Source organism: Alexandromys fortis, unplaced genomic scaffold, assembly GCF_014885135.2.
Source record: "Alexandromys fortis isolate MF-2015 unplaced genomic scaffold, M_Fortis_MF-2015_v1.1 scaffold_1, whole genome shotgun sequence".
NCBI lineage: Eukaryota > Metazoa > Chordata > Mammalia > Rodentia > Cricetidae > Alexandromys > Alexandromys fortis.
The window spans coordinates 12,761,820-12,974,501 of NW_026067927.1; the positions used below are offsets into that span (position 1 = coordinate 12,761,820).

General features: G+C 46.2%; 5 protein-coding genes and 1 long non-coding RNA gene across 14 annotated transcripts; 2 read left to right on the top strand and 4 right to left on the bottom strand.

Moving 5' to 3' along the window:
- The first annotated feature begins 25,146 nt into the window (after nucleotides 1-25,146).
- Smpd3 (sphingomyelin phosphodiesterase 3) lies at nucleotides 25,147-108,314 on the top strand. Of its 5 annotated transcripts, none has more exons than XM_050143960.1 (10): nucleotides 25,153-25,286; nucleotides 26,001-26,291; nucleotides 80,799-80,863; nucleotides 94,430-95,958; nucleotides 100,595-100,670; nucleotides 100,771-100,926; nucleotides 102,520-102,609; nucleotides 102,750-102,813; nucleotides 104,352-104,514; nucleotides 104,770-108,314. In XM_050143960.1, the coding sequence occupies exons 4-10, from the start codon at nucleotides 94,642-94,644 to the stop codon at nucleotides 104,869-104,871; spliced, it is 1,968 nt and encodes a 655-aa protein (XP_049999917.1). In that variant the 5' UTR covers nucleotides 25,153-25,286; nucleotides 26,001-26,291; nucleotides 80,799-80,863; nucleotides 94,430-94,641; the 3' UTR covers nucleotides 104,872-108,314. The 5 variants fall into 5 exon arrangements, with proteins under 5 accessions (XP_049999916.1, XP_049999917.1, XP_049999918.1 ...); XM_050143961.1 differs by lacking the exon at nucleotides 26,001-26,291 and adding an exon at nucleotides 76,375-76,504; XM_050143959.1 differs by lacking the exon at nucleotides 26,001-26,291 and having other exon boundaries at nucleotides 25,147-25,286.
- LOC126502744 (uncharacterized) lies at nucleotides 37,661-94,418 on the bottom strand. Of its 2 annotated transcripts, XR_007592038.1 has the most exons (6): nucleotides 89,451-94,418; nucleotides 88,227-88,414; nucleotides 85,603-85,870; nucleotides 50,172-50,374; nucleotides 42,338-42,497; nucleotides 37,661-39,162 (listed from the first exon to the last, which is right to left on the bottom strand). It is a non-coding gene; the product is annotated as an uncharacterized lncRNA (long non-coding RNA). The 2 variants fall into 2 exon arrangements; XR_007592039.1 differs by lacking the exon at nucleotides 85,603-85,870.
- A 145-nt stretch (nucleotides 108,315-108,459) lies between the features above and the next one.
- Nucleotides 108,460-146,777, bottom strand: Prmt7 (protein arginine methyltransferase 7). Of its 2 annotated transcripts, none has more exons than XM_050143957.1 (18): nucleotides 146,643-146,777; nucleotides 145,270-145,435; nucleotides 138,196-138,232; nucleotides 137,916-138,065; nucleotides 131,466-131,574; nucleotides 129,881-129,993; nucleotides 125,650-125,891; nucleotides 125,300-125,480; nucleotides 119,067-119,194; nucleotides 118,362-118,497; nucleotides 117,237-117,320; nucleotides 116,747-116,794; nucleotides 115,847-115,936; nucleotides 113,065-113,226; nucleotides 111,911-111,985; nucleotides 109,705-109,865; nucleotides 108,882-108,978; nucleotides 108,460-108,677 (listed from the first exon to the last, which is right to left on the bottom strand). In XM_050143957.1, exons 2-18 carry the CDS (start codon nucleotides 145,362-145,364, stop codon nucleotides 108,507-108,509), a joined length of 2,079 nt encoding a protein of 692 aa, XP_049999914.1. In that variant the 5' UTR covers nucleotides 145,365-145,435; nucleotides 146,643-146,777; the 3' UTR covers nucleotides 108,460-108,506. The 2 variants fall into 2 exon arrangements, with proteins under 2 accessions (XP_049999914.1, XP_049999915.1); XM_050143958.1 differs by lacking the exon at nucleotides 146,643-146,777 and adding an exon at nucleotides 146,365-146,615.
- Nucleotides 146,768-155,704, top strand: Slc7a6os (solute carrier family 7 member 6 opposite strand). Its single transcript, XM_050143969.1, has 5 exons — nucleotides 146,768-146,992; nucleotides 147,070-147,336; nucleotides 150,650-150,859; nucleotides 153,973-154,090; nucleotides 154,938-155,704. The coding sequence occupies exons 1-5, from the start codon at nucleotides 146,801-146,803 to the stop codon at nucleotides 155,063-155,065; spliced, it is 915 nt and encodes a 304-aa protein (XP_049999926.1). The 5' UTR covers nucleotides 146,768-146,800; the 3' UTR covers nucleotides 155,066-155,704.
- Nucleotides 155,705-158,591: 2,887 nt separating this feature from the next.
- Nucleotides 158,592-187,120, bottom strand: Slc7a6 (solute carrier family 7 member 6). Of its 2 annotated transcripts, XM_050143964.1 has the most exons (11): nucleotides 186,984-187,120; nucleotides 185,140-185,243; nucleotides 175,378-175,935; nucleotides 167,578-167,703; nucleotides 164,647-164,791; nucleotides 163,893-164,016; nucleotides 163,545-163,648; nucleotides 162,863-162,959; nucleotides 161,735-161,884; nucleotides 161,087-161,270; nucleotides 158,592-160,646 (listed from the first exon to the last, which is right to left on the bottom strand). In XM_050143964.1, the coding sequence occupies exons 3-11, from the start codon at nucleotides 175,898-175,900 to the stop codon at nucleotides 160,552-160,554; spliced, it is 1,548 nt and encodes a 515-aa protein (XP_049999921.1). In that variant the 5' UTR covers nucleotides 175,901-175,935; nucleotides 185,140-185,243; nucleotides 186,984-187,120; the 3' UTR covers nucleotides 158,592-160,551. The 2 variants fall into 2 exon arrangements, with proteins under 2 accessions (XP_049999921.1, XP_049999923.1); XM_050143966.1 differs by lacking the exon at nucleotides 161,087-161,270 and having other exon boundaries at nucleotides 186,984-187,118.
- Nucleotides 187,121-191,949: 4,829 nt separating this feature from the next.
- On the bottom strand, nucleotides 191,950-207,884 carry Pla2g15 (phospholipase A2 group XV). 2 transcript variants are annotated; one of them, XM_050143967.1, is made up of 6 exons: nucleotides 207,647-207,883; nucleotides 201,365-201,521; nucleotides 197,370-197,488; nucleotides 197,053-197,151; nucleotides 196,424-196,648; nucleotides 191,950-193,748 (listed from the first exon to the last, which is right to left on the bottom strand). In XM_050143967.1, the coding sequence occupies exons 1-6, from the start codon at nucleotides 207,771-207,773 to the stop codon at nucleotides 193,237-193,239; spliced, it is 1,239 nt and encodes a 412-aa protein (XP_049999924.1). In that variant the 5' UTR covers nucleotides 207,774-207,883; the 3' UTR covers nucleotides 191,950-193,236. The 2 variants fall into 2 exon arrangements, with proteins under 2 accessions (XP_049999924.1, XP_049999925.1); XM_050143968.1 differs by having other exon boundaries at nucleotides 193,504-193,748; nucleotides 196,424-196,523; nucleotides 207,647-207,884.
- Nucleotides 207,885-212,682: the final 4,798 nt, after the last annotated feature.

A 212,682-nucleotide genomic window follows, 5' to 3' on the forward strand; every position in this document is an offset into this window, starting at 1 on the left:
TTTTTTTTTTTTTTTTTTTTTTTTTTTTTTTTTGCCTCCTCAGAAAGTGTACCCTGGCTTTGAGAAATTCCAGGCTGCAGGGCATGGTGTAGGTTGTGTGGCCAAGTGCACTTCGTCTCCACGTTGTTTTCTGTACTCCGCTGACTCCCATGACTCCACAGACTTTGCTGTATCGTATGTATCCCCTTATTCCCAGGTATCCATGCCCGAGTTCAGCCCCTCAATAGTGATAAAAGCAATCTTTCTAGATGTCTTACCCAGAAGGCATCCTAACTAGGGAGCCTAGGAAGTCCTCCAGTTGAACTGGAATGGAAACTAGGTGCCTAGAATGACCGTCTCCCTGTGCTCAAGGCAAAACTGAATTGCTTCTCCCCAGACTAAGACCAGGGTATATCACCCCAGTATGTGTTTCCCACTACACTGCATTTATATTTTACCAAAACATCCTCCTCCCAGGAGATGGTGACATATAAATGGAGGTGTGAATAGGCAAGGCAGCTCCTGCAGAGGGGAGGCAGAGGATGGGGGTCCTGGGGGAATGGGCCTACCTTCAGTTCTCTGAGATACACCTGGTGATTAATGTTGCGCCTTTATCCACAGGAGTGCACCCTAGCAGTGGGGTGAAGGGGGGGAATCTAAGACCAGGGGCGGCTCAGGAGTTACACGCGGAATGGCCCCAAGACCACCTGGCAGACGTGAGCTGAGGGCAGGGGTTCAGATGAAAATGACAGGGTTGTGGGAGAAGACAGGGCTGAGTCTTCCTGGGGACCTCAGGAGCTGCTCTGGGAAGTACTGAGCACAGAGAGTATCTGGGAGGCTGCAGGAAATCAAGAGAGTTGCTAGGATAACTGTCAAATTTGGCCTTTCTATTGTCTGGACCCCCTGCTGCTATTGCTGTTTTCCTCCTCCTCTGTAAGTTATTTATTTTTTAATTTTTATTTTATGTGTGTGTTAGTGGGTGTGCACATGCCACAGCATGTGTGAGGTCAGAGAACAAGCAGTCAGCTCCTAAGAGTTGGCCCTATCCTTCTACCATGAGGGTCCTAGGAATCACACTGAGGCTTGGTGGCCAGCATCTTTACTACTGGACCACATCATCAGTCACATGATTGGTCTCCTTCTCTCAGGTTCCCACTGGTTTCCTGAAGGGCCAGAGCAAAGAAAGCACCGATGGATGAGAGAAGTGCCCCAGTGACCTTGACAGCTAGGACAGTGGCTGCTCGCTGAAGGCTCTCAAGAGAGTGCATTTGCTGGGCTTGCACTTAGAGCCACATCTTCCTCAGGGTGAGGCACTCCTTGAGCATGGGACTTCAGAAAGTTTTTTTTTTTTTTTAGCTCCCACAGGCCACAAAGATACAGTTAGTAAACTTACCCAGAGGGACTTCCCCGTAACTGTCCCCACCTATTCATCATGGCGAATCTGGAGCAAAATTGGAGTGGAACACCAGCCCTTACTCATGAGTCCAAGATCTCAAACTTCAAAGAGTTAATTCCACTTTGCAAACATATAATCAACTCTCAAGGAGAATGCAGCTTCGAGGTCCTAAGTAAATGAAAACGATGCTGAGATGCCCACGGCCACCAGTCTTCTGCGTGGCATCCCTCCCTAGCTGCAGCTGCATGGCCCATGATGACTGGTGCAAAGACCACAAAAAAGCCCATTGCTGGGGCGGGACTCTGCCATAATTTGCTGTGGGATTCTAGGAGGATCCTTCTACCCTAAAATCAGGGTCCTGCTTAGTAAAACTTTCACGGTTTATATCAGGAAACATCGGGGAGCCTCTTTCCCACTTGTACTATTGGGAGGGGGGCATTTATTTCTCCTGCCAGAGAAGCACTTCCCCCGAAACTCTGTGGCTGGTGTGCGGGCACAGAGCACCCACCCCCACATGGACATTCACATACATGTGTGTCTATGCAGTTTTACAATTACCCCATTTCACACAACTAGCTTGGGAGACAGTGTTGTACGACAAAACTTTTCTTGAGGAGGGAGCCATAATACACACAGATGCTCACCCCAGTAAGGGAACCCATGAGTGTTTATGTGGGTGTCGGTGAGAATTGTGCCTTTTGCGTGTTCATGTTCATGTGCGTGCGTGCATGTGTGTGTGTGTGTGTACATGTGTTGGCTGGAGGTCAACTTCAGGTGTTGTCCCTCAGGATCAGTCCCCCTTGTTTCTATTCATTTATTTTGAGTGTGTACATGTGTGCACTCGTGCGCATGATGTGTGTAGATGGGTGCACATACCATGCTATTCACGTGACGCTCAGAGGACAACCCTAGCTTTATGTGAGTTCCAGTGTTTGGATTCAGGTCACTGGCTTTGGAAGCAAGTTCCTTTATCCATTGTCAAAGCCAGTGTTCTATTGCTGTGCAGAGACATCATGACCATGCAACACTTAAAAAGAGAGAGCGTTTAACTGAAGTTTGCTTACAGTTTCAGAAGTTTAGTCCACTATCTTCATGGCAGGAAGACATGATAGCTCGGAGTTCTCCATCTGGATCTGAAGGCAACAGGAAAGCCTCTGGGCGTGGCTTGAGCTTCTGAAATCCTAAAGCCCACCCCCCAGAGACACACTTCCTCCGACAAGACCACGCCTACTCCTACAAATCACAAATCCTAACCCTTTCAAATAGTGCCGCTCCCTATGAGCCTATGGAGGCCATTTTTGTTCAAACCACCACACCCACAGAGCATCTCACAGGCTTCACCTTGTTGTTTTTAAGTTTTAAAATTGTGTTTGTTTATTTATGCGTTCATCTCATTGTGTATGTTTATTACACACACGAGGACAGTTGTCCGAAGAGGCAGAGGTGTCTGATCTCTCTGGCACTGGAGTTGGAGGCAGTTGTGAGCTCCTGACAGGAGTGTTGGGAACTAAACTTGTGTCTTCTGGAGGAACAGTAACAGCTCTTGACGGCTGAGCCATTTCTCCAGGCCCAGTTTTCAAATTTCTAGGCTTTTATTGGGGCTAGGGGGTCTTGAATATAATCAAGCCATATTTTGTAAGTCTTCTATGGGTTGAAATAACAATATGGTAGCTCCATCAAATTTAAAAGGAGAAGGAAGAAAAACTGAAGCCAAATTCATATTTGAAAATGCCTTTAAATTAAAAGATTATTTTATGTGTATGGATGTTTTGCCTGCATGTGTATCTGTGGACCATGTGTGTGCCTGGTGTCTGTGGAGGCCAGAAAAGGATGTCAGATCTCTGGAGCTGGAGTTACAAACAGTTGTGAGATGCCATGTGGGTGCTCCGAATGGAATCCAGGTCCTCTAGAAGAGCAATTCATGCTTAACTGCTGAGCCATCCCTCTAGCTCCTAGAAACATCCCTTCTCGTTAAATATTTATTTTGAAACGGCTAGAATACTTATTTTACAAAGTTTTTACCCCTTCTCAAGAAACTCCAGAATTCCTTTCCATTCCGATCCATATCCCATTTCAGTTCACTTTTCTTATTTCTGTTGAGCAGAAGCTAGTATTTGTTTTGCTTTTACCAATAACTTTTGCTGATAAAATGGTCTAACAGTCTTCAGGACAAATTTGTTCAGCACATTGGATGCTGTTGTTTTGAGACAGGATCTTACTCCACAGGCCAACACCGGTTTTGAAGTTCTCAATCCTCAGAGTCTCCAGTGCTAGAATTACAGGTAAGCACCACAATGCCTCGTCCTACACCTGTTCTCACTTATCAGTTAGGCTGGAGAGTAGTTTTCTCAGTCACTTTACTTTTACCGGCAATTATCCTGTTGATTGCACTAGATCAGATGAGGATTAACTAGAATTTTCTGTTTTTATCTGTCCTAAGAGTACTTTCCCACTGAAAGGTAGATGGCTGTTTTTGCTGTTGTTACTATTATTATTGCTGGTGTTGAACCCACAGCCTCACATACCAGGCAAGCACCCTGTCACTAGGATACGCTCTCCTCTATTGGCTAGTTTTAAGTATTATTTCACTATCTGAAGCCTTAGTGACTTGACTCGAACAGTAATGAATGAAACACACTCTTCCACTTACCAGAAGTGAAAAGGGCCAAGAGAAGGATTAAGTTCCAAGGCTGTGGCCACTGAGGGAGAAAGAGACTCATAAAAGCTGCAAATAGATGCAGACTTGATGGCTTGGGGACCTTTGTGCAGAAATCATGATCACTGTGCCACCGAAACTCAACACACTTACAGGGTGTCACCCAGAGAATCCAAGACTGGGAAGGTGAGAGAGCAGAGGGCACTGGGTCTTGGGGGTACCAGGCAGGGCACAATAGGCACTGAGCTTGAGACTAGATACCCTGTAGTCTTTATCTTGAAATAAACCCTTAGTAATTCTCTCTCTCTCTCTCTCTCTCTCTCTCTCTCTCTCTCTCTCTCTCTCTCTGTGTTTTGTTATTTTTCATTTGGATTTTGGGTTTGTTTTTTGAGACAGAGTCTTATGTAGCCCAGGCTGGATTTTAACTCCTGACCTTCCTGCCTCTATCTCCTAAGTGCAGGGCTTACAGGCATGTGTCTGGCTTGACTTTCTGTTTTATGAGTGATGCCGAATGGAACAACATGAAATGCAATGGAAACTAGGGACCTCCATTCATTTGTGTTTCTGCCTTGGGTCTCTTCTTCTCTTCCCTTACCTGCTTACAGCTGCCACCCAGTGATGGCACCCACCTTAGTAGGGATCTGGAAATAGGCATAGGAAGTATTGGACCTTCATGCCAAACTATGGGGCAGGCCTCAGGCTCTTTGTGGGTCTGTGCCTCGGCTTATGGGTACTGAGGAAGTATAACATTGAATAGCAAATGTTAACTTCCCATTCCAGTGAAGGGAGGCTGTGGAAATGTCTTACCTGCTTTGTGAGCTAGAATACCAGACATTTTAACTGGTGCTGGGTCTCACAAATTATGTTTCTAGCCCTTGCATCAGGCACCAAGAGAGTCCTGGGGCCAACCAAGCTGGAAAGAGCGCCACCCAACTCTGTTCTACCAGGAAGCCTGAGATGGTGAGGCCACACTCAAACACCGGAGACCAGGCCAGTTTTTACGCAGCCACATGGGGGCATTTCTGCACCATTCGGCAGCCTGGCAGTAAAGAACTGGATGACAGTGGGCATGACTTTTGCTTATGCTGAAAGCATTGGCGGTTACGACACATGCTTGTTAGCATGTACTTTGGGCCTGGAGAGTTGGCACATTCCTATACTCCCACCACTGGGGAGGCACAAGCAGGCAGATTTCTGTGAGTTAGAGGCCAGTCTGGTCTACACAGTGAGTTCCAGGACAGACAAAGTACATAGCAAGACCCTGCCTCAAAAAAAAAAAAAAAAAAAAAAAAAGGAATAAAAAAGAGAATGTACATTGGTACAATCTTTGGAACATACACATAGTCCTGAAGAAATTCCTGCAGGGAGACAGTGGACATCCCCACTCCAGGAGCCGTCTTTAGAAAGAGGGGATGTGGCGGCATGTCCCTGCAGTGAGCTGACACAGGGCAGCAAAGACCGATGGGTCATAGCTGCATGTGGAGACTGGTGAGACACTGGGATGAACATGGGGCAGCACCATGGATGCACAGTCTTTATGAACCACAGTTCTGTGGCCTTCAGTTGTCTGAGATCTGAAACAGGGACGGGTGAGTCACTGTTAAGAGTCAGCTCCATCCAGCCCCCAAAGGCCCAATGCCTGAACTTCTACAGCTAGCAATGAGTTCCTCTGAGTCAAGACCATGGGCTGTTGGAAACCTAAGAGTTCTGACAGTTTCTGGATCTGTAATGATGCCTTGGTCATGGCGCACATTCCTCCCAGAGGGGGGAAAAACTCCTGAGAGGAAACTGATGGCCAGGAGGCTGAGCAGCAGGGTCAAACACCAATATTAGGGACTGACCACACAGTGAGAAGCCAGAGGAGACCAGAAAAACCAACGAAATCCCAAGTTTTAAGAAGTAGTTACCAAAACTGACTAAGTGCCAGGAGGTCAGTTTACTCCAGTGAAGAAAAAAAAACATGTATCAATTAATAATTTGATGGTTAAGAAAACCTTTGTTGGTTGGAGATGTAGGTCAGTGGCAGGTTGTTTGTCCAACCTGCCCAAGGTTCTGGGTTCGGTCTCCAGCACGGAAAGTATGTAAAAGTTGTTGTCTGAGCTATAGCTGTAGCTCAGAGGATACATGCTTAGTTGGGTTCAGTTCTCCAGGAGGAGGCGAGGGAAGATGAGGAGGGGGTCATCATTGGCGGCCTTAGCACGGGCAGTTTGGGTAGACTCATGCAGTGGAATCCAGCCTTGGAGCAAAGTAAAGAAGGCTGAAGACCAGACACAGCACAGGAGAAGAGGGCTAGGGAACCGGTGATAGAAGGGTAATTTACAGACTCTGATCCTGGAGGAGGCAGGGGAGGGTGGGGAAGGGAGTCCTGAAAGAGCCTGGGTCTTAGAAATGCCATGTGCTGCCAGATGCCTGTGATCCCAGCACTGTGGGGGAGGAGGGGGGCTGGATCAGAGGATTATAGATGAGGTGCATTGTGGGACATGCTTCACACAAGGGGCAGAAGTTTAGATCAGGTGGGGAGGACAACCAAGGAGCACTGCACAAGCAGGAAGCAGGATGAAAGCAGCTGTGGGTGAGAGGACCGGTAAAGAGCCGACCCGGCATTGCTGCTACTTTTCCTTTGTCTCGGAGGAGCTTGACAGCCCTGAACCTCTACAGAGACTATGGATGCAGGACTATTCCAGGCTGGGATAGGCTGAGAAGGTTCAGCTAGCCATGGAGTGGAACAGACACTCGAGCTACTTAGGCAATGGCATCTCTGAGAACATCTGGGATTAGTAGACAAAGGGGCCACTTCCAGTTTTCTTTCTGCAAATCAGGGACTGAACTTTTGTAAAGTTCAAAGATAGTAAATAGGAAAGCCATTGGGATGGCTCGAGTTGATGTGTTCAGCATCACGACAGCAACCTGCACTCCACCTGGCTTAGTCACAAGCAGGGTCAAGGGCTCTCTATGAGCATAGCACCTTTGTCTAAGGGACTCTCCCCCCTCCCCCCCCCCGTGCCTATTCCGTACCCACAGAGGTAATAACAGGATGGATGAGCTTCTCATCTTCATTCTCCACCTGACACAGGTGCCTGCTGCTGCAGGTGCTTAAGAAGAAAAGCTTACACGGTTTTTGCACTCTACAGTTTTGAGAATAAGTCAACCTGATGACCTATTGAAAAGTTGATGTCAGTAAGAAACCAGTACACCCAGCCATTGTACTTCTGAATAAGGACCAAGTTCTAAGTCGTGCAGCGACGCCTAACCATTGCAGCTACTCCTAAGCATCTCTGACCATCACAGCTACTCCTAAGCATCTCTGACCATTACAGCTACTCCTATACATCTCTATCACAGCTACTCCTAAGCATCTCTGACCATCACAGATACTTCTAAGCATCTCTGACCATTACGGCTACTCCTAAGCATCTCTGACCGTCAAAGATACTCCTAAGAGTCTCTGAGCAATTTTTTCACTTCTTCAGGTATGAGGTAGGTAGGAGAGAGAGAGAGAGAGAGAGAGAGAGAGAGAGAGACAGAGAGAGAGAGACATAGAGAGAGAGACAGAGAGAGACAGAGACAGAGAGAGACAGAGACAGAGACACACAGAGAGAGAACAGTGTACTTGTGAAGGTCACAGGATAGATTGAACTCAGGTTGTCATTCTTGTAGGTAGCAAGCACTATTACCTACTAAGATCTTACCAGTCTATAAATTTTAAGTCATTTTCAGCTGGTTCCCCCTCCATGCCCTTCTTTGTCAGGTTTCTAGCCTAGGCTGACCACTGAACTCTGTACGTAGCTGAAGATGACCTTGAACTCTTGACCATCCAGTCTCTACACTGAGATTACAATATACGCCACCACACCTGGGGAACTCACTAAACACAGACCTGGAGCCTGGAGGCAATTCATTATTTCACCACTTTACTTTTCCTTACCATACCGAGGGTTGATCTCTGGGTCTTACATATGTTAAGCAAGTACCCCTGAGCTAGCTACAGCCTCAGCCCCCCCATTTAGTGAGGAAAAAACAGAGAATCATGAACAAATACTATCATTAGATATTTAAGTAATTTTGACACTTTAGAGGCATAAATTGTGAAAAGCAAAAGTAATTAGCCGAGGATATAGCTCAATCATTAGAGTTTAGTCCCCAGGATCCCCAGGACTGTATAAACTGGACATGCTGGATCACGTCGGTATTCCTAGTAATGAGAGCTCACGGTAGAAAAAAAATTAAATGCAGATAAGCAAAATGATAACTAAAGAAGATATATGCTTCCTCCTAAAGTGGCCACTGTCACCTGTCACCCAGGAGCACCACTTTAGAGACACCTTTAAGCTTGTGTTCCCTGAGTTCCCACTAGACTCCCTTCGGCCACCTCTTATCGCATTATAAAATCCAGCTCTCCAGGGCTCAAGCCCCAAGGCTCAGCTGTGCCTCCTTCCCATCACACACACCCCTACCTTCTCTGTGCTCTAAAGAGAGGCTGTCAGAGGGAGTTGAAATGTATGGAGGACACGGAGGACATCGTGGCACCCCTCGGAAGGTTAAGTGACCCCTCCGCTGAATAATCACACCCACAACCGGTCTCAGACATCTGTGAATAATCTCAAGCCTTGTAATTTGTGCTTTTTCAGAGTTCCACAGAATTTAAAAGATTAAACCAGCTAAGAATGATGAAATCTTTCTGACCGGTTGTTATCCTAAAATAACATGGTATGCATATTCTTTCTTCATGGATCATCCCAAGGAGCCCCAGCAGTCGCAGTGTGGGTGGCCATCTGCCCCTGGGGTGTCTCAGGGGAGAACTAGACAGAGCTTCTCAGACCTGAGGAGTCTGAGGCCTGGAAAGAGCAGGTTATGGACAAAAAAAAAAAAAGCCAATAATGAACACAAAATCCAAGATGCCTTTCTTCTGTACAATAAGCAGTACAGGTCTGCTTTGCCCTGGGAAGGAGTACAGTGTAATTCATGCCCCATGTTTAGCTGTAGGGTCTTCTAGGGCGGAGGGGGGAACTGCTTGAAAGTTCTTTCGAGGTTAAAGAAAGCATAGGCCCAGCAGGATGGAGGACTGGAATGGGTTATGTAAGCTGCAGTCTGCAGAACCACATATTGGACTTTCTTCAGCGTCTTGGGAGGTGGGGTAGCATGACGCATTGATGACAGACATTTTAAGAGGTTTGCAGGAACTATGAGTCCGCCAACAGAATCAAATTCACAGTTCTAGGGAACTCAAGGCCCTGTGAGCCCCATAAAATGGTGGGAGAAGAGATACCATTGTGAGGGTCAAAAGCTCTCTTTAATAGGTCAATTAAGCAGATAAGTAATTGTCAAAAGATCAAAAAGAGATGTGCTCAAAGTGGTCACGTTGAGAAGAGGAATAACGAGGTCCAGTGATAGCCCAAGGCTGTCTTCCTGGTCCAGACACAGGTTTAGCTCTGAATAGAGAGCAAGGCACATGCGTAAGCATTTCTAGTCAAGGCGCTGTTCCGCCCACCTGGGTCTTTGTCAATTCCAGGTCTCTCCTGTAAGGTGCTCTAACGAGTTGTCAAAAACGTGCAAAATCTCTTCTTAGGAGACAAGTTCCGCCCGCTGGCTGGTGCCAGGCTTCAGCGTTTCCCTCTCCCAGCACGAGATTCCTGGGGAAATTCTAATTTCTGTTTCACTAGTCTGATAGCCAAAGGGAGAGCATAAGTGTCTCTCAGGATAGCTTCACTCCTGCCAAGACGGTTACAGAGAGAGAGTCAGCTCTGCCAGGTTATGCATGAGGTGTGGGCGCTTTCATAATTCAGTGAAGATCTGGGTCTCGGGATAGGAGCTGGGCTCTGAACCCTGGTTTACCGGTCCAACCCAATGGAGATCTGCGAGGGCCTGGAGATGCAGACAGGAAAGGAGCAGGGCTGGCTCCATCATTTAAGGTGCCAGGCAGTTCTCCTCACTGTCAGGGCTGAAGATAAACAAGAAGGTCTCGGCCTTTGTCCTAGCTTTATCTGAGGCTCCAGATCCCCAGCATAGGCTTCAGGCTCTGCACAAGCAGCAGCCTGCCCAGGATGGTGGCAAGTTCCCTCTACTGCTGTCCACCTTTGCCCACTATAGTTCAGACTTTTTCCATTGCTTTACTTGCTCAGGAAGAGAGCAGCATTTTATCGCTTAGATCCCCCAGAGAGGTCATCTTCCTGTGCCCACAGGCAAGGCCTGTGATCTCTGCCTTTCTGCCTTCAGTAGAGGGAGAAGGAGGTGAGAAGCTTCTTTCATGACCCCAGGAAGCCACATTGCTCATTCAACCTCCAAGAAAATTAGGCAACCCAGACTCAGGCGAGGATCTGGTTTATGAAACAAGCAAAGTTTCAGGCAGACCCGGGTTCTTTCTTTTCCAGACTGTGATAAAGTAACTCAGTTTCTTTGACTTTATAATTTATTGTTTAGTTACATTTACTTCCTTATTGTTTGTGTGTGCAAGTGAATGTGAATAGCGTCTTCTGCGCATGGAGGTCAATTCCTTTCTTCCCATCATGGACCTGGACTCGGGTGATTAGTGGAGGCAAGCACCTTTACACACAAAGCATCTCACCAGCCCTTTGGGTTTCTTTTTTAATGTATTTTTATTTTATGCACATCGGTGTTTTGTCTGCCTGTATGTCTGTGTGAGGGTGTCAGATCTTGGAATTAAACAGATAGTTGTGTACTGCCTTGTGGGTGATGGGAATTGAACCCAGGTCTTCTGGAAGAGCAGCCAGTGCTCTTAACCACTGAACCATCTCTCCAGCCCCCAGGCTTTCTCTTTTATAAAATAAGTGTCACCACAGAGTTGCGGGACTACATTGATGCCATACAAGTAAAACACCTGCACCAGATGTGGCTGTAGTTGGAGTCTAGAGAATGTCAGCTTCTTTACCTCCCGACCCAGTTTGCCCAGTATGGCAGTAGAGCCAGGTCCCTTGCCATGACAGGAGTAAGAATATCATCCTGGAAACGGGCGAGAACAATATTCATTCAACCAACATTTCCACAAAATGTCTATGCTGAGTATCCTGGAACATCAATTTCATGTGAAGATTCTTTTTAACTGCTTCAATATCGAGTAAGATTAGGGAGAAATGCCAATCGCAGAGCACACACCTTTAACCCCAGCACATGAGAGGCAGCAGTGGGTGGATCTCTGTGACTCAGAGGCTAACTTGGTCTACATCGTGGGTTCTTGGGTAGCCTACATAGTGAACAACATTTCAAAGAAAGAAAGTAGGGAAGAGGATGCAAATCTTGTATTGACTTTAAAGAAATACATGAGCTATTTGTCCCATGCCCTGGACTTCCCAGAGATCCCATACAGGGATGCTGGAAGTCACTGATGCTCAAGGTCACGGCCTCAGATCACTTCACACAGAGCCCCATCTTTTCTTTTTTTTTTTCCGTTTATTTATTTATTAAAGATTTTTGACTCTTCCCCGCCACCGCCTCCCATTTCCCTCCCCCTCCCCCAATCAAGTCCCCCTCCCTCGTCAGCCCAAAAAGCTATCAGGGTCCTCTGCCCTGTGGGAAGTCCAAGGACCACCCACCTCCATCCAGGTCTAGTAAGGTGAGCATCCTAACAGCCTAGGCTCCCACAAAACCAGCACGTGCAGTAGGATCAAAAACCCAGTGGAGCCCCATCTTTTTCTACTGCAAGTCACAAACCCTGTGAAATCATTTCGTAACTGAAGAGGTGGACCAGGGGACAATCCAGAAACTACAATGACCCCGTGCTGCCCTTGTTTTTCCTGGAGCCTGGCTCGAACAGTCTACGCCTTTCTGATTTGTGAGTCACCCTGGAGCAGAATCTTCCAAGACTATCACTTTGGATTCTCAAGAAAAGGCACTCCCATTTCTAAGAACATTCTTAATGGCTGCTTTGTGTCAGCCTAGGATGTTCAGCCAGGTCCAAGTCATTTTCCTCACACCCAGTCCAGTCTCCTGCCACCACTGGGGTCACGCTGTAAGGTCAGGTGCTGAGACCGGAACCTAGAGGTGACCCTACCCCCGAGTTAGACCGCCTGTGCCCTTACTGGGCTCAGATCTGTGGACTCATCTTAGTTCAACTAGACCTGGGCAGGCACTGGATATCCCCCATTCTTGTTCTCACCAGAAAAACGTACCTCCTTCCTGGAACTATCGTAACTAACTCGATATATAAACAGAAAAATGGTATCAGTACTAAATGGTGGGAATACAGTGGTTATTATTTTCATTATTTCACTTGTCTGTATTTTTCTCAGTGAAACACCATGACATAATAATATATTATGATTTTAAAAAGTAAGGCCAGCATTCCTCTCCTTTATCTGTTTCCTGACAATTTTATATTCTGAATTTAACCTTAATTTTGGTTTAATTTATAGAACTATATTTACTTATTTTTTTTTAAGATAGCATCTCACTATATAGCTCAAGCAATGTGCCAAGCTGGTCCTGAAATTAAGACTTTCCTGCTTCAGCCTCCTAGGCACTGGAGTATAAGTAGGTACACCACAGTGGCTTCAGTTATTTTGTTATTGTTGTTGTGTTCTTTTGTTTGTCAAGGCAGAGTTTCTCTGTGTAGCCCTGGCTGTCCTGGAACTCACTCTGTAGACCAAGCTGGCCTCGAACTCACAGAGATCCACCTACCTCTGCCTCATGAGTGCTGGAATTGAAGATGTGTGCCGCCACCACCAGACTTAAATTCAAAATTTAAAATAGAAAGCCACAGAACGTTTTTCCTATGGACGGAAAGAACTAGAAACCCAATGGCTCCTACATGCTGTCCTTGATGAAGCTGAACATAAATAGTATTTCTTCACCAGGCTCTGGGTATTATTAAAGTTATCTTCTTATGGATCAAACTCATGTGCACACAAAATAATTGGAAAACTGTTGATGGAGTAAAATATAACGAATAAAACCCATGGACTTGGGAATTCACATTTCCCTCTCAGGAAACATAATAACTGTGACAGCAATACCAGATGTGAAAGTGTAGTTCTGATTCACTCAACAAAGACTGCAATTCTCGCCGTGTGTTAGGCACACCTGTCAGAATTACAACAGTGACCAAAAGTCACAGACGCTCCTGCCCTGGGGAAGCTACATTCCGGCCAGAGGAACAGAGGATCCTCATACAGCAACAGCATCCTTCACTCAGCACTGATGCTGACTCCCCCCATACAGCAACAGCATCCTTCACTCAGCATTCTGATCTCTCCCCATACAGCAACAGCATCCTTCACTCAGCACTGATACTGATCCCCCCCCACATACAGCAACAGCATCCTTCACTCAGCATTCTGATCCCCCCATACAGCAACAGCATCCTTCACTCAGCATCTGATCCCCCCATACAGCAACAGCATCCTTCACTCAGCACTGATGCTGACCCCCCCACCCCGATCCAGCAACATTTTGCCTCAGGAAGGCGAACTCTCTACCAGCCCCCTTCTCAGACTGTGTGTGGATCTATAATTTTCTGCCCGCATAACACCAAGAGGTGACCAGTCCACGCAGAGTCGAAGTAGCTAGAGGAGGTGCTTCTCCTCGGTGCTTTGTGACATGTTCAACCCTTTGACACTGATGAGATGTTATCATCTACAAAGTTCATGTTCAAGAAAGGTGCTATCAAGTCACAAAAACAAAGTGCAACATATTTTTTCATTAAGTTTTTTCATTTTTTTCCTTTTTAAGATTATAATTACAATATTTCTCCATCCCTTTCCTCTCTTCACACACTCCCATATAGCCCTCCCTGCTCTTCTTCAAATCCATGGCCTTTTCCCCACTAGTTATTATTGTATGTATACATGTATATACATATATATTCTAAATATAACATGTTCAGTCCACATAATGGTATCACGTTTTAATCAAGTTTAGGATTTTGTGTTGAGCCTTATTATTAGCTATCCTGGTCCCCTGGGGTCATGGGTTAGACTTGCCTGGTTATTTCCAGAAAGAGAAACTAAAATGCCCCTACCATGATGGAGATCACAATTGAGCTAGAAGACTGGGAGACCAACCTCAGTGGGCCACTGGGAGAAGCAGAAACAAGAACGGCGGTATCTTCAGGAGGCAGATTTAGTCCACATGTGAGGGACAACATTTCAATAGCCAGACCTTTCCCACAGTCAGGGAAGGACATTTCCCCATTGCTACGGGAGTAGAACCGGTCGTGTGACCTTTGGCTAGTTCTTTACTCTCTATAAACCCAATTTCCTTACTTATGAAAAAGAATATTACATTAGTACCTAGAGCCGGGTGTGGTCATGTGCACCTGAAATCCAGAACTCAGGAGGCTGAAGCAAGAAGATTTAAGGCCTGCCTGGGCTACATAGTGACATCATGTTTCAGAAAATAAAACAAGATCAAAGAAAAGGTTAAAGGAAAAGAAAAAAAGCATCACCAAGGTCATGGATTTGTGCTGACGATTAAACAAGAGGATTTATGTGACCTCTTCCGGCACTGCTGGCCCAGGCTGTATAGATGAAATGAGGTTTCAGAATTTATGCTTTATGGTGGATTTTATTTTAGTGTTTTGTATTTTGCAAAACAGCCATGTTTTGCAAAAGTATTAAAATATACAAGTGCAACATGTATATTTTGCATGAACATCACGGAAAATTAGAGGCCGTATTAGGGGCAGGAGCTGCAGTTCCCTAGGGGATTTTTCCTGGCAATGCTAGTGTAACCCTGGCTGATTTCGGTCTCAAGCCTCCCTGAAGTACCTGGATCAGGTCAGTGCCAGTATTCCAGGTACATCCCACTTAGGGGATGTCATGAGGAGAAGTACCCTGACCCTGTCATCCCCTCGTGCCCAAAGCAGAGAGAGGGATCCCTGCTTTGGGATGAAGACAGGAAGGCTTCTGGGCTGGAGATGTAATGACGTGTTAGGATGTGTGAGGCTCTGGGTGCGATCCCCCAGCATCACAAACCTGAACAAGCAGACCTAAGAGAGGTTGTACTCACTCTCGCAAGGCTCCTAGGGCCTATTTCTCTTGAGTTAGAGCAGCAAAGCCAGCCCCAGTCAGGACTGCTGCAGCTGAATGGAGTCTGTCAGTCAAGACTGGGTGTACGTACAATCTGCATGGCTCGTGGGCTGAAGGGCAGCTTGGGATGGGATCCCGTCCCTCTCATGATGCTTCTGAGTTCGAGGCGCTAGAGCCAGTTAGGGTTAGGATTTGGGTTACTGTTAGTGTTAAGGGTTAGGGTTAGGCAGGTTTCTGCTTCCTCCTGAGTGGCAACACCTAGAGGCAGGATGAACTGTTCAAAGCCTAGCCCCTCCTCCTGGCTTTTGCTAAGGGTTCAAGGGTAGGAGAAAGTAGCCAGCCTGCTTGTTTGTGGTCAGGAGGTCCCTGATCCCTGCCATACCCACACTAGCTGGTGGAAATCTGCTCATACCTGCCTCAGGATTAGGTCTTGCCTTTAAGCATCAAGCCTTCGTCTGATCCACAAGTTCTTCCTTTGACTCCCTTCCACTCACCAGACTTTCTTAGTAGACCTAGATCTGTCTACTGTCTAAACTCTATGCATGGCTTCTTCCTCATTATTTTCACCCCAAACAGTAATATCTTGTATATGTGGTACTTACTTACCACTTTGCTAGGCACGTACATATCTTGGATGCACTGGTTAGGATGCAGTTGAAAATAACTCATTTTGGTTACAATTTACAGCACATGAGTTTATTTAAATGGTAGTGAGTGGTTCACAGAATCTCCACTGAGGCAGGAGCGTCAGGTTTGGAGAGCCTAAATTCCAACCCACTACTGAGCTTAGGCGACATCACTGTGACTGCTAGCATTCTGTCCCTACCACCTACATCACAGACACTCCTTGTTGGGTGTTGCCCAAGAAATTGCAGTCATTGGCAACTGAGATTGTGCACATTGAGTCCCTAAAAGCATTGCTAAGGCCAGGTGTGGTGACACACATCTGTAATCACAGCAACTCTGGAGACCTTGGACCGCTTGAGTCAGGGATTCCAACTGAGCCTCACAGTAAGACCCCGATCCTGAAGGGGGGGGGGTGGAGGGGCCACTGGGCAAGCCGTGTCCCTTTGCCCTTTTTTTCCACCTGTAGCTGAAAGAACACCTGGCTCTGCTGCTTCCTGATGAGGCCTACGACAGGAAGCAGAGGCAGAGGGCTGTGAAGAGAGCTTTATCAGTGAGAAGATGAGGACTCCACCTTTTTAAAAACGTCATCTTGGCCAGGTAGTGGTGGTGCATGCCTTTAATCCCAGCACTTGGAAGGCAGAGGCAGGTGGGCCTCTGTGAGTTCGAGGTCAGCCTGGTCTACAGGTTGAGTTCCAGTTCAGCCAGAGCTGTTACACAGAGAAACCCCCTCCAACCCTCAAAAAGGTCATCTTGGGCCAGGGATATGGCTCAGTACACAAAAGCACTTACCTTACTACACGAGCCTGATACCTTGAGTTTGATTCACAGAAGGAGCCAACTTCTGGACCATGTCTTCTGACTTTTACATACATGCTGTGGCCCATGAACACGCATGTGCACATACAAGAAGATAAAAAGTTTAAATGGCCAACTTATTTAAGGGTTTTAGGCTACAAGTATTATATAGGATTTGCAGGGAGATGTATCAGATGGTTGCAAGCCCAAGTAGTTAAAATGTTTGGTGTTCTGCTTTTCAAATGTATGGGTACTGTTATCTACGAATCACCAAATACCCCAAGTTCTGTAAATCTAAGGGAAAGTTACCTCTCAGAAAGCCTTGGGCTGAGGATGTACCTTAGCGGTACTCAGACATAAGCCTTGGGCTCAGTTCCCACTCACCCTCCAAAAGTGGGGAAGTTCTATAAATCATGTCTTTTAGTTCCTGTTCCCAGATACAGATAACTCTGCAGTTAATGGTTAAGATATTAAAGATATCTTTCCTCTGGAGAATGAGGGAAGATAGTGAACGCCTGTGCTTCCCCGGGGGACTAGGAGAGCTAGAGAAAGGCAAATTTCCCCCAGAGGACATGGGGAGGTGACGTTTTCTGAAAAACAATTTTTAAGCTCAGTTCAGAACAAAGTGTGGGTGTGGAGCGGGGTGTAGCTGGAGGAACCAGGGCTTCCATCCTTTGGCCACACTCTAGCTGCTAAGGAAGATGTCTCTGTCCCATGAGGCAGGGAGTTAAATTCCTCAAACACAAGGTGGAGGCTCTGATGCTAAGCAACAAGAAGGAATGACAAATGCCTATTCTTGCATCTCATTTCATCATTATATCAACACACATTGTCAGAATGACTTCTATCCCCATCTCTCTGTTGTAGACACAGTGTGACAGGAGCTGCTCCACCACCAGGGTGAATTACTCTGGAAAACAAAGCCTTGCTTCAGATCTAAAAGGATCAACTGTGGAAGTATGGAATAACAGGGCTAGATTTGGCGGCAGGAAACATACAGAAAGAAGATGGTGGGCTCTCAGCGGATCATAAACTTCACATAAGCCAGCTGAAGGGTCTTGACTCAGCACCTTGTGGAAGCCTACGGAGAGGGCGGCAGACTTGTGGGCCAGCCAGACTTGTCCAGCAGTTGGGTATTCTAGCCTGGTGACATACTTGCAGGATGGGTAATCAAGATGGAAGGTGCTAGACCATCTGGTATGGAGATCCTGCTCCTTCTGAAGGCAGAATTGGGGCTGCATAAAAGCTGCAGGGAGCTGATGCCAGCTCGGTCTTGTAGAGCACTGAAGTCCCCGTTAGCAGGGACATGCAAGCAGAGGCTAGAAAGCCATCTGTCAAAAAATTCCGTTGATATAAATGATTAATCCAACCTCTCCTAAGTCAATGACGATTTGTAAAGCTTGCATAACGTGATAAACAATGGCTATGATCTTTAAGAACCCTCCAAGAACCCTCTGGGGAACCACTGAGCCAACCACTGTCAACAAGAAATTTTAAGATGGGCATCCTAGGGGTTAGGGAGATGGCTCAGCAGGTAAGGTGCTTGCTGGGCAAGCATGAGGACCTAAGTTTGAATCCTTAGCATCCATGTAAAAGCCGTGTATAGGAGTGTGTGTCTACAACTCCAGTGCATTGGGGTAGAGATAGCTGATGGGGAAAGGCAGGTTCCCTGGTCAGCATCTAGCTGAAACAGGGACAGAGGAAGATGTCTAACCACCACACACACTAACACACATTACATGTGCATATGCATATTCACACGTTAAATAGCATGCAAAGATAAAAGGACTGTTTTAGCCTGCATATTAGCAAAAGTGTAAGTTATGTGTATTGTGGCTGGAGAGATGGCCCAGCAGTTAAGAGCAGTGACTTTTCTTCCAGAAAACTCAGGTTTGATTCCCAGCATCCACATGGCAGCTAACATTGGTCTGTAACTCCAAGATCTGACACCCTCATACAGACATACATGCAGGCAAAACACCAATGCAAATAAAAACAAGAATAAATAAATTATTTTTTAAAAGAATGATTTGGGGAAGTCAGGCAGTGGTGGCTCATATCTTTGATCCCTGCACTCAGGGAGCAGATGCAGGCAGATCTCTGTGAGTTTGAGGCCAGCCAGGTCTCCAAATTGAGTTCCAGGACAGCCAGAGAAACCTTGTCTTGAAAAACAAACAAAAAAAATGACTTCTGGAAAAGTCATTACTATGAGCTTGTAGGTGTTTATTTATTAATAACAGCATTATTCATTGATAATAGATAAAAGTCTTAAGTAAGGGAGAAGTAGGTAGAGGAAGATTCATAATGGACCCTTAGGATATCATTGCAAATAATAACTGTAAAGAATTGTTCCTTGGGGCTGGAGAGATGGCTCAGAGGTTAAGAGCACTGACTGCTCTTCTAAAGGTCCTGAGTTCAATTCCCAGCAACCACACGGTGGCTCACAACCATCTGTAATGAGATCTGGTGCCTTCTTCCAACATACATACATAGCAACTGATCAAGTAAATTCAAGCAATGGAAAAAGTGCTTACATAACAAAATACTAGCACTAATAATGTGTTTTAGCCATGATTTTCAGCATTTGGAAAGCTGTATATGTGTTTTGGATGTGAATTATAATTTGAAAGAATTAAAAGTAGATGCTAGTATCATGTATTATGATAATGTATGGTTCTTCTTAGTCATTAAGCATGTTTTGCTGAGCACTTGGTTATTATGCACTTGGTACTGTTCTATATACTATGAATGCAACAGGGGACAGAGTAGATGAAGTGTGCTCCTCCTAGTGGGTCACTAGAAAGTTAAGATTGGAGAAAAGACAGAGAGTAACAAAACTGTGTGTGTGTGTGTGTGTGTGTGTGTGTGTGTGTGTTCTGGAGGCACCTGTACACATGTGACACACACACAACACACGCATGTAAAAACAATATAAAATGAATCTTTAAATAACCATTTTAAAGTAATGTTTTTAAAAGAGATTCTTCAAGGCAACTAACTGCTCTTTCTCTTATTTCTGTAGACATTATAGGAATGTGTTCATATTTAGATGCATGTTTCCTATGCTGTATCAGGCCACATGATTTCAGACCAGGCTGCTGCTCTGGAAATCCTAAAGTTGTCTGCCTGTTAGACTGCTCTTAGAAATCACACAGACGCACATCTGTAGCACCATGCCTCACAGGTCAACATTATGAAGGAGACCCTCATGGGAAGTCTGAATGTGCTGGCAAGATTATTTGAAAAACTAATAAAGTCCTTGTAATCCCTTTCAAGGATGTAGAGAGGAAAATGGCTGCATTTCAAATGCATGGCATTTCAAAGGCATGAATTAAGCTCTAAGTTCTACATTTGGGGAAAAAATCAACATGAGTTCTCTAATTTATGTTCTAAACTGGGAAAACAAATCGTTGCTAAGAAATGAAATTTGCAAAAAAAAATTTAAATTTGTTTCTTAAACACATCTTCTAGTTGATATGCACATACTTAAATCTACAAACTATCCTGAAAATTATAGGAATCACTGTCACTGAATTGGGTTGATACAGCATCACCATGAAGACTAGAGCTGCATTTTCATCCGGCTAATTTTATTCCTGGGCGTTCTGCCTTTTAGGTGTACATAAAACCGCTCATGTGTGGATGATGCTGACACAATAGTTCTGTGAAATAGCTTTAAAAACTCACTGCCTCTCTTTCTCCACACTCACAAACTTTAGATAAGAGGACTTCCTCTTACCGTCTCTTGGTTTCTGTGAAGCTCGCATCAGAGGGCCCTGCACTCCATCACGCTCTTTGCTATCATTTAACTTCCCACGCATTGTACAGTTTGGAACAGAGATGTCTCCTTCAAAGCAATTATCTGACGGAGGCTTGCAGTGATCAAATAAGCTTGGTTTTTCAATCCCACAATCAGTTGTGCCCATGCTTGTCACCCTGCTCAGAGCTACCCCACATCTGGCCACATCTGTGCCCCCACGCACCAACAACCCCATTGCTCCATCTGTCCACTCCATCCTGACTTGCTTGCTCTGGGTGAACTGCAGCTCTCACCTCTCCTGTGTCTCTAAAACCCTTGGTTCTCTTTCTTGTCTAACAATGCCTAGCTCTGGATCAGCCTCATATGCCTTTCCCAGCACTGATGGGAAGCTAGACAAACTTTATGTTTCCAGAGAGTCCCACAAGCTCAAGGTCCCCGACCTCTCAAGGTCCTGCTACCGCCCTGAAGCCTCTGTGGATCACTATTAGTTTCTCCTCCCTTTTCCACAACAGCTACTTGGAGCATTTCTTCACTTCAGATTTCCCATTCTACTCAACCCTCTACCGTTGAGCTAAGTACACATCCTCGACTCCAGTATTATAACAGAAATAGTGGTCGAGCTACCTAGTACACAGGCCCACCTCCAGTTTCTCTCTTTCCCTCCCATGTGATAGGAAAGTGCTTTTCTTCCATCTGAGACTCTCTCCAAACTTCACCTCACACGCTCTGGCTGAGTTCATTCCATTGTTCAACAACTTACTCTTCTATAGTCTATTCCTCTACTAGGGTATCCCCATTTACCTTTCAAAAATTGCATTTTAATTCATGTGTGCACATGTGTATTCTCATGATATAGTCGCCACATGTTTAGGTCAGAGCACAGCTTGCTGGAGTTTGTTGTCTGCTCTCATGTGGTTCCCAGAGGTTGGATTCATCAAGTCATAAAAAGCTGCTCTTTCCAAGGCCACCAGTGACTCTCTCTTGCTAACCTGGGGGTGGAGACAGTTCAGAGCTTGGCTTTACTAACTTGGACTGCACCATGTCACCCCACCCCCACTCTGGTTTCTGTGGCACACCGTGCTCTGATTTTCTCCAAGTCTCTCTGTTCTTTTCGCCTTTTCATTTGGAATTCTCTTCCTCTGCTTGTTCCATAATTGTCGATAACTCACAAGGAATTTGGGCCTTCTCTTAGATCCACTCTAGTGAATTCAACTCATTTCCATGACCTATCTTTTAATAAGTTGGTAATGTATCAATAAGTTGATAATTTATCATTCTATCTCCTCTCCTTAGATCTCATAAGCTCCAGACCACCTACTCGGCATCTTGACTGGACATACCACAAGCAACTCAAATTTATCTCCTCTTTTTAATTTTATTTAGTTTTTACAACTTATTTACTTTTATTTCATGAGCATTGACTGGTGTTTTGCCTGTATGTACTCCACCAGGAGCTCACAGGCCAGCTGACGTGGAGTTTTTAGTGCAGCTCAAAAGGTAGAAGGTGAGAATCAGCTCCCAAAAGTTGTCCTCTGACCTCCATATGTACCTCACAGCATAAAATATAAAAAGTAAAAATGAACCCAATTGCTAAAAACCCCCAAAGTCTCTGAATTTTTGCTTCTTTAATACAACTCAGAAACATTATCCACCTTTTCTCACACTGTGCAGTTCTCACTGTGGCAGCTTCTCAAATCACATCCTACCTCCATCTTCCTCTGGTTATTCTCCACACAGCCCCTGGACATTGTCAAAATGCCCATCTCCTTTAAAACCTTCATTATCTTTAGAATAAAGTTTGATCCTCAGCCTACCCTGGTAGACGTTTTAGTATGTAGCTCTGCTCAATTGCTCCAACGCCCAGTGTCTAAAATTCAGGATTCTGGCTAATCTCCTCCTTGCTTGATTAAAACACATGGCATTCCCTTAAGCTCTGTTTTCCTCTTTAAGGAGGAGGCTAACACAACACTTTTCTGGAATCTTCTACAACTCTAGCTGCTAGGTACCCAGAATTCCATTCTTTTAGGACCCTAAAAATGAGAAACTAAATATATTGAACTTTTTTTTTTTCATGAGTCAGGCACTTTAATTCGCCCAGTCCATCCTCTCAACTCTGAGGCATTATCATCTCCATTTCTCAAATGAGAAAACTGAGACGAGGATTAAAGATTATGTAACCCGAGCCAGTTGTACAAGAACTAAGAGCGGGTAGGGAGGCAAACCCTAATTGCCCTGGGCACCAGCTTTTCTCGTTTCTACAGTCGAACCAATATCTGACAACACAAGATAGAAAATCTTAAAGTAGACAAACATCCATTGAGGCTTAATGCAGGTGAAGTACTTTACATAGGGCAATCTGTCCACTCCTTACAACATTTTCAAATAAGCAAACTACAAATCCCAGAATGTAGTTTCTATGAGCTCATATAGCAGTAAATGGGCTTGAATTTCCCCACCTATACCCTCATTAGCTTCAATCCAACATCAGTAAACAGAATTTTATAGCTGAAGACAGAAGTTCATCCCAGGGTCACAGACCTGATTGATCAGGGGCAAATCAGGATTAGAACCTGGCTTTGTGCCTCTAGTATATTCCATTTTAGCATCCATAGGGGTTGTGGGTAGAATCCAAGAACCTTAGCTTTTCCCTGTTTGTAACCATTTCAGAAAACTAGCATAACTAGTGGAGGGATGATGCCAGGAGTAAGACACAGGGCCTTGCACATGACAGGTTCTATCATTAATCTAATTTCCTGCCCTAGCACTACTTCCGAAGGCCTGATCTCCAAAGTGGCTCACCTCTGGTGGGCTTCAATAGCCTTCTGTTGATGCCTATTATGTCCTATTATGTGGCAGAGCCCTTCTACCTAATTTCCCAACAGGCATTGCTCTTACTCTATCCACTGAGTGTCAACGTATCCCATTTCCCTCTGCTCCTTGCAGTTTTCTCATCCTCTTTAGTGAGGCCCCATCTCTTAAGTCAGACTCCTTCAGGGTCCCCCCAAGATCAGTGCTGCTTAGAAGTCCTGTTAGGAAAGAACTGGCATTCTCTTCACTCCTCTGTCCTAGCCTTCGCTCCACAGCTATCACTGGCTCAAGTGTAGCAGGCTTCCTTTCTCCCAGGCTCCATTCAGAGTCTTTCTAGTTACTTCCTTTCCCGCCATGAATTAATTACACCTGTACATTATTAAGACATTCTTTCCAGAATGGGTTTGTTGTCATAACCCTAAACTTCTGGGATGGTGACAAGACACGCACGGGATTAACGGGACATCTAGTCAATATCAGAATCTTCAGTGGGGATTCAGGGGGGAAAAGCTAGCTAGCAAGGCAGGAAACCACCATGGAGTCCTGCGATGCCGAACAGAGGGTTTAAAGGACAGCCAGCATCTTATTTCATGAGTGACAGGTGAGAGATCTTCCCAGACAGGGAGTGGGCGGTTTGCATTTAGACACAGAAAGTAGGGCCAACAGCTACAAATAGAGGAACATGAACACTGATGACATTTAGTGGAGAATTGACAAGAATAGCAAGCATATATATGTATATATATGCTTGCTATTCTTGTCGATGTATATATATGTAGAAGGACCCTCAGGACATTCAGGCAAAATTCCAACTAATCATAATAGTATGAATGGCATTTAAACATTTTTTTCAACCGGTGGCATCCTTCTTGTGAACATCTCTAGCAATGGGAAACACCTAACCTTAGGAAATAAAGATTTTGGAGGTGTATGCCAAAGTCAGCTAAACTGCTGTCCATTTTCAGTAAATATGGGTAAATCTCAATATTTGTTGAATGCCTACTATATGTTAGATGTTGTAGACATGGAACTGTAAATATGAATAATAAGGATCTCACCTCTGTGAATTTACAATTTCATGAGGAAGATGGGTGTGTGAACATGCAAATAAAATAGAGGAAGTAGAGGCTGACAAACTCAGAGATGTGCAACACTGGGCAGAACATCAAGAAACTCTTCACACATCAAGGTAACGTCTAAGCTGCGGCCTTAAGGGTGTTGAGTTAGAGGAAGGCAAGATGGAGGCAACCACAGGAGTGAGAGAAAACGGGTGCTCAAGGCTTGCCAGTTTCCAAAGTTAAAAACGATGCAAAAGAGGGTGGAGTGCAAGTCTCAAGGGACTTTCCAGCTTTGCTGAGCAATGTGGATTTGATCCTAGGGTCCCCAGGAGGCCTGTGAAGGGTTTTAAGCAAAAGTAGCTCACTCTATCAGAAAGCGTTGTAGGAGATGCTGCAGCATCCGGTTGGCAAGAATGTGGGGATAAGATCTTAGTGGCGCAAGGGATGTGACCAGGAAGTAAAGCCCTTCGCTGTCAGGATTAAGGCAAAAAATAAAGTTCTGAATGCAGTGTGAAGGTCTCCTGTATCCTTCTTCATCTCTGGTGAGCAAGAACCAAAACGGCTCGCTCTCGTTCGGCTCCACCGAGTGTGGGAGCGAGGCTGTCTCGTTACCCTTCTTCCTAGACAGGGAAACTGAGGCCCAGGGTCCCCTGGTAGGAACCGAGAAAAAAAGAGAGCCGAACCCGTCACCGAAGAGGCTATCCCAGGTCACGTGTATTCCTACAAGGGTCCCAGGGCCTGCCCCACTTCTCCAGCCATGCCCAAGGGGCCGACTTTGCTATGGAAACAGTCTTCCCACCCTCCTCCTCGCCTAGGGCTTCTCAATGCACTCTGGGAAATGCAGTCCATCTCTGCTTACCAGCCCGCGGCACGAGCCCACTCCAAGGCCCTAAGAGACTACACGTTCCAGCAGGCGGAGCAAACACTCGGGCGGTCTCGGGGGACAAGGTCCCCACGGAAGGGCCGGAACCTCCCAATGGGCAGCCTCCTGGGCGGAGCCTGCATCGCCATTGGCTACGGCGGCGAGTGGGAGGCGGGGTCGGCGGAATGAGGCGCGGAGCTGTTCCCCGCTCCAGGTGCTGAGTCCGAGGGAGGCTCCGGATGCCAGAGCCGTGGCCGCTGCAGCCGTCACCGCCGCGAGAGCCGCCGCTGGGAAGCCCGGGTCCTGGGGAGCTGGGAGGCGCCGCGCGCTAACCCGCGCTGAGCGCCCTCCTGAGCGCCGCCTGAGGTGGGTGCTGCAGGATTCGCTTTTGTTTTATTGAGGAGAGGGGGTTCTGGGGAGTTGACGGGACGTGTCCTCGCCGCTCTCCACACCATCTGTCCGTGGAACTGGAGAACTGACTGCGGGCCTCTCCGTGGCCCAGTGCCTGAGGTCGGAGCAGCCGAGGCTGGGTTTTGTCGTGTAGTAAAAGGGTTCCTTGAATGCGAGGGACGAGGGCTGGAAGACCCTCGCCCGTCTCTCCTGGGGGAGCATGAAAAAGGCTTGGAGTCTCCCTTTCCCTAAAGTCGAAGCTGCTTGGGTTATTGGGGATGGAGAGTGTTCTGGGATGAGAGGTTTGGAGACGGGGGAATCCTTCCCTTATAACATCCCAGAGGTTTGAGGTTGCAAAAGGAAATTGGGATGTGATGAATGAGACTCCTCCCCTCCTCTCAGACTCTCCTAGGTTTCTAGTTATTAGGGAGACCCTTCCCCTTGCATCCTAGGAAATGGATAAACCTAGACTCCTCTTGCACCCGGTTGAATTCTTTGCGGGGCATTTGTTTTTGAGAAATGGAGAAAGTGAAGGGATGGAGGACCCCTCCCCACCCTGCTTCTATGAAGGAAAGCACTGATGGATGCTCCCGGTCCTCTCTGATGGAGCCGCGCCTAAGGTCTAAATAGCCTGGGTGTGGGAGGTGGGTGGAAGTGAGAGTCTAAGGGACCCCTCCCTTCCCTTCCTAGGTCTTATCTCCCAGGCCCTCTTCACTAGAGCCAGGTCCCAGGCAGTAGAGTGGAGATCATCCTCCCTGCCCCGCCACGCCCCAGGGTTTAGAGCTCTAGCCCTGAGGAGAGGAGTCAGATCTGGATGGGCACCTGAGGGGCAGGACCCGGTGGTCTCCCTCGCCAGCATACGGCAGCTCCAGGCAACATCGTCCGCGTTCGCGGATCCTGGAGGATGCTCCGCTGCTTGCCGAGCGCGCCCCAGTTCTGGCCGCGGGGATCTGGTACCCGGCGTGCAGCAGCTGCTCTCAGGTGAGGGGCTTTCGCGCTCTGCCCAGGCATTTGCCGGAGGACAAAGCGGCGATCGCGGCACTGACAGGCATGCCTGGCTGGCCTGCGTGAGGGGCGCGGCTGAGGAAGGGGGGCTTCGGGCGCGGCACGGGTAGCTTCCACGGAAACGTGCCAGGAGCGGAGAGAGACAAAGCGCGCTCGCTCCTCGCGGGCCCGCGCGAGCCGGGATGGAAAATCCCGAGGGAGGAGGTGGTTGTGCTGTGCTGGGTCCTGTACCGTACACTCAACTCTAGTCGCCCCCCCCCCGCTTCCATCTGTACGCCCGAACCCCACTGTTGGTCCTGCCCCAAGAATGCGGTGTGCGCGATGGTTACCAGAGTCAGGACTTGTGACCACAGGATTGGGATGACCAGGGACTCTACCTTACAGGAAGGATAGGGGTTTAGGGGACATGTGTGAGACAGGCATACTGACTGGACCCACTCAACCTCATGCCCCATTAGCTATAGTAGGTCAAATTTGGTTCTGTGTCTGGGTGTGTTTTTTGGTAATAGTGTGGATCAGAGTGTGAGTGAAAAATGTGTGTGACTGTGTCCTGTCCGTCTGTGCTCCAGTGTTCACTTGTGTGTCGTGCTGTGGTGAGCCTATACATATGGCAGGGGGGAGGGGTGGAGAGAAGGAGGAAGAGGAACTAAGCTTGGAGGTAGAGGGGAGCAAGAGAGTTACCCTTTCAACTCTCAAACCACATTGCTGACCCAAGGTCCAAATGCGTGCCTTCAGGGTAGAAGCAGTTTTAAACTGCCTAGGGTCTAGGCTAAAGGACTGGATACGTTCTAGTCAGTGAAACTTTGCAAGGTTGTGGCCCCTTCAGCCCCTGAGGACCCCAAATCTGACCCTGACATCGTCATCAGTCCTCATCCCCTGGAGTGCCTTATCATGCTGTAGTGGGCTACCCTAATGACCAGGGTCTGCCCTACCACTGGCTGCTGAGTAAGGTTTGGGAGGCCTGTCAGCAGAGTCGGAAAGGCTATAGAGTTAGGGTTACTAGTAACCACAGATGGGGTTTTAAAAATACCATGTACAAACACATGGGATCACATGCCTGTAATCCCAACACCCGAGAGACAGAGGCAGGATGATTTCCATGAGGTAGGGGTCAGCCTAGGCTAGATAATGAGACTCTGTCTTACCACTCCTGGAATATAGACACACCCTCTCCGAGTGATGAGTCCCAGCAATTGACCCCAGTTTCTCTGCCACCATCACTTTTATGTCAAAGGTTTTTATGCAGCTTCAAGATAATCTCCTTCATATAAATCAAGGGGATAGATTATGGACTGTGGAAGAACCAGGCAGAGAAGCCACCAGCCAGCCAACCCTACCTGGTCTTTTTCCCTTAAGTGTCCACTGCCAGCATCCACAGTGACCTCTGCTGGAAGGAAGTCAAACCAAGGCACAATTTGACAACCACTACTAATCCCCTGTAGTGTAGAGAGGCTTGTGTTAGTGTGGGCATTGTTAGGTAAAACCACATGCTTCTGCTGGGACTAATTTCCTGTTTACCTTTGGAGTAGAAGTTCTTGTTTTGGTTTGGTTGTTTCATAGAGTTGATGATGGACCCCAGGACCTGGATACCTATTAAGTAAGCATTCTTTCACTGAAGTGCCTTCTTCCCAAGATGCTGTTCTTGTCTATGTTCTTTCAAATGCCACCAAGCAGTAAAACTGCTGCTGTCTTCAACCACATGGAAAAGAGGGTCTGAAGGCTTTCATGTCTCTGTACAGTTGAGAAATAGAAAGCAGTTATCAAGGTCAAAGAAGTTCAGGTACCTTTCTGGCCTCTCCCCTACCTTTCTTTACTCTTCCCCTCCTCTCATATTCCACTTTTTATCTTTTTCTCAGTCGCTAACACATTTTCAAAACCAAGCCTTATTTATTTTCCTCATTGACATTGTGGCTTAGAAACTTCAGACTTCTGGAGGCTATTACTAAATTCAAAAGGCCCTTGAGCACTGGCTTTTCCTACGAACGAACTGGAGTGGGGGAGGTGGATGAGACATCCCGAGTCCTAAATGCCCGCCTGGTGACATGTGTCTCTTCTGGAGCTGCTCTGAAAAGCTTTCACGCTGTCACAAGATTGTTAAAGCTCCTCAAAGGAAGGTATTTAAATACCTGGCATTGTTCTTACTCTGGCATCCATGTGATTTGCATTGAACTACGTGACTCAGTATCATAAAGTAAAAATAGGACTTCATTTTTTCCTCGCCTGTTCAGAAGGTGCCTGCATATAGTGTGTTGTGCTCTGCATTGGCAAGTGAAAAGCTAAATCACCTCATAAGCTGAACCACCTGAATATCCCAATTAGAGAAGAGTGCTTAACATCACCAACAGGCCATAAAATTACTTTGTTTCTTTTCATTCATACCTGAATCTTTGTCCTGTGAAGCATTTCCTCATGCTCATGCATTGTTGCTTTTATTTGAGGTTAATCAAGAATGTTTAATCCAGTCTGGTGGTGGTGGCACAGGCCTTTAATCTCAGCACTAAGGAGGCAGAGGCAGGTAGATTTCTGAGTTCAAAGCCTGGTCTACATACTTCCAGGACAGCCATGGCTACACCTGTCTCAAAAAAAAAAAAAAAAAAAAAAAAAAAACNAAAAAAAAAAAAAAAAAAAAAAAAAAAACCAAAACAAAGTAACAACAACAAAAAAAAGTTTAATCCTTGTACTGAATCCAACAAATTAAATACCATCAGACACAGGAAGATGTGAGTGGTGGTTTTGTTCTTTGGGGACTCATAGGAAAAAAAGAAAAAGAAAAGGACTGTAAATTTGAAATTTCTTATGGGTGGAGTTAGGGCTTTCTGAGAAGAGACTCCTTAAAAATATCCAGGAGGGCAGGCTGGCCATATTGAAGAATATGATCATGAATGACACTGTGGCTGTGTATGCAAGAAACTGCATTCATATCGGGAGTATCTCTTCCGCTGCAAAAATCGCCCCAGGTTGCTGTAGCTCCTTCAACTAGCAGCTCCTTGGTGGAGGAGGGGCTGAGCCAAGGCGTGGATCTATCCAAGGTTCTGGAATACCGGCCTCTGCCTGCCAGCTTCAAGGAGTAGGGAACAGAGAGAGCTGAGGGCCACCGCCTCTGTGAGGATTTCCTTACAGCTGATCACAGAAGAGAGTGGAAGAAAACAGATGTAGAGGTTCTCACCGCATCATTTGGAATAAGCCCATCGGCAATCCCTATTTAAAGACTTACAGGCTCATTATAAGAGGAAACATTTTCTAAATCGGGCTGTTTGCACGCAAGAATGCATTTAATCCTGACAGTCCTAGGAGGTAGTGTTATCCCCACTTTCAAGGTGAGCAAACAAGGTGAGCTTTAAGAGGAAAGGGGCTTTCCGGAGACCACACAAGAGGGAGTTTAGGTTCCATCGGGATCTATTAAACTCCTTTAATAACATCAAACATCTTCGCCACATTTCCTCTTCTACTGCTGAAGCAAAAACTGAAGTAATCGGACTGTCCTATGTAATGGCATATCTAATTCTAGAGGAGTGAAGTTAGGGGAAAAGTAGAATTCAAACACAAGTCACAGAAGCCTTTTAAGTTCAGCAAATATACTGCCTTTTTTTAGTGTCTTATTCTGGTAAGGTTTGTTGCTTGAACCTGGTTACCAAAGAATGCAGTGTAAAAACAGGGGTTTTTCCTAGAGTGGAAATTTTTCACAGGAATTTAAGTCTGGTTAGCAATAAAGTGGATTTTTTTAAAGAAAGGAAGAAGAAAAAAGCCTCTACTTTTTTTTAAAAAAAAATTAAATACCAAGTGCATTCAGAGCTGACAAAACAGGGATATTATTAGGAGACTCCTTTCATCTATTCCCATTCTCAGACTTTCACATCAAAGTTCTTAACACCTAGATAAAACTTTTCATTGTTGTGGACGTCAGCCAGTCTTAGGGAAACATCATGTTCCTGTCCGGACTCACACCATCACAGCTAATGCTTTACCTTCAGATGTGGCTGCAAGACGCCTGGAGGTGGGTGGCTTAGAGCTTGGTGAACTCAGTCACATGCTCTGGTTTTCCCAGGGTAGCAGTTTCAACTGTCCCAACCCTTTTACACCATAGGGTCTGTGGTCAGAATCTCTCCGTGTGGTAGCTGTAGCCTTAGATGTCTAAAGAGGGGGAAGAGTAATAGCTTGGTCTTTTTCTCTTCTCCCTGGGCTTTGGTTTGCATATCGCACAGAAATAGCAGGCCTATTCTCTTCATAAGATGCTTTTCATTAAGCTAGGTCTCCATCCCATATCTGCTTCCTTTTCTCTGCATGCGGGGGCTTTACAGAGCTCTGCCACAAAATGTGGTTCCTGAGGGCATTTGGAGGCCAAGGATCTGGCTTTCCATCTGGGTCTGCTCTGATTCATAGGCCCACAGACAGATTTGGTCATTGTCTTATTTAGAGTCTTAGTTCTCTGCAGCATCAGAACAGCATGTAATAAGAGGCCATTTGTGGAGGTCTCCAGACAGCCGTGCCCATGGCTGAGCACCACCCTACTTGCTAACGGGATCAGGAAACAGTTTTGAATCCCAAGTATCTCCTCCAGAACATATCCTGTGAAGATTTTCATCCACCATAATAAAGGAAATAAAATATATAATTTATTCCTAAGACTGTTATAATTATTCTGGCAATAACTCAAAACTCCCTCAAAGGAAGACTGGGTTTATAGTCATTCAACAAATATTTCTACTGCCTGCAATGTACCAGGTACACTTCTGGGCTTGTGGAAAACAACCCCCACCTTCGCACAAGTCATGACATAAAGAAACATTGAGTGGGTATACCGAAAGCCTCAAAAGAATGTTGCTGCAAGCAGGAGTTTTTAAAGATGGAAATACGTTTAAGTATCATAGACTATTATGTCTTTTTTATCACGAAGACAGAAGCTAATGGAAGTTGAAGGATTCTCTGACCACATCCCTGGCTGGTGACAAAGATGGGTCTTCAAACAGACATCTCATGACTCCTAATGCTTGTTCTTTCCACGGCTCTACACTGCTGCTCTGTTCATCAAGTTACCAAAGGGCACATTTCCATCAGCATAGCTTTGTTTGATCCAATTCTAAACCAAAACCCAATTTTAAAGTTGAAATAGGAAAAAAAAGGATAAAACACAAAAAATTTACAAAGTCTGCTTTTACCTGTTTCATTCAATGGTGGCCCCTACCTGGCTACTGAATACTTGCAGTGCGGCTGGGTTGAAATAATATGTTGGATATATTGAATTAAATAAAAGATACTATTAAAATTAATTCTACTTAGCTTCCTTTTACTTCTTCAAATATAACTTTCAGTAAATTTATGCTAGGGCTAGAGAGACAGCTTAGAAGTTAAGAGCACTTGTTGCTCTTATAGAGGACACAAATTTGATTCCTAGAACACACATGGTGGTTCAATGTTCATCTGTAACCCCAGTTTCAGGGTATCAACATGTGATGTACATACATGCATACAGGCAAACTATTAATACACATAAACTAAAAATAAGCAAATCTAAATTTTTAAAAATTTTAACAATATGTGTGAGTTTTGGAGTATATACTTCAGTCTGAGTTCAGTCTTCAGCTCTACAAAAATTTATATCTACCAGGCCATGGTGGCACACACCTGTAATCCCAACACTCAGGAGGCAGAGACAGGAGGATCTCTGTGGGTTTGAGGCCAGACTGGTCTACAGAGCAAGGGCCAGGACAGGCTACAAAACAACACAGAGAAATCCTGTCTCAGAAAACAACAACAACAAAGATTTATATCTATCTATATCTGTGTGTGTATGTATGAATATAATTATGTATTACTTACATTTGTAGCTGTACTGGATTTGTACTGGATTAGCACTATACTAACATGCTCCCTTTGGGGGGAAATTTTCTTTATAAATGGATATTTAGCAAAATAATTTTTATAACTTTGGCCTGGCCTGAGATGGAATCCTGGCTCTATCATTTAGGCTGTGTGCCCTTAGACTTCTGTATCCTCATCTATAAAGTGAGGGAATAACTGCCTGCCACCTTGATTAGGAGTCAAATTACTTAGAACAGTAACTGCTCTGCAGTTAACATTTATTGAATGTTAACTGTTGTTAATAATGGGAACATATAGAATATTAAAGACCATAAGAAAAGCAAGCAGGCAATTTTCAGATAGATCAAACAAAGATTTATTCATCATTAAAACAAGATTGAAAACATTTGTTATGTATAACTCATGAGTTTCTGGGATTTGGCTCCCCGTTTTCTGATGGCTGATGATGCTGAGGAAAAATTTCAAGTCATTTCCATACGCATACAATAAATAAGCAGATTAGCTAACCACATTATGCACATAGCTTCTGTTAATGAGTTGAGGAAGAGGATGCTGAGAGGATGCCTGTACCAGATGGTTTAAGAGCGCTAAGTCTCTTGGTCACTAAGGTTCCTCAAGAGAATAAGAGCCTTGTGCTCTGGGAGGAAATTCCTGGACAGGAATCAAACATACCCAAGATCAAGGCTGTTCTCCCACTCTCTTGGTCTTACCAAGAGTCTCAAATTCTCTTTTGTAAAATGGAGGTAGTTGCAGCTTTCTTACCGGTTGTGCTGGGGAGGAAATTAGAAAATATAAATAAGAAACCAGGTGCTCACACTATAGACCAGACTGGCCTCAAACTCACGAGATCCACCTGCCTCTGCCTCCCAAGTGCTGGTTTTAAAGGTGTGTGCCACCACTGCCCGGTACATCTCCACCTTTTTGTTTTATCGTTTAGTTTTTTTGTTTTGTTTCGATACAGGGTTTCTCTGTGTAACAGCCCTAGCTATCCTGGAACTAGCTCTGTAGACCAGGCTGGCCTCGAACTCATAGAGATTCTCCTGCCTCTGCCTCCTGAGTGTTGGGATTAAAGGCGTGCGTCACCACTGCCTAGCTTTGGAAGTTGATTCATGAAGACAGCTATGAGCTCCAGACCAGCCTAGACTATAGTATAAAACTATATAAAAAAAAATTTAAAACCGGGGTGGAGGGGGACAATACAGGGGGTGAAGAAGGGAGGGGGGAAAGGAAAGAATATATGTGAAGCTCTGAAAAATTATATTAACAGAGAGTATTGAACTATAGAGAAAGTATTCAGATGGTCTCATAGGAAGTGTATGAATGTCAGATTTCATAGATCAACATGTGATTGGTAGATTAAGGTAGAAGAGCCTGGGGACAAGCTCTCACCTGGTTCTGTTGGAAGGCCCCTGACTTACAGGAATCAAGTGCTGATGCTAAGTTCAGGGGATAGCCAGGTCTTAAACGGCACGTTTTCCCCATGGGAAGGAAAAGGACCCACATAGAGTGGACCACGTGAGTACAGAGGGCATTAGAGAAGGTTGGCTAGAGCACTGAGACACCTGTTGTTTCCACAAAGACAGACTTCATCTTGAATCCAGTTTTCACCACCAAATTGTGACCTCATGCAAATATATTTTAACTGTGTGTGTGTGTGTGTGTGTGTATACGTGTGTGTAGAGGTCAAAGAATGACCTTAGCTACTTTCTTCAGATGCTATCCATCTTGGTTTTTGAGATAGCTTCTCTCATTGGTCTGGTACTTGTCTAGTAGGTTAGGCTGACTGGTCCATGATATTTACAGATCTACCTGTCTCTGCCTCTCCAGCCCATGCCCGCCTTTTAAAATTTGGGTCCAAGGGGATATAATTCAGGTCCTCAAACTTGCAAGCCAAGCACTTTACCAACTAAGTTATTATCCCAGCCTGAGTTTTAACCTTTCTAAGCCTCATTTCCCTCATCTAGTACAATAAAACAAAGTTTTCCTTGCTACCACAGCAATTACATGGCAGCATACAAAAAATGCTTTAGGATAATGCTATCCCTCCTTTATCAAGTGCTTACAGTGACTCAGGCACTGTGTAAGTGACACCCATTATGTCTGTATTTTAAGCTGAGGGAAGCAATGTTCAGAGACTTTAACTTCCCCAAGGTCATGCAGTCAGGCAGAGGTATAACCAGGACCCCACCCAAACCATCAGATTGCAGAGCCTACTCCTCATCATAGTGACCGTGGCCTCTCTAAATAAACATCAGCAGGAACTCAAGAACTGTTTGAAGATGGGAAGATGCTTCCTGGTTAGTTTATAAAGAGGTCTTCTGTTTGGTCATGGGGGTTAGTGCAATAGGAAGCAAGGGTAGAAAATCTGTGAGCAAATGGACAACGGTAGGAATGCCACCCATGTGCTCCAGGGTACTGGATAGGAATTTCTATAGGAAATAGATGTTTGAGACACTTGGAACGTTTGCATAACAAGTGTTAGAGAAGTGTGGTGATATTGACAATATTGGCTGTCAACTTGACAGAAACTAGAAACTCCAGGGAGACAAGACTCTGGACATACCTTCAAGGGACTGATTAACTAGATTAGTTTAAAAGAAAGGGAAAGACCCCTCCTGACTACATACAGGCAATGCCATTCATGGGCTAGAGTCCTGAACTGAATAGAAAGGAGAAATGAGCTGGTATTTATTTCTCTCTGCTTCTTAATTGTGGCTAGACACAATGTGACCAACTACCTCCAGCTCCTGCTGCCAAGGCTTCTTACTATAATAGACCCTACTTTCAACTGTGAGCCAAATATACCCTTCCTTAGTTCTTTTTAATAGAAAACATATGCTTTTAGGTATATTTAAAATTTAATTGAGTGTGTGTATGTGTGTGAGTGTGTGTGTGTGTAGCCCATGTTATATCTGACAAATGAAAGTCAAAGGACAACTTATGAGACTGATCTTCTACTTTGGGCCCTGGAAACTGAAATTGCATAGTCAGGAGTCCTTACCCACTAAACCACCTTGCAGACCCTTTTCTAAAGTTGCTGCTTGTTGGGTGTTTTGTCACAGCAACAAGAAAAGTGGCTACAACCAGAACCAAACACATTCTTAGCAAAGGAACGTAAGATACAAAAGCACCGGCGTGGAGCATCCCACTAGCGCTCACTTTGTGGAAGCACTGAGTGCATAAATCAAGGCTATCCAAGGCTTCCACACTTGTGGAAGGTGTGGGCAGATAACAACCACCATCCAACGTGCCTAGAACACTCTTCAGTTTCCATAGAATTCACGTGGCTTCTTTCTTTCCTTTTTTTTCCCTCCCCCTTTCTTCTTTTGAGATAGGGTCTCAAGTAGTTTCAGCTGACTCGTTATGTAACCAAGTCTGGCCTTGAACTCTTCATCCCACTTCTTAAATGCTAGGATTCTAGGCACATTCCACCATTCCAGCTTATACTGCCTCTTCTCTCTTTGGCCTTCACAAAAGCGCCAGGCAGGATAGGTGGTCCGCTGCAAGTGGCAGGCAGCAGAGGCAGCCAAAATGCACAGATGCCTTGAACAGCTGTGGTACCCAGCCCCAAACACAGGGCTTAGGAAAGGCCTTCTCTGTGAGGGAGGAGGCAGAATGTTTGCCCTGGGCTGGGCCTTTGGTTCATGATTCCCCAATGATGCCTCCAAATGGTTGCCTCTTACAGTAGTTGCTGTGAGGATCTAAGTCAAGGTCACTGAAAATCCCACTGCCCCTTCTGAAGGTAGCACCCCTCATCGGCAACCCCTCCCATGCAGAGAGCTTTTTCACAAAAGGAGCTTTTTCAGGACTCGCCACCTTAAATTTATTCTGCTATTTTTCTATAGGCAGCCAGGTTGGAAACCAAATCCTATCCTCTTTAGGCTGTAGGAGAAACATCAGAAATGACTGCAGTCACAATCTGCACCAGATTTCTCTCCATGGCTACGCTTCTAATAACAATGGAAAGCAAAGGCAGGAAAGGAAAAGGGTAGGAATGCGGCACTTCCAAGAGGCACCTGCAGCTCTGTAGAGAATACAAGGGGTAGAGTGGGGGAGTAGCTTTTACAGCTATGTGAGAATTCCTTGATGAGTAAAAGAGGAGTTTGATGTGCAAGATGACAGACAATGAAAGAGATGATGTCTCGCGGTATTTTCTTTGAAAAGTTGTGCTAGGCTTCCAAACACCCTGTACAGTACTGGAGGGCTAGATACAGGGTGGGCAAGGCCACAAAGATTTTGCCAAGTTGTCCACTGGTAGGCCCCCTAGCATTTACAAATGTCTCACTAACAGAATGCTTGTCAGGGCATTGAATCCAGCAGCAGTGTCTACCCACATATGCTGAATGCCATAGGGTTGAATGACGACTTCTGATGAAGAAAATCAGATTGGGAAATCATCTGAATAGTAAAGGCAGGGACATTTGCAATGGCTGGGCCTTGGGAAGTGGTTTATGGTTACTTCATGGCTGCGACAGCAGTGCCTTTTTAACCTGTCATTCATAAACAACAGCTCTGATATGCCAGTTCTTAGGTTTCTATGATCAGACAGACAGACTGGCACACTGTGAATGCTCAGCGATGTTCACAGCTTACTCACCTAGCTCCTATTTGTTAATAACCCCTATGCCAGACACAGAAGAAATAGGAATAAATGAGACAGTCTTTGGCTTAAGTGAGTTAGTCAATTCTTATTTATTTATTTATTTATTTATTTATTTATTTATTTATTTATTTTGAGACATGATCTCACTGAGTAGCCTTGGCTGGAACTTGTTATATAGAACAAGCCAGCACTGAACTCAAAGAGGTCTGCCTGCCTCTGCCTCCTGAGTTCTAGGAGAGACACATACGCTATTAAGAAGTATTCTCAACAAGGGGCAGCACAAAGCAATGGAATCTGAGTGGGCATAGTTTTACAGTTCTGAACTTTAACCTTAAAGAACATAACGTTTGTGGCTGGAGAGATGGATCAGCAGTTAAGAACCCTGGCTGCTCTTCCAGAGGACCCAGGTTGATTCTCAGAACCTGCATGATAATTCACTTCCAGAGGACCCAGATGCTTTCAGTAACTCAAAGCATCCATGACTCTAGTGTTGAAATAGGAAGCGGCGGGGCTGCGTCCCCAACACCCCAGCCGCTTGGCTAGCTCATGCCCGAAATAACAACACACAAACTGTATTCATTTAACTGCTTGGCCCATGAACTCTAGCCCTTACAGGCTAATTCTCGCACCTGGACTAGCCCATTTCTAGTAATGTTTGTAAGCACCCCAAGGTGCGCTTACTAGGAAGATTCTAGCCTATGTCCATCTTCATCGCGTGTGCCTCAGAGAGCAGAGCTATCGCGTCTACCCGGGAGAGCTGAGCATGGCGTCTCTTCGGGAGTAGAGCAGAGTCTGACCTCACTTCCTCTTCCGCCCAGAATTCTATTCTGTTTATTCCGCCCACCTATCTTTTAACCTATCAGGGCCAGCAGTTTCTTTATTGCTCAGCCAATGAAATCAACAGATTGATATGACACTCCCACATCACTCTAGTTCCAGAGCACCCAATGCCCTTTGCTGGCCTCTACGGGCACCAGGCTTCACAGACAAACATGCAGGCAAAACACTTACACTCTTAAAAAATAAATAAATCTTTTTAAAAGAAAATCATTTCAAAATAATTCATTTTTAAAGTATTTTTATATATTCATTCATTTTAATTGACATAGTGTTTATACATATTTATGAGGTACAGTATAATAATTTGATACATGCATGCAATTTGTAACAATAAAATCAAGGCAATTAGCATTTCCATTGTAAAGAGACTACATATTTAATAGGACCAAGCCATGGTAATCTATGCATGAGTGGAGGGTTGTAAATTCATCAACCTTAAAAAAAAAATAAAATCCACTGTGCTCTGACTGTGTATAGAGTACAGCCCAACATGCCTGCTCTTAGGCACTTGGTCCTGCAGGGACTTTTTTTTGTTCTTGTTTTTTGTTTTTCGAGACAGGTTTTCTCTGTGGTTTTGGAGCCTGTCCTGGAACTAGCTCTTGTAGACCAGGCTGGTCTCGAACTCACAGAGATCCACCTGCCTCTGCCTCCTGAGTGCTGGGATTAAAGGCGTGCGCCACCACCGTCCGGCTAGGGACTTTTTTTAAAAATTAATTTATTTATTTAATATGTATACAATATTTTCTGTGTGTGTATGCCTGCACCAGACCCCATTACAGATGGTTGTAAGCCACCATGTGGTTGCTGGGAATTGAACTCAGCACCTTTGGAAGAACAGGCCATGCTCTTAACCTCTGAGCCTTCTCTCCAGCCCCTCCTGCAGGGACTTAAAGAGACAGATAATTAAAGTGTAACAAGATGAGGCCTGGACAGAGAGCATAGAGGAATGGCTAATTCTCTGGGGGAAACACACACACACACACACACACACACACACACACACACACATATATATATATATATATATATATATATATATACACACTCATGTGTTAGATCTAGATGTTAAAACCTGAGTTAGAGAGTACACACCAGCACATAGAAGAGGAAAAGCCAACACATTGAAATACTTTGAGATGAAGTAAGACATGTGAGTGGGTTTGTTGAGTGAGCCTGAATATATCACCTACATCTCTGGACCTCAGTCTCCTTGTCTGGTACTCTGAAGGTTTGGCAATGGCCATCCTCATCTTGTAGGCCAGAGCATCATGAAGATTCTAGTTGTAACTTTTGTCTCCCAGGACCAAGCCTGGTCTTGTCCCAGCCCTAAGGCTTCCTTGACACCTGCTAATCCAGACTCCAGAGATGTTACCTCTGAATTCTGGTACCAGCCTGTGGAGTCCACTGAAGTGCATCTGCTCTCCTGGGTGCTACTTGCCTCCAGGCCTACCGCATTTGTGCTTCCTCTAAAGACCTTCTGGGATGTGAAGCAGGTTGTTCCAACTCCGCTAGCGCGCCTGCCTTTTGCAGCCCTCAGCCCTCCTTGTATGTGGGTGTAGCAGTGGCCTCCCCAAATCAGCACCTCTGTGACAGGAAATACAGAAGAGCAACCATTAGAACAAATTAAATGATTCCTTTGTTAAAATTTATTTTTTTAATTAATTTTTTGTATACTAATCCCAGTTCTCCCTCCTCTCCTCCTGCTTCTCCCTTCCTCCCACCCAGTGTTGAAATTTAAACAATTTAAGACTTCTAATTGTGCTGTAGAGAGTTCTCATGTACTACCTTTCAAAGACAAAAGGCAAATGGAGATACCAGAAGAGCCCTCACTGAAATTCCATTTACAAGTCACTTAAAGGACCTTTAAAATAATTTGTGTGCCCGGGAAATGTCACAGCTCAGACTGATATGCCCTGCACCACCTAACTAGGCAAGAGCCAGATCAGGTCCCCTACATCCCCTTCCACTGTTCCTCTGCCCTGAGAGCCTCTGCCTGACAGAGCTCGGCTTTGCCAACTGAGACCAGATCTACCCAGGCTACTTTTATTCTAGGGCCAGAAGAGCCTGAAGGAAAGTCCCCCTCCCCCCAGGTGATAATGAGCACTTTCTGCCTTGCCAGTGCCCACCATTGCCAGATGCGGACGCCCTCTGGAAAGGGTTTGGTGTCCCTCATCTCTCAAGAAGCAATGAGAGCATCTCCTGAAAGCGGCTTGCTCTCTCCTTCTCCAGACACACAGGACTCCTATTCTGGAGTTGGCAAACAAAAATCAGCATCAAGCCTTTAGAACTTTTCTATAGAGATGAGTAGGGCCAGCTGAGAGAAGCTGAGCTGCTTAGAAACTGAACACAGACAAATTAAAGCACTCCATGGCGGCAACAGAAGGCAAACCAGTGGAGTGAGAAACAAGATGTCTCCCTTCCACACTGCTGCAGGAAAGCAAAGAAGTCACCAGCTGCGGCTCAAAAGTCACAAAAGAAAGAAAATGCAGGAAACACAAAACACACTGGCAGGAAGCCACCCAGATTGTTGGTTACAACAATCAGTATAAGCATTTAACACTCTCCTGGTGGAAGACAAAGGTCCCTAGATTAAATTAATACAAGAGACTTACCTGAAACAAAAACGGCTGCGGGGTAGGCAAAGCTATAGCAGGTAAATGCAAACAAAAGAAAAGCAGGAGTAGCTGGATCAGACAAAGCACAATTTAAGGCAATAAGCAGCATCAAGCAGCATAAAAGGGTAATTTCATATTCATAGAAGCAATTGTGAAGGCATTACTGTTCTGAACATTTGTACACTCAGTACCTTATCATCAAAATATGTGAGGCAAAGGTCTGTCGCCAGTACAAGAAACTGGCCAAACGACAGTCGTGGGTATAAATTTACATACTACGCAAGCCTAACATCAAGTAACCAAAACATACATGAAAATAGAAAGGAGTGGTATAATTAAGAGTGAATTAAAAGGTGATACTGAGTTTGATGTGGTTGGAATGATAGTTGCCGTGTTTCAAGAGACTGCTGTAGATTGATACTTATGACTGTTAAATTTAGTGCACATTTTACATACAGTGTAATTATGATTGCATTTAAAAATCCTAAACCACCAAAGAGCCACTGGAAGAAAATATACCAAAATTAACATTTGGTGTGTTTGGAAAATTAGAATTGAGACATATTTATTCGTTCCACTTTTTCTTCCAGTGTTCTTTAATGCTAATATTCTATGTTTAAAAATTACTTTTAACCCAGGCAGTGGTGGCGCACGCCTTTAATTCCAGAACTCAGGAGGCGGGAGGCTGAGGTGGACAGATCTCTGTGAGTTCAAGGCCAGCCTGGTCTATGAGAGACAGTTCCCAGGACAGGCTCCAAAGCTACAGAGAAATCCTGTTTGGANAAAAAAAAAAAAAAAAAAAAAAAAAAAAAAAAACTTTAAAGACTATTACACAGAAGTCTGGGCAGGCTAATATACCTAACCCTCTGGGCAGGGCCAGGTCCTTGGGTCACTCTCTGTTTGGAATGCTGTATTTTTTGCCCTGAATGCTTTATTCCCCTACCTTTGTTCTCATGCCTCAGTGTGTGTGTTCCACCCCTGCATCCTGCATGGTAATAGCTCGCGTGACTTTTCTAAATGTGTAGGTTCCTGTGCTTGACCCTTCTGCCTGTGCTTCAGATGTAGCTCCTCTCTGTATGCTAAGGACTCCTGAATTCATCTCTAGCTCCAAACTCATTACAGAGCTTCTAGGGTGTGTTGTACATCAGCCTGTAGATTGGACCACTCCTGTAGATGGGCAGGGATGGTGGACATGCCTGCAGACAGGTCTCTTTGAGGACCTGAAGGTAGGGAAAGGGGATTGAATTTGAGACAGGGATGCCCCTGTGGGTGGCAATGAGAACATTTAGGCATTCCCAGTCAGGTGGAAAGGAAGGTTCCCACGAATGAATCAGAATAAATCACCGCCCACTCTATGCCATCCAAAAATGAAACCTATGGCTCTCTCTGACTTGCACGATTACATGAACTAGGTTATTGAAGTAATCAAGAAAAGCAGCAAGGTTGGGTTTTAAAAGCTGCCGCAGTACTGGAGAGACTATGTGAGTTTCCTTCTGCCGACCATACATATCCAGCTGACAATTCAAAAACCAGATCCTGCCTTGCTGCTGAGATTCACTGGCTCCTGGTCTGGCCTCCTGACTTTTCAGGGCAGAACACAAAGTCAGTAAATACTCGAAGGTTTTTAATCTACCAATAAAATGAGTGAGGGTTTAGCCCAATTTATGTGGCATGTTAATTCAAAGGCTTTTATAACTACAAGTTAGTCTCTTTGAAAGAGCAAAAATAAACTTTACTAATTCTAAACATATATTCTTATCAATTTCAACTCAAAGTACATACTCTCATTGGAATGCAAATTACTTTGAGTGCTTTCTAAAATTATTATATATAATTTCTCTTCCCTAGACTAGATTGTTATCCAGTTAAGCATTTTATTTTGGAAGGCAAAATGTTCATGAGACCACTCTTTGGGGAAAATGGTTTCATGAAATCCTATACAGCTATCTGGTTTCAGAGAAGAGATGTTGCTAAGAAACCTCTAGCATGTCGCTTGACTTTTCTAATTCACAGCCTCCTCCTTAAACATGGAGAAAATAGTACCTACCATAAAAGACTCAACACAAAAGTCATATTTCTCAGTAATGAGCCTGCTACAGCGGCTGTCTTGCTGCAAGAGCTCAGTAAACAGTGGGCATTCTTACATCAAACGGTAGTTTCCAGTCTTCCCACTCCAGCCTCTGTGTGTGATAATTCAGAATCCATATGGGGAAAGGCCCAGGTTTTTCCCGTCAGGACAGCTCCAAGTTCCTGTCCCTCGCAGGAAGCATACAAAGGCACTGATTTTTACAATCATTGATGTAACTGTAGGAAAAATCCCAAGAATCTGCTTATTCATTTTGATTAAATTACTTCCAAACTTTATTGCTTTATCATCAGTAACAAATAAATGTCTAATGTCTAAAAGACAAGTCTCAATTACTCAAGAGCCCATTTCCATTAAAATAGATGTGGAATAACTTCTTTGGAAGTCAGCGGTCCTAGCAGTCCCCTGAGTGGGTGGCTCCAGGGGGCCTGCCTCCTGCCACAGACTCTCAAGCAACTGGGTACTACAGATCACAGTTTCTTTCTTACTCCCTCAAACCCATCTTCTCACTGGTACAATGCCTTGCTTTTGGCTGACAGTTAGTACATGTTTTATGAATAAATGCTCCCTCCCTGTACCGGGACTGACAAATGTGCATGATGAGCCAAATCGGGTCAGATGACCTGGCTTCCAGCAATAATATGCACAGAAGGCAAATGATTAAATAATGCATGTCTATCCACTCGACACGACATTCTGCAGCCACTGGAAATGATGCTCTCGAAGACTCAAAGGCCACATGGAGACACATCTAACATTAACTGAGTAAATAGACCATAAAGAGTGTCCTGGTATAGCCGCTCTGCACATGGACCCAGATTGAAGGGGAAGGTCAAAAAGAATATGACTGTGAGAAGGATGAGGATTCTATATGACACGTTTCCAAATCTCTTCTGCATTGTTTTTATAGTAACAGTGCAATGGGCTGGGGACAAAACTGAACATTAGCCTAGGGCTTCCCCATAGGCACGTGCCCAGATTCAATATACAAAATTCAGAATGAAGGCTGAGGTGCCAGATGGAGAAAGGATGGGTGAGCCACAGTCCATTCAGGAATGAAAAGTGGACATGACCCAAAATAGCTGCCATGCTCAGTTTCAGTGTCTGAATTAATCCTCCTCTTAGTTTATTGACGCCTATGAAATTGATTCTCACCACAGAATTGCAACTCGTAGCCCTAGCATTGAAGTCAATAAAAGGCATGACTAAGGAGGCAGGGAAAAGCATCTGCACCAAATATACGGAAGGGAACCACAGTGGCCTTTTATGTGTTTACGTTTTATCTCTGAAGAAAATGTTCCTATGCATTACTAGAGATGAAAAGAAATTACGATTAGCATGCAGGGAAGCGTAAGAGATGATGCAGATGTCTTACTGCCTCCCCTGTGTTCTAACTGAATACCAGAGAGCAAGTAATTTACCAAGAATAAAGGTTTATTTGACTTATGGTGCTGAAGTCTGGGAAGGTCAGGATTAGTTGGCCACATCTGGTAAGGTCCTTGTTTGGAGGCACTTTCTGAAGAGTCCCAGGGCAACATAAGGTATCATATGGCAAGACAGACAATTCTAGTTTAGGCCTTTTCTCTTCTTAGAAAAGCCACAGTCCCATTGGATTAGGGCCCCACCCTTATGGCCTCATTTAATCTTAATTACCTCCCAAAGGTTCATCTCATTTAGATCAAGTTTCCACCTTTCACAATGGGGGTTATATTTCAAATGCGTGTTGGTGGGGATGTTCACCCCACAGCAGAGAACAGATATTGGTAATGGGGAACAGAAAAGAGAGGCCAGCTACTACTGCTGTCAGATGGAAGCTGACCTTGGATGCGTGGCCTCCTCTACATTCACTGCTGGATTTCCAGCTCCACGTTGTTCTTTTCCTCACTAGAGATCTAAATTTACTCCTCTTTCCTAAGACAAACCCACTTGTTGGTTCCAGGAGCAGTTTGCTCCCTCAGAAAAGAATAGAGGTCTTATATATACATTCATTGCTAGGACAGGTCACACATCCATTTCCTCCTAGCTGGGTTACACTTGATCATGTTACTCCCCCAGGCCCAGAAGACAGGGCTGTGGTGCCTATTGCTGGTACCCAAGCTCTTACTGAAACAGAAATTACTGTGTTCCTGGATGTGCAGGAGTCTTGAGACCCAGTGCCCTCAGGACTCCCCAGATCCTTTCTGGAAATGCAGCCCAGCACAGTAGTTTCTATATCACAATGGGGACTTATTGAAATTTTTAGAACCACATTGCTAAACAAAAGAGTGCTAAGCAGTTCTGAAGCCCTGGCTAGTTCCTTGCTTGGAAGTACTGATTATACAGAGCTTTGCAGTATCTTACATGACAGGACTGAGCCCGTCTAAAAAGGCAATAGGTCTTGGCTTTGATATCCTGGAGCCCAATCACCAGCAATCATGCTCCAGGGTTTCTACATCCACCTCTGAGTAGGCCAGAACCAACTCTAGATCCATAATGCTGCAGTTACTTAGACCCTCACAAGTCTTTCCTGTCTTTTACACACAGAGCATTATCCCCACATGATAGCCAAGTTTGGTTATATCACTGAGACTCCCCCTACTGAGTCAGTCTGGTCTGCTTTGCTCATAGTTAAAACTGTCCACTTAGATAGTTTTTTTCCCAATGGTAAAGATTCAACCCAGGATCTTGAGCATGCTAAGTAAGTATTCTACCACCAAGCCACAGAACCCTCTGCCCTCTGCTGGAACCTTCTGATGTTACTGTAGTTCTCAAACTCTAGAAACTGATGGGTTGTAGCCTTTTCTAGGCTCCAGACATCTTGATGTGGCATAGTTATCTGTGTCCAGGTTTGTTTCTCTCTCCAGGCCAGAGAGCAGTTGTGACCCTTTTTAGCTCCTAGTCCAGATCCTGGCACAAGTGAAAGGTTCTACAACATGGAAACCTCAGGCTTGCCTTTTGTAAAATAAATAAATAAATAAATAATGCTCTAGCTCTTCCTCCCATAGACAGACACAAAAAAGCAGGGGTTAGATGTTGCTTCCTAGCATGACTTCCTGGAAAGCCCTTTGCTCTCTATGACCATGTTTGCTTGCTATTTACCTCCTGACCTTTAAAGCCCAGACTCGGGATCATCTGGGGACAAAAGGATAATCCCTGTTCTCCTTTGAAAGTCCAAGCAACAAGTCCTTTCTGGAGCCAGCCAGCCAGCCCCTTCTGCTATTGCACCTGCTCCCTGCAGATGTGCAGGGAAGGGAGAGGGAATTCAGTTTGCAAACCAGAGTGCCAGTGGTTGCATGAAGTGACCTGCATTGCTGTTCTACTGCAAGGGTTGCCTCTAACATACCCATCAAGCACTAGTCCAAGTCTTTCCGATCAGACACAGTTTATTGCCTGCTGCCTCCTAATGCTTTTTTTCCATGGCCAAATCTTCCCGGGCAATGCTCACAGAAGCAAAAGAGCCTTCAAGCTGGAAAATCTTGGGCCATTAGCTGCTGTAAGTGGAATCAAGTGAGTTTGTCTCCACGGTGATGTTTATTTTCTTGCTCTTGGGATGAGACATAGGCCACTCAGATGCACCAAAGCAAACAAGGAAATGGGATGTGGTGAAGGTGGATACTAGTATGGGAAACCCAGGGAACCTGGCAGGAGGAATGGAAGTGACCCTGTCTGAGGCCTGGTGTTCCCTCCTTGAAGGCCTGCCTTATCTTTCCATTGTTTTCCTGGGCCTTGAGCCTGGGGGAACACAGGGATCCTCAAGTGAACCCATCCTATACCTGCCCCCGCTTTCTAAGCCCTTCTTCTCTCTTCTGTCCTGCCTACACCTCTCTTTCCTTTCTCTGATTTAATGTCTCAGCTCCCACATTTGAAGTGTTGATGACTGCTCCCAGTGCATCAACACCCCCTACCCCAGTCATTTGCAGTTCCCCATCCAATCCTGGCTTTGAAATTTGGTTGCTGAGTGAACCTAGGATACCTAAGCCTCCCCACCTGTAAAGTGGGAGTAATTGTATCAATATGTGGATTGATAAGAGTACAATTAAAAACACAAAGTATTTTAGAGATAAACAACCTATAAACATAGTTATTACTGTTGTTTCTGTTATTAATCAACTCCAGCAGCCTGAGGCTGACACTGAGTCTGTAGGGAAGGTTGAAATGTGTGCACATGGCAGGGTGGGAAATAAGTGCGCTGATGAAACAGCACTAAGTAGCTGTGCCCCTTGGCCTCTTGGGGTAGTTCTATTCTGAGCAGTTCTTTCTCTCACCATATTGATTTTAAATCAGTTGTTAAGAGCTTTCCATTGTTTCACAGCTTTTTGGAATATGTCTCCCTCACATATGCAGTAGTTACTACTGGCAACTTCCATCGATGAGTTACTTGTATAGGAGCCAAGTTGCAGGGGTGAGCTACCAGACTAAGGAGAGATCAGCTTCAGACTGCCCTAGGGAGACTCATAGAAGCTTCTAGGCATGGTCAGGAACTGGTTGTCAGCATGACCTGGGTCAGCCAGTACACCACTTTTCCTTTGTGTCCGGTTTTTATAATGACATAGCACATGGGGTTGTCAAAGATCAGACGGGGTTATCAAATCAATACTCACTTTCCTGTTGGTGTACTCGTGTCTGACATCCATGCAGCCTGCTTAGATGCTGGGCAAATGTCTTGATTCATGTAAAGATTCTATTTTGAACTGAGCTGTGCCTTTATAAACATGAAACAGGATTGATGCTGCAATAATTCAGATGATCCGCTGAGCCTTTATTATATTTTTACTTTTTTTTTTTGGCAAGAAAAGTAACAGCTCCATATTTTTACTTTTGTTCTTTCTTAAATTTGAAGTTTAATTTTTCTTGAGGAAAATATGGCCCACAATCAACATCAGAGCTCCCTCCTCCTCCTAGTTAAAACCACTCACTCAGCATGCCCTGAGCACCTTTCACACGGCCAGGCTCTGTGGTAGAAGCTGGGTGTCCATGTGTTTGACTGAGTTCCCTTCAGCAGGGCACAAGGGAGAGAGTTGGCAAACCCAGGTCCCAGCTCTTCAGGAAAGTGTTCCTCTACTTCTCCTACAGTGGAAATACGTATTCTCCATGTTTCCACCACCTAGTACCAACCTGGCCTGGCTTGGCCATTCACCTACCAGCCCCTCCCCCTGCAGATTCACTCATCTGCCTACTCTGAAAAACTTAGGGTTAGCTTTGAGACTTGCCATGGGCTGGCATTGTCCCGTCAGTCCCTCCAGCACACAGTCACTTTCAGGCTCCAGAGCTGCCAGATGCCCCCGTGAGCAGCTTCATTTGTGCCACTCCTCTTCCCTGCGCAGTGTACCCCGGCCATACAAGTGTCGCGCTTAGAAAACACCTGCCAGTGGGTAAACAATGAGTTGGCCCAAGATCCCTTGACTAAGCCAGAAGCAGAGGTCTAAGGTATCAGACTAAGGCCCAAGGGAGAAAAGCCAGAGCCTGTTTGTTTGTAGTGTTCCATGCCTAGGTAAAGTCTTCAGCCTCGTGGAGCAGATCACAGGGTAGGATGAACAGATGATCTTTGAAATCTCTTTTGTGCCTTGAGAAAAACTAACTTGAACCAATGATTCACTGCAAGGGGGAGATCTTGCAGTGGATTGTTGGGAAAATCAATGAGATAGTAACTTTGAACACTTGTGCAAAACCCTATTCATGATTCTAACAAAAATCCTAGAAAGCAGAGTAGGGCCATGGTAAGGGACAATGGTGAAAAAGTCAAGACTTTTTAAAAGCTGAACAGAATCACTAAAAGCCTTTGCTTTAACTTTCTCCTCAATGGGAGAACCATTGCTGGACAGCCAGACTCTGGGAAGTCAGAAGCTTGCCCAGAGCTCCCTGGAGGTCAAAATAAATAGAAGGCATATATATATTTATAGGAGGCAAGTTTCAGCCCTCTCAGATCTGTAGCCAAGGAGAAAAATTCCCCTCATTTCTTCTCCAGCTCTCAGCAGCAGCAGACTGCAAAGAACTCCTGAGTAGGAGGGGAGCTTCATCTTTGCCAGTTCTTCGCCTGGGCAGGCCCTCAAACAGCTGGGCTCTATTTTTCTTTCAACAGCAAATGTATTTTCTTTCTCTGAGCCTTGTCTTAGTTTCCTCCTGCATACTTTTCCAGCTCCTGACTTTGAGGAGCTCTATTCCTCAACCTGGCTCGACATATGCAGCTTCTGTGGTTCTGGAAAAAGGGAGGGATTGGTTCTCGCTCTGTAAAAATAAAAATAAACCTCCTCTCTAGCGCAAAATAAATTTCTCCTGCTGAGAATTTCTTCTGGGGTTTAATGATGATGAGAAATTTTTTTCACCTTACCATTTCAGAGGACAGAAACCTAGTCTTTATTCAATTAATGCTGCTTTTTTTCTTAAAACAAGGTCTCATGTATTGAGACCCAAGCTGGTCTCAAACTGGATTCTCAACAAGAATGACCTTGAATTTCTAATCCTCACGTCTCCGTCTCCTGAGTGCTGGGATTATAATTGTGTATCACTGCCCAGATTTTTGTTTTATTGTGTTTTTGATGTCTGTTTTAAGACAAGGTCTCATTGGGTAATTTAACTCTTACTGGTCTGGAACTTGCTATGTAGATCAAATTGGTCTTGAACTCACAGAAGTCACCTGGCTCTGACTCCCAAAGCAGATTGGCTCTGTCTCATGGTCAGGAAGTAAAAATCTCTGTGGTATTACCTCCAGATAGTCACTGAGTCCTAAGGATCTCCTTTCTTTCTTTCTTTCTTTCTTTCTTTTTTTTTTTTTTTTTTTTTTTTTTTTTTTTTTTTTTNTTTGATTTTTTTATTTTATTTTATTTGTGGGTTTTTGAGACAGGGTTTCCCTGTAGCTTTGTTTGGAGTCTGTCCTGGAAACAAGCTCTTGTAGACCAGGATGGCCTTGAACTCACAGAGATCCGCCTTTGCCTCCCAAGTGCTTGGATTAAAGAAAGGTGTGTGCCACCACCGTCCAGCTGTAGACCTCCTTTCTAAATTAAAATTCTTTCTCTCTGCTTCATTGCCACCGCTCTGTTGGAAGCCCGTCTTGCTTTCCCGTCTCACTGTCAGCCCCTGCCTCTGCCTTCCCATCATCACATTTGCTTCTAGGACCATGCTGAAGCACACCTGTGGCCACATCCTCTTTCCCTCTGGGACTCCCTACATCCTCAGGTAGAGGCTTAAGCTCTTTATCCAGAGTTAAGAATTCTCTGCCCGCCTTTCAATAAGCCTCAGGCAGACAGAGCCGCGTTAAGTAAGTGGAAGATGACAGAGGGCAAATCTGAGTCTGAGGGAAGAACAGGGAGGGGAGTAGGATGCAGATGGTGTTTCAAGGATGGGTTGACACCAGTGATCCCTGTATACAGATGCATTTGGCCTTGACATGCTGGTGAACCCCGAAGTGCAATTGGGCCAGCATATGGGCACCAGGTAGGACCATTGGTATGGTTGTAACTCAAATAGGAAATGGCTTCTGAGATCTGGTTGCTATACAAGTGAAAGAACAAGAAGAAGTCTACTCTGCAAATGATCGTGGCTAGGAATGGGGAATACCCACTGGATTGACTGGGCAGAAGGCCATGATTTGCTGTGGGGGGTGATTTGTTCTCTTTTTGCAGCAGCTGAAGACATATAGAGTGAGCCTAGGGCCACCATCGAGCTGAGTCACCACCACAAAGCTTAATTAATGCTCGCAAAGCACTCTGGGGCCTTGACGGAGAGGCTTCACATGAACACAGAAGATCCTTATTAATCACTGTGGCAGCCCCAAGTGGGGTGGCCTAGGGGGCAGCTGCCTCATGCACAGAACAATGGATGGTTAAATTGTGATTTTGAAGAGCAGTTCTGATCAACTGACTGGAAAGCAGCTTAGCTCAGAGGAGGCAGGCCCTTCTGGAAGCCACTTAACTCACCTGGTCCTTATCGGCCATGCATTAAGTAGAGGAATAAAACCTCCATCCCTGCTGTGCATGGATAATGGAAGGACGGTTGGGTAGTAGTGAAGCATCTCTTCTAAGCCTTTCCAAGCAGGCAAGTGGAGAAACTTAGAGACTCAGCATCAGGCTGGATATCTTTAGGTGCATCCCTCAATCTCTCTGAGCCCCAGTTTCTTTATCTAGAAAGAAAAATAACCGAATAGCTAGCTGTTCCTGTGCAGGATTATGAGATTAAAATGATCTTCAGATGAAGTGGCTTGGTCTCTGTGCTAGTTATTCTTGCATTGCTGAGACCAAAATGCCCAGCATAACTGAAGGGAAGAATTATTTATTTAGGCTCATGGCCTCAGAGGGCTCCCTAAACTGTATGGCTCCATATGCTTAGGCAAGACTTCTTAGTGGCAGGAATGAGACAGAGAGTGTTCTTCACTTCATGGCCCAAGGAAACACAGAACTGAGAACCAGGTATAACCTTCAGAGACAGCCCCCCCTAGGATCTGTTTCCTCCAACTAAAACACACCTCCCAAAGGTTCCAGAACTTCCCAAGACAGTGACACCAGTTGGGGACCAGGTATCCAAAACATAAGACCATGGAGGATAGCTCATATTCAAATAATAACTGTGCATATAGTAATGATAAGAGTAAAACACATAGTAATTGTAGTAACTGATGTAATAATAACAATTATAGTAATAATAACATCAGTGACCAGAATAGCAATAATAATATCAATAGCAAATATACACACTGACCTGTGTCGGGTACTCTTCTAAATATATTCCAATAGTTAGCTACTTTGAGATTATTTTTACTTTTAATTATATGTATGTATGCTTGTGTGATTGTATTGCATTAAGTACCTGTGAATGAAGTTACCTGCAGAGGCCAGAAGAGGGAGTCAAAGCCCCTGGAATTGGGGTTACAGTGACATGGGTGCTGCAGACCAAACTCAAATCCTCTACAAGAGCTGCAGGTGCTTTATTGGCCCACTCTCCGCTGCCTTTATTAGCACTGTCACCTATTTTAGCAATCAGGCTTCATTTGTCATTGTTGCAGGGTGGTGGTGACACACGCCTTTAATCCCAGCATTCAGGAGGCAGAGGCAGGCGGATCTCTGAGTTTGAGGCCAGCCTGGTCTACAAGAGCTAGTACCAGGACAGCTAGGGCTGTAAAACTAAGAAACCCTGTCTCAAAGAAAAACAAATAAATAAAGAAAAAAGAAAGAAGGAAAGAGAGAAAGAAAGAAAGAAAAGAAAGAAGGAATGAAGAAAAGAACAATTGTCATTATCATGGTCCTTATTACATGGAATAAAAATGCTGGGCTCTAGGGCCTCTGTGCTTGGGGTCAGGGAAAGGGAAAAGCCTCTGGACATCTTTGATAGGAAAGAAAGGAAGTTATTGCTGTAAAAAATCATCAAAACTCTGGAGTGTTGTCCTCTTTTTTAATCATTGCTGCCTTTTAAGCTACAGCTATCCTAGTCAGCAACTGCAGCTCAACCACTACCAGCAGCGGCTAGACAGCAAGAGCTGCAGCCTAAGGAAATTCTCTTCCCCCAGGCATCCACTCTTTCAAAGCTACTAAGAGAACTTATCTAAATCTCTGTCCCGCTAAAGAACTCAAGATTCAAAGGTGGAGGTAGAAGCCTGCTTTCCAGAGAGCTGAATAGCAAATGGCTCACCTAGCTCACCTCCTTGTGTCTCCAAGAAGTCCTCCTGCTTTTTCTCACCACTCCTTATAAATCCTTCACCTGGCTCCTCCCCACCACTTCCTGTCAGCTAGTTGCTGACGCAGCCTCCAGAACGCAGGTGAATTTTATTTAATCAAACACATCTTTGCATCATTAAATATATGTTCCAGAGCATTTTAAAATAATGTTCTGTAACATTGGAGGTGCAAGGAAATTGTAGGAAGCTGGCGTCCTAGAGAAAAGCTGTCAATGGGTGCTAAAAGGTATGAAAGACAGCCCTAGTCTATCCTTTCCCTCATCTAATACTGAAAAGACAGCATCCCACAGCTGGGAGACAAGGAGTTACCTGTTACCCTGGTTACTCAGGCATTTCCAAAGTTCCTGCACTGATTGATTTCCCCCCAAAGGAAGATCTGAGGCCCAACCCTGAACCCTCGGTTTGATTCCTTGCTCTAGCTGCATCCCAGAACTTCAATCAGCATCTGGATCAGGACCCTAGCTCCAGAGCTGTCAATCTCTTGCAGAACTTCTTATCTCCTCGGTAGCCACAAAAGGTCTGATTAGCTCCTCCCACACCCACCTGACCCTTCCTAAACCAGCCCCAGAGGAGTTAAGGAAGCTAGGCATAACTAAATGGCCCAGCCAGATAAATGCTAGATCCCCTAGGCACATTCCAGTTCTTTGCTACTCTCACCTATTCTGAGGCCCCAGACCAGATTTGCCCACGTGTTACCCCCTTCCTCATTCTGTCCAGGTACCTCTCCTTCATCCTGCCCTAGACCTTGACCTCATCCTCAGCATTCTGCAACCCCCACCATCCATCTCTCTACACAAGAAAGGTGCAACCAGCAAACCCATTCTACACCCGACATAGGGCTTGTTCTTTGGTCTGGACCCATCCCTCAAAAGACAAGAAAGAATTTGGCCATAGTGGCACACATCTGCAATCCCAGCACTCAGGAAGCAGAGACATAAGGTTAAGTTCAGGGCCAGCTTACATTACATAGTGAATTCCTGTCTCAAACAAAAAAAGAAAAGGGAATTCAGTTCTAAACCCATCTTTGTATAAATTAAAGACTATAGTTCAGGCTTATCTGGGACACAGGGGGACAGAGCCAGAGATAGACTGACTTTCAAATTAAACAGAAAAACCCTTCCTGAACCACCTGCCCTTTGGAATGGCCTTCTCAAGGCACTACTCTGATTCTGAACTGGCTCTCAAGGTGTAATATGTAGCGGGCACATAGTCTGCTACTGTAGACTATAAAATACATAGCATTCTCTGTTGCCTTATGGGGAGCATGTCTCTATCAAGAAAGTAAGTCTTTCACCCTAGGAAAGAGCTCAGCTTTAAAAAATTTAGTGCAATGCTTTTTATATCAGTGGGTTATATTTAAAGCATTCAAAGGCCTAGATTTGCATCTACTGCATTTGACTTAGTCAAATTATTCATCATCCATCTCTCATGTACAACCCTCTTCTCATTCTATGAAACCTCTGTTTACATAGAGTTTAAGTTTCTTCTAACCAAGCTGATAATTTTAGACCTTATCCTGCCAAGTACCTGGGACTAGTGCTACCATGTCTGGCTCTCCTGCTGGTATTTTAAATGTGTCCAAGCTCACCAAGCATCGCCATTGGCCTTTCTATTGCAGGGCCTGGACATCTTTCACTTAAGAGAAAGGGAAACCAAACAGGCCAGAAATGCATCTTAGCAGACAGCAAGCACTGGATAGGACAGGAAGAAAGAAGGAGGGAGACCCTTCTACATAGTAGAGCAGTTTCTTGAGAACATGATTTATAAACAATTATGAATGTCAACCATTTATTGATTACTTGATAGGCATAAAGCAGTGCATATTATATTTCTCTTCCAAACAACCCCATTGTAACACATACACACCAGGCTGAATCAACAAATTGGGAGTAGCTACATCTTGGCAAATGTCCCTAATTTATATCGAGTAAACATACCTGTCTGACACCACACCCCCATAGCTATATGTGTTTATTCATCCATACTCTACCTTATACCAAATAGCATTTGGGGTAAAGAGGAAGCTTTACCCCAACAGAGCAAGACATAAAAAGACATGATGAGGAGACAAGCTAGGGAAACTCAGAAGATGTCAAGGTCTTTGTTCTACAAGCTCCAAGTCTCCGACTGGGCTCCAAGCTTTCTGCAGCCATGGAGAGGGGAGAGGGAGGTGCGCGGGGGGGGGGGGCGCAACACGGATCTCCTCCCATTGTTGATGTTTGTCACATAAACATAAATCAAAATAGACAAAAGACCTTCAAAAGCACAAGTTTTCCTAGTTTCAGGTCCCCAAAACAAATGCCCCAAGTGGCATATTAGAGAAGCTTGAATGTAAAGAAAAGTGGAGCAGAATAACTAACGGGGCTTTGTCCTGCTGGCTCCCCAGTCGGCAGCCCCAACACAGCCTGGCCAAGGTGGCTCTGGGGGATGTGGAGGACTGCAGTTAGTCTAGCCTCTCCGCTGAGCCATGCGACTGTCCTACACTGCCTTTCTTGAGCCTGTGCAGATCTGTAGTGAGTGTGAGGGAATGAAGGCAGAGGCAGAAGAAATGAACCCAAATTGGTTGCAACAGAAATCTCAGTGATTCTTTAGGAGCTTGGTAGCTGAAGCGGCTTCAGAATTGTCCCAAGGAGAGCTAAAAGGGCCTGGCCTTGTAGCCCCTCCCCATCTGCCTGTCAGTGGCCACCAGCCAACCTTGAGGAGGTGTTTAACCCTCCATTAAAGCAGGGAGGGAGAGGGCTATCAGATACTGCCAATGGGCCTTTGGGTTCAGCATTCATGACCACTACCTAGTAATCAGTAGACAACCTTCTAGCACTGAGCTCAGAGAGACTTAGGTATCCTCCAGTACCAGGCACCTTGGAATATAAGGCATATAGCGTTTGCTCTGAAGCCCTAAAGCTGTACCTTTTGTCACAGATAACAATAACCTGTAAAACTGTGTTAAACACTTGTCTACACACACACACACACACACACACACACACACACACACACACACATCCTGAAATAAAAGCTCCAGAAAGCACCAGCTTTAGCGGGATGGCTACTTCCTGGTAACCACGCCAAAGTAAACTGTTTGCTGAGCATACAAGGACAAGGCAGAATCGGGACAGTTGGGTGGTGCTGCTAACAGGAAATCTGCAGAGGTTAGAATAGAAGATGATAACATCTTAAACACGGACTTTGTAAAGTTTGCCGGCAACAGGGTGAGATGAGAGGGTCGGGGGATTTAGGATGAAGCTGAAATGACTTGTGGGGGGGAGAGGAGATCAAGTGGGAGGCTGGTGAGTCTGAGGACTAGAAGCCCAAGGGAAGGAGACGAGGGGCTACAGCCTTAACCTGCAGGAGACTGAAAGCACCCCTGCTCCTCAGCAGGGCGAGGCTCCAGCTGTACGTGAACCAGCTCCGCAACCTTGTAGATGGTGTTTTCCTGGACTGAGGTTCAGAGGGCAGCCTGGGGGTTGGTTCTAGGAGACCTGCCTGTGGACACTACCCTGAGGCTTGAACTTCTCCCTGCTGGGTCTGTTTAAAGTTAGGTAACCTGAAAAGTGTAACCGCGACTGCTGTATTTGTATTATTCTAATTTTGACATAGCAGATGTTTCTTTTAAATGTTAACATGAGATTTTACGTTACAGCCCTCTATGTTCTTTGAATGAAGGGGCTCAAGGCATAGAGCAGAGGAGAGGGGCTGGCTCTGAGCCATGTTGCCATAGCACTTTCATTCACAGATGCCAGGGTTCTCCCTGCTGTGCCCTGTCCAACAGGAGGCAGCTTGTACATGCCTGGTCACCAAGCACAGTGGCCACAGCAACCTGGAACTTTCCTTCCTGCAACTTTGGTGCCCATGTCCCACAGAGGGCAGAACCAAGAGCTCTGTCCCAGAGCCTTGCAGGTCCGCCTGGTCTCGCCTTGCTGCCCTTGCAGCACAGATGTTGTCAGTTTGAATCTGCTGCAATGAACTCTTTAAATAGCTTCCCTAATGGATAATCAATCATTTCAGAGCTTTAATACTGAATCCGCCTGCTGGACACATTTGGGGGCAAAGCTGTTTGTATCCGATCCAAAAAACTGCCCTTTCTCTTTTACTTTGCAAAGCAGAACATGTCACATTAAATACCTAATGATCTAAGACAGGTCTCTCATGACCTAAAATGAAAAGCTGAAGACAGAGACTATCCAAGACAATGCATATTACATATAATTTGTAATTTTTTTTCAAAGGTAGACTCTTCATTCAAAGAACATAGAGGGCTGTAACATAGAATCTCATGTTAACATTTAAAAGAAACATCTGCTATGTCAAAATTAGAATAATACAAATACAACAGTCGGTTACACTTTTCAGGTTACCTAACTTTAAACAGACCCAGCAGGGAGAAATTCCGGCCTCAGGGTAGTGTCCACAGGCAGGTCTCTGAACCTCAGTTCAGGAAAACACAGCACCTGCAAGGTTGCGGAGCTGGTTCACGTACAGCTGCAGCCTTGCCCTGCTGTGGAGCAGGACTGCCTTCAGTCTCCTGCAGGTTAAGGCAGCAAGCAACCACCCAGTCTCGAAGGCCCTGCCCATCCCCAACACACACATCAGCTGCCCAAATCCTGCTGATTCCCATCTCAATGTGCCCAGTCATGCCTCTGCCCACCCCACTACTCCACAGCCTTGTTCTGCTTCAGACTCTCATGCCAGTGATTCCAGTGTTTCTTCTGGGCCCTCTTTGGTCTTCCTCCAGTTTGCTCCCTGCTGAATACATCTACTCTAGGTACTTCTGTTAAGCTGTTATTGGCTACTCTGCAATCTCTGGCTTCCCCAAAACATGCCATTCCTTCTGTTCCTACATGGGGTTTGGAGATAAGTTAGGAAATGAAGACCAACTCCCACCTGTCATTCCTCCAAGGAAATCAAGCTACCAGACCCAGCCTTAGACCTGACTCCCATATCTTAACTGTCTATCAGTGAATTGGCCAATGTGGTAGAGCTGGCCAGTCACTTCAGGATGAGGCTAACACACAGCAAGGATAAAACCTTAATTTGATACGGTGGCAGAGATATGGCCGTTTCTTATCTTCCCAAAGACACTCTGAAAGATTTTCTCCAAGTACTAAAGTGTTTTCAAAATACTCTATCATCAACCCACCACTTGCTCAGCTTCACAAAAGCTGTTAAATTGCCAAGTGCCCTTTTAAAATGGCTTTGTGATGTGGGTCTCACAGTTACTTGTTTATCTTCCAGTGACAGGGACTTCACAGGTCACCCGAGTCCATGCACTGGCAGAGCCCCATCTGAGTCTGGGAACACAGTCGGGTGGCCAGGTGGGGAAGAAGGCCGGAACAGGAGCTCTGTCTTCACGTGCCTCTGCCAGTGCCCTTCTTAGTCTGAATTTCAGCCAAACCAGGCTGGATGGTAGAGAATGTTCTGAACCTTCTGAGGATCACCTGGGGGACTGTGCCCATTTATCATACAAAGGAACGGAGGCTCACAGGTGATGACCTTGCTCTGGCTTTCTACCTGGTGTGTGGCAGCTGGTAAGGATTCGGATCCAGGACTGCCTATCAGTACAACCCACACATTCTACTCACTGAAAAGCACTTACTTTCTGTCCTTGTACCTGAATTTAACACACAGAGGGGGAAAAGTACAGAGAAGATTATCACCAGCTGCTTCCAAAGGGGCTTACATCCTTATTTGGATTTCCTCCTAATGTGCAGCCGTGTTCTATGACTAGCCTAAAATTCTGAGTCCACTTAGCTTTTTATAGTTTAACCTTTGCACAGGAAAAATCTCAATGATTTCCCACTATTTTGAATAAATGGAAATGGATATGTTTTTCTGGATGATTAAAGGATGAAAATCTGAACCTTCCTCCATCCAACTCCTTGGGAAATAATTTCCCTTAGAAGATGAGGTTCACAAAACTGAGCCAATCCTTCTTCATGGCAGAGATCTGGTAAAACACTTATTTTCCACTCTTGCCATGGAGAAGAGGGTAGCTATAGCTTGGATACAGAGGCAGAAGCAGGGCTTGACTCTCTAACCCTCAAAGTGACCAAAGCCTTGAATGTCAGACAGAGAACATTGTCCCCATAGTCTGTTACTGGACTGTGATAGCATTATCCACCCTACATTGAGAGCAGTACTCAAATGTAGATCCATGGGCAGCAAAGCTTCATTACCTGTTGTCAAAGCAGGCATCCCACTGGACACAGTAGCCTAGCACAGACTTGCTGTCCCAACTACCTGGTAGACTGAGACAGGAGGATTCCTTTCTTTTCCTTCCTTCCTTCTTTCCTCCCTCCCTCTCTCCCTCCCTCCTTCCCTTTCTTACTTCCTCCCTTTTCTTTCTTTCTTTTTGTTTATTTTATTTGAACAGGATTTGTCTATATAGTCCTAACTGTTCTCAAACTCACTCTGTAGACCAGGCTGGACTTAGACTCACAGAGATCTGCCCATCTCTGCCTCCCAAGTGCTGGGATTAAAGCCTTGTGCCACCATGACCAATGACAGGAGAATTTCTTAAGTCCAGAAGTTCAGGACCAACCTAGACAACTATAGTAAGACTCTGCTCCAAAGTACACAAATAAGTACATAATAAAGCACTTTTTATGCCTTTTCCCCTCATATCCATTCATCAAGGATGAGGGGCAAGCTAAGGGTGAAAAAAAAAAGGAGCTTAGCAGCATGAGGGGAAGTGCTCCCCGCCAGCTCTCTAAGTCTACTGTCTTTTCTGATGTCAGTAAAGATAAATGTTCCTTAAAAGACTGTAAGGAGGGGGCTGGAGAGATGGCTCAGAGGTTAAGAGCACTGGCTTCTCTTCCAGAGGTCCTGAGTTCAACTCCCAGCATCCACATGGTGGCTCACAACCATCTGTAATGAGATCTGGTGCCCTCTTCTGGCCTTCAGGCATACATGGAGACAGAACACTGTATACATAATAAATAAATAAATCTTTAAAAAAAAAAAGACTGTAAGGAAATCAGTGAGTTTAAGATAATGGTTATGTAGTTGGTGCTTAACAAAGGTACTCCCATCTCCCCTTCAAATGCCTAACCTTTCAAAGCATATGTCAATACGTTAATATGGAATGTTATTCTATAATGTCTTATTGACACCAGAATCATTATTACAAAAACATGAGAATCACGCACTAAGGGGTCTAAGTGAGAGTTACGAGCCTATCCAGGCCAATTTCTCACTGTGACCTTGCCCATTTGAAATTTGCTGGGCCATTTGTCTTGTGGTTTCTCTTTTGGATTTGTGGGTTGTTATTGTGTTTTGTTTTGTTTTGTTTTCTAATGAAAACCAGGAAAAATGTTTATCAGCCCCGTGTGTTAACGCATGCAGGCAGAGTGAACACGGCTACTCCTTACAACGCCTGCTAGGTGTGGAGGTGCTGCAGCGGCGTAAAGTTGCCGAGATGCTTTCCACTTGCTCCTAGACTCACAGCTCTGCTTGGGCAGGAAGATGTGGTTAGATTTCTGTGGAATTTCCTCACCTTGACTTTTTCTGTGTTTGATGACAGATGATTGGGTCACTCGTGGTGCTTCAGGGCTGCCAGCTGACTTTGAGATTCCTCCCTGCTGCTCTCCAGTATCGTGGCTGGCAGTCAGGAATGACTCTGTAGGCTGGTGCTGGTTATTGGCCAGTGAGCACTCTTAGCTAACAGACTGATGTTTAAGATCCTTGGTCGTCCTTACTGCTCACTCTTTTCTCCTTATTTGTGCTTCACGGCCTTCCCTCCTTATCCTTTCCCCAGGGATGAGCCAGGCCCACCCTAGCCTCATCTGCTGAGCACACTGGACCTGCCTCCCTGGCCTTCTCTACTGCATTTTCCCTGCATGCCTCCTTCCTGTCATACAGTTTCTAAATTCAAACCCTCCTCATGGCTCCGTCTCTGACTAGTTTCTTCTCTCAGTAATATCACCCCAACCCTGGCCACTCTTTTCCTAGTATATTGACCCTCTCTGACATCCTGCCTCAGCTCTCCTGATCCGAGACCCCATTTCCAGCTGATTGCTGCCTTCTCACACTGGTGTGCCACAAAGTATGTTTGCTTCTCCAAAGCCACCTCTCGGCTGCCCTCCCAACTATCCCAGCTCAGCCTCTTCCCAATGATCTGATATAAGGCTTGCTTTAGGGACCTGGCTCGACAAGGATGCTCAGCACACTGACTGTTGGTCCTTTGCGGCTCGTGAGCCTCATGTTTGATCTTTGTCACCATTTTCCCCATCTTCTCAAGTTCAAGTCCTGTGGGCAATCTGCCATCATCACACTAGCTTGGTCCTTCTGTCTGCCCACCCCTCTCCAATCTTCCCCTTCCCGTCCATCATGTTTGTGGGGGAAATCCACTCTTCAAGTGCACAGGGAGATATCTAGGAACTAGTCAACACTGTCACTGAGGCGCCCTTCTGCCTTTCAAGACCCTAGGAAGCCCCTCTGTGAGCATAGCATCACAGGAGCCACGACAGGTCCCTTGTAGCCAAAGTCCAGGCTCACATCTCACTTGATAGGCACTTCATAACTGCCTAGGTCCTACTGAGAAAGTCCGTGTGAGTATTTGTTCTGGTAAAAAAAAATGCTGGCAGATTTGATTGCTATCATCAAGCAATCAAAAAATAACCCCTACTAAGGTATAACTGCTGTTTATTGTGTTGTGGATACTACTCCTGCCTTTAGTTTGTGAGACATCATCTTTCAACACCAATTGAGTCCTGACTAGTCCCAGGCCAATACCCCAAGCATGCTGGGAATGATGTTCTTGCCTCCCTGGAGCTCTTGACCTGTGAAGATAGTCATGGCTGAGTTCTTTAGGTGCCAAATGTACCATGCACTGTCTGGACATAGAGCACTTTAGGGTAGAGCAGATGCTTTGAATGCTAAGATCTGGGTCAGTGGCTTTGACTCAATCACCATCCGAAGCAATTCATTTATTCAGCAGTAAACTAGTCTGGAGCTGCCCGTGTTCACTCAAACAGTGAGTGTGGCTCTCCTCATTATGTCTTTGCCTTCCACAAAAAAAAAAAAAAAAAAAAAAAAAAAAAAAAAAAAAATTCAAAATCAGCCTTATTAGACTTTTCCTCCATTTCCTACGAAGTTACCACTATTTTGTTTTTTATAAACTCATAAATAATCCAACTGCCCTGAATTAGCACACTTTGTCCCTGTTAGTTGCTGGAGCGATGTAATTGGTTATGTTTTCCTTTTTGCTTTGGATTCCATGCCTTTAATCCCAGCACTCAGAAGCACTCAAACTCTATGAGCTTGATGCCAGCCTGGTCTAGATATCAAGTTCCAGGATAACCAGGGCTATGTAGACCTTGTCTCCAAAATAAAACAAAAGAATGACCATTATGGGGCTGGAGAGATGGCTCGGTGGTTAAGAGCATTGCCTGCTCTTCCAAAGCTCCTGAGTTCAATTCCCAGCAACCACATGGTGGCTCACAGCCATCTGAAATGAGATATGATGCCCTCTTCTGGCCTGCAGGCAGACACACAGACAGAAAATTGTATACATAATAAATAAGTAAATATTTTAAAAAAGAAGAATGACCATTATGTTTAGAACCCTGTATTCTCCTTTCTCTTCAGAATCAGGTTCTAATTTTCCACTCCTATCTTAATAATCTCACTGTCATGTCTTTTGTTATCAGCATCTACTAATCCAGTTTTGATAAGAGGACAAAAATAAATGAAGTCTTTAAAATAAAGACTCCAAGTAGCTCTTCAGAAGAGGTTAAATTATCACTGAAGTCATCCTTTTCTAAAGAAGATCACTTTAACTTGTGGCCACGAGCAGGCTTGCTGCCCTTCCGTGATGTTGTCTCAGACATGAATTTTGTAAATTGATGGGGATAGCTCTGGTTGCCTATGTTGGAGTTTCCCTAAATACCCTTAGGCAATCTATAGATAAATCAGTGTGCCTCACCAAGCTACATTTATGGTTAAGCCATAATTATAATGTGCCCAGATGGAGGGCTCAAATGTTTGCCTCAAGCAAGATGTGAGTCCCCTTTAATATTCTTCTGGTCAAGTTCCTGCCCTAGTTCTGGTCTCCACTACTGGGTAGTAATCTAGAGACATTAATGTAGAAACAGCCTGGAACACCCATCCAATTTTAGAAGATTCCCCCGGCAAGCATTAAATCCTCAGCTCCACACCCTAACCCCAGTGCCTTGGTGATTTGCTGAGAGTAACTTTCATTCCTACCAGCTGACTGTATTCAGCAAATGTTTGTAAATGTCGATGGCCGTGTCTCCTCCACACTACAGTGAGCTTCTGCCCCCTGAAACTGTGTTTTTGGAGTCTTTTGTGTCTCCTAATGGTGCCTGGAACATTTTGCACATGATAAGGAACTCAAATAAAATGAACAATAAGTATCCCAACCAGCTCGAGCTTTTTACAAGACTCAATGAAAACCCCGAAGCACATCCATGTCTGATAAAGGCAAACATCTGGAGATGCCAGTGGCAGATGCCCAATTATGCTGAGCCTGGCACATGGCCGGGGGTTATTTGGAACTCCATAGCATTGCTCAGCTTTGCCTGCTGCTGCTGCTGCTGCTGCTGCTGCTGCTGCTGCTGCTGCTGCTGCTGCTGCTGCTGCTGCTCCAGGCAGCCAGCCTCCCCTCCCAAGGCACAGTCCTGACCTAGAGAGTACTGGGAACAACTGTTTATCCACCCACCTGCCTCCCAAATGCCCACTGCCATAGCCTTACACCTGAGGGCAAGGAAGTTAGCTAAGCATATTTTCTCCTTCACTTTCCATTTCAAACAAATAGCATACTTTCTATAAGAAAGTATTAATTATACCACAGACACCATCAAATGCATCAAGCGATAACTAAGTGTTCAGGATGTTGACATGGATATTGTTTCAAGTAGCTCCATGATTTATTATCTAATTTAGATAAATGGCAAATAGTGATATCATAATAGCCCCTTTTTATTCTGGTTTATGCCTCATTGTCTCTGGGTATAGAATAAGAAATGAATCATCAAACAGGCCCCATGGGAAGACTGTTAAGAGCACAGGCTCTTAGTGTCAGACCCTAGAGGGTTCAAGCCCAGGACAAAAGCTGCCAGTACTTAGACATCAGGGAATGAGAAAGGGTGAAGGGGCGAGTATGATAGAAGTGCATTGTATACACGTGTAAAATGGCATAACAAACCCCTTGATTGTGTACCCATTTATAAAATAATCTTTTTCTAAAGGGGTAGGGCTGAAGAGATGTCGGCAGTTAAAAGCATTGGTTATCTAGAGGATACAGGTTCAATTCCCAGCACCCACATGGTGGCTCATGACTGTCTATAACTCCAGTCCTAGGGGATCTGACATCCTTGTCTAGCTTCTGCAGGCACTGTACACACATAGTACACAGACATACATGTAGGCAAAATACCCATGTCCATACAACATAAAAATTAAAAATGGTCTCAAAAAAACAGTAAATAAATAAATAAAAATTTAAAAAACTAAAAATGATAAAAAGAAGACAAATTTTTGTTTGTTTGGTTGGGTTTGTTTGTTCGTTGAGACAGGGTTTCTCTGTAGCTTTTGAGCCTATCCTGGAACTTGCTCTGTAGACCAGGCTGGCCTCAAACTCAGAAATCCACCTGCCCCTGCCTCCCAAGTGTTGGGATTAAAGGTGTGCGCCACCACCTGTCTTAGGAAAGCTTCCCCGACAGTGACAAGCTGAGGATCAGTGAGGTAACTACTTGACATTGCATGAAAAGTGTGCTCCACCTGTGTGAGCTGCCACTTCAGGGGCCAGGCCCTGCTGGGTGGGGAACATGTGCCCCCCACCCCTAAGCTGTGTCTGTGGTGAGGGTGGCAGCGAAGCGAGGGTGTTGCTGCCACTGAACCCTTTCTCCGGCACTGTCACACACTCATAAAAATGGGCAGAGTGAGGCCGGGCGAAAACTGCTGTTTCTCAGGTCAGATCTGACCTGCAACCTGCAGCAAGAAATCTGTGCTGCGTCTCCTCCGAGCTAGACTGTTCTGGCCGTTTCCCATCCAACAGTGAGAGGCAGCACCTGCGTGCCTTCCTGCAGCTCAGCTGGCATCTGTCCAGGGCCCATGACGTGACAACTTTCATTGCTGACAGAGAAAAGGAATTTCTGGGCCATAAATTTCATCCAAAGAAGCCACCATTTTCACCTGAGTTTGGTGAGTTCATGGCCACCTCCCACCAGTTTTTCTGTGCATGTCTCTTAAGGAGCAGAACCAGGGAAACTGAGTGATCCAGGCAGATGAGAAGATGCAGGGCCTCAAGCTCTCTCCAAAACAACTGCTCAACTATACTCAAATATAGGCATCTATTAGCAGATCGCAGAAAACAAATTCTACAGGCCATACAGTCTCAACGTTAATCCGGTCAGAAGCAGAAGAAATTCCCACTAGGAAGTTAGCAAATGGGTAAGAGCCAGACTCTGTCTCAGCATAACCCGTGAGGCCTGGTAAGTCTGAACACTCTATAACTGAGGTTTCAGACAGCAAACTCAGGTCAGCATCTGGGAATTTTAAGACTGAGGTCCTTCGCAGTTTTCTAAGTCACTGAGTGGGTCCGTTAGGCCCCAGTACCTTCTCCTCTCTGGTGTGAGTGGAAGCCTCTATGACAGCACACTCCCCAAACTGGCACTGCTGGCCATCACCTTGCCCCCATGTTGGTACTGAGCTGGGCTGCAAACAGTAGCCTGCACAGAGTGGGAGTTGGTACCTTTATGGCAGGTGGATGGAAGCACAGAAGGACATCTAACATATCCTTTCATCCCTGCTTCTAAAGTTTGCTTGCCAGAAACTCCTTGTACCCCAACTTTTGCAGTTGCTAAAATGAAGCCCACAGGGATTCCAGGAGAAAAGAACAAAGCCAGGGGTAATTCTTCCCAGACTCCACCCACACTGCAGCTTTACCAGAACCTGGTTCCCTGTAAAACACAGCGTCACAGGCTTTGTGACAGCTCTTCTCAAGCCTCGGCCCTGTGACAGCTCTTCTCAAGCCTCGGCCCTGTGACTCCTGTGCTTGTGGTCATCCTCTAGTCCCAGGTGCTGAGTAACTGCTGTCACATGAAAATGGAGATCTGCTCTCTTCAATCACAAGAAGTCCATCAGCGTGATCTCCAGGGACCTGGTTTAGAAATGATTCAGAGCCAAATCATTGCGTAAACAATCGAACCTCAGCAATCCATCCTAATTCACTTCATTTAAAACTGTTGTTTTCCATAAAGGATTAAACTAAGAAAGAATTTAATCACAGCAAATCCACTTCCAAAATAGTTACAGATCCCATGATCATGAAGAGTGCTTAGAAGAGAAGCCTGAAAACTCCCAGATGCTGAGACTCCTGTTAGGTACATGGTTAAGAGACTGCTCTTCCAGATGCTGAGAGTCGTCTGCTTCTGGAGCTGGGGCATGTTCATCAGCATGGTCATGCACAAATAAAGATGGAGACAGAGGTCGAGACCAGGGCAGGCCACTGCTCTTCATCAGGAATCTGTTCTAACCTGCAATTAATTTGTATTGTGTGCTCTGAGGCTGGCAAAGTTCTGGGAGTCATGTATTCAGCACCTAACAAAACACACGGCCTTGCTTTACATGCCAGTAAAAGAGAAAGACAATATAAAGATGTGGAATTGTTACATGGTGATGTTGGGATAGAAAAATGGAGCAGGGAAAGGGTCAGAGAGTGACTTAAGGGTCACTGGGTGTACAGGGAGGTCCAGGGAAGGCTATCCTGAGGAAGGAACGGGATAAATAACCTGATGGAGTGAGATGGGCTGAGAGAAGATATCAGCGGGGCCATGGGAAGAATGCTCGTCATTCCAAGGCCTTTGAGAAGGCCTGAGACTGGGGCCCTCCGCAGTGGTGAAGGGAGTTCCCAGATCGCAGCGCTTCTGCCAATGGGGTGGGGTAGGAATGGACCAGGCAAGGCAGGAGGGAGTTACATGGATATCCAAGGGTAGGCTGTCACAGAAAAAGCAAGGCACTGGGGCCGAAGAGGGTAGGGCTCCACGTACTGCACCCTGACATAGCATCTGCAAACTCACTGTATAAGCTCAAGAGACAGACTAGCTCGTCATCATTACAGGAACACTGCCTCTCCAGCAAGTCAGAAGAGCACATCTCAGTCCCCAGGAACCATTCTAGCCCTTCTCAGCATCTTCCTGGAAGCTTCCTCACTCAGCCACACCCCTTCCCAGGAGAACAACATTACACTTGGGGCTTTTACCCTCCTGACTGAAAGCCCACATCCAATCAGGAAAAGCTCTATGAGCTGATACCTCAGATACTACATCCCTGCATCTACCATGCTGTGTGACCCATCATTTCCAGTGGAACCACAAACTCCCCGCTCTCTCCATCACCAGAGTCAATGGATCCTCTGGCTGTAATGGGTCCATTTGGTAGGACTCCTCCAGCTGGTTCCACAGTGAAAATCCCAGCTGTGTCATGATTCTGGGCTGGAGCTTGATTATGCCCAATGAACATTCCACAGAACCAGTCCCAGGCTGGTAGACCTTAGGACTTAAAGGCTAAGGTTATCACGAACTGCCCTCATTTATAGGAGAGAGAACAGAAAACCTGAAGAGGTAGAATGCTCGGCATTCGGGGTTCGACAGTGGGGCATGATAGAACTGGGAACTTGTTGTAGAAATTAGACCTTATCAATCATGTGAGTCACTGAGGAACCAATCTGAAAGGGAAACAGGGCACATTGGAAGAGATCAATATCCAACCCTGTGGAGTAACAGAGAGTCACAGCCTGCAGGGAGGCCTCGAAGATTGTGTGACCCAGTAAGGGATGCTGAGGGAGAAGCCTATGCAATCTTGTTGTCTAGCTGTTGCTCCCACCTGTGAGTTAGTAGGGAAGTGTCTGGGGTGGGCCTGGGCTGTGGGTCAACTGGAACAGCAATCAGGAAAGAGAGCAGGGAAAAACTGGACCTGCCCATGTCCTAGCCCTTTGGTGTGTTTGCCTTGTTGAAATGCAAAAAAAGTTCTTTGGGGAGCAAATTATATGGTTCTAGATAATCTAAAAAAAAACTATCTGAGGGCTGGAGAGATGGCTCAGAGGTTAAGAGCATTGCCTGCTCTTCCAAAGGTCCTGAGTTCAATTCCCAGCAACTGCATGGTGGCTCACAACCATCTATAATGAGATCTGGTGCCCTCTTCTGGCCTGCAGGCATACACAGAGTATTGTATACTAAATAAATAAATATTAAAAAAAAGAACTATCTGGCTCAGGAACTTTGCCTCTGATAGTGTTCCTGAAACACCCAGGCAATACCAAGAATACATCTTCTGTCATTATCTTTCTGATATCTCAGGAGGATGGACATATAGCACAGGGATTGGAAATATGGAACCAGGAGTCCTATAAACTACTCAACCTGCTCTATACAGGTCTATTCTCACCCCCTCCCAGCCTTGCCCCAGAGCCTGCCTGTCTCCTGGGCCAGTCCCTAACATACTCCCTGGAGCATCCCCTTTATCCTGTGATCTCTGCTGTATCCTATACTCTAGTTAGCTTCTGTTCCACTAACCAACGCAACCTCCAAAATCAAGCTTTGTGTGTCTATCTCTCTGTTGGACATTGCCACTGTGTTCAGCACAAACCAAAGGCACTGACGTGAAACCGCCACTGAGGACTGGCTGCTGAGAACACCCTATCTAAACACTCTAAGAGTAAATGAGTCAGCTACAAGTTGAAGAGACTCCCCGCCATTGGCAGTAGATACCTCTACCCGCCACAATAACATCACAAGTGGACTGGTCAGAAAGCAGGTGATGCCCAGAGAATCTGTGAAAGTCCCCGGAATCTGAAGCCTAACAATTCAGAATTCCAGACTCAATTCTGACACCCACTCGCCTGGGTGCTCCAGTCAAGACAGATTTCTGTGTCACTGTCCACATGATAACAGGAAGATTGCAAAGACCACAGTTCCTGTCTCTTCAGTGCCCATCTCTGTCTATTGAGCAGAGAGATGTCTATTGAGCGCAGTGACTATAACCAATGGGACACAGAAGAGGTAAGCAGCCCTGGAGAAGGTCCTAATACAGGCCTCTTCAACCTGACTCTCGGTTAAGCCTACCTACAACACCTATCCTAGAATTCTCTTCCCTATCCCCTTCCACACTAATCTCAGTAGCTTCCTTAGACCCAGAGATGAGATACTTCTGCCACCTGTGATGGCAGCCAGGGCTGGACTGTTTCTAAGGCTCAGCTATGGGTCCCATTTGTTCATATACTTGGCATTACTATGAAGGCAGGGGACAGGGAAGTAGGCACAGAAGCTCAGTCCAATACAAAAACAAGAGATTCACAGGGGCAGAGATATATGGTTCAGTCAATAAAAGCAAGCACAAGGACCTGAGTTCAGAATCCACCTACAAAGTGTGACAACACACATCTGTAATCTCAATGCTGAGAAAGAAACAACTGGATCCCTGATGCCAGCCACCTTAGCCAAATCAGTGAAAGACCCTGTCTCAGAAATTAAAGTGGAAGGCAAAAGAGGACACCCAACATCAACCTATAGCCTCCAATTGCACCCAACTATGCACATACACATATGTCTTCCCATGCTTTCGAAAAAGTAACAGACCCAGTCATAACCATCCAATAATCTGATTATCATTTGGCTTCTGTGACACCCTATCCCATGACAAGTTAGAAGACTCCCCATTCAGAGCTGGCCAGTCTTCTATGTGCATGTGCTCAGTTATAGTCCTGACACACACAGGAGAGAATCGAATGGCCAACCTCAAACACTGGCTGATCTTTTAAGTTCAGATTTTGGGGAGTTGGTTTGTTTCAGTTTGCTGAGGGTTGTTTGTGCTTTGGTGTTCTGAGGCAAGATCTCACTCTGAAAGGCCAGGCTATTGAGACTCGCTACGTAGCCCAGGGTGACCTTGAACTCAGCTGTGATTCTCCTGCCTCAGACTCCTGAGTATTGGGATTATAGATTTGAGCCACCATGCCCACCTAGATTCAGCTTTGAGCAGAGCATCAAATCCAGACATCTAAATACCTTTGTCCTGGTGTGTGGAAGATGACCATGGCAGAATGAGGCTACCAGATATACACACGGCTATCTAAAAGATGCTCTCACCTGGGACTAGGACCTATGGATTCGTGTACATGTAGGATATGGTAGTGAAAAAGATCATTGCCACTCAAGTTTTAGAAGTCTTCTTGTCTGAGCCCAATCCTACATCCACAGCTGTCTAGCCACAGAACAGCTTCTGAACCTTGATAAATGTTACTTAGAGCCACCGTATTGAATTAGGAACCCATTATATCTGATTTACCCTGTAACAAGGTTAGGTCCATTTCCTGGGATGTAGCAGAAAGGCCTAATGGTCACCAAGCTCATCCATAATCATCTTTTAAAATTACTGTTCAAATCGGTCATGCAGACAAGGGCCTTCACCCAAAAGGGACAACCCAACAGGACTGGCAGGGCTTGGCAGGAAGCACCATAGTTTCTGGCACTCAGCAGAGCTCTTGATCCTTACTACTCAGGATTTTGTCACTCTTGATGCCTATTTGCGTGGGTGACTCCTTCTAGAGACTATCAGAAGCAGGAAGTAGAACCAGGAAAGTCTGTGGCAGAATGGGAAAAAAAAAAAAAAAAAAAAAAACAGCGCTGATTGGGGAGTCGGATTAAGGTTCAAATTCCAGATCCTCTACTATGATCTTGAACATCATGTTTGATTGCTCTGGCCTTTCATGTTCTTCCTCTACAAAATGATAGATTGTTGCTATTCTGCTATGGTATTGATGGGGATATTGGTGACCTTCACAATGATGCCCCAAAAGCAGGAGACTAGGATAGAAGGAACTGGGCACAGGCTGATTTGTCATTACCCCTGATACAGGGCTTTGGCTTCATCCTGATGTCACTGGCGTGCTGTATTTGTAATAAGGAACTCCTCCCTGGGTGTGGTTACAACAGAAGCAATGCCAATACCTAACCACTGGCCAAGTCTTCTGATCAATGATGACAGGAAAACCTGGCAGTCTTGGCAAGAAGTGGCTAATTGGCTCTGAATCATCCAGGGAGAATGGGCAGTCAGGAAAAAGGCCACTATGCACCCACCCTCTATTCTATAGACTGCCTCTGATGGGGAGGAACTGAAAGGTCTTCCTACGCAGCTGTCCCTGTGAGGAGCTAGATACCCTGTTTTCTTGGTTCCAAGGGGCCCTGTCCCTTCATAGCAAAGACAGCAAAGTGGTGATTGCTGTCAAGATGTGCAGAGACCTTGGCAAGAGGGCAATGGAAGTCAAATGGTGGTTCCTTCAGCCTTGCCTTCCCTGTCCTCCACTTTGAAGCTAGATGAAGGGCCAGGCAGTAGGAGAGGCTGACATCCTCATCTGTGGAGGCAGGGCTGCATGCTTCAGCTTGTCAGGCCTGATTTTGAATCCTAAAGTGACCCTCCCCTGCTTTTATCTGAGGGACACTTCTCTGGCTTCGTCGCTTGAATTCAAAGCTAAAAACTCAGAGAAGCAAGCAAAGGTTTGGCCAGAAGAGGCCTGGGAGCTGCTCTCTTTGTCCAGAGCCAACAACTACAGACTCGGTATTTTCAAATGTTTGAAACAACAACAGAGAGACAGTTTACCAATATTTAAAAAAAGAAATGTAATTTGAGTTTGGTGAACTCCCAGTGTTCCTGGCCACAGATGTCAAAGGCTTCCTTCAGTTGGAGGGACAAAGCGAAAAGCAACCATGGACACCGTCGCCGTGGTGTGCTCTGCCACAAATGCTCTACCACAAATCCCACTTGACAGGCGCTCCCTACCAAGGCTCATAAAAGGTTCTGTGGCTAATGGAATGGCATTTCACATAGGGCTATGTCTTTTTATTCCTAGGTAGTTTTCTTTCCCAACTTGGGAGTATGGGGATTCTATTTTAAGAATGATAATTACTGTTCACTTTTAATGTAGTTAACATGAACAAAACACAACTTTGAGCTGAGGGAAAGGAGAGCAATTTGTGAGGTGGTTTTAGTGTTCAATTCCCTCAGGATGGCCTGAGAACACGGGTCTATGCATTTATTTCTGGTCAAGAGAAGTAAAGAGCCAGTGTTTGGGTGGTTTCTGGAGGAGGCAGGGCTAGCCACAACTGCCTCAGAGATGCCAGCACAGGCCACCTCAGGCCAGGCTCCCTCCCTCCTCCAGGCTCAAAGAGGCAGTGTGAGAAGGCAAACACAGAGTAAGGGGCTCAGCCACAGCGTTGGCACATGGTTCTCGCATCCCAAGGACGGCCACACAGGGCCCTCCTTTTCAGTTATTCTAAGTAGAAAGAAAAAAATGAGAACTAAATAAGAACAGTGCTACATTTTAGCCACCGTCCCCAAGGTCCTCCCCCTTTCTCCATGCTCCTTTTAGTTCTTCTTTTCACACTAAACCAAAAATGGATGACCCCCAGTGTTATGTCCTTGACCACCACCATCCCCCTTTTCTCTCCCTGCTGGACTTGAGAATCAGTATCCACATTGAGAGCTTTAGCGGATATCGAAGTGATCACAGCCCTGACACTGTCCAGCACAGCACCCTTGTGTGATCTCTTCCCCAGACAAGGCCCTCACATCCCAGAACCAGATGTACACTCCCCTGTGGAGAGGCATGTCTAAGGCACAAGCATTACTCTCTACAGTCATTGTCCTGGCAGCCCTACCTATCTGTAGGAATCTGGTTCTAGCCCTACCACAGCCTGCCCCTGAATAGGATCTCTCCCCAAGAGAGCGATGGGCTGAAACTTGAGTGAGTAGACACTAGCTAGACAAAATGTCGATCTCATGCTGAAGAAGGGACCTTAGAAAGACATAGATGCGTCTGAGAACAAGGAGATGTGACAATAAGATTGGCAAAGGACAAGCCAGGAGAGGCGAATGGGCACAGGGCATGGATCTTGCTTGAGGCCATGAGAGTGATTCAGTTGGGAGTGTGCTCAGCAGTGTACAGAAAGGTCACACTGGCTTGTACACACAGAGGTGGGGCGCAGGAGGCAAGGCTGACAGACCTGATAAGTGACGTGGGACTTGGCCAGTGTCCCTTCCTATCCCACGGCCTACAGCAATGGGTCTACCTGATTTATACATCATGAGATATCCCCTGGAGCAGATGGTAGACCTGTTCACATTCAAGTACTAACAACAAATCATAGCAGCATCCACCTCATACCTCTCTTAGACCAGAGTGGCAAAATGAAAGGGAAGTTGCCAGCAAGCTCTCCCACTGCTCCAGGGTGTTTCTCCCTTGCCTGTGACTTTTGTATATTTGTTAACCATTCAGAGTCAGCAGGACAGAGCCTCAGAGATGTTTTGCCCATAGAATCTCAGCTGTGCCATTCTTAGCTATATGACTTCGGACAAGCCACTTAAGTTCTACCCCACTCTGACTCATGGTTTTCCTCTCTGAGTATAGGGACAAAACTACCAAACCATTTCAGGTTCTAAAGCAAGAAAATACACATACAATGTTCTTAGCACAATGCCTAGCACATGGTAAGCACCATCTTGATGATGATAATGATGGCAGAGATCCCAGCAGGCTGCCAGGGCCAGTACCACCTACATGAGTTCACACAAGACCTCTAGCCTTCAAGGCTCCACTTTTGCAAGTCTTCCTTGATGACAAGCAGCCTAATTGATGCATTAGTTCAATCAGGAGCAGTCCCCACTGTGATCCTGGTGGATGCAGAGAGAATCGAACCTTTTGGTGGCTGACATGCAGGCATGGCTAGAAATCATTTTATTTCTCCCATTAAAGTTCCCCCAGTGTTCCCTGGGGACTGAGCCCTGCTGTCTTTGCTACTCATTCTCTTAGCTCTCATAAAAAGCTTAAGCACAGAACTAGAGAGATGGCTCAGTGGTTAGGGGCACTTGCTGCTCTTGCAGAAGACCCAGAGGTCTAGTCCCCAGCATCTACATGGCAGCCACAACCATCTGTAACTCCAGCTCCAGGGGAACTAATGCACTCTTCTGGCCACCGTGGGCAGCAGGCACACACATGGTGCATAGACACACTTCAGGCAAACATTCATAACCATAAAATAAAGCTTAAAAAAGGAAACTTAGAGATGCCAATCTAAGGAGGGACTGAAGCCTCAGATGTAAGCTTTGGAGGATGGGTGCTGCAGAGAGCACTGCTGATGGGCTGAGGAGCATTCAGTGATTAGGATGTCTGCATGATACTTGTCTTTCAGATGTACTTGGTTTATCACAAACATTCCTTACAGTACCATGCTAATATAAAGGTTGCTGTAATCTCATATAACAGGCATCTCACTGATTGGGGACTGCTGGTGGAACAGGAACTGCTGGAGGGTAGGGTTCACTAGGGAATCCTCTGCAGTGAAAATGCTTCAGGGCCTTGCAAGCTCTACCTGCATCTGCCACAAATTCCTTCATCTGTGGCAGCCAGGGAGGAGATGGCACTGTGGTTGTGAAGATGTCAGCCCACAGCTAGTGCTCACAGGAAGCATGTGAGAACTCAGCTCTGGTGCTGGAAACTAGAGCCTCACAGTGGCCAGTCTCATAGTCCTTGCTGATGTATACAGTGCAGTCTTAAGATGTCCAGGGAGCACAGTGGTACGGCCCTAGGGGCCATCTCCAGAGTTCCAGCTTTTGTCTAATTCTAATGTGCATTAGTTTTGCATACTGGGGTTCGTGGCTTGGGTCTAGTTCACTAGCAGAGCAACCTGCCGCCTCCAGGTTGGTTCATTACCATATCAAAGCCTGCCTTGGGCTTGGCTCACGTCTGAGCTCCTTGGTGTCTGTCTGGCTCCTGCCTTGCAGTCATTACACTAGTCCATCTCACACAAAATGGTTTCCTAACAGGTGCCAAGTGGACCACCTTAGAAGGGTGTTCCAGACACAAGGGACAGCATGGATACAGACATGGGGTCATGAAGAACATGTTTCTAGGCAAGAGGAGGGCTAGAGGTTGGGTCCACACAATGAGGCAATGGGAGGAAGAGTAGAGATGATGCTAGAGAGGACGTGCCAGGGAGAGGAGGACACCCCCCCACCCATCATGTGGAGATCACGGGCTTGGATGTGGAGTGATGGCAGGGGCCACATACAGGTTCAATAGCGGCATCCCAGCACGTGTACAAACAAGAACTAAGGGGGGGGGATGGGCTGAAAGGGAGTGACAGTGAGGGAAGGGAGAGGGGTCTGAAGATGGCCTCTAACTGTGATTGGCCTTGACTCTAGACAGGACAGGTTAAGGGGAGGTAGGGGCCAAGGTACAGTCAGCTGCTGAGGAGGATGGACAGTCAAGCCGGATGGGCATGTTTATAGAGACAGCGGCACTCCACTCTTGCCTTCTCTCAGTAACCCCCACTGTCTCTGGATCTCCTTAACTGCCACAAAAGGAAACCAAATACCTGCCACCCCTGTGCTGAAGAGCTAATCCAGGGCCTCACCCAAGCTAGGCAAGTGTTGCACCCCTGAGCAACACTTCAAACACTTAAACAAAATACTTTTATTATTTTTTTTATTTTTTGAAACAGGGTTTCTCTGTGTATCCCTGGCTGTCCTGAAATTCACTGTGTAGACCAGGCTGGCCTCGAACTCAGAGATCTGCCGGCCTCTGCCTCCCAAATGCTGGGATTAAAGGTGGCCACCACCACCTAGCACAAAATATTTTTTAATTTCTTCATATATGTTCTAAATTTAATCTGAAAAAAATCAGTAGGTAAAACATTTTTCTTCCTCAAACAGAAAAGACAAAGTTACCTACACGTGGTCTCTCCTATACATGAATCTCTAGACTTTTGCTTCCCTTGTGTTGAAAACAAAGACAATAATTAAAAGGAGTCAGCATGACAGCTGTTGGTTCAGGGAGCCAGGCCTAAGCTCACCTGTCCTGACTCCTCACTCAGGGACTGGTGCTAGACCATGACATGACAGCTCTTTACCCGCAGGCCTGAGATCTTCTCTCAGAGCTGGAGAACACGTTCTAATCCCTGGGATGATGACATTTTGATAAGGTTTTAAAAAACGATTTCACTTTGCAAGACAAACAGCTAATAAAATAGATTCTTTTTTGGTAACCACCCATACAGCAATCAATCTGTCACTCCAAAACCTGGCTCCCGAGAAGTGTGAAATGAGGCCACTCTGGAGTTCTTTGGGAACAGAGGGTCAAAGAAGCCTTCCTCTCTACCAAATTCCATTTGCCCTCCAAACAGGGAGATCTCAGATTCAGAAAACAGGAAACACTTCTGTGAGTTCAATACTCACTCAATACTGACTTTGGGTGGATGAGGTGTGTGTAGGGGAGGCGGGGTGTGGGGAGCAATTCTGTCTACATTCAGCCAGCCAACACTATCACCCGTGTCTCTTGCCGTTTTTAGTGCCGTCCCCATTGAGCAACAACAAAAAAAGCGTTTCCCTCTCAGGGCTGACAGAGTGAGTCACACCCCAGTGGCCTCTTCTGTGTTACAGCCATTCAAGCAGGAATGTAAAACAAAGGGTCATTTCAAAACTACCAGCAAAAGATCAATAGGACAAGCCTCAGTCATATCAGCTGTGTCCACCTGAGGCCACCTAAGTCCTGATCCTCTTTGTTTTCGAACTCTGCCTGGATGCCTCTAGGGTGTTCTGTCTTTACTGAGAGAAATGGGATGTGAACACAGATGAAATGAAAGGGGAAAGGGGAGGAAAGAAAAAAGAACATGTGAAATTTTACACAGGAGCATAGTTGAAATCCTTTCCATTCTTTTTAGGAACAAGATAGAACAGATGAATTATTTAGTCAGAAATGGCCCCCAAAGCAGCCCTAACTGAAGACTCTGGATGTTATTGCCCTAAACTTGGAAGAAAAGCGGTTGACTACAAATGCTAGCTAATGTGCAGTAGCATCTACACACAGTAGGCCCTCGAGAAATATCAATCAATATAGCTTTTCAGTGATGGAAGCTGAGCTAGGTGTGGCCATACCTGTGATCTCAGCACCTGGGAGGCTGAGGCCGGAAGATTGCCTTGATTTCAAGACCACCCTGAGCTAAACAGTGAGACTGTCTCAAAAATCAAACCCCTAAATAACCAAAAAGATGGATTCTTAAAGCTCTAGGGAACAAATAGAAAGAACTTGGTAATAACTTAAAAGGTCCCAAATGAACCCCTCAAAAAAAGTACAAAGAGGAATAGATCAGAACAGATAATGGCTGTAATTCCAACTTGAAAACATAAAAGAACTGAGAAACACCTGGAAGGAGTAAACCCAGAAAATTGAAACAGTAGAACAAAGGAGTCAGTGGTGCTGGGAATGAAGCAGACGTCAAACCAAAAAAAAATGCAGAAAAGAAAACAGGAGCAAACAACTGGTTTAGAACAGGGGAAGGGGACCACAGGGCTGAAATGAGCTTGGAGAGCGACAGAGGGAATGAGAGGGAGAGAGTGACCAACACCCCCACCCTAGAGCTGAAGACACACACGGTGCCTTTCAGGTTAACCCGGAGGAGAAGTGAACACTTGCTGGCTAACATCTTGAGTTGTAGATCATCCACTGAGTTGAAGTGAAAAGAAGATATGCTGCTTTGAGACTGGCTAAGAAGGACAAAAGAGTTGGCGTCACAGGTATTGAACACACACACAGTGAGCTCAGGGGAAAGGGTGATTCTAACCAAACATGTGGGCGTTAGCTCAGTTATGATCCTAAACAGGATCAGATTGTAAAGTAGGACGAAAATAGTCATGTAGCAGGACCAGGACGAATTAGTACACAGTTGAGCCTTTTAAAAGCCAAGGTGGATGTCGGCTTTTTTATAAAGGTGTAAAAGACAAAAGCTATCTTATGTAACAAGAATTAGAATTAGAATGAACCAACTGAAGAAGGAATAAATGATCTGACAAGATGTTGTCACTCCAAAGACTTCATCTACACTCTAATAATTCCCAGTTTCTGCTCCAGCCCAGACCTCGGCTCCGAGTCTTACTGTCGCCTGGCACACACGTAGATGCTACACAGAGCTCATACAAGGCTCACGTGAACACTGGGTGCGGAGTGACTGTCTGCACTGGGAAGCCTCAGAATATCCTGCCTTATAGATGGCCACCTTCTCTGTGAGCCTCCACAAGCCTTCACTGGTGTGAATATTCTACAGTATCTATCTTCTTTTTTTTTTTTAAAGTCTTATCTGATCAGGGCCCTACCCTTATGATCTCATTTAACTGTAATTACTTCCTTACAAGCCCTGTCTTCAATTAAAGTCACACTGGAGGCCTAGGACTTCAACCGATGAGCATGGGGAGAGGACACATTCAGTCTATGACATCATGCTACTCTCTTACGTGTCCCCATATGTGACCACTCTTTGTTCTGCTGTCTTCCTGCTTCCGCTCCCACACTGGCTTTCCTGCACTTTGCCCTTCCTGCCCATCCCACTGTAGAATTATCTTTCCAAAGTAGACAACAGATCACTAGGTATCTATCAAACATTTCTCCTAATACCATACCATCTCTACGTTCTCCCAACAACCCTGCAAAGTGATAGTTAGCCAAAGACGGCTCAGAGAGGCTAAGTGAAGACCCGGGGTTACTCCAGGGTCAGAACCCAAACTATGCTCTGAAATGCACACTCCTTCCATGTTCTAGGCCCAAATACCCAGGACACCTGATGATGGGCAGATGAGTTTGTACATCTCAGCTTCTCTTTCATCAGTATTTATGGCAAAGTTGATTTATTTTCTGATTCCATCAAGAAACCCAGGACCTCTGAGTTGCTACCTTTTTGCAAATGAGGAATAAATATTTTTTATATCAAACTAGAAATCTATATTTTTCCTGTTAAGGAAGAGTTCTTATATGTGACTCCAACTATGCATTTTTACTTTTAAGGGTAAAATTTTACCAGCATAAAATAACAAACTATTGTTTCATCTTAGTTTCCTGCTAGCTGATGGTCTAGCTTCCATTCGCTGAAACAGGGCTACTGCCTCAACTCACCAGAAGATCAACTTGAACCAACCAAGTAAAGCACTCACTTCCCCCCGCAGTCCTTCAGACACTGCTGAGCTTTGAAGGAGTGATCTCCAGCATTGTGCTACAGCTGCTCTGGACACTTCTGCATACTCGGCACTCACAGTCTCAACCAAATACATACACAGGCAGCCTGAATGTGCTCACCTTTCTTCCTGCCTTGGTGTTGAAACCATTATTTCTGCAGACATGAAATCAGAGTTATCTTTGTTTCCAAAAAAAAAAAAAAAAAGTACAGACAGGCTTGGAGAGGTACCCAGCTGAGCTGCTGGTGGTTCTGGGGAACAGCCCATTCAGCTCCAGTTGGTCCCACTGTCCAGGAGAGGCAGAGGCATCCAGGAACCTGGGTACACTTGGAGTATCCAAGCACCATAGTCTCACTTAGAGCTACACATCCATCAAGGGTCACCCCAGGTGCTGGTCTGTGGTCTAAGGCCCTGTGGGCTCCCGGCCACCTGGTGGACGAGCAGTCAGGCAGACAGGCGTGTGTCTAGACCACTGCTGGCTCCTCAGACACTGCTTTGCTGTGCTGGGTTAATGGCCCAGTTTCCATGCCCACCCCACAGGCCTGCCCTGCCCCACTCCTGCCGCCTATTTAAGCTAGAGGCCCTGACTCCAGCCAGACACAGCCAGCTTCCAGGACCAGGAGAGGAAAGCAGCTTGCTCCACTCGCCCGGGGATGAAAGGTTCTTCTGTTTCAGCATTTCCAACTGATGCCATTTCAAACCGGTGTGTACTAAATGATGCCAATGAGGGGGCTATGGCAAGATCTGATTCTGCCCTACCTGGGAGTATATTGAGATGTGTAGTTGGCAGAAGAAGGCTCTAATTGGATTTTCCCCGTTTCTATTACCTGACTTGATATGACCCTATTTTCAAAGAGGAAGAAAGACTGTCCTTTGTGAAGGGACAAGGAAGAACATATTTCAAAACAAGGTCTGGCTCAGAATATCAATTATCATTTTTTTTTTCTTTTCTTTGAAAAGGGGGCCTAGAATGTCAAGGTTGCCAAGATTCCATTTCCCTTCAGGAACTCCTCCCTAGAACCAGTTCCTGTCATTTAGTTCTACTTGGAAACTACATGCAGGGAATTTTGGGAATGAGAGAGCTATGCAGTTGGTGGGGACAGTCTGGTAAACTGTAGGAGGTCAGAGACTAGAGACTGGAATGAGCTCCTCCAACAGTGGCTGTCTTGAGTTCCACAGACTATTTTGGTCACCACTGTGACTTGCTCATCTCCTTTCAGGCCCTGACTGCCTTGATGTCCCCTCTCCAGCAGGAAGGACTGCCCAAAGGGCAGTGGAGGCTGAGAGTCACACAGGCTCAGGCGGGTGGGGTGGGACCTCCTTTAAGTTTACTTCCAGGGGCTTGCTAGCCTGTATTCTTGAATCACCCACCTATCGAGAGTTAAGGAGGCAGGATTTCAAGGAGAGGATCAGGATCTCCCCCGATCTCCAAGAGGCCAGGTCAACAAGATAACCTCTCAGTTTCCACTGGGCTGGACTCCCAAGGATTAGGGGTAAGGCAGGATCTTCCCTCTGAGAGAAAGGGCCAGGGTACCACATGGAACTGGGGCCTCTGGGGAATGCAGAGTCACCTTGAATAGAACCTGAACCTATGGGCCTCCTTGTACTCACCCTGACCAGAGAGCATCTAAATGGATGCTCCCTTGATGCTATCCATAGCGAGCCACGATCCTGCCTTATCCCCCAGTGTTCCAGGGGAGGGATGCTGGAGGACAGCTGGACTAGACCCAGGCTTTCCCTGGAGCCAATGTCTCTACAGAGGGAGCCAAGCTATGAGAAAAGACGCTCCCACCAGTGCTTCCATGGTGTGCTCGGTTATGAGATAAAGATGAATTCAGCCTCAGATTTCGGATTCACTCAGTGATCAAGAATGGTCTTTCCGGGAGGTCTCTAAGGAATGTGGTGGGTAGCCTTACTCAGGATGCAGGGATCATAGGCAGGCTTAAGACAGTGCAGGACAGTGGAGTTGGAGAAGGTGGAGGAAAAGACGAGGGTCTCTGGCTGTTTTGGGTAGGGGCTGAGCTTGATAGGGGCAAGTGGCAGGACAGTCAAGGATTGGTTAGTGATTTGGGTGTGTGGCCCTCACAGGAGGGCAGGGGCGGAGCTGGAGGAGGAGGGCCCTACAGGAGACGGGACGACTTTTCTAGTGCACAGGGCCAGGATCCCTGGGCTGCGGAAGCTAGAGGGGTACGGGGAGTCTGTCGCATCAAGTCCAAAGGCCTCCACGCACATGAATCCCCTCGGACGACACAGCAGGGTTCATGAAGTGTCTCTGCTCAGCCCTCCTTCCGCTGTTCTGCATATCTTTCCCTCTTAACTGCTACAGATATTCCCTCTGGTTTTTCCCCATAACGCTGCTTCCTTCCTGAACTCCAGCCAAGGAGGCCAGCAACCCCCTTTCCCGACCAGGTTCGACCTCGGCGAACCTTCCCCCCACCCCCCCGCCCTTTCTAAAAGAGGCAAAGATGACACACAGCTACCAGAGAACACTCTAATTGTTCTGGCTTCCCCTACAAGATTAAATCCGGGTCCACAGCAGGGTTCCGAATTTGCCTCTTTGCAGCGACCCTTTCAACCTGCAGAATGAGGGCCTGCCTGGGTGCAGCAGTCCACGTGGAAGGATCGTCCACCTCGCGCGGAGCCCCTCCCACCTGTCAATCTTCTTCACTTTCTGTTGCATAAACCCCGCCCTCATCCCCTCTGGCTGCACTTCTGCTAGAGTAGCCAAACCTCAAACTCCAGTCCTGGCGACAGGGAGGGTGTGGCAGCGCCTCCAGGTGAGGAGGAGCACTGAGGTCTTTGTACCGTCTCACCTGTGTGGCTGTCTCGTTCCAGTCACTTCTGTGAATGGCTCCTCTCCTTTCAGGTCCTGATTGCCTGGACGGCTCTTCTCCAGAGACGAGGACACAAGGTCCCAAAGGCCCTGCTCAGGTAAGCCAGACTTCTGGAGCTACAGGAAGTGGACCTCTAGGCTTCCTCTCATGGGCTACTTACTTGTTTTGCTTTGTATTATGCCTTGCTTTCTTTAGTTTTGGGTTTTCAGATGAGGTCTTAGTATGTGGCCCAGGCTGACCTGGAATTTACATTCATGCCTAGCAATGGGTTATGTGTTAATATTTTTACCGAAAGAGGTGCTGAATGAAATCATTTAAGAAAGAGCTATGCTGTTCTCTAAAGGCGTTTGAAATTGGCTCTAGGAAATCTATTGTGGGCTTGCCGTTCTGCGGAAGGTGGTGGCAGCACAAAGTGGGAGTGGCTGCATGCCCAAGCCGCGGAGGAAAGTATTTCAGGGGAGAGTAACAGTGTCCCGACAGTGTGACCAGATGACTTTGCTCACTAAACTCTAAAGACTAATGCTGTCCCCTCTAAAACCCAGAATGGCAAAGGCATTGCAAAATACTCATTCTCAAACAGCTGGTGGACTGGCGCGGCATTGGCAGAAAGCTGTTTGGCAATATTCATCAGAAGCTTTAAAGTTTCGTTTTGATCACACCGGGGGAAGGATTCAAACTACTGAGCATTCAGAATCCAGGGGTAAAGCAGAGGAACACAAAGTAACCCCCTAGAGTCAAGAACCTCAGCCAAGACCACTGTAAGAACCCCCCCCTCCCCAAAATACTGCAAAACAAGTGTGTTCTGGGCTGCCAGGGAGGTCGCCAGGCCAGGAGCAAGATTTAGGGTCCAAGGTAGTGGTGACGGTATGAAAAAGATAAAAGCAGAAATGATGAAGCCAGGCCCCCAGAAAGGGAGAAGGATCACTGGAGTCTACACCAGGGGCCCAGCAGGTGGTGAATGGAACCTTTAGGAGGCTAACACACAGCAGGGGTCTTACCCTGTGGGCACTGACAATGAAGGACAAGGCAGACAGCGTGGGAACTGTGCCGTTCTTCCCCAGGACTCAGGCTGGGTGGAAGGGGGCCTGGTGCTGGGTGGTTCTGAATATGTCTGCTTATCATCTATACTTAGCCTTTGTGAGAAAAGTAGAGAGAAAAGGGAAACTGGAGTCACGTGACTCGACTGCCACCTCTCGGGATCTGCCATTTATCCCCCGAATCACTGTTTCCTCGTTGTACATGTACAATGGGGTCAAGTGCACCCATGTGGGGTGGCCGTGAAGTATCAAATGTACCCTTCGCGACGAGAACAACTGTCCACGTGGCCCCCAAAGGCAGGTCAATGATTTCTGCATTTCTATGCTCATTCCCGGTCTGTCTCATGTCTCTGCCGTGCCCTCGTTCTTGGCTGTGTCCCATCTCAGCATACAGAGAGAAAGAAAGTAAAAGGAAAGAAGTCTGAGGTCCTGAGTGGCTGCAGGTGGACTCAGGAGCTGACTTCCTGAAGCCATTCTGGCTGTGGTTCAAGGTCCTTAGTGCACAAGGCTGCCGCCTGTCAGTCAGGGAGCAGGCTTCCTACTCCCTTCTAGCCACAGCTCAGGGGCAGATGGTAAAATCAGCCCGTGAGGGCCTATGGGTAGTGGAGGTATTATCAGCCTTATCCCTCTTTGGGCCTCAGAGTTAGAAAGCAGTGCCCTCATTCTCTGGGAGGAATGGGAGACCCCACTGGCTTAAAGTGTGGGAGGTGCTGACATAGCTTGAGCCTCCAGTCAGGGGGAAAAAAAAAAAGAATAGAAAGAAGAAAGAATGCAGGGGAGAGAAGGGAGATTCAATAAGAGCTTTTACTTATTTAATCCATTTCCTTGCTCTTTGCCCTGGTCCTATGTCACCATCTTTCTTGTCCTCTTGTTCTCAAGACTGCTCCTTTCCAGAGCCATTTGGTCAAATCTATGTTACAGGAGCTAGTCACCTTTCTTTTCTGGTGCTCAGAAAGACAACCAACTGCCAAGACATGTGTCCGTTTCGGACAGGCCAAAGGGCTGCAGTGATCTCGGGTGGGACTGGCTGAAACTTAACAGAAGGATCATTATTGTGCTCTGGAAGCTGAGCTCCTCTGCTGAAGCCACATTCTTCTGCACAGATGCGGGCCAAGGCAACTGTCCCTGCAAAGGTTCCATGGCAAACTGCTCAGGTCTGAGCTCTTGGGGCTCCAGAAGTAGGAAACATAGAAACCAGGCTGCTGGGCAGAGCCTGCTCCCCAACCAAGTTGATGGAGCATCAGCAAGAGCCACCAAGGGCTTACGAAGAAGCAATGTAGTCTATTGTGTAGTTTAGAAAGAGCCCACCAGTGGCCAGGTGAGCAGAGGAAGGAGCCTGGTGTATGGGAGTCAAAGAGGCTACTGTAGTTTGTGGTGGGAGGTGATTGGCTCCAGAGGTGATTTGGCTGCAGGCTACTGAGAGGAGGCGGGATAGGGAAGAGGCCCACTGCTCAGCAACAGCTGAGTTTGGAAAAAGTAGAAGAGGAATAACGAACCTGAAGGGGAACTTGTCACTCAAAACTTGCACGGGTCAAAAGTCATGAGGTATCTGGGCTGGCTGTCACTCAGGAACAGATATCCCATGAGGAATCACCTGAGGGGGTTGGGGAGAGATGGGTAGTGGTGGTGCATGCCTTTAATCCTGGCACTTTTTGAGGCAGAAGTAGGTGCATCTCAGTGAGTTTGAGGTCAACCTAGTCTATAGAGCAAGTTCCAGAATAGCCAGGACTGTTACACAGAGAAATCCTGTCTTGGGGGAAAAAAAAAAAAAAAAAAAAGGCTGGAGGTGAGGGGAGGAACAGCATCAAAAAGCTTTGAGAACAAACAGTTGAGTGCAGGAAGAGGGTGAGAAGCATGGTGACAGAGGACCAGGGGCAGAAGGTAGGGGGCTAGAAACCAAGCAGCTGAAAGCCCTGAGTCTATCCCTCTCTTCCTCTCTCCCTTCTTCCCTTTCCCTTCTTCCTGTGCAGGGAATTGAACCCAGCGTCTTGAGCATGCTAAGCACTCAGCCACTGGGCCACATCGCCAGCCCCTGGCCCTAAGTTTTATTGCTGGTCTCAACACTCTGTAACTGAGGCTAGCCTGGAACCCTTCTGCCGTAGACTTTCCAGTTTTGAGATTGTGCATATCACTACACCCAGCTTCTTGGGGTTATTCCCTAAAGAAATTCTGATGAAAATTGCACGAACTGTGTTTTCATTAGTGCTGACATAATTATGGAGACTTTCTCTGCAAAACTTACCAGCAAGTCCAGCAAGGTGCACTGCCCACCTTTTCTCTATGAGTGGGAATACAGCCTCAAGCTGAGCTGTCACTTGGTCGCTCAGCCAGCCAGCGGGCAGGTTCCAGATACCACCAGCATGCTGTGAATGGTTATGTAGGCTGACCTGAGATACACGGTGGGTGTACTATCTGGACACTGTGTCTTTAAACTAAATAGCAGGCTTGGAGAGATGGCTCAGCAGTTAAGAGCATTGGTTACTCTTCCAAAGGACCTGCATTTAGTTCCTAGCACCCACATGGCAGCTCACAACCATCTGTAACTCAGTTCTAGAGGATCCATTGCCTCTTCTGACCTCCAAGAGTACCAGGCATGTATATTGTATATAGATATACATGCAGGCAAAATACCCATACACATAAAATAAATAAAAAAATAAGCCAGGCAAGGTGGTTCACACCTTTAATACTAGCACTCAAGAGGCAGAGGCAGGCTGATCTCTATGATTCAAGACTAGCCTAATCTACAAAGTGAATTCCAGGACAACCAGGGATACACAGAGAGATCCTGTCTCAAAAATAGATAGATAGATAGATAGATAGATAGATAGATAGATAGATAGATAGACAGACAGACAGATAGCAAATAAATTAAGCTAAACAAACCGCCTAGGGGAAACTGAATCCAGCAGCCACTTCTCATATTCACAGTACAGAGATGTTCCTCTCTGTGTTTGTCTCCTTCTTGCCTGTAAACTGTCACTGTGGTCACTAAGGGGGTGGCTGGCCTTGGCAGGCAGGACTTCCTGAGTGGTTCCATCCCTCTGTGTCCACTCTCAGCTCCCGACTATGTCTCTACTTATCCAATAGCCAACCCCCTTGTCCCCACACCCTTTAGAGGACACCTGCACCCGCAGTCCATGCATGGTCACCAGTGTTTCTCCTGCCCTTACAGAAATACCCGCAATAAATCATACTGACTTCCTGACATCCAAGTTCCCTGTTTAAGTTCTCTGCCCTGGCCCTGTCTGCTGTCCAATAGAACTGACTCCATAGTATCTATCTGACCACACCCTACATCTCGGCTCTGATTCCAAGCATGAAGCATAGACTCTTGGCTCTGTCTCAACATGTGTCCACCTGGGAAGACCTGGTTCTGCCTCCTGCCTGTCTTCTACAGGACCTGGTAGTCCCTAGTTCAGCCTGTCACACTGACCCCTCACAGAGATTAGAGGTTTCTGCCCATTCAGATGGGCTTTCTTCTCTGTGTCTATGGGTGGACTGTCCGCTGGTATCAAACTGTTTCTCCCTGAGCAGAAAGTTTCCACTGAAAATGAAAAGATTAATGCTCAAAAGTCCCAGTGCCTCATGATCCCAGAAGGTATGGGTACAAACACCAGCAGTGGACTTTGTGAAGAGGGGAGAAGCGAGCCTCTGACCTAGCCTGGACCACAGCAACATTACTATGAGTATCGGAGTGGAGATTAGGGAAGTGGGTTCCAGAAATAGATCTGACTGTAGTCCTGGGAACCAGAGCCTCACTCATTAAGGTTGCATTCTGGGATCAAGCAAATCTTACCTTCCTCTGCTGGTCAAGACTGGACGGCCAGTGCTGTGGTTATCACCAGAAGCCGGCTGTCTGGGGTTGTGGATATAGCCTGGTTGGTGGACTGCTAGTCTAACACGCACGAAAGCCTGGTTCACTCTCTATAGTTACATAAACCGGCTGTGGTGCCTCATGCCTGTAATCCCACATCTGAGAGATGGTGGCAGGAAGATCAGAAGTTCAAGGTCATCCTCCAATACACAGTCAGTTCAGAGCCAGACTGGAATATATGAGACACTACCTAAAAATTAAAGATGTCTTGTTAGTCCCATTGCAGGGGTGAAATCTGGGGCCCAGAAGTCTTTGACAGAACCCAAGATAAAAGGCCCTGACCCTTAGCAGGGAGTGACACCTCAGTCCAGAAAACCCAGATTCAGCTGCCCAGGGCTGTAGCATGGTTGGTGGTGTGCCGCATAACTGATTTAATTCCCTCACTGGTTAATCTCCACATATATTCTCTGGGACACAGTTTGTTAAATGTTCCTTGCATAGAAAATTTCAGGCTGGATGTGGAGTAATCCATCAGAAGAATGTCAGCAAGTCTGTTCTGCTTCAGAAAGAGTTGCTGTCTCCATCTGTGCGCTCTAGTGCCTGACATGCCTGTACACGGCTCAGTCAGCTAACCCGTTCCAGGGAGAAATTCAATGCTTGAACTTGAGCCGAACACAGGTCTACGTAAATTCTAGCATTTGTGTGGACTTCTTTCTCCTCCTACAGAAAGCATGTTGCTGTTTCTTCTTAGGCAAAGGCTGTTCTTCTGTTTGTCTGGCTCTCAAATTATTGGTATCAGCTTTTGTGTCAGGGGCCTCAACTACAGGGTCTGAGAGATCCCTGGCTCCTCTTGTAACTGTCTCCAAGCAGAGACCCCTGGTTCTAGGTGCGGCATCCTAGGGCTGGTGCTACTTCCTTAGCACTTAACCAGCTAAGCCGTCCCTCTTACAAATCAGATCCCTCAGAACTTATCAGAGGCAATAACATGGTCTGTGGGGGTTCCAAGAGCAGCTACTTGGACTCAGACTCCAGTGTCCAGCAGTCTCAGAGTTCTGGAGGGCACAGGCTCAGGCCTGGCTATATGTTCAGTTGTTTACCCTGAATCACGTCCACTTCAGTTCTGCACACAGACGCCCATGTGGTGAAAGGCCTGTGATCAGAGTGGTCTCCGAACCCATTCTCATCACAGAGAAAGCCATAACCCTAAGTCTCCACTGCTAAACTGGTCTCAGCCTCCACAGCACAGAACTGGTAGAAGCCCTGGCTTCTGCTTCAGCTAACTTTATCAGATGCAGCTGGTGCAGGCAGGTTCTTTTTTTTTTTTTTTTATTGGTTTTTCGAGACAGGGTTTCTCTGTGGCTTTGGAGCCTGTCCTGGCACTAGCTCTGTAGACCAGGCTGGTCTCGAACTCACAGAGATCCGCCTGCCTCTGCCTCCCGAGTGCTGGGATTAAAGGCGTGCGCCACCATCGCCCGGCCAGGCAGGTTCTTAAGCATAGTATCAGGGATGACGGGAATGAGGGGAGGCTTAGGCAAGGATTTAGGACCCCACTACATCCCAGTTTCCCTAGCAATGTTCTTTATCACCAATTGCAAAATCTGGAAGGGTGAGCAGCAGAGACTGGAGTGGCCATATTGGCTGAGCACCCTTGCACCCCTTCCTCTGACCTAACTTGAGATTTGCTTTCCAAGCACACACCGGTTGGCTTCTTCTGGGCCTTCTGAACTCTGCCATGGAAATGCCAGACTGGCGGGTGGAAAGAACAACTCAGAGCTGCTCCCAGCTCAATCCTATTCTCAGAAACCACATCATGAATTAATAGCTCCCACGGAAAGTTTCTTTTTGAAAATTTTATGGACCCTTGGCCTGCACTTGGTTTCTACAGAACCCGATGACTCTGGCTTATATGAGCAGCCCATGACAGATGGCTCTGGTGCAGCCCTGCCAGGAGGCAAACCTGTACATCTCCCAGTGTCCTTGTCCCATCATCCAGGAGAGCAGTGCCCTTCTGTAAGGCCAACCGCCCCATGAGAAAACTTTGAAGGCTCTAGAGAGACTTTCCTTCCCTTTCCTCCCCTCCCCTCCCTTTCTTTCCTTCCTTTTTGATTCTTTGAATGAAACTCAGGGCCTCAAAGATGCTAAGGAGGCACTACAGCCCAGCTCTTTTCGGGGCCTCTGAGGTAGGGGGATCACAGTAGAAGTGATTCTCATGATAACACAGAAACAAGGCAGCCTTGGCACTAAGTGCTGAAGGGCCTGTCATCTCCAACTAGCCCAGCGGTTCCCAAGCTGGGGTAGTGACCCTTTGGGGTCAAATGACCCTTCCACAGGGGTCGCCTAAAACCACGAGAAAACATATTTTACATTATAATTAATATCAGTAGCAAAATTACAGTTGTGAAGCAAAATTACAGTAATGAAAATAATTTTATGGTCAGGGGTCACCACAACATGAGGAACTGTATTTAAGGGTCACAGCATTAGGAAGGTAGAGAACCACTGAATAAACCCAAGGAATTTTCATCCATATCTAATACAAAGGAAACTAAGGCTTAGAGCATTAATACAAGACAATCGTATCCATCAGGACCCGTTACGCCACATACCTGTGCTCAGAACTTGTGATTGCAACTTCTGTCTGCTCAGATCACTATCTCCAAGGGCTGCCTTGAGGCCCGCAGACCTGCAGGCCCTGACTCAGGGGGATGGCTCTACTCTTTGCCAGGGCACAGCTGCGGGCAGCTCAGGAGTTCTGCACATCTGAGGAACACTTAGCTTTAGAAAGATCGCAGACCTGGTATGCACAGAAAAAAACAAAGCCTCTTCAGTGGTAAGTGATAAACACTCCAAAGCGACTAGAGCAAAGCAAAGGGACTGTCTGGCTCACAAACGAGGGCTACAGGCTGTAGCTTTGGGCAGAAGATCAGGGCTGCAACATGTTATGAAGACTTGGCCTCTCTGTTCTAGCCTAGGTCTGTTTTCCCCTGAGCTGGACTCATTCTCAAGGAAGGCTCTAGAAACTGCAGGCTCTCATTGTGGTTTTCCATCTCAGAGAAAATGTAGACTTCTTTCCTAAGTGGTCTGATCGGAGTTCCAGGGAACACTCAGAATGGTCCCAGTGCTGTCAGGGACTGAGGCGCTGCTTGCTGTGGCTGGCTGCTACATCACCTTGGAGTGGAGCAGGGCAGTGTGTCTGCCACTGCCAGAGAAGTGAAGCTAGCAGGAGGATGTCGGTGGAGCTGGACTGCTTCGGATGGAGAAATAGGAACAGGCATTTACCTGTGTCTGGGGGGTGTTACTGCTACAGTCTGTATATTTATGGCAGACTCTAAACCCCAACTCTATCTAGGATATGGCTCTTTCAACCCCTCCCCATCTCAGAAAAGCATCTGTCTCTTGTCAGTCTTTCTGTCCTCCTAGCGATGAGCTGACTCCAAGTTTAAGCAGCTCAGAGCACACGTTGCCATGCCAACTCCTCCGCGGCAGCATCTAGGCAGAATGGGCTGGCCTGATCTCACAGGCGCTGGTGAATGCAGACACATTCAGATAATTGGATTGGAGCAATCCACAGGCCTTCCTGTGGAAACCTAGAGCTTGATGCAGCTCCTGGTTAGACTCACAGACTTGGAGGACATTTACTCCAAGAGTCCATGCTCATAGTGGGAAAGAGAGAGCTCAGCAGGCCTGAGGGTCAGAGGACAGGGCAGTAAAGGAGGGACAAGCCCCAGACAATGCCATATGGAGCAATTACTAGCCCTCCAAAGTTCAGAGAGCCCTCAGAGATGTACAGGTTTCCACACAGGGGTCAGGAATACTGGTGGCTTCCTTACCTTCCCACTGCAGGAGAAATTCAGATTCAAAGTCAACATCCACACAGGACCCTTGGAGCTTCTGTGAAGCTGTGTCCTCTGAATCAGCTTGCCAGCTAGGTCCATCTCTCAGGTCTGGCAATCCTGGTCATTTGATGCTCAGTGAGACAGTCATGCTTCCTACAGTCTGCCCAGACGGGACCATTCCTAAGGATTCCTCTCACTCCCCATGCTGTGGTCACACAGGTTACTGATTAGGAGTCAGGGGCCTTCAGGTTAACTTGCATGGCCATACAGAAGCAGCTTGCTATTGATGCCTTGGGCTACCCACAAATGCCTGGGACTATGTTCTTGAGGTCTTGCAGAGGAGTTGTCCACCTTTTCCTCTTCCACACGGACTAAAGGTTTTCTGGGTTCCCAAACATCCCTGGGCCAAGTTTCTCTTCCACCTGCATCAGTCTGTGACCCACAGAGCCCTCCGTCCCCTCTGATCATGCACAGACCAGCCCAATCATCACTGCAGAGGAGAGAGGAAGTTGGTGGAGGCTTTGGCTTTGGCCCTAACAGTGTGAGGGCATCTGTGAGGATCCAGAGGGCACCCTGGTTTAGTCAGGATCCTGGAAGTTCTGTGGGTGGGCTCAGGTCCACCCCTAATGATGTGAAACCCACAAGCTGGGGAGAGAAGACGGCACATGGGGTAGCTCAGAAAATGGAGCAAAGGAAGCAGAGATGATCAGGTTACAGCCTGCCCCCCTCTAGACCTCATAGGAAGACCAGAGGTAGGCACTGATACCCTAGGCCGTGATCAGTGCCAGGATATCTTTCAGGCTAGCCTGCCTCCCAGGCTGAGTGTAAGACCATGAATCGCAGGTGAGAAGAGAAAGCCTGGTCTGGACATCTAGGGGAGAGGCTGGCTCCCAGGAGTCCTGCCTTGGGGCACCATATAGCTCCCAGTCATTAACTCCACAACTCATAATGAAGAGATCAGGAGTCTGTTAGGATCCCTGAGGACCTGAGAGTACTCAGGACCCCAGCTCAGCTATTTCAACCATGGTATGGAGGGGAAGAGATGTGACTTCTAGTAATCCTGGAAACTACACAAAGGGCGTCTGTGGTCCTAACATGAGAAACCTTGAACGATCCTCCTAATCTAAGAGGTTGAGGTGCAGAAGGTCAGCATGCATAGCCTTGGAGGGACCTGCTAACCCTTTACTAGTGTTCATGACAGACCTTGCTTGCAAAGCTCAAGATCAAGGACATGGAAAAAAGAGAAGGAATGACAGGGACAATGGGGTCCCATGTCCAAAGCCAGACACATGCCTGACCCCATCTAGACAGTGCAGACAAGAGAAAGGGTGCAGCTGAGCCCCTGCCTATGCTGTCCAAGCCTGGGGAAGCCACACCCCTCCGTGGTCACTCGGCTGAGCATTTGAAAACTCCGGGAAGCTACCAGCCTCTCATGTTGAACTGCAGTGCTTCTCTTTCATGAGGAGAGTGTAGATGAGACTGATTAGTGTGCGCTGTTTGTTTACCCTCCTTCCATTTCCCCGAGACAAAATAATTATCCCGAGCTTTAGAAGCAGCCTCGTCCATGGCAGTCCTTCTGTGTCTGTTGTAGCAGCAGCTTCCATGTGTAGACAAGGGAGCCAGTCAGGGCATGGCAGTGGCAGCACCCAGCAGAGTCCTCCTGTGCAGGCACTGCTGAAGAGGAGGCCCGGGGTAGCCAGGAAGGATCTGCAGTGGCACCATGAGGGGCCAAGGGACTCCAAGCTGCCTCGTCTTAGAGGGGCACAGCTTCCACTCACCCCTGGAGCTGCCACCCCAGACCCTCCCCTCCACCAGCCCTACAGCAGAGACCAAAAATATGTCCATGCCTGCCCAGGGCAGGCACAAAGATCACTGCAAACTAGAGACTTTGCCAGAAGGGTTTCTGGGGTCACAAGAGTGGGGGCAGCTGAAGATGGATTCTCTCTCCTTGTCCCCTAAAGTCCCATCCCAGCCAACAGCTAATCCCAATGTGATCAATCAACATCAGGGTTGAGCCACAGGGGACGACAGAATGGGTAATTTTCCCAGGAAGCCTTTGGTGAAGGGAAGCCTGGCTCACAGGGATGTTGTGGACACCACAGTGGCTCTCAGCGGTGCAAGCATGCCTCCTCCCTGGTACTTTCCCCCCCATATGTCATCCATGGAGCCCACATTACTGCCCACGGGTCAGACCTGACCCTGACCACAGAGAGACTGATTTCACAAGAGCTTCCCAACCTGAATGGGCACTCAAATCAGCAGACTGTTTATTCCTCAATGGTTTGTTTCTGCATCTGTTACTTCCCTCCCCAAACAGGGTGGCCAACAGCCATGGCTTGGCCTCAGACAGACTTTATGGAGCTTCTGCTGGACAGAATCCTAGAAACAGCTCCAGGCCAGCGACAGTCTGGTGTAGGGACAGGATCAAGGAAGAGTCCCCTGAAGGAGAGACGTCTCAATTGAGCTCTGAAGGGTACAGAGGGAAGAGGGGATGGCAGGAGTCAGGAAGGGGTGCAGGAAACAGCCACAAGCAGGTGCAGAGGGGTCTGGCTGGCAGCAGCTGCAGCTGGAAAGGAGACTGTGGCTGAAGCCGGGGTAGGGGGGGAGGGAGCAAAAAGACACAAACATAAGGGGCCCAGACAGAAATTATGAGTCTGGGCTTTGTCTCCCCAAACAATGGGGTCAGTGGAGGGAGAGAGGAAGGGAGAGGGAATAAAGAAGAGAGATGCTAAGTGGGTCCTTCTGGGTACTACACAATGTGAGGAGCACTTGTGATCGCAGACAGCAGTGATGAGGGGAAGAGGAAGGGAGACTGGGAAGTGGTCTGCTCAAGACTCTGCGATGACATTCGAGCGGCCCAAGGAGTGTAGCTGGGGCCCTCCCCTGGTCCTTGCTGAACTCAAGGACCACTGGAATGCCTCAGGAGACCTCATCCCACTGCCCATTGCCCCTGCAGGGTCTGCCCCGGTCCCAGTGGGTCTGGCAGAGATGGACTGGCATAGACAGGCAGCTCCGGATCCTGTATTTCTCCCTCTAGCCTGGAGGGCTTCTGCCAGCTCCTCGTTGAGGGCCAGAAACTGGCTGAGCACAGCCAGTCAAGTGTGACAAGGAGTGAGCTGTGACTCGGGCTCCGAGCTGGAGTCCTCCCTCTGGTGAGCAGCTGGGGTAGTAAACAAGCGCGCTGCTCTGCCACTGCCCAAGCCAGGCAGCAGGTGTGAGAGGTTACTGTGTCCTCAGACCCGGCTGGGGCTCCACTGAGAAGTCACTTGGCTGTGCTCATGTAGAAACTGTGGCCTTCCAGTGTTAGCTTCAAAGTGACTTCTCTTGAGAAAAGTAAAATCTTTGTGCTTCTTGTTCATCAGAGGAACAAGCTGGAGGAAATGGCTGCCTCCACTCGCACTGGCATCATGACCCGCCTCTGTTGATCTATCCCATCTCTGAGGCACTTTTGCCTTGAGCCTTCCTGGAACCTTTGTGTAGCCCCTTCCCTATCGAAGCCCCTTATCTTCTGGGGAGGTAGGCATATCCCAAAGTATAAGTAACACAAACTGCAAAGGCCATGCCACTGTTCTGGGGGACAGACACCCCCAGTGGAAGCTACCTGGGCAAGGAGGTGAAGAATCATCTCTAGAAGGCTGGTGTCTAAACTGAGCTGTGGAGAGGGTGAGGGAGCAGGACACAGAGCTATGGCAGATCCTCACGGTGAGGTCCTGGTGCCACTGTCAGAGTGGGGAGAAGGTGGGCGTAGTAGGTGGCCAGGCTGCAGAGCCTGTGGACTGGCGGAGGAAGTGTCCTTCCAGCCACCATGTAGGTGGAGGCCGATAATGTTGATGAACTGTAACATAGTTCTCAGCCTATTCTGACAGGATTCATCCGGGGCACAGAGAGGATAGTATGAATGATATCTTGGTCTCTAGTTGGGTGACCGAGGTCTCAGGAGGGAGGAGGGTTGTGGGGCCAGGATGAATGGTGGCAGCCTGGGTCCTACTGAGGTGTCAGGGACAGAAGGGTGTAGGTCACTGAGAGAAGCAAACACTGCCCTTCTGTGTTTGGCTTAGAAACCAAAATGCAGATCATACATGCAGGATTTTCCCCTCAGAATAAGCAGTGTGGGTCCCTGGCGGCTGGGTAAACACGAGACTCTTGTCTTTATTGACTGGGCAATGAGCACAGTCAGTGCACCTGCCTGGGTGTGGTCAGGCCGCTCTGAGAAGTACTGTGACTCAGGGCGGTGGGGCAGGGACCCAGGATGGACGTACTTAGGTGGCTGTTGGCTCTGCCAACATCGTGGACAAGCCGGAGAACTCTAAAGCTCTGACCTAGACCCACACTGCCCCAGGGAGCCTCTCCAAGTGTCCAGGGGATTGACGGTAACTTGGTAAACTGTTCATTCTGAAAGTTAGTGAACCGGTCTATGCCTGGGTTCCCGACCCTGGCTAGAGTCCTGCTGGGGCACCGTGGGGTAGAACATGGTCTGTTGCTCAGGAAGCTGAACCATGGTCGGAGTAGGCTGCATGTGAACGAGGTTTCCCTGCTCTTCTGCCCTGCTAGACACACTGCCCTCTGCCCTGTAACGTTTGACCCCTTTTGTCTTTCCTGGCCTACTTGGCCCTAGATAAAAGTGAACATGTTTGCAGCTCCTCTAGCCAAGGCTGCTGCCTGCGCATTTGAAGCGCACCCCTGGGTCCCAAAGGGCTTCACTTGCTTCTAGCAGTGTCAGTCCTGGCACACCCCTTCCTACCGCTAAAGCCATGCCCTTCTGTAAACAGGGGCCATTTCTTAAGCAATTAAGTTATAGAATCAAGAGCGCCAGTTAGGCAAAACCGTATACAAAGCTGTATATTCAAGAAAAAAATGTATAGGCAAATGGAATGTGCCGGGGAATTCTTCTGACCCCAAACACTCATGTAAAACCAATTCCCTGGCTTTAGAGCAGTCTAATTTAGTAACGGCCTCCCTCCCTGTTTCTACAGGTTCTCAACAGGCTTTGGTGTCCAAGCATGGCCTCTTGAGGCGAACCATGAATATCTGCAGGACACTCACCGCTGACTATCCAGAGTCACACCTTGCCAGGAGGTGACCCATCCTCCATCTGCCCCCAGCTTGCCCACCCCTGCCTGGGAAAGAGCTGCAGCTGCCAGGGACATCATGTAGTAGGGCCGGCTGCGGCGCCCAGTGAGCTGCGATGGTTTTGTACACGACTCCCTTTCCTAATAGCTGTCTGTCTGCCCTCCACGCTGTGTCCTGGGCCCTCATCTTCCCATGTTACTGGCTGGTGGACCGGCTGGTGGCCTCCTTCATACCGACCACCTACGAGAAGCGCCAGAGGGCAGATGACCCTTGCTGCTTGCAGCTGTTCTGCACGGTACTCTTCACGCCAGTCTACCTGGCTCTGCTGGTGGCTGCATTGCCTTTTGCCTTTCTTGGGTTCATCTTCTGGTCTCCACTGCAGTCTGCCCGCCGGCCCTACTCCTACTCCCGCCTAGAGGACAAGAGCCCAGCTGGTGGGGCAGCCCTGCTCAGTGAATGGAAGGGCACAGGGGGAGGCAAAAGCTTTTGCTTTGCTTCAGCCAATGTCTGCCTCCTCCCCGACTCGCTCGCGAGGCTCAACAATGTTTTCAACACCCAAGCACGGGCCAAAGAGATTGGGCAGAGAATCCGCAATGGGGCCGCCCGGCCTCAGATCAAAATCTACATTGATTCTCCCACCAACACTTCCATCAGCGCAGCCAGCTTCAGCAGCCTTGTGTCTCCGCAGGGCAGTGATGGAGCCAGAGCTGTCCCTGGTAGCATTAAGAGGACAGCCTCTGTGGAATACAAGGGGGATGGTGGGCGTCACCCCAATGACGAGGCTGCCAATGGCCCAGCCTCTGGGGACCCGGCTGACGGCAGCCTTGAGGACAGCTGCATTGTGCGAATTGGTAGCGATGAAGGAGGCCGGCCACCGGAAGCTGACGACCCAGCTACTGGGAGCCAAGCCAGGAATGGGGCTGGCGGGGCCCCAAAGGGCCAGACGCCCAACCACAATCAGCGAGATGGGGATTCTGGGAGCCTAGGCAGCCCCTCCGCCTCCAGGGAGTCCCTGGTGAAGGCCCGGGCAGGGCAAGATGGCGGTGGCAGTGGAGAGCCGGGAGTCAACAGCAAGCTCTTGTATAAGACGTCAGTGGTGAAGAAGGCAGCGGCCCGCAGGAGGCGGCACCCCGATGAAGCCTTTGACCACGAGGTCTCGGCCTTCTTCCCGGCCAATCTGGACTTCCTGTGCCTGCAGGAGGTGTTTGACAAGCGTGCAGCTGCTAAGTTGAAAGAGCAGCTACACGGCTACTTCGAGTACATCCTGTATGATGTTGGGGTCTACGGCTGCCATGGTTGCTGCAATTTCAAGTGTCTCAACAGTGGTCTCTTCTTTGCCAGCCGCTACCCTGTCATGGACGTGGCCTATCACTGTTACCCCAATGGGTGCAGCTTCGATGCCCTAGCCTCTAAGGGAGCTCTGTTTCTCAAGGTAGGCATCCTCAGCTCTGCCTGAGGACTACACACCAGCTGCCCCAAACCTCATGACTAAATGGGCCATAGCCCCTACCAACCCTTATTCCTTGGGAATCCTCGCTCCCTTGATGGGGTGATTTTGGAGCCAGACAAAGCTTTTCATGGACCTGAACTTATGGCCCCCAGGTCAAGCACAGGAAACCCATGGGTTCAGGCTAAGTCATCTGAGTCCCATTTACCTATCTGTATAGTGGGGTGGGTGTGACCCAGTATGGAAAAGTCCAGATGGGATGGATTCAAAGCCTCTTGTACTGCACGTGGTGACCATGATGGTGGTGGTGGTCGCTGTGACAAGGGATGGAAGGAGACAAGCCCCATCTCTATTCACACACGGCAGAGACCAGAGTAGAACATGAGTTCAGGCCAGCATACGGGCTCTTCAGATCCCCAGGCCAAAGGCCACACTCAGTCACTGAGACCTCCAGCTTCACTGGTGTCCCCCTCCTGTTGTCAGCAGCTGCCATGCCAGGCTCTCTGCCCACCAGCTCTTGGCTTCAACTCCAGTCACTAATTAAAGCGAATCGTGATTATTTCAGCTAATTTGGATGCAGTTGGAGGTTTTAGACCATGGTAATTTGGTCATTCCACATTATCTTCGATGGAGCTGGAGACACTCAGTGTCGACTTTTTGTTCTCTATCTAAAAGCCAGTGCTAGTGAATTCAGAGTTCTCTGAAGATCATCTGAGTGTCTGGTGCGGACGGGGCTTTCTGTCCTCAGGGGCAGCAGCTGTTTTGCCTGTGCTTCTCCCCTTAAAAGTGAGACTTGACTAAGGGGCTGCTTTAGCGGGGGACCCCAACCAGGGCAGGTTTCTCCCACTTCTGCTCCAGTCTTAACCGAGCCCAACCTGTGCAGGAAAATACTGAGCCAGTGCTTGCTGAGAGTAAGGGCACACTGACTCCATCCGCGTCTGTTGGGGACAAGGCAGTCTCTCTTATGCCCCATCCTGGGGTGCTCAAGGTCTCTTTCATGGTTCTGCCAGAGTGGTGGTCCCCAGCTTCCCAGTCACAGAGACACTGATCTTCTGACACAGTTCCAGCCTCCCTATTCTGACCTGTGAGTCATTTGTGTTGCATTTGTGGATATGTTTGTCTTGGTGGCCAGAGGAGCCTTCTGGGAAGGGAAGGTCATCAGTGGAAAGGTGTGTCCTCTCACCTGTGGCGGGATATGAATGGCTGTGAGCCTAGAGGCGCCCACCCCCAGATGACGTCCACTCCTCACCTTCCTTCTCATTTGATGCCCTCAGACAGTTCTAATGACAACTGTCTTCTGGCGACAACCTTTCCTCTGTGGCTCTATCATTAATGTTCTTTTTGTCTCCCTTTACCTTGTAGTTTTCAAACTGGTCAACAGATATGTTGCCTCATTCCATTCCAAAACTTTTTGAGCTGGCCAGTATGTTTTTCATGTCAAAATTTGTTCGTAACATCTCTTAGCACCTTGACAGGTCTCTCAGCACCAGCTTGTCTGTTTTGTTTTTCCAGACAGGGTTTCTCTTTGTAGCCCTGGCTGTTCTGGAACTCGCTCTGTAGACCAGGCTGGCCTCAAACTCACAGAAATCCACCTACCTCTGCCTCCCGAGTGCTGGGATTAAAGGTGTGTGTCACCTCTTGTTTTCTTACAGCTGAAGTTTGGGATAAACCATGTAGCCAGCTCTCTTTACTTCTCAAGGTCCCCCGCTATCAACTCTGTTCCCCCAGAGTGTGATCCCACAGCCTCCATTTCTACCCTGCTGGTAAACCTCATCCTTGTCCCAGCCCAGCCCTCTCCCCAGGGCTCATCCTTGAATCTGGCCGACACCTGAGTACATCTCATTTACTCCTGAGCAAGCTCAGCATCTGCCCCGCTGTCCTCACCCAGGTTCTCCATCCTGAAGCCAGAAGAAACCACCACCTTGAGCCTGCTCAGTTTATCCCGGGTTTTTCATTTCACTTTTGAACGCCCCTGGTTCCAACTTCACCATCTTAGTGAACCTCCTCTCTACATCTTCCCACTGGGGACATGGCTGACTGTCTTCCTCCAGTGAGGCCTCCTCCTCCTTAGGTCCGATTCCCCTTTCTGCCCTTACTGGACCACCCAAGGGCCCTCCATATTTCATGCTCTGCTGGTCTTAGTCTTGCCAAGCACAAGCTAGTTCTCCCTTCATGGGCTCCTTGATGCCGTGTTCAGGTTATTTTTTGGACTGCTTGTCCAGCCAGATGCTGCCTTTGCCTCTCTGTGTGATGGTTTGTTTTTATAAGAGAAACACGCGACTCTGCAGGTCCTGAGGACACACCATAGGAATCACTCAGTCCCAGCAAATAATAAAGAGGATGCTGTCAAGATCACACCCCTGTTAAGAGGGAGGCTACTGTGGCAGCAGGGTCAGCAGGGATGCCTTTGTCCTTGTCCAGAACTCAGCACAGGGCAAGGGATCCTAAGGGAGAGTCTGACAGATGGGTGGCTGTTAAAAAATCTTGACAAAGACACCAACAGCCTAGAAAGGGGCAAAGAGCAGCATGCAGAGGCCAACAGGGCTAATGTGTACCCATCTGAGCGCCGTGAGCCTTAGTTTGCCCATCCATAAAATGGTGCACACTGGGCATGTGAGGACGCACTAAGCTAAGTGTCTGTGGCAGAAGATTACCGTGGGAGAAACCTGCTGCCCGGGGAACACAGGGTCGGCCACGGCATGTGCTCCTTCCAGCACTGCATTCTTCTACACTGTGCTTTGATAACAAGATGCGCCAGTGGCCCATGGTATTGCAGGGCTAATTCCCAGAACAGGGGTGCTAGATCGCTGCACCTTGGGTCTGGTATATGGGCACGAACTTAACGAGCAAGTTTAGAAACAGCCCCAGTCAGGGCCACAGAGCCTTTCAAATAGCCAGACATTCACCTGCAGGCACTAGGAGGACAGGCATCCATGCTGGAGGGGGGAGGTGGAGTTGCAGAAATCCAGGGGACAGGACTGAGAAGACTCAATTTTGGCAGCCAAGGGAGAGAACACTGAGAGGCCACTCTGTGTCCTTAGCCACAGGATGAACAGGAAGCTTGGCTTCTGTGGTCTATCTCTCTGGGAAGTGCCTGAGTCTGGGGTTCTGGGTGGGGCAGCTGGCGCTCACATAGGAAGGCATGCATCGATAGAGACCTCTGAGGATAGGCCCGCAACAGGCCCTGAAGAGTACACAGTTGAGGGCTCTTTTCGAATGGTCTCCAACAGTTAGGGGGTGATTAGGGGCCTGGGGGTGGCCTCAGCGGTGGGAGGGGATGTGTAGCCTGCCTCACCCCCAGAGTCACAGTACAGACAAGGGCTCATTCTTGTGCTGTTACCCATAAGGGGGGGGGGGGCTGCTGAGTTATCTTTGGGAGATACAATTAAGATGCACATTTTTATGAAGCTAGCATTAGAGATGACCCGCCTAAGTAAATCAACTGCTTGTTGAGCCAGGCCCACCCAAGGTAACGCTACCCTAGTAAAGAAATGGTCAGGTTTGGGGAAGTGGAGGCATGGAGGTGTGAAGAAGCTACTGTGGAAGGAGGGGGAACTCAGGATGAGACCAGCCTATGCCAGGAGCCCCACACGAAGGACACAGGCCAGAACTCTGCCCTAAGACCGAGGGACTGCAGGCGACCATGTCCTATAAAATGCGAGAAGCACCAGGCAGTGGTGGCGCATGAAGGCAAGGCAGTTGGAGGTCAACCTGGTCTACAGACAAGTTCCAGGACATCAGGGCTACAGAGAGAAACCCTATCTTGAAAAACAAAACATCCAAAAACTCATGAAGCAATGGACCATGCTGCCAGATGGGGCAAAGGTAGACAGTAGATGGCTGGAAGTCTCTAAGGCCCCTCCAGTGGGCGCTAGTTTTGACTTCAAATTGGAGGCTCAAGAGGTCAGGTTGAGAGTGTGGCCAAAGGAGAAAGGAAAGAGTCACTAAATGAGAGTGGAGGAAGACTTAAAGGGGATAAAGAATATGGCTCATGGTAAAGAGCACCTACTGCTTCATCATGAGGACCAGAGTTAGGAATCACAGCACCCACATTAAACAGCTCCAGTTCTGGCTTCTGTGGATGGACACACACACACATAGAGATTATGATAATGATAAACAAATATTAAAAAGGCTGAATGTTATGCTGGGCATGGTGGTACACACTTGTGATCCCAAAACTTGAGAACCAGAAGCAGGAGGATTGCTGTTAGTTTGAGGTCATCCTGATTTATGTAACAACTTCCAGGTCAGCCAGGGCTACATACCAAGATACTGTCTCAAAACAAAAAACTTCAGTCATGTAGGTGGATATTCCAGTCACCTGGAGATGCCAGGGACTGGGGAGGAACTTGCCTGTGTCTTGGTTCTCCCCCATAAAGCCTTGCACAGATTGCAGCCAACCATGTAACATATAAGCTAATGTTTCTTTACATATCTGCCTCTAGAACCAGCCAGACACTTCTAGAAGCAGGGCGTGCCCTATCTCTACCCAGGCCCTAGGATCTAGCCAGGCCTGGCACAGAGCAGGATGGCAAGAGCTTGAGCAGAGCCAGGTTCCTTTGCACCTGGAGCAGCAATGGCTGACTGGTAGCAACACTGACACCCTGCCTTCCCCCAGGTGCAGGTGGGAAGCACACCTCAGGACCAAAGAATTGTTGGGTACATCGCCTGCACGCACCTGCATGCCCCACCAGGTAGGCCACAGCCTGGGGTTTTCTGGGGGTGGGTTCAATACCTGGGCCCTGGCTGGGGTCCAGGCCAAGGTTCATAGTCTGGCCTCTGTCCTGTCTGCAGAGGACAGTGCCGTCCGGTGTGAGCAGCTGGACCTGCTTCAGGACTGGCTGGCTGATTTCCGAAAATCTACCTCCTCGTCCAGCACAGCCAACCCGGAGGAGCTGGTGGTGTTTGATATCATCTGTGGAGACCTGAACTTTGATAACTGCTCTTCTGGTGAGGCCTTACTCCTCCCCGTCAGGTCTGAAGCTTCAGTCAGAGCACAGGCTGCAGGCAGTCACAGACTACAGCTAGGTAGTTTGAAGAACTTCCGGTTCCTCATGAGTGTGTGGGGGAAATTGTCTGCCCCACACTTGAGTACTAGCATGGGACAACCCATATATTGACGGGAAAAAAAAAAAAAAAAAAGCACAAAGAGATGCCCTAAAAATGAACCCAGAACAAGGGGAAAACTTTCAGTGACTCAGTGGTGGCTCAGGGGTTAAGAGCACTGTATGCTCTTAGAGAGGACCCAGGTCCCATGCCCAACACCCACATGGTGGTTCACAACTGTCTGTAACTCCACTGTCGGGGAAGCAGTGACCTCTTCTGGGCTCTGAAAGCACACGGTGCAGACATAAACGCAGACAAAACAGCCATACACATGAAATAAAACCAAGACCAAACATTTTAAAAAGCTGGCTCAGCAAGTAAAAGCACCAACCTGGTGACCTGCATTCAGTCCTCAGGAGAGACAACCTCCCTGTGTTTGCTGTGCCATGTGTAGCCCCCGCACACACACACACCCTCACACTCGTAAATATTTTAAATACGGAAAACCGCTGGCTTAGACGACTGGACTATGCTAGGCATGATGGCCCATGCCTGCAGTCTCAGCACTCCAGAGGCTGACAGAACTGCTCAGAGTTTGAGACCAGCTTGGTCCACACAGTGACTTGTAGGCCAGCCAGGGATACAGGAGCTCTCATCTCAAGAACCAATCAAGCAAACCAACCTCTTAGATAGAAGACTGAAAGGCGACCACTGTGAAGTTTTAAACTGACTTGAATCTGCACTTATAAAGGCCTCCTTTGGGGTTGGAGTAGCTCTGAGCCTTACTTGGCTGGGAACCTCATGGCTCTGACTCCCTGCAGGAGTCTCAGCTCCCACAGGCTACTATCGATAGGGTGAACGTGGAGCCTGTGAGTGCAGGCCTCACCCTCAGAACAGACCTCAAGGTCTCACCTGGAGTCCATGATGGTACCCTCACCTGATGGCAGCAGGTAGAAGCTGTTTTAAGCTTTCGTGGCCAGGGCATCTCCACACAGTGGCAGTTCCCGCATGGGCAAGGAGAGTGCAGTGCCCGGCATAGAACACACAGTCACCAACACAGGACCATTTCCTCTCCTCGTGTGGGACATTCAGCACAGGTCTCTGTCCTGGTCATGACACTCTTGGCACACTTATAGGAAGAGGCCCAAGCCCAGTGCCCTTCCTCCAGCCCAGGGGTCAAAGAAAGACTTTACTGGTCCGGTGAGGTGAGTCGGCAGGACATGTGGTTCTCTGAGCCATGTGATACCCACTCCTCCCCAAGGGTCAAGCATCCAGATCTGTGAAGAGCAGGGTCCTAGCTGCAGTATCGTTCCGCCCCCACCAGCAGTCTGCTATGGGACCTGGGAAGGCTGGGAGGACACAGATCAGTGTGTTAGGGCACTTGCTGAGGGCAGAGACTCAGTGACACACCAACCACAGCACCAATCACAGGACCATGGAAAGCACCATGAGCCTAGTGTGGTGGCTGATGCGCACTCCTCTCTCCACCCCCCACAGATGACAAACTGGAGCAGCAGCACTCACTGTTTACTCGCTACAAGGACCCCTGCCGCCTGGGGCCCGGGGAGGAGAAGCCCTGGGCCATTGGTAAGCAGGAGGCTGGGCTCCCCATGGGCTTCCTAAGAAGGGGAAGCTGGCAGGAGGCCCCCAAAGTCCTGGTGTCTCCCTAATCCCACCCTGGAGGCCAGCTGGACCCTGCCTCAGCCTCCACTCTCTTCTGTCCCCAGGTACCCTGCTGGACATAAACGGTCTCTATGATGAGGATGTGTGTACCCCTGACAATCTTCAAAAGTAAGTGCCCGTACCACCATGGGCTCACAGGGACTCGGGGTCCTAACAAGCTCCCAGGCCTTCAGGAGGCATAGAACCCTTACCAGATGGGGACTGGGCAGGTTCGAGCAGGAGCAGCTCACTCAGGCCCCTGATACTTTTGAGTATCAGGAAGCTCTTACACAGGAGAGAGGACGGATGGATGGAGGCTGTCACCATCTTCATACTCTAGAAATCTAAGAGGCTCATGGAGTCAGGATCTAGACTCACACTGAAAACAGCTTTTGTTAAGTACAGTTCATATAGGAAAGAAGCCAGAATTTCCAGGATCAGGTCATAGGTCAAGCCCTAGAGAGCTGCTGGGTCTGTGAAAGAGCAGGGAGCCCACGGCCTCTACCCACCAATCAGATAGAAGGTGAGAGAACACAGGCTGATTGTCTTGACAGGCAGTTCTACCTAGGTCAGCTTCATCCTTGAACCAAGTGAGGCTTCCATAAAGGACACAGCAGAAAGGCCAATAGCAGAATGAATTTATAATTCACAGCCTGAGACTGCACAGAGCCACTGCCATGGCTCCTTGCAGCTAATTTGAGCCAATTAATTAGATTAGAGACTAAATTTGAAACATCATCCTATGCAGAGAAAATTATCTTTTCATGAGATGATGATTAAAAAATGACTATCAGTAACTCTCAGATCATTGATGCTGGAATTAATTATCAAAGCAAAAGACAGTAATGGATTATATCTTTGAGCAGTTAACAATGCTCTGAATGTCATTAGAGTATTTATCTCAAGGCTGATAAAAACCTGTAGAAAGCCATGTTTGCCAGCTTGGTCTCTCCAGTGTTAACCACTTGGAGGTCTGGCCAGTGTCTTCCATGCCAGCCCCTGGCCTGAGCCTGCTATCGGTAATTGGGGAGGGGTGGCCTATAGGGTTCCTCAACTCTCCCAGGGTTCTAGGGCTCTCGGGCAAGGCTAGCAGGAACTGTGCTGGGCATGGAGACAACCCTTGAGTCTCCTGGGATGACGCTGAGAAATGGGACAACCGCACATTCCCCCAAGTCAGGGGCCTTAGCAACCACTCATTTTACAAAGAAAATAGTGCTCAGAGGTTTGGTGACAAGCTGGGTCACATCAGCGAAAGGACAAACCCAAAAATGTAAGGACTACCTCCAATGTAGTCCTTTCTTGGTTCCCTTAGCACCATCATCTTAGACAGTGATGGGGCTTCTAGGAAATAAGGTCTCTGAGGCTCAAACAGGCTCCTATTGGATCAAAAGTGAAGGAGGGACCAGGAGAGGAATGCTCCCAACATGGCCACAGCCAGGGATGCCATGACCAGTACAGAGTACAGACAGCGGAGCGGGAACTAGTTAGCTCGAGGTGGAGACAGCCTGTGGCAGAGGGCGGAGGGCCTAGGCCCTTTGTGGAGCCACAGACAGGAAGATCTTAAACCCAGGTTTGGTCTCCCCCTTTCCCTCTTATGTTGTGGAGAATATGGCTCTTTGGGTCAGGACCGGCATCAAACTTCACCTTGCTTCCTTTCTGCCTGACAGGGTCTTGGAGAGTGAGGAAGGCCGCAGGGAGTATCTGGCCTTCCCTACCAGCAAGAGCCCAGGGGCTGGGCAGAAGGGGCGGAAGGACCTGTTGAAAGGCAATGGCCGGCGCATCGACTACATGCTGCATGCTGAGGAGGGGCTGTGCCCTGACTGGAAGGCTGTGAGTCTGATGCTGGGCCCTATAGCCCCATACAGTATTCTGAACCCAACCCCCAGCCCCTGCTCCCTTAAAAGGAGAGCCAGCATTTTCACAGCCTGATACCCTCCCGATACCCTCTGTATAACCCTAGTCCAGTTGGCCCCACATCTGGAGCCTCCCACCCCAAGCTGTCATTTCATATCCCTAACACTCCGCTTTACAAACACCCTCTCTGGTCTAATCAGAATGTTTTCCACCCCTTTTTTCTCAACCTAGGAGGTAGAAGAATTCAGTTTTATCACCCAGCTCTCCGGCCTGACCGACCACCTCCCTGTGGCCATGCGGCTGATGGTGTCTGCAGGGGAAGAGGAGGCATAGATCAGCCACGCCACTGGCATCTCAAGAAGTGGGGCCTCTGCCAGCCCTTCAAGCCACAGCCATGCTTGGGTTGTGTCCCCTCCATTGTGCACCTAGTGCTGGGGGAAGGAGGGCAGGGGACAGGGAAGAGCCCGTCAGTCCCCTGGGAGCCTGGAAGCCAGGCTGCTCTGTGCCTCTGGGCCATCTCTAAGAACAGAGGACTCAGGCCAGTCTGGGTGCCCCTGGCTGCCCAACCAGTGCCATTCTTTCCAATCACGATTTTCTACAGATTACACAGCACAACATAGTTTGTAACCCGAGGGTTAGTATGAGGACCGGGTTTATGTACTCTTTGTATTTCTTCTCAAGCTTTGTCCAGGGTTCATTACTTTTGTCTGCTGCCAATGTTGTCTCGCATGCCTGCACCCTCGCACGCACGCTGCCTGCATGCCATGTGCCACACTGTAGCACCCAGACCCCTTGCTCGGGCCTCACCCAAGGCCAAACTCCAAACACAATCAGAAACAGCCAAAGAAGCACTTCCTGGGCCCAGCTGCCAGCTCTCCACCTCCAGCTTGGTGGGGATGTGAAGGCTGTCATTACCGGTCAGCCCAGGGCTCTTCCCAGGGTCTTGCATTCAAGGGCGATTACATTTTAAAAAGAAAACAGAAAATGTTGAACACAAAATCACCCTTCACTTAGGGTCTGTAAGTCACTGGGTAGAACTGTGCTCTTCCCCAGCCCACACAGCAGGGTCCAGCTGGCTCTGGCCACCCCAGCAGCTCCTGTATGGGACTGACATGGGCTGCGGGGCCGTAACAGGAAATCCAAGAAGAGGGCATCACTTTTTTTACACAAAGGGAACTCAGAACATAAAGGGGGGAGGGTTGATTTTGAAAACGACAGGTTTGTAGTTTCTTCTATTCAAGCCAACAAGTCTTCTTCTACAGGCCCTTTGGGCTCAACCTCTCTGCCTGAGGACTTCCCTTATCCATGCGTGGCTGAGCTCAGGAACTACTTGCCTGCCCCCAAGTTGGGCTGCAGCTCTGGCCTCTCAGGCCCACTCTCCCTCAATAGCTACTCTACTCAATGCCATGTCTAGGAGGGTACCCTGGATGAAGTGGCAGGAAGCCAAGATGTAGAGAATGGCTTCCTCACCAGTTAAGCTCGGGTGGCCAGCCACTGCTTGTCTAGGTAGGAGTGACTCCAGATGCATCCAGAAGCCACTCTTGCCACTGTGTGAGCAGAGCCAGCCCCACGCTCAGCATAGCAAGGCTGCTAGAAGCCCACTGTTCTCCACCTGTTCCTGCTCAGGTGCCCTAGACAGCACTGACTGCCCACCTACTTTCAGGGACCAGAGGCTGATCCCTGGCTACAAAGGGAAGATACCTGTCCCAGGGTCCTGAGCTCCAATTTGAGGGACTGTTTCCGACAACCCCACTGGTCTCTTCAAAGTGTCCTATCTTGTATCCAGCCTGGCTCAAAGCCAACTCTGCCTGATGAGGATGGAGAAAGCATCAGGTCCCTGCTGCTGGGACCTCTAAATGCTGGTGCCCTGAAGCTGTGCCTTGTCACCCATTAAGTAGCAAAAGGGATCAAGACGAGGGGCATATATCCAACAAGATGCCAGGCCCTGTGCTGGGGTGATCCTTCAGACCACAGGCAGCTTGGCATTAGGGTGTGTATAGCTGGTGACATCCATCTGTCCAAATCTTTGGGCCTAGGGAGCCCCACCCCATGCTCCAGTGTCCAGAGGCAGGGCAGCCTTGCTGGGTTCTCTGCTGTGCCCCTCTTCTGCCAGGGCCTGGCCTTCCGGCAATCTGGGAAGGCTTCATGGAATCAAAGGTCCAAGCCCTGGAAAGAACCAGGATTCTGCTCGTGCAGGGCACCACGGGCGGCCCAATCCCTACACCAATGGCACTGTGCACAGGAAAGTAGATGAGGCCAAGGCCAGGGTCCCTAAACCTGAGCCAGGGTAACATGTCTGGAGTCAGAGCCACATGCTTCTCTCCTTCCCAACTCCCAGGGCGGCCTTAGGCAAGTTGTACCGCCCTGTGCCTCTGTCATCTTGTTACAGACAGGTTCTGGAGTCCAGAGGAGGGACAGCCTGCCTTCCAGCTCCCCCACACATCACTCAGCACTGAGGCCATACCATCTGCCACACATTTCATTGTGGTTTGCCTATGGACTCAGGACTTATGTACTGCCAGGCCTTTATAGTCCAACTTCTGAAAAAGAGGCATTGCCAGGATTCCAGATTCTGTGGCAGCGAAGGCCTAGATAGAGGCAATCACAGGGATCACTTGACTCCCAACTGCAGCTCTGCCTGCCTGGGACCCCTCAAGGGAAGCGCTAGGTAAGTGCGTTAGCTTAGGAAAGACCATTCATTCACCTTTATTTGTCCAAACCATCTGGAGTTTTAAGTATGAATATTAACCTTGATGCTTTTTAACTATTGTATTAACTTGCTCAGATTTAGAAATACTGTTTTAAAAGAAAAAGAAAACTTTTTTAATTTCTGTATTGTATCCTCATGGGACATTAGGGGTTTTATATGGTAAGATACCTAAGGTTTTGGTAAAACATTATCAAATATATATCCAGACGATTCTTCCCTAGAAGAAAAACAATCTTTATGCCTGATTTAAAAAAAAAAAAAAAGAGGTGGATTTTTCCTTTATGGTGCTGAAAGGAAGGATGGAGAATGAAGAGAAAATAAAACTGTGAGGCTCAAGGCTCGTGTGCTGGCTCTGTACTGATGTGCATGACAAACTGGGGAGGGCCCACAGACTTCCAGAGTTGATCCCAGCCTAGGGATCAACTTTGGGGAATGACTATGGGGACACAGCCCATGTCTGCCCTGAAATGCTAGGTTCTATTACTGGTTACCTCCCAAATCCTTTCAGAACAGAGAGGTCATTAGCAAGAGTAGAGTGAGAAGTGGCAGAGGTGGGACAGGGCTGTGGCCAACTGGGGAGCAAGGGCTTCAGATAAATAGAGGAGAAGGCGACTCTCCTAATTTTCTTCCTACTGGTTTTCCACAGGAAACTGCTTGAACCCTGTGAGCAGCAACCGATGATTGCTGCTCCAGGTCTCATGGCTTATCAGGCCACCTGCAGGTGTGCACTGTGGCCAGATACCCAAATGTATATGAATGTAGCTTAGTAAAGCTACTTATTAGCAGGGGAGCCTAGTCCTCTCAACACAGGTCTTACCAGGATCAGGAAGCTCCAAGGAACTCCCTAGAAGGCCATTCTCTAAGCAGAGACCTGGAAATTCCTAGAAAACAGACAGGCTGGGTAGGTTCCAGCTAAGTGGACAGTCCTACCTTAGTCCCAGTGAAGGTTGTTCCTTAGTTCTCCTTGAGGTAGGACAGAAAGCATTACTACACCAGAGCTTTCTGAACTCTCAGAAGCACAGAACATTCTCCCTGGTCGATTCAGAACTCTTAAATCAGTCAACAGCCTATTCTGCTTGCCACACCTGATGCTGGGAGCCAGCAGCACTAAGATACAAAAATAAAAAAGGTCTCCTCTGTGCAGACGCCAAGTAGGTGCATGCAAGTGAATAAGTTCTTTGGCCTTCCTTCCCCATTGAGCCCCACGCTACTCAGAGTCTGCAGCCTATTGGCCATTTAATTTCTCAACAAGGGAAGGTTAGTTCAAGGTGTCTGCAAGCCTAAACTCCATGGTGATGTCTCCAGTGAGGGGGTGAAACTCCACAGCATAGCTGACTGACTGAGGGCCATCCAGAGGAACTCTGGGATCCAGTGTGCTGCTGAAGAAATACACAGCTTGCTTGCAGTGGGGGTTCCAGGAGCAGTACCCCTGCAGGATGAGTAGCAAAAGGATGGGAAGGGTCCCTGGTACCCAAGTCACCTTTCCAGCCCATGTAACCAACAATGGGAAGTAACCTGGGCCACCTGGGAGTTACCTGACCTGAAGGGCACAGAACAGGGATACTCAGAGCACAAGGGGAACAAGTAGTTCTAGGGTAGGCACATACTCTGGGCCTGGTGCCCACAGTGCTACCTTGTCTTCCAAAGGACTCATGAGGCCGGTGCTGACTGTGCTGTCTGGCGTCAGATGATAGTCCATCCACAGGACAGCCCCATGGCTCTTCCCGGGTCTGCAGAGTACAAAATCAAACAGTCACACAGACATGGATGAGTCCGATCAAACACATCTTTCTGTTTTCCTGAAACCTCTACCACTCCCCTCCCTCCCAGTCGGGAGTTTATATACTCCTCACCCATGTTGGTAAAGCCTAGCAGAAAAGGTCAAGCCACAGCAGCCACAGCTCTCAACTCCACACTCCCTACAGCCCGAGCATAGAAACCTCCGAGCACAGCTGCTCCCAGAGCTGACAATGAAGATTCCCTGGGCAGTGGCATTTGCCCTGACCTGGCTGCTTGTCCCTGGTGTAAAAAGCTCTCGGAGCTCTGGACATATGGCTCCCTTAGGGAGGAGGCAACACTCTATTGTGAAGGGAGGTGGAGCTGGGTGAGGTCTCCCTCACCTTGCAGCAAGCAGCCCTCACCAATTCTGACCTGCTTTAACTCCCAAGAGAATTCAGGAGGGCAAGTGGATAACCATAGAAACCAAACTCATGTTAGTCTGCAGCTTGATACAACAAGGAGCAGCAGGTAGGGAAGTAAGCAAGGCCCACTCCAGTTCTCCCTGACCAGCACAAGATCAAAGGCTGTGGACCCTCCATAATGCAAAGGATGGGGCAGGATGGGAGGACACTTCCTGGGCCAAGAGTATGATGCCAAGCTGCTTGTCCTTCACAACTGTGTCATCTCTAAGTCCCTCTACTGTTTTCACCCCACAACTCGCTATAGCTTCTACTCACCTTTTCAGTTCCATGCAGCCCTCAGCACGCACAGGCTGCTGGGGGACGGGCTGCTGGAAATCAAAGGTCAGAATCTCCTGAGGCTCAGAGAGGCTGCGGCATGGGTACTCCCACAATGGGTGGGGCTCTGCCTCCCTGCTCTCTCGAAAATCCAGGGAGTGCTAGAGGAGAAGAGAACAGATCTATAGAGATGAACTGCAGCCAGCCAGGAGTACCCTCATTTCTGGGGCCCAGTCCTCCTGTGAAACTGCACTCATAGGGACCAGCATGTTGTCACCTACCACTGGGTACCTGGTAGTAACAACCAGCTTCTCCTTTCCTGTCCATTCATTAGAAGGTCACTTCACTTCCCTAAGTCCCAGCTTCCCTTTTAAACAAGGATGACAATGCCCACTCTTGACATACTCTGAGAACCAAGTGTCTTTCTCTGGGGGGAGGGGGAGAGGGATAAAAGGGAGGCATTCACTCACCTCTACTGATACTGCCCACCAAAATGGCTCTAGCTGGTCTGTGCATGGCAACGCAGGCCCAAGCAAGGCAAACAGGGATCTGGCAGGCTTTGCCCTTCCCCTATTCCCTCTGCCCTGCTAAACTATTAGATTACATTCCTAAAGCTAGTCACCAAGATCTAGCCCCTTATTTGGTCACTTCTTCCGCCTGAGGCTAACCACCAAGGTCCAGCTATCAAAGTACTGAGGTTCAGCAATCAAAAGTAGTCCTTCTCTGACTATCCCAATTAACATGCCCAATCAAAATTAACCAATTTATCCTAACATGAGGGCTTCCCTTTATAAACTGTCATTTGCCTATGGACCATATCGGTCTCCTCTCTATCCAGAGGCAGTCCTTTGTCTCTCCAGGGCAAATAGCCCCCTTGTTTCTTCCCCCTCCCCCTCATCCTCTATCTCCTGGCTTTGTTGCCCTTCTGGGACAAATAAATGTCCTTTGTGCTGAGCATTTGGTCTTGGTGATTCCGGTTCTTTCACCAGCTACCACGACACTACCTTGATGGGGCGCAGAAGCAAGGAAAATGGACAAGTAAATAAACAAGCCCAGTGCCTGGGAAAAGCACTCATGCCTATGTGACAGCAGACTGTGTGGGCAGAAGCAGGATAGGGGAGCTATCTACAGATGACTCTAGGCAGGAAGCTGGAGGTCAAAAGGCTGGAAGGGGACACAGACAAGAGTCAAGCAGGAAAGACAAGCAGTGGCCACACCGGGAACTTCAAGAGGATGGGTATGGCCCTTGCACGCAGGAGGGTGGAGTCCTATAAGATGTGCATTTTCTTGGACACTGTGTAGAGGAAGGCTGAGGGGGGAGAGGTAGGAAGTCATATAGACCAGAGTGTTTCTGACAAGGCTGGCAGCAGAAACCTGAACTGAAGACTCCCTGGGAACCTGAAGGGGAGGCAGAACTGGCAGGGAGGGTGCCGGGTCTACGTGAGTAGAAGGGCTAAGCGCTGGGGAGGCAGGAAAGACAAGGCCTGGTGACACCCAGCAGAGGTGTCTGCCTCTGTAAACTACCTTAGTCCTCTTTTCTTTGATAAGGTCTCTTTACACAGCTATGCCTCCTAACTAGTTCTTCCAATCCAGACATTAGTGACTGGTACCATGCTCATGGTGGGCCAAACACAATGGCAGCACTGGCCTCACCACCCAGAACAGAAGCTCGCTCTATACTATTTATGCTGCCCCCATCAGACCTGCCAGAGGCTTATGGCTTTGAGGAAATGTAGAGGAGAAGAGGACTCAGAGCTGTATCCCACGATCTATGCTTTTAATGACCCTAGAGAGTGCACATCCAGGACTACACGATGCTAGGCAGGAATATTCTTAGACCCCATGCCCTCCACCACAGGGGTTTTGGTTTGAATTTTTATTTTATGTGTATGGGTGTTTTGTCTGCATGTATGCTTGTTTACCATGGAGACTGGAAGGGAACAGCATACTCCTTGAAACTAGAGTTACAGTTGATTGTAAGCGTCCATGTGGGTGCTGGGAATCAAACACCAGTCCTCTGGAAGAACAACCAGTGCTCCTAACCAGTGAGCATCTCTCCAGCCCTTTGTTTGGTCTGTATGTTTTTTTAATTTTTTAAAAAAAATTGAGGCAGTTTTACTAAGTATCCTGGACTGCTGAACTTTTAATCCTCTCATGTCGACCCCCAGTAGCATTGCAGGTGGCAGGTCGAGCCAGTTCTGGTTACCTTAATCATATCATCCATGATGTGCACATCAAAGCCTTCACAGTCACCACAAGGGCTCCGGATCCGCCACAGATCCTATGAAGGAAGAATAGTCCTGTGTTACATCTGGGCTACAGGACTACGGGTTAAGAGGGGTGCTGGTCAAAATGACACAAAACTTTAATCCCAGTGCTTGGGAGGCAAAGGTAGGTGGATTACTGGGAATTTGAGGCTGCACAGTGAGTTCCAGCCAAAACTGACTCAAAACAAACTAATAAGCAGAACCACAGGCAGGCAAAGCTTGCTGTTCTATATACCATAGACACAGGACACCACTGTCCAACCCTGGCCCAGGAAAAAGTGACAAAGACCCTGAAGAGCCAGAGTGGTTTGTGTGACAGACGGGTATAAGACTGTGTAAACGAAGAAGACAGTCAACCAGAACTATGAGGCTGAGGCTTCTGTAAGTAGTCCTCTAGGATCCTGGGAACACTGCATAAAAGGACAGGCGAGGGCCCCAAAGCACTGTCTAGCCAGTCCATCTTCCATGCCCTGCTCCTTGGGCCTGGGAATAAGCAAACTTCTCTATAGCCACTCTTTAGTCATGAGAGTCACAATCCATATGGAAATTCCATCAGATAATTAACACAGAAATTAAGTGATAGAGCCATGAGGGTACCACAAATAGAGCCATTCTCATAAAAGGAATATCAAATATGATTCACTCTTCATTCTAGGTTCAAAGCACTTCAGAATCCTTTCAATAAAATAATGCCTTTTCCAAAATGACTTGGTGACTGTGGCTCTGCTTTGATGAGAGAATTAAAATGAAGCTTTTCTATTTCTTCGTGCATAAAAGAGAAGTCCCCATCTCAGAATGCCCTAACAAACGCAGCCTCTGTTCTCCACAAGAGCACAGCTAGCTGCACAGCACGCCTCCTGAAACACTTAATTTATGTTTTTAATTATTCTGATAAGCCGCAATTGTAAAGTGACAACACACAGTCATTTCCATTTCATATGTCAAATTACTGCTTTATAAAATCGTAGCCTTCCTCTATTCCATCCTGCAGCCACTGATGCAGAAAAGAAAGGGCCGTCACCAGGGCCCAAGCTGTTCAGTCTGCACCCACCGACTCTGAAGAACACAGCTTCCCCACCCTCCTGTTGCCTACCCTGAACTCCACGACCATGGCGTGCAGTGAGGCAGCCTGGGGCATCACCACAGCTCCAGGCTCCAGGTACTGATCCACAGAGGTACGGACATACCAGAAGTATAGGTTGTGCCATGGCAGCAGGCTGGTGGTGAAGAAGGGTTCACCCAGGAGCAGAGAGACCTGGCAACCAAAACAGGAAGAAGTCAGGTATCAGGAGTGAGGGTAACCAGTGAAGGGCAGCTCAGCAATTTCACAAGAACATGCACCAGGTCATTCACTCCTCATCACTCAGCCAACAGATGAGCACGCCCCTGAAGACACAGAGGATTATGGAGTAGAAGAACAACACAAACACAAGGGAGAGTGATCTTTATGGGAAAGAAGCGAGAAATAAGCACACACAGGGGCTTCAGAAAGGGCTTCCAGAATAGACTTCCACTCACAGACCGAGCTGTTTCTCCAGTGCACTGTCAGTACCAGATGAACAACACGTCACCTCACTGCATTAAACCAACGTGGACACAGGCACTGTGGTGCCTGGTGGACTACAGTTCAGCCGGCATTTGTGAATACACACACAGCTAGACGACTAGGAGTCAGAGAAGCCAGACAAAGGGGCAGAGGCCAAGCATGGGTGTAAGTGAGAGTAAGGCCTTCTAGATTTGTTAGGAGAGGATGAGGCCAGGCCAGCAAGACTCCAAATGGCCAAATAGCTAAGCAGGTTCCCTTGCCCTGAAGGCAAGAGGGGCTCCAAACAGCTTTATCAGGGATTCAAAAGATAGAAGACATGTATTTTAAAAAACCCTTCTGAGGGGCTGGGGTGATGGTTCAGGGGTTAAGAGTGTTGACTGCTCTTCCAGAGGACCCAGGTTCAATTCCAGACACCCACATGGCGGTTCACACCTGTCTGTAATGGAACTCCAGGATTCAACACCCTCCCATATACATACACACAATACAGGCAAGACACCAATGTATACAAAATAAAAATAATTATTAAAAAATAAAATAAAACAATAAAAAACCCTTCTGAGGACCATGAAGCACGTGCAGAACTCTGCAAGTGGAGATGGAGATTGGAGGTATTCTAAGGGAATGCCACAGTAGTCAGGCCAGGTGGGAAACTGGGGCAGAGTCTGAGGAGACTCCCAGGACTCAGTGGATGAGAACCAGAGGACATGCAATGATGCTCTGGACCAGGGTTGGCCCGGAAACTTCCCCGTCCTTCACTTCTACCCCAGCATCGGGAACATCACACGGATGCCTTCTCTCACCATTTCATCATTTCTACCCAACAGGAACCTGGAGTCTCAAAACGCCAAATAAATAAATAAATAAAATACATGAATAAATAAATCCTTTTTTTTTTTCTTTTTTGAGACAAGAGTTTCTCTGTAACTTTGGAGCCTGTCCTGAAACTCACTCTGTAGACCAGGCTGGCCTTGAACTCACACAGGTCCACTATCTCTGCTTCCTGAGTGCTGGGACTAAAGGTGTGTGCCACTACCACCCAGCTAAATAAATCTTTAAAACAAAAATGAGAGATGAAGAAGAGGAGAAAACATAACTGGTACTTGAATGTTCTAAGTAGCACTATTCTAAATAGCCAAGAAATATCAATAGCACAAATGTTTACCAACTGGCATGGGAAGTGTGGTATATACATACAATGGAGTGTTGTTCAACGATAGGAAGAGATGAAGCACTGACTTAAGTTATAACATGGATGATCCTTGAAAATATTATGTTAAATGAAAAAAGTCAGTTACAAAGGATTATATATTGTATAAATTCATTTATATTTCTTGTCCAGAATAGGCAAACCCACAAAGACAGAAAGTAACCTACTCATGGTCTAGGGTTTTGTTGGTGGCACATGAATGTAACCACCAACAAAAAGTATCTTTTAGGGTAATAAAAATGCCCTAAAGTTGACCTAGTGATGGTGGTATACTTAACAAATACACTAAGTCAACCAGCCATATACTTTAGATGAGTGCTTTGTATACTGTATGAATTCATCTCAAGCTGTCATTTTATAGAAGGCATGAGGGAAAATAGGCGAGAGGCTTGAACAGATATTCAAATATAACTTATAAACAGCTTATGAGTACATGAAAAGATGTTCAGTATCATTAGCTATCATGAAAATACATATCAGAACCACAACGATATACCAATGTGTTCCCACTGAACTGGCTACACTGAAAGGAGAGAAACCACAAAATGAGCCTCACATACTTTTGGAGAGGCACAACCAGCAATGACGGACAACGGTTCAGCAGCTTCTCAAGAAGCTAAACACAGCCAGCCATGGTGGCACATGCTTTTAATCCCAGCACTCAGGAGGCAGAGGTAGGCGGAGCTTTGTGAGATCAAGATCAACCTAGTCTATATAACAACCCTTTCTCAAAACAAAGAAAAGCATGCAGAGAGCTGGTGTTTAGTAACCAGGTTCCTGGTGAGCAGCTCTGGCGGGGGGTGGGGGGGTAGGGGGGTGTTAAAAGATCTGAGCAAAAAGAACCCTTCAAAGAGGACTTTACTGAAGAGGGAAAGGAGAGGTGGTACACCATGTTCCTTAACCTCAACAAACTATTCTGCTCTCATCTGAGAGGCACAGGAGCCCAGTGCCATGTTCACTGGGCCTTTATACAGACCCTCACCCACCCTCATAGTGGTGAGGTCTCTGTTGGCCAAGCTGCAACAGGAACATCACATAACATTTAGCTAAGGCGACAGGGCGGAGATTAGGTTACATGGTGTCACTCTGTCCCCACTCACATAAGCCCCAGTGGCTCACCTTCTTACCCTCCAGGTCTGCAGACGTTAGCAACTCAGGCCGTTTCTTGATGATACTAATTTTGTCTTCCAGGTGGTTGGCCTTGAAGATCTTCAAAAGAAAGAATATAAGCATCTTTATGCTCACAAATTGTTTTGGATCTGGGGAAAACAATTACTGAGCAGAAGCTCCATGGCAGAGAGCCTGCTGATGTGCTTGAGGCCTGGATTCAATCTGCAGCATCATAAAAAGTTAAAACTAACACCTCTCAAAGTTACCTTCCCTGCTGAGTTTTCTGGCCAAATGGCTCTAGGATACCACTTCATCTGCTTGTGTAAACATCTCTTTGAGCACTTCCTACTGACCATGAAAGAGGTCGGGAAGCAATGATATCTCCTCATCCAGGACCTATTATAGGTCTTGCAGTTTTGGAAGAGTAAGTTACTCCCAGGAGCAAATCACTTAGTTCTACTTACACAAAGACGCTAATTTCTTATTCTTATGTGAAATGAGAAAAGACTAAACTTCTTCAACTACAAAAACCAAAAGTAGAGTGCAAACATTTGCTTCTGATTGGACGCCAGAAGTCTGGCAAGGTGGTGCACAACTTTATCACAGCACTTGGAAGAGAGAGACAGGTAGACCTCTGTGAGTTTGAGGCTAGCCTGGTTTACACAGGGAGTTACAGCCCAGCCAAGACTACATAGTGAGACCCTGTCTCAAAACATACATACAAAAATCCTACTAATTAAACATCTGCCCCAAAGCCATAAGGCAGCTCTTTGGGTAGCAGGTACAGCCAGGAAGCTGGGCTATTTCTACTAGTTCCTGGCTGTGTTCATACTGCAAAATCACCCGTCCCAGACTTAAGAAGGCAGGGCCAACAGTCCCCTCATGAATTCAGTAACAACTGTCACTTACCCTTTTCATCAGTCTGTAGGAAGCTACAGAACTCTCAACTGTAAACACCTGAAGAGAACAGGAGAGATAAACTTAAAGAAGGTAGACACACCCAAGATGAAAACCTGTCAAGAAGACAGTGAAACAATGGCCTGGCCTTTCTGCATCCCTGAGACAGCAGCTCTACTGGGTATTCACTCTGGAAGGTGGCCAACTCAGAACCCTATGCTGCAGCTACCTGACAGTGGTAGCCATTACTTGGTTCCTGACCACGAATGGAAACAGTAAAGTTCCTCAGCCCCCAAACCAAGGCCCTTCCACTAACAAAAGCTACATCTGCAAAGGGCTTTGAACACAGAAACTCATGCCTAAACTACACCAAACCCTAAATCAAGAGTCAACTTTTAAAAAAAAAAAAAAAGTGAAAAACAACAAAATAGAAAATACAATAAATTTTAAAATGAAAAGAGAAGAACAACCTTACAGAGATAACAAATGCATATCCCAGTACCTGCTCGGCCCCGAGGTGATGGGCCAGCACAGAGAGCAGACTGCCATCACTGACACAAAGACAGATGGTACCTGGCATCAGCACCTGTGGGAAAGAGCAGGATCAGCGACCGTCACCTTAGTCCAGGGGCTTCCTCCTGACAAGCTACCAGACATGGTGCTCTTCCCCCAGCTGCACTCATAGGCTTCATCTTCCTGTTTTTTGTTTTTTCTTAATTTTATGCATATGGGTATTTTGCCTTCCTATGGATTTGTAATCCACTGAGGCCAGAAGGGGGCATCAAATTCCTTAGAACTGGAGACACAAACTGAGTACTAGGGACCAAACCCAGGTCCAAGGGAAGAGTAACAATGGCCCTTACCACTGAGCCTTTCTCTCCAGATCCTTAAATTTCTGAATACAGCAATTCTCATCTTCCTTCCTGCCCCCACACTGTCATGCCTGCCTTCTCAGGCACACAGTAACTAGCCATGGCACTCACCCACTCTTCCCACCAGGGCCCACTGCCAGGAAAGACCCTCCACACCCTGCCAGAAGACCCAGCTAAAGGCATACAAGGTCCGAGAAGGTGCCCTCTAATCTATGTTAGCCGATCTCTTTCCCATCTGGCCCATGTGCCCTTCAAAGGTAGGGTCACAGATCCATTGCAGAGGAACTTATGGCAGCTTGAGGTCTTCTTCCCACAAAATGCATGCATGTGCAGACATATTTCTGTACACAACTCCCAGGGGTCCAGGAGACTCCTAAATGCCATCTGCGGATTCCAGACTGAACCCAGGTCAGAGGGCGCTAAGGTCAGATTTACAGCAGATGGAAACGGGAGAGGTGTAGCTTACGGTGTGATCACCCACACCAGCTGCTGGTGACTACAGAGGTAATGGTATCTAGCACAACAAGTCTGGGCTGGGAAAAGGCTCTTAGAGGAGCTCTCGTGGGAAGAGTGAACACCCAGGGGACCTCTCACAGAGCAGAGAACAAGGAGAGTCTAGAACAAGTTCCCAGGCTCTCCAGGGTCTGCTCCAGATGAGGCCAGTTGGAGATATTGACAGGAAAGACAAAACAAAACTGTAAGAGCAAACCATAAGTACAGCAGTAAGACCCAAGCATAAAGACAGGGACACTTACAGTCCTCAGGGCTTGGGCATACTGGTCAGTTCTGTCCTGATCATTGATCTCTCCAAACCGAGGCCGGTTCCAGAGCAGGTGAGCCTGACAATCACACACAGGGCGCACTTGGTAGACTTTCGCATTCTCATCAGCACTGAGCAGGGAGGGGAAAAGCCAAACATAAGTGATAACTGGAGAGCACGAGAGCACGGTACAGGGGATGGGAACACCAGAACTAAGCCTGGGCCCTGGGAGACACACGACACTCTACAAGAGTCTAGGTGAGTCTGGACACTAGCGCACTGCGGGCTACAGAGCCCTGTGATCCCATACTTTCATATATTTGAACAGAACTTACCAACCCATAACAGTTTCTACATATACACAAACACACTGATAGTCCCCGCTATAAACTTCTGCTTTTTAAATTATTATTACGGCATGTGTGTTGAGGAGCACCACAGCACAAATGCAGGGGTCAGAGGACAGCTTTGTGGAACAGGCTCTCTCCTTCCACCATGTGGATTCTGGGGACTGAACACAGGTCATCAGCTTTGACTATAAGCACCTTTACCCGTAGAGCCATCTTCCTGGCCCTTGCTCTTATTTCATTCTGTTCCAATATAAATCTACCCATTCAAATCTCTGCTAGGTTTGTTCAACGGAGAGTTTACGTCAGTGCAGACTCTGAGGGCTGGTCCTCCACACCAGCAACAGGCATACCTGGTTGTCTGAAGACTGTACCACACACAGTAGTCATCATGGTGGGCAACCAGGCATCGGGGTGAGCCCTGAACAACGGGCTCCTCCTGCGGCAAGAAGTACACACACTGCATCCAGTGGTCCCGCCACTGAAACGAGGAGCAGAGAGCCAGCTTTCACTACGCTGTGACAACAGTGCTTCCAGGTCAAAGGCCAGAGCCTTTAGTTGAACAGACATATGGCACAGACTATAAGTGCCTATTATGGCCCTAAAGATAAAGGAAAATTCTAATCAGAGAAGTCAGTGTCCCAAAAAGCTTTCTGGATCCCGGCTGACTTTAGAAGACATCACCGGGGGTGGCCTTCTAAGGAAGCTTTAGAAGGGACAAGTGCAGGCTCTGCTCTCTCCTCACAAAGCCGTGCCATCATAGTTAGAGTTACTATTGCTCTGATTAAAACACCATGACCAGAAACAACAGGCTGCCTGGTGTGGTGGCCCATGCCTTTAGTCCCAGCACTCGGGAGGCAAAGGCAGGTAGACCTCTGAGTTTGAGGCCAGTTTGGTCTACAAAGAGAGTTCCAGGACAGTCAGGGCTACACAGAGAAACCCTGTCTTAAAAAACAAAAACAAGCATTCGCTTGATCTCCTATAGGATGACCCCGACTTCTTTGTGTGTTCTGTTCAATCTCCAGGTCCTTGCCGGACTCATTCGGTACAGTGGCGTGCAAGCTGTACCGAGGGTGTAACACCAAAACCGGGTGTTACAATTGGAGGCCCCGCTGGGATGATCATCAGCAACTAGACCCATCTGCGAGATTGGGAAATAGGGATCCCTGAGAGGTCGCCCTCGGGAAGACTGGCCAGCAGGATGCTTAATAGATTTCGGGTTCGTTCTGACTCAAGTGACTTTGTCCTAAGAGTTTCCTTCAGTCTGAAAAGAGCTTTTCCCGAAACAAGCTCATTCTCTCAGACTCTAAGTGGACCTGTCTTTTGAGGGTCGATATTCATTCCATCTGAGGAGCTCCGAATGAGGCACTTTGGGAGCCGCCGGTTACCGTCCAGCCATGGCCAAGTCCAAGTCCAAGAACCACACCACACACAACCAGTCCCGGAAATGGCATCAAGAAACCCCGGTCATGGGGCTGGAGAGCATTGCCTGCTCTTCCAAAGGTCCTGAGTTCAATTCCCAGCAACCACATGGTGGTTCACAACCATCTGTAATGGTGCCCTCTTCTGGCCATGAGTGCACCATCAAGGCCCAGGTGAAGCCCCAGGTGGTGAAGCAAACTCACCCGTCTGGCTTTAATTGCTCACCCCAAGCTTGGGAAGCGGATTAGAAGCTACATGGCCAGGGGTCGTAGGCTCCAAAAAACAAAGCTCAAGGTTCAAGCCAAGGCAGAGGCCTCAGCTGCCAACACTAGCAAAGAAAACAGCCCTAGTCACCACTACCCTATTTTATGGATGGAGTTGTGTGCTCGTAGGACTCAGCCTTGAAGAGCTTAACAGAGGCCCAAGTCTGAGATGACCCAGGCACCACCCAGGAACAGAGCATCCAAAGGAAATCTCTAACGTTCCAACCATTGTAGATAGGATCGCCTGCCAGCACACACCCATCGCTTTCCACCAGGACACCCCTAGACAAATGTCAGTTAATCAGGGGTCCTGAACCTTAGAAATCCCTCACCCCCACCTTTGCTACTACAAAAGCTCCGACCACTCCAATATGTTGGACACATGGAGAGACAGAGTTTGCAAACTTGTGTAAGAATAAAGGCTCTGTGGCTCTCACCTTTAATCCCAGCACTCGGGAGGCAGAGGCAGGTGGATCTCTGTGAGTTCGAGACCAGCCTGGTCTACAGAGCTAGTTCCAGGACGGGCTCCAAAGCTACTGAGAAACCCTGTCTCGAAAAAAAAAAAAAAGAATAAAGGCTCTTTGCTTTCAAAAAAAAACAAAAAAACAAAAAAACAAAAACAAAACAAACAAACAAAAACTTGGGGAGGAAAGGGTTTCTATGGCTAATCCTTCTATATTGTTGTTCATAACTGAAGGAAGTCAGGACAGGAACTCAATCAGGGCAGGAACTTGGAGGCAGAAGCTGATGCAGAGGCCATGGACAGGTACTACTTACCAGCGTGCTCAGCCTGTTTTTTTATAGAACCCAGGATCACCAGCCCAGGGATGGAACCACTTACAATGGCTGGGGCCTATTAGTCACTAATTAAGAAAACGCCCTATAGCTGGATCTTATGGAGGCGTTTTCTCAATTGAGGTTCCCTTCTTTCAGATGACTCTAGCCTGTGTCAAGTTGATATAAAACTAGCCAGCACAAGTGCCAAAGCTCTTTCCTTCACCTGCTGGACTATAAGCCATCTTTCATTTGAAGGAAAAATTCTGACTCACAACCAAGGCTGACCTAGTGGCCCAGGGGAAACCCTGCTCTAAGAGCCTCTTGGGACGTATTCCAAGGCTTTAATATATATATATACAGAATTTCCTTCTGTCTTTAAATAGCTTCAAAACACAGAAAGGTCAAATATAATACATAATATATACCTGGATCCTAGACAAGGAAAACAAAAGCTATAAAGATCTTTGGGGACAAATAAGGAAATTTTATTTTAAACCATGTTAGATGTTATGGAATAGAATACTGTTAATTTTCTTAGGTGTGATGATGGTATTTTGATTATGATGAAACTGCTTTATTCTCCTAAGTATCAAAGAGTCAAGAGTTAGTCTGTAACTTACTGTCAAATGACTGAGCAAAAACTGGATGTGCAGTGAGAGAGGAGAGAGAGACACACAACAAGTACGGAAAATATTAACAACTAATAAACTGAAGTAAAGGCACTATCAGTGTTCATTTTCACTTATTCTGTGACTCTACAAGTTTTCAAAACAAACGTTGGGAAAATGGGGAAGATGGCTTAATCGGGATAGTGCCTGCTGCACGGCAGGAAGACCTGAGGTCAAATGCCCAGCACCCACGGGAGAACTGCAAAGCTGGGTGTCTATACCTGGGGGAGGAAGGGGGGCAGAGACAGGTGCATCCCTGAGTGGTCTAGCCAAATCAGTGGATTTCAGGTTTAAGAGAGATCCTATCTAAAAAATGAAGGTGGACAGTGACCTCTGACAGGCCCACCTACAGGCACATACGCATACACCAATACTAACAAGTACATACACTACTTATACCATAACTAATACACACCCAAAAATTTAAAATAACAAAGAAAGGTTGTTTGGCTTACTTCTTTGAATTAAATGAAGCTTTGTTGTTGTTGTTGTTTTTGTTTTTTGAGACAGGGTTTTTCTGTGTAGCTTTGGAACCGTCCTGAAACTCACTCTGTAGACCAGGCTGGCTTGGAACTCAGAGATCCACCTGCCTCTGCCTCCTGAGTGCTGGGATTAAAAGGCGTGCACCACCATCACCCAGGTCAAGTTTCTTGTTTTTGATTTTTTTAAGAACTAGAATATTCTAAATTGTGAAGCATGATCTAAAGTGATTCAGACTGGAGATTAAACACCCAGAGCGTTACACACATTAGGCAACTACTCTATCACTAAACTCACTTGAGTCCAAGGTAACCTTTAATAAATTGTGATCGTCCTTATCAAAAACCCTACATATAAGAAAAACAAGAAAAAGAAAAGAAGCTATTTTCACATAAACATGTATATAACAGATTTGTACTAACAAAAACCCAGAAACAACATAAATGTCCAGTTCAGAAATAAGTTAAATATTTATGAAAAATACTCAAAGATGGGGCTGGAGAGATGGCTCAGAGGCTAAGAGCACTGCCTGCTCTTCCAGAGGTCCTGAGTTCAATTCCCAGCAACCACATGGTGGCTCACAACCATCTATAATGAGATCTGGTGCCCTCTTCTGTTGTGCAGACATACATGCAGGCAGAACACTGTATATATAATAAATAAATGAATAAATATTTTAAAAAAAAGAATATTCAAAGACATGAAAAATGACAGACTATAAGCTGGGTGGTGGTGGCACACACCTTTAATATCAGCACTTGGGAGGCAGAAGCAGGCAGATCTCAGTGAATTTGAGGCCAGCCTGGTCTACAGAGCAAATTCCAGGGCAGCCAGTACTGTTACACAGAGAAAGACTGTCTCAGGAAAAAAAAAAAAAAAAAACAAAAACAAACAAACAAAAACTATGATACAGCATAAAAATACAACAAGAGACCCAAGAGAAGTAGTTATTTTCAATGGTTGGGCCCAATGTAAATTTATATACATCTTTTTAGAAAATATGGCAATAGCATTTGAAAAAATTAGGAAGAATAACTATCCTAAAAAGTTGGTGCCTGAGTTAAATGTGTCTATATACCTGTAATCCAAGCACTGAGAAAGCTGGGCGAGGAGGAGCATGAGTTGAGTTGAGACTGGCCTGAGTGACCTTGTGAGTGTGGGTCAGCTTGCTATACAGCAAGATCTTCTTTCCAAAAAGAAAAAAGAAAACAAAACAAAACAAAAAAACAAAAAACAAAAAACAACAACAACAAAAACCCGGCTTAATTCTGATGGAGTGACCACCTGTTTATTGCAATTTCCAGGAACCAAGGAAACTAGGCTTTCTCAGACTCCAAGAGCATATATGCAAATGAAGACAAGGCTTCTTCCACTTGCCTGGGACACAGTTCACCCACTTGGTTCTGAATTTAGCAAAAAGGCAGGCATCTAAGATGTCTATTCAAATACAAAGACTAAAAACTAAAAGTCCAAAAGCCACATACATATACAGTAAGAAAGGATAAACAGGTATATTCTCCTTGCTATTCCTTCCTGTACTGGAGAAATTTGTGCTTCCTTAACATCTGCCTCTCCCATAAACTCTAGACAAGGAGGCTTCTGAGTTCTGATGCTAAGAGCTGGTGACAGAAGCCAAAGTGAGGCAGGCTAAATGGGATCAAAGTGGTTTGTGAGTTCATCAGGGAGACTCCTTCAGTTTTCAAATTCCTAATACTATAGAAGTCATCAGTGGTTTGGAAAGGACACATGATCAACTGTGAGAAGACATGGGATCCACACCTACCCTTCCACTCCCTGGACACAAGACCCTGCACTCTGGGTATCGCTACAGTTACCTGGCACATCCATATATAGACTCAAGGAGAAAATACACACTGTAGTTCTCTGAAGACATGCAACTAAAATGTACTAATATTCCATTTTTGAATTTCACAGACAGTACCTATGGAGATCAAGACAGCAGAGGAAGTTGACATGCACTGAGTGACCCACAGCTGCCTTAGGTCAAACAATCAGAAAGAGGTAGAGTGAGGAGCTCCCAGGTCTGGCTAGTAACAGAAGCCCCACAGCAGCAAGAGCCTTTGGCCTAGGTAGTAAATCGGGGACCAGAGCATAAGAGCTGCTACATATATTTTCTCCTTGAGTCGACATTATATCCAAGGAGAAAACATACCAAGCAACTAAACCAAATGGTGCAGGCCTGTATTCCCAGCTGGTGCACTTTCTGAACTATATTTACTAATAGGCAATTTATTAATAACAGTATTTTATTGCAGTTCATTTATGTTTTTTCTTTTATTTCATAGCAGTTTAAAGGTAAAAAATGTATCATATGCTGAAGAGTAATCTGGATTTCCATTCTGTGGTTCATATTCCTCTGCTTATTTTCCCTAAACTGGAGAAGGTGGATTTTGAACCAAAGGAAGTTAAGTTGTAGTTCTCCATTTCAAGTTGACCTAAGGGGAATAACAGAACTAATTCACTAAGACTTCTGCTGCTCACTGTGGCCACTGGTGTCAACCATGAACTCACCCGGAGAGGAGAGGTCCACCACACACTGACAGGCTATCCTTGTTTATCAAGACAGTGTTTCTCAGTATAACAGCCCTAACTGTCCTAGATCTTGGGGACCAGGTTGGCCTTGAACTCACAGAGATCCTCCTGCCTCTGCCTCCAAGTTCTGGGATTAAAGGCGTGCACTACCACTGCCTACATGCTTTCTAGCTTTTATTTTTTTATTATCATTTTCTTTGTAGCATTCAGGATGTAGTATAGGGACTCATGCATGCAAGGAAAGTGTTCTATCTATCGCTGACTTACATCCCTAGTCCCCTGTGCGTGTGTGTGTGCATGTGTGTTTTCCCAAAAGAAAACTGCTTCTTTGCCTTTGACTGATAGATACAGTGATCTAGTAGCCAAAAAACAAAACAAAAGTTTCCTGACTTACATGAAATGTGCTTAGCTCCTGCCTCTTACCTGAAGCTCCTGTGGGTCTGTCTGTGCCCAAAAGGGCGCCATAGTACATCTGATCTTCCCCTCAGGGTCCATTTCAATGTCCCACCAGGACAGAACCACCTGCGCTTGGCCAGATGCCAGAGGTACAAACTGCCTGCTATGGCAGGCTGCCGAGCTACTGACTTGCTTGCTGAAGTCCACGCTGTGGAAGAATATTCAGGAACTGAAGCACAATTTAACTCACACACTCCACTGTTAAACGTCTACAGCTAAGGTACTGGTGTGGAGTGGATTCAGCTACGTTTCCAGCCCGTAAGAGAAATCGGATCAAATGTCTAGAGGCAAGTGCCACCCCGGAGGCTCCACGGTACCTGAACATCGGCAGCACATCACTGAGGACAGTAAAGTCAGCAGGTGACACCTGGCTCAGCTGGATGTCATAGACTGAAGGCGCACCAGGACACCTCTCCAATTCTGAGGGAGGGACGATGACCTGCTCTCCGAGACTAGTCTGAACACGGACAGGAAACAGCTTGTTCCAGGACCACATCCTTCTGGACTCCACCAGCTGGGCATAGACAGTTGCTTTGTGAGGCACGGCTTCACAGTGCTCCTGAGTTTATATCAAAACAAACCAACAACAGTTACAGTAAGTCAAATACCCAGTCAAAGGCATTAGTATTTGTTGTGGAATATTTGTTTGCACTGTAAAGATGTGTCTTTGCCAAGGCGCCTTCTGATTGGTTTAATACAGAGCTGAATGGCCAATAGCTAGGCAGGAAGAGGTTAGGCAGGATTTCCAGGCACAAAGAGGACTCTGGGAAGAAGGCAGAGCTGCCAGTCAGCACAGAGGAAGGAGGATGGGCAGTACAGAGAGATGAGATGTCAAGCCACTCTACTGAATGTGGATTAAAAATTATAGGTTAACCTGGATAGTGGTGGTGCGTGCCTTTAATCCTACTACTTGGGAGGCAGAGGAAGGATCTCCATTAATCTCAGGCCAGTCTGGTCTACAAAGCGAGTTCCAAGAGAGTCAGGACTGTTATACAGAGAAAACGTGTCTTGAAAAAAAATGTTAATTTAAGTTGTAAAAGCTAATTAGGAACAAGCCTAAGCTATAGGCCAAGCTTTCATAATTAATAACAAGTCTCAGTGTCATTATTTAGAAGATGGCTGGTGGGACAGAAAATGACTTGCTTCAAGTATTTAGCTGATGTAGTAACTTTAAAGCCTTCCTTCCCTGTGTCAGGAGAGTAAACTGTTTCCTGCACTATGTCTTAAAAAAGAGAAAGTACATCATGGATAAAATGATTATTATTTTGAAGACAATGCCTTGTTAAACAGTCTGGGCAAACCTTACAATCCTCTTAACTCAGCCTTGAGTGCTAAAACAATTTAAGCTAGTTACCTAAAATTATTGAATATTTCAAAAAAAAAAAAAACCTACTTATTAACATGAACTACCATACAGACCTGGAAGAGTCTTCCTGACAAGTAGTCGTTCTAGTCCCTTGCCTAGCAAAACAGGACAAACCCCAATGTCCAGCTGCCCACCCTGATCTGACCGGCCTGCTGGGTTCATCCAGCACTGCTGATCAATCATTCCTCCCACTTGTCAGAGGCACAAAAGTCTTCTTGCCCACAGATCACTAGGGAACCAGGAATGTTAAACACACAGGGGCCTCTTCCTGATGGAGGAGATAAAATACAGGTTTTCCTGCCCAGAAAGTTGGGAGTGGATATTGTTAATGACCTGATGATCTTGTTACTTGTGGAGGCCGATTTCACCCCTTTTGCTATAGAGACCTCACCTACACCATTCAGAACGTTTATCCCAGACTCTCCCTCCCTAGACTTTTTTTTGTGGGGGGGGAGGGGATTTTTTCAAGACAGGGTTTCTCTGTGGCTTTGGAGCCTGTCCTGGAACTAGCTCTGTAGACCTCATCCTTAGGGAGGTGCCACACCTATTTTATAGCCTGCTCACCTCTATGTTATTGATAGAGACCACATTAGATTTTAGTTACAGCCCCACCCTCATGGTCACTGTGCTTTGCAAAGGAGTTTCTATGTAGTCATACCTTAAGGTATTGTGTACCTGGAATTGGAATGATTGTTACCTAGAAATCTTGAATGGGAATGATTATTGAAAAAAAAATCTTTTCACAAATTGTACTATGTTTTAAATATGCTGACAATCAACCACCTAGTATTAGACTCTTTGAATAATGGGAAGACACCATGATTGGAAGGATATAACATCAATGTAAGTATATGACATTATTTGAAAATTACAGTATTAAACTATCATGAAATGATATCAATGTAAACATATGGCATCATAATTGGAAGGGTATTCATAAACAGAAATGCAGGATATCATAATATGAAGAATGTGACATTATAATCAGAAGATTATGACTCTATGAGTAAGGGGTATGACATCATAATTGGAAGAATATGACATCTTCCATGTAAACATGCAATGTCATAATTGGAAGGGTATGACACCATAAATAAAATGGCATGATATCATAATGACTATGATATCATATTGGAAGGGTATTATGTAATCGTTATAAATATATGACAGCATAATTAGAAAACTGAATTGGAAAGGTATGACACCACAAATACATGGTAATTGGAAGACTATGATATCATAACAGGAAGGATACGACAGCAGAAACGTAAATGTATGACATAATTCAGACTATGACATCATCAATGGGATGGTGTGACATCATAATTGGAAGGGCATGACATTATCAATGTTAACATATGGCATCACAATTGGAAGAGTATGACACCAAAAATGGACAGCATGAGATCAATGGCTATGACATCCTTATTGTTGGGACATGGCATCATCAATGTAAATATATATCATAATTGGAAGGATTTATTTATGTAAACATGACATCATAATTAGAGAAGTGGGGATCCCCCCAATTTGGGCTGAGATTTCTCTGCTGACTGGCTGCTCTGCCTCTCTGATCTTTCAACTTCGGGTTTCTACTGTTAAGACTAATTAGGACTGCACTTCAAATGGATGTGACAGAACTCTGAGTCTTTGCGCATGGTGAAAATGACCAGCCCAGAAGCAGAGACCACCATGCATGAATAGAATGCAGATTTAAAACAGTCAAGCAGGAAGATTTTCATGTGTCCAGGTTTTACTCCCTTTGTGCCTTACAAGCCGACATCCTCTAATAGCTGACTTATTTTTAAGATGGTGGCACTTCATTACACCTTGGTCATGATCCCCTGGCAAACTGTCAGGGTCACGGTTGAGAAAGCCTTCCAGCCATCCCTTTCCAAGTCTAGGTGGTTCTCTCAGGCAAGATGCTCCCTGATCACAGATGAAAGAATGGGTTGCATAGTGCCTAATTGTAATCTAAATAGGGGCAGGGTTCAGAAAATCCATGAAATGGCGAGGGAGCGTGCGTTCTGTGTTTGTTGCTTAGAGAGGAAGCCCAGCCCCCATCCTTAGAAGGTGCAGAATTACGGGCAGTGTCTCACATATGTAACAGATGTAGGACAGCACATCTACTACTTGCCCTCGAAGTTTAAACAAAGAACAGAGATCGCCCTATGGTGCAGTCCCCATACAGACACAAACTTCAAAAAAATCCCAAGTTGGCCCAGGTGTGCAGAGATCACAGAGGAGAGACGTCTACTTTTCTCAGGGTAGTTGTCTATTCTTGTGTGAGAGCAGATAAGACCACAAGCTGGCAAACTTGTGGACAGCAGCTGTTCAGTTCACTGAAAGACATAACTTGCCCTTGGAGAAAACTCAGAACACGTCAACATGCAGTGAGCCCAGCTATCAGTAACAAAGGAGCTCCACGAGCTCTGGTTGGTACAGACGGAGAATAGGATGTCTTTAGGTCCCAGAGTGAGTGGTCATTTTCTCTGGCTATGACAAAAGACCTCAGTAGTGAGGAGGCTCAGTCCTAAGGGAGGGCAAGTCTCCCTGCTAGGATAAGAAAAGCATTTTGAAATTGAAAAGGGGAATTTTCCCTGGAATACAGAGGCAACTATCTCTCCTGTTTACAAATGACAGGGAATCTATGGGAGCATAAATGTTTGTGAGCATGGATGTAACTTTACACGTAGTGTGTTTGTGCTGTGTGTGTATGTTTGTCTGTATATGTATGCTGGAAGAATTATTCCTGTACCTACATCTTCCACTGATTTTGCACCTTGCCCATGGGGTCCAGTTAAAGAAAATGGGATGAGGAGAACTTGTTTTCATCCGAGTGAGTAAGGCAGAACGCCCATCCCTTCACAGATCATCACCTGCATGGACACCTGCAGGGTTCCCCTCCCCACCTGGCTGTGGTTCTACCTCCCTGTCTAATGGTCCTCTTACATTATTCGTCCTTTCATTCTGCGCCCATCATCAGGCCTGGGGACCCAGCGGTGAAGAGGATTTTCACATCTGGGAATTAAAAGCAAAGGTTTCTCAGCCGTACTGCCACCTGAGCTAGATGCCTGCCAGGAATCAAAGGGAGGCCCAGGGTGTAGAGAGATTCTGCAGGGCTGTACTGAGCATGGTAAGCAGTGACTATGTAACACTCCTGAAGGCTCTGAGCCCCTTACCTGCACAAGATGCCTATGAGCATGCTCATAAGAGGGCAGTGCTCCCTCTCCAATCAGTTCCGTGTCAAACAGCTCTGTGACCAGGATGTTAGCCCGACACGGCAAGTCACCATCTAAAAGCAAGTGAATAGAGTCAGAAACATGCAACAGACTAGGAAATGTATTTATGACAGACATGTGAAGTACCACGTCAAAAAGCAGAGGTTAGAGAAACGACTCAGTGGAAATAGCAGGTGCTGCTCCTGCAGAAGACCCGAGCTAAGTCCCTAGCACCCATATCAGGCAGTTCAGAACCCCTGCTAACTCCAGCTTCAGGAGATCTGACACCCTCTGCGGGGTTCTGAGGAGTTCTTGAATCAACTACTTTCTAAACCTCTAAAACATAATATTACTGCTACAACTATACTTTTTAATGAGCCAACAGACCTTGAAAAGAGCTATTTATCATGGAGAATTAACTGTAAACACTTCTAATGGCTCACGAATTACATTAGACAAGACCCCACTTGTCTTCCCTCTACAGAGGACAAATTTCACAGCTGACACTAAAAAGGAGACACACTGAAGTGGTTTAGAGAGGCTGAGTGCAGAACAAGGACTGAGCCTGTAGTCCTATAGACAAGGACTGGATACCACTACTAGCCTGGAGGGCTGGGTTCTAACCATCAAGTTAGTAGTCTCAACTGTAAAGCGAGGAGCAGAATGAAGGTTAGAAAAGTACCTTTCCTATGGCACACACATGGGCTCCATGTGTCCATTTTATTTACACATCTAGTAAAGTAAAGTGGAAGTTAAAAGCAAACTCTATCTCCTGGCTTAGAAACAGTAACATTCTCTTGAATATATTACATATCTAACCCGGGCACTGAGGACGCAGCAGCAGGTGGATCTCTGTGAGTTTGAGGCCAGCACAGGCTGATACACAATTTCATTTGAAATTTCCTTGAAATTCTAGAAAAAAAAATAAATTCCTAATTTTAATTGAAAGAAAGGGTATCTGTGAGTGCCCAGGGTCGTGAGGAATTTTTTGAGCAAGAAAGAAATAATCTATTGTGTTGATTATGACCATGGTTACAAGTGTCCCTCAATTTGGCAAAATTCGCCCAACAATCGTATATTCACACTGTTTTAGGGTCTTATTATGTAGCCCAAGTTAGTCTCAAATTCACAAACCTCTTAAGTGTTGGGATTATAAGCACACACCATAATATTGAGCTCTACACTATATTCTTGAAGTATACATGCATTAATGAATGTATATTCAATCATTAATGATTCATTACCTAATGATGGTAATGACAAAATTAAACTTAAAATAAAACACTGACTTTAAGTAGATCTTTCAATCCCAAAATACTGTATCTTAAAAACTGGTGATGGCCACAGCTTCTTTCCTCTTCCCCAAAAGTTGTAGCTGTGTTCTCTGAGTTTCAAAGAACACGTAGAATTTTCTAAGTTTCAAACATCTGACTATAAAGACTTTTTTTTACCACCGTACGTTTACTATAGCAGAAAGTTTCTTTCCTGTGTGTGACTGCTGTGACATTTCATTAGCTCTGCTTCCCACAGGAGGGACAGCTCTCACCTGGTCCAACTGTCACCTCAGTGGAATGCTTGTTAATAACCTTAATCTTGTCACTGAAGCCATTTATCTCCACGATCTTCACAGCAGCATCAGCCATAGGTTTAAATACCTGTATAAGTCAGAGAAGGTGAGAGAGATGACGGGAAGGGAAAATGAACATGTGCTAAAACAAACAAGCAAGCAAGAAAACAAACAAACAAACCACTTCCTACTTAAGACGCATAGCTAGCAAGACAGAACCTGACTCTGGTTCCATAATTGACACTAAAAACGTTTTTAGTCTCTAAATGTGTGTCATGAAATGAACATAAAAAAGGCAAGCCTGGTCTACAAGAGCTAACTCCAGGACGGGCACTAAAGCAACAGAAAGAAACCCAGTCTCGAAAAACCAAGAAAATGAACATAAAAGGATGAAATTCAGCCAGGTGTGGTTTGCTCATGTCTAATCTCAGAATTCAAGATGGTAAGGCAGGAGAATCATCATGAATTAAAGGGAAGCCTGAGCTCTGAGCTATATGGAGTGAAAATCAGTCTCAATATCCCCCACCTGTACAGAGAGAGAGAGAGAAAATGAAGTTCAACTTCAAGGTACTATTTAGAAGTTCCCACTTCCTGCCCACTAAGTGAAAATGAAGGAATTGTCCACTACTTAGTAGGGCATAAGTGCCCTGTGCTGACTAAAGATGCTCCCACAAACCTGTCTCCAGAGATAAGGAAGACAGCTGAAGTATGGCCAGTCCACCTTCATTTTCAGAACTGACCCAGACTAAAAGTACAGCCTTTATTTCCTTATGATACATGAGACCTCCACTTTACTCTCCCATCCACACCCCCTTCTTAGCCCACATGATGATCCCCAACATTCACAGGCAAGTCTGAACCCTTCCCACCCCATCTGCCATATCAAATCCAACTGGAGGCTGGAAACAGTGACATATGCCCATAATCCCAGCACTTGGGAAGTGTAGGTAGGATCTGGGTTCAAGGCCTGCCTAGCTACACATAAAGTTAGTTTGAGGCCAGCCTCAACTCACAAGGAAACACAAAGTCTTCCCTGCAGAAGTCATTCCTGAGCCCTTCACTAGCCCCTCTAGCCCTGGCTTTTCAACCAGCCTAGACTGGATGTCACAGCTCTATCCCATAAACACAGAAACGTTCATAAATACAAAGTGGAAACAAAATAAATGATGAAAGATTTTCATTTTTTTCTAAACCCTTGTCTGTATTTTCTACCATGAACATGATTTTGCTTTTCATATAACAAAGAAAAGCCATATTCTTTGGAAAGAATGTATGCACTTGGAGCTGGAGAGACAGCTCAGAGATTAAGAGCACTGGCAGATTTTCTGGTCCTGAGTTCAATTCCCAGCAACCACATGGTGGCTCACAACAATCTATAATGAGATCTTCCGGCAGCAGGCATACATGCAGCCAGAACATAATACACACATACATACATACATACATACATACATACATAAACAAATAAGTAAGTATGTATGTATGTATGTACTCAGCTGGGGAAAAACAATCATTTCTAAAATGTAGTTTTCACATGTGGTCTCTGGCCGCAAACCTCAGCCTTCACCAATCAGTTTGTCCAAACTTCTAAAACTATCGCAACCTCACTGTCGCCCTCTCTTTCGTCAGCCTCTGACCTATCACTCCCCTTCCCTAACCCTTCGGGCTCTGACCATTCACAGCCTCTCTCTCCTCAGCCCACCAATCAGGGTGCGCCGTCCTACCTCATCAAGACAAGAGGAAAAATCCTTCAGGAGCAGCTTCCTACTCAGGTAAGTCAATTTTAACTGTGGCAAGTTAACATTGAAACCAAACATGACAAACACACACCCAGTCCCATTTGTACTGTCTGCAGATACTTTCATCAATTTCCATCTCCTCTTCCAGTGCTGCTTATGAAAAATAAGCAACACTTTATTTCTGACACAAAAGCAGTATAATTCTACTTGCATTTTCATATAAAATATTGTGAAGACCACTCTACCAGTGGAGGATGAAATGAAAATAAGGAACTTTGTTTCTGCCTTCCCAGTTGCACCGTATTCTGCTATATACATACGCCACAGGTTTGCTCCCTGAGGCATGGAGAAAGATGCTTAGCTATACAAACTTAACTGGCTAGCTCTGAGTTCAAGTAGCCCTACAAGTATAAAATGTGACAACTGAGGACACTATGTCAACTTCTGTCCTCTACATACAAGCACCCACCTACACTCAAACACACAGCAATCTCACCCCAGCCATAAACAGAGACAAACAATGAAGTAGACTTCCCAACATCCAGTCTTTCTTCCTTCAGAACAGGGACGGTGGTGCTGTACAGAAACAGACCTGATTTCAAGAGATGAACCTATCTGGCTCATCAGACAAGTTCCCCTTTGTCAATTATTTTGGCCAATTTTATATACAAGGAGAGGTTTTCTAGAAATTTCTAAGAAAAGCCTGCTTGCTTTTAAAAGAGAGTAAGCTGGGGTCATGTCCTGTCTGACACGTCTCCGTCGCCAGGGGCTCTTTAGTGGCTCTCCTACAGTCAGTAAAGGCACAGGTTTTTAAGGGAAGGTCATACACCACACAGAGCAATAAGAAGCATCCAGAATGGCAAGAGACATGGCTCAGAAGTTAAGAGTACTCGCTGCTTTACAGAAAACTAGAATTCAATTCCCAATATCCACACTAGTTAGCTTAGAAGTATGCATAACTCAATCTGATGCCCTCTTCTGGCCTCTGAGGGCACCAACACTTTAAAAAAAATTAGGAGCTGGTTATCCTACCAGCTCAGAGCTTTAAAACCCATACTGCTCTTCCAAGGGACCGTTGTTGGGCAGTTTACAAGATAGGAGATTGCCACTCTTCTAGCCTCCACGGGCACCTGTACTCATGTGTGCACACACATGCATAATCAACCTTTTTCTCTCTACTTGTCTAGGTTGGTCCCAGTTTCTGACTATTGAGAACAAGGCAGCATTATACCTTTTTGTTTGTTTGTTTTTTGGGAAATCCACAACAAGTGCAGTCTCTCATCTACAACAACTCAGGATTTGATATCATGGAAATCACAAATAGATTTTTAAAAGATTTATTTTTAACATTTTTAATTTCACATATGTGTACATATGAGTATGTCTATTTGAGTGCAGTGCCCATGGAGGACAGAGGTATTAGAGTCCCTTGAGTTGGAGTTACAACCAATTATGAGCTAACCAACATGGGTACTGGGAACTGAACTAGGCAGTCCTTTGAAGAGCAGAGAAGCTTTGTAACAGGGCCCAAGACTTTAGTAGGCCCCCAGACCTCAGCACAACTGACTCCGTGATGGAAGAACCATTCAGACTATAAAACTCAGCACATAGAGAGTACCACCTGCCAAAACAAAAACAAAGACCTAGTCCATCAAAGTCCACAATCCTGGGAAAATCTCTAAATGTATTATCCTTACTTTTTGGCTTCTACAGTTCTGTGTCTGGCTGTTCTTGTTTATCGAAGTATGTAAACCCAAGACATAGTTTTTGTATTTATAAACTCTCCCTAAGAAAGGCTCAGTGCTACACTGGAATCCTAAACACCCAGTGATGTGGGATTCCCCTCTGTATGCTGTGATTACTATTGGTGAATTAAAAAAAAAACTGCTTTGAGCCTATAGCAGAGCAGGGAAGAACTGAATGCTGGAAGGAAGAAGGCAGCAGAGTCAGGAGAAGCCATGGAGCCACAGCCAGAGACATATGCTGGAACCTTGTCAGTAGGCCATGAACCTCATGGTAAAATATAAAATAATGGAGATGGGTTAATTCTAGATGTAAGAACTAGCTAGTAATATGCTTAAGTAATTGGTCAAGAAGTGATTTAATTAATACAGTTTCTGTGTGGTTATTTTGGAAGTCTGGGCAGCCAGGAAACGAACAAGCAGCCTCCTTACAACAACCCAGTGTTGTTACTGGCTGGTTAATAAAGACTTTCTATACCCGAGCAGTCTTCTCTGGTGGACACCCCACACATCTTTTAACTACTAAGCTACCTCTCCAAGCCCTAAACACCTTTAAAAAAAAATTTAACTTTACTCATTTTATTTATTGTTTGTTCATTTTTTGGGACAGTGTCTTTTTAGTCTTGGCTGTCCTAGAACTCCTTATGTAGATCAGGCTGGATTCAAACTCACAGAGATCCTCCTGCGTCTGCCTCCCAAGTGCTGGGATTAAATGTCTGTGTCACCATGCCCAGCCTATTCATTTTATGTTTGAGTGTTTTGCATACATGCACCATGTGCATGCTTGGTGTCTATGGAGGTAAAACAGGGCACTAGATCTCCTGGAATTGAAATCACCATGTGAGTGCTGAGAATTGAACCCTCTGTAGGAACAAATGTTCTTAACTCCTGCATCCTCTATCCAGCCAGAAATAGACTATCCTTATCCCAGGTTAAGTAGACCTAACTCAGGCCAGGTGTAGTGGCACATGCCTTTAAATTATGTGCATATGTGTCTCTGTGTAGATTATGTACATGTGTGTCAGGACCCACAGAGGCCAAAAGGGTGAGATCCCTCTGGAGCTGCTAGCTGTGAGCTGCCTGTCATGGGTGCTGTGAACTTCATTCTGGCCGACTGCAAGGGCAGTAGACACTCTTAACCATGAGTTATCTCTTCAGCCTAGGCTCATCTTTTACAGAAATTGATATGAGCTGGACATGGTGGTGCATACCTTTAGGGCCAGCACTAAACGAGGGTGGGACAGAAGTAGGCAGAGCTCTGTAAATTCCAGGCCAGACTGATCTACATAGCAAGTTCTAGGTCAGCCAGGTTATGTAGAGATCCTGTCTCAAAAAACCAAAATAAATATTATCGTGTGTGTGTATGTGATGATGATGATGATGTGTGTGTGCATAAGTGTGAGAATGCATGTGCCACAGAGTACATGCAGAAGTCAGAGGACAACCCTAGGGAAACTATTCTCTTATCCCATTGGGAGATCCAGAGGTCAAATCTGGGTCACCAGGTTTTCAGGACAAGGCACACTTTATCCACTGATGCATAATACCATCCCAAATGTTCATCTTTCTAGATTTTGAAATTAGAGCCACACTTTAGAGATGGCAGGATGGACAGCTAGAAGGAGTCTAAGTAGAATACAATTTAATACAATCTACTGCTGATCTCAGGATTTTATGTGTTAAAAAAATTTATTTTAGAGGCTGGAGAGATGGCTCAGTGGTTAAGAGCACTGGCTTCTCCCTAGAGGACCTGGGTTCAATTCCTAGCACCCACATGGCAGCTCACAACTGTCTGTAAATCCAGTTCCAGGGGATCTGACACTTCATACCAATGCACATAAAATAAAGTTAAATAAATCATAAACATATCTAAAAAAATTTATTTTAGCTGGGCAGTGGTGGTACACACCTTTAATCCCAGCACTTGGGAGGCAGAGGCTGGCAGATCTCCGTGTGTTCAAGGCCAGTCTGGTCTACAAAGTGAGTTCCAGGACAGCCAGGACTGTTAAAGAAACCCTGTCTTGGAAAAAAAAAAAATTGATTTTAGCCAGGCAGTGGTGGCACCCACCTTTAATCCCAGCACTCAGGAGGCAGAGGGATCTCAATGAGTTAGAGGCTAGCCTGATCCACAGAGCGAGTTCCAGGACAGGCTTCAAAGCTATACAGAAAAACTCTGACTCAAAAAACAAAAACAAGGGGGCTGGAGAGATGGCTCAGAGGTTAAGAGCATTGCTTGCTCTTCCAAAGGTCCTGAGTTCAATTCCCGGCAACCGCATGGTGGCTCACAACCATCTGTAATGGGGTCTGGTGCCCTCTTCTGGCCTGCTGGCATACACACTGACAGAATATTATATACATAATAAATAAATATTTAAAAAAAAAAAAAAAAAAATGTAATGGGGTCTGGTGCCCTCTTCTGGCCTGCTGGCATACACACTGACAGAATATTATATACATAATAAATAAATATTTAAAAAAAAAAAAAAAAAACACCTTAATGTAAATCTTAGCACAAAGCAGAGCATCTCTTACCTTTTTTTTTTTTAATTTTTTTCTTATGTATATGATTGTTTTGCCTGTATATAAATATTCATGTCACAGGTATGTCTGGTGCGTGAGGAAGTCCAGGGTGTCCCCTGGAACTGGAGTGACCATGTGGGTGTTGGCAATCCAGCCTCGGTTCCCTGCAAGAGCAGATAATGCTCTTAACTACTGTGCCATCTTTCCAGCCCACATAACTATTTCTTAAAGCTCCTCACAGAGGCTGATGGCCAAGTCTGAGAATCACTGTTTCAGAGCAGAAAAAAAAGCTCCAGAATAAGAAACCCTGTCTGACTCAGCTCTGTGTGGAGAAGTTGGTCACGTGCTTGGCATGTGTTTGTCAACAGACCGGGAAAACCCAAGGACCTAAAGACCTTACAGGACACATACCTGAACAGTAGGCTTACCTCAATAGCATAGCAGAAGTCAGCACCTGCAGTAACTGCCATCATGGACAAGAGACCTGTGCCCGTGCCAATGTCAAGAACCAAGGCTTTCTGTCCTCTGTCTTTCACCCTGCTGACAGCTGCCCGGATGCCCTGGTAATACTTTATATTCTACGAGAAAGGAAGAAATAACTGTTATGTTATTATAGATACGTGGAAAGGAGCTCTTCAGACTTGGGGACGGGGGCGGACCCCAGACCATCAGCATGTGACGCTGTCTTACGTGGTGCACCTCACTTACTCTGTCTTTGTCGTGCAGCATGTCCGCATAGGATGACCTTGAGAGATAAAAGGGAAAGGTAAGTCAGAAAGCTTTACTAATAAAGACATGCATGAACACATCAAGGAGTTCCCACACATAAGTGCAGTCCTCAATGGAATGCAACAAGTGTGTCATCTGCTCTAAAATATTTTAAGAGCCTGCTGTGGTAGCTCAAGTCTATAATCTCACGAATTTCAAGGCTGAGGAAAGAGAATGAGTTTAAGACCAGCAAAACAGTTTCAAAAAAGTATTTTTTTAAAACTGGGCATGATACTGATTACCTTTAGGACTTAGGAGGCAGAAGCAGGTGGATCTCTGTGAGTTTGAGGTCAACATGGTCTACATAGCAAGTAAATAAATAAATAAAATTTTATTTATTTGGGGCAAGAAATGCATGCACCATGGCACATGTGTGGGGTCAGAGAATGATTCTGTGGAAGTCAGTGCTCTCCTTAAACCATGTAGGTTCCAAGGATTGAGCTCAAGTCCTTAGGCTTGGCAGCAGGCACCTGTGCCCACCAAACCATCTTGTCAATTCACAAAATTTATTTTACTATGATCAGTTACTGTCATTCTCTGCTAATGCAAAAAAAAAAAAAAAAAACCTCAGAGCAGATGTCCTTTTTAGACCCAAAAATGCTCTAGTAGTTAACCTAGAGAAGTAATTTATTTATGTGTATATCTGGAGGTCAAAGGTCAATTTGCAGAAATCAGTTCTTTCTTTCCACCTTTACATGGGCCCTGGGGATCAAACTCAGGTTGTTATTGTTGGTAGTAAACACCTTTAACCTGCTGACCCATTTCACTGGCCCACCCATTAGCCTATAATAGTAACCTATAACCATGAACACCCCATATTATAACACTCAATAATCCTAACACTTGACCTAACCTTGAATGATACTAGTACACACCCACACTAGGAAGAAGAACTGAGAAAAGGCACCATATAGCTGCTGTATATGTGAGGGTCACCAGGCTCAGAGGTTCACATCACATCACGGGGAAATGACTGGCTATACCGTGTAAAGAGAAGAAAGTAACATCCATATTTTAGTTCATATCACATCATCAGGGGAAAATAAGCTAAATATGATGTGTAAAGGGAAGACAATCAGATAAAGAGATTTCATGAGTGACTGAGGGCAGGTGGGGATGGGAACAAAGCAATCATGCTGGAGGAGACCGAGGAGGACTGTTAGGAGGGGCATTTCAGGGTGGAGCAGAAGCCTGGTGCAGGGTGCTCTCCCACGAGTCTATGGGAAGGTTAAACTCCCAGCAATAGTGGATAAGTAGCCTGAACTGGCCATCTCCTGTGCCAGACTGGTGCCTGGCCCAATTGACATCAGAGAGGCAGATGTAGAGACGCTAAGCCAAAAACATTAGGCAGAGTTTGGAGGAGAGTAGGAACCAGAGGGGTCAAGGATCCACAAGAAAGCTCACACTATCAACTAACCTGGATTCATAGGTGCTCCAAGAGACTGAACTGACAACCAGGGAGCCTGCATGGGACTGACCTAGGCACTTTGCATATACGTTACAGCTGTGTAGCTTGGGCCTCTTATGGGATCCTAACAGTGAGAACAGGGGCTGTCTCTGACTCTTTTTTTTTTAAACTTTATTTATTTCATGCGCATTGGTATAATGATGTCAGATTCTCTTGAACTGGAGCTACAGACAGCTCTGAGCTGCCATGTGGGTGCTGAGAATTGAACCCAGGTCCACTGGAGGAGCAGTCAGTGCTCTTAACCACTGAGCCATCTCACCAGCCCCTGTCTCTGACTCTTGTTCAGGCTTATGGGGTCCTACTCCTTATACTGGGTCACCTTGCCCAACCTCAATACATGGGTAGGTGATTAGTCCCCCTGTAACTTGATATGCCAGGTTTTACTGATTCCCATAGGAGATGTGCCCTTTCCTGGATAGAGATGAAAGAGGAGGGGATGAGGATGGGAAGGGGGTGGGGGAGAGAAACTGGGAGAGGAAGATGGAGGGGAGGCTATGGCCAGGTTGTAAAATAAATAGACAAATCAAAAAAAAGAAAGAAAGAAAATCGCATCCATATTTTCTACCACAGCAACTAAAAATTCTGGAAACTGGGGCCAGGCGGGGGAAACTCAGTGGCACAACACATGCCTAGCATCTAGCATCTGTAAAGTCCTCAATTAGATCCCCAACAAGTACAAACAGGTAAATAACTAAAGGAAAATAGAAGCTGGAAACCCTGTGAATACCCAGGATTCAGGCCACTGCCCAAAGATGCTTTCTGGGAACTCCAGGGGAAGCACTCAGCAAAAGAGGCCTCCAGTTTTCGGCTAGCACAGCTGGGAAAGTTTATCTGAGATGCAAATTTTCTACAGACACCAAGCCAGGTTAAGGCGGAGTTCAGAGAGCGGCCCCTGAACCAACTCCACTGCAGGCAGTTCTAACACTGGCTGTGTATACTCCACACTGCAGAACACTGCCCTGAAATACTTCTCCCTCTGAACCACCTACAGTCCTTCCTGTGCTTACTTTATTCTCAAGCTTAGGAGGGAGCCGCGGCTGTGACTCAATGATAGAATACATACTTGTTGACATGCGTTGAATGAAGACGAGGGTATAATCCTAAGAATCCTCATTTGTTCACCATTCACCCCACTGTGTTGGTTGGTTTTTTTGTCTGTCTTGGTTTTGAGACAGATTCTCAACTATGTATCCTCAGCAGGCCTGGAACTTCATACATAGACCAAGCTGTTCTTGCTTGTTTTGATTTTCAATTGACTGGGGGTTTTTCTTTTGTTTGGTTTTGATTTTTCAAAACAGGGTTTCTTTGTGTAACAGTCCTGGCTGTCCTGAAACTCATTTCATAGACCAGGCTGGCCTCGAACTCAGAGATCCACCTGCCTCTGCCTCCCGAGTGCTGGAATTAAAGGCTGCACCACCAAGATCAAGTTTTTCTTGAACACAAGGAGGTCCACACCGAGAAGAATCACACTTGGTCCTGAGTACCAAGACATCTCAGTCCGTCACTTTTCTCCTCTACCTGATTGTTTCTCGGAGAAAAGGGAAGAGGCAGGCAGACAGGCATCCCTTATAGCCAAGCTCTTTCGTAGCACAGCTGAGGGACAGGAGTACCTGCCTCTATGTAGTTCCCATGGGCTCAGTTTAAAGGTTATGCCATCACCAGCTTGGACTGCTTTTAACTATCGACCTAATAAATTCTGAAACATGGGCTGGCAAGATAATTCAGCGGTTAAGATCACTGGCAGTTCTTCCAGAAATCCTGAGTTCAAGTCCCAGCAAATACACAGTGGCTCAAAGCCATTTATAATGGAATCTGGTGCCCTCTTCTGGCATGCAGGCATATATGCAGATAGAGCACCATATACACAAGATAAATTTTTTAAAAAATCTTTTAAATTCTGAGCTATACAGATATTCTGATACATATATATACACACACACACACACACACACACACACACACATATATATATATATATATATATATATATACTTTTTCATTCCTTTGATTATGTTGTTCTAGAGGACCCCGACTAAAACAAATATGGTATCAGGAGTGGTTCTGAAGAAAGGGAATTGTAAGAATGATTTTCTCTAGTGTCTGGACAGGTTCTTCAGCTACAGTCACAAAAACTCCTTAGATGCACACCTTTAATCACCAGAACTTGGGAGGCAGAGGAAGGCAGACTTGGAGGCCAGTGTGGAATACAGAGCAAGTTCCAGGACAGCCAGGGCTACAAAGAGAAATCCTTTTTAAATCCTGTCTTGAAAAGCAAACAAAAAAGTTCCTCAGACAGTATGGAAGCACTGAAAATCCATGGTATGCACTATTAAAAGAACTTATCGAGATAAACGCATTTGATTCCCAATTCTCCTCTTGTGAGGTATAGGGAATTTAGTGACTCTGTGCATGAAAGCTTTGAAGATTTGTGACAAAATAAAAATAGTGATGCTGGTTCCTTCCTTTAAGCATCTTTGGACAAAGATACAAAAGACAAAAATGAGTTGGGTAATAAAACTTACTTGTTCCATATGCACATATGCAATCTAAAGGTTTGTAAGTGTGCACTGGAAGACAACCTCCTGCACACACACCCCACCCAACCCCGCAAAAAAATTCATTAAGTGAGTGAGCTTTAAAATAGTAACACCAGCTAAGTCACACCTGAAATATTGAGAACCAGTAGTTACCTGGTCCTTAAAGTTGGATGTCTCAAAAGTTAGAGTAGTCCCAGAATAGCTGTCGCTCACTGGGGGCTACAACCAGTAGTTACTTAATCCACAAGGTGAGGTGCCCCAGTAGTCCAGTCTGGCACCTGGAGCCCAGAAAGTTGCTGGAAGAGTGCCTGGTTTCTACTCCACTGAAACTCTGGCTCTCTCATCTGCTATCAGAGAAGTAGCAGCAGCAGAGCAAACTGCCTCATTGGCAAGACAGAAGGCCAATCAAGTAAATAGGGGAAACTTCCTTCCGAAATACCCTTTTTGTTTTGGTTTCTCTGTAGCTCTGGGGGCTGGCTCTGCTTCCCAAGTGCTGGGATTAAAGGTGTGCACCACCAATGCTTGACTGAAATACCCTTTTTCATCTGGGTGCTACCAAAAGGTGACATTAGCAATCAGGGTGTGCCTTCCTACCTCATCAAGACAAGAGGAAAAATCCTTCAGGAGCAGCTTCCTACTCAGGTGAGTCAATTTTAACTGTGGCAAGTTAACATTGAAACCAAACATGACAAACACACACCCAGTCCCATTTGTACTGTCTGCAGATACTTTTATCAATTTCCAAAAAGCACTCTTCTTCCAGTGCTTTTTATGAAAAATAAGCAACACCTTATTTCTGACACAAAAGCAGTATAATTCTACTTGCATTTTCATATAAAATATTGTGAAGACCACTCTACCAGTGGAGGATGAAATGAAAATAAAGAACTTCGTTCCTGCCTTCCCATTTGCGCTGTTTTTTGCTACATACATAAGCCACAGGTTTGCCTAACAATGTTAATAGACATCTATGTTATTTTCAACGTTTTGCTATTTCTGACTGAGAATAAAACCAACCAAGCCAAGAACAAAGAAAAATACATTTATTTGGTGCTAATTAGGATTTCAACCTAAGATAAATTCACATACTGTTGAAAATGTGCTCCCTATTCACTTCGTATGTTGTGTGCACATTCATACATGTGCGTGTGCACAAGCACATGTCTGTACAAGCTCATGGAAACTGGAGGAAAATCTCCAGCCATCCTCATTTATGCTATGCCCCTCCTTTCAGTCAAGGTCTCTTGCTGGCCTAGCTTATCAACTAGAATCGACGAGCTGACCAGCAAGTCCCAGGGATCCTCCTATCTCCACTTCTGCAGAGCTGAGATTACAAGCAGACATCACCACACCCATTTGTTTGATTTTAATGTAGATTCTGGGGGCTAGAGAGATGATTCAGCAGTTAAGAGCACCTATTGCTTTTGCAAAGAAACAAGGTTTGATTCCCAGCACTCACATGGTGGCTCACAACTGTCTAACTCTAGTACCAGGGTATCCAACGCCCTCTTCTGACCTCCATGGGCCCTGTACACATGTGTTGTACAAACGTACATTCAGGCACATGCATAAAATTAAGAGCCAGATGGAGTGGCACTTGCCTTTAACCCTAGCACTTAGGAAGCAGAGACTAGTAGATTTTTGTGAGTTCAAGGCCAACCTGGTCTACATACCAAGGACACATAGCAAGATCCTGTTTCAAAAATAAATAAAATCTTGGGGCTGGAGAGATGGCTCAGCAGTTAAGAGCACTGACTGCTCTCCCAGAGGTCCTGAATTCAATTTCTAGCAATCACATGGCGGCTCACAGCCATCTATAATGGGATCCCGATGCGCTGTTCTGTCTGATGTTCTCTTCTGTCATGCAGAAATACATGCAAATAAGGTACTCATATACATAAACTACATAACTAAATAAATCTTAAAAAAATAAATAAAATACAAAAAATCCAAGTTGGTTGGTTTTTTTTTTTTTTTTTCTTTTTCGAGACAGGGTTTCTCTGTGGTTTTGGAGCCTGTCCTGGAACTAGCTCTTGTAGACCAGGCTGGTCTCGAACTCACAGAGATCCTCCTGCCTCTGCCTCCCAAGTGCTGGGATTAAAGGCATGTGCCACCACCGCCCGGCGCCAAGTTGTTTTATTTTTAATTATATACGTATGAGTCTATCTGTGTGTGGATTCATGTACCTGTGGGTGCCAAGTACCCAGAGTCCAGAAGCGAGCATCAGATCTTCCAGAGCTAGTTACAAGAGGTTGAACTGCCCGCCCTCTTAACTGCTGACCCATCTCTGCAGCTCCTTGCCTACTTTTTAAAGACACATCCACTCACTGCTTCCTGGCTTTTCCAGCCACTCACACAGCTGTTGCTAATGGTCAGCAGTACTCAGGCCTTCTTGGCAGTCTGACCATAACAGCCACTCCTTCTTCCCTAAACTTCCCTTTTCTTTCCATCCCAACTTTCCTTCTGGTTCTGCTTCTGCCTCCTCAGCTTATTCTGACTTTACATTCCAGACCCTCCTTTGTTGAGATGCTGCACTGTCTCTCAATTTCAACTTTCCCAAGTTCTACAAATTCTGTGTCTCAAGACTCTACTAGCATCCCCATCTGAATGTCCAAACCTTAACCCCTCATGTCCAACGCCTTTCCCTCTAGAACACTGCCTCCCCTTCTTTCAGGGAGTGACATCTCCGTCCTCTGAGTCCCTCTAACCAGAAGACATCTTGGTCCTTCTTGAACTTTGTCTCCCTTACTGCATACAGTGAGTTATTAAACTCAAGTTCCTCCAGGCTGGTTTTCCCTCTCCCCTCCTCTGCTTCTACTTTAGGATTACAGTAACCACCTACTCCCCTTTCTCTCCAACCCATGTCCCACACTGCTTTCAGCAAATGTTTTATTTTCCTATTCAACATCTCAACTCCTCAGAAAACAATATCCAAAATCTTCCTCAAAACTATATTAATGTCTTTGAGCCCTCGCCGCCTGCAGCCAACTGAGAAGCATCCCATGTTACCTGGCAATTTCCTGGTGGTAATCATAGTGTTCGTCCTCCTCCAGCCATTCCAGGGATCCCGTGGTCGGATTGGCACGGCCACAGAAGACCTTCATGGTGCCAACTGGCTTCTCAATGTTTGCACAGAAACAGATCTGGATATCAGAAACCTAATCAGTTCTAATGCCTATAGTGAAAGCAAGGGACAAGAAAACAAAAGGGGGAAAAAAAAGATCAAGAAACAGGCAAAAAATTCAAAGTCACCTAAGAATTTTGTTAATGATGGCACATGCCTTCAATCTCAACTCTGGGGAAGAAAGGCAGGAGGATCTGTTAAATTCAAGGCCAGCATGCATGGTCTACACAGAAAGCTCTAGGCCAGCAAGAACTACATAGTGATAGCCCCAATCTCCAAAAAATACTACTCAGTATTTTAACATTTCCAGCGAGAGTGATCTCATTTTCTATGCAGCATATCCCATCAAGAACTATGACAACAGCCAGGTGTGGTAGCACATCGAGAGACCCAGCACTCAGGAGGCCAAGGTGGAAAGATCTGAAGGTTGACACCAGCCTGGACAACACCGGAGGCCTGTCACAAAAACAAGAACAAAATATAACGAGATGGTGCATGTCTTTAATTCCAGCATTTAGAAGGCAGAGGCAGGAGGCTCTCTATGAGTTCCACAGCTGTCAGAACTACAGTGAAACACTGGAGAGAGAAAGAAACCATAGTGATATATAATGTTGTGTGGAAAGGAAACTTTGGCGCTCTTCAGAAAGTCCAACAGGATCAAAAGCGCCTCAAAAGTTCATCCGGGTCCAGCCCTCAGGTGAAGGCGAGTGAGAAAGCAAAAAGAGAGCCAAGCAATGAGCTAACAGGAGAGAGCAGGAGTGCCCAAGGGGTCATTCCTCGGCATACTAAACACACTTATCTGTCACGTCGCCACGGTTTAACACTTAGAAGCGCACTGAGGGTCTCTCCGGAGTTTTAATAAAAAGTATGACTGCGTAGGGCACACACATTTACAGCACTACTGAGGGCAAGTGGGAACTGCACGGTTTCCAGCTACTCAGAACACTAAGAAAGCCATCCCGAATGAGAGAACGGCTGACCGGTTCAAGGATCGAAGGCACCGGTCTTGTGGCCCAGACCATGCTCTGTGCTCAGTCACATTTTGAGAAATGACGATCACCCAAGCGGACTGCCGGGGCTGGGCGGACAGGGTGCTTCAACAACTCCACGTGGACTCCGGCAAAGTCCTGAAGTATCCCGGGGACCCGAATATACCCACGCCAGGGCCCCGCGCCAGAGCCTTAGAAATGAGGTCCGAAAGCTGACCGCACCCGGGAGCAGCCACGGCCCTACCACCCAAGCACCGCCAAGAGCTCACCCGCTGTGGGCTGCACGCCTCTCGCCGACACTGCCGCGGCCATTGGGCCTCACCCTCGACCCGGGGGCGGGGCCTCCGTGCGTAGGCGTGACGTTCCACGCGGCGCGGCCCTCCCGTCACACCCCGCGCCTTCCCACAGTGCTTCGCGACAGCTCGCTATGGAGGCCGGCAGGACTGCGGTGTTGCGCGTGAAGCGGAAGCGTAACGCGGAGCCTGCAGAGGCTCTCGTGCTGGCTTGTAAACGCCTCCGGAGCGGCGAGGTCCAGTCGTCTGCTCAGGAGACGCCGGAGGGTCCGGAGACAGCGGCTGAGAGTAATGTCTTCCGGTTGGTTGCTACCGTGCGCTCCCAGGTAGGAGGTGGGGGTGGACTCAGGAAGGGAGCTTTGAACGCTGCCCCGGCCGTCATCCTTTTCCTGTCGCCCCTCAGGAGGAGCCCATCCAGCAGCTTGTGCGGGCTGCCCTGCGCCCGTCCCGGAGCAGCCAGCTGCGTATCCGCCGCGACCTTCGCGCCTCTGTTCGTGAGGTCCGTAAAGAGGGCCGCTACAGGGTAGTCTCCAACCACCGATCCTCAGGGACCACCAGTGGTTTGGAGTCCCAGTGTGTGTCAGAAGCTGATGGCGATGCAGGCTTCCAGTTGTTGGACCTGGTCCACGAGGAGGGAGACCCAGAGGCGGCTGCCACAGACTGCTGCAGAGTGAGTACTGAATGTCCCTGTTCTACTCCCAAAGGCAGAGACCGCATAAACTCTGAGGATGGATAGCCCACTCTAAACACCCTGTTTTGCCTGTTTGGATTTTGTTATAGTTGTTTCCTTGAGAGTTTTGCTGTGTGGCCCTGATTGACAGAGTACTGGCAATATCCCAAGCAGACCTGTGCACACAGCGGTCCTCCTGTTTCAGCTGCCCCAGCGCTGGGATTACAGGGACGTACCACCAGACGCCTCATGGGAGGCGGGGAGGGGGGTGTGTTGATGTAGTTGTCCAGGCCTTTAATACCAGCACTCAGGACACAGAGGAATGAAGATGTCTTTGTGTTCAAGACCAGCCAGGGCTACACAGTGAGACCCGGTCTCAAAATAAATAAATTGTTGTAGGCCTTTCAAGAAAGTAGATTTGGGCCTATTTAAAATATATACATTATTAGTTAAGAGATTATGTTAGACTTTCGTTGCCCTGAGAAAGGAATTTTTTTTTTTAAAGCTCACAACTTGAGAGATTTGGACCATGGTCGGCCTGCTCAATTGCTGGGGTTCTGTATTAGTGGAATACTATGGCAAGAGGAGTATGGCAGAGCAGACCCTCTATAGAGGCCAGCGAGCACATTGGAGCCAGGTGGTGGTGGCACATGCCCTTAGCTCCAGCACTTGTATGTGGCAGAGGTGGATCTCTGAGTTCGGGATCAGCCTGGTCTACAAATTAAGTTCCAGGACACACAGGACTGTTACACAGAGGAAACTCTATTGGGAGGGGGAGGTATGTTTTCTTAATAATTATACTTCTAAGATTTAACCTAGATAAATAATTCAACAAAAGTACACAGCTATGGCATTAACAAAAGATAACTTGATTTTCTAAGTTGTGCTATATACTTAGCTTTTGTTTGGGCTTTGTTTTGCATTGCTTTTGGGGCAAGTGGTCTTCACCAAACTATATCCCAAACTCTATTTTCCTTTAATTTGTTTAATCTCCAAAAATACTATTAATTAGATACTTTTATCACCATTTTGTTCTTAACTTTTTCAAAAAAGTTTTATTAGCATGTATTGATTATTCATTCGGACATTTTTGTACATCTATACTGTCTTTTGAGCGTATTTGTTCTCTCTACTCACTCCTTCTCAGCCCCTCTTCTCAGTGAACCCTGTTATTATTCTACTGTTATTGCTATGGTCTTTGATTGTGTATGTGTTCCCATGAGTTTACTTTGGATTCTCATAGAAGCATGGGTGAGGGATTTCTAGCTGTGTTACCTGGACTTTTCTGTGTCTGTATGTTTCTTTCTGAGATAGGGTCTTGCTGTGTAGACAAGGCTGTCAGAGAGCTGCCTGCCTCTGACACATCCACATACTGGGATTAAAGGTATGCATTGCTGCACCTGGCTTTATATAGTTCACTAATGTCTGACCACATGCCTACTTTCTGGAGAGAAGACTGACTTAATATTGCAGGAAGACAGAACAGTGCCTCCTGGTGCATACATGGTAAACACTATGCTAACTATGGATACTGGTGTGCCTGGAAAGCTAGTAGCCACCAGCTGATTTGTGTGCTTGCTAAAAGTTAGGTTGGTGATTAAACAATACATAAACTTACAAAACTGAAGTTTCTTAGGGTGATCCAAGAAAAGCAAGCATAATACTTTGGAAAAAAGTAGATAACCTTAATTTGTGAAAATGTTACCATATTAGAGCAGTGGTTCTCAACCTTCCTAATGCTAAGATCCTCTAATACAGTTCCTTGTGTTGTGACCTGAACTATAAAGTTATTTCATTGTACCAGGCAATGGTGCTACACGCCTTTAGTCCCAGCACTCAGGAGGCAGAGGCAAGCCTGGTCTACAGAGCTAGTTCCAGGATAGCCAGGGTACACAGTGAAACCCTGACTCTGGAAAAAAGAAAAAAAAATTGTTACTTCATAACTGTAATTCTGTTATTGTTATGAATTGTAATGTAAATACCTGGTATGCAGTATATCTGATGTGCTACCCCCCAAAGAGGTCGCAATGCACAAGTTGAAAACCACTGACTTTGAGGCAGAACTGCTGTGAAGGAAGAAGGCGTGGTAGAGCTGCATGCAGGTAGTTTGCACACCATAGGCTACAGGTGTCACTCTAAGGAAACAATCTGCTATTGCAGTTAACCTCGTGTGTCTGTTCTTCCTAGGAAAGATAATCTGTACCTATAGTCAGTGGACCAGAGCAAGTTCCTTTCCTTCCACTGGTTGACTGACATGCAGCCCTCAGATAGTGTTAAGTGTTGGTGCTTTCAGGGTCATCTCTACTTTTTAAATGGAATGGCAGTGAAATTAGGTAAGGGCTTGTTTCCCCCAAAATTATCACCATTTTTCAAATGCAGAAATGACATACTCATTTCAATACTGTTTATTATGAAGGCTAATAATTAATTCAAGAACTAGATAATACATGGGGCTATAGAGATGGCTCAGCAGCTTACTTGCTGTTTCATCATGAGGACCTGGGTTTAGTTCCCAGCACCTTAAAAGGCATAAGACACCTTAAAACAGCAGTTTCAAGTAGACCCAGTACCGTCTGCAGTCCAGGCACAGTGTACAAGTAATGTGCATGTAGACAAAGAGGCATATGCACATAACGCGCATATAAACATTTTAAAGCAATAGACATACACAATGATTTGGAGTATTAAGATTGATAGTCTTAAAGATCTGCAACATGGGAAATATGTGTTTAACAGTACAATGTGCTCTGTGTAATATAACTGAAAATATGAGGGCATATATGCAGACATTAAAAATAACTTTTCTGAGGGCTGGTGAGATTGCTCAACAGGTAAAGGTACAATCCCTGGGGCCCACACGTGCATCATGGTACACCCATGTAGTACCGTCCTGGTTTCCTTTCTGTTGCTGCGATACATTATGAACAAAAGTGACAGGGTAGTAAAGGGTTTAGGAAAGGCAGGAACTTGAAGCAGAAACCATGCAGAATGCTTCTTTTATTGTTGTGGGCCTAAGGAAGAACATAATAGCAAAGAGTATTCAAAAAAACCTGTAGAAGCAGGAAGAGACTAGGCATGTGTGGAGATAAGAATCTGGAATACCGCCTGCACTCCCAGTAGTTGGGAGGCAGAGACCCGTCTGGTGTATACCGCAAGTTCCCTGCCAGTCAGGGCTACATAGTGAAATGTAGCCTGACTCAAAACAGTATAAAAAGCATCTTGAACAAAGCATGAAAGACAGTAACAGGCCTTCACTTACCCAATCCTTAGAACATTATTTGACTCTTATTGCTGTCATCTGTTTTCTTTGTAGACATCTGATCCAGATGTGATCCTCTGCAATTCTGTAGAGCTGATCCGTGAGAGACTGACTATTTCTGAAGATGGACCACAAGTGGAGCCCCAGAAGGACCCAAAGCACGATGATGACTATGTATATGACATTTACTCTATGGAAATGGCCCCTCTAGAATGGATTGAGGACATCCTGTCTGTGCAGCCCTACAGCCAGGAGTGGGAGCTGGTAAGGGGTCCAAGAGAAGGAAGACATTTTTTAGGGTGCTTTGACTTCCTAGACCTTACTCTTTTTTGGTTTTGTTTGCTCTTAAATTTTAAAATTAATTTTAATTAGTATGTATGCCATGGTACGTGTGGAAGTCAGAAGACAACTTGTTCTTTCTACCATGTTGGCTCCTGGGTCATCAGGCATGGTGGCAAGTACCTTTAACCACTAAGTCATCTTGCTATCCTTCCTTGTTGAGATAGGGTCTCATGTAGCCCAAGCTGGCCTCAAACTTGCTATGTACCTAGAAATAAATTTCTGATCCTTCTATCTCCAGAATGCAAATGCTGGGAATATAGTCTCGTACCACCATTCCTGGCTTCCTTCACTGTCCTCCTTTAGAAAGTTTGGGGGTGGGGGCAATGTGTGAATGCATGTTCCTGTTTATTGGAGCACATGGAGGCCCAAAGTCAAAATTGAGTGTCTTCCTTGAAGTAGGGTCTCTCACTGAAGCCAGAGCTCTCCAATCCTAATAAATTAATGAAACAGATTGCTCGAGGGGTGCATATCTCTGATCCTGTGCTGGGATCTCAGGCAGGCTACCCAGCCCACCCAGCTTTACATGGGTTCTGGATATCCAAACTCTGGTGCTTAAGCTTGTACAGCAAGTATTTTATCCACTAACCATGTTCTAGTCCCCCCTTTTGTTTCTGAAACAGTATCACTATGTAGCCCAGGCAGGCCTTGAACTTTGGCGATCTAAATTGCCTCAGCTTCCCCAATATTGGGATTACAAGCATATAACACCAGAGACACCTGGCTATGGACTCCACTCTTGATGTTTGGGGTTTTTTTTGTTTTGTTTTGTTTTGTTTCTTTGGCTTTTGAAGACAGTGTTTCTTTGTATAATAGCTCTGGCTATCCTGAAACTTGCTTTGTAGACCAGGCTAGCCTCAAACTTAGAGATCCACCTGCCTCTGCCTCCCAAGTGCTGGGATTAAAGGCATGTGCCACCACTGCCTGGCTAGAATCCACTCTTTAATAAACATTGTTCTAGTTCTTGTTTTTGCTTAAAAGGAAAATTCTATTCTAAATGGTCTATAGAAACCCCCTTGTTTAATGCAGCAAATATATTAAATGCAGACTACCTACTCGGAAAGTTTTGTTCATAATCAATCTTCAGATGTCTTGGAATCTTGATGTCTTTTTGAAGAGGACCTAGGTTTGAGTCCCAGAATTGTCAAAACTAGACATTAGCATGAATAAGAACAAAAAAAACTTGTCGGACGGTGGTGTTGAGAATCCCAGCACTTGAGAGGCAAAGGAAGGCGGCTCTCTATGCCTGATCTACAGTGCAAGTTCTAGGACAGCCAGGCGGTTACACAGAAAAACCCTGACTTAAAGAAAAAACACAAAACAAAACTTTTATGTGCTCTCTGCCCACCACTTTCAAACCATTTGCATGCTGATGCCCAGAGGCCAGAAGAGTGTGTTAGATCTTCTGGAAGTGAACTTATAGAAAATTATAAGGCGTAAAGTAGGTGCTAGGAATTGAACCTAGGTCCTCATCAAAAAAAGAAAAAAATCAAGTGCTTTGCTGAGAGGTGGTGGCAGAGGCCAAGTGGATCTCTGAGTTTGAGGCCAGCCTGGTCTACAGAGTGACTTCCAGGACAGCCAAAGCTACACACAGAAACCCTGTCTCAAAAAAAAAAAAAAAAAAAAATTATCAAGTGCTCTTAATTGCTGAGTCATCTCACCATCCCCCAAGAATAGAAACAGTTAAATTTTTTATTATTTATTTATTTTTGGTTTTGGTTTTTTGAGACAGGGTTTCTCTGTAGCTTTGGAACCTGCCCTGAAACTCGCTCTATTAGACCAGGCTGACCTCAAACGCCCTGTCTCTGCCTCCCAAGTGCTGGAATTAAAGGCATGCACCACCACTACCCAGCAACATTTTAAATTTTAAAAAATAGCCAGGCATGCTGGTATACGTCTTGAATCCCAGCATTTAGGAGACAGAGGTAGGCAGGTTTCTGTGAGCAAGCTCTAGGCCAGTCAGGCCTATATAGTAAGACCCTGTCTCAGAAGAAGAGAATGAAAATTTCTTTAACATCCTAACTCCATTTTTTCTTTTTAAATGTTAAGATTTGGGCTTAAGAGATGGCTACTCTTTCAGAGGTCCCAAGTTCAATTCCCAGCAACCACATGATGGCTCACAATCATCTATAGTGGGATCTGATGCCCTCTTCTGGCATGAAAGTGTACATGCGCACTCATACACTAAGTCTTTAAAAAATTAGAAATAAGCTGGGCAGTGGTGGCGCATGCCTTTAATCCCAGCACTCAGGAGGCAGAGGCAGAGGCAGGCAGATCTCTGTGTGTTCGAGCCCAGCCTGGTCTACAGAACAAGTTTCAGTTCAGGCTCCAAAGCTACAGAGTAACGCTGTCTTGAAAAACCAAATAAACGAATGAATAGAAAAACCTTGCTTTAAAAAGAGTTTAGCTGAGGCCGGGCAGTGGTGGCGCACGCCTTTAATCCCAGCACTCGCGAGGCAGAGGCAAGCAGATCTCTGTGAGTTTGAGACCAGCCTGGTCTACAAGAGCTAGTTCCAGGACAGGCTCCAAAACCACAGAGAAACCCTGTCTCGAAAAACCAAAAAAAAAAAAAAAAAAAACAGTTTAGCTGAGTAGTGGTTGGCCTTTAATCCCAGTACTGGGGAGGCAGAAACAGGTGGAGCTCTGTGGGTATCATTGGGGACCTCTATTACCAATTTTGCAGATAAGTTGCGCTCACCTTAGACAACTATGTCGTCTCTGATCCTGCTCTCCTGTACTATTTATTCTGACCCTGACCTTCTGACCTTTGGCATCACCCAGTCCTTCAAGAATCTGAAGATGAATGCCACTACCTCCTCTACACTCATCACCCTCTGATGATATTGGAATGTGGTGTCTGCAGCTAGAGTGGAGTTAAGATTATACAGTCTCCTGTAAAGCAGAGTCAGATGAACTCTGAATCTGCCATTTTTACATTGTACCTTTACTTTAATCCGCCCTTATGCCAGTAGATTCCCATAAGGAACATAACTTAAGAGGTTTTAGACTTAAACTGGTATTTATGTTGAGATGCTCAGGTGAATGAAGATCAGCAACCAGAAGATACATATGAAGATGATGATGATGATGAAAACAGTGAGAATAATTGGCGCAATGAGTACCCAGACGAAGAAAGCAGTGATGAAGATTCTAGAGGTGGGTAGCAACCCAGATGGGGAGGGACTGATAGGAGTAAAGACTGACGGGAAGATGTAATTCATTGATGGGTATGTTGTAAATGGCTAGCGTTCCCTCTCTTTCCAGGGGAACTACTGGGGTATAATATACTGGGGTACAGAACTACTAGGTCCTAATTTTTAACTAGTTACTGCCTATGTATGGGAAGTCATTTCACTTCTTGAACATCATTTTCTCTAAAAATGAGACAATATTGGATCAGCTTTAGCATTTGGTAGATTGTGTAGCACATTCTTTCCCCTATTCCCATCAAGCAAGAAAGTATTAACAGGGTTGGAAAGATGCTTAATGTCTAAGAGCTTTGGCAGCTTTTGAAAAGATCTAGGTTCTCTGAGTTGTGTCAATGGCAGCTCACAACACAATCATCAATTTCCATTCCATTCAGTTCCAGGGAACCCTATGTCCTTTTCCGACTTTTGTGGGCACCAGGCATACATGGGATGCACATACATACATACATTCATGAAAAACACTCAGATACATTAAAAAATAAATAAGAGAACTCGGCGTGGTAGTGCATGCCTTTAATTCCAGACTTGGGAGACAGATGGACCCGAATTAAGGCTAGTCTGGTTTACAAAGTGAGTTCCAGAACAGCCACAGCTAGACAGAAACCCTTTCTTGGGGAAGAAAACCAAACATACCGGCCAGCAAGTCTAGCAACATGAGTTGGATCTCCAGAACCCTTGATATGGAAGCAGCACCAGCTTTCACAAATTGTCATCTGACCACCACACCTGTACGCTCCATATATATTGGCTCGAGCGCGCATTTTATGGAGAATAAAGTCCTTATCTCCTTATAGGCTCTAATGAATACAACAGCCTCAGCGAGGAGGAAAGCAGCAGCAGGCAGTTGGTGTGGAGCAAGTACCCTTTGGATGTACAGAAGGAGTTTGGCTATGATAACCCCCATGATCTGGATTCGGATTGATGGTCTCCTGAGATTCTTCCATAAGCCCTTGAGGACTGACTGCAGTGTCATCATCTTAGGATGCCTAACTGAACATGTAAAAGGAAAAACTATGCCCCAGCACAGCAAAGACCTAACTAAGGGCTCTTATAAGTGATTAAGTGAAGCCAAGCATGCTGGCTCCTGCCTGTAATTTCCAGCATTCAAGAATCTGGGAGTAAAAGGAGCACTGAAAATGGAAGGCTAGCCTAGACTACATAGAAAGTTTTAGGCTAACCTGAGCAAAATTAAGATTCTATTTTAAAAAAAAAAAGTGAGTTATCCTACAGTCTGGAAAATGTGAAACCTCCAGCCCAGGTGGTTTTTCTGTGATCCCACATCTATGCTCTAGCCTAAAGCAGCTGGAGGGAGGAAGCTATTTCACCGGCAGTCAATTTACCTTCCCTACTGGAATGCCTGCCTCCAATGAAGCGTGTTTTCTTTGATGGATGTCCTCTCTACAAGGGCAACAGTGCCTCCCCTGCCTGAACTATGGGAAGTAACTCCTCTCCCCCTTTGGACTATAATGGTCATAAAGACTGCTGTCATCTTTTGGTAGTGGTGTTAAGGAACAGTATTATGTGCTATTCTCTAATAAAAATTAACTTTTTAAACTTTTTACCCAGAAGCAAGCAATTCTTTTAAATCCTTTTTAACCTGCTTATCTTAGGTGTTTTCTCCTCAGAAACAAGATTAGTGAGACAGACATTTAAGAATTAACTTTATACACTAAAGTTAACTGTTTACAGCACTTAGAAAAAACAGGTTACAGTTGTCCCTTAGTATACCATGGCCCATTGGTTCCAGGACTGACAGAATCAAGTACCTTAATATAAATTGTCATAGTATTTGCACATATAATCTACGTCCTTCAGATTATAAAAATCTAATGTAAACGCTATCTAAATTGTACCACTGCTCTTTGGGGAAGGACAAGAATAAATATGTACATGGTTAGAATAGGCACATTTTTCCCAAAATACCTTTTGTTTTTGGTTGGTTTGTTTGTTTTTGATGTTTTGAGACAGTTTCTCTGTAGCTTTTGCGTCTGTCCTGGTACTAGCTCTGTAGACCAGGCTGGCCTTGAACTCACAGAGATCCACCTGCCTCTGCCTCCCAAGTGCTAGGATTTAAGGCATGCTCCACCACCACCCAGCTTCCAAAATACTGTTTTTTTAAAATCTACCCACCATCAATAAGACTTTTGTTACCAGAACTCTTACAAGCATTTCCTACTCATTTTCTGAATCTCAGCTGCAGATGTAGTATTACTGTCTAGCAGAACTTTCCACAGCATGTTCTGTGTATGCACTGTGCAATTGTATGGCTGCTGAGCACTTGAAATATGATTGGTACAACTGAGAAACCTCAGGGATTTTTGTTTGGCGGTGAGGGTGAGACAGTCTCTCTTTGCTGTGGCTGTCCTGGAGCTCACTATGCAGACCAGGCTGGCAATGAACAAGAAGAAAGCCAACTACCTCTGCCTCCCTGGTGCTGGAATTAAAGGTGTGAGCCACCACAACCAGCATTAGGAGGTTTTTGCTTGGTTGGGTTTTTTGGGGGGAGGGGACGTCAAGACAGGGTTTCTCGGTGTTACCCTGACTGTCCTCAAGATCTATTTGCCTCTGGAGTGCTAGGATTAAAGGTGGGGCCACTACCACCCACCCACCCTGCCACCAGTATTTTGACTTTCTTTTTAAACTGTAACTTGCAATCTTGCTTTAGTCTTCCAAGTGCTATCAATTTGGTTGGATTTTTATTTCATTTTAACTTGGCTTCATGTGGCTAGTAGTTACTGTAGTAGATACTGTATAGGTCTAGGGAAATAACCTTCAGAACATTCAATTCAGCAAATGCCCTCTTAGCCTGTGATAGCTGATTCCTGGGAAAATGAATTGCACAGATGCTTTCTTCTACTACTTACAAGTTCATAAGCCTCTCTGTTCATTCTTTTACTCTCTGTCTATCAGACTCCCTACTTGGTAGTTCCTACCTACAGGAGGTATTAAATTGGTCAAATTGGTCTAATTTGTGTACTTGTGTTTATTGCAACTAATCAAACTATCCCAGTTACTTTATTCTAAATATCAATGAACAATTCAGTGTTTCTTTAATATTAATTCAGTAATATGCAGTGGTATTCTAACAGTCACCTTGATCTGTAGTCATACAAGCAAGACCAACATCCCGTTTTCCGCTATAGCGTGCTCACTGCTTTATATGTGTTCATTAGGTTTTTTTTTAATATTTATTTATTATGTATACAATATTCTGTCTGTGTATATGCCTGCAGGCCAGAAGAGGGCACCAGACCTCATTATAGATGGTTGTGAGCCACCATGTGGTTGCTGGGAATTGAACTCAGGACCTTTGGAAGAGCAGGCAATGCTCTTAACCACTGAGCCATCTCTCCAGGCCTTCATTAGGTCTTGCTAACATTAAAGGGCCAACAACTTCACAGACTGTACCTAATACAAAAGGAACAAACTGTACTACTCACTGTAAATGGGATTAGAACTCCAGGAGGTAGATTCAAAGAGACAAAGACCTGGTGGGAAGAATTCTACCATGAATCATGAGTGCTATAGGAAGTCTGGCTTCTTTCCCACAGAAAGGGTTCCTGGGAAAAGCTGTGTTCAGCTCAGAGGGGAAAAATGCTGTCACAGTCACTAAGCAAGTATTAGAGCATCCTGAGTGTGAGGTTCCTCCTCTCAGAATCCACTGGAGGGCAGCAAATTCCTGGGATTAGCTGGTTTAAGGGCCAAAGACCACTAAAACCAGGGTCACACTCTGCTTAAAAACTTAGTTCCATCTCGAAAAACCAAAAAAAAAAAAAAAAAAAAAAAAACAAAAAAAAAAACAACTTAGTTCCAGAAGAGCCTTGGAATGGGTGCCAACTTGGCTCAGACATGAATCATGTTTGCATGGTTTAAGCAAGTCAGTCTTTGCATAATACACCTTACCAGGCCAGAATTTATTCTACAAATCCCCAACCTATGGCAGAAACCCACAAGCTCTCACAAATGCATTCCCATAACCAAAAGCAACTATGATTACACTCCCCTAAGTCTTTTTTTTTTAATTATGTATACCTAAGTCTTTATTGAGCAAGCATATATCCAAGGTTACCCCTTTGCAACTAGGACCAGTTTGGTAAATAAAAAGGATCAGAAGTTGAGAATGCCTCATAGTAGTTATCTGTTTGATTTGATTTCACGAATTCCCAAACTTAAAGATAAATGTCCATGGAGAATGCCAAAACAGAGGTTCTTGTGTGTCCAAGATGACAGTGTCTAAGGACATCCCAAGACAGTTGTGCAATCCAGTGTAGACACACTACCCACAAAGATCCAAGTCTATTGTTTTGGCCTCAACTGGTAACCTCGCCCAGGTCACCACAATTAGCTGGTTACCACCCTTTCCCAGGAGCCAGACTGAGGTTGAAGCTGTTTTCTCCTGCAGTCTTCACTGATCTTCACAGGGAGAAAATAAAGATACACAAGTACCATATACTTTCAAATTTTAATCTCACCAGCTCTTGAACAAGAGAAGACAAACAGGTGTGCTATTCCATGACCCAAAATGATTGAGTGTGAGCAAAGCCTGAAGCCAGTGTGGTTCCACTTCCAGCACCAGAGTGGGCTTGTAAGAGTCTACACAGCAAACCTCACACAGGCCCTTAGAGAACACACTATTTGATGACTTGAATCGATGAGATGTTCTCCAAGTTCACTGAGAACTGATGAATCAGGTAATTTACCTGAATTCCAAAACATTCCAGGCCTCTTGCACTTTACAACAGAGATCCAGAGATTTACTTCCTATCAATTAGAACAAAGGCCAAAAGTCTTAATAAAACAAAGGATTATCCTTCAAAATAACAATATTACCAGACTTATGTAATATGCAAGGGCAGATCATCTGGAGCTGAGCCAGGTGATAGTAACATGTGACTTATCTATATATTAAAGTGTAACAGGTACATGTTTTAAAATATCCTTTGATTTTGTTCTTGATACAGGGTCTTACTTTGTAGGCTCAGATAATATGGTACTCACTGTGTAGCCCAGGCCAGCTGTGAACTTCAGCAACTCCTGTCTCAGCTTATTGAGTGCTAGGATCACAGGTGCTCACCACCATGTCCAGCCCTAAAAATCCTTTAACTTCACCTTCATAATAACAACAATGATAATAGTAATGTTCAACAGATTATGTGAAACATGGTCAGGATTTGACCTATTACATTGAGACATCTCTGAGAGTTGAGCAAAAAAAAAAAAAAAAAAAAAAAAAAAGACAGGATCCTGTTAGCCCAGAGTGGCTGCTTCAAGTTCAAACTCTTTCTGCATCACCAATGCCAAGTGCTCAGGTTACAGGTGTCTACCACCACACCAGCTAAGATACTTTTTTTTCAAACAATTTATTATTGCATCCTATAGACAAATAATCACTAATGGTTTGCTAAAATTGGTGTCCTGGATTAAATATCAATAAATAGTGAAATATAGGAGTTGGAATTTGGTAACAGTAGTGACTTGTCCAGGTAGTAGTAGAGATGCTCCCACTCAGCTGGAGTAGTGAGGTTTTCTTTCAGCCCATGTTTCAAGGGCTCCACAGCACCATGGCTTCAGCTAAGAAAGAGGCAATTAAGTGGCCAAGCCAATTTCTTTATGAGCCAGAAGCTCACCTCCTTGTTTAAGGATTTTGACCACAGTGCTAAAATGATCTGAGCAAAGTCAATCCGACAAGCAGCACCTCCTCAAGGAGATGTGTGGGTACTCTGTACACAGTGACCCACAAATGAGAAGTCCCAACAAGAGGACCCATGCCCAGACCCTGGAGAGTCAGCCTTCTCCCGTCAGGCTTATTCTCTGCTTGAACATGAAGTTAGTTCCAGGGCAGGGACTGATGTTCTTCTTGTGGAGTTCAGGAAAGGGGCATACATTGATCCCATGTCAGTTAAATAAAGTCTTGCTGTTCGTGCTACCCAACAAAAAAGGAGGAACACAATGTTTTCCCTAAGGAAGAATTTTAGGCCACAGGAAGAAATGGCGCATTTCAGGCCTCTAAAATCAAGTAGCTGGACTTGGTCAGAGGAAAACTTCCCAAGAAGGAGCCCCACTATGAAGACTCCTGGCTTAAACTAGAAATAGCTGTGAACCATAAGCCGTATCTGTCAACCTAACATTCCCTCTTTGCCCATTACAATGCACCAACAGGCTGTACCTATCCACCAGAAGAAGCGAAACAAAATCAATCTCCTACCCCAACATCCCCTCCCACTGTAGTCCCCATCTTCAGGCTAGTCTGATCAGTATCTTTCCGTAGCTTACCAAAGAGAGCACTGGCCCTGAGCCCCCTTACAGAATGTGGGCCAAGAGGTTCATTTAATTCAGAAGGCTTAGGTTACTGGTCTTTGGTGGCTGTGGTCACAGTCTCTGGGCTTCAGGGAATGTCATCTCTGGTTTCTACTCAGTTTTCCTCTCAACATTTTTCTCTTCAGCTACATCCAGCTCAGTCAAGACACAGAAGCAAAGCTTCTGGGTTACTCTGGTGACAGTAGCTAAGTGAAAATAAGAAACACAGTATTTAGCAAACATACTTTGTTACAGTTCCAAATTGAACACCAGAAGGCTGAAAGCTTGTCTGTGACTCCTTCCCACCCACCCCTTCCACATACCAAGCCTGACTTTGTCATTTACAACCAAACCTCTCTATTCCAAACCCAGGTGTGGTGGTACACACCCATAAAGGTAAAGGCAAGATGATGAGTTTAGAGTCATCCTCAGCTACATTGTGAGTTCAAGATCAGGGTTACACAAAAATCCTGCCTCAAACATAACAAACCAAACACCAAAAACCAGATAGTGCTTTAACCCTAGAATAGACACAAAAATGGGCAGCCAGGTTTTACCCCCTTCCATTAGGTAAGGTGGAAGAGCTGGTAGCCTCGGCATGGACCTGAGCATAAGCATACAGCCAGCATGAGTCAAAGCAACTCACCCAGAACATTCCTAACAAAGAGTGGCCTCCGGGACTCTGGCAGGTAAACACCCAGGAAGTAGACAGGGACCCCAGAGAGGGCAATCCCAATGCCAATGAGGGAATTGATGGTGTCACTGAAGAGGGGTACGGCCACCAAAAACAAGGAGCATATGCAAAACACGATGGGAAAAAAGAGGCTCAGCTGAAATAGAGGAAAGTGAGATTTAGTAGGGTGGGATGAAAGAATACAGCCTGACCAAAAGATACTTTAAGAATGGGACCCTAAATAAATAAATCTTTAGAAAAGAAAATTCAGCCTAAAAATGGGTCTGGAGAGATGGCTCAGCAGCTAAAAAAAGCACTGGCTGCTCTTCCAAAGTATCTGGATTCAATTCCCAGCACCCACGTGGCAGCTTATAGTTCCCTATAACTCCAGTTCCAAGGGATCTGACACCCTCATATAGACTTACAAGCAGGCAAAACCCCAACATACATTAAATAAATAAAAATAAATAAATAAATTCAGTTAAAGACGAGAACCTATTTCTACTAGTATGCATGAGCTCTGCCTGCTGAGCCCTTCTTGGCTACATAATTCCAAAGCTAATCTGGACAACAGGAGGCCTTATCTTTTTTCTCCCCCTTTTTAAACAGGGAGGTGCTGACCTTGAGAGGTCGAGGCCAGTCAGGCTCTTTCCAGCGAAGGTAGAGCTGTCCAACAACAGACAAGCCCACAAAAAACCAGTAGCTGAAGCTGAAGTAGTTGATGAGCAGGAAAACATCCTTCACGACGAGGTAGATGAGTGCCATGGTGCACTGTGGGGTGGGTGGTGGGGAAGAGAAGTGAGGATTACTTCCAGCCATACTAGGAGACTCTACCATCAGCAGTCTGTCAGATCTGAAATAGCTTTACCAGATTAGCTCTGGTTTTCAGTGACCCTCACTTGGCATCGGATAGATCCATTATCCACATTAACGTTCAAGGCAACATCTCCACCTCTACCTATACTCAGCACCCCACCCCCACCATTGCAAGCACTTTGGTTAACAAGGTAGCTTCTTCCTTTCTGATGGCAGACAGGGAGGCCCTCAACACTCCAACCAAAGTAAGAATTACATTGTTAACCTAGAGTTCTTGAGGCCAGGGTCCAAACTACTTGGCAGGGTGGGCAGTGGTAGCCTACGTTTTAATCCCAGCACTCAGGAGGCAGGGACAGGTGGATCTCTGTGAGTTTGAAGCCAGCCTGGTCTACAGCACAAATTCCAGGACAGGCACCTTCTGAAGCACTACATGGGAGGCTGAGGCAAGAAGGTCTAGAGCAATGGTTCTTTACCTTACTAATGCTGTGACCCTTTAATACAGTTCTTCAGGTTGTGGTGACCCTCAACCATAATATTATTTTTATTGCTATTTCATAATTGTAATTTTGCTACTGTTATGAATCATAATGTAAATAGCTAATATGCAGGTGGTCTTAAAATTCTGTGAAAAGGTCATTCAATCCCCCAAAGGGGTCCTGACCCACAGGTTGAGAGCCACTTGATCTAAAACTCAAGAGCAGCTTAGCCTATTTAAGAAGGCCTTGTCTGGGGCAGGGGAAAATGAAGAAATGGTAGGTTCGGCATATAGGACAGTGGTAGGATACCTGACTCATATATGGGGCTCTAGGTTCCATCCCAAACACTACAGAAAAGATGATGAACTGTGCTTCAAATCTTGAAACAAAGCCTATAGTGTAAGTTAGGAATCCTGCATAAACCTGTCCAAGCCCACATTCTCCCAGCTGAGCTTACATTGAACAATAAAGCTGGCACAGGTGTAAAGCGCTCAATATGGATCATTGACAGAAGGTTCGGGAGGTGGCCCTCACGTGAGCCCACGAAAAACAACCTGTAAGAATATGAAATGTATCAGCAGCAGCAGTCTCAGAGCCCCAGAAAAAAAAAAAAATCAGGGGACGGGCTCTCAGGCTTCATATACACCCAGCCCATTACTCGTATTACCCATAAATGTCTTCAACTATTAGCACCTCACCACTATCCAGGAATGCTCATCCACCACTATCCATTAACCACTCCAGGCCTTCAGCGATGAAACTCCGTATCCACCAACATTCCTACTGCTGAACCAGAATCCTCACCAACATCCTACAGGTGTGTTTCCACCACCTGATGACATTCCAATCCATCCCACCAGGGTACACCTATTCTGCTATAGTACAAATTTACAGCTACCACAATGGCCTTTTTAAAAAGATAAGGTCTCCTTTGTAGGTCTGGTTGGATTCAAACTTGAGAGCCTCCTGTTTCAGTTGGGACTGCACAGCCCTTCTTTTAAAAGCCATCATGGGAGCTGGAGCAATAGTACCCAGTAAAGAGTACTACTCTTGAACAGGTGCCCCTGTAACTGGAGTTAATGGTTGTGAGCTGCCACCCAGGTGCTAAGAATAGTCTATTATCAGAAAAGTTAAAGTACCTTGATGAAGCAAAGATGGATGCATTTAGGCCCCCAAAGCAGGACAGGGCAACAGCAATGGGGATGGTCCAGCTAAACATGCCAAATGTCTGGTCAGCAAATGTCTGGAGACAGAGCAAAGAAGGGACAATTTATCTATGATATCAATATCAATACAGGACAGTTTATCTATGATCTCTGAACAGAGGCAGTCACTACTAACCCATCCACCCTCTGCCCTCTGCAGACCAATCCCTCACAATGGAGAGCTGGAGTTGCTGTAGAAAAGGACTGGACCATCCAGGAGTGAAGCACCATGTGATTCTCAGGAAATGGTGAAGACCCCCCACACACACACAAGAGACTCACCACAGCCACAGCGTCACTGTCATGGACATCCTGAATTTTCAGCACTGTATAATAGGCCACGTTTGTCAGGATGTAGATGAGTGTCACAATTGGCATAGAAATCCCAATGGCCAAGGGCAAATTTCTGTGAGGACAAGTCAAATAGGACTACCTAGAACCAACCTCCCCTGAGAATGAAAACTCATCCAGCACCCACTGCAATTTCCTAACACTTAACAGTTCACTGCTGCCAGGTCTTTGAGATGGGCTCCTCTCCCCCACATGCCCTAGGGCAGGTCTGCTTCCCTGCTCCTGGGCACTTTCCCTGAAAGGGGGCACGTGATTAGTTTATCCTACCAGATTAGGTTCAATGAGTCACATATGGCTTTATTACATTCTTGCATCTGTGATCTCAGGATAAAGGCAGGAGCAATATACTCTGGGAACTAGAAACTAGGCTGGGGACCTGGTAGGCTCAGGCTGCAGTCTCACTACCACCGGGCAAAGTCCTGCCACCGCAGCCTTAGCTGGGTCTACTGCTGCCCACTAACACCGCCTATAGGAAGGAGCTCTCCAATGGAACAGGAGGGTGAGAGCCAAGGGCTTTCCCACATTCGCTCACTCCCATCCTAGCCCCCAATGCCTCCTAACTGGAGAAGGGGAGCAGGAAGTGGAAGAGGGGATGAGACAGAGGGAGGAGGTACGAGAAGAGGGCAATTGTGCCCATCATCAGCAGGAGTTCCAGCCAAGATGGAGAATGTGATCTCGCCTTTACCTTTCTGGGTTTTTGATCTCTTCTGTTACAAAATTAAGGGTGTCCCAACCTGAGTAAGAGAAGAGGGCAGAGTAGAGGGCAAGAGAGAGGTTTCCCACATCCCACGAGGAACCCTCAAAGGCATTCTCAAAGTGCTCAGTGTGTCCTGTGGGGCAGAAGTGGGTGGGAGACCAGGTGAAAGGAAGAGAGAGGAGGAATATGGAGAAGATAAAGGATTCAGAGGGAGAATTAAAAAGATGAAACAAACGAGAGGGAAAAAAGGCAAAAACAAACAGGACAGGGGAAGAAAAAAAAAAAAAACATCATTTAATACCAAAACAACAACAATTAGAAACTCTGCACCTCACCACCCCAACTACTCCCTCAGGTTAAGTTTTCTTTAGTAAAACTATATGATATCAAGAAAACAAAAGCATTCCTGGCTGCACTCTGAGAAACACTTCTTCCAAGACCATAATGAATTTCCATTTCCTGGAAGGGACCTCAGTTCTTCCTATTTTGACTTCACTAGTCATTTTACACAAAGCAGTAATTTCTACTGACAATAACCTTCCAGCAGGTGCTCTTAGCTCAGATAAATGTACAATTTGGACTTGTGGGTTATCAGCCTCTTGGAGAATCTGAGGCTGTAGAGTAACTGAGGTCTTCTTATCTCTTACTGGGCCAACCCCACCCTTCAGCACTCCAACCCAAGCCAAAGCAACTGTCCTCCTCCTTAGAGGCCTTTGAAGACCTGCGTAGCTGCTCAGGACAGACATCCAGACAACATGGGGTTTTTACAAGAGTAAGCCTTCTATGGTGCTTGTCATCACCCCAGCAGAAAGAAGGCTCAGTGGCTAACCACTTACAACTCCAGCTCCAGGGAGATCTGACCCCTCTGTTAGCCTCCACAGGACCCACACACATGGCATAAACACAAACACACACAAAGTAAAAAATATTAAAAAGGCCGGGCAGTGGTGGCACATGGATTTAATCCCAGCACTTGGGAGGCAGAGGTCAGTGGATCTCTAAATCCAAGGCCAGACTTGTCTAAAAAACTAGTTTCATGAGAGCAAGGGCTGTTAAACAGAAAAACCCTATCTTGGGGGGGACAGAAAAAAAATATTAAAAAGAAAGCCTATACCCAGATCTCAATGTGGCAAAAGATGTAGGCATGCAGTAAGAGCGTCCAGGGGTATCAGTTACTGCACACAGCAGTGGTTCTCGAAGGCACACATTTTGGAGGAAAAACTACTCAATAGCCCAGTTTTACTCTAGATATTCCTGAGATCTCAAAGACATCTACATGCCTGACTGCAGTTACTCAGCAGGTTTCCTGGGCTACCTGGGCACTTCATAAAAGCATGTCTTTGGGCTGGAGGAATCACTTGTCTAGTATACATGTAGACCTGAGTCTCTGATCCTCAGGACCATGCACACATAAAAACTTCTTTAATTTTCAATTTCAAATCAATAGGTCTGAGATGATGGGCTCAGCTCCCCAGGTGACTGCAAATGTAGCTATGTTTGGGAATGATAAAGAAAAGGGAATTAGCTGCTAAGTACGGAGGATATCCTTCAGTAAAACACCTTTCAGGATATTAGCCTCAGTCTGTTCTGACCCTAAAATGAAAAGCTCTCAAGAGCTAAGTTATAGCTGGACATGGTAGCACATATCTTTTCCCACCACTTAGAAAAGGTACAGCAAGAGAATCAAACATTCAAGGCCACTGGGCTATGTGGTAAATTACAGGGCAACCCAAAATATATTTCAGAGCATTATCTTATAATGTCTTTTTTTAAAATGTCTTATAAATAAATAAATAAGTGGACTAGGTATGTTGCTGAGTAGTAGAGTGTTAACATGGTATGCAAAAGGTCCTGGTTACATCCATAGAAAAAAATTAAGAAAAAATTAAAAAGAGCCAGGTGGTAGTAGCACACACCTTTAATCCTAGCATTTGGAAGGCAGAGGTAGGCGATCTCTGAGTTTGAAGCCAGCGTGACCGATAGCCAAGGCTGTTACACAAAAAACCCTGTCTCAGGCCGGGCGGTGGTGGCGCACGCCTTTAATCCCAGCACTTGGGAGGCAGAGGCAGAGGCAGGCGGATCTCTGTGAGTTCGAGACCAGCCTGGTCTACAAGAGCTAGTTCCAGGACAGGCTCCAAAAACCACAGAGAAACCCTGTCTCGAAAAACCAAAAAAAAAAAAAAAAAAAAACAAAAACCCTGTCTCAGCTGGGCAGTGGTGGTGCATGCCTTTAATCCCAGCACTCGGGAGGCAGAGGCAGGCAGATCTCTGTGAGTTCGAGGCCAGTCTGGTCTACAAGAGCTAGTTCCTAGACAGGTTCCAAAGCTACAGAGAAGCCCTGTCTTTAAAAAAAAAAAAAAAAAAAAAAGTAAAGAAAAGAAACCCTGTCTCAAGAAAAAAGAGAAAAGAAAGGCCAACCTAGGTAAGGCAATGCCATTTTACAACATTCTGACATTTTGTCAAGAGCTGGCTTTGAAAGATTCCTTAATTCAATTACAGATGAACAGTAAAACACTACAAAATAACCCTTCCCCTATTGGCTCCTCCAGTAAAGTCAAGTTTTCCCACTCACTACTTGGTAATTACAGACTACAACCATCCCCCTAAATGACTTAATATGAGTAACCCAATTATACTCCAACTTTCAAGAACTCCTAGGACCTTTGCTAGCTTCCTGCAATGCTTTTTCCAAAGAAGCCCCTGAGGAGAACCTGGCATTTGATATGTCCAATTGGCCAAACCAGACTGGCTGATAAAGCCCAGGAAGAGATTCATAACCACATCTTACTTCACTGACAATACTCTAGAATATAGTCAATATATGCTAAGAGATGAAGCTAGCTAAGTCCCATATCCTCCTCTGGGAGCTTAAGAGGCTCCAGGAGACATTTCCCTTCTTCCCACCTCAGCCCCTCTTACCCTGGCACAGTTTAACAAGGCCCATGACAATGATGGCAATGAGTGCCACAACCTTGGCATATGTGAATGTGTCTTGTACTCGTGTGCCCCACTTGACATAGGCACAGTTCACAAATGTCAGCAGACCTAGAAGGAAAATCACAGTGTCACTGGTAGGCTTGAACTGAGCACACAACCCCAACCTCTCTACAGAAAGCATCTTTCTACCCTCCCTGCCTAAGTTAGAGGAACAACGGGTCCGTGAGAACTAGAACAGGTAAACAGGAGGAGCAGCACCTATGAATGCCCTACACTATATCCAAAGATACTAGGGCATGCATGAACACATATATGTTCTAATGCCAGAACCACTGCTGGGAATGTTTCCCAGCACCAAGAATGGCTGGCCTCACTTCATTAGCCTCACTTTGCCCACTCTTTTCAAGCCAGATTCCAGGAAAAAAAAAATTAACAAATAATGTAAATTTGAATATTGATGACCATCTAATGTCTTATACCTGTGACTGTTATATACTTGACAATTTCAGAGGCATCCTCACTATCAATTCTGACAAATCCCCAAAAAGAGATGTCTGTTCCCCACTTGTATGATGTGGACTGCATGGTGACCATTCCTGCTTGACAAAGCTTCGGCATTTAGACACTGCAGACCACATTTCTCCAGCACCTTTTTACATTCATTTTTAATGATTTTCAATATTAATGTCTTTCACTTTGGGAAATTTTGTGTGGGCTTTGGTAAAGGTTAAAAATGTACAATGGCAGTCTCTCTAAACAAAATAATTCTTTGGGAAAAAATAATCTCCATCACCTTGGAACCAAGAATTCCGAATTACAATCAAACAGTAAAATTAAAAGATTTACTAGGCACACCTGATCCCAAGGACGAAATACCTACAGTTCAGATCCAAAGCCTGAGGTCATTAAGGGCAAAAAGTTCAGTTAATAGAGAAATCAGAACGGTAAAGTAATGAAAAAAGAGTAAGACATGGGGGCCTTCTCTTCTGGGAGCATTGTGAGGGGACAGACCCATATAGTAAGACTAAAAAATTGTAGTATAGATAGGGTCTGCTCCCCAGAAGTCCTTTTCCCAGGGTCAAGCACTTAGATAGGGTCTCCATTCTCTCAGGAGCTTGAGGAAAAGTTCCTACTTGATAAAGTAGTCATTCTTCTTATCTCTAGCAAGAGGCTCTTGTTTGTGGCCCTGCCATTAACGTGACTGGTGCCTATAGTCAAGATCAATGCTAGACTCCTCAACTCTTGATCTCAATCCACACCCCAGCTCCTTGTCTCCTGTTTAATATTATGTGCAACTATAGAAAACAAAAGGTGTAGTCTTTTTCTCAATTAAATTCTGCTGGCAGCCATCCCAATTTACCCCTCTTTGGGACCTGAAACAACCTCCCCACAGCAGGTATCTGGCACTCATCTATGAGGAAACTAAGGCTAAGAGAGGCTTGCACTCCCAAGTTCAAATGATCTTCCTGAGCCCATTCTGATGCAACCTGCCAATTGTCAGTGAATCCTTTGGAGAGTTGAGCCTTCCTCAGAGCTTCTTAGGTCCATGTCACCTCAGCTACCTTTAGGCTCCATGCTAACATACCTCAATACCATCTAAACCCTGTAGATTACTGATGGCTGTGAACTGCTACCTGGCTGAGGCTTAACACACAAAGAGAACTCTGTTCCTGAACATAAAGGACAGCTCTGATCTAGGGGAGAACATGAGAATAATTATCCAGGGCTTCTACAAGAAGGAACATAGTGACACTTCTAAGTACTGTCCCAAGCTTACAAAAACAAAGCAAAAATATAAATATATACCTTGTGGTAGTTTGAATGCAAACACCACCCCTAGGCTCATATATTTAAATGTTTAGTCACCAGGGAGTACTAGGATTGAGACCTGTGGCCTTGTTGGAGGGAGACTGTCACTGGGGGTGGGTTTTGAGATTTCAAAAGCTCAAGCCAGGCCCAGAGTCTTTCTCTGCCTGTGGATTAGAATGTAGCTCTCAACTGCTGTTCCAACACCATGAGTGCAGTACCACCATACCCCTACCATGATGATAATGTACTATTCCTCTGAAAGCAAGCTCCCAATTAAATGTTTTTTTTTATAAAGTTTTACAGCCCATTCTTTCAACCTCCTGCACATACTCCCACCTACTTTTCCTTTAGGTGGACTGTCTCTTACTTATGCCAAATGCATACATAAAACGTTTCTCCCTCTTGCCACAGCCATCACTAACATCTACTTCCAAGGTCTAGCTCAGCCCTTACTCCCTCTGAAAATCTTTCCCAGCCCAAGATCCCTCTCGCCTTCATTCCCACTTCACAATAGTTCAGTATCAAATGCTATAGTCCTGATTCCAGGAGGTGGTTCCCTAAGGTATCTCAGTCTTCTTTCTGAGAGACCACAAACTCTCAGATGACAACAAGCTTACAGTGTGTCTAAAGCTCTTGTCCAGCAAAGAAGGGAGCTGATGAACCCTGGCTGGAGGCAAGCTAACAGCCGATTCCCTTGGGCAATTCTAAATGACCATATGTTACAGAATAGCCTCCATGGTGTCCTAGGAGCTTCACTTAACATGCTGCTAAATAGGGCTAAAGAGTTGGCTTGGTGGTTAAGAGCACTAGCTGCTCTTCCAGAGGACCTGGGTTCAATTTCCTGCACCTAATTGGTGACTCACAACCACCTGTAACTCTAGTTTTAAGAGAACTGATATCCTCTTCTTTGCTAACACACACACACATAAAATAAAAATAAATATTTTTTAAAAATAGCTGGCTTTGGGGCACACACCTTTAATCCCAGCACTCAGGAAGCAGAGGCAGGCGGATCTCTGAGTCTGAGGTCAGCCTGGTCTACAAAGTGAGTTCAAGGGACGGCCAGGGCTCTCCTCAGAAACCCAGTCTCAAGGGGGGAAATGCTGCCAAATAGTATGTGTGCTCATCAGTCAGACATCTAAGGTGGACACATAATGAAGTAATTACATGTAATTGGGGACACAATGGTTAACTAGGCTGTTGAGAGAGGGATACCCCAAAGAATGTATGCTACTGAAAAATCTTCACAGGGATCAACTGCTGATCAAAATTCTCTCTTTGGCTAAGCCTGGATCAGCTAACATACATAGTTAACAGTCACCAGTAAACCACAGGCACTAATATAATAAGCACATTTTGGGGTACTTGTCCATCTCCTTCTTAGAACTTTCTCTCTCTCCTTATCAGAGATGCCAAACAATGGATCCAAGCCGGCCTTATAAATTATCCCTCCCAGAATACCGAAAGAGTGAGTCTATCTAATAGCAACAGGGTACTCTGAGAGTCTAGAACTACACCAAGTCAAAGACCATAGAAACCCTAACAGCAGAATATAAACCACACACAAAGGAAGAAAGCAGGAACATAAAATTAGAAGGCCTGAACTCGTGAGAAAAAGACTGAAACACTAGGAAATGCACAGAAATGGATAGAAAAGACAGAGACAAGACACAAAGAAATGGGAACAAGGGGGAGACCGAAAACTGGACACCATAGGAGGCACAAAAGCCCAGCTGGACTCACTGAGTATGCCTCACAACCTCAGCCCAAGTGCCAGGCACTAACTAGTCGCAGTCTTGCTCCTCCCCACCCCCTATCCTTCTCCAGTCTTCCTGCAGGTGTAGCCCTTTCTATACACAAGTAAACACAGCCCGCAGTGAAGGGAGAGTCATGACTGTATTAGCAAGATGAGTGAAGGCATGCCTCAGGAAGTCCTGCAGGACCCATTCCAACAGCCAGCTGAGCAGGCACAAAGCACCTGGTCAGTAAAGCTGACTGAGAAAAAGACTAACGAGCTGGAGCAAGGGAGCCTCTTACTATGATGCAGTCTTTTACATTTATTCACCCAGCACATATGCTTCTTACTCAACGAAAGTAGTTAATGAGAGCCAGCACATTTGCCAGAAACTGCAGGCCAGTGGGATGAAGTGAGTCAAGTGCCTTGGGAATGCCCCTACTCCCTCTCAGGGAATCAGGCACAGGAATACCAAAACAGAGTAGATCCTTCCTTAGAGGCTGGCCCCATGCGCCGAGCTTGCCTCATACTCTCAGTCCTGCCAAAGAACACAAGTCTACCAAGCAGAAGCCAAGTCCCTTGACTACTTGCCTGCTTCTAATTAGTAAACAAAATTTCACCACAGGCCCCCACCCCTTACGCTTCCAAGATCGCCCAGCCCCATCCAGCTGAGTCTGGAGGCCAGGTACTCAGACTCTAGTGCTACAACTCAAACCCTCAAGTCTTCTCTCTTTTGACCCTATTTCCATTGACAGACCCTTAGGATAGTTTCCTCTCGGCAGCACTACTGACATTTTGGGCCAGTAAGACTATATCCTGTTTGGCAACATGTTCAACACCACTCCTTGCCTCTACCAATAGATAACCGAAGCACTGCTTCCCAATAACTGTATCCCAAAGATGTCTCCAGATACTGCCAAACGACATCTTTGAGCCAAACTAACCTCCCACTGAGAAGCACTGTTTTAGGGTAACAAGTAAGACAACCGGAAATCTCACCACCACCACCAAACTGTAGCATGAGAATGCAGTGGGGTGTAGATGGAAAAGCAGTGGATGAGGCTGCAACAATTTCAGGGGTCACACCTTCAGAGGTCAACAAAACAATACAAATGTGAGGGCTGGAGAGATGGCACCGCAGGGCTTGCTGCCCTTCCACAGAGCCTGAATTTGGTTCTCAACATGTATGGTGACCAACTTAGAACTGCCTGTACCACTGGCTCCAGGAGATCCAACACCCTCTTCTGGTTTCTGTGGGCTCCGCATACATGTGGCACACTTACATACACACACAAAAACACCACACACACACACAAAGGCAAAACAATCTTTAAAAAAAATTAATATGTAGCCAAGAAAAAAGTATACACCTTTAATACCAGCACTAAAAGGCAGAGGCAGGCAGATTTCTATGATATTCAGGCTAGCCTGGTCTACATAGTGAATTCTAGGCCAGTCAGGGCTACAAAGCAAGACCCTATCTCAAAAAAAAAAAAAAAAAAGGCACTACAAATGAGAAAGGAAAGGCAACAAAGTCTGGATATAAAGTGAGCGGAGGAGGCTGGAGAGAGGGCTCCGTGGTTAAGAGAACTGGCTCTTCCAGAGGCCCTGAGTTCAATTCCCAGCAACCATATGGTAGTTCACAACCACCTGTAATAAGTAATGAGATCTGATGCCCTCTTCTGGCATGCAAGCATACGTGCAGAGCACTCATAAAAAAAAAAAAAAAAATTAAGAGGAAACAGAAAACTGCTAGTTCCAGTACAGCCAGGACTGTTACATAGAGAAACCCTGTATCGAAGAAACCAAAAAAAGAAAAAGAAAAAGACACCTAAAGCTAGGTATAGTGGCACATGCTTTTAATACCTACACTTGGGAGGCAGAGACAAGCAGATTTCTTTGAGTTCAAGGTCCATGTGGTTTACATAGTGAGTTCTAGGGCTCTCAGAGTTACACAATGAGACCTTATCTGAAAAATTTTAAATAAAACTTTAAAATACTTATTTTTATTATTTAATTATGCAAATGTGTATGCCTACATGTGGGTTATATGCACTTGAGTGTGGGTAACCATTGAGGCCAGAGGCACTGGTTAACCCTGAAGTTGGAGTTACTGAGCCACCGGATGGAGGGACTTGGAACTGAACTCAAGTCCTCTGGAAGAACAAACAGTAAGCACTAAGTGTTCTCAATGGCTGAGCCATTGCTCTGGCCTTTGTGCAATCTCCCAACAAGGTGGACTCCTCTAATGTCTCAATTTTCAACCAACAAGGTAGACCTTTCTATGTCTTCCTTTCCAAACGTCATTCCCCAGCCTATCTAAGGCCTCATGCAGGATCCAGTGCAGAGCTTTCATTTTCACTTCATAACCTATGTCCCCTGAGACCATGTTGCTCTCAGTGTCATGCCAAACAGTCCCCCTTCTACCACATCCAAGCTCTGTTTAAAGTCTGAGTCTATGACCTAAGCCTCATTGGTTAGAATTCAATATGGTTTTCAGACTTGGCCTTCCTTCTAACAGATTCCTTCCCTTAGATCTGAATTCTGGGAATGTCTGAGTTTCTAGGAAAGAGAGCTCATAATACTAGTCCTAAGAAATCTGGGTAAAAATACACTGTGAGTGAAAAAGCACGAGAAACCACATGGTCTATATTTCAAAGAGGTGATGCCGCTCCTGCAATCAAACGATAAATTCTTGGTATGGGGATGGGCTTTCCAAGCCCAAGAAATCGTGGGACGAATCCTAACAGAGGGTGGGAGGCTAGCAAGTGAAAAATAATCCTCTTTCTATGTGTCAAAAATTTTAGGGAGGGGGCTGGAGAGATGGCTCAGTGATTAAGAGCATTGCCTACTCTTCCAAAGGTCCTGAGTTCAATTCCCAGCAACCACATGGTGGCTCACAAGCATCTGTAATAACATCTGGTGCCCTCTTCTGGCCTTCAGGCATACACGCAGACAGAATATTGTATACATAATAAGTAAATAAATAAATCCCTGTCTCGAAAAACAAAACAACAATAACAAAAAAAAATTGTCAATAAGTTATATACACAGCCAAAGTTTTTGCAAGCAGAGATAAAGAACAGAATATGATTAAGTACTTCTGGCAGCACAGCGTTAAGAAATACAAGATTCAGGGCTGGAGAGATGGCTCAGTGGTTTAGAGCACCGTCTGCTCTTCCAAAGGTCCTGAGTTCAATTCCCAGCAACCACATGGTGGCTTACAACCATCTGTAATGAGATCTGGCGCCCTCCTCTGGCGTGAGGGCATACATGGAGGCAGAATGTTGTATACATAATAAATAAATAAATCTTTAAAAAAAAAAAAAAGAAACACAAGATTCTATGCTAGCCAAAGCACTAGCTCTGGGTAAATCCATAGCAATCTCCTCTTGTTTCCATGATTTCACACTGAATATCCTTTTCTCCACCCCTAAAAGAAAAGAAAATAAATAGGGACCCCTGGAATCTCTGACACTCTGTGCAGTGGCAGCAGGCAGAGGTTGTTTACCAAGTCAGTGTAAAGAAATCTGAAACACCAATGGGAAAAGGCCATTTGGTATGGTGCCCGCTGCTTAGAACAGGCCATCAAGAGCAGCAGTGGGGACGGAGAGCCCTGATTGCTCTTTGGGCTGAAGAGGGAGGGGGAACGGATTGGGGGAGGGGGAGGGAAAGGGGAGGCGGGGGGGGGGAAGAGANAAAAAAATAAAAAAAAAAAAAAAAAAAAAAAAAAAAAAAAAAAAAAGAGCAGCAGTGGCAGGAAAGAGGGTGTCCTGTGGGACTTGGGACCCCATCATCTAGAAAAGCCTATTTCCTCATTGATGCCTTTAAACTAGTTTCTAAGAAAAGCTGAGAGCACAAGGCCTTAGCTCTGACTTGTTCCCTGAGATAAGTTACAAACAGTGATGTTGACACCTTTCAAAACACCTGACCCTCTCAAAAAAACACAAGACATGTATCAACCTGTCACATAGAGCAAGGAACAGAAATACGGGACAGCTAAGAACAAGAGAAACTCAAGGTCCCAAACACCATGAACAGATTCAAACTTCTCCCATCCTTTGTTTACTTAGCTCTCAGAACCAAATAAGTGATGAGATTATTTTTTCAAAAGGTATGAGACCTCACACCTTCCCTCATCCCCAAAGAGCAAAATATGACATTCAGGTTTCAGTAATCATACAAGTAATACAGTACCCACACCTCCGCATATGCCCCTGCCTCACCCCCATACTTACATATGCAGGCAGCAGCAAGAAGACGGCAGGCCGCATATGGAGGATCACAGGTGGGGAAGGAGGGCTTGATGATATAGTTGGCGAAGGTGATGGCGATGATGGCCTGACTGGTGGGCTCAACAATTAGCAGTGAGACCCACAGACGGATAAAGGCAATGAAGCCCCCAAAGGCCTCTAGAATGTATGCATAACTGGCCCCTGACTTGGTGATAGTGGTTCCCAGTTCTGCATAACAAAGGGCACCCACAACAGAAAAGAGCCCACCAATGGCCCACACAATTAGTGACAACCCATAGGAAGCAGTATATTTTAGGACACCCTTGGGTGAGACGAAGATCCCTGAGCCAATCATGTTGCCCACCACCAGGCTGATCCCATTCAGCAAGGAGATCTCCTTCTTCAGCTGCATAGTCTCTGGAGACCCTTGAGATGGTGAGCTGGCATCTTCTTTTACAGTGTGCTGGTTGGCCTTGGGGAGAAGATGGTAGGTGGGTATGGGACTCCCAAGTTCCCTGGCTTCCATGGTAAATGGTTCCTGTACACCTGTGTTACTGTGGCCTGGCAAAGAAAACAAGGGTGTCATGTCTAGAGCAGGAGCTAGTGGCTCTGGCTTAGTCAACACTTGCCAGGCAGACAATTTCCCTGCCCACCACCTGCTTAGGTAGAACGTGCAACACACAAAACACAACAGGCTTGTCTCGGTTTCACTTAAGATACAAGCAACTGGAGGTGATTTATTTGTTTATTTATTTATTCAAGGCAGAATTTTTTTCCTGGAACTAGCTCTTGTAGACCAGGCTGGCTTCAAACTCACAGAGATCTGCCTGCCTCTGCCTCCCAAGTGCTCGGATTAAAGGTGTAATGTACATTGAAGTTTTGCCTTTGTATATCTGTGTGAGGACGCCGGATCAGATCCTCTGGAACTAGACAGAGTTACAGACAGTTGTGTACTGACATGTGGGTGCTGGGAATTGAACTTGGTGCTCTTTAAGTGCTAAGCCATCATCTCTCCAGTTCCATAAATAGGCATTTCTACAGGCATTCAACTAGATGTGGAAAGATCTGCAGTTACATGGAAGGGTTAAGAAGATGCTAAGAGAGAGTATATCATCATTAATATAGCTTTGTGTGGTGGCACACAAATGTAATCCCAACATTCAGAAGATTGAGGCAGGAAGACTCTAAATTCCACGTGGTGGTGCACACCTTTAATCCCAGCACAGGGGTGGCAGAGGCAGGCAGATATTTGAGTTCAAGGCCAGCCTGATCTACACAGTAAGTTCCAGGACCACCAGGACTACACGGAGAAACCCTGTCTCATAAACCAAAACAAACAAACAAAAAAAAAAAAAGGAAAGAAAGAAAGAAGAAAGAAAGCAAACCATGATTGCAGAGACCTTCCTGAAAACACATAGAATCATGTGTAGCCTTACTCTCCACATTACCGCTTACTGATTCAATGCCTTTCTTTTCTCAACAATCTAAGAGATGGGGCTGAAGAGCTGACTCAGCGGTTACCAGCACTGGCTGCTCTTCCAAAGGACATGGGTTCAATTCCCAGCACCCACATGGCAGCTCACAACTGTCTGTAACTCCAGTTCCAGAGGATCTGACATCCTCACACAGAAAACAAGTAAGCAAAAACCCCAATGTAGGGGGCTGGAGAGACGACTCAGAGGTTAAGAGCATTGCCTGCTCTTCCAAAGGTCCTAAGTTCAATTCCCAGCAACTACATGGTGGCTCACAACCATCTGTAATGGAATCTGGTGCCCTCTTCTGGCCTGCAGACATACACACAGACATAATATTGTATACATAATAAATAAATAAATAAATATTTTTAAAAAACCAATGTACATTAAAAATAAATAATTTTAAAAAAAAAAGAATCTAAGAGATTACAAGATTATAAGAGAGAAGGGGAAAGGGACACCCAGGGGCACCCTAACTTGGAGCTAACTTGCCATTGGCTTATTCACTTTCCTCTTAAGCGTGCTCCTTACCACAATCTATGCTACAAAGTGATTCTCCCAAAACGATTTCTAGTCTTGTCACCTACCCAAAGTCACAGCCTCCTTAGTTACAGACCCAGCACTGGAAAACATCACGATGAGATGGCATGTGTGTACACATTCATTCCCTTTGGACCAACCCAAGAGAGTAGATTCTACTGTCTTACCTAAGAAGGCTATGTCAAAAGAAGACAGGCAATCTCCTGACTCTATGCAAGCTGGCCTCTCTTCCTTAATTCCTGTGCTAATCACAGGTCACCTTTGGGAAAAGGAATGTAGTGGGCCATAAAATTGCCATCAAGGAACCATTCCTTAAAGGTCACAGGATAACTTCTAAAGGTAAGAATAGATGATACTCGTAAACAGGTGCATAGCCCAACTGTCAGAAAGGCATTGTCCAGCAGCCAATGGGAGCGGATGTAGACCCACAGGCAAACACTAGGCAGAGCCAGGGAACCCAGAAGAACAGGAGGAGGGACTGTGGGAGCCAGAGAGTACGAGGACAACAGGAGAACACAGGCCATAGGGGTCACAGACTGAAGTGACAAACACAGACCCTGTATGGGTCTGAGCTAGGTCCCCTGCACGTTATGGTTGTGTGGCTTAGTGACTTGTGGGACTCCCAACAACAGGGGTGGGGGGTGTCTCTGACTCTTTTGCCTGCTCTTGGGACCGTTTTCTTCCTACCTGGTTGCCATGTTTAGCTGTGATAAAAGGATTTGTGCCCAGTTTTATGGTACCTTGTTAAGCCATGTTTCGTGAATATCCCTGGTACGGTTGTTTTTTTTTTTTTTAAGGGAAACAGGAGGAGTTGATCTGGGGGAAAGGGACTGGGTGGAGTAGAGGGAGGGGAAACGACGGTCAATGTAATACATAAGAGAAGAATAAAAGTTAAAAAAAGAACAGAATCAATATAGCGGGGGGGGGGGGGAATCAAAGGTTACTATTTAGTAACCCTCACCTAAAGAAAGAAAAAGCATGGGGCTGAAGAGCAGAACAAAAATAAAACAAAATGTCTATACCAGAGCCTGGCTTCACAGGGCTAAAGCAAAGGAACCCAAGGTCATTTGAGTGTGAGAATCCTGGGAAACAGAGAAAATTCATACCTCCACAGACACCACTCAAAACTCTTGTTTGACTTGTCCCAATAGTTCCAAGAGTCTGGACCTAGGCCCGAGTTAAAAAACTTGTCTGGGGCATGAGAAGAGTAGAGCCCGGCTACCTCTACTTTAATAAGCCCAGACTTTGAGAACATTTTTCATTCTTGGAACTAAGCTCTATGCAGGTTCCCTATGCAAGCATGTGGAAGCATATTTGTTTCACATGAATGTCAAGTGAGTCCAGGTTTCCATGGGAACAAATCCAGCAAACAGCCAGGAGTCCATGCTCATGTAAGAGTAAGGTACAAAGAGACCTTTGGGGTCTAGATACTCAGCATACAGACAGGATGAAAAGCCTGGCCCTAGAGGCTACTCCAGCGTCCTCTAGTCCATCAGAACTTAGAGAGAGTGAGGGTTACCAGGTATCCCTTGTGTACTTGTATAGCTTGGCACTAGTGTGTCTGATGTGGCTTTATTCAATGGGTCTGACACACTAGACAAACTCCCCAGTGGCTTGCTCTGGAAGAATGTGCTACAATCAGTCACAGCCCCAGAACACCTCTGGCCTAGAATTGCTGAATTAGTTTAGGAAGGACTCCACTCCTTCAGCTAAGAAGAAAGCTCTTTTCTTCACTCAGTAACCAAATGCAATTATCACTATGAGCCTGTCCTTAGCTAAGGTAATTAAAACCCCTATCTTATTTTAACACAAGAGCAAAACTGTGAAATAACTACAGCAAACTCCCTGAGGACAGATGGCTAAATTCCTGCCTTGCTTGGCTACAAAACCCCAAGGCCATTCCTTACCTTTCCTCTAAATCTAACTCCCACTTCACATTCCTCTAGAAACCAGCCAAGCATCTCATCCGCTAGGATTACATGTAAAGACACAGCAGTGAGCAGTCAATAAGGGCATGGATCATGTCCTCAGAACAAAATAACAGTATGATAAGGCAGCATGGAAATAAGAAAGAATTGAGATCAGAAACTCCACAGTCAAAAACCAGAATTCACCAGCTAGCTGTACCTCAACATTCTCTGACCTTCAGCTGTTCTTCCCAAAAGCCTCACTGACCTTCTGTGAGTATTGCACTAAACAATATAAAACTGCTCAATAAAATATAAAGGCCTGGGTCAGAGAGATGGCTCAGTGGTTAAAGACACTTGTCACCAAGCCTGATGACCTGAATTGGACCCCCACAACCCACATGGTAGAGAGATCCACCTACCACAGTTGTCTTTGACCTTTACACACATGCATTCATGCACACACACAAATATATATAAATGTAATAAAAAATTTGAAAATGAAGAGGAGGTGATAAAATTAGGTCAGATTCTTGAGAAAGATTAGAAGACAATTTGTACACAGTCTCAAAAACCAAAAGAGGAAAAAGTAACAGCAAAAAAAAAAAAAGAAGAAAGAAAATTTTTGTGTTTGAGAAGAGAACAGGAAATTCTGGTAAAAACCACTGAGAAGTATAACCTCTGTGTCAGGCAAAGTAAACCAGAAAGATCAATCCCACCTAGACACAAGGAAACTGAGGCTGTACCAGGAAAAAGAGAAAACCTCCCTGCTTCCCATTCCCAATAAGAGTTTGCACCCAGAAAAAAGCAACAGCAGTACAAGACCCAGAGTATAGCAAACTGTACACTGAGAAGGGATAAAACTGAGAATAGAAAATACACTTTGAGAAAAAGTCTTCCCTGTAGGAAAGCAAACCAACCCCAAGCACAAAGAAACACCAGAGGAATGTGAAGGTAAGGTTACCCAAGGCACCATAGCAACAACAAAACCCAACACAATTCTATAATTGGTTCGAACTCTTCTACCAACAACCTTGCAATAGAGTCATACCTATTTTTCAGAATAAATTTCTCCTGTTCTACAAACTATGGCAATGACTAACAAATAAGGAAAGAAAAAAAACAGCAAGAAAAATAACCCACTATCAAGAGGCAAGATAACAAACATAATGAGAAACATCAAATAGACTGTTTAAAATGGCTATGATGGGGAGAGGGCATGGGCAGATGCAACCAGCTGCGTGTGGTCCTGGCTACTTACTTAGAGGCCTGAGACAGGAGTATCACTTAAGCCCAGAAGTTCAAGACCAGTCTGTATAACACAGCAATACTTCATTTAAAAAAAAAAAAAAAGAAGTTGGGCAGTGGTGGCTCACACCTTTAAACTCAGCAGAGACAGGAGGATCTCTGTGAGTTCGAGGCCAGTCTGGTCTACAAGAGCTAGTTCCAGGACAGGTTTCAAAGTCACAAGGAAAAAAACCTGTCTCCAAAAACCAAAATAAATAAATAAATACATAAATAAATAAATAAATAGAAAATTTATTTCAGGCTATAGTGGTGATGCACAATTTTAATCCCAGCAAGCAGGAGGCAGGAGTAGGCATACCTCTATGAGTTTGAGACCAGCGTGGTTTACAGAGTGAGTTCCAAGACAGGCTCCAAAGCTACACAGAGAAACCCTGTCTCGAAGAACCAAAAATAAATAGAAAGAGAGAGAGAGAGAGAGAGAGGAACAAAAATTGAAATTGAAGGAGTGGGGGGTACTGAGGAGACAGCTCAGTGCTTCCTATATAATCATAAGGTACTTTCTCAAAAACACCAGGTGGTTAAGCATAGTGGTTAGTAGCACATGCCAGCACTGAGGAGGCAGAAGCAGGAGGACTTCTGTGAGTACCAGGTCAGCCAGTATTTAACACACACACTCTCAAAAAACCCCACAAGGTGACCACTAACTTACACACACACACGCATGCACACAGACATGCATGCACACAAAAAGCAACACATACAATGACTACAGTGAGTTTGGGAATATAGCTCAGTGTCTGGGTGCTTGCATCAGACCCTGGGTTCAATCCTAGGCCTGCAAAAAGTGAGACTAAAATAACTGTGATTAGTAGATTAAAAGGCTCTAAACTCAACAATAAGAGGAACAAACGTAGAAAATCATGAGTCAGAATAGAGAAAATAAAATGGTAAAATATATAAAAGCTGTAGGACAATAAAAGCTGTAGAACAATAGTCTGAAGTAAGGGGAGGGAGACTATTTTAAACTTTTTTAGGCTATAAATGAAGCCAGAAGCAAAAACTGCAGAAATGTAGCACAAAGGAAAAAAGAATGCCTGACAATACTATCATAAAGAATAGGAGGCAAAATTGAGAGAATACTGTATAAAGTTCTTACATTATAGTGAAGGAATATCTTATTTAAGGGTAGACTGTAATTAAAGACTCATGAGGCTAAAGTATAGCTCAGTGGTAGAGAACTTGCCAGACATATAATTATGGCCCTATGCCCTGGAGGCCAGTAATAAAAGATTTACACGGTAAAATTAGGGCAACAATTAAAAAATATTAAAGATGTATAAATAACAGGCCAACAGTAGAGAGCTGAGTGTGATGGCATATGTCTATACACCAGGCTGGCCTCACAGGAGTCCTGAGCCCTGGGACTAGAGGTATCCATCAAGTCTATCAAAAATAGCAGGCTTGGGCTGGAGAGATGGCTCAGCGGTTAAGAGCGTTGCCTCCTCTTCCAAAGGTCCTGAGTTCAATTACCAGCAACCACATGGTGGCTCACAACCATCTGTAATGAGATCTGGTGCCCTCTTCTGGCCTGCAGGCATACACGTAGAAAGAATATTGTATACATAATAAATAAATATTAAAAAAAAAGCGGGCTTTAAGCAAGTTATATAACTATATTTAATATAAATTATCTAAATACACCAAGTAAAAGATGCTGTTAACAGTGTTAGATTGACTATAAAGAAAATCTCAATATGCAAACTATAGGAAATCACTCTAACTATGAAGACATAAATAAGTTACTGAGAAAAGAAACAAAAGAACCCAGACAGGCAGGGATAAAGCTCTGCTGACAGAGTATTTGCCTAGTACACACAAAGCCCAGGGTTTGTTCTCCAGTATCGCATAAAGCCAGTACAGATGCCCATGTCTATAATCTGAGGAGCTCTCAACAAGTTAAGGCAACATAATCAAAACAGTTTACCTGCTACTATATATCAGAGTTCTAGGCCAGCCTAGGCTACACAAGAATTTAACCTAGGTTACATAAAAGCCTGTTTCAAAAAAGAAAGAAAAAGCTGGGTGGTGGCAGTGCATGCCTTTAATCCCAGCACTCTGCAGGCAGAGGCAAGTGGATCTCTGTGAATTCAAGACTAGTCTGGTCTACAGAGCAAGTGCCAGGACAGGCTCCAAAGCTAGAGAAACCCTGTCTCGAAAAACCAAAAAGAGCCAGAGAGAGAGAGAAAGAAAGACAGAGAGAGAGAGAGAGAGAGAGAGCGCGAGCGAGCGCTGGAGAGATGGCTCAGCAGTTAAGAGCACTGCCTGTTCTTCCAGAGGACCCAGGTCCAACTCCCAGCACCCGCATGGCAGCTTTCAACTGTCTGTAACTCCATTTCCAGGGAACTATCATCTTCACACCAATGCACATAAAATAGTGCTAAATAATTATGAGCCCAGAAAAATGGCTTAGCAAGTAAACGGCACTTGCACAAATCTTATAAACCAAGCTCAATCCCTGGAGCCCATGAAAAGGCCAGACGCACATCTGTAATCCCAGCACTGGATGGCCAGAGGGGAGGCTGAGACAGGCAAGCCAGCAGGAAGCTTGTGGGCCAGATAGCCTGGGGTAAGCTAACAGTAACAATCAGCAAGAGAGATTTTGCCTCAACAAGGTGGAAGGTGAAAGCCAACTCCCTAAAATTGTCCTCTGACCTATAAATGCATTCCATGGCTCTTATGTGCCCACACTCACATACACATAAAAAATAAATGGAATTTAAAAAGCACACATAAGTAAAACAAAGCAAAAAGATGCTTTTGTTAAAGCTGGGTTTTTTTTAAAACAAAAATACATACACATAAGCATATATATCAGTTGTTTTTTCTTTTTGAGACAGTGCCTCTCTCTCAATCAGAAGCCAAGCTGTCCTAGAATGCAGTATTTAGAACAGATATTCTCTGTCACTGTGCTTTTCAGGTAAAAGCTGATGAAGTAATATAAATGACAAAAAAGTTTTTAATTCATTTACATTTAATCAGTCCCACAGTACCACAGATGCCCAAAAAAGGTCCCCACACCTATGTGACAGATATTGCCTATCCCATTCCCCACAGAGATCTGTAGAACCTCTGAAACAATGCAATGGAAACTGCTGGCATAAAGGGTCCATCTTAAGCCATTATTAAGCCTGGTATTAGAAATAGGCTATCAGCTAGGCAGTGGGTGCATGCCTTTAATTCCAACACTCAGGAGGCAGAGACAGGCAGATCTCTGTGAGTTTGAAGCCAGCCTGGTCTACAAGAGCTAGTTCCAGGACAGGCTCCAAAGCTACACAGGAAAACCCTGACGAAAGAAAGAAAGAAAGAAAGAAAGAAAGAAAGAAAGAAAGGAAGGAAGGAAGGAAGGAAGGAAGGAAGGAAGGAAGGAAGGAAGGAAGGAAGGAAGGAAGGAAAAAAGAAGTGGGTTATCAAAATTCTACCAAATCTTTTTTTTTTTTTTTTTTGGTTTTGAGACAGTGTTTCTCTATAGCTGGGATTTGCTGTCAAATCTTATACAGTAGTTAAAATAAATCAGTATAGATCATTCATAGTTACTAGTTCAATCTCTAAGATACTGACATCTCTAAAATAAAAAGACACATCCTTGGGCTGAGGGTGAGACCCAATGGGGAGAGTGTGTATTTAGAGACCCTTGATTCAATCCCCAGCACTGATATGAAAAGTGGAAAGAAACACAGCAGTTTCTAGCAGGATTCATCCTATTCTCCAGAATCCTGCTGCAGGTGGTAAAGGAGTTTACTAGATCCCTAAAATTTCTTCAGGAAAATTTAACAAGAAAATTATCATATGCAATTTTTAAGAAAAAGGTAAATCATATAAAAATGCAATCACAAAGAAAGTTGTAGATATATTTATTTTAACTTTTTTTTCAAGTAACAAAAATGATGTTTATTGTCTTATGAAGAATATCAAGTAACTGAGATACAATTTACTTCCCAATCACAATGGCTAAGATACTCATAGCTCTGCCAAGCCACCATGCCTTTAATCCCAGCATTTAGGAGGCAGAGGCAGGCAGGCCTGTTCTACAGAGTGAGTTCCCGGATAGCCAGGGCAACAGAGAGAAACCCTGTCTCAAAAAAAAAAAAAAAAAAAAAAAACCCACAACACTAAAACCAAAAAACAAACAAAACAAAAAACATAAGATAGAGGTAGGCACTGTAGTTCAGACCTATAATTCCAGCACCAGAGAGACTAAAAGTCCTCTCATTTACAGTTTGAGGCCAGCCTAGGCAACACTGAAACCATGTCTTGAAAAAAAATTAAAAAGACATAAATACATAATTCATTTACAAAACAAATTACATATGTTATGATGTTTTATAACACTGATTTTTGTTTTGTTTTTGGAGACAGGGTTTCTCTGTGTCATCCTGGCTGTCCTGGAACCCTCTTTGTAGACCAGGCTGGCCTCTTAAGCCTTTTTATTAGCATCATAGTCACAAAGTATGCAAATAACTACAGGTTCCTTTTCAGAGAGAGAGAGAGAGAGAGAGAGAGAGAGGAAAAACAAAAAACAGAGTGGTAATATTCACCTGTCACGAAATCAATGAGGATCCACGCTTTTTTAAGTTATTTCTCCACAAAACAGGTACCAAGAAAGGGCTAATTCTACTTCTCTGTTTTGGTCATTCAATCTCTGTAACAACAAATAAGTTCTTAGTTACTTGTCAAAAAATATTAACTTACAGAAAGCATCAGAGTATTTCCTCCTGTAAAATCTAAATTTTACATGCCCATTATTTCCTCTACCACATACAGGGTATGACTGACACACATTTGGTGTCAGAGACTACCCTGGTCATCTCAAGTCATAGGGATCTATTGCTCTAGAGTCCCAGGTCCAAAGAGCATCATGTACATAACTGTTGTAGAAACATCTCCACATTCTAGAGATTACAACAAGAATGCATGAAAGTCAGAAAATTCCTCTATTGAGATACTCCAAGATCAACCACATTAAAAAAAAAAAATCCAGATAAATAAAGAGGGTGAAGGGGAAAAAATCAGGTTCTCAAGGTTTTCTTTCTGTCTTTGTTGGTCTTCCTGTCTTTTTCTCTCGTTTGAGGAGGAACTAGGGATGATACCCAGAGATTTGCATATTGTATGCAAGTACTGTCAGAGGTTCTATATCCCCATCAGAGCTGTGACTTTTCTTTACATTTGCCAAGGAAGGAAAACCAAATATAACTCAACTAAACAGCCTAAGACCAAAGGCGGGAAGCAAAAGCCGGCTGTATGAAACCACAATGGGGCCTTAACCAAGTACGAAGCCTGGGCAGCTTCCTGAAGGGCCTCACCAGGTAAAGAGGTTAAAAAAAAAAAAAAAATCTCAGAAAGCAACAGCTTCAAGTCTGCTCCTGCTAAGTCTTCAAATCCCGGAGCAGCTCTCAGAAATCAGGCGCCAAACAGCTGAGCATCCTGCTACACAGCGGGTTAGGTCAGCTGCCCAAGCCTGAGCGGTTTCCCCCTCATTTACAGAAAAGGCGGAATTCCTTCCCACACGTAAGCCCCGTGTTTACGACTGATTCCCCAAGACTTGTTAAATTAGATGTTGATTTCTATTTATACTGGCCCATTACACAACACGGGGACAAGCCTTTGGACTTAGTGCTCAGCACAGAATTTTCAGAATGTTTCACAAATATTTCTGGACATTTGTGACATGAGATGGTCAAGGGAGATGACAAACTCGAGAGACTCAGAAGTGCCCCGGCCAGAGCACCGTGTTCCCGACCAACAATCCCTCAGCACTCTGAGTCCCAACACGAGTCAGAGTTTCAACAGCGCCAAGAAGCTGCATTCCGGCATTCGCACACCGCCCAGCTGTCTCTGCCCTCCTCACACTCGCGGGCTCCCGCACAACAGCTTCTCCCTCGCAGTCTCTGCTCCAGGGGATCCTTCACACGGCCACGGACTGCGAAGGAGCCCGTCCCTCTCACACTCAGTGTCGCACACTCTCGAGGTGCCCTCACGCCCACAGTTTTCCTCCTCACACTCTGGGATTTTTCCGTCACGCACACTGGGTCTCTGCCTCGCAGTTTTCTCTTTCACACACAGACCCCCTCACACACAGAGTCTTGCACACTCACAAAACCATCCAGGGTCTCTCTCACGCACACACGCACGCACGCGCCCGCTCGCTCGCTCGCTCGCTGGCTGCGCGTGCGTCTTCCTCACACCACCGTCCACTCAGGGCTCCACGCTCCCGGCGTCCTCCTCTCAGCCGCGGCGTCTCTCCCGCGCCCTCCGCCCCACGCGGTTTCCGGCCCGCATCCAGCACGCGGCGACGGTGGCCGAGCAGAGCGCTCGACCGCACACGAGACGTCCCGGACCGAAACGGAACCAGCCCCGGGCCGAACCGGAGCCAGCCCCTCACCTCCTCGCCCCCGCCAGTTAGCTCCCGGTGCCCCGGCACTGCCAGGATGCTCGGTCGCGCCGCCGCCGCTGCCGCTCAAGCCCCGCCCACGCCACGTCACTCGCACCGAATCGCGACAGCGCGCGCCGCCTGGGGACCCGGCTCGGAGCGGGGGGCCCCCAGGCGGCGTTGCTTCCGGGCACCAGAGCGCGCCGGGGCCCTAGGCGATCCGAGGGCCGCGTCGGGGGCCCCCACGGACTGTGACTCGGGTCCGGTCGCCCACTCCTGGGATGGCCACTCCCGGACGCCGCACGCAGTCACTTGAAGCCCGTGGGGATGCTGCGGCGTGGAGCTCTCGAGGGTCCCCACACTCCGTTTCCTTCTCGGCCTTTGTTGGGGACTCCATACCCAATGAGACCTCAGACAGTTCACACAAAGACCTCTAGACCGCCTCGGCCGGCCTTCAGCCTGTGGAATCCAGGAAGAAAGAAAGGCACACTCGGGACCTGTGTTCTGCCGGTCAGCTCAGATCCACTTCGACCACTTCTTGCTCCCTTAGCCATCCCAGGGCTTTGTCCTGGTATCGCCCGACCCTGCTGACAACCCTCATGGGGAAGCCACGGCCTCCCACCCGTCTCCTCTCCCTCTGGTCGCTCCTTCTCTATCTCCTTTTAGGTTATCTTTTTCTTTAGTAGGGCTGGCGCTCAGACTCAGCCCTGATTTTATATTCCACTGCACCCTCTAACCGACCTGGCTGGCAGGGATAAAAAATACATTCTAAAGAGACAGCTGTGCTCTCCTCTTAGGCTATCAGACTTTAAAAATAAATAAATAAATAAATAAATAAATAGGAACCCGCTCCAAAGCCACAGAGAAACCGTCTAGAAAAAAACAAAAAAACAAAAAAAAAAAAAAGAGGAAGTGGTTGGAACATCCAAAGGAGGATGCTCTTTTCTCATGGAGAAAAATTTACAACTGGTCAGATGACCTTCAAAGAGAGACTTGGAATTTTAAGATTTAAACCCTATCCTGGGTGGCAGGAGGGATGGCTCAGTAACTAAGTTCACTGGCCGAAGGAGGGAGTTCTATTCCCAGCACCCACGTGGTGCCTCTAAACGCCAGTAACCCCTGTTCTTGGGGATCCGACAGGCACGCATGTGGTACACATGCAGGCAGGCAGGCAAACATAAGGGAAAACAGATCTTTCATTCACACTGAATGAATCTTCTGCTTTCCACTAGTAATTTGTCTCCATTTATCATTTTATTGAGTTGTGTCGCTAAACTTAGTTTGTTGAGGAACAGGCTGTACCCCAAAACATGGTAACCATGATCTTCTTGTCCATGATACCACACACTGCTTCCCAGTCGTTTCTTCTAGCCAGATGTCCTGGGTCAGACTCTCAAACCCTCACTCCCATCCACTCAGTGGGAGACTCTGGAAATGCATAGTTAGTATCTGAACTCTCTACCCAGGTCTGCATGCCAATCCCCGGCCAGCTGCCTCAGAGTCCAACCTGCAGCACCTGCCACGTCCGCTCCGTACCCCACCCAAAAGCACGTAAAATATCATGAGCTTGGTGGATTGTTTGCATGTTTGTTTTATAAATTGATTGTGAAACTCTACAAAGTGTGAAACTTTGTAACGTGATCAGGTTATTCTACTAAGTGCAAAATTTGTAATGACTGGGCTGGAGAGATGGCTCACAGGCTAAGAGCACTGGCTGCTCTTCCAGAGATCCTGAGTTCAATTCCCAGCAACCACATGTGTCTCACAACCATCTATCATGGGATCTGATGCTCACTTCTGGTGTGCAGAAGTACGTGCAAACAGAACACTCGTATACAGAAAATACATAAATAGATCTTCAAAAGAAAAAAAAAAACCTCTCCTAAAACTTTCCTTCCTTCTGCCTGATGAATGAAAATGAGGACATGACCACTCCTAGGTACGGTTGAAGAGGTTTTTATTGTAGATGAGAGGAAGGGCACCACCAGAAGCATCTGGAAGATTCCAGAATGAATATGGCCAGCAGAATAGACCAGACAGGGCCACAAAAGGAGAGGGAGTCGGGGAGAACAAAAAAGAGGGGAGAGGAGGGAGGACAAACGGACAGAGAGGAGCTGAGGACTAAGGGGCCAAGAGAAGAACAAGAGACACATAGCCAAAATGGCTGAGTTTATATAAGAAAGAGAAGCGGGGCTGGAGAGATGGCTCAGTGGTTAAGAGCATTGCCTGCTCTTCCAAAGGTCCTGAGTTCAATTCCCAGCAACCACATGGTGGCTCACAACCATCTGTAATGAGGTCTGGTGCCCTCTTCTGGCCTGCAGACATACACACAGACAGAATATTGTATACATAATAAATAAATAAATATTTTTTTAAAAAAAAAAAAAAGAGAAACGGAGGGAAGGGAAACAAGCCCAGGACTGGAAAGATTTAGGGTAAGGGACATGGGGGGCGGGGGGTGACGAGAAATGCTGAGATGCCAGGACTCAACTGGGTGTTAACAGGTTCTAGGAAAGTCTGCAGTCAGCGTCCAATTTGATGTCAACAGGCACCTCAGCCCTTTGTCCCATGTTTTGTTGAGACTTAACACCTATCGGATGACAGTCCTTGAGGAACCCTTGCTGGTGCCACCCCTTTGTGTAACCTCTGCTTAGAACCCTTGAAAGGTCTCTGATGCAAGTTCAAGAGGGCCCTGAGATGGATTGCTGGTTGTATGGAGCTTATTAAAAGTCATTAGAACCATGGACAACCCAGACAACAGCATAGCAGGGACTCTGAGGAGAGTTGAGGCTCTGGCACCAAGAAATAGCGGCAGAATGTCTACAAACAGGAAATCAATAGGCAGTCGGTTTCTTATACCACCCTAAGGAGGAGGAAGGCTTCCCAGCATAAGCCTGGATTCAGCCCCTCTGATTCCCAGGCTAGAGGCAGGGTGGGGGGTGGGAGCAGGATAGGAGGCCACCAATACTCCTTTGATGTAAACTCCCTACCCCATGTGAGAAACACTGTTACATAGAGATCCACAGACAAGGATCAGAACAGTGCCTGTAGGGGGTGTGTGTGCTGTAAGTATCGCAGCGTGGGCAGCGGCTGGATTCCCTTACAGCCTTACACACTTCTGGACGTGTACGTGAGGCTATATAGATTTAAGTCAGTTGCGCGTGACCCTTTACTTCTGGAATCAGTTCCCCAAGCCTCTCTGAGTCAACGCTCCATTCAATGACAGCCCACCCACTTGTCCTCGCAATAGCTGCGTAGAGAATCATGCCGGCTTTCATCTAGATCTCTGGCTCTGCTGCCTCCGGTTCCCATGTAAAAGCTCACCAGCTGAACGCTCGCCACGTATAAGACAGGAGATGTTTTCCAATGTCGGCCTTCTTGTTCTACAGGAGCATCCCTGCAGGGTGCACTTATCCTCATTGATCAGATAAGGAAGCTGAGACTCAGGAAGGTCGAAAGAAGAAAGGAAAATCATCTGCTGCTGGTGGAGTGCTTCTCTGCCTCTGAAATTAAGGTTCCAGTAGGGGCAAGAATCGAACGAGCCGGCTACAAGGTCATCACAGGAGATGGCATGGGCAGCAGGTAAGTAGGTGTCAAGTGAGTAGGGCCGAGGAGTGAGACTTCTTTGCATGCTACCAGCTTCTCACTTAGGGTACTGCCCCAGCTGGGCTTGTATGTCCTCACCTCATTCACCCTTTCCTGACCACCCCTTCCTCCCAGGTCTGGCCAACACTGCATCCATTATACCTGGTACAGTGAGGCTTAGATCGCCCTCTAGTGACCCCAGAATATATTAACACCTGGCGTCTAGTCTGACCGACTCAACTGGGAAACACTATCATTGGAACTGAGCATCCTCAGGGGCCCAGGTTCTATACCAAGTTGAGGCTGGGGCCCAATCCCTCCACATGCATCCTGTAAAGCATACCACGTCTGCTCTTCGTGTATTCGCCACGCACTACGGTACGGTACACGCCTGTACTCGGTGATGGTTTGCGAGTCTCAGGCCTGGAGATTGACACACAGACACGGGGACACGGGTCGTCCTTGAATTCCCCAAGAATGACCCCTTTGTGTTCAGGGCAGCTTATATCGGGATCCTTAACTGATAGCCACGCCCCAGCCAAACCCACCAGAAACCACTCCTCTGCCATCAGGAACTCCTGAGGGTCTCGTACTCAAAGCAGCTGCAAACACAGGAAAACAATTTGTTTTGCTCAGAGCAGCTGCAAGCATTGGAAAACAAGTTGTTTACAGAAAATTCAGGGTCTGGGGGTCCACAGCCCCGACACATCCCTATCTCAGACACTCCCTTAGTCCGTCCCTCTCCGTGCGCTCCAATTTCTTAGCCATCATCTCTACTGCCCACCCCTGTCTTAACCTAGTCTCTCCTTCCTACTAGGATCCTTGAGAACAAGAAAACTCACAGGAGTATATGAACTTCCATGGCTTCCTCCTAGGTTTTCAGGGCTGGCGAGTTTCCCACCATCTGAAGCGAAGTTCTAAGGGGTGTTATGGTGAAGCTGAGCTGGCCAGAACCTGATCTCTTACTATGACTTCCTGTCCAGACTCAGAAAGCAGGGAGAGAAGATGCTGAATCTAAAAACGGCAACTTCCTAAAATGAACTTTAGGTTCAAACGACACTGAGACCAGAAGCTGAGGAAAGGCAGAGGCTAGGGAGTCCAACCAGGGTTATTTGCAGGATCATCCTTATCCCCACCCTCAGCTTTGGGGCATCATATGAGGACTGCTGATCAGGCAGAAGGGTGAGGACAGGAGCCCAACTCCTAGAGATACAGTTCTGGGTCTGTTTCTTGGTCCCAGTGGAGAAATGGATCCCAGAGAAGAGGACAGAAGGGTAACGGGGAGAATGCTGAGACCCAGCAAAGCTGCAGCCCAAATGGCCACCTCTCCAGCGCCTTCCTACCTTCTGCTCCACCCCTCCCGCCTCTCATGCACAGCGCAGAACAAGGCACCTTACAGTATCCAGAATACTTTTATTGCCAAAATCGAGGTACAGCTTGCTCAGGGCCCCAGACAGGGGGGGCCACCACTCAGGTGAGAGACAGATGACAGGAATGTGCTTAACAAGGGGAATCCAGTGCCAGAATCGTTGTGGGAAGGCAGTGTATGCAGTCCAGCCTGAAAGTGGTTTGGGGACCCCAACCTAAAAGTTGACCAAGTCTCAATCCATAGTCAGGTCCACTGTCCCTTGGACAGACCCAGGCTCACCATCCCGGCTGTCACACAGAGACCATGCAGCATCCCTGGGACAAACAAAACACCCCTAGCTGGGACACTATGCTCCTAGGTCTTGGGGACCCTTTCAATTCTCTGAACTAATTCCTGCAAACCAAGACCTGTTCAGTTGCTTGGTGAGAGCAAGCACTGGGCAGGAACTCTACCACCTCTCAACCCCTGTGCCAGCCCAAGTGGGTTGTAAGACCCTACAGCAGGGTGCAATAGGGTGGTGGAGTCCTCAAGACGGTGGCTCAGAGAAACTCCAAGCAACCACAGCTGTCCCCTTGAGTTCCTTTTCTAGGCCCTTCTCTCTTTAAACTACAGTCCCAGAACCTAGAAAGCCAGCTTCAGTACCGGGACCCACATTACAACCAAGGAGAGCAGGAATCCTAGGACATGTCCCCCAGAATTGAGGGGTCCTCTGCTGCCCAATCCAGAACCAGGACCAGGATGCTGCAAGAGGTGAGAGGTAGGAGTGGAGTCTGAACAGCCCAGGACCTGGAGGAACCATGGGGAATACAACAAACTGCCCTGCCTGCAGGGGCGCTGGGCTGCTGCCAGGAAGCCACACTCAGGATGTCCACCGGCGAGCTCACAGGGAAGCTAGCAGCCCTAGCCAGTGTGTGGGAAGGTCACCCGACGGTCACTGTGGAACCTCAGCTCACAGGGAGGATGGGGCCCAGTGGGCAAGAGTAGAAAGGCCAGAGAACTAGGAGGACTGCGTGGTCCGAGGTGGGGACCGGGGTAAGGAGCCAAACAAGGCAGCCTACAGAGCCAATCTGAGGTCAATAGCAGCATTCGTTCCATCAAACGTCCTTTGAATCCACACTCATCTCTTCCTTCGTCACTGCCATTATACATAGGACATAGGAAGGATGAGAAGCAGCATTCCCCCGAGGCAGATGCCTCACAGCCTAAGACCTAGAAACTTGAACAATAGTCATGAACTTTACCAAGCTTGTAGGTCAGAACCAAGAGAAGCTCCATGGTCCAGCCATCCAGCAGTCCTGCCTGGCACAAGAATCAAAGCTTGAAAAGCACTCGTTTCAGATAAGCCAGGGTAGTGGCATTGGCTAACATCTCGATGTGTTCACTTCCTGGCAGCTCCTGCAATGATACTTTGTGCTCTTGGCGCTTCTGCCAGGCCTGGCACTGCAGGACATTCTCCAAGTTGACGGTGCCGTCACCATCGCCAAAGCAGATCTTTGGGTCACGGTCAGGAAAGCTCTCGTAGTAGAAGGAGTCTGGCGTGGGGACGCCAGTCCCATAGAGGCAGTGCAGCTCCACACCTGGTGGCGTCATGGTCTCAACTAGCCCTTCTGTGTCCTGCCGCATCAACCAGCCGTCTTCAAATCCGATGTCCTGGAAGAACTGGCGATAGTCACGGAGTGTGTAGTTACTTGTGGGTGTGTGCACAAATACCTTTTCATGTGACCATGTGTGGTTGTATGGCAGTAGCCAGCTGGTGGAGACAGCGGATCGCTGCTGCTCCCGGATCTTCAGTGGCCCAATAACAGGGATGCGATTGTTGTCTCCTGGAAGGAAAGCAAACTACCTGAACAGCAGGTTCGCCAACACTCCAGAATCTTAGACTGTTAGCCATCATCATGATCTCCATTCTGCACCACTGCCTTTTATTTTTTTCTTTTCTTCCTGTTTTTTTTTCCTGTATGTGGAAATTATACATCCATATCTACATGTTCCTTACGTATTTCTTCAGCAGAGATTCAGCCGGCGGCACTTTGCCTCCCCCTCAAGTTATTTATGTTTGTTCATCTATAAAGTGAACCCTGTTACATACGTGAGTTAATTTATTTACTTTCCGATCTTAGAAGTCAGAATTTTGCTATAGCGAATCTTAGCTGGACCCTGAGAGGTTTAATAGAACTTAACCCCCAAATAAACCTCAATACCCATGGGCACTAATTTTGTCTAAGGTGAAGCGGCCAAGTCAATTGGCCGGTTAGGGTGTTTTTGTTTGTTTTATCACACTGACCTGTGTACTTGCCTTTCCTTTCCTAGGTCCAGATCAGCATTCAGTCAGCCTGCTTTCATCCCACCCATCTATAGTGCACTTCTCTAAGAGGCCAGACGTGCTAGAAGCAAGGCAGTTGGGTGGGAAGCTGCTGCTGGAGTCAGCCATAGCTGGAGTCAGCTAACATCTGGAGTCAGCTCTTCCCATTAGCCAATGAGATTTTCAGGGCCTGAGGCAGCTTAGAAAGGAGTTACTCACTTGTTCTAGAACTACCATCACCCATTATCCAACACTATCTGAAGGCAGCAAGCCCTTTTTGGCCAATCCCAGCATCTCAGCTTTGCCTGCTACCTCTAGAATCCTTGGGGAAAGGGAAACCCCAAGAGTCCATGGATCTCTCTCGCTCCCACCCCTGGATTTCTAGGGCTGACAGCAGTTTCCTAACATCTGAGGTAAAGATTTACTGGGTTTTACAGGAAAGCTTTGAGAGGGCCAATGCCTGAATTCTTACCATGTCTGCCTATCAAATTCTGAAGGCACCCACATGTCTCCCTGTAGGCCCAGGAACGGAGACTCTGATGACTCCTCACTGTATTTAAACACCTGAGCCATGAGCTCATTGTCCACTCAACCCAGGATCACTACTGGGAGAAATTCTGAACCTGACCCGATCGTAATGTTCAGATGAGCAAGCAATTTAGGCAGTACTAGTGACGGCAGGAATAGTCTAGAGATTCCTGAGACAGTTCTGGTTCACAGTCCCCAAGTGAGGGGGCCCCAAGGCTGCCACTCAGTCATGGTGGAAGGAGAGTGGCTCCTTCCTGCATCAGGAAGCTCTGCCCCGTGGCAGCCAGGCAAGCAGACCCGGCCAGACCCACGCCTGCTTCCTCCCAGTAGCGCCTGCCCACAGAGGCAGGTGAAACTCATAAACAGGAAGTGGTAGTCAGCCTTCCTCCTGTGAGGAAAGTGGGGCTGGGGTAAGGAAGACTTGAGAAGGGACCCCCACCCCCAAAGAACTGTGGGTCAAACCAAGTTCTGCCAGCCAGGTGCACAGCACTGTGTATGTTTGTGTGTGCGTACACATAAGCAAATACTGTGTGACCCACAGGTATGCCACTCTCTGTACACGTCACAGCAGAGCACGGGTCACAGGGCCATCAGCTAGAAAGGGGAAAGCAGGAGTACTGTTACATTTCCTTGTTATTGCTTTGTGGGAGGGGAGGGTCAAGACAGGGTTTCTCTGCATGGCCCTGGCTGTTTTGGAACTCGCTCTATAGACCAAACTGGCCTAGAACTCCCTGCCTGCCTCTGCCTCCCAAGTGCTGGGATTAGAGGCGTGTGCCACCCCACCCCACAACTGCTTTCTTTTAAAGTGTATGTGTGCGTGTGTGTGTGCCCATGAATTCGCGCTACAGCATGCATGTGGAGGTCAGAGGACAGCTCATGGGAGTCAGTTTTCTCCTCCTATCATGTGGGTTCTGGGAACTGAATTCAGGCCCTCAGATCTGGCAACAAGTGCCTCAACCTGCCGAGCCACCTCACCAGCCACAGCATTAGATTTTCTGTGGAGAAAACAAGATACTTGTTTTGGGGTGGGAGAGATGGCTCAGCAGTTAAGAGGTCCTGAGTTCAATTCCCAGCAACCACATGGTGCCTCACAACCATCTGTAATGAGGTCTGGTGCCCTCTTATGGCCTGCAGGCAGACATACAGGCATAGCACTGTGTATATAATAAATAAATATTAAAAAACAAAAGCTGGGCGATGGTGGCACACACCTTTAATCCAAGCACTTAGGAGGCAGAGGCAGGCAGATCTCTGTGAGTTCAAGGCCAGCCTCGTCTACAAGAGCTAGTTCCAGAACAGGCTCTAAAGCTACAGAGAAACCCTGTCTCAAAAAAACAAAAAAAAAAAAAAAAGAGAGACTTGTTTTTCTTTCTACCTGACTACTGTGTGTATATGACATGCATGTCATTTGTGGAGTTGGCTCTCTTCTTATACCTTCACACTGGTCCTGCAGATCAAACGCAGGTGGTTGGGCTTGTACAGCAAGCTCCTTTAACCACTGAGCCATCTCACTGGGCCTCCAAAAATGAAATGGAAGGCCACTCGAGAAAGAAGGATGTTTTAGTCCAGGGAGCAGACATGAAGGATGTTGGCATAGCATGAAACCACAGAAAAAGAGAGGAGGCATTTCTGGGAACAGCCATGCATGAGTGGACAGGGAGGTCTTACCTGAAGCCAGGACGCGCAGGGTCTTGGCCACACCCCCCCAGGGCGCACCCAGTGAAATGAAGGCTTGAATATACTTGTCCTTCCAGGCCTGTGGTTGCCGCTGCAGAAAGTAGAGCGTGTACATGTTGCCCATGCTGTGGGCGACCAGCACCACGGGGCCCCCATACATCTGGTACATCTCCTCGATCATCTCTCGGAGGGCCAAGAAGTAGGGCCCGTTTTCATCTGCAGGCCAGAGCCAAGCAGGGGTCAGGCTGGAAATGTCCTGGGACCTGGACCACGGGCAATCCACAGGCCAGACCCAGGACTAGGGGGTGCAGAGAATGTTGGAGCCTAAGTAGGAGCAGACTAGTTCCCCTAAAGGTTCATGAAGAGGACCAAGAGGCTCATTTTCCCCCTCGGTCTTATCCTCTACCCCTACCGAGCCTCAGAGGGTCCTGGGATGTGTGACAGGGAGGACAAGGCAAGACTGGTCAGAGCTGGTGGCTGCCACCGCTGCACTTGCACTGGGCAACAGAACCCCAGATACAGGGAGAGCCCAAGGCCAATTAGTGGCCAAGACTACCTTATCCCTGCCTCCTAAGCCCTCAGGGACAGAACAGGGGTGGGGATGGAGGGAGATTTCTTACTTGGAGCTCGGCGCCAATCATAGGGAGCCCCTCGGAGATCTCCGCCCCGTGTATAGCCCCAGCCCACAAAGCTCTCCACCATAGTGAAGAAATAGGAACCTACAGACAGAAATGCAGAGAATTACATAAAGTATAACCCGTGTTCCCTGCCCACACCACACCCACAGTGACATCTGTCTCCCTGAAGCGCCCACTAATCAAAGTCAGCTCCCAGGCTACCCCTTCAAAGCAATGTAGCATTTTCCACATGCTGGAAGCCCAGCAAAGCCCAGAGCCCCCAGCTACATGCCCTGGAGACCCTGAGCAAGGCTACCTACCCACATTCCTTTTGCTGGGGTCTAAGAACTCCAAGGAGAATGTTTCCCCGAAGCCAGGGACACGCACATCCACACCATCAGGAAACTGGGTGGCCCGAGATGTTCTGTTATAAACAAGCCTGCCAGGAGAAGATATCAGTAACTCAAAGGTATCACCATGCTTAGTATGTCTCAAATACTGTCTGTCCTTCTGTCCTGTGACCTCAGTCATACTCCAGCATCACTCCTGGTTTGGTGGGAGATAGAAAAGAGATGAAAAAAGTAACAGAGCAGGTTTATAAAACACAGATTTAGCAGAATGGTGGTGGCACACACCTTTAATCCCAGCACTCAGGAGGCAGAGGCAGGTGGATCTCAGTGAGTTTGAGGCCAGCCTGGTCTACAAAAGTGAGTTCCAGGACATCCAGGACTGTTACACAGAGAAACCTTGTCTCAAAAACAAAACCAAAAAATAAATATTTTGAAAAAAAAAAAAAAGCAATCACAGAAAGCTGACAGGACCCCAACACTGATCCAAATGACAGGGTGCGAGGCCACTCTCTCCAGCAGATAACCTGCAAAGTGCGGGAAATTGTTGTGGAAAGCCGACGCAGCTGTGCGTAAGATGAAACTCTAAACAGGGCAGAGGAGCAACCAAGACAAAAAACTCTTTGCAGCCTTAACCTATGCCTCTGCTGGCAGTGCCTGAGGCCACGCATCTCCAGGCCAGAAATAGAAATGCAGATCAACAGCCCAGGAATAGCTGCAATCGCACACTGGAAAGAAAGTCAACAAAGAGAGGGCAGCATGGACAGCAGGGAGGGGCTGGGTGCCCTGGCTGGCAGGGCAAAGCTTTTAACCGACGAAGTTCTAATCAGCGCAAACAAATAGCCGGCACCAGCTATGTTCTTTGATTTGGCTGGGCTAGTAAGGGCACTTGTTGCCGGACAGGCGGGGTGGTGGTGGTGCACTCTTTTGAACCCTCTGCACTTGGAAGGCAGAGGCAAGCAGATCTCTGAGTTCAAGGCCAGCCTGGTCTACAGCTACAGGCCAGCCGGGCGCATCAAGAGACCCTGTCTGGAGCAAGGTTGGGGGGAGCAATTGTTGCTCCTGCAGAGGAGCCAGGTTTACTTCCCAGCACATAAGCACCTGTAACTCCCAGTTCTAGGGGATCTGATGTCCTCTGACTTTCACAGCGCTCAGCACACACGACACTTACATATATGCAAGCAAAAACATGAAATAAAATAAATCTAGTCTAGAGACTTCTGTCTGGGAAGGACTTATACAGTTCTGAGTCTGAGTCATCTCTGTGATTTATCACCTGAATGAAATGCCCAGAGTCAGGTTTATAAATTCTTTGAGCTTTCAGATTTTCCTTACCTATAAAATACATTTGTTTGGGCTGGAGAGATGGCTCAGTTGGTTAAGAGCATTGCCTGCTCTTCCAAAGGTCATGAGTTCAATTCCCAGCACCCACATGGTGGCTCACAACCATTTGTAATGAGATCTGGCGCCCTCTTCTGGCCTGCAGACATACATGCAGGAAGAATACTATATACATAATAAATAAATAAAGCTTAAAAAAAATACATTTGTTTTGTTTTGCTTTGTTTTGGTTCTGGGAATCAAATTCAAAGCCTTTTGTATGATACACTGAGTTACACCCCTATCTCCTATAAAACAGGCTTAAAGACAATACCAGTTCCAAGGAGAACCACTTAGTGGTTTTACAATGGCGCAGACCTCAAGAGTGTTCTACTACAAAACTAGATAGTGCAAGCCATCTGTTCAAGTGAGCTCTTGCCACAGTCAAGAGACATAAACACATGAGAAGACAAGACTGGTAAAACACACCTGTGATCCCAGCATTCAGGAGGCAAGCCAGGCTCATCAGTGACCACCTGGGCTACCCTGGGAATTTCCAGCCTGACCTACACCGTGGACCATGTAGTTGCTGGGAATTGAGCTCAGGACTTATGGAAGAGCAGCCAGTGCCCTTAACTGCTGAGCCATCTCTCCAGCCCAAATATAATTTCCTTTAAAAAATTTTTTTAAAGGAGAGGACATGGGATGGAGAGATGGCTCAGGGGTTTGGCTGCTCTTCCAGAGGACCCAGGCTTGACTCCCAGTACTCGGGTGACCAATCATAATAATCAGTAACTATAGTTCCAAGAGATCCAAGACTGGCCTCAGTAGACACCAGGAATATGCACTGAGGCAAAACATTCATACACATAAAATAAAATAATAAATAAATCTAAAGGAAGGAGAAGACCACTCCTACCACCACCACTGGCTGCTTTGGCAAAGCACCCTGGTTCAATTCCTAGCACCCATACATGGCAGCTAACAATCATCGAAAACTCAGTACCAAGGGATTCAATACCTTCTTCTGGCTTCCTCAGGCAATGCATGCATATGGTACACAGACACACAAGAGGGCAAAAACACCCCCACACACAAAATAAAAAGAAAGAAATCTTAAAAAATAAAAAAATAAAAAGGAGAGGTGGAAAAGGGATGTCTTTGGGAGGAGCTGGATATGATCAAGATACATTGTACAGCCCAGGTGTAGTGGTGCATCCTTCAATCCCAGACTTGGGAGGAAAAGCAGGTGGATCTCTGAGTTCCAGACCACCCTGTTCTACATAGTGAGTCCCAGGACAGCCAGAGATACATAGTAAAGCCCTGTTTTGAAAAAACGAACAAAAGAATACATAGTATAGTAGATCCAGTCCTAGGGGCTCTGACACCCTCTTCTGGCTTCTGTGGGCACTACACACACAAGGTTTACAGACATAGAGGCAGGCAAAACACCCATAGACGTAAAATAAAGAAAGAAAAAGGGACTAGGGAGATGGCTCTCTTTAAAACCCAGGTTCAATTCCAAGCACTAATGTGGTAGCTCGTAACCATCTGTAACTTCATGTCCAGTAGACTGATGCCTTCCTCTGACTTCTACAGGCATGCATATAGTGTATATTTATACATACATCCAGGCAAAACAATCATACACATCAAATAAAATAAATAAATCTAAAAATAAATTTCGGGGCTGGAGAGATGGCTCAGTGGTTAAGAGCATTGCCTGTTCTTACAAAGGTCCTGAGTTCAATTCCCGGCAACCACATGGTGGCTCACAACCATCTGTAAAGAGGTCTGGTGCCCTCTTCCGGCCTGCAGGCATACACACAGACAGAATATTATATACATAATAAATAAAATATTTTAAAAAAAATAAAAATAAATTTCGAAAAGATATTGTGGCTGGGCAGTGGTAGTGCAAGTCTTTAATCCCAGCACTCAGGAGGCAGAAGTAGGCAGATTTTCTATGAATTAGAGGCCAGCCTGGTTTGATCTACAGAATGAGTTCCAGAATAGTCAAGGCTACACAGAGAAACCCTGTTTTGGGTATATATATAAAACTGGCAAAAATAATCACCGGGAAAACCACTTGCCATCCAACTAAATGCTTACTTCATAGCCCCCTTAACTTCATCGGCTGAAAACCACTGATATGCTCGCACATCTGGAAATCAAATTCTGTCTGTGTCTGGGTCTTGAGACAGTGTTCTGCTACTTAATCCTGGCTGCTACCCATTCTGGAATTCTGTAGACCTAGCTGGCCTCAATTATGACAACTCTCCTGCCTCAGCTTTCCTCCCAAATGCCGCGATTATAGATATACCACCATACCCACAGTCCTTCTCATTTTCAAACATATTTGAGGAAGGAGGGGAGCCGCACTGAGTCTGTGGACAGTGGCTAGCCAAAAAAACCCTGAGTCTAGGACTTGATGGCTAAACTAGAGAAGGGAAGACCAGGAGCAGCAAAAAGAAGAAAATTATTCCTGAGTGTATGGAGCTAGTCAGTGCTGACCAGACCAGATCAAGAGCTAACGAGCCCAGAAAAGAGGGGTACTTTTCCATCTACTGAGGAACGAGAAGGACGAGGACTCTAAAGACCTCTCTAGGCCCCGCAGTGGTTCCCCCATGGGTGCGCGCCATCCCCACCTGATATTGTCAATCCAGCAGTCAATGATGACAGGCAGAAGCAGCTCAAGGTTCAGCCAGAGCGTGAAGTAGCTGTCCGTCTTCTTGGAGCACAGGTAGTGCACGACCTTTGGCTTGTCCAGCTTTGCTTCCAGCTGGTTACCCAGATCACCAGGCACTGCAGAAGAAGAAAAAACAGGCATGGGTCCGAGCCCTGCCAGGCTGGAGACCCCCAAGAACCCTGCAGTCTGCGAAAGAGTCATCCAGAGGGGACAGACACCATGGCACCCAGGCTGGACACCATGGCACCCAATCTTTGCAATACCACTCCGGAAGTTGAAGCACAATTCCAGGTTTGGAAAAATCAAAAATAGGGAAACCTGACAGAGAAGCCAGGATACTACCTTCATGTAGAAAAAGCTGCTACTAGCTAGGAACGGTGGTGAGTATCTGTAATTCCAGTACTTAGGAGGCTGAGGCAGGGGGATCGAGTGAGTGAGTCTGGGCTACACAGTGAGATCCTATTTCAAAGCAAACAGAAACAAAAGCCAAGTTCATGGGAAAGAAGTCTGCCACCACATACCCTATGGAGGCTTAAAGAGAGGCCTGATATGCTTGGGGGAGCCCCTAGAACTCTCTCGAATAATGTGGAATATAAATGGCCTCCCTAGATCTTCACTGGAACTTCCTGGTAGGCCATTCAGAAAGGGGTTCAAGCCAGTCACTTCCCTGGGAGGCTGTGATTCCCCTGTGATCTCAGCCTGGATTACCCCTTCATATAATAATGATGGTTTCCACATATTCAACGCAATGCCCATCAAAATCCCAGCAAAATTCTTCAAAGGCCTCGAAAGAACGGTACTCAACTTCATGTGAAAAAGCAAAAAACCCAGAATAACCAAAACAATCTTGTACAATAAAAGAACTTCTGGAGAGCATCACAATCCCTGACTTCAAACTCTACTACAGAGCTACAGTACTGAAAACAGCCTGGTATTGGCATAAGAACAGACAGGAGGACCAAGGGAACTAAATAGAAGACCCGGATGTCAATCCACACAACTTTGAACACCTGATCTTTGATAAAGAAGCAAAAAATAGCAAATGGAAAAAAAGAAAGCATATTTAACAAGTGGTGCTGGCATAACTGGATATCAACATGTAGAAGAATAAAAATAGACCCATATCTATCACCATTCACAAAACTCAAGTCCAAATGGATCAAAGTCCTCAACATAAAGCCAGCCACACTGAACCTTATAGAAGAGAAAGTGGGAAGTACACTTGAATGCATTGGCACAGGGAACCACTTCCTAAATAGAACCCCAGCAGCATAGACACTGAGAGAAACAATAAACGGGACCTTCTGAAACTGAAAAGCTTCTGTAAAGCAAAGGACACGGTCAGAATGGGAAAAGATCTTCACTAACCCCACATCAGACAAAAGTCTGATCTCCAAAATATACAAAGAACTCAAGAAATTAGACACCAAAAGAACACATAATCCAATTTAAAAAGTGGAGTACTGCCTGGCGGTGGTGGCGAACACCTTTAATCCCCGAACTCGGGAGGCAGAGGCAGGTGGATCTCTGTGAGTTAGAGACCAGCCTGGTCTACAAGAGCTAGTTCCAGGACAGGCTCCAAAATCACAGAGAAACCCTGTCTTGAAAAACAAAAACAAACAAACAAAAAAAAATGGAGTACAGACCTAAGCAGAGAACTATCAACAGAGGAATCTAAAATGGCTGAAAGACACTTAAGGAAATGTTCAACATCCTTAGTCAGCAGAGAAATGCAAATCAAAACAACTCTGAGATTCCATCTTACACCTGTAAGAATGGCCAAGATCAAAAACACTGAAGACAACTTAATGCTGGAGAGGTTGTGGGGTAAAGGGAACACTCCTGCATTGCTGGTGGGAGGGCAAGCTGGTACAGCCCCTTTGGATGTCAGTGTGGCGATTTCTCAGAAAATTAGAAAACAGCCTTCCTCAAGACCCAGTAATTCCACTTTTGGGTATATATCCAAAGGATGCTCAATCGTGCCACAAGGACATGTGCTCAACTATGTTCATAGCAGCTTTATTTGTCATAGCCACAACCTGGAAACAACCTAAATGCCCTTCAACTGAGGAATGGATAAGGAAAATGTGGTACATTTACACAATGGAGTACTACATAGCAGAAAAAAATAACGACATCTTGAATTTTGCAGGCAAATGGATGGAGCTAGAAAACACCATTTTGAGTGAGGTCACCCAGAGAGAAAGACAATTATCACATGTACTCACTCATAGGTGGTTTTTAAATATAAAGCAAAGAAAGCCAGCCTACAAACCACAATCCCAGAGAACTTAAACAACAATGAGGACACTAAGAGAGACTTATATAGATCTAATCTACATGGGAAGTAGAAAGTAGAAAAAGACAAGATCTCCTGAATAAATTGGAAGCATATGGGGACCTTGGGGAAGGGCTGAAGGGGAGAGAGGAGAGGCAGAGAGGGGAGCAGAGAAAAATGCAGAGCTCAATAAATACCAATTAAGCCGGGCGGTGGTGGCGCACGCCTTTAATCCCAGCACTCGGGAGGCAGAGGCAGGCCAATCTCTGTGAGTTCGAGACCAGCCTGGTCTACAAGAGCTAGTTCCAGGACAGGCTCCAAAACCACAGAGAAACCCTGTCTCGAAAAACCAAAAAAATAAATAAATAAATAAATAAATAAATAAATAAATACCAATTAAAAAAAAAAAGATGGTTTCCAAGGTTAACTGGACTCAGATCATACTCTGTTGAGGAGGGGTTTTAAGGCTCATGGGAGTTTCCCAGAATCTCAGAACTACAGCTGGTATTAGATATGTACCCTCCAGGTTTAAGCCCGGCCAGAAACAATCAAGCAGGGTCTCTCTTTTTTTTTTTTTTTTCTTTTTCGAGACAGGGTTTCTCTGTGGTTTTGGAGCCTGTCCTGGAACTAGCTCTTGTAGACCAGGCTGGTCTCGAACTCACAAAGATCCGCCTGCCTCTATCTCCCAAGTAAGCAGGTCTCTTGAATCTACCCGTAGGCCGTGGACATAAGACAAAGTGCTAGGCCAGAAACTAAACCTAGAAAAGCCATGCTCTTATGTTTCCCATGTTTTTGTTTCTCGACAAGGTCTTGCTGACATCAAAAGCATGATTTTCCTGCCTCTAACCTCCCAAATGCTGGCTCGGGGAGGGGGGGCATCTTAAAAAACACACATGAGAAAAGTTTACAACGGTACCAGCAGGCCCACCAAGGCCCTAGGCCTTGCTAAAGGCAGGAAGTTCCAGAAGGTAGAGTTCGTGGAAGCATGGTAGAGAGAGGTGTTGCTCGTGACTGGACCTCAGTAACATGCAGCCACAGGCCAGGGTGTGACCGAGTTCCAAGCATGGTTGGGTCCCGCTCTTATCAATCTCTTTGGTCCACACAGACCCCAGGCCCTGGCAACACCAAGTCCACACCACTTGAATTGCTAGTATTTAAAGTCCCCACAATCTATTTCCTCCCATTAACATTATAGGCCGCGTCTACCTGCTATAGGCCGCATCTACCTGCTATAGGCTACCCTCTGGACACTGCAGAGAAAAAACCTCTTTGAAGACCCACGGTTACTAGAAACCTCACCAGTGACTTTGAATGTCCTTGTCTTCTGAGTGTCGTGGGAAGGTGAGACACCTGCTTTCCCCTCCCTTCAGGACTCAGGTGAAGACAGCAAGAAATTCCCAGCGTGGAGTCTCTACAAGACATGCTTGTGAGCTGGGCATGTGAACTGGTCACTGTCTCCATCCACCAAAGGGGAAACGAGTGAAAAGAGGAAGCCGCCAGATACCCCTTGCCCTGGTCAGGCTATGTGGCTTCTAAAAATAGCAATGGCCCCTTCCTGAGATACTTGGTGCCTGAAACAAGGACAAGAGCCAGGCAAGCCACACACAAAGCTCTTACTTAACACCGCGAAGGGTCATCTTCATATAAATTTTAAAATCATGAGTACTTATTTCGTGTGTACGCTATGTAGAGGTGAGATGAGAACACACCACAGCACGTGTGCGGAGGACAACCTGCTGGAACTGGTTTCATCTGGGGATGAAACCCGGCCTTCATGCCTGGTGGCAATCCCTTTGCCCACTGAGCCTTCCTGCATGCCCTCTTTATTCATTTCACAGATGAGAAGACTCAGGCTGAGCGGGATACAAATGGTTTGCCTAAGGTCCCATTCCCCTGGCCCGGGGTCAATTTTCTGACTTCTGCTGCCTCTACCACTAACTCAGGACCCACACGTTGTGCCTAAGGAACAAGAACAGCTCTCTCCGGTCTGAGTTACTGGCAGCAGCCCCAATCCTTGAAAAGATGGGCAGGCTGAAGATACAGATGTTCAGATCGTGGTGGAGTCTGAGGCTTCTCTGCTATGATTTAGGAGAACCAAGACCGGATGGATTAATGGGTGCAGTTAGCACCAATTCCTCCAGGCGTGGTGGTGCACACCTTTAAATACCAGCACCCTGGGAGGCAGAGGCAGGTAGATCTCTGTGAGTTCAAGGCCAGCCTGATCTACAAAGAGAGCACAGGGCTGTAGAGTGAGCCTCACTCTCCCCTCCACAAAAAAAGGTGGCAAACGTGAATGTGGTCAGAGAATGCACACACCCAATGCCAAGGCCCTCATTCTTGGAACTCCTTCGGCTCGCACGTGACTTCTTCACACTGGTCACCAGGGTAAAGTCCAGATGACCCCGTAAGTCACGAGCTCTACACCATGCCTGCCTCCCGCTTCCCCTGAATCCCATTCCAACCAGCCTGGAACCATCTTCCAAGCACACCTAGTTCCAGCATACTCCAGGACGGCCTCCTTGGCATCTACCCACCCAAGCTGACTCTCAGAGTCTGTGCTGACCCTACACAGACCTCATCCCTGAGAGCCATCCTGGAAGCTGAGAAAGGCAGGTTTAAGTGTGAACAAATCTCAGAGTGAACCTAGGTCCAGAATCCCCCAGTCATCTCCTGACCTAGAATGCTTACTTCTTGTTGTTGACGGGTTTCACTGCGTAGCGCTGGCAGTCCTGGGACTTGCATTGCAGATCAGGCTATACCTGGCTCCGAGATATGAATGCCTCTGCCTCCTGAGTGCTGGGATTAGTGTGTGCTGCCATGCCTAGCTTACAATGCCTATTGAGGCTTCCCAGGACCACTTTGCCAGTCAACACTATCCTTCTACGAGCTGCAGTATCCCTATTAAACCATTCCCTGCAGTCAGGCGTGGTGACACATGCCTACACGCCTGCCTTTAATCCCAGCACTTGGGGGATGGGGGCGGGCAGGGGCAGGTGAATCTCTGTTAGTTTGAGGCCAGCCTGGTCTACAAAGTGAGTTCCAGAAAAGTCAGAGCTGCTACCCAGAGAAACCCTGTCTTGAAAAGACAAAACAAACAAACAAACAGTCCCAGGAGAAGGAGCACAGGAACGCATGCTCCAGCAGAGTAAGTAAGTAACAGACGCTTCAGCAGGTCTCTGTTCAGTGGCTGGCCACGGAAACACTAGCTCAAGAGAGCCAAGGCAAACAGAAGACTTCCAAAGATTTTATCCTGGCCTATTAACTCAAGGAAACGCTGTTGATTCTTGCTCAGCTGCCAATCTAAGACCAAAGAGTGAATCCCCAGGCAGCGTCACTGGCCTCAACACAGCCTGGAATAACCAGGTCTTAGGGGAGGGAGTAAGGCATGCTCTCTGAATCCCTAACACTTGTTCATGGCTATCGTCCCAACCCTTTCCTCTGTCTTTTCTTGCCTTAGCCATCCTATCTCCCTTAGTCCCGCTCCCCAAAAGTCAATGTCACGCATTTCCTAAGTTCAAAGCGAAGGGAAATGATGTTGGTAGTCAGCAAAGATAGAACTTGCTACTACTACCCATGCCCTGCAAAACACAGAAGACCGATGCCTTCTAGGCAGACTCGGACCAATTCTGAGACTACTTAGAAGCCCTCTGAGGTAGGGTCGAGCTGCCTCAGTCTTTACAGCTAAGAAATGGGGACATGGTGAGGCAAGGTTTGGAGGTGATGCAAGTAGGTGGAGTGGGAAATCGGACAGTGTACCCTTTACCTTGGCTCTCATCTTTTAGAGGGTGGTTGACCACACCCATGTCCAGTATGGAGGAAGGTGGGTTAACTGACCCGACCCAGTTTAAGAGACCAAAACACTCTGGGTATGGTGCTTAAAGCACGGGGAAGTCGGGCCAACCGACCCTGGCTGCCCTGAATCCTGCAGTACCCACCCACCATCCCACCGCACGCGAGTCTCACCCAGAACCACCGGGGGGTGACGCTGGGCCGGGAGAGCCATGTCTACCAATATCATTAGCAGAAGCAGGGAAACCAGAAGGCCACTCCGGAGCTGGGTCGCGCGACAAGTGAGGAGGTGGCGATCCATGGCGCGAGACTGGCAGCAGATCCAAGGGGCTGCTTTAGTGATTAGGGATCGTGCCTAGGCCGGGGCCACAGCGCCGCGCTTAACCCCACCGCTCCCAGCCACCAGCCAATTAGGACCCGCCTCTTGCCAAGGCACTACCAATTGGAACTCTCCTCCACGAGCGTCCCTCCCACTCAAGCTCACCACGAGTCCTTGCCCACCCCTGGCCTCGCTGCTAGACTGTGCTGCGCGCCGAACGCATCGATCGGCAGACGGGCGCCGCCTGGCTCCCAGCTATCGTCCTGCCATCAGACACCCCCACTTCACGGTGTCTCCAACACTGCCCTTGGTACTCGAAGTCCACTCAGGTAGTCCTCATTCCCGATTCCTACCTCTAAGGTCCGAAAACCAATCGAGCCAAAAGAGCTCCATCATCTACTGTGACTGAGGAACCTCTCCTAAAGCAAGGAAAGAGGAAGTGAGTCCTAGGTAATTCGTTCGTTCTTGAAACTCAGGTCACCAGCAGCTGACCAGGACCTTTGTACAGCCTTCTCCCTGGCATCCTCAGGGGCGTCTCGTTTCGGCCGCCCATTCCCGGAGAACTTCGACTGTCTGCCTTCTGGGTAGAAATACAGGTGCAACCCAAGAAACGGGTCCGGGAGAAGCTAGATCAACAACCTGTTCCAAATGAAGGGTCTGTCACTCGATTCTAAGTGCGGCAGGTGGAGTAGAGTTGGAAGTGGTTTTAATCGGAAACTCTAAACCATCTATTTGTAAGTTCCCCCTGCTAAGATCTGGGCTCCGGAGCTTGTGTTGGTACGTCACCCCCTATCCATGCAAACCTGGGGACTCATGAAGGGTGCAAGATTTGAGCCAGGAGCTGGGTCCCGAGGCAGAGGCAGCCTGGGCTGAGGCTCAACACTGGTAATAAGCCAACTTTGTGAAGTAGAGTTAAGCAGGACATTTGAGAAATGAACCTCTACACACTTCCTTCTGAAGGCCAGTTGCACCCTTGGGACGCTGCTTAGTCCCAAGATTTCTGTCCCACCCTTCACCTCTTCCTTCCCTCTTCTTGGTAAACATCTGACCCGTGTTAAAGTTGTTATAGTTAGTTTTTATAGCAAAATGGGAAGTTTTTAAAAAAGATCTGTTTCATTTTGTGCGTCTGGGTGTTTTTGCCCGCGTGTATGTATGTGCACTGCATGCAGGCCTGGAGCTTGAAGAAGAGTCTTACCAAATAGAGTTCGCCTGGAACCGAGTTACAGATGGCTGTGAGGCACCACATGGGTGTTGGAAATCAAGCCACAGTCCTATGCAGGAGCAACAAGTGCTCATAACTATTGAGCCATTACTCTTGCCCCAGAAAACAGGAAATTTTAAGGCCCACTAACCACTACCTTAGTCCCCACTTCCCCCACTTCAATCTCTGGCACCAGCAGAGGATTGCTACAGACTGATTTGGTGAAGGTCCAGTAGAAGATCATAGAGACATTAGGCCAAGGTTAGGGACACTGGAAAGTCCAGAGCCAAGAGGCGGAAGGGAGATACTGAAAGGCTTGGTAGCCTTGGACATTGACTAGAATGAACATCTTGCCAAACTAGCTGTTCTGGCCCCTGGAAGAGTGTCACTGTTGTCAACTGAGGTTTAGGTGTCCCACCTCCACAAACCCTAAAAGCGTTAAGAGTCAGGATTACTGGGGAAAGGATGGCAAAAGCTTGTTAGTAACAACCCTTACTCATACAAGAATCAGAAGATGAGACTCCACCTTCTTTTAAAACAAAGGCTCGCCCAACAGTGGTGGCGCACGCCTTTAATCCCAGCACTCGGGAGGCAGAGGCAGGCCAATCTCTGTGAGTTTGAGGCCAGCCTGGTCTACAAGAGCTAGTTCCAGGACAGGCTCCAAAGCCACAGAGAAACCCTGTCTCCAAAAACAAAAACAAACAAAAAACAAAGGCTCACTACACAGCTCAGTGTCTCAGCTAGTTTTATGTCAACTTGGCATAATCGAAAGTCATCTGAGAAAAGGGAACTTCAATTGAAAAAAAAATGCCTCCATTAGGGACTGGAGAGATGGCTCAGAGGTAAAGAGCACTGACTGCTCTTCCAGGTATTCTGAGTTCAATTCCCAGCAACCACATGGTGGCTCACAACCACTTGAATGAGATCTGGTGCCCTCTTCTGGAGCACACGGGCAAGCAGATCACTGTATTCATAATAAATAAAAAAATCTTTTAAAACAACAATAATAAATAAATAAATAAATCTTTAAAAACAAACAAAATGCCGCCATAAGATCAGGCTATAAACTGGGCAATGGTGGTGCACGCCTTTAATCCCAGAATTCAAAAGACAGAGGCAGGTAAAATCTCTGTGAGTTCAAGGCCAGCCTGGTCTACAGAGGGAGACCCAGGAAGGTCAGGGCTGTACACAGAAACCCAACCTGAAAACAAACAAACAACAACAAAAAACGAAGAACAAGAAAAGGAGGAGGAGGAAAAAGAAGACAATCCAGCTGTAAGCAGGTAAGATTGTACAGGATTTCCTTAGCAATTGATAGGGCCAAGCCCATTGTGGTTGGGAACAGCCCTAGCCTGGTGGTTCTGGGTTCGTTAAGAAAGGAGGCTGAGCATGAAGAACAAATCCGTAGGCAGCATTCCTCCATGGTCTCTGCATCAACTCCTGCCAACCAAGCTCCTGCCTTGGCTTCCCTCAGCGGACTGTGATTTAGACTGTGTAAACCAAATAATCCCCTTTCTCATCAAGTTTCTTTTGGTCATGATGTTTCTTAACAACAGTAGAAAAGTAACTAAGACTTTCAGGGTTGTTGTGGAATGATCTTTCTGTACACTGTGAAGATGTGTCTTTGCCAAGGCACCTTCTGGTTGGTTTCATAAAGAGCTAAATGGCCAGTAGCTAGGCAGAAGAGGTTAGGCAGTACTTCCAGACAGAGAGAAAAGAGAGGGATCTAGGCATGGAGGAGAGATGCCAGAGAATACGGAGAGGAAACAGGAAGTGCAAGATGGAAGAGAGGTAAAAATCCATGAGGTAAAACATAGATTAATTCAAAAGATGGTCTTATAAAGCTTGGGACAAGCCTAAGCGATAGGCAGAACTTTCATAATTAATAGTAAGTCTCCATGTCATTTTAAAACCCATCTATATATGGTGCCCAGCGTCAGGCTCAAATATCCAAACACAGGGCCTGAGAAAGCTCAGAAAAGTCTAGACGAGGAGCCGGATGTGACTTTCTAGTCTGCAGTCTCTCAGGCAGACCAGCTCAGCACACAGAAGCACCGCTTCCTGTCACAGCCTGTGGGCTGCAGGCTGGAGCCAGAAGCCAGCAGCAGGAGCCAGCCCCCAGCAGCACGCACCAGCACCAAATGCTAAGCAGAGCCTTGCGGCAGATGACAGTTTAAGATTTGTCTCCTGTGGTCAGAGAAGGCTGCAGGTGCTCAGTGAAGACAGATCCAGACTGGAGGGGAAAAAAACTCTAAATAGGTTTTTAAAAATGTGTGTAAACTTTAAAAAAAAAAAAGAAATAGGTTTATAACTTATAGTTTATAACTAATAAGATAGTCTTTAAAGAGAGAATATAAAACATAATATAAAAATATAATTAAAAGGATAAGCCCCGTAAAGATGGAAAATATACAGGGAATCTTGGTCCTATATGGTGTCTTGTTGACTTTGAATTTTTTTGAATGCTGACTAGTGAATGGCAGCTGCTGAGAAGAGGCACGGGATTGTAGAGGCACTGCTGAATTAAGCCAGCCTAGATACTTTAGGAATGCCTTAACTTTAAAATGGAATTCAAAAAATGTATTGAGTTGGGGAAGAGTTTATGCTTTTGTTTCTGTGAGGAAATAAAAGCCGGTGGATTCATTCAAGGTTAAAGAGAATCAGGTTTGATCAGGGAGACTGCCTGAAAATCATGGTTACTAGGGGCTGGAGAGATGGCTCAAAGATTAAGAGCACTGAGTATTTTTTCAGAGGTCCTGAGTTCAATTCCCAGCAACTACATGGTGGCTCATAACCATCTCTAATGAGATCTGGTGCCCTCTTCTGACATGCAGGCATACATGCAGACAGAATACTATATACATAATAAATAAATCTTTAAAAAGAAAAAGACTCAAACCATCTTCCTTAAACCTCACAATGGCTACAAAATACTCCAAATACACTTGTGGGGAAAAGGCAGAAAAAACTGATCACATTTGAGTAGCTTTGTATCTATGCAACGTGTTTCTTTTTTAACTCTGATGGAAGATGGGATGCAGATGAGAACAGTTTGCATCATTGGAGCAGGCAGCGAAAAACAGACTTCTTGATGACTCTGGGAGATGCAAGACAAGCTATCTCTAAAAATGAGCTGTGGAGCCTCAAGTCATCCTTTTACTTACGAAGGTGGGCCATGCTTACAAAAAGGCATTGCCAAGACTGAGGATCAGCACAGAGGGAGGGACTATGGGTACTGGTACTTTGCATGGTTTCTGGTTTCCTGCAAGGTGTTATTTTGTTTAGGGTGATTAATTTAGACACCTCCTGATTCATTTCCCGAACCATGCCATTCCCGTGATTAATGTAAACAACGGGACTAGCCTCCTTACTCCTATCCGAACAACTATTTAAAAGCCACAAGCCACAAGTGGGCCGGGAGTGTGGGAACTGGAAGGTATAGCTTGATCGGAGGCTCATTTTGTGATGTCACAACTCAGCACAGATATCAGATGAGACTGCCTCAGTGATGCCCAGGAGTCAGAGGCACTTTTATGGGTGAAAATGGGTTTGTAGGAATGCCAGTAAGAAGGTTACCAGGTGAGGTGGAAGAATCAGGAAGGGTTCACTTCAGGGTAAACGGTGTAGGTTTAGGTCATAGTTGCTGCTTAAAACACCTATGCTCTTGAGCCATCTCTCTAAGTTTGGTAA

Bases quoted from the DNA above. Each gene is read 5' to 3' on its own strand.
- Slc7a6os (XM_050143969.1), top strand. From the start codon at position 146,801: ATGGAGGCCGGCAGGACTGCGGTGTTGCGCGTGAAGCGGAAGCGTAAC. The intron at 147,337-150,649 runs GTGAGTACTGAA...TTTTCTTTGTAG, and splicing joins CTGCCACAGACTGCTGCAGA to ACATCTGATCCAGATGTGAT. The intron at 150,860-153,972 runs GTAAGGGGTCCA...TGAGATGCTCAG, and splicing joins ACAGCCAGGAGTGGGAGCTG to GTGAATGAAGATCAGCAACC.
- Prmt7 (XM_050143957.1), bottom strand. From the start codon at position 145,364: ATGAAGGTCTTCTGTGGCCGTGCCAATCCGACCACGGGATCCCTGGAA. The intron at 119,195-125,299 runs GTAAGAGGCAGG...TCCTCGTTTCAG, and splicing joins CAGACCCACAGGAGCTTCAG to TGGCGGGACCACTGGATGCA. The intron at 108,979-109,704 runs GTGAGTAGAAGC...TGTACTCTGCAG, and splicing joins GGCTGCATGGAACTGAAAAG to ACCCGGGAAGAGCCATGGGG.
- Pla2g15 (XM_050143967.1), bottom strand. From the start codon at position 207,773: ATGGATCGCCACCTCCTCACTTGTCGCGCGACCCAGCTCCGGAGTGGC. The intron at 201,522-207,646 runs GTGAGACTCGCG...CTTCTTCTGCAG, and splicing joins TCACCCCCCGGTGGTTCTGG to TGCCTGGTGATCTGGGTAAC. The intron at 197,152-197,369 runs GTAGGTAGCCTT...TTCTGTCTGTAG, and splicing joins CCCCAGCAAAAGGAATGTGG to GTTCCTATTTCTTCACTATG.
- Smpd3 (XM_050143959.1), top strand. From the start codon at position 94,642: ATGGTTTTGTACACGACTCCCTTTCCTAATAGCTGTCTGTCTGCCCTC. The intron at 100,671-100,770 runs GTAGGCCACAGC...TCCTGTCTGCAG, and splicing joins GCACCTGCATGCCCCACCAG to AGGACAGTGCCGTCCGGTGT. The intron at 100,927-102,519 runs GTGAGGCCTTAC...CACCCCCCACAG, and splicing joins CTTTGATAACTGCTCTTCTG to ATGACAAACTGGAGCAGCAG.
- Slc7a6 (XM_050143964.1), bottom strand. From the start codon at position 175,900: ATGGAAGCCAGGGAACTTGGGAGTCCCATACCCACCTACCATCTTCTC. The intron at 161,271-161,734 runs GTCAGCACCTCC...CCTCTATTTCAG, and splicing joins ACTGGCCTCGACCTCTCAAG to CTGAGCCTCTTTTTTCCCAT. The intron at 160,647-161,086 runs GTGAGTTGCTTT...ATTTTCACTTAG, and splicing joins CTTTGTTAGGAATGTTCTGG to CTACTGTCACCAGAGTAACC.